The sequence below is a fragment of the Astyanax mexicanus genome, chromosome 3 (assembly GCF_023375975.1).
Source record: "Astyanax mexicanus isolate ESR-SI-001 chromosome 3, AstMex3_surface, whole genome shotgun sequence".
Lineage (NCBI taxonomy): Eukaryota > Metazoa > Chordata > Actinopteri > Characiformes > Acestrorhamphidae > Astyanax > Astyanax mexicanus.
In genome coordinates, this window is record NC_064410.1 from 32075062 (window position 1) to 32356785 (window position 281724).

The 281724-nt window shown below is 37.6% G+C and overlaps 11 protein-coding genes, 1 long non-coding RNA gene and 3 other non-coding genes across 24 annotated transcripts; 8 read left to right on the plus strand and 7 right to left on the minus strand.

Moving 5' to 3' along the window:
* Positions 1 to 1123: 1123 nt before the first annotated feature.
* On the minus strand, positions 1124 to 20044 carry LOC103040379 (uncharacterized). Of its 3 annotated transcripts, XR_002651684.2 has the most exons (4): positions 18787 to 20044; positions 18550 to 18635; positions 16917 to 17039; positions 1127 to 1297 (listed from the first exon to the last, which is right to left on the minus strand). It is a non-coding gene; the product is annotated as an uncharacterized LOC103040379 (long non-coding RNA). The 3 variants fall into 3 exon arrangements; XR_002651683.2 differs by having other exon boundaries at positions 1124 to 1297; positions 18550 to 20044; XR_453413.4 differs by lacking the exon at positions 1127 to 1297 and adding an exon at positions 13816 to 14133 and having other exon boundaries at positions 18550 to 20044.
* Positions 20045 to 21917: 1873 nt separating this feature from the next.
* Positions 21918 to 71879, plus strand: si:dkeyp-113d7.10 (zinc finger protein ZFP2). The gene is made up of 5 exons (XM_007236486.4): positions 21918 to 22432; positions 37391 to 37660; positions 44675 to 44986; positions 46494 to 46922; positions 70762 to 71879. Exons 1-5 carry the CDS (start codon positions 22135 to 22137, stop codon positions 71487 to 71489), a joined length of 2037 nt encoding a protein of 678 aa, XP_007236548.3. The 5' UTR covers positions 21918 to 22134; the 3' UTR covers positions 71490 to 71879.
* A 2908-nt stretch (positions 71880 to 74787) lies between these two features.
* Positions 74788 to 87027, minus strand: krt1-19d (keratin, type 1, gene 19d). Of its 2 annotated transcripts, XM_049476363.1 has the most exons (10): positions 86799 to 87027; positions 82873 to 83210; positions 79836 to 80485; positions 78591 to 78673; positions 78341 to 78497; positions 77463 to 77624; positions 77248 to 77373; positions 77036 to 77110; positions 75314 to 75459; positions 74788 to 74974 (listed from the first exon to the last, which is right to left on the minus strand). In XM_049476363.1, the coding sequence occupies exons 3-10, from the start codon at positions 80250 to 80252 to the stop codon at positions 74863 to 74865; spliced, it is 1278 nt and encodes a 425-aa protein (XP_049332320.1). In that variant the 5' UTR covers positions 80253 to 80485; positions 82873 to 83210; positions 86799 to 87027; the 3' UTR covers positions 74788 to 74862. The 2 variants fall into 2 exon arrangements, with proteins under 2 accessions (XP_049332320.1, XP_049332321.1); XM_049476364.1 differs by lacking the exon at positions 82873 to 83210.
* An 829-nt stretch (positions 87028 to 87856) lies between these two features.
* LOC103032890 (MBT domain-containing protein 1) lies at positions 87857 to 113047 on the plus strand. The gene is made up of 17 exons (XM_007230758.4): positions 87857 to 88023; positions 89786 to 89981; positions 90970 to 91103; positions 91213 to 91327; positions 92879 to 92961; positions 93277 to 93394; positions 93618 to 93752; positions 93908 to 93996; positions 94767 to 95001; positions 96100 to 96155; positions 97919 to 98023; positions 100759 to 100906; positions 101229 to 101311; positions 101687 to 101921; positions 103819 to 103890; positions 104308 to 104493; positions 106233 to 113047. The coding sequence occupies exons 1-17, from the start codon at positions 88003 to 88005 to the stop codon at positions 106349 to 106351; spliced, it is 2130 nt and encodes a 709-aa protein (XP_007230820.1). The 5' UTR covers positions 87857 to 88002; the 3' UTR covers positions 106352 to 113047.
* A 1996-nt stretch (positions 113048 to 115043) lies between these two features.
* LOC103034806 (nucleoside diphosphate kinase A2) lies at positions 115044 to 136636 on the minus strand. Of its 3 annotated transcripts, none has more exons than XM_049476365.1 (5): positions 136546 to 136636; positions 117276 to 117408; positions 116530 to 116631; positions 116195 to 116307; positions 115044 to 115296 (listed from the first exon to the last, which is right to left on the minus strand). In XM_049476365.1, exons 2-5 carry the CDS (start codon positions 117402 to 117404, stop codon positions 115179 to 115181), a joined length of 462 nt encoding a protein of 153 aa, XP_049332322.1. In that variant the 5' UTR covers positions 117405 to 117408; positions 136546 to 136636; the 3' UTR covers positions 115044 to 115178. The 3 variants fall into 3 exon arrangements, with proteins under 3 accessions (XP_049332322.1, XP_022538760.2, XP_007230827.3); XM_022683039.2 differs by lacking the exon at positions 136546 to 136636 and adding an exon at positions 120772 to 120921; XM_007230765.4 differs by lacking the exon at positions 136546 to 136636 and adding an exon at positions 118544 to 118602.
* Positions 117121 to 117252, minus strand: LOC125799545 (small nucleolar RNA SNORA49). The gene has a single exon (XR_007438527.1). It is a non-coding gene; the product is annotated as a small nucleolar RNA SNORA49 (small nucleolar RNA).
* Positions 132927 to 136684, minus strand: LOC103034272 (nucleoside diphosphate kinase A2). 2 transcript variants are annotated; one of them, XM_007230763.3, is made up of 5 exons: positions 136546 to 136684; positions 135041 to 135173; positions 133935 to 134036; positions 133697 to 133809; positions 132927 to 133180 (listed from the first exon to the last, which is right to left on the minus strand). In XM_007230763.3, exons 2-5 carry the CDS (start codon positions 135167 to 135169, stop codon positions 133063 to 133065), a joined length of 462 nt encoding a protein of 153 aa, XP_007230825.3. In that variant the 5' UTR covers positions 135170 to 135173; positions 136546 to 136684; the 3' UTR covers positions 132927 to 133062. The 2 variants fall into 2 exon arrangements, with proteins under 2 accessions (XP_007230825.3, XP_022538761.2); XM_022683040.2 differs by lacking the exon at positions 136546 to 136684 and adding an exon at positions 135829 to 136149.
* LOC125799547 (small nucleolar RNA SNORA49) lies at positions 134884 to 135017 on the minus strand. The gene has a single exon (XR_007438529.1). It is a non-coding gene; the product is annotated as a small nucleolar RNA SNORA49 (small nucleolar RNA).
* A 1413-nt stretch (positions 136685 to 138097) lies between the features above and the next one.
* utp18 (UTP18 small subunit processome component) lies at positions 138098 to 151041 on the plus strand. The gene is made up of 13 exons (XM_007230762.4): positions 138098 to 138351; positions 140767 to 140891; positions 141059 to 141154; positions 141310 to 141377; positions 141496 to 141608; positions 142056 to 142181; positions 143167 to 143341; positions 143623 to 143723; positions 144585 to 144675; positions 145039 to 145162; positions 146397 to 146571; positions 149870 to 150012; positions 150716 to 151041. The coding sequence occupies exons 1-13, from the start codon at positions 138274 to 138276 to the stop codon at positions 150738 to 150740; spliced, it is 1440 nt and encodes a 479-aa protein (XP_007230824.3). The 5' UTR covers positions 138098 to 138273; the 3' UTR covers positions 150741 to 151041.
* A 3072-nt stretch (positions 151042 to 154113) lies between these two features.
* LOC103035340 (E3 ubiquitin-protein ligase TRIM39) lies at positions 154114 to 175010 on the plus strand. Its single transcript, XM_007230767.4, has 11 exons — positions 154114 to 154406; positions 162241 to 162595; positions 162990 to 163290; positions 164004 to 164099; positions 164397 to 164630; positions 165190 to 165358; positions 168747 to 168818; positions 169567 to 169587; positions 169730 to 169756; positions 169879 to 170054; positions 172963 to 175010. The coding sequence occupies exons 2-11, from the start codon at positions 162273 to 162275 to the stop codon at positions 173326 to 173328; spliced, it is 1785 nt and encodes a 594-aa protein (XP_007230829.3). The 5' UTR covers positions 154114 to 154406; positions 162241 to 162272; the 3' UTR covers positions 173329 to 175010.
* A 1580-nt stretch (positions 175011 to 176590) lies between these two features.
* Positions 176591 to 208835, minus strand: zgc:158376 (zf-CXXC and PHD_FXL19 domain-containing protein). 3 transcript variants are annotated; one of them, XM_015607980.3, is made up of 12 exons: positions 208006 to 208835; positions 197149 to 197334; positions 195219 to 195362; positions 193621 to 193707; positions 192341 to 192520; positions 192143 to 192175; positions 190571 to 191278; positions 188494 to 188900; positions 186126 to 186298; positions 185872 to 186036; positions 183566 to 183781; positions 176591 to 182191 (listed from the first exon to the last, which is right to left on the minus strand). In XM_015607980.3, exons 2-12 carry the CDS (start codon positions 197317 to 197319, stop codon positions 182034 to 182036), a joined length of 2442 nt encoding a protein of 813 aa, XP_015463466.2. In that variant the 5' UTR covers positions 197320 to 197334; positions 208006 to 208835; the 3' UTR covers positions 176591 to 182033. The 3 variants fall into 3 exon arrangements, with proteins under 3 accessions (XP_015463466.2, XP_007230830.2, XP_015463464.2); XM_007230768.4 differs by having other exon boundaries at positions 186135 to 186298; positions 190571 to 191281; XM_015607978.3 differs by having other exon boundaries at positions 190571 to 191281.
* Positions 208836 to 212240: 3405 nt separating this feature from the next.
* ube2m (ubiquitin conjugating enzyme E2 M) lies at positions 212241 to 225289 on the plus strand. Its single transcript, XM_007230770.4, has 6 exons — positions 212241 to 212590; positions 219302 to 219396; positions 221209 to 221247; positions 222187 to 222290; positions 223653 to 223716; positions 224259 to 225289. Exons 1-6 carry the CDS (start codon positions 212476 to 212478, stop codon positions 224397 to 224399), a joined length of 558 nt encoding a protein of 185 aa, XP_007230832.1. The 5' UTR covers positions 212241 to 212475; the 3' UTR covers positions 224400 to 225289.
* A 4784-nt stretch (positions 225290 to 230073) lies between these two features.
* On the plus strand, positions 230074 to 248403 carry kpnb1 (karyopherin (importin) beta 1). The gene is made up of 22 exons (XM_007230771.4): positions 230074 to 230368; positions 231605 to 231663; positions 232969 to 233151; positions 234072 to 234272; positions 234906 to 235058; positions 235556 to 235615; positions 235710 to 235799; positions 236168 to 236278; positions 236574 to 236675; positions 237925 to 238149; positions 239377 to 239568; positions 241325 to 241455; positions 241768 to 241915; positions 242358 to 242429; positions 242567 to 242711; positions 243828 to 243910; positions 244320 to 244427; positions 244522 to 244665; positions 245154 to 245259; positions 245362 to 245476; positions 245996 to 246157; positions 246812 to 248403. Coding segments are annotated over exons 1-22 (2631 nt in total). The 5' UTR covers positions 230074 to 230328; the 3' UTR covers positions 246813 to 248403.
* Positions 244012 to 244151, plus strand: LOC125799548 (small nucleolar RNA SNORA79). Its single transcript, XR_007438530.1, has one exon. It is a non-coding gene; the product is annotated as a small nucleolar RNA SNORA79 (small nucleolar RNA).
* A 5012-nt stretch (positions 248404 to 253415) lies between the features above and the next one.
* On the plus strand, positions 253416 to 279758 carry LOC103036776 (suppressor of cytokine signaling 7). Of its 2 annotated transcripts, XM_007230772.4 has the most exons (11): positions 253416 to 254665; positions 257713 to 258022; positions 259594 to 259646; positions 263645 to 263746; positions 268285 to 268395; positions 269129 to 269274; positions 270621 to 270789; positions 275665 to 275793; positions 276403 to 276538; positions 276914 to 277069; positions 277837 to 279758. In XM_007230772.4, the coding sequence occupies exons 1-10, from the start codon at positions 253732 to 253734 to the stop codon at positions 277032 to 277034; spliced, it is 2211 nt and encodes a 736-aa protein (XP_007230834.3). In that variant the 5' UTR covers positions 253416 to 253731; the 3' UTR covers positions 277035 to 277069; positions 277837 to 279758. The 2 variants fall into 2 exon arrangements, with proteins under 2 accessions (XP_007230834.3, XP_007230835.2); XM_007230773.4 differs by lacking the exon at positions 263645 to 263746 and having other exon boundaries at positions 253417 to 254665.
* The last annotated feature ends 1966 nt before the right edge of the window (positions 279759 to 281724 follow it).

A 281724-nucleotide genomic window follows, 5' to 3' on the forward strand; every position in this document is an offset into this window, starting at 1 on the left:
CATTACTGCATGTTATTTAATAATATGCTGGCAGCTATATTAAATCATGCATCAAATAACGGTTACATATCTTCAGAATGATATAGAACATATATAATTAGGTTATGTTAACATTAATATACAAAATGAAGTTATACTTATATTGATATTTAATTTGTAACTAATTTATAATAACTTGTTTTAATCTCAGAGTCTTTATGAGGTAGAGTCACCTGGAATAGTTTTCTCAGAGTCTTGAAGGAGTTCCTGGAGGTGCTGAACAATAGCTGCTGCTTTTCCCTCACACTGTGAAGCTCCAGCTCTTCCCAAATCACCATCTCAGTTGGTTTGTGGTCAGGGGGATCAAGGAACCACTTAAAAATGATGAATTTCTTTGATTTTACCTAATTAAAAACCTCTGAAATACAATTAAGAGGAAGATGGATGATCACAAGCCATCAAACCAAGCTGAACTGTTTGGAATTTTGCACCAGGAGTGACATAAAGGTATCCAAAAGCAGTGTGTAAGACTGGTGGAGGAGAATGCATGAAAACTGTGATTAAAAACCAGGGTTACTCCACCAAGTATTGATTTCTGAACTCTGAACTTTATGAATATGAACTTGTTTTCTTTGCATTATTTTAGGTTTAAAAAGCTCTGCATCTTTTTTGTTATTTCAGCCATTTCTCATTTTCTGCAAATAAATGCTCTAAATTATTATTATTATTTTTTTGGAATTTGGGAAAAATGTTGTTTATAAATAAAATAAAAAATAAAATAAAACAACATTGTTCACTTTACCCAATATAAACCTATAAATAGAAAAATCAGAGAAACTGATTCAGAAACTAAAGCGGTCTCTTCATTTTATACAAAACTTTATATAATATATTTCATTATTTGAAATGGGTATAAAAGTTATATGACTAAAAGTTCCAATATATCAGTGTAAAACTAAGGACTGATATATGAATATATAAAACATTGATATGTTGATAAATCAAGTGATTTTTTTATTTTATTTAGATTGTGTGAAACTCTACAACTAACATTATTGTTATTCAGATTAGTTTAGTATATTGAAAATTTTCTTCTATAGTTTATGATATTTGTATAAGTATGAGAGTTCTCACTGAGGAATTTTAACACAAAGCCCAGCAGGAAATGATTTAAATAATATAAATGTACTCACCTTGCCCACCAGGTTGTGTCCTGGAACAAAGTCGGGACGGCCACACTCTGTGCTGGAGGCAGTGTGGCAGCTGGCAGCAGCCAGAGAAACACCCAGCAGGACCAGGAGGAGGCAGATCATCTGTCCTGAGAAACAGAGAGAAAAAAGAAAGCCATTATTTTTAAAACACATGGGTCTTCCAGCACTCGAAATACAGTTTTACAAAAACTCACTCTCAATGTATTCATCTCAGCAATGAATTACAACTTGATAGAGTTCATCTTTGATATTGTTAGATTGGTAACAGTGTTATTTATCTATTTATTTAAGCCCTTCCGGTGAATAATCAAATATTAATAATCAAGTATTTATCTCTTTTGGAAAAAAAAATATTGGTATCCATTTATAATAACTTTCATTAATATATTTTTAACTAATGATCAGTAGATGTGAACAAAGTAGTAGTTCATCAGAATTTGAAAAATAACGAATGCTCACACATGACACTTTATTATCAGCATGGATAATCATATTTAGAAATGTAAGCAAATCATTAGCTCATCAGCATTTGAACATTATTAAATCGCTAGTTAATACACATTTTAAACCAGGTAAATGTTTATCAATTGCAGTTCATGTTGCTGATGCATTCATTAGTATTTATAAATGTGATAGTAACTTTTTAGTTTCTTAAAATGTGAAAAATAACAGTTATTAATCATTAGTTAATGGTATATTAATGAAAGTTATTATAAAGTGCTACCAAAATATTTTTACTTATTTTATTTTAAATACATAAAATCATAACAAATAAAATAAATTTTTTTTTTCTGTTATATAAAAAAAGTTGTCCAAATAAGAAAGGGTAAAAGATTCCAAATATGGTTACTTGTTAGGAGAGCTCAATTATCCTCACATCCAAAACTCACTTTTAGAAATACCTAAATAAATAAACTGAGATGTTGGTAGTTGAGTGGTATTAAATTATTGATATTCTCAAAAAAGGGTGTAAATCAGATACTCACAGTCACTCTGCATCATCAGAGAATAGACTGAGAATAGTGGGATTGTCCTTATATAACCAGAACAATTCAAAAACACTTTTTGTGTTTTAACACAGTCTTCACACACACACACACATACAAAAGAGCTGATCATAGTCTTGAGGTGATCCGACTCACTGCAAAAAAATAATAATGCAAAAATATCGATAAATAAATAATACAAAGCAAGGACAAAAAAAAATAATAACTATACTACTAACCAAATCCAATCCCTTTTCTCTTTTGTACTCCTACCCCTTGTTTTTAAGTGTAACCATTCCCCTTAAAACAAAGAGAAAAGAGGGAAGGGATGAAATCCTCCCATTCTTAAATCTTAATTTGATATGAAATTAATGTATATGAACATCTAGGTGCTCTTTTGCAAACTTCAAACGAGCAGTTTTTTTTGGACAGCAGTGTCTTCCTCCGTGGTGTCCTCCCATTACCTCTATTCTTGTTTAATGTTTTACTTATTGCAGATTAATCAACAAAAAAGCTGGCATGTGCCAGAGATTTCTGTATGTCTTTAGCTGACACTGTAGGATTCTTCCTCACCTCATTGATCATTCTGCACTGTGCTCTTGCAGTCATCTTTACAGGACGACCACGCCTAGGGAGAGTACCGTGGACACATGAACACCATGGCTTTTAGAGATATTTTTGTAACCCTTTCCAGCTTCATGCAAGTCAACAATTGTTGAACGTGTTGTCTTTTTTGTGCATTTGAGGCATGAATCACATTAGAGGTTAGATCGGGCCCAAAAAAATCCGACCCGACCCAGCCCGAGCCCGTGCACGTTCTGCCCGAGCCCAACCCAACCCAAACCATAAACTGTCATAATGAGCCCGAGCCCGACCCTCCCCGCCCCATAAACTGGCTGTTTTCGGGCTGTTTGAATGAGCAAAATATGATCAGAATCATGTTAATTAACACTGTAACATAGAAGCATAGAACTATTATTTAATTCAAATGATTTTTAAGAACAGCTACACACAGTGCTGCAAGTCAAACGCGGAGGAGTTCACGTGCGAGAGAGAGAGAGAGATTTGCGTGTTCTGGTGTTTGAGCTACTCACAGGTAAAGGTTCTCACATACTGTATCTCCTGTTTCTCTTGTATCTCCTTTTGCTCATATTCTAGTCCCATACATAATTCTGCAGCTCCCTCAGTGTCTTCTGTCGTATTTTGCGGCTAGTCAAGTCAAGTCAAGTCAAGTAGTTTTATTGTCAATACTGCATATGTACAGGACATACAGAGAATTGAAATTACGTTACTCTCCATCCCAAATTTACAGCAAGTACAGATAATAGATATAATAAAAGAGAATGGGAGACACTATGAGTACAATACAGCAGGGACACAAATAGACATACATGAGACAAAAACAAGGTGCAGTAGTGTGGGGAGAAATAGATATATACATATAAGTAAAAAAAAAAAAGAAATAGATATATATATAAAAGAGTGGGAGACACTATATGTTCAATACAGCAAGACACAATAAACATACATAAGACAATAGTGCAATATTGATTGTGATTGAGATGGAATGACAGTAAAAATAGTATATATCAGTAGTGCAAATATGGTATATGGTATATAGCTTAAGGCAGGTAAAGTGAATGAGTGCGTAAAGTTCTTAAAGTTCACAGTTTATGGGGAATTAAAGTGCGAATTGACAGTGCAAGTATATCAGTAGTGCAGGTATTGGGTGTGTAGTGCAAGTCCGTTTGGAAGGGACCAGTACTTTGTGCTAGCGCTTACAACAAACACTGCGGACCGCGAGGTGCCGCCACGCTGCCGCTGTTGTGCCGAATCCGACTCCCTGCTGAATCCAAATCCCGCTTCGCGGACAGAATCGACACAACACCCCCCGCTGTAGAACTAAATTAGTTTTTTCACTTTCAGTTTTCATTATTTGGTTCGTTTTCGTTGACAATAATAATTGATAATCTAAGCTCTAATTCACATCAAGCCAGGAAACTAAAAAAAAAACTGGTGTGTGTTTTATAGGGCAGGGCAGCATTAACCAACACATCCAATCTCATCACATCCCAGCTTCAATAAGCACTTAGTAAAGTCATAAAAGTCATTAGCCTAGGGGTTCATATACTCCCCTCCCTCCCCTCACTGTGAATGTTAACATGTTGTGTTCAATACAACCATGCAAACATATATAATACTTATTCTTGCACTTCTAGATAGACGGTGATGCTCATTACAATAATTGTGAGGAGGTTGATAATGTTGATGTGAAATGATGACAGTGATAGTGGTGTTTGTAAAGGTGCTATTCATTCTGATAATGAAGATAATTATGAGGTCTGTCATGGTGATGGTCGTGGTGATAATGGTAATGTTCATTCTGATATTTAAACAGAGGTGGAAAAAGTACTGAAAAATTTTAATGAAGTAAAAGTACCTTTACTTTGCTAGAATTCTACTCAAGTAAAAGTAAAAGTACCTATCTAAAAATCTACTCGAGTAAAAGTAAAACGTACTCAATTTAAAATGTACTTTGAGTAAAAGTTACATAGTTACTTTTAATTATTTGATGTAAAAAAGTAATAACAAATAATAAAAATTAAATTGTTTTTAATGAACTATTATTCCACATAATAATTTGGATCTTTCAGGCAGTATTTGTTCAGACTACCCCATAAAACATTTTCAAAAACAAGTGGTATAGGTTTCTATCATCCATTTTTTTTCTTTACTATTAAAAGGTTATGGTAATATAGGTGACTATAAACTGTATTTTTATAGTTTCACAGTTCATTATTATTTTTTAACTTGCAAGTGCTATGCTTTAACTGCTATTTACATGTTTTTTTTTTACATTTAAGCAGATTATTTAATGATAAAAATACTTCCCACCACATGCTTTCTCAGGTTTGATGTGGAAGTTTTTAAAGCTGACAGCTCTGTCCGGCGGGGCACATTTTGTATTGCATGAGGACATTATTGCCTCATTATTCCACCCGCGCAATTCAGACAATTGTTTTTTTTTTCCCCAGCATTTTATTTTTTACTCAGTAACGGGGAGTTTTCCAGTGTAACAAAGTAAATTACTTTTGTCAAAATGTACTTGTACTTAAAAAATTACAAATTACTCTATCAATCAATCTATTCAATTACAGTAACTTGAGTAAATGTAATTCATTACTTTCCACCTCTGTATTTAAATATACCAAATACTATGTTAATGATTATAATGTTGGGGATAATAATGTTGGGACTGAACTAAGGTGTAGTATTCAAATTAAGCAAGAGTCACACTTTTAGGAAGCACAGTTTGCAAACTATTAGCTCTGTCTCCTGTGTCTATCACACAATCCCTCCCACAAGTGAAGAAGGAACAGCTAGAAAACCTTGTTTCTTTTCTCAGCAGTTTCACAATGGCAGTCACACTTTCAGTGATGGACTACTTATAATCTGTATCATTTCGTCTGATTGCTTAGTGAACACTAATAACACTGGCTGATGCAGGTAAAACTGTAACATGTACTTTAAAGAATGGTGCAGGTATATCAGGGTAAACATGATAAAGTGTGTTTAATTTATTGTGTTTCTTCTTCACATTAATCACGGCTGGACTATAACCTGATCAATTTTCCCGGAATACACCACATCCCACTCTCACACTCTCCAGCAGGACTGGTCTACCGTGCTGGACATTCTCCAATGCAATCATTTTATATCTTATAAAAATGGCACTATGAAGCCAAGATATTAATACAGCATTTTAGCGGTGAGGGCCTCCGCGCTGCTTCAGCAAAAAAAATCCTCTACAAGAAATCATTTAGCACTTTCCTTAAATATTGATGACTAAAGCAGAAGCAGTTCTTTTCTTTTTTTTATATATATATTTTATTTGTTCATTTTTCATTTTCTGATTTTCCATTGCCCAACATTTACAATCTAAAAAAAACATATGTTTTTATACATTTTAAAGATGTTTTTTAATAATGTAGGCATTTCAATTATTGTTTATTTGTTTATTTTTGTAAAATACATAAGCTATTTAAAATATTGAAGAATCCCGTCCATTCTGTTATCTTGGTATAAAACCCCCTTTAAGAAAGTTACCTTTGATATCAGTAACATCACAACTTTCATACTGTTTTTTTTTTAAAGGAACTGATAACACTTACTGCATATTCAGCAAAAAATAATATTAATTTAATGTAATATCTGTCATATTGTCTCTATACTTGAGAGGTCAAGATGTCAAGCTGAGGTCATTTGTAAAAGGCATATGTTGAAAATATGTACACATTAGTGTAAGAAAAATATATAATATAATGTCTCCGCATTCATAATCCAGCAAAGTAGTTCAGCTCTTTTTTTTTTTGCAGTTTTTATTTTTAAAAATTCCATCATCAGACAAACAAACAAACTGAAGAATTCCTTATTTTATTTTTGCTTGTTCTTTAATAATGGTCATATAGTACAAAGTTAAAACCAATGCAAGCCAATAGCCAATCTCTAATACCCATTAGAATGTGTGGATGGCAAGTTGTTTGTTTAGTCAAGGCCTGGATTAGCTTCTCATTCCCTCATGTTGTAAACTGTGTCAGCATGCTCTGTGTTCATTTGCATTTGTCTGGCTTCTCAAGTGGGCTGTGTCCCTTTGTAGCACTGAACTGACTGACGCAAAATTCAGAAATCTAAAACCATCAGCCGTTAGCATTTTTTGTACAGTATATATATACATAAATGAAAACTGCACAGAGAATCAAAGGTAATTGCCAGCATAAGAGTATGTGTTGTGTTTTAAACACTGAAATGTTTAAATGTAGGTTAAAGTCTAAAACTTAAAGTCTAAAGTCTATTTATGTCAAAATGTGTTGTGCAACAGCAATGACAAAGACAAACATAAAATCCAGCTTGAACCAGTGTATTGCCTTTTGAACACTACCCTGAAAATGAGGCGGCTCCAAACCAGCTCACAAGAACCATAATGTCGTGCCTGGAGCCGTAGGTGCTCCTGTCTTTTCCACACGCAGCTCTGGAATCTCTAGCCTCCAGACTACGATACCTAGAATGCACCACACCCTGACATCACTCCTGTTCACAATTACATGACACCGCACACAGCACTAATATGAAGCTCATTAACGGAATATTGATTACACCTGTTCACCCCCCTATATTGACCCCTGCACTCCTTGCTGAGTATTGTTGGTTTTCCTTTCTACAAAGCGTTTGTTGATTGCCAGTGTTAGCTCTCTTCTCTTTGACCTTGTTTTGTATCTCTGACTCTGATTTTTGCCTGACCTCCTATACTGCCTTGCTGTGTATGGACTGTCTATTTTTATGGTATGTTTACTCCTTTTTGCTGCTGTTTACTGTTGTTACTGTTACTCTGTGCCCCAACTTTATTTACTTTATTTAGTTCTTAAACTGCATCTGTGTGTGTCCAAGTCCTGTCCTGCTATGACACATAATCCAAGGAGGCTGACCTCCCACAATCCTTTACTTTAGTACAGTTCAACCAGGAGACTCGAAAGGCAAGCATATAAAAAAAAGAAACATCAAGGTGGACAAAATCTTTACAGTTTGATTAAAAAACAATATTTATGGTAAAAGTTTTTGGTGTAGGCCCCATCATCAGCTCTGCCACTTCTGAAAGAAGGAAGACAGGTGTGATTAGAGGTCTTGTAAAAGGTAGGTGGAAGCTGGTGATAGGTTAAGGTAAGGAAAAATAGCATTATGGTCTTCTGGCAGAAATACACTAAGCTTAGTCTCCTATTCTGTTTTATTATATCTATTATCTGTACTTGCTGTAATTTTGGAAGGAGAGTAACGTAATTTCAATTCTCTGTATGTCCTGTACATATGCAGTATTGACAATAAAACTACTAGATTTGACTTGACTTATATTACCAGCATAGAGCCTAGTTTGTGTCAAATTCAAGTTATTTAATTATTGTTATGACTAGAGATTTTTTCTTAGTAGAAATAGTAAGCGTCACATTCATATAGTTACGAAGAGAAGCCATTTTTGAGAAGTGCACCTGTGATTTGCATTTTATTTTATAAACAATTGCCATTGCTCTTTTTGGGTGGTTAAGCTTATGCTTAGGATCTCTGTGCTTGCAGTTTCTATATGTGAGGTGAATGTTTATATAATTCATATAAACTAAATAACCATAAATAAAATATTGTAATACACTGGTTTTAAGATAAACTTGTTACAGGTAAGGGGATGCTTTTAGGGAAAAGCAAAAGAGTGAAAGAGATAATTAACCTAGATTTCACTGATCAGGAGCTCAGTAGTAGTAGACTAAAGCTAAATTTGATACTACTTATGGCCTGGATCCAAACATCACTTGACTACATCTTAAAATCACCAGCCTGGAATGATACAACTGGCCTGAAGTGTGACGACACTGGACTACAAAGTGATACCTCAGACTGGAGCATTAACACAACTGGTCTAAAATCTTGATATTACTGGACTACACCACGATATCACTGTATCCTCTTTTTTTTACTGTCCTGAATTGTTATATAACTGGCCCGGACCCCAATATCACTGGCCTAGAGCTCAATATCACTGGCTTGAACCTAGCCACCACTGGCCTTAACTTGGATATCAATGGGTTGGGAAATCAAACCTCAGGACTGGAGAATGACACCACTGGGCTTGATCTCAATATCAGTAACTAGAGTTTGCTATGAGCTGAGTGGAGATTAATATCATCTGACTGGGTCTAGATATCACTGATTAGAAGCTCAATAGTAGTTGATACCACTGATGATCTTGGTATTACTGGCCTGGAGTGATACTACTGGCCTGGATTATGATATGACTGGCCTAAAATCCTGGCATTACTTGACATGGACGGAAGCAGTGAGGGATGACAGTTTTAAGAGATACTGAGCTGGCGCCATGCTCCAGTCCTGAGGTACAGTTTTCCAATCCATTGATATTCAAGTTAAGGTCAGTGGTCAGGTCAAAAACATTCATTTCTAGGTACAGCTTGAAATTGCAGAGCTGGAGCTCAACATTACTTGGATCTTGATGTCAGTTGTGTGCAGTGTGACACCACTGGCCTGAAGTATGGTATCACTGAACTGCAGCACAAAACACTAATCTTGAGTGCAAATTTATGGGACTGGATTTCTATATCACTAGCATAGAGTGCAATATTTCTGGATTAGTGTACAATATTACCGGCCTGAATCACTTGATATTCCAGGAGTGTGATACCACTGGGCTAGCGAACAAAACCATTCACTAGGAGCTTGATATCATTGGCAAACTTACAGCTAAAATGACTAAAATCACTGCCTCGTACTGTTTATTCACTGGCCTTGAGCTTGATCTTACTGGCTTGGACTGGACTGGACCTGGACACCTCTGGACCACCTTAAATTATCATTAGACTGGAGTTGAGATCACTGACTTGGACTCAAAAATCTTTGAACTAGAGCTCAATACAGTAGCCTGGGGTGAAAAATTACTGGCCAAGAGCTCAGTATTACTGGCCTGGAGTGTGATACCACTGGCAAGCAGTGCGATACAGTGTCCTGGAACACAATATCACTAGACTGGAATGTGTCTTTAATGTAAAAATGATCGGAAATTAAATGATTTGTGTTTGGAGAATGGGCCAAAGGCATACAAAGTAGTCTGGGAGCTTTAGGCAATGTTGAGCCTTGTATCTGTGTGTGTGTGTGTGTGTGTGTGCTGCAGCGCTGCTGCTGGTGTATTAGAATTCTGCAGTGTTTCCCTTGCTCAGGTCACTGAGTGCACTGACAGTGGAGCAGACCAGCGGAGGCTTTACAACAGCAGCCAGACTGTATATCACACCCACACACACATACACACACATACCACTTTCACTGCTGCCATCTGCTCTTACCCAGTCACTGCCTGTGGGTTTACACACACTAATATACCTGCATATATACAGGTATTTATATATAAAGAGATGCTCTTTAGATGTATTTAGTATACAGTCTCAAGATGTAAAGATTTATTGGCTATATATTGGTATAGGCCTATTTTTAGCAAATTTAGATCCAGAGATCTGATCAGATCATATTAACGAGTTTAGGATTCCAGCAAATCTGTGTAAGTCTTTTTAAAGAGACTTTTTGGACACAGAAAGCTGCAGTTCCTTGTTTAACTGATAGATAAAACTACAAAGCTGGTACATATAGCAGTGTTGTACTCTCCATTGTGTGTGCAGGCTAATCTCTGACCGGTTTCATTAGTGTGGAGTTTGGGTTTTGTGCCATTTCTGACTCACAATGTGTAAGAATAATGCGTATTGTAGAGGAAAGAAAAGACTTTTCACACCACTAACTGGATAATCCTCTGAAGAGTGCCAACAAATGCCACTTTCCGCACAAAACTGCAAACACTGCAGAGCACATTCAACCACCATCATGTTTATAAAAATGGAACGTCTTTGGCAGAAAGCTTACAGTATATGAACCATTGGTTTCAGGTACAGGTGTGACACCCGTTAGCAGCAATAATTATAACCAAATGTTTCCATTAACTTTCAATCCATCCTGCGCAATGAGTGTGGATGATTGTGGCCTATACAGCTCTGGAAAAATCATGATTTTCTTCTGAATTTACAAAATTAAAAAAACTCTGAATATAATCAAGATGAAGATGGATGATCACAAGCCATCAAACCAAGCTGAATTGCTTGAATTTGTGCACCAGGAGTTGCATAAAGCTATCCAAAAGCAGTGTGTAAGACTGGTGGAGGAGAACCAGATTAAAAAACAGGATTATTCCACTAAATATTGATTTCTGAACTCTTTATGAATGTGAACTTGTTTTCTATGCATTATTTGAGGTCTGAAAGCTCTGCAACTTGTTTTGTTATTTCAGCCATTTACTCATTTTCTAAAAAGAAATGCTCTAAATGACATTTTTTTCAAACATAAATGATCAAGCAAAATCAAAGAAACTGATTCAGAAACTGAAGTGGTCTCTTAATTTAAAGTGGTCACTTTAAATTATTTTCTCCACTAATGTTTAATTTTTAGTTAAGCGACACATGCTTTTCATCTTTTGAAGTAGATTGTAATGATAATTCATAGGTCATAACAAGAGATACAGTTATTAGAAGTCAAGGACAAATTCATTTAGAACTTTATAGTTCAGCAGCAGAATTTTATAATTAATATTTAATTTGATTGGTAGTCAGAGAAGTGTTAATTAAACTGATTCTAAGTCCATTTCACAACAGATTCCACCTACCATACCTACCTATTTCACACCGGATGAAAAACAGATGCTGTGCTAGGCACAAGTGTTTTCTTGTTTTTCACGTTCAGGCTTTTTTGTGTGTTTTGCTTAAATTAGCTTTATGTGGAGAAACTTTGGCCATAACTTATATAACGTCACTAACGTGTGTGCATGGCATGTGTCAGAAATAGACCTATAGCGAAGTTCTGCGTTTGATGCATGCGTTAGCCACAAGGTGCTGCATGCCAAAGACTACATCGATGAGTCCAGTGTTAATCTAGGAGCGTATTGCAGCTCATCTAAACAAATGAGATGTGATAAAAATGATCCCGGGACCGACTGACTCTTAATGAGACAGTAATAATGTGAAGATGTCTGCACTTGGCCTGCAGGCCGCTCCTTTTCTTTCAAGCGCTGTTTTTTGGCAGCATCCAGCCTGCTAGCTGAGCTCATTAGCATTCCCACTGTCCCTACACTGGAACACTTGAAACTCACTAAACGCTATAACACCAAAAACCCTTCTGACAGAGAAACAAGACACAAACGCATTCTCTGGACACTGTTCAACTGCAAATACCCCATTAGCTGCCAATCCAAGCCCTTCACCTGTGTCTGGAAGTCATACTAAAGACTGCAGCTGTCTTTTAAAGGGCCTGCATCCAACATTCAAAATTCAACTCTCTTTAGCTCGTGAAATTTTATATATTTATGGAGCATTTAATCATTGCTGGAAGGTGAATCTCCTTCCCAGTCTTTTGCAGCCTCCATCACGTTTTCTTCCAGGTTTGCCCTGTATTTAGCTCCATCCATCTTCTCATCTCTGACCAGCTTTCAAGTCCCTGCTGAAGAAAATCACCACAGCATGATGCTGCCACCACCATGTTTCACAGTGGGAATGGCGTGTTCAGGGTGATGAGCAGTGTTACTTTTCTGACACACATAGCGCTTTGCATTAAGGCCAAGAAGTCTGAACACAGAACCTTTTTCCACATGTTTGGTGAGTCCCCTACATGTCTTGTGACAAACTGCATTCCTCGGGTCCTCTTTTTAACAATGGTTTTCTCCTTTTCCATGAAGGCCGTATTTGAGAAGTGCACAACTGGCAGCCTGGTAACAGAGTGTTCCCTCCGCAGAATGGTATGAGCAGCTGTACGGAAGTTTGGGTGGATGTTTAAATTAAAATGTACTTCTTCATTAACAGATGCAGTTAATTCTTGGAAGACAGTGGATATATGTAGTGTCACCAGAGCATTCTAATTTTTTGGGGATTTGTTGTAAAGTTAGTTAGCTTTGCTCTAAATGCTCTAAAGCTGTAAATAAGTTTAAATTGCCTGCTGGGATGTTGGGTTACCATAGATACTGTAGCTACTTCAGACTGCATTTACTTTATATACAGATTTGGAAAAAAATTAAGTGACCACTTTAGTTTCTGAATCAGTTACTTTGATTTTGCTATTTATAGATATATGTTCAAGTAAAATTAATATTGTTTTATTCTATAAACTACAGACAACATTTCATCCAAATTCCAAATACAAATATTGTCATACAAGCATTTATTTGTAGAAAATGAGAATTGGCTGAAACAACAAAAAAGATGCAGAGCTTTTAGACATCAAATAAAGCAAAGACAACCAGTTCATATTCAGAAAGTTTTAAAAGTTCATAGCTCAATATTTGGTGGAATAACCCTGGTTTTTAATCACAGTTTTCATGCATCTGGCATGTTCTCCTTCACCAGTCTTACACACTGCTTTTGGATAACTTTGACACTCATGGTGCAAAAAGTCAAGCATCATCCATCTTCTTATGATTATATTCCACAGGTTTTCAATTTGGTAAAATCAAAGAAACTCATCATTTTTAAATGGTCTCTTATTTTTTTTTCAGAGCTGTATAATACAAACATAGACAATCTCAAAAGTGAAGTATGCTGAGTGCATTTCTGTTTTGTTCTATTTACTTTTTTTTTTTATTATTTGTATTTTTTTATTACTTTTAATTTTCTGTAATTGTATATTTTATTTGTTTTCAATGTGAGTTATGTAAAATGTTATGCCTTTTAATTCAATTTACACTTGATAGTGAAAAATGTATATATGATTTACTTTATTTGTTATCGTTTGTGTTTTTGAAAATACATGTAAAATCCAATAAATATATTGAAGACAAAAAAAAAATTATCATACGAACTGACCAGACATTCTAACACAAATTCTGTAGAAATTTACAATGAATGCTGGGAATGCTGACATTCTGTTTGTTATCCTTGGTAAGTCACCTACTGATGCCTCCCCAGTTTTTGAGCCAGAGAATGAACACATTCAGGAACTTAAACCATTCCTGTATGTTCTGTGGTGTTGGAATGCAACCTGGGCAGTAAAAGATGACGTCAGGCAAAAACACGAGGATGCAAAATCACACTAAAACGCATATTGAGAAAAGACCTAAAATGCATCTACAAAACAAAGTAAAGAGGAATTTCTGAACTATACACAGGAGCGATGAATTCCCCTGCCAAAGTTACCTCCTAATAAAAGCGAAAGAACTTTTAAATTAATTGCCCAACAGTCCATCTTCACAAAGCCGGCTCCCAAGCGAAAGCTGCTACCATAGCATCATTCAGAATGAGTCATGCTGTTGTGAAATGTAGGAAATCACTTAAGGATGGGGAAACTGTCAAAAGATCTCTCAGCGAGGCAGCAGACTAGTTATTCTAGGATTTTAAAAACAAAACAGAGACAGTGTCAGCTTTTAAAGTCATTCAGTTGTCCAGAAGTGCAATTGCTTGCCACTGCAAGATGAAGGTGGACGATTTTAAGTGCAGCATCTTAAAAAAGACAAACGGACTCTGTGTGCTTTTCCCTCTAATTCAACAAGCAAACGGATGTCATCAATATAGTGCAGTTGTGCATTTTTATTAGGATGATATATTTATATTCATTTGCATTCTAGTAGAACAAAATGCCAGCCTGATCTTTGATGATCAACAGGCAAAACATATAGCTGAACTAGTAATAAGATGGTTAACTTTTAATCTTGGAACACACCTTCATTTACAATAAATTTGATGGATTAGCTGGTCTATAAGAAAGGCCAACTAGAAATGATTAGGAACTGTTGCACTAACTTGACTAATCCCCATTTTTAGGTGTCATCATCAGCATTTAACTGCATGTACAATATAGCCATTTAACCAACGATGAACTGGTGTGTAAATTGTTTAAATTGTAGTTTCTTCTAAACAACATTCAGCAGCACTATGATTTATTACAATTGGATATTAGCAATAACATTGTCTACTAGAATACACTATTAAACCGTTAAACAAATCTTATATTATCTTAAAGTGACAGTAAAGTACTTTTAAAACATCCGTTGTTGTGCAAGTACTTTTTAGAGTGAATGAATCTGGTGAATTTGGTGAGGATTCTGTTGCACTCTCTTGTTGCAGGTCTAATTCGGCATGTCTTTGGTTTAATAAGTGAATGAACAGAAGAAGGCTGAGTTTGCTGTTCGTTACCTACTACTTTCAATTTAAAATGCTTTAAATACTTTTAATAATATATTTTTTTATATTTGAATTCTAAATGTTCTACAGAATTGTCGTATACAATTTTTAAAGTAAAAATGTTTCTTTTGGCTCAAATAAAATTTTATTAATTTTAAACTAATGTCTAAACATTTTATTTTACATTAGATTATATTTTTTAAATAATAATTTGGTAATAATTTGTATTACCTTTGTTCTAACAACATATATCCTCATTAAAATATATTACGCTGAGTTATCAGACTGCACCCCCTGGTGTCTGAAACTAACAGCTTTTTAAATGCTGCATGGAGCAGTTTGAGAAGCTGAGGGGGGAAGATGTCAGTAATAATCATGCCTAGGATTTTACTTTATAGATTTGTAGTTATATATATATAAATGGATGTAATTTATATATTATATATACTACTGGATAATGCATCTGATTTTTACTCCATTTTTTTCATTTTAAAATTTAGGGTAATTAATTGTAAAATCAAGGGAAATGTTATTTAGCTTTTTCTCTCATGCAGACATTTCTGAGCCTATTAGCAATTTTAAAAACACTTTTTAGGCAGAACATCCTCTCACAAATACAGTACAACAGTATCTCTGCTATCACACAAACAAAGCATAAACCTTTGGGAGCTTTAAGAGGCATTAAAACTTTGAATCTCCAAGTTGCTCTAGAACCAAGTATTGGCCACCCTATAAACACTTGTCAACGACTTGTATAAAGTCCAACATGCTAACAAAACCAACAGCCTCGTAAAATACATCATTAGGGAATTCAGAGAATGAATTATGTGAATTGGGATCTGCAAGTCTAAATTTATCTTATTTTTAAATCAGTACAATGTAAGTTTAAAATTGTATTTTTCACTTAAATATTAAAATAATACCATTACATTTGGTAAGACATTAAATCAAGAAGGGGAACTGTGTAAGAAGTTTATTCAATATTTATATTTGTACAGCATTACGCTGCCCTTTTTAAGATTATGTATGCATTATTAAAGGTCATGCAGTTATACAGTGAGTTCAACTAAATTGAGCATGTGCTGGTAATTTTTCAGCAAAGGCATATCATCTGATTTTGCAGGTCTGCCCATTATGCACTTTTATTCTAAAAAACTAAGCCGCTGTTTATTCCTGGAACCACAAGTTCTCACTGTGATCTTACCAATAATACCAGAAGCAAGTCTAGTCTTGGTGCAGTTGTGGGTGACCAGTACACACAAAAAATGGTTCAGAGTGGCTGGTTTTAAATAAAGGGTGTATAATGTGTGGGTTTGACCCAGATTTATTCTGTTTTTTAACTAAACATGAACGCATTGAGTAGTTTTTCCCCAATGCTACCTTCCCCTATTTGGTTATTTGTAATATATTTTTAATTATGCTGGCCTGGCCTTGGTGTTAAAGGCTATAAGAGCAAGTCAGAACTTACTCTGCTGCTGAAAGGGAATGCTTAAGTGACCACTTGTGCACTAATAGAGGATTATGCCATTAATAATTGTAAAGATGGTAACTGTTAAATCTAAAGACTGACTATTAACTGAATGTTTACTGAATAAATTGTCATTTAATTGGTCAGGATAAACAATTTAGTTATGTTTGTCACACAATGGATTTGTGTAGTTGGAGGGAAAAAAAAAACTTAATTCAGTTAAGTGCAACAGTTGTCCATGATTAAATAAAGTTAGCTTGAAGCATTATTTTTGTAGTCATTCTCAACTCATGGTGCAAACCAGACACTGCAGATTGCAGATTTCACCTTTACAGCCTCTAAGTAGGCCACCTGGGCCCTTGTTCAGTTGTCTCAGCCCCGACTCCAAGGTAGTGGAATAAACTTCCCCTGGGTGTTCACAGTCATAAACAACTGAGTCATTTTCTTTGTTCTAACACTGAGAGCAGGGCTCTTTCAAGAGCAATTAATGCAGCGCTACTTCAGACTTGTGATCGCTTACCTTGATTTCTTGTAACAGGAGCGAGTGGAGTCAGACTGGGCCGACCTTGGGAAGGTCAGGCCTCTCCTGCCGTCAATGCAAACATTGCATATTGCCACTGATTCACGTGTTGAGTCTGACAACCTAAGGGCAGATAGGTGCAAACAGAGACAGAATGAGTAGAACGTGGAAGGCTTAGTAACATATTGCTGATGGTCAGATTAAGATTATTAAGTGCCTGCTCTAAAAAATGTTCTGTGAGAAATATGATCTGATAAAAGATTATTGTTGTTTACTATCTAGAGTAAGTATTGAAAATATTTAGATATTTACTATGTTTACATGTTTAGAGTTGGACATTGGACACAGGATGACCTTCCCTATTTTAATTCTATAATTATCTGCTCATACGTGAAACGAGAACTACTGACTGCAAAATAATACGCAGCACAATAGTCGACAGCTACATACATACACTATACTATGTCTGAATATCAAAGTAAACGACCATAAGTCTTCAACCCAACAGAACCCATGGTGACATATATATCACAGACCATTTAAAATATGTGTAGTTCCTGTCACATGTTGCATACACTAAACCTTCTGAGAGTTCTGATACGTTTCTAGAACACATTTTTTAAATGGAATAAATAGAGAATTAATGAGCTTACTGAATTTCTTTTTTTTTTTATTGGTATCAATATTAGTAAAATGAGTCTTGGCTCAGTTCTTATGTGTTAATAAATATATAATTCTCCCTCTTCTCCACATGTGGTTGGATGCTCATCATCTTCCGACTCAAATTAAAGTGGTGAATCTATTTAGTAGTGTGGCTAATTTACAAAATATCTTAAACAAAACAACTCAACTGCAAACCAGTGGGCAAAACACAGGCATGATAACGTTGCTTTCCATTTAAACTTGGAGGATGGAATTTCCTAGAGGTAAATTTTAACTGGAACCCTCCTACATGGGCAAGACCAAAAAGCTTTCTAAGAATGTAAGGGACAAGGCTGGAATGGGCTACAAAACAAAAATAAGTAAGACACTGAGTGAGAAGGAGAAAACTGTGCAATAGTAAGACAATAGAAGAAATACAAAATGACCATCAGTTGACATCTATTTGTGGCGCCATGCAAAAAATCTCACCTTGTGGGGATCAGCCTAGAACTACAGCTGGGACCACAGTCACCAAGAAAATCATTGGTAGCACATTACGCCGCAATGGATTAAACTCCTGTGGTGCCCGCAAGTGTTGAATACCTGGATGATTTTTAAAGGTGATTGGGAGAAGATGCTGAAGTCAGATAAGACAAAAATTGAGCCCTCTGACATTTTTGGAGGAATAGAAATGCTGACTATGACCCCAAGAACACCATCGCCACTGTCAAGCATGCAGGTGGGGACATTGTTTTGGGGGTGTTTCTCTGTTAAGAGCACAGGACCTCTTTACCACATCAATGCATCTTAACATGTTTTGATGCTCATCACCAAAAAAAACATTTGTTGTCATTTTCTTCTTGCTAAAATTAAAATGGTAAATATGTTTAGTACTGTGGCTGTGATGATGTCAGGGCCCTGAACACATTACCACCTACTCAAGAGACATTTTTTTCCACACAGACATTCATAAAACAAACAGAGTACTTACCTGGAACCTGTACAAAGCGCAGCCACTCAGGTCCTTAAGGTCTTGGTAGAGACCAAGGGTCTCTGGGGCAGGGGGGCCTGGGGTACCTGTGGAAAGAAAACAGAGAAAACGATGTATTAACATTCTAACATTGTAATTAATACTTACCTGGACATCTAAATTAGTGCATGCCTGTCTTCTTGTCTGTAAATATGTAAAAAGTGTACAATAACAATCATGTATAATTGTCTTACCCACCTGCCAACTAATTAATTAGTTGTTGGTTTAGCCAGGGGTGGGCTAAGAGTATTTAATGGCAAACGTCACTGCATCACCTCTCTTCGGTAACCTCCTGACCACTTGTCCTCCCACTACCACAGTGGCTAATGTACAAAATACCTTTAACATAAGGTCCTCTGCAAAACTGCATTTTCAGATTACCATAAATTGGTTAAAAAAAATTACAAACCAGTGAGCAAAACACAGGCATGATAATGGTGCCTTTTCTATTTAAACTCTGAAATATAAACACTGTTTTGGTGCTTGGATGCACAAAAATAAGATAAAATGCGTTTATAACCTGCCATGGTCAGTACTGTTAACCTGGGAAAGTCTAACAGTGCTGTCTGATATTTCAGTGTATGAATGAACGCAGTCAGACTGGGTGTGACGTCATTCTCAGAGGTCACTGGAATGCAGCCTGAAGCAGAGCAGCAGTGTTTCAGCAGCTCACAGCCCCTCTGTATTCAGATACAGCCCCTCATTAGAGCTGCTGTTTTTAGACTTAGTCTCAGCTTTTCTCCTGCTCGCCCTTCTGTGGGGGCGAGAGACCAGCGAGAAGAGCCCCCACCCACCAGTGTGAGCTCCTCCAGCTCCTCCATTCACACCAAGCCTCTCCTTTATCTGCCCATCAGTCAGCCTGCCCGCCGCTGTGCCTCTGTTGGCACACAGGTGAGGGTAATAATAATGTTTATGGGCGCACTTTGTGCAGCGAGGTGGCTCTGTTCTGCGTTTCTGTAAACGTGGCAGCGTCGACATGCAAAACCCGCCACACTGCAGCTCCGACAACAAACAATGAGGCACTGTAATGATTTTCTACCGGCCGCATTTCACTCCCCGCTCACACTGCGGGGGGAGAGGCGGGGCCTGTCGGAATAAGAGCGGGGAAAGAGGAGCATATGATCTTCAACCTGGCCTCCAGTTGGCTGCTGCTTTACCGTACTGCTTCAAAGAGAAGCGCAACACTGTCTGTTTTCCTGTTGTGGGGTTTACCCGTGGGGAGTGTTTCACAAAGCAAGTTCAAGTTTATTTTTACAGTGCTTTGAACAGCAGTCAGTCACAAAACAACAGTCACAAAGCTTCTTTAAAAAACGTCCAGGTCTGAACCCCAAATGAGCAAACAGACAGGAAACAAAGGCACAAAAATCTCCCTCAGACTGACAGGAACAAACCTCAACCCTCTATAGTAATGGCTCTCAAACTGTGTTACGGGTGCCACTGGTGGTACACTAGATGACCTCAGAAAAACACCTGCTTGTATTGAAATATTAAAAACTGAAATCTATAAAGTTTTCACCTGTAGTTTTCCTAACATTACATAAGTTAGCGTTTAATTTTTTTTTATCTGTTAAAACCTGTATGTGAGCTACACTTCAGTCATTCACTCACAGTTTTATCATTAATAACATCAGTTTTATTGGTCTAACCCTGTGGAACACCACAAAACATGATAACCTACATCAATCAGCCAGTCACCAACAGTTCACTACAGTTTCTGCATTACAGTTGATAGCTTAAAAAGGTATATAAAAAAACACTGTAGTTCACTGCTAGGCTCTCATGTAGTTTATTTTCCTCTGTCTAAATCCTTCTGAGAGTCTCAGTATGAATACTGTATTAACCAAAACAACAACCAATACAATAACTCACCTAATCATACTAATTTACAGAATACACAAGCGAGCACGCTCCACACAACAGGTGAAGAACAATTGGCTAAAGATTTGATTACATTTATTTGTGTGGATTACACGTCTAGCTTACTGTGTATAACTATGTGTGTGGTAATCAAATGTGTTTTTCTGAAATGGCTTGTAGGTGGTTTTAGTTTAATTGGTGGTACATGGCCTAAAAAGTTTAAGAACTACTGCTCTATACCATAGTGTTACCCTCAATCAACAAATAACTTGATGGGAAATTACATTGTCCATTTCATGATTTCCCTATTTTACCTATGTGTCTGGGCAGTAAAATTAGGGGTAGAAAGTGGTTTGACAAGAGCAGCGAGTAATATACTGTTAATCAAATTAATCCAGGACCAGCACAATCACTACAGCTTTTTATGGTTGCTCTACCCGGGCAAACAGCACTGGAGAGCCGTTTGTTTGGATTTTAGCATAGCTATCTAGCTAACACTCCTGCTGTCCTCCTTTCTCACCCTCCTCTGGCTGTTGGTAGTAGGTGGTCCGTCATAAACCCTGGAGATTTCAGCTAATACCTTTTTTTGTGGGAGGTGACCCTGACCCTGCCCCCAAACTGTCAAAACAACCCCATCAACACTGGCACGCAAAATCAGCAGCCGTAGACAATTTGTATAGCATGCGAGGACAACTGTGAATTCAAAAGTAAAAACAAAAAACACCAAGAAAGGAGAAAAATTATGCTTGAGTGCGATATTTTGTTCAGCGCGCACATGATTCCATTTTTTTTGCTTGTGAGTTTCACATTTGCGCTCACGAGAAGTAAATTTACACAAAATACTTTTCTTTTTTTGGTGGACACCCCTTATTTTCATTTTTCAAAGGTGGCAACCCTATACATATCAGACTACGGTGTAGGATTTGTGGTTACGCAGTAGGCACACGTAGGCTACAGTGCAGGATAGGCAGGGTCGATGCAAAAGTTGAATTTAAAACTATGTTTATCAGGACACTTTACTGTTAATAAAAATGGTAAAATATGATCTACAGCTTAAGTTTCTAAGAGCAAGGCTTGAGTCCTTATCGGGCAGGGTCACACAAAATGGAACATAATAAATCATATATTGGTCATATTTCATGCCACAGCAACCGTTTCCAAATACAATGAATGATATCAGGTTAAAGTAGGCTTGTCTGCTTTTGCAAGTGTGTAAACTGAAATATGGCATGCTTGAACTAAAATGTTTTATTATACTCTCAGTAGATTCAGTTTTGTTCTGTTGAGCCGAGCCCAAAGCTTCAGAATCGACTCCCTGTTCTCAAAAGCGGATGAACTCTTCGGCGGAGCCGACTCCCAGCCCTGGCCTATGCTGAAGTTTTCTAGGCCAAAATGGCGCGTGCCGTGCGTGCCTCGCATGTTTGTGTACATTTTTTTTATTGTGCGCGTTTAGCTCGGACAGTACGGTAGCATCACGGATAGGGGCGTGTGTGCGTAGTGGAGAGAGAGAAGGTGGCTGGAGCTCCGCGTACACAGCCTGTTTTGTTTGCCGTCAGCTTCGCAGCGTTGGAGGAAAGAAAGAGAGAGACAGGGAGAAGGAGAGGAGAGCAGCAGGGAGGAGGTCGGAGGAAGAAGGGAGGGATGAATAGATAGAGGAAGAATGAGAGAAGTCTTCCAGCCTCCAGAATCATGAACGGTGCCCTCTACACCTCGTTTTTCCAGGGCCAGCTGGAGTCCGCGCTGGAGCAGGTGGTGCAGCTCGCCGTGCAGGAAATAACCAAGAGCGTTGGCGCCAGCCTGGGGTCCATGCTGCTGGAAACGGCCTCCAAAGAGCAGGAGAACCAGCGGCTCAGGTCTAAGCTCCAGGGAGGAGATGGCAAGGCGAGAGACGGCGAGGAGCCCGCGGGAACCAAAGACGAGAAGCGGAGCTCCTGCGTGGGCTTTCAGGCGGACTCGCTGCGGCTGGAGCAGAAGAGGAGAGCTGTTGGTAAGGAGAGGAAATAACTAGCTTAAATCTCTGTGTTCCTGTTGTGTTTGGGCTGGGATTCGCTATGTTTCTGACTGGGCTTGTTCCTCAAAAACACAAGAAGAAGGAGGAAGGAAGGGTGGGGGTGGAGTTGGAGGGCAAGCTCCAGAAACATGCGCAATGCTTGCGCAGCTCTAGCTATAATTTCCACTCCAGTTTTGGGGGAAATTAGGGTGTCTGAAGTGAGGGTCTGTATCAGACTGGGATAAGTATAACGTCTTATATTAGTATTTGTTTGTCTTATAGTAGTTTAGCTAAGTTAAATAAAATAATGAAGGTTCAGTTGTCCATTGACTAGATGGACTTAAGGGCTTTCTAATCTGTGAGCTGTTTCTCTGGGCCTTGAAAATTTAAATAGCAAATAGCCCACACTGTTCCACTGGGACTTTTATAAAAGTCCTTTTTACGTCTTTCTTAAAACCCTGAGCTCCTGGATAAGTAATGAATCTGAGTCAGCACGCTGTACTCCTGGTCCTCCCTGCAGAATCCTCACACTGTCTTATGGGCTGCTCGTGTCCACCGCCAGTGGCTGCTTTGGCCGTGACGCCGTTGTTGTTGAGCAGCTCCTTAGCGCTGCTTTTCAGACCGCTGTGACGGAAGGGCACCTTTCCCCCAAGAAGTGGCCAATAGAGGCTGATCAGAGGAGGCCACGCCCCCCTGTCCCATGTGGGAGGGGGCCGTCCATCATCAGGAAGGGGAAGGACCTCTTCTTATACTGCATAGGCCGCTCTGTGCTGCATCCTATGAATAGCCAAACAGACCAAAAACCTCTTACAGCAAATGTGTTTTGTTAATAGGTAATGAATATGTTAATGACAGCACTATGAAATGACTCAAATAAAATTTTTGCTCAATGTGGCTCAGATCTGTCAAATTCATTATTTTATTATTATTTTTCTTCAAATCAGATTTGAGTCACTTTCATATGTGGTCCTAAATCGGACACATATCCGATCCACAGACATCTCTTGGTGCAGCTATAGCTGCAAAAACAGCAAAAGCATGTCACCTGCCCTTTTTTCATCTCCTCGACCTGAGCGTGTACTTCAGACCAGCTTTTTGCTCTCCACTTGAGCAAAAGATGCTCCACATATGAGCTACTAACACATTCATTTCGCCATTATAAAGCTACGAATCGTCTCTCAGTCATCTCTCTGGCAATTTTTGTTGTTTGTGTGAGGCGTTTCAGGGACAGATTCATACACATTACACACAGATACAATTCATTTGCAATAGATGTTACTTCCCAAGTAAATGCCCCCTCATCCACCGTATTCTGCCACGCCCACTTTTGATAGTTTTTTTTAATTATTTTTTTTGCCTTTGTGTTAGAATTTCTAGTCTGTTCATATCAAATGGTTTATGGCTGTATTGGGTTTAAAGTAAATGTAATCTGAAGTAGCTCGTTTTGTAGGCATTGATGTTGGATGTCAGTATTGCAACCGGAATGGCAGTCTCACCTATTGTGGCTACCCTAGTGTTGGTCACAAGGTGTAAAGTCTCTGAGAGCATCATGTATGCTGTAATGTTTCACACTTTCCTAAAAGCATGAAAACGAGAGGTCACATTGGGAAATAGTGGAAATAACACCAAAATTGTCCACCTTGTTGTCAAATTTAAAGTTACAAACCCTACGCTGCAGCTGAGATGGACTGCATTTTTCGCTTGTCATAAAAGGCTGTTCCAAAGTAAAAGACCCTTCGTCCACCTCATTTTGCCACACCCACTTTCAAGGTTTAGTTTCTTCCACATTTGTTCTACAATTTCAGCACCGTTCATATCGAATGGTTTACAGTCATATTGTGTTTAAAATAAATGCAGTCTTAAGTAGCTACTTCTCTGTATGACGCAGGTCAAAAAGTTGCTTGCTTTACTAACCAAATGTTCCAACAGGCTATTTACCCTCATTTACAGCTGTTTACAGCACAACTCGATAATTAGCCCTCTAACCCAAAACACAAAAAGATTGGAGTACTGTGAGGACACATAGTTATGTTCATCACCTTCCAAAAAAGAGAAGCTGCATCTATGCTGCTTGAATGAAGGAGCTAAATTCAAGACATCCACCCAAACGTGGATGAGCAAAAAAACTTTCCCTCAAAAATAGTGAAAATTTAAACCTGTAAAAGTAATGTATGTGAAGTTTCAGAAATTCTGCCTTCAGGAATCAGGAGACTGTTTACTCTCTTCAGGTGGTTGAGGGTTGCCGCTCCAGGGGGTTGATTGTAGCAAGTCAAATGCCATTTAAACAGGAAGGAGGTGGCCTAGGAGAAGGCAAGTAATCTCCAGACTGAGAAACATTCTTAATAGGACAGCCTCAAAGAAGACATGTACCACCTTAACTGGAGCGTTGCTTTTGGACAAAGCTATTGAGATTAGTATATACCTTATAGTATTAGTGTGTAGTACACAATTTATGCACAGCCATTCAACCCACCTTCTTACAATATAACATATGCATGTTTTTTTTTTTTTTAAACTGAATGAGGTAATATTAGCACAGGAAAAACTAATTTTTGAAATTACACACTGGAAAATCATCGAAAAATTGGAACTACACATCATACTTAAACCTGTTAAGAAATGTTGTGCTGTCTGTGTTTTCTACAGTAATTGATGCCAGAACCATGTATACAACTGCATTGCACATTGTGTTGTATTTTACACCACTTTTAATTCACTCAGGCCATAAAAAGCAGTGTTTGGTAATAAGGTCCATCTGCACGATTTAAAAGCTAATACATTTTAACCTCTTTCACCCAATCACTGACTGAGAGGGTCAGACCAGGCCAGATCATAACAGAGCTGAGCTGCTAGATGAGCTTGTGCTTTTAGTCCCAGCTTAAACATTTGCGTCTTTGTGCATTTCAGGAAAAAAACTGGGCTTTAATTTGACTGACTGGCATTTAAGACAAGCTTTTTAAGCTAGAAATACCAATTAAACAGTTATTAAATTTAAATGAAAATTATTATTTTTATTGTTCTATTTATTACTTAGTATGCACATTCCTACAAATTACATTATTTTTCCTCTAATAATATTTGCTGTTTCAACAATAGATGGTGTACAGAATGATTTAAAAGAAGTAAAAATTAAATTCTCACAAAAATGCACATAATATTTTTATTGTTTTTCTGTGCTTTTTTCTGAGTCATGTTGTTGTTTTAAAGCAGTTCTTGCCTTCTGCTTTCCAGGAAATGTGTCTAGCTTTTATTGCTGCCAGCTTTTAACAGGCCTCTTAAGGAACAACAGAAAGAAAACAAAGATGTTGTATTTCAATAGATAAAATGTGTATAATAAAGAATAAATAATGTTTTGTATCGATTGTAAAGGCACTTAAAAGTGCTATTGTCCTGTAAGTGAGACTAATAGATTATGTAACAAAATTTCTTTTGAACATATTTATTTATTTATTTATTTATTTATTGAGGATGACCTCATTTTAAAGACATTTTAGAAGGTGCTGTTCCCACGCTCTGTGTGCCGCAGGAGAGTATAGCAGTAAACTTCAGTTAATTCCTTATTGCCTTTTAAAACTTGCAGGATAGAAGCTCTTTACTCTGTCAGAGTGACACAAAGCAGTGTAAAATACACTTTTATTGTGCTTGAGTGGCATCCTGCAGTGCTCAGCTGTGGATTTGATTTGTTCAGGACCGGTGATGGATAATGTACCCACTGTAGTTCATCTCAATTCCCTAAACTCAAGGAACCAATGAATGGTTCAATATGTGCTAGAAAATATTCATTGTCTACTATGAATTGTTTATAGATACAAATTATTCAGTAACTGCTGCAACTACAGTAAGTTACTGAGCATCTTTTATGACTTATTCAGTATAAAAACACTAGAACTGACTATTTGCACTAAATAAACAGTGTGCCATATCATTTTGTTAGCTTGAGGCTCAGGACTGACTAAAAAGAGTTGTAACTTTAGACACTAAAGGGACACAGTTAAACCAGAAATATTTGCATAATAGGTAGTGAGTCATTTATAATGAAATCTAAAAAAGCTCCTTCTGGATACTAAATTAATAATGGTAGTTACTGGGGAAAAAACGATTCTTGTAAATTGGTAATTCATACTGAATATTAAAAAAGAGATCCTGTGTAATTCTTAGTGGGTACTAAATAATTCATAGTAGTAAATTAAGAATTCTTACTGAATACTAACACTGATACTGATACTGGATCATTTATAGTGGATCCTGTAAAATCCTCAAAATAATTATTAGTAACCACTGACTAATTTATAGTAGTTACAAAAAAACATGGTTATAATTAAATAATTTACACTGAATACAAACAAAATCACACTAGAAATGAAATAATTCCTTAAAGATACTGAATAATTCATTATAGCCACTGAATAATTTGTATTATTACTAAATAATATTTAGTAGATACTCAATAATCCACAGTAGATGGCAATTAACTCACACTAGCTAAATTCACAATGAATACTAAATAATTCATCATAGATTCATACTGACTGATTTGTAGTAAAAACTGAATAATTCTGTGTATGTACAGAATTATTCATAGCCTCAATTATTGCTTGCCTCATGTTTCCTCTATAGCACATCCTTTAGGATGTCTCCTGCTGATCAGCATGATCTCCAGGCTGCCGGGTTACAGAGGCTCAGGGAATAAACCTCACTTTAAACCCGCACTGTTCGGCCTGTTCTATCAGCTGAATACAGCAGTGGTGTTAAGGCTGTGCTGCAGAGCAGTGGATAATAGTGTGGGATGAGTTTTTCAGCAAACCAAGAGCCTCAGTGACCTTGAATAAAGAAAAAATGCTTTATAAGTTCGACGTATAAGTACGACAGCACAATTTAAAAATGAATGTGAACATGTAATGATCTTAAAGCAAGTTAATAATTCTTATTAAATACAGTTGTAGTTTATATAGATTATTTTTATTTACATAGACTTATCATTGGCATGCATGCCACTGCATTAAGGCTTTCATTGTCTTCATTGACCTGTTCTTTTTTGGAACAGAATGAATTGCAATATGGAACCTATAATAGAAGGAACAAGAATCTGTTTTTTTTTTTCTTAGAAGGTTAAAATATACATACCCCCCCCCCCCCCCCCCCATGAATAATTCAGTGGTTCTAAAATATCCTAAATGTCTTTTGATGAGGCCTTGCAAAGACCAAGGCCTCTTAACTTCCTGTTTGTGAACTGGATTGATTACAGATGGCAGATGCACTGCGGGTACATGAAGGGTTTGTCCGATGGCACTCATATCCTATCCCACAGGATAATCTAGGAGTCCTAAAAGCTCACTGTACAGATCTGAGAGGGGTGAGTTTTTTTAATAGACTTTACCAAGTTCAGGAAAGATAATTGTACAGTCACCCTCGTCTGAGAGAAATGTGGTTTGTATGGTCGGGAACAACCCAGGAACCGTCTGGAACTGGAAGCTGCTGGAACACCGGTTTCACTGTTTAGTCAAACAAGTTTTATATTACCCTGGATTGAGCAGCTGCAGTTCAAGAAAGAATCCCTTCTATATAAATAGCACCTTTAGGCTGGTCTTAAGTTGAAGGTGTCCACTTAGTCTGAAATGAAATCTTTTAGAGAAACTCATTGTGTTTTGATTTGTACTTATAGATAAAATAATAGCAGGGTGTATTGTGATGGCTCAATTAAGAATAGTTCAGGAGTTTCTTTAAAAAGTTTGGGTTTCTGAACAAATTCCAATGTTGTGCACACCCTGGCTTGTAAACTTCCTATATCTTAATAATCAAGCTTTCTAGGAGGTCGCTGGTTTGAATCCCCCCCTCCCCCAAGCGAGGGACGCTCCTGATCTGGTAGTTGAATGAAGTTTGTTCCACCATTGTTTGCCATCAGCAAGAGAACACAGTCTAAGAGAACACAGTTGGCCATTCCTCAGAGCATGCTAACTAACCGGCAATGCCACATCATCAGCAGTTGGAAAAGAGACTGTTGCTGGCTTCACATATGTCAGAACAGGCATGTGCTAGTCTTTACCCTCCTGGTGTTGGGCATTGCTAGGTATAGGGGATGGGGTAATCGGTAGGGGTGTCACGATTCTCTAAATCCTCGATTCGATTTCATTTTCGATTTGAGGGTCACGATTCGATTCTCGATTTTCTTGTTTTTTTTTCTTGTTATTATTTTATGCCTCATAAAATTTAAATAATATATTTATTATTATTATTATTATTATAAATATTATAAATATTATTATTATTATTTATTAAGATATATATGGTAATGCCATCTAGTGACTTTTTTTGGTAGCAACAGTGTGCACTATTAAAACAAGCAGTTTATCAGAGCTGTGTGTGGATGGAGCTGCAGTTCTTCATCCAACCACTAGCAGCAGCAGCACAAGCCCCGCTCTCTTCACTCAGTCACTACTTCAGTACAGCCCAGCCACGGGCTACAGAGCTCAGCCAGTCCGTTTTTACTGTTTCTGTAAACAAATAAAGGTTTTAACCCCACTAACCGGATAATACAGCTCACTACAGTTCATCTTTCAGCCCAAGCAGCTAACAGCAGCAGGTTAGAACAGCCGACACGGAGGCACTGCTCGGATTACATTAGAAACAGGTCAGTTAGCGCGCTGCTAACCTCAGGATGTTTATAACTACGGAGTTTAGTGGACACACCACGGCCGCCAGGTAAGTCTTTTAAAGGCTACTGAAGACTATTAAAGGCTATTAGAGGTTATTGAAAGCATTATTGGGGGGCAGAAATCAGTACAGGCTGGTTAGATAAGTGATGTGGTGAAACTGTGACTAGCGCTGTCACAGTGATGTTTATTAACGTCATTAAAACAGATTTTGTCAGGTATTGTCTTATAAATATTTACACATAACTTATATCTCTCCTGAAAAGCTTTTATTTTAGTCAGAAACACGCTTGTGTTTACTTTATCTGAGAGAAAGATGTTTTTTTAATTCAATGGAAAGCAACAGGTGTAGTCAATTATAAGTTTAAGATTTTTAATCCACCTCACTGTGATCTATAGTCAGTGTTCTCAAGTCACACTGACACACGCATTTCAGCGAGTTCTCACGCTCTCACCTGCGCGCACCCACCCCTCCGTTAGATACAGATACAAAACCTGCGCGCCCAACCCCCGCCCCCCCTCCCCCGTTGGACAGATAAAAAACAGTGATCACACTCCCGCCGACTGCGCTCATGCAGTGGCTCTCTATTTAAATGAATAGGATGCGCCTATTTCGTCACCTTAGCCGCTTTGACCCTTTGGACCCAATCCCCTTTCACCTCTTGCCCTTACAACATGGCTTGTGCATGCCTAGGGTTAAAGTGTCCTGATTCTCGTTGGGATAGAAGTGTATTCTGGTCCGTTCCTGTTTACTAAGGATTGCAAATTAAAGCTTCTGTAGCTAATGAGCACTTGTGGATAAGGGAAATTAAAAAGAGGGAATTAAAGTACCGTAAGAGTGGAAATTAATTAGATCTATGGAATTTCTAGCCCTGTTTATAGAACACAGATGGCAGACAAAATGCATGTGTGAAGATGTAAAGGTTCCACTAGCCATTTAATTGCATTAATGGCTTAACAGTTAATTTCATAGACAGCGAATGTAGTCTAGAGAGTAAATTCTTGGAAACGGCCTACTTTCCAGAGGACCACACAGGATAATTGATTGCATAAGGCTTGACTGAGGCACTGGTCTCCTGGGATCTGAATAAAAACAACCAGGTGTGCATCACCACTAAAACTGCTGTGAATGTAGAGAAAGCTGCTTTATTTTACAGCTGGACTCAATTGCAGTGTTAAAAACAGGTGATTTACAAATGGTTAGCTTATAATTAGCTATAATGACATGAAATTAAATAGTTAATAATTTTGCATTTTTACTCATTGGTCAGATGAGACAAAAGGTTAATTTATTAAGTTCACAGTAACGTATTTTTGGAGAACTAAAAGTAAAGCTTTTAATCACAAGAACATGGGACCAAATGTTGGTGGTTGGAGCATACTCTGGGACTGTTTTACTGTCATTATTGGAACTGATACATTTCACAGAGTGTATGGAATAATAAAAGCAGAGGACCATTACAGAAGTCTTCAGCATAACTTTAAAACATTTGCTAGAATTAGTGGTCCAACAGAACAGGGTTATGTACACTTTATAGGTTTTTGTGGAATAGAATATACAAGCTGATCTTAAGATTTGAAATGTTCTTCTCATAATCTGTCTGGTTTCACTGTTTTTAGTTTACAAAAAAATAAATAAACATAACAGTAAAAAGTAAAATTAAAGAAGCAATCTGTAACGTGGTAATCCTAAATAGAGAGCGGACAAATTATTGGAATTACTGGCAACCGTATTCTTCTTTGAGCCTCTCTGCAAAACCACATATATTAATTTTAAAGAAATGGTTTCTGGTAGATCCTCCTTGGAGTTGTCTGGTCATAACGGCTTTTGCTTGTTAACTGAGCAATTGTGGTGCTGCTAATGGTGCTGATACAAGAGCTACTGCGAACATGGAGATATTAGAAACACAGAATTATACCTAAGAAGAGTTTTTATAACTAAGAAAAAGGGAGTTTTTGCCAAAATTACCAGATGTATCCATTCTAAGAGGACCCCACACCCCACTGTATATTTTACAAGTGCTTGTACAAAGACTGTCACTTTAAAGATAAGTTTTTTTGGGTATTTTTTTTTACTTTGGTTTGACTGTGTTTTGCTGAAAGGTGATTGGACTGTTTTGGTGAAATGTAGCTGGTCCAGCAGTGTTTTGCTGAATGTTAGCACGTTTAAATAAATAAAAAAAATGCTCTCATTGGCTCTGTAATAAATCAGGCTGTTGGTCAGTGTTCTTCAGGTTTAAACACACTAGGTGAAATGTACAATGCCAGGTTATGTATAATTAAGAACTTATGTCATGTCCATTCAGGATCTCTACTGTATAATATTTGCCTTAATGTTGCATTGTGCCAGTTGTGCTATGCTTTTCTCTCATCTGTAGTCTGTTAGAAGAGTCTGTTTTATGATGAACTGATGAACACTGGTTTTGGTAGTTCATCTATCAATCAATAGTTTAAACAGGGATATTGAATAAAGATATGCCTATATCTTTATTATTGTTAAATAAAATAGAACCAAAACAGGCATATTAAATCACAGAAATGTACACATTTTTAACAAAAAGCCTGTATCGGTTTTAATTTTTGGTCATTTTAGCTGAATTTCTTTTCTTGGAAGATGAAATTAACTCAATATTAAATCTTCCATTATTCTGAATGCATTATCAGAGGGTTTCAGTAAAATGTGAAAATTAAAAACCACAAGACATCTTGAATACAATATGATGCTGCTCTTTGTCTTTCTTCCAGTAGATCTTCTACAGAAGAGCATACAGTAACGTTACTGTCTGATTGTTGTCTCTGTGGGTGTGTAGTACAGTGATTTAAGCAGGTTTTCACTGGTTTATTTAGGGGAATCTGCTGCAGTCAGAAATAGAGCTGCGCAGTGAGAGCTGTGGGAGATGGATGGGGGGGTGTGTGTGTGTGTGTGGAGGTGACGTGGCTGCAGATTGACTGCAGTCATTTGCTTGGGAAGCAGAATGCAGTGATTATTACAGCTGAATGACAGGGCCTCTTTTCACATAAGGGTATCAAAATTATTGCTATAAAGCAGAAACCGAACATTTTATGTTTCTGTATTATTTTTCCAAATTATTGGTTTCCTGTTTGTTTGTAGCCACTTTTGGATTATGGTCATTATGGTTATTTATTTATTGTTTTATTTTAGCCTATATCTTTTAGCCTTAGGCTAACACTGAGTGGACTAAACCGACACATAAAATAGACACACCACATATAAATAATGTTGATTTATTCAACAGGCACACAAGTAACCATGGCAAATATGACTAAATACATTATATTGATACACCATTCATTTTATTTTGTCATTTTCAAATTTACCCAAGTGTAAATCAAATCTCTTGGAGAGCATTAACAGTTTTTGCCTGATCAAACACATCATATGGGTTAACATGTATTTTTTTAAATAACCCTTTTCTGAATGCCTTTATATAGCAAGGCCTCTGCTAAAGTGAAAAATCTAAGAACTGTATAGGTAACATATATGACTCTGTAAAAGCAGTGCACTCTAATCAGAAAGGGTTCTACTGTGTATAGAACCAAAGTTAACCAGGTAAAGAACAATTTAACCCTCTCCTGTCTGAGCAGAGCATTCCATGTTTGTCAACAAGTAAAACTCTCACAATATTCTTCATATAAAACCCCTTGAAAATTACAAATATGATTTAATTCATAAAAATGTAATTCATGAAAACATCAGTTGACCCATACAGCTAAACCTCACAGTAAAAGTTAGAATTAGTTTAATGTTTAATGGTTTAAATTGTTTATGTAATTCCCATAGCATTTTTTCTAACTTAGCCAATCCTGAGAGCCGATCAGCTGATTAGTGAGTAGCTATTAGCACAGCAACACAGCAGAGTTAACAAACACCACGGTTCCCTGCCAAAGCCTGTTTATTTTGACTGATGTGATAACGCCAAACCATACTCAAGCGTGGTATATTAAACTGTGCCTGGGCATGCTGAAGGAGGTTTTGGGCAGGTTCAGTGTGGATTTTGGCACACTATGCTTCCAGTGTGAGCACTATCCATGTCCAAGATGCCTGCTGCCTCTTAAACACACAGCACGATTACTAGAAAATCTTTGGGTTGCGTAATCTGTGAGTCGTGCTGCCGTGTGTTTGCATACCAAAAACAACTCCCAATAATCCACAACACTAGAAAAATCTAAACTTGTATGTATTATATTAAAATTATTTTTCTTCCAAACCCCTGTATGGAGACCCGTTGCCTGTTTGCATGAAGATTGAAGGTTGCCTGAGGTTAATGTGGCCTCCAGTCCGGCCATCGATTAGCCGATCCCTGAGCGGTCTGAAAACACACACAGCAGCAGCACACATTATACCACAAAGTCATCTGCCTTAGCTTTCCATCCAAGCTGCTCATGTTTATTTTTGTTTTCCTTTTTAAATGCTCTGAAACAAAGCCAGCACTGCTTCTATTTTTACATGTTACATGATTTACAAGTTACATTAAACAATTATAAGGAAGTGGTTTGAGACACTGAAAGACAAAATTATGAAGATGGCAAAACTGCAGTAACTGCTGGCTGATGCAACAGATTCTGTCTCTCTGGTTGTCTTAGGAAATTGGAAAGGCATGGTACTCTATTTTGTTCGTCCACTGCACAAAAGTAAGATGTTATCATCCACTTCCTTTGTCTGACCATAAGTGTATTTGATGTGTAGAAGCGGTCAAACCAAACTGTGTAACCATTGTAATGGTCTTCATTCTGTGTAGCAGCCAAATATATTAGATATCCATAATAATTAATTGTGTACATAGTCATTGCATATTTTGCAAGTACAAATGCATTGCTGTTCACATTATTCCACACTAAATTCTAGAAATGTACTGGACAAAATTGACATAACTCAACATTTGGTAGCACATTCTTTTACATCTTTTGCCATGTGCTGCAGGTCTCTCAGATAAGAAGGGTGCCTTCTTCCAACCTGCATTTTGAGATCTCTTCACAAGTCTTCTATAGGATTTAGGTTAGCCTTGGGTCATTGCTACTGGAAAACCTGTGACCTCTGGCGGTGATCCAACTTTATGACTCTAGGCCGTCCAGTATGCTGAAAAAAATCTGAACAAAGTAAAGGCATCCAGTGCAAGAAGCATTAGAACAATCTCAACCAATCACCCTTTCAACATCTACCATGCTTGACCACAGGGACAATGAGTATATCTTTTAAAGACCTTGTTTCGCTACAGTTCTGTTCTTTACCAAAGAACAACTCCCCAAACTCTCCACAAGACTTTCTCCCAGTTAGACTGTGGCATCCTCGAGTAAGTTCTGGCTTGTTTCTGCCTCCGTTGAAACACTGAGGTCCTCATGGATGTCTAATCATAGTGTCTAATTTCATTGAGATGGCGATTGATCGAGCAAGCTGACACTGTTGTACATTGTGTCTGCAGGACAAGTTACAGCACAGCTTCTGATTTTCTGGAAGCTGACAGAAGTTCTTTTGCCACCATTTGAAAAACCCTTTGTTGCAATCTGTCACTAATTACTCTCTTCCATCCACGCCCCTGAGGTTGTCTAAATGCAATGGGCTTTGAACTTCTTTAATGATGTTGTGTATATTCGATATAGGAACAAAATCTTTTAAGATAAAGATTGTATCCTTGAAATGAACTACACTTCTCCCACAATTTTGTCCCAGGTTTCTACAATAAATAGTTAATTGAACAAAAAACCTTTGTTGTAATTTATTTAAGGGTCAGTTTAATAATATATGTAACAAACTGTGATAACCGTGATACCGCGGTATTTTCTGAGACGGTTATCATACCGTGAAAATCTCATACCGTTCAACCCTAGCTGCAGGCCAGCAGTTTTAGGAGCAGGCTACAGGCCAGCAGTTTTAGGAGCAGGCTACAGGCCGATAATACTCACCTCTGAATGGGGAAATAGTTAGCAGCTAATGCTAATGCTACTCCAGCCCTGGTATTGAAGAACTAAATTAAAACTCCTGTATAACACTGTACTTCAACGGAGTGGCTTTACGGTAACTTACAACCTGACTGATAAAATTCATACATCAGGTGCACCAGATTAAAAGTTGCACTGGCGATTTTTGAAAAAATTAAAGGATTTTAAGTGCGCCTTATTGTGCAAAATATATTGTAGCTGAAAACAGGAGTTGTCTGTTCGTTATCAATGTGCACTAGACTACACAGTTTGAATGTTGGTATTGAAGCCTTGTTTGTGTGCGATTATGGGTATGGCTAAATGAACATGGTATCAGGCAAATACTGTAATACCAGTATCGTATTCATGTATCTCTTCAAAAAGGTGATTTCTCTACAAGTTTGCAATAAATTGCAGTCTCAAATCTGCTTAGAACTTGATGCACTACTTTGCCTCTAGCTGTTGACACATTCTAAAAGGTGTTTTGTGTTGATTTTTGTCTGTAGTCAGACCTACAACATAAAGAACTGGAAACAAATGTGTTGAAATGATCACACCACATGAAAAACCTGTCCCACAAACTTTTTTTGTTTACCTACTATCTGTGGATATCAGTGAGAAAAGTGTGCCCTGTGTAAACGAGAAGCCCAAGTAACTTGCCAAATTAATTAATTTTGTGTCACTTCATCCACTACCCCTTCACAGTTCACATACTGCGTCATATTCAGCATAAGTTCCCATCAGTTACAGCTTATGAAACAGCAGATCTCAGCAGCAGTGGTGTGAAAACAACATGAAGTCTGATGTGGTATTTGTGGTGGGAATAAAACTTGCAATAAGCAAAGACATGTTTGAAGAAAGAACACCACATCATGTGAAGCACAAGAGCGCATCCATTAGTATGATTAATATTTTATTACTTAAGGAATAAATATATGCAATTATAAACAGCGGATTCTGTCTACACCCCTTACATCATTAGTAAAGTAGCTGATGATGGGATATCATCTACAGCAGGATAGTAGTTCTATATACACCATTAAATGCAGAAATACAAATTGTAGAGAGCAATTACAACCAACTAACCTACCACATCACCCTGTTTTAGATATCTAAAGTTTTTTAGAGTATATTAGACATTGCAAGGATGATTGTGCCAGTACACTAATGCCATTATTTAAAATAATTTTCCCCTGGCCTTCACATTATAGGGACCTCTACATTTATGGAACAATATGTGGATAAACCTTAAAAAACGTCAAAGTGAAAGTTTTGGGAATTTGTGGATTAAAAGTTTTTTTTTTTGTTATTATGAAATAGTAAAAATCTAAATAATAGAAAGGAGGGAAAATTAAATGTATTCTTAATTTTTGCCAATGTTTTATTAACTTTGTCAGCCAGGCTATAACACTATACACAATCACTGTCGTGTCACAAACTATCTAGTTTACAACAAATTTTTGAACTGTATGTTTTGAAACCTTTACATTTTAAGATATGTCCTATTTACTGAAACATGGACAAGCATGATGCTTGTTTTCTTTTAATGACTGCTCTACAGCTCTGAAAAAAAGAGACCATTTGACCACAAATTATGAGTTTCTTTGACTTTACCAAATTGATAACCTCTGGATCAAACCAAGCTGAACTGCTTGGTTTATTTGCACCAGGAGTGGCATAAAGTTATCCAAAAGCAGTGTGTAAGACTGGTGGAGGGGAACATGCCAAGATGCATTACAACTGTGAGGAAAAAACAGGGTTATTCCACCAAATATTGATTTCTGAACTCTTTGCATTATTTGAGATCTTGAAAGCTCTGCATCTCTTTTGTTATTTCAGCCTTTTCTCATTTTCTGCAAATAAATGCTCTTAATGACAATATTTTTATTTGGAATTTGAAGGAAATGTCTGTAGTTTGTAGAATAAAACATTTTACTCAAACATATACCTATAAATAGCAACATCAGAGAAACTGATTCAGAAACTAAAATGTTTTTTTTTTTTTTCCAGAACTGTATAATTCATGTTTATAGTAAATTTTGCGTCATACAGTTTTGGAAACAACTGAGTAGCTTTACACAAGCCATACTTTTTATTTAACATTCACTTTACATTGTTCACTTTGTTTCATTTAGACGTGTTTTAGGTTGTTTGGCCGGTTTGTTAATTAAAAGAAAACCATGATTTAGAATCATTGCATTATTAAAGGAAGTGTGTAATGATTAAAACATGCAGGTAGAACTGTACTGGTTTGTAAAGTACATGTGCTATTGACCTGCTAGCAATAAATAAAGATCAGCATTGTTAACCGTGCCAGTGTGGAGAAAGTGTCTGTTCTGATCATTGCCCTGTCTGCATTCCTCTACAGGTCAGCTGAAGATGGTGATGGAGCGTGTTCTGGAGTTTGCGTTGTGTGAACTGACCAAAATCGTGGAGGACAGTTTTGATGACTTGTTGCTGGAGCTGAAGAAGACCGAGCGGGAGCATGAGAAGCTCAGGGAGCAACTCAAGGAGATGGAGGAAAGCGGAGCTCGAGACGAGGAGCCACAGGAGCAGGAAAACAAAACTGACTCACCAGGCAGCTCGGAGGGAGCAGGAGCTAAAGAACAAGGACAGGAACTGACTGAGAACACAAGCGGTAGACTTTTCCATACCATTTTCTATTTACCTATTTGAAAACTTTGTGTTTAGGCTTTTGTTTTGTTAAAAGGGAACATTTGCAACTCAGATTTCCTTACAATAGTGCTGAATTTGACGATTACTTATTTGTTTTATTGGTCAATGAATCTAAAGATCTATCAATGATTCTACATGGACTTTATTTGCAGTTATGAAAACAAATTTCTCAGAATGCTTAATTTTTTTTTCTTTAATTGACTTTTAATATAGCCCAAATAATTCCATATAGTTGTATCATATATATCATATATATTTTGCATGTTGCTGCTGCGCTGTTTGAGATCACAAGACTGTATAGCCAGTATAGAATTCTTCTTTTTTAACATATCTGACTCAATTTCGCATATTTGCAATTTGTAGAATGTGTAAAACAAATGTGCTTTGTGGTGGAAGCATAGTAACCTGATACACGCTTAGCAGTACATCACTCTGCCCATTGCAGAGAGTATCAGCAGTGATAGCAAACACCGCTTACAACACAGAACACTACAGAAACCCTGCACAATGATGCATTATCAGGCTTGCCTGAAAAGATTAATGTGCCATCCAAACCTGCCCTCGATCTGAAAGACCAAAAAACACTGATGCGTTATGGAGCAATACACTGCACATTGTTACAGCACAACCTAATAATCAATGCAGTGGTTGAGTATTGTCGTACTACTGGCACCTGTTTCAGCAGAGATTAGCCATAAATATCAGCTTTCACCTTCTGTGGTTTACTATTAACACCCTTTCTAGCAACCTAGCAGTTACCTCACTCAGTCAATACCACATGACCCTGTGTGTTTATAGTCCCCAGTCCTTCCCACACTTCATTATACACAGCCTCAGCGAACAATCTGTTTAATTCCAACAAGTAAAAGGAAATTGGAAACATAATTTACAGAGTAAAAAAAGTACAGGAAACATGCAGGCTATAGGGCATTTAATAAACAAAGAATAACCTGTTTCCCAAAAAGGTGTGAGTGTAGTATTTCCCTGCAGGTAAGTTAATATAGAATTTACATAACTGTATTTATGCATTTCAGCCTGTAACAGATAAGTGAGTTTAATCTTTACAGATGTGGAACCTAGTCTCTTAAAACATTACCAGGATGATGGTTTTAAATAGGTACAGAGATGCAGAGTAGTGGGTGAAGCTGCATATCTGAAGTTTTATTAATGCCACAAAGGTCCTCCACATAGTTTCTGCGAACAGAAATTTGCAAGATTTACTGAATGCCAAGCCGAATGCATGTTTTCAAGCTTACAATACGAGTTGGCATTCTTTATCTGAAACTGGGCTTTTACCTACAATGCTGAGTAGTAGCTGTCAGTCTTTACTGACGTCTTTCCACAAAAATTTCCATTATATTGCCTTGTGGCCACATCCACAACAACTGAGCGAAGTTAAAACATTTTTAACTTTTTTATTATCAAAGCGTGATTTAATACCTTGCTATATTGTAATCATGCTGCAGCTTTATATAAAAAAAAAAATGGCAATAAAAAACATAGGCCTACGTCACTGACTTTTTAGCCCAAATCAACAGGTCCCAAAGAAAGTGATAAGATATCAGGCTCTATAAAATACTCATAAATAAGCAAATATCAGGAATTATGGATTAATTGGTGTTAGTTGTAGAGAATTTGGCAGATTTTACCTTATTTGTTTGATTAGCTCCATCATGTGAAGTAATAAAGCAGTAACTGGAGTAAGTCAAATTAGAGTACGTTTAGAGCGACTATGTTCAAATACAGATATCAATATTTCACTTAAGAACAGTCTACAAAAATGTATAAATTATACTTGATTACAATTTAGATTTTTATTTCTTACATTACAACTTTAGATTTTTTAAAACAGCACCATTGTAAAGTGAGGCGTAAGCTATTATTTCCTTTACATTAAATTTAGATTTTTTTTTTTTTTTTTTTAGTAAGCTGCCATCTTAAACCTTTACAGCAGCTTCTAAATACAATGCAAACATAACATGCTTGTATTTCATTAAAAAAAAGTTTCAAATATAAAAATAAATGTTACATAATAGTTCTTTACAGATTTCTAACAGAAGCAAATGTCTATTTACTGTGATTTCCTCTGGCAGCTTCTATATGTAAAGATGTAGTCTTTATGTTCCTATTTTGAAAATTATATTAAAGCAGTAATTCTATTCACCTCCTGGCCTTAATTTGATGGCACGTATTGATAATGTGTCACAAACAAAAACAGAATTTGCTAATTTTCTAACTGCATGACATGGTGAGCAAAGCACCTTTGCGAAATTTGCAGTTATGTCACTTTGTTCACTTAAGCTTAGCAAATGTATGCTTATGCCTTAAGTTATTAACAAGATGCACTATGGACCTGTTTACTCCTGGCATTAACATGCATATTAAGTGATTCTTTCGTGTTTTGATTTTTATGGTCTGCATGGAAAGCCAGGTGTTAACTCTCCAAAGATGGATTGTAATAAGATTACGAACAAATCCCTCAAACCACATTCGGATGTGGTCACTGACAGATTTTATCCACATTTAATACAAGTGTAAACAGAATCTGTGATTTTTTTTGTGATTGGATTTTGTCAGGCAAGCGCAATACATTTGTCAAAAAAAAAAATTAAAACAAGTCTTTTTTTAGAGTAGACTACCTGAACAGGACAATTTTCATGAGAGAATAAAACTGAAATGGGGTATTTTTACATGGATAAATAAAATCCGGAACTTCTGTTCATGTTGGTTACATTTTAGGGTAAACAGAATCCAGAAAACTATATCTATATAGTTATACAACTATGTTTATAACTGTATGCTATATAGATAGTCTATGGAAACACATCTGAATAGAAAATGCATAGTCATGGCAGGTGTAAACAGGCCCTGCATGAGTGGTTGTGGACACCCCTTCTCTTAAATGCATTCAGCTGCTTTGTTGCATCCCTTGCCAAAACAGATGTACAGAGACCCACACACAGCTTGTTTAATCCCAGTAGAGAAGTGCTGCTAGTATATATAACTGGTTTGTTTATAAATACCCTGCCTGATGCCAGTGTGGTTTTCACAGAGTGCCATGAAAAAAAAATGCTCCATTTTGTGTGGAAAAATAAAAAACTCACAAGATTACTATATTTGTGTTGTAGACATGTCATAATGGCACATCATATTCAGGTGCACCGTCTATTTTCTGGTCTATTTTCATACATAAGGCACACTGGATTAAAAGGTGCATTTTAAAAGGCACTATAAGGAACTTCTAATTCAGTAGGTCTCGCTGCTGGGTGGTGGTCGGAGAGTAGCTAAAAGATAAGTAAAGCTAAACTATGTAACCAAAACTGTAATAAAAAAAGACTTTCTTTTAAAGTCAAACGAGCTTTGGTTGTAAATCTACACAGATTTCTCTCCAGATCTGTTTATTTGGGGGAGTGAAGCGCTTCTCTTTATTTACAGTAAGCTTAGTAGGTTCTAGAATGTTTCCAGCACGAACACTGGAGCATTAACGGCTAACCGCTAGCAGTTAGTGGTTAATGCCACCAGATAGCGCTACACTGATGAACCCTGAGTGCTTCGGTAAGCCCAGGTGTATTAGCTAGCAGTTCGTCCCACGTAGCTTGTTTTCACATTCTAAACGCGCATACTACAGTTCAATATACTTCCCTTTGAGCTAGCATGGTTAGCAGGTAATGATAATGCTGCACCAACAGTGCTAGTCGGGGTTAGCAGCAGGGTACAGGCCAATAATACTCACCTCTGAAGAGGGAAACAGCAGTTAGCGGCTAATGCTAATGCTACTAAACTGAAACTCCTGTATAACGATGCACTTCAGTGGAGAGGCATTACTGATCTATTCAACCTGACTGGTAAAATTCATACATAAGGTGAACTGGATTAAAAGGCACAATTTTTTGGAAAATTAAAGGATTTTAAGTGCCTTGTAGTGCAAAAATATGGTATATTATTCAAGGAATTTGTACACATTGGGGAAATTTCCTTTAAATTAGAAATTGTCCAATAATAGTAATTAGTAATAATAATCATACTAGTATTAATCTTGATCAATCTATAGTACTCCAGTAGGCAGTGTTATGAAACACACAGCTGTGCTAAATTCAATTATCAATTATCATTATTGCTATAAAAGGCAAATAATAAAATATATTCATAAAGAAAAAAAATAAAAATAAAATACAAAAAAAAAATACAAATTCTATAGTTTCAAAGTAACACAGTGTAAGTTTAAGTTAAGAAGGCGCAAATAATATTTAATATCATTAGTACAGAGTGTATTACATTTTGCTGTACTGTTCTGGCAAAACAACTCCAGTATTAATATCATACTTGGGTTGAACAGCCCGCCCAAACTTCCTCTGTCATAGTAAAGTATTTATCATTTATTTTAATCTAAAGCGACCCAGTCCACATAAAAAAAAAACTTTTAACACATCAGAACACGTAGATTAACCCAACTCTCAGAGCAGAATTCTGATTGGAGACGCTGAGCTGTAAACAGGAGATATTGAACAGATATGTGGCCGGTATTTCGTGTGTAGAAGAGTTGTGCTGACCACAGCCATCACAGTCTGGTTTCTGGTTTCCTCAAAGCGAGTTCCTGGCAGTGTGTGTGTGGTAAAAAATGCTTTGTTGTTCATTTTCAGACCAGTGCTTGGCTTGTTGAGCAGGCCTGGCTGATAGGACTGAGAAATCGTCTTTCTGTGATGATTGACATTAACCTTATGATGCTGCTTCGAGAATCATGATGATCGATGTGTTGAAGAAAAAGTGAAACTGATCTGAAGACTTAATTGTTACTTACTAGTTAATCTGTACTTGTTCTTAGATCTAGTCTTTAGATAAAATGTCTATTTTTTGTCATATTGGTTATTTTGGTCTGTTTCATCATATTAATTTGTATTGATTTAGTCATATTGATTTGCTATACTTAAAAATACACAGTGCTGCACTGACACTGTGGGTTGTTATCACCTTAGTAAATAAACACATTGGTCTAATTGATAAATTATGCATATATACAGTCATGTGGAAGAAACAGCTAGTTTTTTTAATAAATAGAAATGTAATTTTGCTGTGATAAACATTGTTGCACATTGTTGGAGAGGATTTTGTAGGAGTCTGTCTTATTTAGATTTCATTAGTTTTGTATCACCAATGAGTGGTATCATCATGGCAAGTTTAAAAGCTTTTGAGGCCTTTAGAAAGATTAGGCTGTGCGATATGGGAATCAGTATCCTAAAAAACTGAGCATTACCGTATTTTTCGCAATATAAGGCAAAGCGCACTATTAATGAACGTCTATTTTCATACATTAGGCACACTAAATTATAATGCGCATTATGCGACACTAGTGAAGAACAGGGGTGTCGCTATGTTTTTCTTCTTATTCAGCAGGTAATTTAAGTAAAGCTAAGCTAAGTTAACAAAACTGTAATTCTGGATGTGATTTCTCTACTGAAAAATGTTTGAGTGAGTAAAGCGCTTCCATTTATTTACAGTAAGCTTAGATTTCCAGATTTCACTAAGAGTGGGTGCATTAGCAGTAGTGGCTAACCGCTAGCACTAGCCACGGTTAGCTCTAGTAAATGCTGCCCAAAAGAGCTACTATGAGGAACCCTGAGTGCTTTGATATTAGCATAATATTTATGCTGCTCCAATAGTGCTAGCTGTGGTAAGCAGCAGGATACGGGCCGATGATTCTTAACTCTAAATAGCAAAAGAGCTAATGCTTACCACAGGTAGCGGTTAATGCTAATACTGCTCCAGTCTCAGTGCTGGAGAACTAAACTTGGAACCTACTTGTGGAGAGGCTTTACTGATCTATTCAACCTGACTGGTAAAATTCATACATAAGGTGCACCGGATTATAAAGCGTACTGATGACTTTTTGGCAAAATCAAAGATTTTAAGTGCACCTTATAGTGTGAAAAATACGGTCTTAGTTATATTTATTGAACATAATCTTAGTTGCTCAGTTGGGTCAGTGTTTGTTTTTCTCTTACATGTTGCTTTCATGTTCACAAACAGGATAGGGCAGATTAATGATACTAGACACATGGTTTTATAGGTTTTAAAACTATAGTACTATAAAACTATACCTACACACAGTAGGAAAAGTATTAGCACAAGTTTTGTTTTTTTCTTCAAAAACTGAAGGAGGACCTGGGCAGGATTTTGTCTGTTTTGTTTAATTTCGATTAATTGGTCAGTCCTAGCTGAGATGAATAGGAGGGATTTGTTTTTTTATTAGTAGACATTTTTTACTCAGATGTTAAGAGTTTCACATGATCAATACACACACAAGTTCTGGACATGCCTTCAAGAGAATGAGGGATTGTCCTTCTAGGAATATAGTTTGCTCACAGTTAAGAGTAAGGGACAATGTTAACTCTGCTCTAATGTAGGTCATGACCACCATTTTTGCAAGTATGACTGCTGAGAAAAAAAAAACGCTGTGTGAAAAAAAAAAAGATGATTGGCTGAAATTCTGCCATTTCCTTTATTGATTAACTTGTTTAAATCTGTGTTTTTTTATCACTGCACTGCCCTTTCAGATAGGGAGAGCAATTCAGTTATTCTCCACTTCAGTACATAAGTCATGAGGTACAACCCCCCTTATGTACAGCTGTGCACCTGCGTTGGAAAATGCCTCTTATTCTGAATGTATGACATTCCAGACATGACTGCTTTTAAATAAAAGTGGCCATTTAGTCAGACGTAGATTGTCTGCTTGTTTCTATTGCAGTAAATGCAGCATGCAGCTGAATATTCTGTAGCAAATGCTGCTCTCTAGGAGGGACAGAAAATGCATTAAATTAGTAATCTGTCCCCAGTAACCCCCAGCAGCTTTAATGTGCACTCACATAACACTGAGCAAAATGTCCCTTTACTAACTATATAAAATTCTACTTTCAATTACAGTTTAATTGAAGCATAGTTATAGGTAAATATAATTTGTTCCGATCTGTTTGTGAACCAGAATCGGAGCCGGAGAGGCAGGCGGTCATCACCGTGTCTCAGGACTGGGTGCCAATTCTGGACAAAGTGTTTGGTCAGAAGTGGTGCAGTGACCTGTGGCACATTAAGGAGCTGAGCAGTAAGGAGGAGTGCCCCGGGTCAGGGGCTGTGACAGATGTGGACAGCCTGATCCAGGAGAGTTTATCTCCAGCTCCTCAGAAAAATGCAGAGGTCACACCAGAAGTCACAGCAGACCCGCCTCAGTGGCTGCAGACACATGATACAGAGGTCACAACCGCTGACCCCCAGTGTACTTCGGTCAGCAGCTCTGTTGGTGAGTCATGTTCCTGTCTCATGTAATACTTCACAACAACAAGTCAGTGAAATAATATGAATATTACGTTTAATTGTGTTTTGTAAATTGAATACGAATCAATGATCTTCACAGGCTTATTAACTGTTTAAGATCTCAAGGTGTTGTTTTTGCTACACTATTTATATTTAGTTACATAATTAAAATAGTTATTTACTTTGATTTTAAATATAACTTGTTTGACGCACAAGTTTTTATTTTCTTATATTCATTAATATCCTTTAAAATGTACTACCTTTACAACTGAACTACCTTTACATTTAAACTGCCTGCTAAAATGTTGGAGACAGTATTTCAGTATTTTGAAACTGGCAAGAAATTGTAAATGACGATGATAAAACAATAAAATAGTTATTTAGATTTTTTGAAAAATTTTGATCCAAAGTCGTTTGCTTCAAGATTTAATCACCACTAATTTAAGATTTTAGTCATGTTAATACACATATAATGATGAAGAGATGAGTGAGAGTAAATGAGAATGTGAATGAGCAAAAGTGAAAGATAGTGAGTGATGGGTTAGAAAATGATTTAGAAAGAGAGAGGATGACAGTATGAAAGTGAAAAAGAGAATAAATGGATGAGAATTTAAGGGGGTTTTCACACCTGTAGTTTGTTCCTCTGGTCCGAATCAGTTGATTAGTTCATTAACTTGAAGCATTTTTTTCTTAAATATAGAAAGAAGTTCCTGTGTTCTAGACCAGCATGTATATAATGTGTGAAACTGCTTTAACACTGAACAAGTGCTTTGTTTTGGGATGGGATGAGCAGTGCAGATGTCTGCGCAGTAAGCATATTTGCGCTACTGAAAGCAGCTTAGCATGGAAATGCAAGCAGATATGTCATTACTTTGTATTTCTATATTTATGTGGGTAATAAATCAGGTAACCTGCACCTGAACAGCCATTTAGCTCAAATACGAGAAAGACACAATATTTTATAGTTTGGTCATATTCAGGTCCGGTCACGTTCTCGCTACAAACAAACCGCCAAGGAGTTTGGGACTGGACCGAGGCCAACTCCTGACTCTGGTCTCGTGCGGTTGTTTGACCCATACCTAAATGCAATTATTGCTTTCATTCCTGCTGAAATTCCTGCAAACAAACCAGAGTCAGTTTTCACCAGACAAAATGGTGATTGTGTGAAAACATCTTAAGAAAATGATTGAGAAAGTAAAAGAATGATTGAGTTTGTGTAAATGAAAGACGTGAATGAAGGACTGAGTGTATGAAAACAGTGAGTATGAGTATAATGAGCATTATGACTAAAGAAGTAACAAAGTGGAGGAGGATGATTGAGAGAGTGAGGGTAAAATATATAATTGATGGGGTGAGAAAGTGAAAGACAAAGACTGATAGAGAGTCAAATAGATATAATGAGTGAGTCAGAGAATAAGACTCTTGTTTCACAGCTGTTTCTACTGTTACAACTGTAACTGACCACTGTATGTTGTGTGTTATCTGAGCTACAGGTGAAGATTCTCAGCTGAGGTCGCCCTCCATGTTGCACCGACTCCTCACTCTTCCCTCACAGCTGCTGGAGGACGATGAAGAGTCCATGGAGGCTCTTCCCAGCCTGGCTGACCCTGAGGATACTGTAGGGGCTGCAGTGACTCCAGGCCAAAGCAGTCAACAAGACAAAATGGACAATGAGGAGGAGGAGGAGGAGGAGGCAGCTCAGGAGGAAGAGGTAGAACATGGAGACCATGGAGACTCCTCCAGGATTAAAGGTGGAAAAAAGCTCCATGTCTGCAAAGAGTGTGGCAAGAAATTTGCCCGCTCAAACCTGCTCAAAATTCACCGGCAGACGCATAAAGACAAAGACATTGCAGCCCACTGCCCCGAGTGCGGGAAGCAGTTTTCCCACCTGAGCAAACTCCAGGCACATCTGCGGACACATTCAGGGAAAACCACGTGAAGAAACCGGAACGAAAAAAAAGGGTTACATAGGGTCCACTATCGGTTTCCCATTGTTTTGTTTTTCTATATATTTTTACAGTTTCTGTTTGAGTCCGTTTGAATGTGCTGACCTTTTATAGTCAAGTTTCCAAACTGACCAGTGCAGCACATCAGAAACTGTAGTCTTCTGCTGGTTTGAAGGTACAAAAAGACGTGTAGAATAGGAAAAAAATGTCCATTTGTTTTTGATCCTCTGGAATTTCAGTCTTCACTTTTTTTACATCAATTTTTTTTGCCTGTGGTTTTTAAGGACAGCATGTACGTTCCAAGCAATGAAGTGACCTTCCTCTATTTTTCAACATTCTGTTGATGGCAAAAGAGCACAAGTAAATGCGTAGACTGTTTTCTTTGTACTGAAAAGGAGAGAAAATAGTGTATTGGATAAAACACACGCCTGATACAGCTTGAGTAAATCAATCCAACAGTACCGAACTTAACCAGCTTTTTCTGAGGTTGAACCTAAACTTGCCTGGAGGATGAGAAAGCTGTTAAAAACCTACAGGTAGTGTGGAGGAAGGATGATTACAGGAAACGCTTGGAGCAGCTCGTTCTGTTCGTTTGTTTTTCACCATCGACAAATGTGACGGAGCAAACGAGCGGATACTGAAGGTCGAACTGAACATCGTGGTTTTCATTCGTACACAGGACTCAACACAAAATACCTCTACAGATTCAAAAACGGGATCAAAACGATCTCTGAATGAAGAATTCAGCTTTGTAAAATAGAAAAAGAAAAGAAAAAAAGCCATCGGCACGGCGTAACCATAAAACTGAAACATCTCAATGTCTGTGGACTATATATGTTCTGCAGAACAAAAAAACGAACCCCCTGCGGTTAGATTTAATCAATTCATCAACAGTGGCAGTGTCTCCTGATGGAAGAGCAGGCGCAAGATTACGCAGGACCATATTTTGGAATTTGAAAAAGGGAACCAAGAACTTTCTCATGACTTGCTTAGAGGGAGGTTCTTCTCGTCTTTCCATTTCCATCTCCAAGGCATGCGCTCTTTACAGATTGCTCTGTAAACGTCCTGAAATAGAGTAGTGTCTTCCTGTTCTGATGGTGTGTGGTTTTTTATGTTTTATGATGATAAATATTATTATAGGTGTTTCTTCAACTTGCAGCAGTGATTTTGCTGCCAACTCTAGATGTCACAACTTTGGTAGAATCCACTTAAGAGTGGAGTCTTTGTCTTTGTAGGCTTCCCTTCCACTACAGAGGCAGCAGAGCCCACGGGCGTTCAGCCGTAGACCTGGAGAGCCAGAGCACTGAGTTTAGAGACTGTCCAGCTCCAAAACGTCAATAATCCAAGTTTAGCCTTGAAAAGAGTGCAGGTGATCAGTGTGTTATGTTTGCTTCTGTATTGAATGTACAGGGGTTGGACAATGAAACTCAAACATCTGGTTTTAGACCACAATAATTTATTGTCCAGACAGACAGTTCTAGTGGAAACAGGAGAGTTGTGGTGAACATTGAATTCTGCCGTGATTTGGGAAGCCGTGGTTTTATGTTCTTTGGATACAATCCAGGTTAGCACCCGAACATCCCTTTCAGACAGCTTCCTCTTGCGTCCACAGTTAATCCTATTGGATGTGGTTCGTTTGTATTGGTGGTATGCTGACATTACCCTGGATATTGTGGCTCTTGATACATCACAAAGACTTGCTGTCTTGGTCACAGATGCGCCAGCAAGACGTGCACAAACAATTTGTCCCTATTAAATTCTGATATGTCACTCATGTTGTGTGCATTGCAATATTTTGAGCAGAACTGTGCTCTTACCCTGCTAATTGAACCTTCACACTCTGCTCTTACTGGTGCAATGTGCAATTAATGAAGATTGGCCACCAGGCTGGTCCAATTTAGCCATGAAAACTCCCACACTAAAATGACAGGTGTTTTAGTTTCGATGTCCAACCCCTGTATGTAATGCTTTTTTAAAACCAAGACAACATTAACTGTACTCTCATAAATGAGAGTAGGGACATTAATATAGAAACCTATATTTTTCTCTATATTATATACTACATACTAGGAGTTTAATGGTCAACAAAAGTCACGGTTCATTTCACCTCCCAGTACAGTTTGAGTTCAGCAAAATGGGGGCAGGGGTTTCTTTTCATTTAATTTTTAACTGGCACACAAGTTAAGTCACACCTAGTGCCATATAGCCCCCAACGGACCCCTACATCACAGCCATATGCCACTTCAATTCCCACAAAACCATGTATATCCAAGGTTTCTGTATGGTATGAAAACACACCATATTTACCCTAATAATGCGTACAGTGCAAATGCATGCGCTGAACTGTGACCCCTGTACCTTGACGCGTCGGAAATTCACAAATATACAGTCCTGCTAGGTACTCAAAAACTAGTTAATTATTAATTAGTATGTATTTGAGATGCAGATCTAATCTTGTATCCTTCCTTTTTGTTTCTTAACTTTAAACTTGTACTCCCTGTGGAAGTTCAGTCCATCTTCTAGCCATTTAACTAAACATAGCACAAAAAATTAAGGACATTTGTGTTTGGTAGATTATTTCTTTTCCATAACAATGCTTCCTGCCAATAAATCTTACACCGCTGGAAAGCCTGTTCTCTTTTAACCCCTTAACATACCTTGTCCCGTATAAAGCCTACAGGTGTAGATGATATAAAACCCTTTTTTTCTGCAGTAAATTTTTTTTTTTACATTCTGAAAATGTAACAGCTTTGAAATCTCCTACAGGACACTTGGTGAAGCTGCCTGTTTTCTCTCTATTTCACTTAATATTTCCAGATTAGTAACAGGAATCAACCCAAATTCTGTGTGTTCGAAAATAGACGTAAAAACTAGACAAACATAGCGAAACTAAAGGTTTGGAGGACATGAACTGGTTGATTTGTGTTCAGGAAAATAATGATTTTTAAAATAAAGTTCAGGAACGAGCCAATTTTATGATTTTATTCTTTATGCCTTGTAATCAGCAGCTTTGCTTAAATATTTTTTTTAATTTTCTATTACAATTCAGTTATGCTTATCAGTAATGTTCCTTATCAAACATGAACCCTTTTTATGTAATAAAAAAAAATGTAAATCTTGAAAATAAATCCTCAAGATTTAGTGGTGTAATGTCATACAGACCAATGCAATGTCAGGCAAAAAGTCCTGACTTGTTAAGGGGTTAAATGGTGCAACATTTGCAAGACCATGAATTTTGTTAACATAAGTTGTTTGGCATTGGCAGAGAAGATTGGGCAAAGCCACATGCTCAGCTTTACTGCTCATCTCACAAATGCAAGTTTAATGTGAATGTGGCCCCATTTAAAAGGGAAATAAAACGGTTTTCCGACAGTATAAGATTAATTGTCAGGGAGCATTGATACCACAAAGGAAATAATCTAACAAAAACACAAATTTACTTACTTTTGTGATGTTTTCTTTACAGTAACAAGAATTTTGACCAGGACTGCCCAAACCTTACTACTGTAGAAAAGTAGAAGTACACACACATTCACATCTGCAGTCATATATGTAAATGCCCTATAGTTGTACATGCTCACTGGGAAAGCACAGCTAAAATGTAGCATTTTATGTTTTTTCGTTAGCCTGTTAGCCTAATAGCTTCAGTGCTAAAAATAAAGAAGCAAACTTAAGACACCAAATGATCAGCAAACTGTTGTGTTTTCACCAACCTATCAAACCTTCCAGTGCTCTTACCCTCCAGGTCATGTAGTCTGCACCCGCTGGTCTGACCTCTGCATCTAGTGCGACTGATGGACGCCACATGCCAGTGCACTGCGAACTGTGTTGGCATTCCCACGTACAGCATCTCTGTAAGTAGCTGGTGGTGTTCAAGGTGTTCCTAACAGTTCTCACATCAATACCTCATCATTCAGACTGTGGTGTGTGTGTGTGTGTGTGTGTCTTCTGCAATAATAATGAAGAGAAAGAAGCCGGTCCAAAGCGTTTACAGAGATGGGACTAATACTATAATCGAGTCATCGAGAAGCGATTCCAGTTTTTTTAATTATTATTATTGGACTGTTTTGTTTTATAGGGGTTTTGAATTGAAAGTGTGGCCTAATTTAAGAGCTCTGTTTGGCTCAAATTACCGAATGATGAGGCACCATGAGTGTGCCTTCCAAAGACTTGAGTTAAAAAAAGAGCTTTATAGCTCTTCCTAACATTCTATTTCTAGCAGCTCCTGGGATTTTGGCACTAATATCTTTGTGGACTCAGAGGAACAGAATTTGGAGTCTTTGTGTTTGTTGCAAATGCTTTATATGTCAACCCAAACAGATCTTTAATTTAGAGTTTTTATTAATTTACAGGAATGTCCCGATTGTGATCTGAGTTTTTAAATGCAAAAACAGTTTTGTGCAGTACTATTAAAGGGTTCTTTGGCTTTGTAACAGTAGTGATTTTCAAGGACAATGCACATAGCTGAGCATTTCATTTTTACATTTCCATGAATAATACAAATGGTTAAACTAGGCCTGTCACAATATTTACTTTACATTTACATTACCTCAGTCATTTGATCATCTTGATATCATCTATTGTGTTGGCGTGTTTGTTATATAAGTTGCACAGTAAACAGTAATTTTGCCAGTCGCTCAATGACCAGTTCATCAATAGCTGACTCCATACACACTCTTCAACCAAAAGAACTCGGAACTGGTTCCGTTCAGGCCTATAAGAACCTTGGTGCTTTTTAGCGAACCAGCTCATGTTTGCACCAATTTAGGTGGAACTGAGGATATGTCACAGAATACATTATAAACAGAGGGGTTGCACAACAGCTCTCCCTTCTTTGGTTCCAACTTGTAACTTTTCAGGTTCCAGAAATGCACCAAACAGTTCAAAATTGGGAGTGTGAACCAGAACAGGAAAAATTTATTATTTTTAAAAAGAGTGTCATTTATTTGTTATGATTTTGTGTTATTATTATATTAGTGGCATTTAGAGGTCTTAAAAGCAGATTAAATCAAATGTATTTATATAGCTATTTTTACAACTGATGTTACAGAAATAAGGACAGAGAATGAGACAAAACATTAAATATGCAAAATAGAAGACCAAGTGAGCAACGCCAGTAGTTGTATATAAACATTGTTTATCGCAATATTGTTTGCAAAAATAGCTGTCATTGTGACAGACCTAAGTTAAAAGTAATTCAGGGTGATGTGATTTAGAATTGCTTAATTCTAGAGAAACATACTTTTTTCCTTTTTCTAATTCGTGGTGATTCAGCTTCACTAAACAAAACCTAGTCTTAATTGTAAACTCAGGAAAGGAGGTCATGTGTCACTTCAGTTAGAGCAGTTCAGTCCTCTCACTCTGCTCTAATCTGAAGTTATATTACCAAATATGTGTGTGTTTTTGAAATCCTTACACTAAAATGTAATATTACATTACTGCCATACTACACTGGCATAAAACTGACACCACATGTAAAACTTGCACATGTAGGTTCACTGGAGGTTTTAAGTACTAAATAAAATCACCTGAGTCTCATCACCATCACTGTAAAGAAATTCCAGTCATTTAGTTTCTCTACAATGAACCATTTCAAAGCTGGGAGGAGTTTAGTTTCTCCAACCCTAAAGATCAGTTTGGGACATCCCTGGTAAATTACTCAGAGCTCATAAGTGTGCAGTGTCTACAGCAGTTCCATAAACTTAACCTCTTCTTTTTTTCGTATTTGTGGTTTGAAATGTAATGTTTAACACATTGCAGTGTCTTTACTTCTTGTTTAATCCCTTAAAATCTTATTTTTTTTTTTCTTCAAAATTTGTTACGATGCAGCACCCTTGAACAAATGTTGGACTTAACCGTAAATGCCGAGGTATGATGCTCATCATTTTGAGCAGTAAAGTCTTCTTGCTCTGCTGTGTGATGCTTAAAAACCTGTATGTGTGACTTATCGGATACACCTTCCAGATTCCGGAGTCACAGTGTGGGTGTACAGTTACAAACTGTAGCTGTGCAGTTTATTAGTCTCAGTGTGTACCCTGTTGGTCAGTAAGGGCCCAGCGTAGCAGAAGCATGTGATCAGGAACTGAGGGTTTATGTACAGGGTAGAGGGCCATGATAAACAATTAGGCCACAGTTTGTAACTAAACCGATACAAAATTTGTATATATGACTTTGGATGTTTCCCCAAAATGGCTAAAAATGAGTGAATGTAGTGATTTTTTAAGATTTTCTACCCCTAAAACATTTTTACCAAGCATTTTTCTTTTCACTTTTTCTTATGTTTTGTTAAGGATTTTGAGCCATATCACCATCAGGACTCCAGTATTTCAGTTGTTTCGTTAAAAGATGCACATTAAACCATATCTATCCTTCTATCCATCTGTAATGTTGGCATGAAATCTTCCGTAATGCACTGTTTAGTATCAGGTTGTACAGGTAATTGAAGTGAAAACACAAAATGGATTGAGGTCAAAACATAGAAAGCTGTTATCCCCATCCCCCTTAATATACACAATGACTTTGCAGGTAAAAAGCTCTGCACTGCTTTTTATTGCCTCAGTTAAAAACCTCCTCTTTTATTAATGTATTCGTACTTGATTTACTATGGACAATCAGAAATCGCTCAACAATGTTTTATTGTTTATTGTTTAAACTCAGTCGATGTTAGTTTCTTCTAGACTGTCCAGTAAGTAGACACTTTTGGTGAAAACAGAGATGTAGCGGTTCACAGCTTTCACAGTTCAGATCAGCACAGCCAGATACAAGAGATTTGTAACAGTTCGAGATTTTTGCATGTTCACAAGCCCACATCACCTGCAAATAATGTATACTTTGAAAATTTGGTTCAATTATTTTAGAGTAAAAGCAGTTTTACAGTATTATTCATGTTCTGTGGATTTGAGAGATTTGTGACTTCCTGGAAGTGGAATGAAGAGCCGTGCGCTCAGCACGTCTGTGGCACCAGTGTGTCGGACGTCATTCCTGGCAGCTAAAACACTGTAGACTTTAGCATTCGTCCTCAGTTAACACTCCTGATTCTACTCAGCAGCTGAATAGAGAGACCTGTTTAGCGAGACAGATCACAGGTGGTAGAAAGGAACCCAGGCTGGGATCTGAAGCTGGTTGCACCGATTGTGCGCAAGTTGGCATTGGCAAGATTGACCCCAACTTCTATAGGGGCGTGCAGACAAACTCACCTGCTTCTCAATGAACTGTAGTGTGCATCTGCTCACCATAGCGGGGACCAGCCTAAAGTGTAGGAAGCATGTGACCACGTGAAATCCCAGTCACATGGGCCAGTTCAGAAATCCTTACAACCAAGCTGAAATGTTGACAGTAAAGTAAAAAAAAATTATTATTACATTATACATTATATTATCCAAGAAGTCGTGCTGTTAAGGTCATGGTAATTATTGAAATTATTATTTCATGAATAATAAAAATATCTTTCCATGACATGTTGATTGCCATGTTATATCTTGTTTTTCTTCAAGTAAAAGCAACAGTTAGAAACTGCGCAGGAGTTAGTTGTTCCTAATTAAAACACAACATACGGGTTTTTGGTGCAAACTGATTTAGTAAAAGGATAGTTTAAACATAACTAGTGTTAACTAAGGACTTTACACACAAACTTAAGGGACTTACGCACAATTGGTGCAACCCAGCCATGTTGTTTAGTGCAATTTTGGATCATACAAATAAATAAATAAAAAAACTAAAAGATCATACACTTTACCCGCTCATATCTTCCATTTTGGTTCAAAACAGTTACACCTCTACCAAAAACTTTACTTTCCTGTGTGTTGTAAAGCAGCATTATGCATACATGTTTACGGATGATGTTGGCATTGGGCTTTTTGCACTTTCATTTCTCCTTTTTTTCACAAAGCCATACCTCATTGTCATGGGTCAGCAGGAGAGCGTTAGGGGCTGTGTTAAAGGTAAAGGCAGAAGTGGCGCAAAACGTTCCTTTTTTTCCCCCAGAGAAGCATGAAAGCCAAAAACAAACCTTTATTAATTAGAAAGTTAGATTCGTCACATGCTGTTTAACTAGAGATGGCAATAACGATCAGCTATGTGTCACATTGGCCGCTAGACTGAACTATAGAGCTGGCTGCAAACATGCATTCCCAGCCATTGTCTTATTCTTCTGCTTGGCTTGTTTGTTTTTCCGTTTCTAAATCAGTCTTGTGCATTTCTAAAATGTGTAAAACTAATGCACCTCATGGAGGGAAGTGACTAAAGACTAGTAATGGCCCACTAACTGGATTCCCCTCTTAAGAGTGCATCTTTCAGCTTGTACAGTGAGTAGTTACAAGCACAGCAACACAACAGAGCGGCACATTACATTCACGGCACATTACATGAACAGGTTTGCCTGAAAAGGTTAGTGTGGCATTTAGCAAACTCTGCAATTGGTTAAGTGTTTAGCCACAAAAACACGGATCAGTCCATCTCTAGTTTTACAGTCAAGTACTGAAGGTATGTTAAGCTAAGGTGTTAATTTCACACCTTTAGCAGAGAATGCACAATTACTGTGAACTCTAAAATTTAGGAAGGGGGTGGAAAGTTTGTGAAAAAATTATAGAAAGGTTTTGTTAAACTATGTTGTTTTATTAGTGTCGCTTGAATATGAATGGAAACATCAAGACAGAAAGATCAGATTTGAACAATCAATCCAAACCAAGCAATAAGGCCTGAAAAATGAACAGAGATGAATGTGTAGGACAGAAGGCCCACTTCATTACCTCAAGCCACAGTGATGTTTTAGCATGTTTTTGTAGCATGTGATATTTTTTTTTCGTGTCCTTGTTTTTTATAAGACTGCATTGGGTTTAATTACCACACACTGAACTGTTAAGGAAATAAATGTACTAGGTCAAAACGATTAAAGAGGTATTGCATTGATTTTTGCACAAAGACTATCTGAGCATCTCTTATTTTTATTTTTGACGTTCATAAGCTGCTTGGAACTAAGAGGAGCAAAGTTAAGTCCTTCAGACATCTCACAAGTTGTTGGAAGAAATTGGAAAATTTTAAACCCACATTCAGAGAAACTGTATCACACACTTCAGGTTCTATCTCAATTCACATGTTTACAGAGTAATATTACCTGATACCCGTGACACAGTTCTCTCCTTAGTCGAATGAAAAGCAGAAGAAATGAGTGTGAAGTAAGTCTTGGTGCCAAAACAATGAAGTACCTTATGCTGTATATATAAACCCTTTTATAAAATGTTTTTTTTATTATTATTATTATTATTATTTGTACTACTTTTTGTAACATGCTGAGTGCCGTACTGACCCTTCTGTTCCCCTTTACTGAATATTACACAACTTGTACAGCTGTTTGACCATTACAGTAAGGTATACATTCGCATGCAAACTGTGGGATGCAAACAAATGTACTTTTTTTTTTTTTTAAAGGGACAAAATATGACTGTCACATCATAATAGCCATATTAAATTCATTACATTATACATTATAATATGATTGCAAAACAAATACGATGTTCTGGTAACAGGTAAAACAAAATCTCCTGGAAATGTTTTTGAATGATCCAGCGTAAACTGGAATGTTGCCTTCAGAAAGAAAACTGAATGAAAACTAAGACCTGCCTTTAAAATTTTTGCTAAATTAATTTTTAAAATATGTATTAAGGGAAATGGTTTTATGATTTGTATCCTGTTTTTTCTATTAGATTATGTAATGTTTTTTTATATCAGCTACTTCTTGTGTTTAATTCTTATGTTTCCCCATTTTTAAGGTTTTTCTAAACTATGGCTTTTCATGTTCTGCTTTATTTGTGGGAATGGGTTAAAGATGGGAAATGCTGTGAATTTTGCCAGATGTCAAGAAAATATGGTCAGTAAATAAGTGCTAATTTCCCCTTTTCAATTAAACTCTGTTAATTTGCCCTCATTGCAACGGCGACCACGTCAATTCTGAACGTCATGTAGAAGTGGTCATGTGATCATTTTTGCCTATTGTGACATTTGATATGCATCAGACATGAAAGTGGGTAGTTACTGTGTAAAAATAAATAAAATTCAGATTGTAACGAGCCTAGCGTGTTTTACTTACTCGTTTTGAATGTATGTAGGATAGTGATATACTTAAGCAATAATACATTCTAGGTTCGTGCTATAACGTATAATATTGGCACTGCTGTGTTGCAGTCGTAGGCACGAGGCAGCAGACCGAATACTGTAGATCAGCACAGCAGTGCCAATATTACACGTTATAGCACGAACCTAGAGTATATTATTGTGATTATATCACAAAATTATATCACAGTTTCATTATGACTGTTTATTGAAATCTTTTGAAAAGAGAATGAGAAATAATGATCTGTTTGGTTAAAATAGTTCCATTGCTGCCAATAGTTACATTACTGTAAAAAAGAAAAAAAAAAAACCTAAGGGCTTTACTCACCCGAATAAACGCATTTAGGAGAGAAATCTGTGTAGATTAAAGTCCAGTGCTCGTTTGACTTTGAAAGAAATATATCTATATATTTTTTTAAGAATTAAAGCAGCGAGACCTGTGGAATTACAAGGGTCACTTATTTTCAGCCACCTTAAATTCAGCTCAAAATACCCTATATTAACTGGAAAATATATACACTTTTTTAATAATAATAACTTTAACCCTGATATTGGTGGCTGAAAATGTGTGTACTAATGTGTATTTTCGAAGGGCTTATTTATTTGTGGGACTGTGTCTTTGCCTGCGCCGCCTATTGGAGACAAGGCGTTTATTCACATTTTAAAACCATGCTAATCCCTCACCTGCTCTTCTGATGAGCATATTTTTTGTTGTGGCAAGGTGAGTACACATTACACAGCTTCTCCTCAAAACTTTCTATCAGTTTGATTCTGTTGAGCGGCTAGACTGCCTCTACAGGAATTGTGTGTACTGCACCTCATACAACAGGCCAGCAATTTTGTCATTTTCCTGCTTGATGCCTCAGTCTTGAGGAGATCTATTCATGCATTACATAAAAAATACACATTGCATAAAATATAGAAAATGTGGTACAGAAATTATTGAACAATAGTGAATAGTAAATCTGCAACTGTCAAAATATAATGAATAAAAAATCATAAAATTGGTACTTTCCTATACTTCCTTTTAAAATAATTATTTTAGTGAACACAAATCAAACATTTCATACCCTCCAAATCTTTTGTTTCATTACAGCTGTCTAGTTTCTGTCTGTCTAGTAAACATGCTGCTTCTCCAGGGGTCCTTCATGTGTTTTGAGAATGTAAATAACTAAGGTTTTATTGCAGATAAAAAGGATTTTGTATCAGCTACACTTGTAGCCCTTATACAGGCCAAGGGCTGTAAAGGGGTTAAGTTAAATTCTGAAAAACATGCAACGCTGAACCAATGCACCAAATGAACACAGGATACACAAGGCAGCGATCATGCGTACGCACACACGTAGTAAACAGCAGTCAGTGTGTGTCTGTATCTATGTCTATCTGTATCATTGCATCAGTCTTCATACGTCTGTGTCTGTTTCAGTCTTTCTGTCTGTATATAAGTGATTCTGTCTGTGTGTCTGTGGCCATGTGTACACCTGTCTGTCTACCACTGTATGTGTTTGTCTAGATGTCTGTCTGTGTGTCTGTTTGTCTGCATCTTGGTGTCTGTCTATATGAATATTTATCTCTCTGACTATTTTTCTGTCTGTGTATATGTCTGTGTCTATCTGTCTTACCTGTCTGTCTGTTGTTGACAAAGCATGTATCAGATATCAAATAAGTTTTGGCTGGTTAACTGCACTGTAGGCCAATGATTAATTGTGTCTACTTAATTTTCCACTGAACTGTTTATAACTGTAACTTGAGAGGATTTAATATCAGGCTGTGATTTTTAATTACAACAGCAGACTGACACATGTTTACAGAGGAGCCGGAATGGAGCACAGTGACCTTTTAATATATAAGCATATTTTGATGTGTCTCTGATGGTGAGGGATTTATCTGTATTTTGTGAGTGTTAGTGTGATAAACTCTGATTGTAGATTAGTGCTCCCTGTGTGTTTCCTGTGTGAAAGCTAAGGGTGGTTTCAGCAGCAGGTTTATCAGGTAGCTTTATAACTGAAGCAGAAATTAGTGGACAGACTTTACTCTGGGCTTACATTATGAGACAAATATGGGTTTGTGAAATATTCATGTTCTGTCTAGGTGTGTATGTTGTGTTTGTCCTATCTATCTATCTATCTATCTATCTATCTATCTATCTATCTATCTATCTATCTATCTATCTATCTATCTATCTATCTCTCTCTCTCTCTCTCTCTCTCTCTCTCTCTCTCTCTCTCTCTCTCTCTCTCTCTTGTCTATTTCTTGTCTATTCTAAATGTATGTCTGTCTGGCTAACTATTCTGACTCTCAGGTCTGACTGTCATGTTTGTCTGTTTAGGCATTTACCCATCATTCCTCACTCCACTTATCAGCAACGTCTACTATCTTGCCCATCATTCCTCCCTCCACCTCAAACTATCATCAACTTTTACTATCTTGCCCATCATTCCTCCCTCCACCTCAAACTATCATCAACTTCTACTATCTTGCCCATCATTCCTCCCTCCACCTTTTATCAACTTCTACTATCTCGCCCATCATTCCTCCCTCCACCTCCACCTATCAACTTCTACTATCTCCCCATCATTCCTCCCTCCACCTCAAACTATCATCAACTTCTATTATCTCGTCCATCATTCCTCCCTCCACCTCCACCTAAAATCAACTTCTACTATCTCGTCCATCATTCCTCCCTCCACCTCAAACTATCAACTTCAACTATCTCTCCCATCATTCCTCCCTCCACCGCCACCTAAAATCAACTTCTACTATCTCGCCCATCATTCCTCCCTCCACCTCAAACTATCATCAACTTCTACTATCTCGCCCATCATTCCTCCCTCCACCTCCACCTAAAATCAACTTCTACTATCTCGCCCATCATTCCTCCCTCCACCTCAAACTATCATCAACTTCTACTATCTCGCCCATCATTCCTCCCTCCACCTCCACCTAAAATCAACTTCTACTATCTCGCCCATCATTCCTCCCTCCACCTCAAACTATCATCAACTTCAACTATCTCGCCCATCATTCCTCCCTCCACCTCCACCTAAAATCAACTTCTACTATCTCGTCCATCATTCCTCCCTCCACCTCCACCTAAAATCAACTTCTACTATCTCGTCCATCATTCCTCCCTCCACCTCAAACTATCAACTTCAACTATCTCTCCCATCATTCCTCCCTCCACCGCCACCTAAAATCAACTTCTACTATCTCGCCCATCATTCCTCCCTCCACCTCAAACTATCATCAACTTCTACTATCTCGCCCATCATTCCTCCCTCCACCTCCACCTAAAATCAACTTCTACTATCTCGCCCATCATTCCTCCCTCCACCTCAAACTATCATCAACTTCAACTATCTCGCCCATCATTCCTCCCTCCACCTCCACCTAAAATCAACTTCTACTATCTCGCCCATCATTCCTCCCTCCACCTCAAACTATCATCAACTTCAACTATCTCGCCCATCATTCCTCCCTCCACCGCCACCTAAAATCAACTTCTACTATCTCGCCCATCATTCCTCCCTCCACCTCAAACTATCATCAACTTCTACTATCTTGCCCATCATTCCTCCCTCCACCTCAAACTATCATCAACTTTTACTATCTTGCCCATCATTCCTCCCTCCACCTTTTATCAACTTCTACTATCTCGCCCATCATTCCTCCCTCCACCATCAATCTATTATCAACTTCTACTATCTCGCCCATCATTCCTCCCTCCACCTCCACCTATCAACTTCTACTATCTCCCCATCATTCCTCCCTCCACCTTAAACTATCATCAACTTCTATTATCTCGTCCATCATTCCTCCCTCCACCTCCACCTAAAATCAACTTCTACTATCTCGCCCATCATTCCTCCCTCCACCTCCACCTAAAATCAACTTCTACTATCTCGCCCATCATTCCTCCCTCCACCTCAAACTATCATCAACTTCTATTATCTCGTCCATCATTCCTCCCTCCACCTCAAACTATCATCAACTTCAACTATCTCGCCCATCATTCCTCCCTCCACCTATCACTAACTTCTACTATCTCACCCATCATTCCTCCCTCCACCTTCACCTATCATCAACTTCTACTATCTTGCCCATCATTCCTCCCTCCACCTCCACCTACTATCCCTCACTCCACCTCCACATCTCATCTCTTTTTACCATCTCACTATCACCAGCTTCGTCTATCGCCTATTTCACTACCTTCATCTATCATCACTCTAACCCCACTCTTCTGTCATCCCTCCAACCACTTCACCCATCCTGCCATCACCCCATCCCCCTCTCATCACCTCATCCTATTGCCCCCCTTTTAACATAACCCATAACCCTTTCTGCCATCTCACCAGTCATGGTCTATCCTCCCTCCTGTCACCTCACCCACATCATCTCCCCCACTATCTGACCCTAGCTCCCTCACCCATCTTACCACCTCACCCATCCTTCTACTTTTACATTACATTACATTTGGCAGACGCTTTTGTCCAAAGCGACTTACAATAGTCAAGTACAAAAGTAATAGAAGTTAAAGGTAAAACATTTTTAGATAGGGCTTAAAGGAGGTCGAAGGGAAATAATGTGATAGAGGAGTGAAGGAGAGGAAGAAGGAAATGAGGTTAGAAGTAGTTAGTGTGTTTAAGAGAGTAAGTGCTCTTTGAAGAGCTCTGTCTTCAGGAGTTTCTTAAAGATAGCGAGAGATTCTCCTGATCTGGTAGTGGAAGTTAGTTTGTTCCACCATTGGGGAACTCTGTATGAGAACAGTCTGGATTGCTTTGTGTGAATGTTTGGCAAAGCGAGGCGACGTTCATTGGAGGAGCGCAGCGGCCCGGAGGTAGCGTAAGCCTTCAGGAGTGAGTGCAGGTAGGAAGGAGTTGTTCTGTCATCACCTTGTAGGCGATTGTAAGAGCTTTGAATTTAATGCGAGGATCAACTGGTAGCCAATGGAGCTCAATGAGCAGTCATCCTTCTGCTGCCACACCAACCATCCCGTCCACCTCCTTACCTCATTACTTCCATTTCCTCACCATTCATCCCTCCCACCATTACAGACTGTTTTCAATGAAAACTCAATTCAATTCAATTTTATTACAAAGGTTGTCACAAAGCAGCTTTACAGAAAAAAACAGGTCCAAGCCTCTTATGAGCAGCACCACAGAGATGCCAATTTTATGGTGAAACACTGGCAAGGAAAAACTCCTTTTAAGAGGAAGAAACCTTGGAAGGAACCAAGACTCAGTCAGAGGAACCCATCCTACTCGGGTAGATCTGCTCAGTACAATAAAGCTTCCTTTGTACAGTGTACACTTTGGCTACAAAGTACTGCCCAGCTCCAATTCCATATTTGTTTTGTAATATCCACCAAATCCCAATTAATAAAACCAGACTGATTACCTGCCCGAGCATTCCTCTCACTTGGATGGCAAACATGTCATGGCTGATCAACTGATCATTTTGTTAATTTCCTTTTTTAGACTTTTCTCTTAATGTCTGATATTGATAACAGTACAGATTGTTCTCAGTGTTTGTGTTGCGTGTTTCTCCTGGGCATGCAGCCAGAATGCCAGTTCTTTTCATAGAGACAGAAACTGCAGCCTCCTCCGCTCCCTGATCAGCTTGATTCTCCACACCATTCCAACACACCCGAGAAAATAAGAGTATAGATTCCATTCTGGTGATTTTATTGGTAAAACTGTTGTTGTTTCTGATTCCATTTTGATCAAGTTTAATGCTGCACTCATTCTGTCTCTTTTTTTGATTATTTCTTTTTTTAATAGCTATTAGTGTTGAGCCAAATTTGTCCGTCAACTAACCTCATATCCTCTTAAATTAATAATCTTTTATAGACATTTATACATTTCTGCTTTGTTTTTATATTGCTTATATTTTTAGGTATTGCTGCCTAAATAAAACTATAGGTAAAATATTTTGATGATTAAAAGCACCAGTCAGAAAATGCATGCTGCAGAATTTAGGTAGAATGGTGAAGGGTGGTACTACAAGGGTGAAACCCTATTAAACAAAAAAGTGTTACATACATGTAATAACTCAAATGTACTGAAACTGCACCATTCTGATGTGCTTCAGTTGGCTACACATGGGATTTCTGAACAGGGCATGACATTTCTGTACAAAGGTCCAACCAGGAACAGCAGATACAGTTCATTCCTACCTTTAAATAGACACAGAGCACTGACACAATTCTAGATCTGACATGATTTTAAAAATACCCAAAAGGCTTTATTTAGCTTCATGTGGATGTAGTATGTTCCTCAAGCTAAGAACAACTTACAGTAACAACAAAGCTAACAATCAACGCACACAAAAGAGTTGTTATTAATATTTAATTAGCGTATACATTTATAATCAATATTAATAATATAATTTTAACAACCCCTACTGAAGTTATTCTGTATTACAATATAATAACTCAAAAATAAACTAAACCATAGTAAATGGGTACTGTATCACAATCTGACTAAATAAAAGAACAGAAACTGTTAATTCATGAGCACATCTGCATGTTTTAGCAGAACTCCTGCATGTTTTGTGATATCTAGGAAGATGAATCTCACGCTAAAGAATATGCATGCATAATAACTTTCTTTAGCAGAAAATATGTATTCTATAACTGAACATCTGCATGCTTTAGCACAACATCTGCATTCCTACAAAATATCCACAAGGGTTAGCAGAAAAAAATGCATTCCTTAGAACAATAATGCATGTTTCAAAAAGATTATCTGTTCTTTGACCAGATGTCTGCAAACCTGAGCAGGACTACCCTCTATAACAGAACATCTGAAATCTGCATGCTTTAGAACCGGCATTTAATAACAGGACGTCTGCATTCTTTAACAGAACATCTGTAAGCTGCAGTACGAAACCTGAATTCTTTAGCTTAGCATCTGTATTTAGTAGAACATCTGCATTCTGTGACAGGATATCAGAGACCTGCTTTGATTAGCAGAACATCTGCAGTCTGTTGCAATAAATCTGCATGCCTTAAAACATCTGTATGCTTTAGAACATCTGCATGCTCTAGCAGGAAATTTGCATGCCTTTGCATGTCTGCATACTTTAACCGAATAGGTGCATTTTATAGAATATCTGCAAGATTTAGCAGGAAATCTGCATACTTTAGAACATTTTTTAGCACAACAGCTGCATGCTTAAAAAGAACAACTGTCTGCAAACTTTAGCAGGACCGCCTTCTTTGGCAGAACATCTGCAAACTGCATGCCTTAGTACATTCTTTGGCAAAACATCTGCATTCAATAACAGAACATCTGCATTCCTAAGCAGAACATCTGCAAGTAAAATGTCTGGATTCTTTAGTTGAGCATGTGCTTTTTGCAGAACGTGCAATATTTAGAAGGAAAGCTGTATGCTTTAGAACATTCACATGATGATCATCTGCTTTTGATTAACAGAACACTGGCAGTATGTTGCAGTAAATTGTCATGCATTCGTAGAACCTCTGTATTCTTTAGAACATCTGCATGCTGTGTCAGGAAATCTGCATGCGTTAGCAAAATATCTGCAGGTCTTAGTACAAGATATGCATGCTTTAGCACATCTGCATGCTTTAGTCGAATATCTGCATGTCTTAGTACAACATATTCATGCTTCAGCAGATCGTCTGCATGATTTTAGCAGAACATCTGTATGCTTTAACAGAACACGTGCATGCTCTCACATCTTATCTGCATGCTTTAATAGAACGGACGTGCTTTAGCAACACATCTGCACGCTCAAGCAGAACAAGACGTGCATTCTTTAGTAATGCAACATTTGCACGCTTCAGCAGCGAATCAGCACTAATGCAGCAGCAGGTACAGGAGGGCTGCACTCGGGATAAACCAGGCCACGCTTTCTTCTCCTCATATCCTCGACGGGCACAAAATAAACCCAGAAACCTACATTTTGTAGTCGGAAGTAGGTTATATTTTCACGACGGAAGTAGTGCATGCGGTGCAAGCAGCTGCAGCAGTCGAGTAGAGAGAGAAAGTGAGCGGAATTAGTCAATGAGAGGGAGCGAGAGAGAGAGAGAGGGAGCGAGAGAGAGAGAAGAAGGAGGGAGAGTCTGCTGCTGCTGCTGTTTGAGGAGGAGGAGGAGGAGGACGTGGCGCTCCAGATTGCAGGCGAAAAGGAGAGGCAGGGGGTGAAAAATAATAACAACACCATCATGCAGCGGAGAGATTGCAGGTAAACACAATACACACGCATGCATCTGCAGCCGTTTGAGCGCGCGCGTGTTTATTTGCGTCTTTTTGTTTCTGTCAGAGCGCTGCGAGTGTGTGTGTGAGTGTGAGAATGGCCCGGTATGTGTGTGTGTATAACTCCATCATGTCAGATAATAAAAGTCAGCTTTTGTGGCGCTTCCCTCCTCCTCCCTCCTCCCCGCTGAGAAGTGCAGAAGGATAAAGCGCAGGATAGTGAAAGTTGCAGCGCGCGCCGAACGCAGAGCCCAACTTCCACCTCGGTGCTAATGCTAACGCTTAGCTTTAGCCTAGCAGCTGGAGCTAGCTAGCCTTAAACAAGATGGCCACTGGCTAAAGCGAAGAGACCGAGGCTAGGGTTGCCTTTTGTGGGGTTCGCCGTCGGTTTACGGCAGAAACACGCGGCTCTACATAGATTTATAACGTTAACAACTCCCTCAAAAACAGCCGGTTCGCCGAGTTAGCATCCGAGCTAATACCTTAGCTAATGTTGCTAAAAAGCGGTTAAGCTAGCTGTTGTGTGAGTGTGAAAGAGAGAGAGTGTGTGTGAGGGGGGAGAGAAAAGTGTGTGTGGATGCGTGGCAGATTGAAGTGTGTGTTACCCGGCGGATTAACACGATTTAACCGAGATGTGGGGGGAATAAAATCTATATTTGAGGCTATAAACCTCCGAGGTTTCCACAGCGACGCTAACTAACGTTGGCTCAGGAAACCTTAAAGTTATCTTGTTGAGCGAGTTTTCCGTTCCACCTTAAAGGTAGCTTAGCTACATATACAGCAGGTACGAGTGAGACCGTGAGCACCTTTTTTTAAGGTGGAACGAAAATTCTCATGGAGCCAACTTTAGGTTAGTCATGCCAGTCTAGGATAAACACTGTGAGTGGAGCGTGTTTTCTTAAAAAATAACAATAATTATTATCATTTTTACCGCAAACCAGCAGTTAATATTAATGAACACTCGTTTCAGAAAAGCCTGGACTCACTCAACATCCACCACAACATCTGGCGGCACTTTAACCTAATTAGCTAGCTAAGCTAGCTAGCCATGATGCAGGGCTGCTTTATGCAGCCTAAATTCCACACTGCAGCAGTTTATCATCTGTTCAACTCGAAGTATTTAAATAATATTTAATACTTAAACACATATAAATTAGTAATTAATGCGTATTAAGAATAAAGCAGTAAGATCAGTGAATAACATTGTGGATTCACACTTTTTAAGACAAGATGAGACAAACATGTTCAACATGCTTGTGATTTTTCGGACACAGATGGATTGTGGTCTAAACATTTTACCCATCCTTGCAGTGATCTTATGTTGGTAGTGGGCAGCTATCGCTCCAGTGCTCAGGAAGCAGTGAGGGTCGGAGGCCTTGGTCAAAAAGCCAACAGTGGCAGCATGCCAAACCTGGGTATTGAACCCAAAATCCTGTCATCATTAACCTGGTTTTAACATATCCCAGCAGAGAGAGCCATATTACTCTGCCCCAGGAGCATAGAGGGTTAAAGCCAAGGCCTTGCCCACAATCTTGTTCTCAGTGACCCACCCAGCACTGTAACCACAGAGCCACCACTGCCCTGTGGCAGGCAAGTTAAAACCAGAGCTACTGTACATGTACACATTCAACATGTAAACATGTGAGGTCCAAATATGCAATTCGCGAAGACTATAGGATCAAAAAGTCATTCTAGTAGATGATCATAATAGTTTATATTATTAACTACTTTCTGTCACCTGAGCTGTTTTGTATAGACACGTATATGTAAATACACTCTTATTTTTGACTGCATTCAATAGCACCCTATTTAAAAACATGCCCAGACTGAAACAATGTTATTAATGTCTGAGCTTGAATGTGTAAACTGATGCAGACTGATTTTACAAGTATATGACAATCTGTTTACAGTCATGGCTGAAAGTGATGACACACAGTGATGAAAATGAAGTACATACCCCAAAGCTTTGTGTTGGAACAACACAAACATTTATATAATTTCACTCAAAACAAAAAAAAATGAGCTGAACAAAATTATCTTCAACTTATCTTCAGCTGAACAAAATTACCTTCAACTTAATATTTGATCGCACACCCTTTGGAAAAATTAACTGTATTCAATCACTTCCTATTACCACCAACAAGCTTCTTACACCTCTTAACTGGAATTTTTGATCACTCTTTTGTAAACTTCTTCATGTCTCATATTCAAAGGGTACCTTCTCCCAACAGCAATTTAAAGATCTCACTTTCAGTGTTTTCACTGATCAGTGTGACTTACAGCCCGACTTATTGCTGACAATTCAGAACACTCCAGTGCTGTCTTTCCAGTTCTTTTTTGGGGTCATTGTCCTGCTGGAAGACCCATGACACTTTCAACCATGTCTGTATATGTGCGAGATCTCAATCGTGCATAAGCTGCAGCGTTTTGCAGGTTTTAACAAAAGATTTTCCCCCATGATATACTACCCTTTAAATAATTATATTAATACTGACTTTTGAATCATGTTAAACAGGTAGACAAATGTAGCATTTAAAATCTTGCCCAAAGACTGTTGTGTCGCTGAATGTGATCCCACGCTCTCTCTTAGACAGAATCTTTCCTCAGCCGACATGTTACTGACCAGCTGTGTTTGTACAGTGGCATGAAAAAGTCTGGGCCCCTGGTCAAATTTCTTCTGCTAGTTGATTTCATTTTCAAGGGGCATTAAGCTAAACATGACACAGTCCTAGACTACATTTAACATGATCACTTTATTATTTTTGGCTTTCACAATTACAGTCATGGCGAATGAGGAAAAGTGTCTGAAGCTTTTGGACCCCTGCATGGTCAGTTTTTTAGCAGTGCCCACTTTAGCATGTATCCAGAGTATGACTTTTTTAGCCAGGAAAGAGTGATTTTTTTGCATGTTTGTCCTTGCTTTAAGCTTCTTATTTCTAAATATTCTTGAATCTCTATATGCACCTGTAGGTCCACTTTTAATTATGTTTAAGTCAGGGGGTTGCAAGGGCAAAACCTTTAGCTTGCATCTTTTGAGGTAGTCTGTAGTCCGATTTTAGGTGTGTTTAGGACCATTATCTTGCTGTAAAAGGCACACCCTTTTCTTCACCTACTTTTATTGCTGAGAAGAAGCATTTTATTTTAATAATTTATTTTCTGATTTTTTTTGGGGGGGGGGGGGTGGGGGGGGCTATCTAATTGCCCCACCTCTTTTTGCGTCCCTATCACCAGTGGCGCCTGCGACCCTAGGAGGGTGCAGACGAGAACATGCCTTTTCCGACATGCGACACATTTATGCTGTTTCAGACAAACTCTAATGTTTCTAGAATGTGTATACTTTATATTCTGCTCATATTCTGCAAGAATATGTAACTCAGCTTAGTGCAGTGAGTATCAGAGCACAGCAGAGCTAACAAACACCACTAACCACACAAAATGGCAATCAACTTTGCCTGGAAAGGTTCTGGGAAGCCTCCTGCACTGATCTGCAGTCAGTACTGGCCCTAAATGGTCCATGTTTACATTCAGCCTAGTACATATTCATTGAGGAAATATAAGCATTAACAAAGTGTGCCAATATTGTTGTTATTTATGCACATATCTGTCGAGACCATATCCAAACAAACCCACTTTTGTAGTCACAGCATTATCAGATAGCTTAAAATGTGGATGTAACGTCGAATACAACCAACCAGCCTTTTTATAGCCTGTTACTATGTCCTGCTGTGAAACTGTTTGATTGGTAGAAATATAGAGCATGTGTCAATAAACCCCATCAAACAAGCTTTTTGGTTTTGTAAGAAACACAGGAATGAAGACTCCTGCCTTCACTCTGACAGCAAGAGGAACAGTCAGAACATGTCAAGATTGAACACAATGCAGTCTGTTATATCATTTCACTTTTTCTAGCCTGACAAATGTGACGCATGCAGGCAGCTTTAGATCTGGGAGCAGACATGATATCCAGAACCAGACTGCTTCTTTGTTCCTTATTGATGGCTCTTTTCTTCCAAAAGAACTCTTGTGTCTTAAACTGGTTTCGTTCAGGCTTAAAAGAACCTTGGTGCGTTTTTGGCAAGCCTGCATTTGCACCAGTTTTATTTTTCTTTGGTTTCAGATAGTAACACTTTTCACATTCCAGAACCTTTTTTTTTTTTGTGGAAATGCGCTAAGCGGTTCAAAATTTGAAAATCAAAATGATTTGTAAAATCATAGGTTAATAAATAAGTTATTATATGATGAGTAAAAACTAATAAAAATGACCAGAAATCGAAAGTACAGGCTGTTGCCGTTTCAAATGACAGGTTTCTGCTTAATCTAAACGAAACCTTTTTGGGATGTGACAATACACAAAAATCACAGTTCAATTCACAGCACAAATTTGGAACATTTGGAGAGTGCTGTAAATGTGTACTAAGCTGACTCGTCCTGTAGTGATTGTATTTTTTTCTCACTGTAGTGACTCCTGTGAGAATTTATGTAAGGGAAATGGAGTTTATGCTTCAGTACTGACTTTGTTTCTGCTTTGCTTATGTTCTCTTTCCAGGAGCCCAAGGGAAGAGTGCTGCTCCTAACCCCAGGAAGAAGCAGCCTTGGCAGCCCTCAGGACACGAGTGGCACTCCTGGGCAGGAGGCTGAGTTTTGGCAACGTGCGCACGCCAGCTAACTTCACTCAGAACGGAAGCTTTCATCAGCGGGTGGACTCGACCCCACCAGCATGGCCGAGCTGGAGACGGAGTGCATCGCTTTAGGAATAAATGCTCTGGCGACAGAGTGCGACACACCACCTCTTGACCCTCTACATCCCGAGTGCAGCCCACCCACACTCACCATGCTGTCATCCTCGGGGTGCAGCACGCCTACTCTCAGCACCCTGACCTCGGAAATCGCGGAGCCCATGGCCATGCTGCCGTGTGTGAAGACCGAGCCAGACCTAGACCCTATCCGCACTGTGGACCTGTCAGAAATCCAGCCGCTCAGCACGGCCGAGCTGGGCTCGGAGCAGATCAAGATGGAGATCAGCGGCCTGGACTACATTAAGTCAGAGCACCACAGCGACATGCATTCCTTCCACGGCACGGAGCTGGACTCCTACAAGTCGCACTATGAGCCGAGCCTCGTGTTCGACTACATCACACAAGTGTCTGACAGCCTGGAGTACATAAAGTCTGAGCAGCACACCGACCTCCAATGTTACTATGCCGCGGAGCTGGGGTCCCTCAAACCCGAGTACGAAGCCAACCTCATGTCCAGCCACATAAAGTCAGAGATGAATGGCCTAGAGTCCATCCACATGGCAGAGCTGCGCACCGAGTTGAACAAGCTACGCCCTGATGCCATCATTGATGGCATGGGCAAGATGGACCCCGATTTCCCCACAGGCCACCTGTACGAGCTGCAGTCCGCTCAGGTGGGCAAAGGCCCCAACAATGCACATACCAGCACAAAAACCCACGGCGCCAATCCGCGCAAACCTCGCAACCTCACGGGAGAAAAGCCGTTCTCCTGCACACAGTGCGGGAAGAACTTTAGCACTCTGGGCAACCTGAAGACACACCAGCGCATTCACACCGGCGAGAGGCCTTACACCTGTTCCCAGTGCGGCAAGAGCTTCGGACAGGCGGGCAACCTGAAGAGGCACCAGCTCATCCACACAGGCCAGAAGCCCTACACCTGTGCTCACTGCCCCAAGGGCTTCACTAAAGCAGATGACCTTCGCTCACACCAGAGGCTGCACACAGGCGAGAAGCCTTTCACCTGCACAGAGTGCGGTAAGAGCTTTTGCCAGTCCAAGGAACTCAAAGCCCATCAGCTCAGCCACACTGGAGAGAGGCCCTTCTGCTGCTCTCACTGCGGCAAGACCTTCACCAAGGAGATGAGCTTCCGCAATCACCAGCAAATCCACACGGGTGAGAAGCCGTTCAGCTGCTCCCAGTGTGGCAAGACCTTCAGCAATTCAGGGGTCCTCAAAACTCATGAGAAGATTCACTCTGGAGTGAGACCGTTCGGCTGCACGCAGTGCGGCAAGAGCTTCGGCCGCCTAGGACATCTAAAAGCACACCAGCAGATCCACACAGGCGAGCGGCCGTTTGCGTGCCAGCAGTGCGGCAAAAGTTTCAGCCAGTCAGGCCACCTTAAAGCACACGAGCAGATTCATAAACGAGAGCGGCCTGATCTCAGCAGCGGCAGCAGTCGCAGTAACGACAGTAGCTAAACACCTCTTAACCTCTCAAAAGTATTATTCCTTTTTTTTTTTTCTTTTTTTTTTTTTTAAATAAAATCTACAGTATATATATAATTATATATGTTTCCTTATGTTTTCATATCGTATGTTCTTGTTTGTTTTCTTTCTTCGTTTTTTGGCAATATATATTTTTTTGGTCCACATTTGTGACTGATTTGCTCTTATGCAAGTGTCTTTATGTTTGGGGGATCAGTGAAGTTGCGTAGAAAGCTTTGTATCTCGTCTGATCTGTGTTGTAGTGAGTGCCATTCTAGTTTCTTTCCTCCAGAAAAATACTCACTGTGTACACATTTATTGATAACATGTAATTCCTAAACCATGTATTTCAATGAATTATTAAAAAAACTAATGTAAAAACTACACTCTTCCTGGTTTGCTGTTTAAAATGAAATCTTTTAAGCTGGTTTAGACTGAAACAAAAATCATGAATCTTGTGAACAAAATGAATCTATAAGCAATAATGCGCATATGTTTGTGCACCACTGGTTTAAAATGTTGTGTGATCTGTGCTTAGCACCCTGTTTTGTTCTCCTCCAAACATTTTGAGCTACAATGGTATGTTAGCAGCAGTTTAGTAACAGTGGAACTTTGTATGTCTTGGAAGCACATGAGAGCTAGTAGCTTGGATGATGGGCAAGGCTTAGCTATTGGTGGAGCTAGAAATTAGCACATTTGAGTAAATATGTAAGTTTTCCAAGTCAGATGTGCTGGAATGTCAACAATAGGAATTGGTCAAGTCTGAAACTAGCTGCATGAGGTTAAGGTTGGCTGCATGTTCAAAGAAGACTTTTCCGAAGTGAAGAACCCTCATGCCCACATGGACCGCATTAAAGAATACAGCTAAAGTATCCTTTGCGACCCTCAACTATCCACAGTTCTTTGTGCATGTACAACATGAAGCGAAAAAAAGAAAAACAACAAATTTTGCCCCTCACAAAGCCTTGTTAGGACTGTTTCTTGTTTTATCAACAGGCTACTAAGTAGGAGTCTTCATAGGAGAGTCTTACTGAGGACTCCTCATCTCTCAATTGCAACCTGCCTAGGCTATTATCATAGTAGGTAGTAATACATTGTATCAATTGTGTAATTGTTTATTAGGGGAATCACTGGCATGCATGGTGTGGAAATGCATGAATATTATAGAGATTTTTTAAGAAAGCATTTGAAGAGAACTAATTTTGTAGTCAGTTTCCTTATCCTACATATTCGTTTGTGCTTGTCGACCAACTTGTCATGACTTAATTTTATAAAGGCGGTGTCCGAAGAACTACTTCAAGGTGCTTTGGGTTTGTAGCTACTGTGAGCTTGTTAAGGGTATAAAAAAGCAGTTTCTCAGCACAAGCAAAGCGATGCCCCTAGGGTTAGCATTGTAAGCCTGTTGGGAGCATCAGCAAGATGCGCTGTATTTCAGAATGCTGGGGGCGAACGAAGGTGGCCTATTTGACACAAGTTTGTAGTCATTATCATGTTTTACTACACCCTAAATCTATTTCACACCAGATTTCTCCTTTAAGTGGGAAGTTGAGGCAGAGCAGGTGTTACATTATGCTGCATTCCATTTACCTTGGATGTCAAGGTAAAATTTAATTAACTCGAAAAGGCTTAACTTTCGAATTCACAGTGTTACAGATAAACCTTTATATATCAGCTATTATTAGCTTTTAGTCCAGGTTAGCATTGCTAACATGTTTACATAAGTTGGGCAGTACTAAACAGTACAACTGATTTAATGAGACACTAATAGATAGAAGTGATAAACTGTATTACTACTGCTGGTACTACTGTTGATTTGCTGTGCAGACATCTTGAATTCTGAACTTATGGTTTGTGAGGTTCTGCCGCTTTTCCAAATATGAAATTCGACATGTATGAGCGTTCCTGTTAAAATTCTATACTAGGAACTAGCAAATTCCAACGGAAGACTATTGCCGTTATCTATGGATGGAACAAATGGAACGTAGCATTTGGCTAGCATTTAGCTGTGCGATACTGCAAAATATGGTGGCAATCCAATACTAAGTAAATACAGGGCCGTTAACGATACCAATACAGATACTTTTTACTACAACCATCTACTTTTGTGTAGGGGAGAGCAGTGTATCACAATGTATTAAGTGAAGTCATTATCAATATGCAAATTTCGAATTCACGATCATTTCACAACATCCAATATGGCAAACCCATTCAAACAGGAGAGCTGATTTATATAGACTAAGACAACATTTCACTTTAGACATAATAGCTGTTCCTGATGCAGGAAAAAAAGCTGAAGACAAGTGTTTGCTTTGTCATTTTTACAACCTAAATTACAGATGTTTTACTTGTATGCTAAATGAAAGATGTATTTATATTTAAGTTCATATTCATAAAGTTTTAGGAGTTCAAAAATCTATTTGATGGAATAACCCTGGTTTTTAATCACAGTTTTTATGCATCTTGGCATATTCTCCTCCACCAGTCTTACACACTGCTTTTGGATAACTTTATGCAACTCTTGATGCAAGCAGTTCAGCTTGGGTTGAGGGCTTGTCATCATCCATGTTCCTCTTGATTATATTCCAGAGGATTTGAATTTGGTAAAATCAAAGAAACATAGTTTAAGTGCTTTCTTATTTTTCCAGAGCTGTTTACACACATGTATGTTAATGTAATGTGAAAATATACCTGATTTGAGATTTGAGAATGCACTGGACAAAAATGCATTGTGCTAAAGCTGCCACTAGATGATGCCAGTCAATATGCAAAGAATCACAATATTTTTGTTCAGATTTATTTGGGTTCCTGGTATTATTTTATTTAACTTTTAAACAGTTCTGTATACAACTAAATAGGAATACATTTTGTATGATCAGTTGCCCTGGGTAATTACACATATTATTATTATTATTATTATTATTATTATTATTATTATTACTACTATTATTATAAATATTGTTTTTTTATTATTATTAATAATAATAATAATAATAAATATTGGATATAGTATTTAGCACCTTTATGCATGTAATGCAGTTCAAGGTGGTAGCTACATACAGTTGTATATAACTGTTTAGGCACCTGTTTTATCTGTGCTTTTTTTTCAGTTGCTCGTTTTATGTTTGTGTGTGTACTCTGATAGGTGTGTTTAATGTGTCTTATTCTGCTGTGTATTTTATGGTGTCTCTCAATAGCTTTCCAGGGATATCAGGTTACCACTAGCCTTGCTTATTTACAGTTCTGATTAGAACTATATTAGATAGCATGACAGTAAAAAAAAAACATGTTCGTACACATTTAGCATGCTTTATTGGTTATATGTGTTGCCCCTTTTTTACACAAAGAGGCTCCGGGTTGGATCTTTGTCTTATGATTTCTGAACAACAGATTCAGAGGTGGATGAAGAGATTACTTTGCCGTCCACCACCTCCTCCACAACAGTGATGACCTTTGTTCTGGAACTTTTGGTAGTTTTGACACTGAGGAGAAAAAAAAACATATTGAAATATAATTTCTGTCACTGTTCATAAACATAATCAAGGAGACTGTCAAAGTGAGTGTACATTCATCTAATAACTGCAGTTTGTAGGAGAAATAATAAACACTATGTGTAGATAGAAATGGACTGTATTGAAAGAATTAATGCAAATGATTCACCAACAAAAAATAATGGCTTAAACCTGTTTCTCACCAGAGAATAAATCTCCTACCAAATAGCAAGTGGGACTAAAAACAACACCACAGTGTATTCTGATAATAAAATCCATGTCCACCCTTGTGACATGTGAAAAAATATTAACAATAAGAGAACAACTCACGTAGTGGTCTCCCCATCCAGGAGTCTCCTGTACTCTGCAATCTCCAGCTCCAGTCTGGTCTTGATGTCCAGCAGTATCTGGTACTCACGACTCTGGCGCTCCAAATCAGCACGAAGCTGTGCCAGCTGCTCTTCCAAACTGCTTACCTGAAAACAACAAAAATTAGTCCATCTTTAGTTTTGACTCACAGTTGACAACATTTGTTGAGTCTCAAATTTCTGCGTGCTAGTCCAAGTATTTAGTCCTAAACCTCAGGGATACAATTCTGATTTTTTTAAAGTCAGGCTCTGGTGTCTCTGGGTTACAAGTCAGTGTCTCGAGTATCTGAGGTACAGTCAGAGTCTCCATTCTCTGGGGTACAAGTCAGGGGTTTGAGTCTCTGGGCTCAAGCCAGAGTCTCGAGTCTCTGGGGTACAAGTCAGGGGTTTGAGTCTCTGGGGTACAAGTCAGGGTCTTAAGTCTCTGGGGTACAAGTCAGAGTCTTGAGTCTCTGGTGTACAAGTGAGGGTCTCAAGTTTTTGGGGGACAAGTCAGAGTCCCTCTTCTCTGGGGTACAAGTCAGAGTCTTGAGTCTCTGGGGTTCAAGTCAGGGTCTCAAATCTCTGGAGTTCAAGACAAAGTCTCTATTCTCTGGGGTACAAGTCAGGGTCTCAAGTTTCTGGGGTACAAGTCAGAGTCTTGAGTCTCTGGGGTTTAAGTCAGGGTCTCAAATCTCTATGGTTCAAGACAGAGTCTCTATTCTCTGGGGTACAAGTCAGGGTCTCAAATTTCTGGGGTACAAGTCAGAGTCCCTATTCTCTGTGGTACAAGTCAGAGTCCCTATTTTCTGGGGTACAAGTCAGAGTCTCTATTCTCTGGGGTTCAAGACAGAGTCTCTATTTAAGTCGGGGTCTCAAGTCTCTGGGGTGCATTTTAGGGTCTCAAATCTCTGGGGTACAAGACAGAGTCTCTATTCTCTGGGGTACAAGTCAGGGTCTCAAGTTTCTGGGGTACAAGTAAGAGTCCCTAATCTCTGTGGTACAAGTCACAGTCTCTATTCTCTGGGTTACAAGTGGGGGTCTCTATTTTCTGGGGTACAAGTCAGAGTATCGAGTCTCTGGGATCAAGTCAGAGTCTCGAATCTCTGGGGTGAAAGTCAGAGTCTCAAGTCTCTGGGATCAAGTTAGAGTCTCGAGTCTCTGGGTTCAAGTCAGAGTCTCGAGACTCTGGGGTGAAAGTCAGAGTCTCAAGTCTCTGGGATCAAGTTAGAGTCTCGAGCCTCTGGGGTGGAAGTCAGGGTCTCAAGTCTCTGGGGTGCATTTCAGGGTCTTGAGTCTCTGGGGTACAAGTCAGGGTCTCAAGCTTCTGAGTTTGAAGTCAGGGTTTTGAGTATCAGGTTACAAGCCTAAGTTAGGTCTCAACTTTCTAGATACTAGTTCATGCCTTTAGTCTTCAATCTCTGGGGTAAAAGTCAGAGTCCCAAGTCTGTGGGATAAAAGTCAGATTTTCGAGTGCCTTAGGATGCTATCTCTAAAGTCTTGAGTCTCTGGTGTACAAGTCAGAGTCCTGAGTCTCTGGAATAGAACTCTTGGCCTTAGTCAAGTCTTAGCCAAGTTTAGTCTTGAGTTTTAAAATCAAAATAAATTTAACATTGAGACATTGAGTCAAGACCAGATGTGAGTACTACAACACTATTAAAGGTTCTGCAATCTCTGTTTCTCTATAGTTCTCAAATAAACTCACCTGCATCTGGTAGCTGGACAAACGCATGGAGTACCGTGCCTGACTCTCTGACAAAGTGTTTTCCAATGATGCTTTCTGTGGTGGAAGGGAAACAGGGCGTTTTCAGTAAATGAGTTTTCAGTAAAGTATACAGTTGTAACCAGTCTCTCAAGTTGGGATTTAGCCTTAGACATCCCACTATTAGTTGTTGTCACTGTAATTGTTCAGCTCACCATGGCTATGAGAGACTGTAGTTCGATTTCCAGAGCCTGCATCGTGGACCGGACTGTGGTGATTTCAGAGCGAGACGTCTGCAGGGTTGCGGTGCTGGTGGCCACCTCCTGTTTCAGAGTCTCAGTCTGTGAGGAAAAAGCAGATATGAATGTTGGTAGCTCAGTCTTCAACAGTAAATAAATGTTCAGCTGTGGGTTAAAGAAGAGGAACTCACCTTAGTCCTGAACCAACTTTCAAGTTCTCTCTGGTTCTTAGCAGTGACGCTCTCGTAATGCTCTCGGATTTCAGCCAAGACTTTGGTCAAGTCTTGCTGAGGTGCAGCGTCCACTTCCACATGAACCTGACCAGACATCTGATGACGCATGGCCAAGAGTTCCTAATAAAAATACATATAGATTTCTATAATGGTGACCGTGATCTTCGATTCATTAGATTTAACTTCAGAATGAGTTCTGATGACAAACTGATGACATTATTCCACACAGAGGCAATCTGGTTGCAGAAAAACAAGTGAATCTATTTATCTTGTCTGCTTTTACATTATTTTAGGTCAGGAAAACTATAGAAATTATGATAGACAAGAATAAAGATGATTCTCATTTGAATGAGAAACTGTAGAATGGAATTCTAATTACATTGATATCCTAAATATAGCTCTAATTAAGTAGTAATAAACTCTAATAAACTCTAATAAAGTAGTAGTAGTAGCAGTAGTAGTATGGTTGTATTAATATTACTTTACCCCTGTTAATTGGATCGTTCTAATTACATTATCATTCCAAATAAAGGTAACATTTCATGATAAATTTATAATAAAATAAGTATCTAAAATCTTGAAATCTAAATCCTTTAATCATTTGTCATTTGTTAATAATCACAGCATTTTATGAGTTTTATCAGCTCACATACAGTTTTGAAATCTAAACTACCTTTACATTTACATTTATACTAGATGTTACTCAAAACTTTTGTTGAATAAAAAATAACAAATAATTTTTTTACATAAATAGTGCTTCCAAACTTTGGAACAGCAATGCTTTTGGAAGACAAAAGTGCTGTGTTGCACCAAGAAAATGACATGGATTACCCTACCTCCTCGTGGTTCTTCTTGAGGTAAACCAGCTCCTCTTTCAGACCCTCGATCTGCAGTGCCAGGTCTTTCTTGGTCAGTTTCAGCTCGTCCATCACCCTCCTCAGCCTAGCAATATCAGCCTCTGTGGACTGACGCATGACCAGCTCAGTCTCAAACCTGCATAAAAACATGTTACCATATAACTCTATACAGGGAGAGATGCAGAAAGGAGACTGGTTGTTCTCTATAGTAAAAGAAGCACAAACTTACTTTATTCTGAAGTCATCTGCGGTCAGCCGTGCATTCTCGATGCCCAGATACACTCCTCCCTTTAAATGGATGGCTGCTTGGATCTAGGTGCATAAGAAGTGATACAATGAAAAAAATGCATTTAAATACAGTTTTCTAACATATTTTCTTAACGTCTATCCATTGCTTAAGTATATTCACTTTCACTTCACTACATTTTAAAGTGACTGAATAACACAATACTGTGTCAGCATGACTTGATACGCATTACGTTGAAAGGGAGAAAACTAGTGAACTTCCAAGACGTAGCAAACCAATCACAGTGCATGTTTCACTAAACCTCACCCTTAATTACATTATAAACAAATCAAAGATTGAACATTCAGACATAAAAGAAGCTCTGCTGACTTGTGCAATTTTCCCAGATTTGAGTATTTTTACTACATTGGAAAATTTCTCTATTTTATAAACTATAAATTTTTCTGTGTGAAGCAATCTTATGCAAAAGTTTGTGTACCCCTGTTTAAACTCCCTGTATGTACAGTATGTAGTAAATCTCACTGTTTATTCACTGAATTTAATATACTGAAGGAAAAAATGTGTATAAAGGTTAAAGAACATTTTATGTGCTATGTTATGTGTTCAAACGAAACAAATTCAAAGTGAAGCGCCATATAGGAAGTTGTCTCCTGCAACAAATTTGTTCATTAAATTTAGTTAAATAATAAACAGCCCATGGATTTGAACTGGGGTATCCAAAATTTGGCAAAAACAAATGAAAAAGAGAAAAATGTTGTTTTTTAATGTTTGTTATAATTATTTCTATTTAAAAGCAAGTATTTTGCTTTTACTCAACCAGAGATGAGTTATACTTTTACAAGTAGTAGTTCTTTCTTTTTTTTAGATTATATTATTATTTTATTTTTAATCTTTTTAAAAAAGAAGGCAAAGATAATCTACAATAAACAAACAAAGTGGAAATGAAGAAAACAAATTTTATAAATGTAAAATGAATGTAAAACAATTTAAGCATCAATTTAAAATTCAATTAAACTAAACAAGACACAAAATTAACAAAACAGAAATTAGATAAAGTGATGATTTATATACACATATTTCATTTATCAGTTTATTTTAAAGTAGTTTTAACATTTGAAAGCCAATAAATTAAAACTTATACTTTCATTTGTTTAATATTTTACTTCTGCTGTAACTCTCCACACATGTTATTAAGATAGAACCCCTGTATAAGCAGCTCATCATTACCTTGGCCTGGAGGTCACTGATGGTGGCCTGGAAGGTCAGGTAGTCACGGGCTATGGGTGATGTCTTGCTTTCCAGGAACTGGCGGATCTTCAGCTCCAGCTCGGCGTTGGCCTTCTCCAGAGAGCGCACCTTCTGCAGGTAGGTGGCCAGACGATCATTGAGGTTCTGCATGGTGAACTTCTCATTGCCGATGACCGCTGTGTCCAGAGCTCCACTTGCACTGAAGGCACTGAAGCTCATGGGAGCAGTGGAGATGCGAACCCCAGAGCTTCCAGCACCTGCATACACACTGCTGGCCCGGGTACTGGTCACTGCAGAGCCCCTGCTGGAGGTGGAGATCCGTGTGGAGCTTCTTGAACTTCCAGTGAGGGAAGCTGCAGAGGAGATGTAGCTGCGGCTGGAGTAGGTGGAAGTCATGGTGTTGGAGGGTTCTGTGTCTGGCTCTGGAAGCAGAGTGTGAAGAGTGGAGCCCTGGCGGCTCTTTTATATTGAAGTTTACGGGCGCGTGGGCTGGACTTCCAGGAATGCTGAGTGTGACCTTTCAGAAACAATCTGCTGGTTATACCTGTCACTGTCAGCCATCGTTAAAGTCTCTCCTGACAGGTGTCGCAGTTACCTCCACACCCTGTCCACAGAGGTAGTTCTCCACGCTGTATGAAATGTGTAAATAGAAGTTTTTACAAGCGATTACACTAAAACGTACGTTTTTTTCATACCAGACTTTACCCCCCTTTTTTGAAATGTTAGAATTTTTTTTGTGCTTTTTACAAAGGATGCACAACATAAACAAATAGGCGTATACTCTGGTTAGAATGTACATTTGTTTAGAGAACATAAAAAATTCTTTAGAAATATCTCTTTAAAATAAAAAAACAGGTATTTTAATAAATTAAGGTTTTATACAAAAAATCCTATTTCTTTGACACCTGTAAATGTTTAAATTGTTCTTTTGTGTAAATGAAAACCCCATGTGGATGTTTTTCAAGAGAACCAGTTAAAAGTGGTTTATATTCAGAACTTTCTTCATTGTACAATAATAATATACCGGAAATCTTTTTATTTTGATGTCATTTGCCTTTGTTATTATTAACATACTCTCTATACTAAAAATGAAGGTGTTAAACTTTCTAGTTTCTGAGCAATGTGACAGAAGAACCTCTTTTGATTTCATGAAAACTCATGACAGATCTGTGAGTTTGACAATTTTTTAAAAAGTCTTGGTCTGATGTAGATGTTCTTTACCAAATTTAAGTTTCTTTACACTCTCCTTTCATTTTCAAAAATGGCTATAGATGCTACACTAGAACCAAATACATGATACATTCATAGATGCACCAGAGAATAATTTCTTCAAACGCTCTTTACTAAAGGCAGAGGTTGGCAAATGCTTGACACACAAGTTTCAGTCAAGTCCCAAGTCCTAAACTTCAACTCATAGACAAGTCATCAAATTGACACCATCTAATTTTTTGTCGAGTTTTAGTTTACAACATAATCTGAACACAAACTGTCCCTTACATTGTGTCAAAGTTTTTCGATAAATGGATCAATGGAAATTTACCAAGAAATTCACCGGGTTTCTTTACAAAAGACATTGTTCCTAAATAGATCATTGTTTCTTAATAGATCATTAACTAAAAGAACCATTTGAATTTCAACTCAAAATAAATATATTAAATTGAATTAAGCATTCATTCAGTGTTTACGTTAAATTAAAAGTTAAGCACCGGTTGCTTGATGTTTCTTACAGTTAATTACCTTAAATCTTTAACTTACTCACTTACACTTGGCTACTTTTGAGGATCAGAAGGCTACAGTCTGAGACACTGCAGTGCAAATAAGGCTTAACGACATTCCAAAAGTAAAGATGTGCCAAATGATTTGCATACAGTGAAAGTCACATCACACCACACCCTCATCTCTCAACTCTTCCTGTATCACTGATGTGTCTATCTGCAGCTTCCAAAGAACCGATCCCTTTCTCATTCTGGTATATAAACTATTCAGAGCATGTGGGCAGAGTCTGATGCTGCCCAGAACTGAAGAAGATGCAGTGCAGTGGTATCGTGGCAAGGTTTAGACCCTTAATTACCAGTGAGAATTGTAAGGAGGTGTTGATGGACAGTATTGTCAGCTAAGAGGCACAGACTAAATGGAGGAGAATCTTAATATATTTAAAAAATGAAGGTCAGTCTTCGAATCCTGTTCGTGTAACTTGTCATCAGCTGCCAGAGCCCTGAGAGAGCACAATTGGCCTTGCTCTCTCTGGGTGGGTAGATGACGCTCTCTCCCCACATCACTCCAAAGGGTAATGTCTGCAGCACAAGGCTTCTGTGAGCTGATGTATCAAAACCGAGTCGCTGCGCTTTCCTCCGAGTGCGCTGTGATGCTACTAGGCAATGATACATCAGCAGCCGTTCAAAAAGAGGCAGTGGCTGATTTCACATGTGTTGGAGGAGGCATGTGCTAGTCTTTACACTCCTGGTGTTGGGGCATCACTAGTAATGGGGGGAGTCCTAATGAGTGGGTTGGGAAATTGGCCGTGTAAATTGGGGAGAAAATGGGAAACAAATAGAAATAGAATTATAAAAAAAAAATAATCAGTCAGTCCGGAAAATATGAAAGAACATTGAAAAGATCCTCAAGTGCAGTTGCAAAGACCAACCAAAATGTTATGATGAAGCTGGCTCTCATCAGGACCGCCCAAAGAAAAGAAGATATGGGCATATGGAATCTGTAATACATTTGCTTTTGTGTAACAGTGTATGGCTATTTAGTATATACCAACATTTGGTGTAAAGGATGTAGATGCAATTTTGCTGAGGGCATCGAGAAGACCTACCATTTACACCCAAATTAATTACATTCTGCTATATGATAGAGTATAGTATTAAAACCACATACAGTCATGTGAAAAAATAGGACATCTCTAGAAATCTTGTCTTTTTTAACACATTTAAATAAACAACCTTGAGATTGAGACAGACTGACATACAATATGTAAACAAATAAAACATATAAGGGTCTTTACACTTACCCATCTCTACAAATAAGGTTATTCATGTAGTTCTTCTAAAAAACAAGCACTTTTATCATTATTGTCCTAGTTCAGAGCCCAAATATCCTTTAGGAAGAAGCTCCTCCTCATCCTCTCTGTGTTGCTTTCCTGACTGCGACAGAGACACAAATCCACTGTTAGGATGGCTGAGGTCTTTTACAACCTTCCTGACCTTGGTCCATCAGTGCTCTAGTCAAACTGCAGGTCAGGGAGCACGGTCCTGAATGCATCACCCTCTGGAGGACCTGTACATCCTGCTTGGTGATGTTCCCTGTCAGAAAGCTTTCAGTGGTCCAAGTGTAAAAGTTCCACAGTACCTTGAATGGCAGAATAAAGTCCATTTGGAATTTAGCATGTGTTTAAGCTCTATTAATGTAATTCATGTAAAACTTTGCTTTTGTTTATCCAAACCACATTTTTATTTTACATTATTTTATTCAAAGTGTTCATAAACTCGTTAAACCACTGCCTCCCACATTAAATGATTTTGTTAAATACACAAACCTGTCTTCTACAGTCTGGTTTACTCAAGAAAAGGTGTGTCTGCATGTGTGAGAATGCCACTGTGACATTTTTAAAAGCTGTGATTAGTACATTCTTCAATTGAACTCAAGCTTTAATAAAAACTTTCATTCATTGCCAGATCCTTTGGCCATTACTCAACAAAGAATAAAAGCTTCTGTCTAACCTGTCTGACATTTTCACTCATCAAAACACACCAATCCGCACTGCAGTGCTGCACTAAAATCATTTTACAATCAACCTGACAGTAGGTATCATCTGACCTGGATGAGCCTGGAAAGAAAGAGGCGCATAAAAATATTCATAGTTCTTTTGTTTTTTGTTATTTTTGTATATAATAAATTCTAAAGTGCAGTCTCATAAATGTTTCTAGAGAATGGTAATCAGCTTTAATTCATTACATAACTATGTAAGGATTTAGGGAATTATATAATGTAAAAGAAAAACATGCAGCACAGCAGTATTAATAAATCCACAGTCAGTCGCAATAAGAAAAGTGTGTTTTTCTATTAGAAAAATCTAAATTATGTGCAAAGCTCTACACTGGGTTGGGGTTACTGACATTATTATGTATATTTATTTATTCTTGTTGCAACCAGCCACTGGTTGAAATATGAATGAGACTTCTTATTGCACTTAGCACGGCATCTGTTTACAGATAAAGTTGGACAAACTTTACTTAAAGGCCCCCTTTGTTAATAGTATGTTCCATTGTGGCACCCAACCACCCCACCCCACCTGGAGAAAAACTAAAAACTGCAGCCTCTTTGTGATTTTTATTATCAGAAACAACTTTAAGACTTTTTAAGCCAAATGAAATAATGATAAATGGACATTGCTGAAAATTATATGTAGAAGAGACACAACACAAGTTTACCTTATTAAGAGTCTGGACAATTATCTGAATTTAGAATTTAGCAATTTATCTATAAAATTTAGACTTTTATCTAAAACTGTTAGCTGATGTAACAGAATTAGTAGTTAGCTCTCTCCCCCCAGCATGTTGAGCTCCAGTAGTATAAGACTTAAACTATAACATACTTCACTCAAGCACGCAAACACAGGCACTGTGAGCTCCACAAACTACCTTTCATACATAGATACATTCAAAGACATTTTTAGCATTGCTGTAAGGGCCAATACAGTGACAACCAAGTTCTGTGCTATGATTTTTCCTCAACAATGTCACAATAAAGAAATGTGCATAGAACTACCCTGGCACCACTGCTGACCTGTCAACCCCAACCAGATCCACCATTTCTGTCATTTTGCTTGAGAACAGTACACAGCAGTATTAGCAAGCAGACTTCGTCTGATAGAGGAATCTGTACCTACTGTTCATGTTAAGTCAGCAGATGAGGGAGACCCGCTCTGCTCCACCTGAGTTTACACTAACATGAGGTAAATGCTCAGTAAACACAGGGCGTGGCCAGCAATCGTTTATTTGCATAAAAGTGACAGAGCCCTTAAACAGCTCATTCTGAAAGGGACTGAAACTGGCAAGAACAGAGCTAATGAGATCTCTTTATGTGACAGTGGTTTTGTGATTTTAAGAACTTAGCCCATAGACCTATCCTAATTGTGTAAAAGAACATTTTCCCTTTAAAATCAGTGTCAAGTTGAAAAACATGGTAGATCTTCCCATGTCTTTTAAAAAACATTGTCTGATTAGGGATCAAAGCTGGTGGGGGGAATTAGCAATGAAGTCAACATGATCAGGCTGACAATAGAGCACATTAAAAATTGTTACATTGTTTTATATTATAAACTCTCTCAAAGGATTTGGCTCGTGCCATGTTTCATTCATATTGAGGTGTATAATAGCACTTGGCTAAGGTTTAACACTGTGAAGAGTGTGACCTTTAATCTCTCTTAATCTCAGGAACTAGTAAAACTAGTTTTAGTCAAACAGCTGCAAACAAAACACAGCTGCCCTTTAAAAGAAAAACTCTTAACAGAACAGTTGTGATTACTCCACCTCAACCCCACCCCGATCTCTATAGCTGCTGCTCAAGTCCAGCCTGTGTGTCTGCATCACACAGTCACCGAATTATCATTTACAACAACTACACATATACAGTACACCATGCTAATCCTACAGTTTTGTGCAGCTAGGCAGTCAAATAGAGTTCATATGTGAGATATGTGAGTAAAAATTACGCAACTTGAAGGACATTCAACCTCACCATGGGGTTTAAATAGTCATTGATGACTGATTTTTAAACTATCCTTCTCTGGAGCAGAATAAATGTACAAATACAATGTACAATATAAAAAACAATTTGCCCACGTTTTCATCACAAGTATTACACAAACATCCAACTAGATTATGCTCCCATAGCTTAGTATACCCCAAGGGCGTAGGAGCGGGTTTGATATTGGGGGGGGACACTTTTGCTAATGCACCAAATATAGTTTCTTAGAACAACATAGGAATTACTTTTAATCACAAATAATCCCTTTTTTCTGTACTCTGTTTATTATTAGTTACATCCAAGTAAAGGTGACTTTACAACCGCCATGTTACTCCAAATTACATTTAAACAAATATGCGTGAAATGTCTGAATTATATACATATATGACAAAAACTGATCAGTTATCATCTGCGCTTTTAGTTGTTTCTACTGAAAGCACTTCTTATGATGGTGTCCTTTTTTGAAAAAAGAATGTAACTTTACGTTTCATAGAGATTTTTGACAGAAGTTAATATAAATATTAGACTAAAGAAAAAAAACATTTGGATTCACCTGGAATGCCTCTATTTACTCAGGATTTAGTCTTACTGTGAACTACAAATGAACAGAAGTCAGGTTAGAGCAGTGTTTCTCAACCCTGTTCCTACACATTCTACTGCATATCCCCACTGCCTTCTCTGCTTTAAAGTCACTTAATAAAGTAAGTGGAGGTATGATGTGTCTAATACACTGCTGACATACATAATGAAAAGGATTTAAACAGGTAAACTCAGTAAAGGACTGTTTATTAACGCAATTTTAGGGCAGAGATCAGGGTTAATAAACTGCTTTAAACTACCAACATAAAGTACTGTACTAAATTCTGACTATCCACTACATCTGGCTTCTAGCTAACTATTTTTTTCGTTTACTATAGCTTACAGTAAGTCCTGCAATCCTAAATTAATAAACACAATTTGAAAATGAAATAGTGATTAGCTGATCAGGGCAAGCTGAACATAACATATATGTTTTTATTTTAAGCCTTGACTCCCTGTCTAGCTAATTCCAAAGTTAAGCTAACTGACTAACACAGCTGCAGTTTATTATCACACGGTGGGTTTAATCTGTATGTTTTGATTTGGAGAGTCTTTTTAACCAGCTATCAGAAATAATCTCAACACAGGCCACATGGTAAACTCCGTTACCTCTTAGAAAAATCGCCGTATATCCAGATTTACTTCAACACCAGCTGATGCTGGACACCGCTTCTAAATCTCACAGCGAGGGGGAGGGGCTTCTCCTCCACCAGCACGCTAACTCTTCTCGCAAGACCAGCGAGCTGATTGGCTGTTTCTCCTGAAAGGCGGGACTTTCTCCCTGAACCGGCACCGTGATTGGTTTCCCAGCGCTTAGCGGTCGGTCTCTTCATTAACAGTACGACTGAGCTGAGCGAAACTATTTGATTTTTGGGGGGGACAAATCCACCTGTTTCTAATATTGGGTGGGACATGTCCCACCCATCCCCCCCGGTTCCTACGCCAATGGTATACCCCAACGATTACTAATCAGTAAATATATGCAAAGCAATACCAGGAAACAGCAAGTGTCCAGAAGAGTTTAAGAGGTTAATTCAGTTGTGCTGAAATATAACTTTTCAGGGATTATTTTATTATTATTTATTATACACAACTGGGGTGCGTATTATCTCATAAGTATGATTTAGGGTGTTATAACTATGACTTAGTGGAGCCTATTTCTTCTGCTTGGTAAAATTAGGGGTTCTCCACTAAGTCATAATTATGCGATACTATGTCAAAATTGTAAGATACTAAATCTGGGGGTATAATAATAATAATAATAATAACTCGGTTGAAGGCCCCTTATTTTTTTTTCAGGTGGCGGGAATGGGCTTCTATATCTAGTTACCTGAGTAACGAATGTGAGTACTTTTGACACCTTTGGTAAACAGGAAGGGGTTCGGTGTGAAAATTAACTGAAACAAAAATCGCTCTGACAGTTCTCTGAGGAGCCACATTGTTTGAAATACACTGCGATATTTTATTTAGAAGATATATTGTATATTTAATACAGTATACACAGCTGTATTTGTATTAAAATTAGGTTTTAAAGTGATTTTTAGGGTGAATGTGAGCGCTTCTCAGCGCTCCGCTCCGGCAGGTGGCAGTGTTTCCGCTGTATCCACTCTCTTATTGGCTGCTGAGCTGATCGCAGCGCTGCGCAGGCGCGCTGCAGTGTGTGTGTATATGTGTGTAAATGTGTATATGTATGTGTGTGTGGTGTTTTTTGCGCAGCTGCTGGTTAGTGTGAGTTTTTTTTTTACTGCTCTTTATTCCTTTTATTCTGAAACACAGCGGCCAGTCAGTCCCGAGACTCCCGCATGAGGAGCTGATGGAAAACGCGCGCGAGCTGGTGAGTCTGAGCGCGAGAGGAGATCCGAGCTTTCGCTTGGGGTTCGGGGGCTTTTGTTATTAAAGTGGAGAAGAGCAGCGTTTTTTATACACACACATACACACACATACACACACTAGAGTTAACGGGAGTGTGAACAGCTGGAGGTGTGCAGAGTGAGCCGCAGTGCAGCAGGTTCTGGGTTTGCATTCACTGGTTTAACTGGTTGTTGTTGTATTTACTGCTTTACTGGTTTGAGTGTAGCTGGTTTACAGAGACAGGATCTGAGAGAGATGAAAACAGAGCTGCAGTGATGAAGAGGAGGAGGAGGAGAAGGATCACTGCAGAGAAAAATAAATAAACAACCTCAGGACAGACAGTGTGCTGAAAATTAGAGCAAAGTCTTTTCTATTTAGCTGTTTGGTTTTACCCCAAGGTTTAGGTTTTTGTGTATAAACCAGTATAGCCTCTATATTACAGTAGTGCCTGTAAAGTAACTACTGTTTATTTTCTATACACCAGTATACGCTAAGGACTGTTTACTCTCTGCACACCAGAATCATCTGTACTGTAAAGGCTGTAACTATGAAATCGCCAGTATATTTACTGTCTGTACTTAGGTATACTCTATATTGTAAGCACTGTTTACACTGTATACATCAGTATATTCTATCCTATAAGGAGTGTTTAGGCTGTAACAGTTATACAGTTGCATATGCTATATTGTAAGGACTGGTTAATTGATGTACTCCAGTAAACTATATTGTCGCTGTCCAATAAAAAAAACACATCTCAAAAATACCAAGTTTACAGAAGGGACCTTCTTAACCTTTTATCAAAATCAATGTAAAAATTTATTTCAGTTCATTTTCAAGAATTTCTGTTGATCTATTTATCAAACAATTGTGACAGTGTAAGGGACAGATTGTTCAAAGTAGGTAGTAAATTACAGATCATGAAAAATGCAGATACCCGTTTTTTAATTGGATAGCGGTGATGTACTAAAAAGAGAAATTACAGTATATATACTTCAGTATACTCTGTACTGCACTCCAGTACATTATGTTCCCTGAAGACTCTGTATACTCAATTGTGCCCACTTCAGTATATAAGTGCTGTTATACACAACACAAGTTCTTAACAAAAAACAGTGTTTTTTATTTCCTTTTGTCTGGTGAGCTTTATTTCATTTGTTAGAATGCAAATGTTAAAATTCTATAAAAAGTTGATGCAGTAAAGCGTTTTCCACATTGTAATGTTTTCACAACACAACGCAGCATGTACTTTTCTGCATTGATACATCACAGAATTGTACTTGGAACTAAAAAAACAGTCTGGAAGGTCCTTTTCGGTCTGGAGCACACAGCATCCTTTGCTTTCTTTGATCTTGTGCTGAATCATGATTTATAATCACCTGTTGGCATTACTTGTTTTATATTACCTCAATACCAGCACCAAATCTTTTTTGAATGACCTTGACTGGACAAACATGAAATATCTGTCTGCACTGAAATATAAGTCAAAGTAAATATAAGAAGCACTGCAGGTTTTTTTTATTATTATTATTTGCGTTTTCAATACCCTCCGACTTCCAAAATTTTTCTGATTCGTCTTTGTAGTAATCTGTAATAGTAGATAGTATTTACTACATAATAAAGCTAAAGATTCATAATCAAGCATTAAGCTTGCAGTTTATTGTTAATCAGTACTGAAACACTGAGTATTCTAGCTTTGAGCCAAATGCACCCAAATTTCCTCACACACTCTCTCTTTGATCTCCCAGGCGGATGAGCGTTCGGAGCGGAGGCGGAGGGATTCGTTCGGTGTCTCTGAAGGCTGTGAGAGCTGCAGTGAGGAGTCCAGCAGTAGCTGTAGTTCAGATGACAGTGATGAGGATTCATCGCCACTGCCCACCACCCTGCCCATTATACACACCAACGGACAGGTCTATACATACCCCGATGGTAAAGCAGGCATGGGTCAGTACCACCCTCCTATATACACACACACACACACATACACACGCACAGCACAGTGGTAACCAGGGCTACATGAATTATTCCTCAGTGAAGTTGACCAATTTAAAAATGTACAGTTAAAAAAATTCATTAAAACCTTCTGAACTGATTTATGTATCATAGTGACTGAATATAGTTTAATTCTGCAAAGAAGAGTAATATCACACTTTCCTAGATACCTTTCTAGATGCTTTACTGTAACATTATAAACACAATCCTTTACACTCAGCTCTCAGTAGTGTACAACATCTTCCTTGTACTGATTTGAAAAATAAATCACTTTAAAAAAAATTAAGCATCTGTACCAAATTAGTTTTAAGATGTATATTTTACACTCTTTCTGCTCCAGAAAAAGAAGAGTTCAAACTAATGGTTTAGTATTACCATTAGATTCATGTCCATGATTAATTATACAACTTTTATTCACATGTTGTAAAGCCACTTCTTTGAAAACCACTATTTCGGCCCCCGTTTGCGTGGTCCAGCGGGCTAAGCGCTGCCACTATGATCAAGAAATCGCCAGTTCGAATCCTGTTCATGAAGCTTGCCATCGGCTAACGGAGCCTTGAGAAAGCACTATTGGCTTTGCTCTCTCTGGGTGGGTAGATGTTGTTCTGGGTGGGTAGACGTCTGTGAGCTGATGTATCGGAACCGAGTCACTGCACTTTTCTCCGAATGCAATGTGATGCTACTCAGCAATGTTGCATCAGCAGCAGCTCAAAAAGAGTCATTGGCTGACTTCGCATGTGTCGGAGGAGGCATGTGCTAGTCTTCACCCTCCTCCTAGTTATAGGAGGAGTCCGAATAAGTGGGTTGGGTAATTGGCTGTGTTAGAAATAAAATTATAACAAAGAAAACCTCTAGTTCTATCGCTTATTTTTCTCCACTGTACAGAGTTTTCCACTTAATCACAAAGTATTATACGAATCTTTCTCTTTCTCTGTTTCAGCAACATGTGAGATGTGTGGGATGGTGGGTGTCCGAGACGCTTTCTACTCCAAAACCAAGCGGTTCTGCAGCGTGTCCTGCTCACGGAGCTACTCTTCCAACTCTAAGAAAGCCAGCATTATGGCCCGACTGCAGGTAAACAACACTGTACATGTTTGGGACTCTGTAGTTGACTATTTAGACAGTATTAAGATCTTCCTTCTTTTGAATAGGTTTTCACATTTTCTGTTCTGATGGTTCTTAGGGTAAGCCTCCAACGAAAAAGGCCAAGGTATTGCAGAAGCAGCCGCTAATGGCTAAGCTAGCTGCATACACTCAGAACCAGAATAATCAGCAGAACCAGGTGAAAACTAAAGCAGGTAAGTGTATTTCTCTTTAACTCTCTAGTTATGTTTAACCAACACAGCCTAGAAGTATATAAAGTACCAGGTATAAGCTAGTTATTACAGGCAAACTAGTTTTACATATAGACAAGTACAGAACTTATGAGGTAAGAGAGTGAGACCGGGAGAGGTTATGTTCTACAACAGGGGTCGGCAATTAGTTTTGGCCGCGGGCCAGATTTTTTTCAAGCCATTACCTGGTGGGCCACAAAAAAAATCTGTTTTGGAAAATGAAGCAGGTAAACCCAGGAAGAAAGGAAAAAATAAATAAATACACTTCTCCTCACGCAGCGATCGAACCCGGGTCTTTAGGATCCTAATCCACTATACTACCACTGCCCCGGCTTTTGAATCGAGTAACAGCTGAGAAAAAAGTCCTAATAATGAGAAAGGGAGCCCGAGAACGGGCAGAAAAACAAGACTGGGCGGAAACTAAAGTGACGCAGAGCACGACAGAGAAACAGTGAAGTCTTGTAAACTAAAGCTTGCCAGAGAAGCTTTTTATTATTATTTTTTTTTTCATTATCGTTCATTATATTTCAAACAACCTCACAGACCAGATGTTTCACGCTTGTGGGCCACATCTGGCCTGCGGGCCGGCTATTCCCGACCTATGTTGTAGGGGATAGTCGTGATTCTATAGACCTCTGACTGTGACAGCCTGATCATTTGATGTGCATATCAGGTCTAAGCTTTCTAAGTTTGCTAGTCTACAGAGTGCTTTGGGTTATTTATAGTGGGTGTCTTTACTAAACTGTAGGATAAAAACAACTATGTTGCAGAGTTTTGGCCACATAAAATTCAGTATTTAAATAATTAAAATCAGTGTTGCACACACTAATCACAGCCAACAACAGTGGCATTAAAAATAAAAATAGTAGACTATAATGTGATGAACTTGCTACAGATATAGTAGAAATGAAAAAAAAATCAAACAAATAAATTAGTAAGTAACATATTTCTAACAGTTTTGGCTGTGACATTGCAGCTTGCAAGACATTTAAGTGAAAATTAGCATGAGCGAAAATCTAGTATGGTCACCAAATTGGTTCTGTCAGCTGACAGGTCAGCTATATAGCTAGTTAGTCAATGTTTGTCAACTGCAGTTATAGTAGTAATAAAAATTAAATGGTTAAATAATGTCAACTTTTTGTATTGCTAGTAGTTAAAACGTTATTAAACATTATTAAATTTGAATGCTTAATAATGTACTGGTTAGTAATGGCTTAATAGTGTCAACTAAGTATTAGCTGGGACATTATGTTGTTAGTACTGTTAATTAATTTACCCTTATTGTAAAGTGTTACCGGTTAATGTAGTAGAAAGCTAAGCATTTGGCTCTTTTCAATAAAATACAATGTATGTAAGTAAATACCATGTATCACAGAATAATGATCAGAAATCATTATTATATAGTCTAATCTGGAGTTATTCTGTACATAGTACATATTGTAGAAGTACATTGTTTTAATTAAGGACACCACTGAGAGGTATCAGACCATATTTGACCTTCCTATTCCCTTCCAGCTCTTCCAGTGGACAGTTTTGACTGGGGAAACTACATTGGCAGTGGAGACATGATGGGGGCGCCAGTGAGCTGCTTTAAACATGTGAGTTCATATAGAATCCACCTTCTGAACTCCAGCCTAGTGGAATAACATAGATAATTCATCTGTTGCTATTTGTTTTTATATATGTATTATTATTGTGTCTACAATTATTTATTTAGTATTTTCTATTAATTGTTCAGAATCTACTATAAAGTATTAAGTATCTACTATGAATTATTCAGTATCGGCTATGAATTGTTAAGTATTTACAATCAATTATTTAGTATTTACTACAAATGATTTGTTATCTATTGGTAATTACTCATAATCTATTATGAATTATTAATCATTTTATTAAACATGTTTCACTCACAGGTTCCAATGGGAAACTCCTGGGAAGACATCAAGGAGGGCATCAGGGTGGAGGTGCTGAACTCTGACAGCAATTTACCCATGAAAGTTTACTGGATTGCCAGCATCGTCAAACTGGCAGGTAAAACCCTCAAACACTGCTGCTGGACTTATTTTGGGTCCAGTATTTCCATGTTTTATACTGTGTGTATAGGTCTATGCAAATGCTAAACCTTTATTTCAAAGTGTTTAAAATATTAAATAATTTTAATTTGAATAGTTTAAAATGTAAAGTCATAAATGGGTGTTCACTATGATTCCTTAAAATTTTGTATATTATAAAATCTCCAAATTTGTCTCTGTAGGTTTTAAGGCTTTGTTGCGGTATGAAGGCTTCGACGGTGACTCTGGGCAGGATTTCTGGTGTAACCTGTGTGTTCCAGATATCCACCCGGTGGGCTGGTGTGCTTCTGGAGGGAAACCTCTTGTTCCACCCAAATGTAAGACATGAAGAAAATCGTGCTTTGTTTTCATGATTTATGGCTTTTAAATTGGCTCAGGTAAATTCTCTACTACCATGTACCAGAATGAAAAAAATAATTTCAAAGTATGCTTAAAAGTTTTTTAGTAAATAAATCTCTTTTCCACCATCTAGCAATTCAGCACAAAGTGACGAACTGGAAGGGGTTCCTGGTTAAACGACTCACCGGATCCAAAACACTGCCAGCCGACTTTTCCTTCAAGGTGATGATCTCTTCGTGTCCCTGTCAATTTCTATCACACACAAAAAAACACACACACACTGCAGGTAAACCATGTACAATCTATTTGAGTGTTACTGTGAGTAATCCAATCACTAATCACAAATTCCAGGGTACCCGCGGGTCCTTAAAAAGACTTAAAATATCTTACATTTAGTTTTACATATTCAATGTCTAAAAATGTCTTAAAATGTCTGGAATTTTAGGAGGGGAGGCATTAAATTATTTCTGAGTAAAAGTGAGGAATGTGAAAAATGTAAGCAAGGAATTAATTGCATTTTTTTTTATAGCTAATTATAGTATACATAGACAGGGAACATGCCAATTATTCTGCCAGTGAAAAGTAAAAGGCTGTTTTGCCGAGTTCCCTTAATTTGATATTATTTGTTTATTTGATTGATTGTTTAATGATTTGATATTTTTGCTAATAGAAAGTCAGTAATGTTCCCCAAGGTGGATTGTTTTTTTTTTTTTCAATTCAGGAAAACTTTTTGTATACTATCACCTAGTTTTACTTTTTTGCCACAGCATAAATGACCCAACAGGCTCAGCCCAGCAGTTTTTAGGGTGTAGTTAAATAAAACAAACATATTTTTTCACATTCATTGCCACCCCTTATTTGAATTTTTACTAGCGGTAAAAATGTTGCTTTATATTCCAATGTGTTAAACCTGTGTACAAATGGAAAGTACAGTTTTTCTGTTTTCTAACATTAAAATTGCTTCTTCTTTCCACCCCATTCTCACCCCACAGGTCCAGGAAAGTATGCAGTTTCCCTTTAAGAAGCTGATGCGAGTGGAGGTGGTGGATAAGGCTCATCTGTGTCGGACGCGGGTGGCTCTGGTTCAGCAGGTGATCGGGGGACGTCTTCGACTCGTCTATGAGGAAAGCCATGATGGATCAGACGACTTCTGGTGTCACATGTACAGCCCCCTCATCCACAGTATCGGCTGGTCCCGCAGCATCGGACACCGCTTCAAACGCTCCGGTCAGTCTGCACACAGAACTGCAGAGACTTAGGTTTTAAGCAGGATCTCAATTTTTATCTGCCTTAAAGCTCCACTAGGTAGGATAGAGATTTTGTGCTCGTGGGCTCCCCCTACAGTTGTAGAGTGTAATAAATGTTTCAGGCGGAGTAGTTTCTCTTTCTCGTTTTCTGGCTTTCACAGACATATTCGGTCTCTTATCAGCTTCTGCCAGAGTGTCTGTATGTTAGTTTGTAAAGAATGAACCAGTAGTCCTTGTACAACTGTTAGAACTAAAGGTCGGAAAGCAGGTCGCAGTTCTCCAAGCGTTGGTCGCGGCCGCCTAGGAAAACGTACAGAGTCTGGTTTGAGCTCAGAGGAGCTCCGGCACAGACACGAGAGGACCGCTATTCCTCCTATTACACCTCAATGCAGCGCTGCAGTGAGTTTCAAGCTGTAATTTTACTTCTTTAAAAAGATCAAAAGTCAAGAAAATCCTACCTAGTGCTGCTTTAACTAAAGAAAAGTTGAAGAACCCTTGATTGATTCGATGACCGTGAAAACCCAAAAATAATGGATATATTCATGATACACTATCATAATTTTACATGCAGACAAAATGCATAGCAGATTCATAAACACTAATTAAATACTACAGTTATTCAAATATCAAGATTTATTTTATTATATTAAACTGCAGTAATTGCACATTCAGTAATCAAATGTGCAGTTGGCCAGTGTGTTTTTAAAGCACTGATGAAATCAACAGTATACTCAGAGATCCGTACCATTTACCACAATAACAAGTTAATCACAAAAGGAAAAATTATGTTGCCCGGCTCGACTATTTAAGGTTGTTCCTGTGGTGTAAAAAGTGGTTGCTTGGTATATTGTTTTAAAGGTCAGTTTTGTTTGCTCAAAATACTGTGTGAAAAGTTAGCAGTAAAAAAGATAATGATAAGGAATAGAAGCAGTAAATACACATAAATAAACAGAGCTTAGAAAAGCTGATTAAGATGGTTTGACTATGTAACTGTTCCCTTTAAACACTCTCTACAGGTGTAAATATGGGGGAATGTGCTGTTTTGCTTCTCTACAATAACAGTGTGTTGTGTTTACAGATGTGACGAAGAAGATGGACGGTCTGATGGACGCTCCAGGACGGCTGTTTGCTAAGGTGATACACTGTAGATATACACATGGAGTAAAAACTGAGATATTTTAACAGATTTCAGCCAATTCAGATGAACAGATGCAGTCAGTCAACCAATATGCACGTTTTGTATCTGTGTGCTTTTTTAGGAGATGCTCGGCTATCATTGTTGTAAAAATACAAAGCCCAAAATGTCTCTCAATCCCTCAAATGCACCCATATTTAATTTGTTTAGCACAGTCAAATAGATTGACAAATTAACTGTGCACTGTAAAACATTACAGCCACATTAAGTTATGTGAACTTATTTGTTCTTTTCAATTCCAATTGCCATGACAAGTTTAGTATATTGAACTCAAGTTCCTTCGTTTTACATAAAAATAACTTAAAATAACATATTGTCTTAACTTCCTGTGAGTTATTCAAATTTACCCAAGTTTATTCAACTTACGTTTTTAAGTTATTGGTTAAAAAAAATGAAAGTGTGAAGATTTGAAAATGCAGAGAGGTAGAGTGATAGGCAGCAAGTTAGAAAAGACTGGAGTACTTTTTAGAACATTAAAACTGTGGGTACATTGGGCTAAACACTTTTTAACCGACGCATAGTAGTTAATAATAACAAGGAGCAAAAAACTAAAGGGGATTACTTTCAGCTGCGTGAGTCACCAACACTCCAAAAAGTAATTCTGTGTTTTAGTCAGAAGAACTAATGTTATTAAGGTGAGTGAACTCACCGGCCAGTACAACTCAATTGTTTTCAACCGGAAAACTTAAAAATGTTTGTTGAGCCAATGAAAAAATGTGATTTCAACCAACTTTTAGCTCTTTCTACAGTGTTGGTTCATGCAGCTTTCCTATTGGTTCCTGGTACCATATATCTGCATATTGGATGTGGCCGCTCCCTTACTTACCATCTTTGTGGTGTCTGTTGCCCAAAGCTACCTTATTCTGGGCGTGCAGTAATATAATATATGTGTTGATTAACAGGCCTCAGTGTTGTAGGCTTTTAGAGCAAATTAACTTTGTTCTGTGTTCCGAGTGATCACAGTTTGCTTGCTTTGAGCTACAGAGCTACTCTTATACTGCCCCAGCATTATACTGTCAGTATTGGCAGTTAAATAATAATGTTAAAAATGTTGCTAATACTTATGGTTAACTTAAAATGATAAGTTATGTGAATATTACTGAAGTTTTACTAACTTGTAAGTGTGTGTTAAAATAAAGCTGAATTGTTAGTTTATTTGACTAAACAGATCATTTTTTAAAAAGGACAAATTAAACACTTGAGTTGTTTTAACTCAGTGCATCAAGTTGAAACAATAAGTAATGAGTATTTGAACAACTTGTTTAACTTAACATCTTGAGTTGATACAAATGTTTTTATCAAGTTTCAAGTTTATCGAGTTAACTCAGCTTTTTAAGGCAGCAGGGGAACTTATGTTGCTGAGTTTAACCAACTCAGGCAAAATCCAACAACATTTGAGTACAGAATAACAAACATTTGTAATTTTACCATTGAATCAATTAAATAATCTAAATGCATTTTGTCTGAGATTTATTTACAGGGGATTAAAAAAAACAAAGTTAATACATCTTAAATTAAATAAACAAGTGATTGTTCTGTAAAATTATTCAGTCTTTTCACTTAATCATCCGAACACAAAATTATATATTGCCATTCTCAGACATATTTTTGATCCAAATATTTGGTGCATTCATACCCATTACTGCGGGAAGAGGCTGTCCAGGTGTGTGGTGTAAATGTTGTTTACTGTATGTGTGTGTAGGTGAAAGATGTGGATCAGAGTGGAGAGTGGTTTAAGGATGGGATGAAGCTGGAGGCCATCGATCCCCTCAATCTCTCAACCATTTGTGTTGCCACGGTCAGAAAGGTTAGTGCTTTGTTCATTCTAGGCAATAATAAAGCAGTTAACCACATGAGACTAATGAGTTCTAATGTCAGTGTTTTAAAAATAAGGATGTTTTTTGGCCCAAAACAAGCATGATCAAACTGCAAACAAGTTACTATAATGGAATTAATTTGGAAGGTTTTTTTTTACACCAGATAAAACCAGAAGAAATCACCAATAGTTTAATAGTAGTGTATTTAATAAAAGCGTTAAACAGATATTGGTAACCAGTTCATACCAGTGGGGTTGCTCAGCTGGAATCAATTGGAATTTCTCCTGGGGTTCTGTTGTCAAGCACCAGTCTCCTACTGAAAGGACTCCATAGTAATTTTAAAGCCCTAACGCTTACTATATCGTTAAGCCAAGCTGAAAAGTCTGGTTTAAGATGTGAAAAAAAGACACAGCCAGTTCTTTAGTGTAGAAATGTAAAGGTTCTTACCTAATTCAACACTTAGTGTTCAGTTTAGGGTTGTCACGATACCAAAATTTTGAATTCGATACCGATACCAACTGTAGTATCACGATTCTCGATACCAAAACGATACTTGGAAGAAAAAAAAAACAATAAAAATATCTGAACATAAAATGTTTATTTTTGACTGAACTGGATTGAACACTGAACAATAGGTGCAAACGTTTTTATTCTTAAATGAAACAACACTTCCTAAAAACTAAAACTAAAACCAGAGGTAATGGTAGCCTGACTATGTGAACCTGACGGGCGGGCAGAAGTTAAGTTCTGAATAAGGAAAATAAAGAGACAGAAGAACATTACAATGTTATGTTCATTTTAACACTCACTGCTCCGTTTTATTAATCAACCATTTACCGTTTTTAATAAGCAGTCGCTAGTAAATCTTAGTAAAGCTACAGACAGAGTGTATCTTGACTAACTCCACTAACCTGTCGACTTCTCAGCTCTTTGTAGAGATCAGGGTGCTTGTCTGCTATTATGTTAAATAACACTGTAACATAGAAGCATAGAACTATTATTTAATTAAAATTATTTTTAAGAACAGCTCAACACAGTGCTGCAGGTCAAACGCGGAGGCGTTCACGTGCGAGAGAGAGAGAGACAGAGAGAAAGAGACACAGCGAGAGAGAGAGTGAGAGAGATTTGCGTGTTCTGATGTGAGCTACTCACAGGTAAAGGTTCTCTTTTATCTCCTCGTGGTCATATTCTAGTCCCACACATAAGTCTGCAGGTCCCTCAGTGTTTTCTGTCGTATTTTGCGGCTAGCGCGAGCGCTTACAACTAACACCGCGGACCGCGAGGTGCCGCCGCGCTTGTGCCGAATCCGCTACTGAATCCGACTCCCGCTTCGCGGACAGAATCGGCACAACACCCCACGCTGTACAACTGCGGGAGTGAAAACAGCGCTAATAAATAAAGTAGTTTAGTTTCACTTTCAGTTTTCGTTATTTTATTTAAAAATATAAATAGAAATAAAAAACAGATGCCTACATCTCAGACTATTTTCCCACACTTCACTCCTCGCGCCCGTTTTGTCCACAAGTAGCGGACGAGAGACATCTGTTATTTTAGCCGTCGCCATTCTACACTCGCTGCTGCTCTGCTGGCTTGCGCGTGAATCGATTCATTTGTTCAGAACACTAAGTTTATCTGAATCCTGCCTCACCGACTGCTGCGGTGTGAATCAGTTTTCTTATGAACTGAATCAAATCGCGCCTACTAATTTGACTCATTTGAAGCTAGTGACTGGGCTATATACAGTATTGAAAGCATCGAACGCTAAAGAACCGAATCGTTTGTGATGACGTAGTATCGAAAAAGAATCGAACCTTCGGTACACCGTGCAACTCTAGTTCAGTTAGAACAGAATAACCCATTAACTACACAGTGGTGATTTAGATAGTTAAAAATTGTTGGTTATGGATGTGTATATATTTAGCATTCAATTTTAACAATTTTAACATTGCTGGGCGGTATGACCAAAAATGTATATCACTGTATTTTTCAAGATTCTGACAGTTTCACTGTATGTCACTGTATTTTTATTATAAAATATTACATTATTAAAATTACAGTATTAAAATCTGCCACAATTGTCTTCTTTCTCCAGTTAACATATAAATTCAGTGTGCATTAAAATTATCCTTCAAGCTACATTGTTAATATATTTTAGGGAGTATTATCACTTAATAAATAAATGATTCTGTACTCAGGACCGTTTCTGGTTTTGTCTGTGGAATAAAGTGCTGTTCTCAGGCAGGATGGAGCGAGGGGCGAGTGTTCAGGCTCCACATAGCTAAGCTTTCAGTGTGTTAGCTTGTTATGCTAACTGGCTGGCCTTATTTAGCGGTATCTTCTTTGGTGGTGCTCTGCATCACCTCTAGTGGTATGACTAAACTCCCTTACGGTATACCGTATGAACCGTCCAGCACTAGTTCTATGGTAGCTTAACACATATAGATGTCAGTGATTTCAGGGACCAGGATGTATTAAATATAGGCCCTGTCCTAGATGTGACCCATGTGAAATTAAGGTGGGCTACTATCATAGAGACCATTTGCGACACCCAAATGGTTCCCATCTCCCACCTTATTCCCATGCCAACCAGAAACTCACCTAGTTCACCTAGAACCCACCTTTATGAGTCCCACATCAGCATGTTGTCTGGGATCTGTTTTTTAAAAATAATGACTCTTTAGCTCATGCATTATTCACTCACTGATCACTGTTGTTTCACTCCCAGGTTTTGGCGGATGGTTACCTCATGATTGGGATCGATGGCTCGGAGGCAGCGGATGGTTCAGACTGGATCTGCTACCACAGCACCTCTCCCTCCATCTTCCCTGCTGGTTTCTGTGAAATCAACAGCATTGAGCTCACTCCGCCCCGTGGTATGAAGTTCCCACATGTCTAATACTATTATTACGTATTGTACTGTTAATTTTACAGCAAACATTTCTAAGGGCCCTGCGATGGATTGGCGGCCTGTCCAGGGTGTATCCTGCCTTCCGCCCGATGCCGGCTGGGATAGGCTCCAGCACCCCCCGCGACCCTTAATGGATAAAGCGGTTGATAATGACTGACTGACTGACTGACATTTCTAAGGAACAAACATTATTGAATGTAATACAGTCACTGATATTAAAGCCATTAATCAGCATTTATACAGCTGAAGTAAAGTCCATTCTTTTTCCTCTCTCTCTTTCTCTCTAGGCTACACTAAACTCCCGTACAGATGGTTTGACTACCTCAGGGACACCAGTTCAGTGGCAGCTCCAGTGAAGCTCTTTAACAAGGTAAGGCTGGACTTGTCTTGTTAAGAGAAAAGGGGTTTTAAACTGGCAATTCTGATAAGAGAAGATAATTAATTAGAACTCATGACCCTGGTTCTGAGATGTTCAGTCCCAAACTGTCACTGGAATTTGGTTATTAATACGCATACTAGATTTGATAGAAATATTGCAGCAGTAAAGAAAATGTTGGCATTAAAAACACTGCTACAGTAACTTTATGAATGGATACTAAGTTTTATGATTCTGAGCCTGAGTGTCTCGCTCGTCTGTGAAACTTCTAGACAGCAGTGTTTATGGTAACAGTGTGTTGGTGTGTTGTAAGTGTTGTAAGTGCTGTGCTAAATCTCTCTCACTCTCCGTCTCTATGTGCGTGTGTAGGACGTCCCCAACCACGGCTTTGTTCCTGGAATGAAGCTGGAGGCAGTGGACCTCATGGAGCCTCGGCTGGTGTGTGTTGCCACGGTGACCCGGATCGTGCACAGGTTACTGCGGATCCATTTTGACGGCTGGGAGGATGAATATGATCAGTGGGTCGACTGTGAGTCGCCAGACCTTTACCCTGTGGGCTGGTGCCAACTGACCGGGTACCAGCTACAGCCGCCCGCCATGCAGGGTGAGTGGAAGGCCGCAATGCTGATACAGCGCTGTGAACCTATTTTTTTAGTAATCCAGTAGCATCACTGTACGGCCCAGACAAGCGGCTTTTTAGTTTCTCATCTTAGCAATGAATTTATTACTGCGCTTTACCTGTCAGACCTCTTATTCTACTCTTTTCTGGTAAAACTGTGAGTTCAGTATTAAGCTGAGCTAAAGGTTTTGCCATGTGGGTCAGCCAGACCTCTTTTCCTTCATTCCTCCAATAGTTACAGAGTTATCTGTGTTTCTCTGCCTGTTTCTGGTTGTTATAATGAAAGTCTGAATGTGCTGTGTGTTGTGTAAATGCTGCAATATAGAATGCAGTAACCTGATCTACAGACAAAGGTTTGTAATTTTTTTTAATCCATTTCCAAGGCTTTTTTTATTCAAAACTATTCATTTTTTAGCAATAAGACAAAACCAGACACACAAAATGACAAAGGTCTTTCACATTCTTTTCTGCACACTTATTGTTTCGACTTAAATCTTTAGAAAGTTTTTTCTACACCTATACACAGGGGTCACTAATAGGCGGACCGCAGTCCGGGTCCGAACCCAGACGTTGTCTAATCCGGACCAATCCGATAAACTACTGAGAAGGATTTAATTCTGACAGTGTTTATTTAAAGAGGCGGAACATTTATTGTCTTTATGGTTTACGTTCTTTACAGCGCAGTAAGCTTACAGACCAATCACGTGTGCTTTAAGATCACCAAACACTCTCCTCTGCCAATCAGATCTGTGCAGAAGCGCAGGCGGTGAGAAGTGGGAGAATAATGCGAGAAAGGGTAATATAGAGATGGTGCACACCAGAAAAAAACATTAAAATACTACAGTTATAAAACATATTAACAGTAATGTAACTGAACGGTGTTACTTGGAGGAATTAAAGAAAAACAACCGAGACAAGAGTGAAAATATTCCAATTTACTTCACCTGAACAGAACTCCTCAGCAAGAAAAAAAAAACTCCCTCGCTCGCAGGGGCGCTCTCTTTGCTCCCAAAACAACCCCACCTCAAAACTAAGACAACCCCCAGGTGACAAAAAGCATTGGCAACTCCCCCCATCAGTTTTAAATCATAGAAGTAGAAGCTTCTTTTTTGATTTGTGTGTTTGCTATTTTTGCAGATTTTTTTGTGGAAAATAAATTTTGTCATTTTGGACACAGGATTTCATGGACAATGAGAAAAGCTAATTATGTGTTTGATGGAGCAAAAAAAACTAGAAAATATTTGCCTTATGTGACAGTTGCACATCCTGCGATAAGACTAATGCTCGTTCACATTGTGATTGCGATGAGCGACTGAAATTAGGACTGCACAATATATTGCTTCAGAGTCGTCTACTCACTGTGGAAAGATGCTCACATACTCTTGTGCATGTTTTTATATCTGAAGCAAAATTGGAGCTTGATATCGCTCTTTATGTAACAGGGCAGTGTTGGGTCTACCAGTGGTGGTATTTGGGGCACATTTTCTTTCCTGTCTTTGAGTTCTTTTCTTTTTAAAGCATGTATATTATCCCTGTACAAAAATGCCTTAGTTTCCTTTCTAATGGTTTAAATCATGAATTGTGGATTTATCTGAGACAAAAGCCAGAGTAAATGTTTAAAATTTATATTTGCAATCAATCACCTTTTTGCTTCTCCCTACCTCTGTATCAATACTGCAGTTTTACAAGCACTGCCGTTAATGACTCACTTGAAGCAAGTAATTACAGTCTTGTTTCCTGTGCATAACTGATCTCCTGATTTTTTTTTTTTTTTTGAGTGAGAAAATTGCTGTTTAAAAAAGGTGGCGCAGTGTTAGTGCTCTGACTGAGTGTCAGTAGGTGCATCATCATCATTCTCTGTTCTTTTTTTTTTTCTTTTCAGCATCGCGGGAGCTCTCTTCAGGCGTTACAAAGCAGAGGAAGAAGTCCCAGCAGTATAAAGGGCAAAAGAAAAGTAGGCCACATTCCACACTCTATCTCAGCACTTCTGTCACCTCCTGTTCCTCTTTATTTTTAATTTCCTAATCTGAGTCATTACAAGGGCTGAGGTGTTAAGTGTTTCAGAATGGACTGCTTCTTAAAACAGACAATACAGGACAACCAATCAGAATAGATGCTGTTCATTTTTATCAGTTTTAAAAAGACATTTATCTGAACAGTCACTTAGCTGAGCTCATAAGGAGAATAAGATCCAATAGATGAAAGATGAAAACATTTTTACATTTCTAAACGTTGTAGAGAATTTATTATAGCAGTTAACATTTGGTTTAAATTGTTTTTTTTTTTTTCACTGTTTTTTTTTTTTACTGTGTATCAGTATAATTTTGGATTATCTGAACAAGTGCACTAAAAGTTGCTCTTAATTTTGCAGAAAGGAAGATTCCCATCGGTAAGCGGCCGGTGGCCCTGTGTGTGACGGGGCTTCCTCAAGGGAACCTTTGTGGAGATGAGAATATGACTCCACCCCATTATTCATCAGCAACCTCTCCTTCATCCGGCCCCACAAACACTCCTCTCAGCTCTGCTGATAGAGACTCCACCCCCAACCACACACCAGGTGACCCTCACCTCATAATCTACATACAGTATTGTCAAACTCGACTTAACGCTCAGTATTGCAAGTAGAATAGAGCATTATTTCAGGTATAGCAGGTAAACATAAACATATTGGCACCATGCCTAATGCACCACCTAATTTGCAACAAAATCAGTGGATTTGAAATGCAACAATTGAGATGTGATTAAAGTTTTGATTAAAGTTTTGTTTAAAAAAAAAAAGGCTATAAAAAGTCTAGAGTTAAATCCAAGTTCTGATTATGAATTTAGGAGCTGTTAATCAAAACTCAATGTGCTGCCAAAAAAAGGAGGCCATTATAATGCTGATGAAAAAAAAAACCTTGTCAGGGAAATAACAGAAATCTAAGCAATGCCAAAAGGCTTTTAAGACCCTAGAGGACAATTAAAGTACATGATGTTTTTTCCTCGGTGAAGAAAAAGCTCGTCACAATTAATCAAGAACCATATCCAGGAGATAATCATATGATTGGTAAGGTCTATTTATTAGAGACATCACAGAGATTTTCTTTAAATACTTTAAAATGCAAACCACTGGTAACTCGTAAGAACAGAAAGGTCCATTTAGACCACTCTAACAGAGTCTGATCAGATCTGGAAAAAGTGCTTTAAATAGATTCAGCTAAAATTAAACTGAATGGTTAATGATCTAAAGTGTTCCACATCCTCTGTCATACATTTAAATATGGTACAGACACTGTTATGTCATGAACATGTATAGCTGAATGAAACTGGGACATTGAAGTTCATTATTATAAAGATGTACTCACAGAAGTCGCAGAATTGACTCTAAAATGTTTATAATTATTTGTTCTGCTCACATTCAGTCAAATTCTTCATAAGTGGTAGGATGTTTCTTTCAGTATAGATGGTTAATGACCCAAAAGCCAGTCCCATGACCTCAATCCAGCTGGGCATCATTTCTTTTTGGGAAATTGGGAATTGGGGAAAACCCACCAAAATAAGCAGCAACAGCTGCAGTAAATATCATAAGGTCTTAACAGAGAAAATTGGCGACTCCGTGGGTTTCAGACTGCAGGAAGAATTTACTTTAAAATATAAAAATGCTCCTCATAAATATAGTTTAGTTTGTGCAGTGACATGTAAACCTATGGATATGTATGAGCTGTGTAAAACTGTGTGTAATTCTTAGGTTTAAAGCAGCATTTTTGTTAACCACCCTAAATTAAAGCAAAGTCTGCACTTCAATCACATTGATTGTTTCTTTTTTAATCCATTGTCGTGATGTAGAACATAAAGATATGGAAAATGTGTGACAAACTTATGTCCATACTTACAGACCTGTGAGTGTTTTCATATTTGTATATTACAGGATATTACAGTCTAATTTTAAATCTTTTTTACTTTTGCTTGTTGCTTGAGAACAAAAAAAAGCCCTGAATCTTAAAGAAATGGCTTAAGCCTGAAACCTTATCATTTGAGAATTAATTATGATATCATTTATGAAATCTTTGTAGGGAAAAGAATAACTTTTTTCATTAGGTTTCAGATACATTTAAAGGAATTTCTTTGAAATGCTCTACTTTTGTTTAAATACACTCTACTTGTTGTGTTTATATTGTACCCATACGTATTTTTTAGTTATAGTTCAAATGTTTTTTAAATTTAATTTTCAGGGTTTTTTAATTATATTATACAAGTATAAAAGATGAATCAAAATGCGTCATTAATGCTGGATGCTCTCTGTCTGTGTGTCTGTAGTTGCTGCTGTTCAGCTAAAGGATGAAAGTGCTAAAGCAGATGATTTTCCCTTCCGGCAGAGCTCCTCGGCACTGGACTCCAGCAGTCCAGACGGGTTCTTCATCAAACAGGAACCGTGAGACTCTCACAAAACTTTACACAGCTGATCAGCAGAACCACAAAACGCACATCCCAGATATCAGTTCTATAGCCTGCGTCTCCAGTTCCAGCCCAAACAGACTTTCCCCAAACAGATTATTACCATGTTATCTGTAACTCATAAATTATCCTCAAGTTCTCTGTGCACAATTCAAAATATTTCTTAAAACAGTCAAATAACTTAGTTTAAATAGAGACTCATCACATAATTTTTATTGAAATATAAAAAATCCAGATCTGACTATAAATAAGTACTAACATTGGATCAAGTCAAATCAAATGGGCACTAATAGTGTTTAAGTTTTTAACAGCTAATAATTTGTTCTCAAATAGACGAGCAGCTAAATTAAACATTTGTATATATTCTGATATATGATATATGTTCAGATAGTGACACAATTGTTTATGTAACATTTACATAAAGCTTTTCCATTTGCAATAATATCATTCAAAATATTCAGTTTATTCAAGTATGTTTCAAGATATTAAAGGTTCAGTTTGGTAAAAATCATATAAACATAATGTTTGGTATCAGACATGCTTCTTTATTTACTTAAAGAAATTGAATAAAAATAAACTAACATTATATTATTATTTAAACATTTATCCCAAAATTGGAATAAAACTGCGTACTGTGCTGAGGCAAAAGTGATTCCGTTGTTTTCCACTGTTCAGCTCTGTGGAGACAAACTATTTTTGGATTTATAGATTAAATACCAATTTTAAAACCATTTTTTTTTCTGAGATTGTTGCGGAAAATATGTTAAGATGTTTTTAATTTGTGTTTATGAAGATAAGATTGGTAGGTCTGTCACAAAGATTACATTATTGATTTATTGTACAATAAATGGACATGAACTCAATAGGTTTTTTGATAATGATATCATGTGTTTTTATATATAGATAAACTACCAATATTTTAGCCAGCTGTGCAATGAAAGATGCATTAGTGACGCTATAACAATGCCTGGGTAAGAGAAAAAGTATACCTCATCCAAAATATTTCTACCATAATTAACCGTTCACACAAAAACTGAAATATTATGCTGTTGTATCATTATATCCATGAAATTAAAATGGCAATAATATTGTCTAGTGATGATTAGAAACTCATCTGACAAAAAGTCAGATACCAAACATGTCTTTGCTGATTAAATGCGCTAAACTCTTCCTTTAATGCAGACATTTATAATTTTTTGTTTCAGTATTTCTTGAAACAGCCCTTAATATCTGTCAGAATATGAGTTTCAATGGATAAAATTACTTAAAATAAGGTTAATATTCAGAAACAAGTGATTACTAATATAATATGTTTACAACAATCTTTTAATAAGAAACATCAGACCTATATGTCACTCACAGAGATGTGATTTTTGCGGTGTTGTGTTTGTTTTATTCACTCCATATTTTTTTTTTGTTTTTTTATATATATATATATATATATATATAAAGGTTTAAAGCAGGTAATCCAGCATGTCTGAGCTAGGTGTGTTTTTTTCTTTTTCTTAAAAGCTTAGTTCAGGACAAAAATCTGTTCACAGCTGGAAAACAGCAGACAGTTCTCAGAAGATACGTTTTATTATGTACGGGTAAATAGCATCGATCAAGATTTCAGAGTAGCCTATTTTAGCTTCACTTTCATTCTGGGCAGACAGAAAGAACATAACCACAATCAAGATGATCATTTATTATTTTAATTTGTGCTAATAACTATGAAATGATATATTGGAAAGTGAAATCATCTTTTAACCTGTTTATATATCTAATTTTATATCTGAAGATTGTATTAAACCACACAGTTTCACTGGTTTTACTCCAAATGTAGTTTGTTGTCTGAAGATGTTTCTGTTTCTTTAGATAGAGCTAGAAGTGATATTAACCCTGATTGCAGTAACTAAACAACCTCACTCTATTTAAAGAGCATTTGTGATGATTTAGACATGCAGGAGCTCCATTCTAACTGATGCTAATTTGGATGTTATATTGCTTGTTGGCTATCCTCATAGCTGCAGTGTAAATTAAACGCCTCTAAAACAACCAGGTAAGTGGCAGACATGTTTCTCATTATGAGATTTTTCAAAATTTTTCATTTTGCAGTTTCCATCATCACATCTACAATAAATAACTAGTCTAAAAATACTGTAAATCATTTGCGCTCTACTGATTCCAACAGTGTTCAGTAGTCTGTGTTCAGCTTGTATAGCAGTAAAGATTTACCTGAAGAGACCACTTCAGTTTCTAAATCACTTTCTCTAATTTTGCTGTTTGTAGGTAGATGTTTGAGTAAAATTAACATTGTTGTTTTATTCTATAAACTACGGACAACATTTTTCCGAAATTACTAATAAAAATAGTGTTTTTTAGAGCATTTAATTGCAGAAAATGAGAAATGTCTGAAATAACAAAAAAGATGCAGAGCTTTCAGACCTCAAATAATATAAGTTCAGAAATCAATATTTTTTGGAATAACCCTGATTTTCATGTTCTTCTTCTCCAGTCTTACACACTGCTTTTGATTAACTTTATGCCACTCCTATTGCAAAAATTCAACCAGTTCAGCTTGTTTTCATAGCTTGTGATCATCCATCTTCCTCTTGTTTATATTCCAGAGGTTTTCAATTTGGTAAAATCAAAAAACAATCTTTAAGTGGTCTCTTTTTTTTTTTCCAGAGCTGTATATATCTAAATAGCTCGCAAAACAAGTGAATACACCTCACAGTGAACATGTCTAAAAATGTGCCCAATTGTGTCGTTGTCCCACTCTGACTCAGTAGTGTCACAAAGTCTTGGGTGTGTATGGTGAGCAGGGCTGTTAAATTTGGTGTGTTGAGTACAATGCTCTCAAACTGGCATAGGTATTTAACATGGCACTTCATGGCAAAGAACTCTCGGATGATGTGAGAAATAGAATGGCTGTGTGTTGAGTTATTTTCAGAGAAGAGTACATCTATACTGCTATACAAGTTGAACACTGTATAGTGTAAGTTATATCCAAGTTTAATTTCTATAGTGTTATCCCATGAAAAAATATAACAGCATATTTGTAGAAATGTAAGCGGTGTACTCACTTACTGTAATTTGGCTTAATGCTTAAAGGAAGCAAACATGTCTGTCCATCTGGAGTAAGATCATGTTAAACATGATACAATATGCAGTTTCATAACAAGAAATACAAAGGTATATTTACTTACTTTAAGATGATTTTAGTTTCCCACAGAATTAAGAGTCAGATCTGTAGCTGAACTAACAAAATGCTTAAATAAAAGAAACTTTTCAGGCTTTGTGCGCAAGTATTATGTCTAACTATGTATAAGTTCATTATTTAGTGCATTTCATCATATATCCTGTATCTTTGTAAAATATATATAGCATTTTATAACATTTTTATTGTCTAAATAGTAAATATATATCAGGCTGTGTATTGTTTAACTCTTGATTGGCCTTTTTCTAACAGATGATCTACAGATTCATAAACACACACCCACAGTATAACCACCTGCACACAGATAATAACATAAACAGATTTAACAGAGTTTTATTTAAGAGCTGTAGACATATTTATACTGCCTAAAGTACAGAGGTATGTGTACTTTATGTGCATACACTCACCTTTATATGTCACAGTTGTTAACACACTGCCGCTCAGGAAACACAGTGCTTTCGGCTGGTTAGTTGCCACTGGTTAAAGAAGGTGTGTTTAGATGTGAATCTGAGTTTGTAGCTGAGTTTGGTGCCCAGACTGAATCGTTTAGGATTCAAATTGTAAGCGTGTCATTTGTTATGTCTTTGATGAAGTGTGTGTGTCTGTTTGTGTTATTTCTACGAGGGATTACTTCTATTATTAAACCCTCAATTTTAACAATAAGGTTTAAATTTTAACAGTGATTTTAGCCAGCTGATTATTTCCTCCTTGTTTTCTGTAATGATCCTAGTTTTGTGCTGAGTGTTAGTACCACGTTTATCTTCACAATGTCTGACATTTTAATTGAAAAAAAAAAAAATGTTTTTATTTCTGTTTCTAATTGTGCTTACAAGACCAAAACATGGAGGAAAACTGCAAATTGTAGTTATGGCTCGACTGTTTTAAGGCTAACGCCAGCAATCTATTTTTTATCATTTTTATTATCTGCTAACTGATTAATCCAGCAAAATATTTCAACCTTCCTTTCACTTAGTCAAAGAGCCAATACCTGTTTGGTATCTGAGATGTGCTTCTTTAGTTTATTGTAACTGTACATACATTATCACAGTTGCTCTTTTAGCTACAGTGTATAGTAGTTCCAGTGCTGAAACTACAGATGCAGATGTCAGACACTAAACATGTATTTTCTGTTCAGCTACATTTCGAGTTTGAAGAAGAAAAAGTGTGAGTTATATTTTTTTACCACACGATTCTACTGAGAAGGGAAAAATTTACTTGGGATTTTACATGGGTGAACAAAAAATCCTGCTTGTAAAATGACTCGAGATGTATTTGGGGAGGGGAAGGTCACCGGAGATTTTTTATTCATATTAATTATCATGGGGATAATTATTACAAGATAATTAATTAAATTAAAAAATCTCCAAAAGGCACCAAAATTTTTTTTTTCTTTTTTACTGTATTTTTCCCACTATAAGATGCACCGGATTATAAAGTGCATTATGCGACTCTAGGAAGGTGTTGTTCTTTTACATTTGCAGGTAAAGCTAAGCTAAGTAAACTGTAATTTTATCATCGAGCACTGGATGTTAATCTAAACAAATTTCTCTCCTGAAATTTATTTATAGTAAGCTTAGATTTCCAGATTTACACTAAGGTTGGTGTAAGGCGCTAGTAAATGCTGCCCAACAGCACTAATCTGAGGAATCCTGAGTTAGGGTGACCATAATTTCATTTAGGTTAACCAGGACACCTGGAGAGATACGTTTAAAAATCCTCAGCGTCCTGTCATTACTTTCCCGCTGCGCTCCCTCTAGTGCAGCGGCCCTATGCGTCGCATAGGCTGCATAACCCCTTTTTGCACCACTGTGGTCCAATGAAGGTAATTTAAAAACCAGGACTTTTCCTCACTTAAAAAAAAACAAAAAACGGGACAGGACGTGAAATACGGACATGTCCCGGGAAATACGGACGTTTGGTCACCCTACCCGAGTGTTCTGGTAAGCCAGGGCGATATTAGCTAGCAGTTCGTTATGTGTAGCTTGTTTTAACACAATAAATGCACAGGCTTAAGTCCAATATACTCACCTCTAAACGTCAATAGAGGCCGTGCTTAGTGGCTAATACTGCTCCAGCAGCTCTATCCAGGGTTAGCAGCAGGCTACAGGCCAATTACACTCACCTCTGAACGGCCAAAGAGCTAGCGCTTAGCACAGTTAACGGCTAATGCTAATACTGCTGCAGCCCTGGAGTGGCTTTACTGCTTTTTACAACCTGACTGGTTGTAAGGTACGCTGGATTAAAAGGCGCATTGACGAATTTTGGGAAAATTAGAGGATTTTAACTGCGCCTTACAGTGTGAAAAATATGGTCCCAAAAGTAAAGCGCTGGCTAGCAGATGAGAGTGCTATTTGAAACGTTTTAAAACGATGAAGAGAGGACTGCACTGACAAATTTAAGGTATTTGTTCTTATTAAAAAGGAGCGACTGCATGTGCTATTTCATGTGCTATTCCAGACTCTAGTTCATCTGTGTAATCCTTCCTTTGGTTTAGTTCAGTTCAGCTTTAAAACCGTTTGAAATGCACCCTGATATGATATGATATAATAATGTCTGGTAGTAAGCACTGAAAACATGTGGTGTTGTTTTTTAGTATTAAATTGATATATGGATAATAAATAGCAAATTGTTTCTATTTACAGGCCAGAGTGGGTAATTACTGGATTTTCCCCCTTCACATTTTCTCTCTGGGTAATTATTATCATAATAATAACATCATTATTGTAAGTCGCTTTGGACAAAAGCACCTGCCAAATGTAATGTAACATATTAATTAATTTAAGACTCAGATGACTCAGATGACCTTTCCACCTCCCAAAAATATCTTGAGTTAAGTCATTTTTTAAGGATTTTTTTAAATGTAATCCCCCCCCCCCATGTTCTTTCAGTAAAACTGCAGAATTAAACACACTGGTTGCACTGTTCAAAAAAAGCACTCTGTGTGTGTTCAGCTAAACCATTCACTTTATTGGATTTTTTTTTCCCCCCTATCAAACAGCCCAAAGCGATGGGCAGCTGTGTATGTGTGCAATTGTATGCGTGTGTAATGTTTTAGTTGTTCTTGTGAAAAGCCCATCACACTGTACTCTGGTGCTAATTGTATTTGATATTTCTTGTGTAACAAAACGGAAAAGAGTTAGAGTGACTTTTCTGAAACTGTGATCATGGTGGAGAAACTAGTTTCTCTTCTGTGTATTCTTGTATTTGCGATATGATATGGAGTGATTTCTAAGACTAATTTAAAACATTGTCTTTTTTTCTGCATGGCACTTACCAAGAGGACAGCATTTTTACATTTTTAGTGTTGAAATATATTTTTATTTTCTTGCCTTCAAATGATTAATGTGCTGTCAACATGAGGTTTACTAAGCTATAAGAAAAATGTATAAAACTATATAAATATACATATATATGTATATATGTTTGGGAAGATAAATATGAATGTCAGTTTTTTTTTAATAAATCTTACATTTTTTTCTGTGCATGTGTGAAGTTCCTTGCTAAACTATTCCTCTTATTAATAGACACAATGTTGTAGGTAAATGTTTTTCTCTTCAGAACCAGAAAACACTGCCTTTTGCTAATATTTTATACAAAATTGTCTGCAAATTCTAGTGCAGAGTATTTTTATACATTTAACAAATAACATTTACTATAGTCTGAGCAAAAGTGTGAACACCACCTTTTGGCAGAAATCATAAGATTTAACAGCCCACTCTTCTTTGCAGAAGATGTCTAGTTTTGAGATATTCTTGAGTTGTCTTGGAATTTTTAGCTTAAGATCTATCCACAGTCTGTGATATTTAGGTCAGGAGGATGTGAGGTCTAGACAAATCTTAAGCCTTTGCTCTGAAGGCCCCAGAGTATTTGGATCAGGCTGCTATAATTTAGAGCAAACCAAACTGAGGTTTCAATAAGTAAAATGTATTTTAAGCTCGATCCATTTAAAACAGTTACAAGGAAAACAATCACCAAATTGATAATCCTGGTATTACAGTACTTAAATATGAGAAACATTGTGTTTCTAGTTTTAGCGCATTAAGCCACATTAAATAATCTTTACAAGGGTAAAATTGGAGTGGAGGCTTAAAAATAATTTTAGTAGTACAAAGACCTTGACAAATCAACTTATGGTACATTAGGCTATAAAAACCCGCTTAATGGTCTGTTTGAAGTTAGATGTGACCATGTTTTTTCACACCAGTCAACATCATTGTAGACATGTTATATACACAAGCCATATGTTATGTGCCACTGTCCAAATTAAAGTTTCACACACATTGAAGTAGATGTAGTTATTTAGGATAAAAATATATATATAATTTGCATTTTGGCTCACACATTCCAATTCACTTGTAACATTCAGGATCAGGTTAAAGTTGCTTAAAGGAATCCAGTCCAGAGGGCTACAAGTCAGCTACCACTTTTAAAATGCTTAAATAGTTCAGATATGAGTGTGCACTTTATCACTGGCCTTACACCTTTATTTTAAGGAATCATTAAAAAAAAAAAAAAGTTGACAAATCAGAAGGCAAGTCAAAAATCTAAATCTATGACTACATTCACATTACCAGGCTGAAGGGACTCAAACCAATTTGTTTTTGCTCCATATGGCTCAGATTTTTTCTTCATTGTTGTGTGAATGTGCCAAATTAGATTTCTTTTATCAGATTTCAGTCACTTTTATACGTGGTCCTAAATCATACCCATCCAATCCATGGACATGCAACATGATCAAACAGTCAGATTGGAATTCAGGCATCTTTTTGCTTTTACACATGTGGTATGTGCTTCTCTTGTACTCACGTCTCTTGGTGCAGCTCTGTAGGTTTAGCTGTAAACAGCAAAAGCAAGCTACCTGACCTTTTTCCACTTTCTCAACCTGAGCATGTACTTCAGACGAGCTATTTGCTCTTCACGCAAGCAAAAACAAATGCTGCACATGAGCTGCTTTGTAAAGCTATATAGAGATATCAAAATATGACTTTGTTGAAGGCACCATGTGCACAATGTGCAGGTGAGGCGTTTCAGGGCCAGATTTGTTCACATTACATACAGGTTACTTACATTTGTGAATGTAAACCATAAGGATAGCCAAAGCTGATCGGCACATAAAAAAAAAATTAAATATTGAGCAATGTAGCTTGTAATGTGAACATAGTTCAAGTCTATGAAAAGCTCAATTTCTATCTGCTAATTAAGCATACCAGTTTAGTCCAGTCACAAATATAGCACCATACACCCAATGTATGAAAATACAACCAATTGAAAAGCAAATATATGGTCCATAAAGATTGGACTGAACTTCCCAGTAGCATAGCAATCCAAAAAGATGCAAGTTGCTTTGACGACGCATCCAAATGACATCGGGTAAAAATTAAACAAGTTATCCTCAGTCAGAAGCCCTGAAGACAATGATATGTATTAAAAGTTAAGCAAAGTGCTGCAGCAAGGCAATCAACACAAACAGCTGAGATTTAATAGTTTTATTAAGAGCGCCACAGTCATAAGACAGGTCAACACAAATTCCAGGTGTACAGCATTTCGATGATAAGTGGTCTTGAAACGAGGCTTAGAGGAGGGACAGCTACAGTTTAAGGACAGATTTACTCATAGATGTATTCATGGGCACAGCACTTGAAGGACACCATCTCCTCTGGCTTAAACCACAGGTTGATCTCCTTATTGGCACTAGCCACAGAATCACTGCCATGGATGAGGTTCCTAAAAACACAAGCATTAATCATTGACTCATCTTAAAACAGTGAAGTGTCAAAGCTATTGTTTAGCTGAACAAGAAACCTGTTAACCTTTATTGGATTAGGGGTTTGGTCTCAGGTCAGCTCTACTTTGTTTTCAAATATGGACCCCAGTATAATAACTTCCCCGTTCCAATTAAAAAAAAATTCTTTAATCCAGTTCAGATTATAATCACTGGTGGGTTATGACAAATGACAGTCACTATACTTGACTAACCTGTTGAGAGCCTCAGACTGAACCTGCTCACTTGGAACTCTCAACTGCACAAAAAAGGATCCTATACCAACTCAGCAGCCCATCTCTGCTGCACATACATCCTACTCCTTGCAGCAAACAATACACTTGTCCAGGGCCGCCGCTCTGCATACGCAGACAACGCAGCCAGCGTTAGGCCTCAACCATTTTGCAGTTGCAGGGAGCCAAATTGACTGAGAATGAAATGTGTTGAAATTATGACATTATTAAATTTAAAACCCAATGTGAATTATTTATGATACGATCATCTTTTTTGTCTTTAAACATTGCATGGGGCACCTACTCTACTACTTAAAAGCGGCACGTTATTATTTTTGTGCATAATATAATGCCCCCACCCCTATTGCCTGAAATGGCACGGCTCGGTTTGCTCTGTTGGTTGTTGCCAGATGTGACATTTTCCAGTCAAATAAATAATCAGGGGCCTCCCTGACCAGTTATGCTTAGGGCCTCCAAAACCTTAGCAGCGGCCCTGCACTTGTCCTTCTGGTTTCCTAGGGAAACCATGTCCAGAAACCAGACACACTCACCCTAGTGAACAATCTTATTTGCAAAGAGCTTTAAAGTCCATATTTGAAGACCTCTGGTGTTGAGAATGAATGCTTACCTTCCAATGTCAATGCAGAGATCTCCTCTGATGGTGCCAGGTTTGGAGTCAGCGGGGTTAGTCTCACCCAGCATCACTCTGCCAGTCTTCACTACATTCGCTCCTTCCCACACCTACAACCAAAAGGTAGATATGAACAAACACGGTAACAATCAAATCCTGTTACATAGGAAATGTTGACCTAAAAAGCTTAACTGACAGTAACTTTACAGCTTAATCAAGCGAGGGAGAAGGGTGTGCGGGGAGAAGGGGGTGGGGGTGACAACGACACTTGACTAGTCAGTACTCTCTCATTGCCAAGGTTGCATGTGTTGCACAAATTTGGAAGCTGTTACCATGGCTAGAACAGGTCCAGAGCTCATGTACTTGACAAGTCCAGCGTAGAATGGCAAGTCCTTCAGGTCAATGTAGTGCTGCTTCAACAGATCCTCAGATGCCTGTTTGAGATCAAAACATAGGAAAGTGCAGGCACAGCAATCATTAGTGCAAGCGGGGACCAAAGCCTTAATGAATCACCTATAATTACCCCCCCCCCCCTCATATGGAGTTTGCATTCCACATAAGGGCTATTTAAATAAACTATCAGCACAGCATTTTCTATTCATACTACACCAGCAAGCTGCTTTAAAGCAACTGGGTCTTCCATGTAACCAGCAGTGTACAGAGCTTTATTCAAATCCTGCCAACTGAAGGTTTATTTTGAGGACCCTTGACTTGAAGTAATTAAAAACATGACTTCATTATGAAAATACATGATCTGTACCTGATGTATGATACAGAAGTTTGCAACGAAAAATGCCAGGCTAACATTGCTAAAGACTGAATTACACACTCTGCCAATCAACTGTAGATACTTCAAAGTGGACTGCAGGGCTTGGTAAAATGTACACATATGGCCTTTACAGTACAACAGTAAGAACCTTCAGCTTGTCCACTCCACCACTGAATCTCTACTGTTGGGTAACCACAGTAAATGTGTGTGGTGAAGTGCTTGCTGTTTCCCCAGACAATGCCAGAGCGCTCCACCGAAGAGAGCGACTGGAGTAAGGGAGGGGAACCAAAGAGGCAGTCCGAGACGCACCTGGAGGAACTTCATGGCCACCAGCCTAAAGCCCTTCTGCTCAAAGCGCTTGACGATCTCTCCCATGAGTCCCCTCTGAACTCCATCGGGTTTGATTGCAACGAAGGTGCGTTCTGTTTTGGAAGCCATGGTGCTGTGGGAAAACACAAAAAGAAGAGTATTTAAACAAAACCATTCATTCAATACTAGTTCTATTCGTGGGATTTTTGAAGACTTTAAACAGCGTACATAAGAGGTTTAAAAAAAAAAAAAAAAAAAAAAAGGGGGAGTGTGCAGTGTAGTGCTAGTTTACGTCCAGTTGCACCCGGTATTCCAAACATTTCATTTTCATTTCTAAAACAAATGGGCAACAAACCCTTAAATTCTTTAGGGAACCGTGATTCACTAAATGCTCGACTAGCCTACTGTTAGTGTCAGCATGTGTGCATGAGCAGATTGAAGGCAGCCATATGCTCAAAAAGGGAACAGCCAGCGAGATATGCAATCCCATGCATTCGCATCTAGCTATATTAAGCATAACCATTTATACCTGGGCTGTAATGGAAACGGAATTGAAGCCAGCCCGGAGAACTTTAGGAGGTCAGAACAGCAGTCCTCAGCACTCCCTCCTCCCTCTCCCCCTCTCCGCCATGTTAATGCCACATGCTCTTAGGCCTCTATCAGCTTTTCGATGCCAAGAGGATTACCAAACCAAAAAACCTTCGTGTTAGACAAGCAAAGCCATTACAAGAGTCCTAAACCCGACACGACTGATGGGTTTAATCCACCCCGTGCACTTAACGCAGCTAGCCGAGGGATTAGAGACAAGAACCGCGAAGAAAAGCGACAGCCGCTGATCTCAAAGTCATCAGCACCGTTTTATCCGCGTTACAGACACTGTGTAGATCAGAGCTAGACACCAGAAGTCCTGGCGCGAGTCTCCCACACAAAGGGACACAAAAGAAAAGGGGGATAGCTAATAAATTGTCTACACAGAGATACAGACGTTTAACTTGAGCTATCGCGTGATATTGAACAATTTAACACGGAGGGGAAAAAAAAGCCTACATGTCAAAAAAAAGCCGGTGTGCAACATAACGTTACTCGCTGCAGAGTGAACTTCCGAGTTCCAGCACACTGGGTAAACTAGCTTTAGCTTAGTTAACAAACTAGCAAGATAAACTAAAGCATTAAACATGCGCGGGGGCCAGATACGAGCTTTTACCAGCCTGTGGCACTTAGACGAAGCTTAAACTGCCCATTAATCTAGTCTAAACAAGCCGCTCCACCTTAACTGGTGCAGCTTTGACTGTTGAACAGAAGACTCGAACATTCAGCCAAGTTCAAACGTAGCTAACGCTAACTAATAGTGATGGGTCTAATGACCCTGAAACCTCGACACATGCGCCGAGCTGTCAAGGCGAAACCCCGTGTTGGTGCGCGTATCAAGTTAAGGAAAACCACGTGACCGATACACTTCCTGTATCGTTTGGTAGTGATGGGTCTGACGACACTGGAACCTCAGCGCATGCACCGAGCAAACAAGGCGATCCCCTGTGTCAGACCGCGTATCATTTTAAGGAAAACCACGTGACCGATGCATTTCCTCGCGCAGTTGCTTGCAATGACTTTCTTAGTCCAGCAGATGTCGCCATTAAGTGATACAGCAACACAGTTTCAACACAGTGTCGATACAGTTTGGGAAATGTGCCATACACCCAATGAGGTTTCATCTGCCCATCACTACTAACTATCGTTAGCCAACAGTGTTGGGCACGTTACTTTGAAAAAGTAATTAGTTATAGTTACTCGTTACTTCTCCAAAAAAGTAACTGAGTTACTAACGGAGTTACTCCACTATAAAAGTAATTAGTTACCAGTAAAAGTAACTATCGCGTTACTTTTTATTATTCGCCCGTCAAAAAAAGGAAATCAATTATGCATTTACTATTATTATTAGAAAAATAACAAAAAATAACAAACGAAAATAAACCCAAAATGTTGACAAAAATATAATCTAACGAATTTCAAAAAAATAAAACGAAATTCTCCACACAACCAAAGAAAATTACTAAAACTTGTAATACTGAAAAAAGCGGAAAAACGCGTCTGGGGATGAAATTTAACAAACCAAGCCACACTCAAAAGAAATATGTATATATAAAACAAAATAATGGACAAAAACAACAATTTAATGCCCGTTAAAATGGTATTAATATAACAGCTTCACCAAAAGAGAATAGAGCTTAGATCGTGCCCAAAAAATCCGACCCAGCCGGAGCCCGTGCACATTCTGCCCAAGCCCGAACCATAAACTGTCATTATGAGCCTGACCCGATCCGCCCCATAAACTGTCTGTTTTCGGGCTGATTGAATGAGCGAAATATAATCAGAATTATGTTAATTAACACTGTAACATAGAAGCATAGAACTATTATTTAATTTAAATGATTTTTAAGAACAGCTACACACAATGCTGCAAGTCAAACGCGGAGGCGTTCACGTGCGCCCAGAGCTACGTGATTACAGTTTTCATTTTTATTATAGTTTAATTTTATTTTGTTTTTATTTTTTCTGTTCATTTTAGGGTGGGCTTGCTAGCGCGAGCGCTTTACACAAGAACTAACGGACCACGAGTGCCGCGCGCTCGGCACAACAACTCCCGCTGTACAACTCCGCTGTACAACAGCGCTTATAAATAAATTAAACACAAAAATGAGGGTATTCTATCAGTAATTTCAGTTCGTTTTAGTTAGTTTTATAAACACAAAATACAGTTCGAGATAGTTATGTTTTTCCTTTTAATTACCGTTTTTATTAGATTCAGTTAACACAAATGTTTTTCACTTTCAATTTTCGCTATTTCGTTCGCTTTAGTGAACAATAATAATTGGTTACTTAGCAACATTGTGATTATCACACCAGAGCTTTATATAAAATAAAAATAGGAGCCTGATTTCGGGTCGGTCCTCAGGTCAGGTGGGATTCGGGCAGAGAATCTAAGCTCTAAAATAGAAAGCAGCAGCACAACCGGAGCAGCTAAAAAGAGCTTAACGTCCTTAATTCGGAACTTGGGTTGTCCACGGCAATCACTGAATTGATTAGAGCACGCAAATCGTCACAATTGTGCCTCACTTCACCACGCCAAACCACAGGCACAGCGGCCAGAAGCTCAAGTTCACCGGACAGAGGAGGGGTTAACCAGGGCAAAGCGAAATAAAAAAAAAAAAGTTCATAGAGCTGCTAAAGTAACGTGCAGTAACGGGGTGTCGGAAATGGTAACGGCGTTATAGTTACAGTCATAGTAATTAGTTAGATTACTCGTTACTGAAAAAAAGTAACGCCGTTAGTAACGCCGTTAGTTTTAACGCCGTTACTCCCAACACTGTTAGCCAACCACACTAACTGTGTGCAGCAGAAGCCATTAGCCGCTGTGTTTAAACTCTCTAAACAAACCCAGCGAGAATGACCCATATAAACACTTAAAGCAGCAGCGGCGGTGGTGGTATCGCCCTACCTTAGTTATTTCCCGGTGGGAAGGAGTGAGATGAGGGTCGGGGCTGTACGAGCTGTGAAGAGAGAGAGCGCCGCGGGAGCGCGCTTATATAGGGCGGGCGCGCGTTCACGCAGCGACACGGGGTGTGTTCACACAGCGCAAAAAACCAAATAAAGCTCTCTGCAGGAGAAGGGTAAAGCTGCAACCTCGGAGACTGCCGTATCAGCACCTGCAGTTTCAGGACCCGCAGTTTTCTGCCACTTAAAAAAAAGTGATCGTGGACACGATGGATTACAGTCGGAAAGTGAATCAAGTTAACTTATAGCCTAAGTTTAAAGTATTAAAATATTAAGATGTTTTGAATTAGACATCAATGTAATCTACACAGAATGTGACTGTATATATAACGTTAACCTAAAAAGCATTACAAGCACCTAAACATTAACAGTTACGTGTTAACCTAGTATTGCTTGCTTCAAAACATAGGTTTTGCTTCAAAACAATAGCCTTTTAGTCAGTGAGGTGCTTGCTTGGGCAACTGCCCTTTTGCCGTCCTTGGCTGATATATATGGAACGCCAAAAGGCCCAAAAAACGCCTGGACCAGACGCCTTTTATCGAAAAGAACGGCGTAAAATACGGCGTTCTGTGTGGGTTTTACGCCGTAATATACGCCGTATGATTTCAAGACGCCGTAATATACGCCGTATGATTTCACGACGGCGTTAAAAACGCCGCTAAAAGCACAGAAGACGCCGTTTCCCACGGCGTTTTTCGACCCTTTTGGCGCGCCGTACAGAGCGCCGTCTCAGTGCAATGAGACGGCGTAAAAAGCGGCGTTTTAGTGTCTCTCTTGACGCCGTAATAAGCGGCGTAAAAAGCGGCGTTTAATAATAAGATAATGAGCTCCACCTTCCAGTTTTGAAAGCCAATACATTTAAACTCTGTTCAGCCAATGCTCTTACAGAGAGACTCAGTCTAAAGCAATTCACTGCAGATCCGAGCTCCTGAACCTGAGCTCTTCAGTTTTTAAATACAAATTTACAATACCTTCTTCAGACATTCCCGCTGGTGCTCATGGCTTTTATTAGTCTAATATTTATGCTGTTCAATGTATTTTAAATAAAATTAATAGTAGTAGGGACGCCCCTTGTGCATGAATTTTATTAATTAATAGTGTGTTTCTTTTTAGGCTACGTTTGGTAAATGATAGCGAATAGGGTCATTCTGCTATATTACAAGAGTTTCTTGGTTTATTAGCTCTTAAATATTTGGCCAGGTACTGTATCAGTATTTATATTATTTGAAGGATCTAAATAACAGGAGTGTTAGTAATCATAAAATGTAAGGAAACGTAAATGTTTATAAGATATACAGTGATAAACCAAAAAACACTTAAAAAAAACACCCCGACAGCTGAATATTCAAGGACACGGAGGTGTTGGTAGAGAGGATGACGGCTAAATTTATACTCTCAATCACTGGATAGCTCAACTTACCGATCATTCAATCATTCAATCAATAAACCTTTTTTTCCTCTCGGGAGTACATCATTTCCAGTGTAGCCGAGCATTTACAATTTAAAAGGGACTGACAACATTGAGTAAGAAAATAGAATTAATAAGAATAAAAAATATATATATTGTGCAAATAAATGATTTTTAAGACCACCAGAGACAAAATTATGAAAATATGAAAATTGCAAAAAGTACACAACAACAATGTTAAATTCAAAGGATTTACAGTAAGATTTAAAGGCCTTTTTTAGGGCAAATAAATGACAAGACTTGATAAGACATCCGCAAACCGTGAATAGGTAGGTGTCTATACACAGGAACGTCGCTATAGCCCCTTTTTAGGGATGTTTTAATTGTTTTTACAGAAGTGTCTCTCTAATATGTTAAAAATATTCAAATCTTAAAGTATACTACAATTAAAGAATTTTAGTAACAAAATCAATCTCCCCACGCAGCGCGGAAGATCTGATCCACTTTGTCTCGGAGCCGCGTCAAGAAAAATGCATACACGCACGCAAAATGAAACAGCGCTTTTTTAAGCTAATGATCCAGGCTGTCCAGCATTTAGACTGGAGTGAGTTAGGCTAGCTGTGGTGCTGTTGGTCAGTTTGTGTGTTTATAATAAATACAGTGTATTGTACTGCCTGTATGTGTATCAGCTAATTGATGTTACATAATAATAGAATATGATGAGATAAGTTGACACTCATAATGTGCGTGGGGCTTGCCAATGAGTTTGGATATTGAATAGATTTTCCAAAGTAAAGAGCCAGATTAATAATTGAATGAATGTTTCTAAGCGACTGAAGTAAATATAATATAATAATAAATATAAATATAATAAATATGTAACATGTAAGTCTATGTCTGTAAATGACATTACTTGTTTCCTTATGGAAATAGAAAAATTACCGGATCTGCTGAAGCATAAAAACTAATATTAATAATATTATGCTTAAACAACAACAAAACAATAATATTCATAGTAAATTAAGAATAATTTACATCTTATAATAATAATAATAATATTATATAATTATAATATATAATTTTATATAATATAATATATATATAATATATTATAATTATACTGTATAATTATAATATTTTAATAAGAATAAAAATAAGAAGAATCAGCTTCCTAATATAATTTGTAACTAATTTAATAAATTCATTTATTGAAACCCTGATGTTTTTGCAACAATAGGGTTCTTCATGTGTGATATACTGACAAGGTGATGTGATTTCCGTCTGGATGAAAAAAAAAGTGGGGAGCTGCACAGCATTTTGCTTTCACCTAAACCTAGAGTTTATTTTTACATTGATACAGCATAAATATTAGACTAATAAAAGGCATGAGCACCAGCGGGAATGTCTATAGATGGTATATTGTTAATTGTGTCTAAAAAACTGTGTCTGAAGAGCTCAGGAGCTCGGATCTGCAGTGAATTGCTTTAGACTGAGTCTCTCTGTAAGAGCCATGGGCGTGGTAGTGGGGGGAAAAGTGGACCTGACTACCCAGGGCCCGAGTAGGGAGAGGGGCCCATGAAAATCCTGATTTTTTTTTCGCTCACTTTCCTTTGTTTACTGGCATGGATAGGGGCCCATTAACATAGAGGTGTACAGGGCCCAGAATTTGCTGCTACGCCCCTGGTAAGAGCATTGGCTGAACACATGGGCGCAGATGGCACTGTGACCTCATCCGAAATCTAGCATCTACAAGCATAAACGTTGGGGTTTTAATTTAATTAACTGTACGTTTGTGGAATTCTGTGTTCCACAATGCCCTCGTTTTTAAACTAGGAAGCGTTCAGTTCCTAGTTACATTGTTCGGAGCTCCGTGTTCCAGTTCCAATGTAAATTTAACGCACCTTCTCAAGTCAGGGGTTCTAAGGAGCTGGTAACTGCCTGTAGACTACAGACACAGGCAGTTACCAGCTCCTTACAGTACGTGTTCACTGGCACTTTTTTTCAACGCAATCCGCTGCGCTGGATCTCCTTGCTCGTTTTTGAATTAAAATGAAGCAACAGAAGTAGACAGTCATAAGTTTAATTTTTTTTTTTTTTTACCAACCTCACTGTAGCTCTATAAATCCATATTCTGCCGCTTTCAGCTTCTCTTCTGTGGTTGAAAGGCGCCTGTTCTGTGTGTGTGTGTGTGTGTGTGTGTGTGTAAGAGGCTTGTGTGTGTGTGAAGACACAGCCTGCTCTTCCCTCATTGGCTGGACGCAGCCTGCTTTTCCCTGATTGGCTGGACGCAGCCTGCTTTTCCCTGATTGGCTGGACTGGACACAGTGCGGCGGCCGGATTTAAACGCAACGCAACCCGGCATGCACCGAGGCATGCAGCGGCTCTCTCCATTGATTTTATGTATGATGTTATTATGATGTTACGGTACGCGTCCACTGGCACTTAAGCCCCGACGCATCCCATTCATTTCAATGGAGAGAGCCGCCGCATGCCGCGGTGCATACTGGGTTGCGTTGCGTTGAGCGCAGCCCCGCCCTCCGGCAGGAAAGTTGAACAGATCTCAACTTTATTCAAATGAATCCGGCCGCCGCGCTGCGTCCAGCCAATCATGGAACAGCAGGCTGCCACACCACACACAGACGAGCCTCACACACACAGAACAGGCGCCTTTTAAACACAGAAGAGAGGCTTAAAATGGCGGAATATGGATTTATACAACTATAGATCACAGTGAAGTTTACTAAAAAGGTAAAAATATTAAACTTATGATTGACTACATCTGTTGCTTCATTTGAATTCAAAAACGTTACGGACACGCCCACACGCGGCGAGCCAAGAGATCCGGCACAGCGACCTGCGTTTAAGAAAAGTGCCAGTGGACACGTACCGTTATTTTAGTAAGCAGTCGCTGTTAACTGAAATTATAAGATGTAAAATGTTAACATTGTCTTCCTGGTCTTGCCTAGGCTGTAGCAATGAAGAAACAAAAAACAATAACATATAACAATAACAATATTCTAAAGTTTATTGCAGCATATATATATATATATATATATATATATATATATATATATATATATATATATATATATATATATATATATATATATATATGATTTTACAGCTTGGTCCACCCCAGTTCAAAATTTCCATCTGCGCCCCTGGCTGAACAGAGTTTAAATGTATTGGCTTTCAAAACTGGAAGGTGGAGCTCATTATCTTATTATTAAACGCCGCTTTTTACGCCGCTTTTTACGGCGTCAAGAGAGACACTAAAACGCCGCTTTTTACGCCGTCTTATTGCACTGAGACGGCGCTCTGTACGGCGCGCCAAAAGGGTCGAAAAACGCCGGGGGAAACGGCGTTTTCTGTGCTTTTAGCAGCGTTTTTAACGCCGTCGTGAAATCATACGGCGTATATTACGGCGTCTTGAAATCATACGGCGTATATTACGGCGTAAAACCCACACAGAACGGCGTATTTTACGCCGTTCTTTTCTATAAAAGGCGTCTGGTCCAGGCGTTTTTTGGGCCTTTTGGCGTTCCATACGAACAAGCCTACAGGCTGCGTCCAGAAACTTTTGTTACTCCTCCTCTCCTACTCCTCCTTTCCTACTCCTCCTCTCCTACCCCGGAAGAAGGTGGAGGAATCGAGGAGAGGAGAGGAGGAGGAGGAATGGAGGGAAGGAGCTGTAATTGGGGAAATGGGACAGCTGATCCCTTTTAGATAGGATGTTGACTACCGATGAACTGAGCCAATCACAACGCTCACTTTTAGCACATGCCGGATACTGCCCAGCCAATCACAGCTTCTGAATAAAGCTCCATACAAAAATAAAAACGATAGATCAATAAACACAATTCCAAATTCTAGAGATCAAGCTTCAAAGTGCAGCCTGATTAGCCATTGATGAAGGTTGCATATGTAAATATTAAATTATTTTAATAGTAAAATATGATTTAATTGAATGTAATAAAACAAATAACAAATCTTAATAAATAATAAATATAATAATACATATATTTTGCATACATGTTGAAGTGAAAAAATATTAGATGAAACAGCATCAATGGAACATTACTGTCACACAGCTAAATATTCAGATATTCCAATAAAATCCTGCTTACTCCCAGGCATTTTGGCCGCATCTCTGGCCAGTGAGATATATATATATCATGTTACAAATATGGGAACATTAATAAAGTTTTACTGAGCATACAGCTTATCTAAACAAAAACATATATTAGTGCTTTACTGGCTGTATAATTAGATAAGGAACCTAGTTAATTAATATGTTTATGACGTATATTTGGGCGTTGCCTGCTCCTCGCACTGCTTTTCGCGTGCTCTGTGGGCGTGGATGCAGTGATGTCATTGGAAAATCCTTAAAAGTCTTCCGGAGTAGGATACACTGATGTATCCTCCAATGGAAGCCTACTACAGGAGAATTTTAAGCGGCTTCTTTCGTCTCCTACGGTATTCGGACAGGCGGCAAGATGGCGTCACGAAATCAGTTTCCGGGTCACGGAGGAGAGGAGGAGGATCGGTAGGAAAAAGGAGACACTTTTGGGGTTTCTGGACGCAGCCAGAGACAGAATTGCGATTTTGGGGCACTAATAATAATATATAAATAATCCTCAATTAATTATCTATGTATAATGAAATTATATATATATATATATATATATATATATATATATATATATATATATATATATATATATATATATATATATATATATATATTTTTTTTTTCATTATACATAGATAATTCATTGAGGATTATTGTGACCATATATTGACTTATTTAAGGCTTATGTTATTCTGTGTGAATCCAATATTGTAATCCATAAGAGAGTTTTTATAGGCTAAATTTGTATGTTAATTAATATTAATTTCATGGCACTGTGCAAATGCAGTCGCTACAAGTAAAATTTTAGGTTCAAAAGAAGATGGAGAAGTTTTGGCTTGCATATATTTAGAGTTTACTGCAAAAATAATTCAATCAAAGGATACAAAGATCTGCAAATATTTTTTAAGTCACCACCTGAATATTTCATGCAGAATTATTTGCATTAAGAAAGAGGAACCACATTATTTGCAACAGCTTTATTATTATTTTTATTTTTATTTTTACAACAAACATGAGAAGATATATAACTTTAAAGACTGATATCAGAATATAGAGAGGCTACATACACAAAAACAAAGTACAGAACACATGTAAATCAACTAAAGGAAAATAGTACATTGCACATGTAAATAAACCAAAGAATCAGCACAGATTACATAAAATGGGGTTTACTTGTGTAGTTTGGAAGAATGAACCCTGGGGAATACAAAAGCAGGAAGAGAATAAGAAAATTGAGACATGATTGCATTTAATACATGAATACAATTAAACATTTTGAAAACATAACCTACATTTTATTATTATTATTATTTAATATAAAATGAAGACAAGAAAGATGATTGTATTAAAGTTGTTATATTTTGTATTCATTATTTACTTATTTTATATTTATATAAAACAAACAATAACACACACTTATATTTATTGGGTTTGTTTTGGCACACTATTACTAGTGCATCTCAGAAAACCTGAATATAAGGATTTTTTTTCTATCATAGTTTAATAAAAAAAAATCTGTCAAATTTTATAATCACTACATATAAAGAGACATATCCCAAAACTGTTTTTGTTTTACTTTTCTAAAAGCTCATGAAAAAAAACAGAAATAATAAATCCCTAAAATATTTCATTTAAAACTTAAAATATAAATTGTTAGATGTGTCACTGTAAGCATAATTAATACAAAAGATGACTGTTAATTAAACAATATTAAACATTTCTTTTGAGATGCACTACTATTAAACAGAACTAATTATGCTATCTTAAATTACACATGCATTGGAAAGTGTTTTTCCCAACTGTTGACAATATAGCCTATATCCTTAATCAAACATATATAAACATATATAAACATATATAAAATAAATATTGGTCATCCTTAAATCATATCTCTGTTAAATTAGTAGTTACTTAGACAAACAGTAAGATAGCTAGTTAGCGTTAGCTACCTGAGCAATAGGTAGCTATCATTTAGCTAAATTCTGCAGTACTACTTAGTACTTAGTTTCCACAGTAGTCTGTATTTATTAAGCATTTATCTCTTGTTAGTGTTTAAAGTTCTTTCTGAAATAAATAGAGTTAAGCTTTATTTACCTAGCTAGTTAGGTTAGCATGGTCTACCTGGATATATATATATATATATATATATATATATATATATATATATATATTAAGATATTTAATTAGTTAGGTTAGCATGATCTATCTGGATATATAGGATATTGATATATTAGATATTAAGATATGTACTTAGTTAGGTTAGCATGGTCTATCTGAATATATAATATATTGATATATTAGATACTTACTTAGTTAGGTCAGCATTGTCTATCTGGATATATAAGATATTAAGATATTTAGGAATTTACAACTAATAGGCTCTCAGTCATTAATGTTAAATGCCAGTAACTGTATTCGCGTTGTCCTGGCATAGATTTACTCCCCTAAATCTGCTTTTTAAGGGATGGGCAGCTGTGTATGTGTGCGAGTGTATGCGTGTGTAATGTTTTAGTTGTTCTTGTGAAAAGCCCATCACACTGTACTCTGGTGCTAATCGTATTTGATATTTCTTGTGTAACAAAACGGAAAAGAGTTAGAGTGACTTTTCTGAAACTGTGATCATGGTGGAGAAACTAGTTTCTCTTCTGTGTATTCTTGTATTTGCGATATGATATGGAGATTTCTAAGACTAATTTAAAACATTGTCTTTTTCTGCATGGCACTTACCAAGAGGACAGCATTTTTACATTTTTAGTGTTGAAATATATTTTTATTTTCTTGCCTTCACATGATTAATGTTCTGTCCACATGAGGTTTACTAAGCTATAAGAAAAATGTATAAAACAATATAAATATACATATATATGTATATATGTTTGGGAAGAGAAATATGAATGTCAGTTTTTTTTTTTTTTTAAATAAATCTTACATTTTTTCTGTGTATGTGTGAAGTTCCTTGGTAAACTATTCCCCACAATATTTAGACACGCACAAAAAGTTGTAGGTAAAATATTGCTAATATTTTAAACTAATTTGTCTGCAAATTTGCAGAATATTTTTATACATTAACAAATAACATTTCCTATAGTCTTTGCCTTTTAGCAGAAATCATAAGTTTAACAGCCCACTCTTCTTTGCAGAAGATGTCTAGTTTTGAGATATTCTTGGGTTGTCTTGGATTGTTCAGCTTTAAGATCTATCCACAGTCTTTTTTTTTAGGCGAGGAGGATGTGAGGTCCAGACAAATCTTAACCCTTTGCTCTGAAGGCCCCAGAGTATTTTGATCAGGCTGCCAAAATGTGGTTTCACTAAGTAAAATTTATTTTAAGCTCGCTCCATTTAAAACAATCACCAAATTGATAATAATCCTGGCAAGGGCGTAGGAGCGGGCTTGATATTGGGGGGGACACATTTGCCAATATGAACCCAAACCCACCCAATAGTTTCCTAGAACAACATTTGTGGAAATTACTTTTAATTAAAAGTAAATTATTATTATTATATGGTGATTTTAAAACCTAAACATGTTACTCCACATTACAGCTACTGTTATTAGAAGAATTATGCAAGCAATGTCTGAGTTATCACCTAATATTTAAAATAATATAACAGATTATTATTATTGTTATTATTATTATTATTATTATTATTATTATTATTATTATTAATATTATTATTATGTATTGGCATGTCAATTCTGTTGTATATTTACATTTTCTCCTGCACTTTTATTTTTTTCTACTGAGAGCTCTTCTTAAGATGGTGTCCTTTTATGTAAAAGAATGTAACTTTACGTTTCATAGAGACTTTTATAAACGTCAGGATAAGTGGTCTTACTGTGAAATACAAATGAACAGAAGTCACGTTACAGCAGTGTTTCTCAACCCAGTTCTTATATATTCTACTGCATATTAAAACTGTTCTGCATATTCTAGAGCTTCCTCTGGTGGATATACATGATCAATTTAGGCTCCATAGGGGGCTAAAGGATTTTAACAGGTAAACTCAGTAAATGACTGTTTATTAGCTGATCAGGTGGAAAACACTAGTTTAGGGCAGTGATCGGGGTTAAGTAACTGCTTTAAACTACCAACTTAAAGTACTGTACGAAATTCTGGCGATCATCTACATCCAGCTTCTAGATAACTAGTTAGTTAAATCAATTTTCGTTCATTATAGCTCACAGTAAGTCCTGTAATCCTAAATGAATAAACAGTTTGAAAAGTAAAGTGATTAGCTGATCAGGTACAGGGAAACATTACATATATATTTTATTTTTTTCCTTTAACCCTGACTCCCAATCTAGCTAATTCCAAAGATAAGCTTACACACTAACACAGCTGCAGTTTATTAATCACAGTGGGTTTAAACTGTGTGCTGATTCAGAGACGTGTATTTTTAACCAGCTATCAGAAACATATCATCACAGTTGAAGTGGTTAGCCTATCGTTACCTTTCTTTTAGAAAAATCTCCGTATATCCAGATCTGTTTTAAAATCAGATGAAGCTGCTGCGTCCCGATCCCGCTGCTAAATCTCACAGCGAGGGGGCGGGGCTTCCCCAACAGCAAACTGCCTCTGCTCCGCGCGCTGCAAAACCAGCAAGCTGATTGGCTGTTTCTACTGAGAGGCGTGACTTAATACCTGAACCGGCTCCGTGATTGGTCCGGTCTGTCTCCTCATCATCATCATTTTTGGGGGGGACAAATCCACCTGTTTCTAATATTGGGTGGGACATGTCCCACCCATCCCCCCCGGTTCCTACGCCTATGAATCCTGGTATTAGAGTACTTAACAGGGCCGCCGCTCTGCATACGCAGACAACGCAGCCAGCGTTAGGCCTCAACCATTTTGCAGTTGCAGGGAGCCAAATTGACTGAGAATGAAATGTGTTGAAATTATGACATTATTAAATTTAAAACCCAATGTGAATTATTTATGATACGATCATCTTTTTTGTCTTTAAACATTGCATGGGGCACCTACTCTACTACTTAAAAGCGGCACGTTATTATTTTTGTGCATAATATAATGCCCCCACCCCTATTGCCTGAAATGGCACGGCTCGGTTTGCTCTGTTGGTTGTTGCCAGATGTGACATTTTCCAGTCAAATAAATAATCAGGGGCCTCCCTGACCAGTTATGCTTAGGGCCTCCAAAACCTTAGCAGCGGCCCTGGTAGTTAAATATGAGAAACATTGTGTTTCTAGTTTAAGCACACTAAATCATCTTTACACGGGTAAAATTGAAGTGAAGGCTTAAAAATAATCATTTTAGTAGTACAAAGACCTTGACAAATCAACTTATCGTATATTAGGCTATAAAAACCTGCTTAATGGTCTGTTTAGTGTTAGATGGTACCCTGTTTTTCACTCTAGTCTACATCAGGGGACTGCCAACAGACTAACATTTTCTCGTGGACATGTTATATACACAATTCATATGTTGTGCCACTGTCCAAATGAAGGAGTTTCACGCAAGTTGACGTACATGTAGTTATGTAGGATAAAGATTAGATTATTTGCATTTTGGCCTAAACTGAACATTGTGCTCACACATTGCAATTCACTTGTAACATTCAGGATCAGGTTAAATATGCTGAAAGGAATCCAGTCCAGAGTGCTACAAGTCACCTACAACTTTTAAACAGTTCAGATATGACTGTGCACATAATCTTTGCCTTACACCTTTGTTTAAAGACACCAATAAAAAGAGACAAATCAGAAGGCAAGTAAAGAATCTAAGAATACATTTACATTACCAGGCTAAAGTGAGTTTTTCTGCTCAATATGGTTCAGATCTGATTTTTCACAGCTGTGTGAACATGCCAAATCAGATTTTTTTAAAAGCAAATTTGAGTCCCTTTCATGTGTGGTCCTAAATCAGATACACAATCCAGACATGTGACATAAGGTGAACAAATTTGAATTCATGTGTCTTTTTGGGTTTACACATGCGGTGAGTGCCTCTCTTGTACCCACATCTCTTTGTGCAGCTCTGTAGCTATAGCTGAAAACTGCAAAAGCAAGCCACCTGGCCTTTTTCCACCTCTTGGACCTAAGCATGTACTTCAGATGAGCCATTTGCTCTCCACTCAAGCAAAAGATGCTCCACATATGAGCTGCTAATATAGATATATCTATCAAAATATGACTTGGAAGGCAATGTTTAGACACAAATGTGCATATGAGAAGAGTTTCAGGGACAGATGGGTACAGATACAGGTCACTTACATTTATAAATGTAAACCATAAGGATAGCCAAAGCTGATCTGATTATTTATAAAAAATAAATAAAAACATTTCTATCTGCTAATTAAGCATACCAGTTTTGCCCAGTCACAAATAGCACCATACACCACAACCAGTTCTCCATTAAGATTAGACTAAACGTCCCAGTAGTTTAGCAATGCAAAAAGATAAGATACAAGTTGCTTTGATGACACATCTAAATCACATGGTGTAAAGATTAAACAAGTTATCCTCAGCTAGAAGCCCTGAAGACAACAAATGTATTAAAAGTTAAGGAAAGGGCTGCAGCAAGGGAATTCACACAAATCAGAGATTTTATAGTTTTATTAAGTGCTCCACAGTCATAGAAGACAGGTCAATACAAATTCCAGGCGTACAGCATTTCGATGATAAGTGGTCCAGAAACGAGGGTTAGAGGAGGGACAGCTACAGTTTAAGGACGGATTTACTCATAGATCCATTCATGGGCACAGCTCTTGAAGGACACCAACTCCTCAGGCTTAAACCACAGGCTGATCTCTTTATTGGCGCTGTCCACAGAATCACTGCCATGGATGATGTTCCTAAAAAAAAAAAAAAAAAAGAATCAATCATTGATTTACATCTTAAAACGGTTAAGTGTCAAACTGAACAAGAAACCTGTCAGTCTTTGTTGGATTAAGGGTTTGTCTCAGGTCAGCTCTACACCTTTGTTTTTAAATCTGGATCCCAGTATAATAATTTCCCCTGTTCCAATTAATGAAAAATCTCTGGTGGGTTATGACAAATGACAAGCAGTCACTATACTTGACTTCAGCCTGTTGAGTGCCTCAGATTACTGTTCCAAAAAAAAAAAAAAAAAAAAAAAAAAAAAAAAAAAAAAAAAAAAAGAATCCTACACCAATTTAGCTCCATAACATCCTACTCTTTGCAGCAAACAATCAACTAGTCTTACTGATTTCCTAGGGAAACTATGTCCAGAAATCAGACAGACTTACCCTTGTGAACAATCTTATTTGCAAAGAGCCTTAAAAATGCTTACATATTTGCAAAATGCAGTCCATATTTAAAGACCTCTGGTGTGGAGAATAAATGCTTACCTGCCAACTTCAATGCAGAGATCTCCTCTGATGGTGCCAGGTTTGGAGTCAGCAGGGTTAGTCTCACCCAGCATCACTCTGCCAGTCTTCACTACATTCAGTCCCTCCCACACCTACAACCAAAAAGGGTGGATATGAACAAACAAGGTAAAAGGGGTGTAGGGGGACAACACCTGACTAGTCTGTACTCTCGATGCTAAGACTGCATGTGTTGCTGTGTAATTATGGAAGCCGTTACCATAGCAAGAACAGGTCCAGAGCTCATGTACTTGACAAGCCCAGGGTAGAATGGCCTGTCCTTCAGGTCAATGTAGTGCTGCTTCAACAGATCCTCAGACGCCTGTTTGAGATCAAAACATAGTAAGGTGCAGGCACAGCAATCATTAGTGCAAGTGAAGACGAAAGCTTTAATGAATCACCTATAATTCCTCAGAGAGGCTGCTGCACACTGCAGATCATACAATCAGAACTCTAACACTAATCAAGCTGAACTGCAGTTTTTCAAATCATTCAAGAGAGCCAAATTCAGTTTTTAAGAGCAAAGTCTCCTCCCCCCACCCCATAATTTTATACTTAACCCTCCAGACCCACTCTAGCACTACAGAATCACCAGCATGTGGCATTCGGGATGGATTATGCTGATTCAATAGTTAAATCTGGGGACTTCTGCATCTGGAAAATTTCCATATTCATTTTGTTATGTTATTCATTAGATACTCTTGTTCTGCCACCTGATATCAAAAGGAGAACTCATTCTGTGGTTAAGTTTACATTCCAGATAAGGGCCATTAAATAAATTAACAGCACAGCATTTTCTATTCATACAACACCAGCAAGCTGCTTTACAGCAATTGGGTAACCAGCAGTGTACAGAGCTTTATTCAAATTTAGTCAAATGATGGAACTACATTTACTGCATTAAGGCTGGTGGAGAAAAATGAAAATATACCAAAACAAAATAATTGATCACTGACCCCAGATGCAGCCTGTGAGCTAAGCTACATGTTCTGTACCCGATGTGAGATACTAAAGTTTGCAATGAAAAACGGTAGACTAACATTGCTAAAGAACACTGAACTAGACACTGCTCAGTCCTGCTAGTCCACTGTAGAGACTTTAAAGGGGACTGCAGGACTTGCTACAGGTACTTGGACTGGCCATTACATTACAACAGTCAGAACCTTCAACATGTCCACTCCACCACTGGATCTCTACTGTTGGGTAACCACAGTAAATGTATGTGTGGTGAAGTGCTTGCTGTTTCCCCAGTCAATGCCAGAGCACTCCACTGAAGAGAGCGACTGGAGTAAGGGAGGGGAACCAAAGAGGCAGGCTGAGACGCACCTGGAGGAACTTCATGGCCACCAGCCTAAAGCCCTTCTGCTCAAAGCGCTTGATGATCTCTCCCATGAGTCCCCTCTGAACTCCATCGGGTTTGATGGCAATGAAGGTGCGTTCTGTTTTGGCAGCCATGGTGCTGTGGAAACAAAAAGAAGAGTATTTAAACAAAACCAATCAATCATTCAAGACTACATACTAGTTCTATCAGTTGGATTTTTGAAGACACTACTCAGAGCATTCATAAAAGCTGGTTAAAATAAATATACATTTTTAGCATACTGCTAGTTCACATCCAATTGCATCAGACATACCAAAAACCAATGCAAAGCATCCAAAAAAAAAAATCATATTCATTTCTAAAACAAATGGCCACCAAACCGTTAAATTCATTAGGGAATCAAATCACTAAATGCTCCACTAGCCTACTGTTAGTGACAGCAATAGCCTCTGCATGGGCGCATGAGCAGATTGAAGGCAACTATATGCTCAAAAGGGACTGAACAGCCAGCGAGCTATGCATTCACCTCCAGCTATATTAAGCATAACCATATCTGCCTGGGCTGTAATGGGAACAGAAGTGAAGCCCGTAGAGCTTTAGGAGGTCAGAACAGCAGTCCTCAACACTCTCTCCCTCTCCGCCATGTTAATGCCACATGCTCTTAGGCCTCTATCAGCTTTCCGATGCCAAGAGGATTAACAAGGTCAAAAACCGCCGAGTTAGACAAGCAAAGCCATTACAGGAGTCATAAACCCGACACGACTGATGGGTTTAATCCACCCCATGCACTTACCGCAGGTAGCCGAGGGATTAGAGACAAGAACCGCGAGGAAAAGCGACAGCCGCTGATCTCAAAGTCATCCCCACCATTTTATCCGTGTTACAGACACGGTGTAGATCAGAGCTAGACAGCAGAAGTCCTGGCGCGAGTCTCCAACACAAAGGGACACAAAAGGAAAGAGGGGTAGCTAAAAAAATTCTGTCTACACTAATAAATACGGACGTTTAACTTGAGGTATTGCTTGATATTAAACAATCCAACACGGAGGGAAAAATCCTACACGTCAGTTAAAAGAAACACCGGTCTGCACCATATTCGCTGCAGAGCGAACTTCCGAGTTCCAGCACACTAGGATTAACAAGTTTAGCTAAGCTAACTTAGTTAACAAACTAGCATGATAAACAAGATAAAGTATTAAACACGAGCGGATCCCAGCCAAGAGTTTTAACCAGTCTGTGGCACTTAGACGAAGCTCAAACTTCCCATTAATCTAGTCTAAACCAGCCGCTCCACCTTAACTGGTGCAGCTCTGGCTGTTAAACAGAAGACTCGAACATTCAGCCAAGTTCAAATGTAGCTAACGCTAACTAGTTAGCTTAGCTAACCACACTAACTGAGTGCAGCGGAAGCCATTAGCCGCTGCGTTCAAACTCCCTAAACAAAACCAGCCAGAAGAACCCGTATAAACACTTAAAGCACCGGCGGTTTCGTCTCCAGTTCTCGCCCCACCTTAGTTATTTCCCGGTGTGAAGGAGTGAGGAGAGTCCGAGCTGTACGAGCGGCGAAGAGAGAGAGTGCCGCGGGAGCGCGCTTATATAGGGCGGGCGCGTTCACGCAGCGACACGGGGTGTGTTCACACAGCGCAAAAATCGATCTGACAAACCGATTTACGACTGAAATAATACATAAATAAATAAATAAATAAATAAAGGGAAGCTTACTCTCCCACCAATGATTAATAATAATGTTATTGACTATCCACTATAAGTATAGGCATTAACCGCGTATTAAGCATACATTCCCTGAGTCTAAAGATGAGCAACACTATTTAAAGTAGAAACAGGTTTATTATAAAATGTGAAAGTGTCACACATTAGAGATTTTAAAAATTACAGAATTTATAGAACTCAAATCTTGTCATTCAAAATGGACGTTTTGTTTGTTTGTTTTTTTCATCAAATTTTATTGATGGCTACGATCTTTTTTATTGTACTTTTGCAGATCAAAACTTTGTACTTTTTTGTTGCTTCTTAATAAACTGAATAAATTGTTGCTTCTTGATTCTATGATGGTTGTACTTTTCAATACCAGCATCCAACACAGAGAAAATTGAAACAGAAACAATTATAATTTCTTTCTGCTAAACAACAGTGACCCCTAATGGTCGACAATTATAGCAGTCAAACACATAACCTTAAACGTAACATGCACCAGAAAATCTTCATAATAATAGTAATCATAATTAGGGGCGTCTGACCTGGGCTACGAGTCTCGAAAGCAATGTTTGTAGCAAGCCACCAATTTTCTGTCACGTTACTTTAGTCACTCATCACTTCCAAATACCTACAGGACGTGTGGTTTAAAACAGGCAAAACTGAAACAATTGCACAAAATATTATTATATATCACAAGTGTAATTGTTTCAGTTTTGTCTGTTTTAAATAAACCAAAATTATTTTTTATAAACTATAATATAAAAATATTGTCGGGGCCCCTGAAGGCCAGGCCACTAGCTATAAGTGTAGGTGACACAAAACCCCTTTTTTCTACAGTAAAATAAATTATTTACATTACGAAAACTCTAAAAGCTTTGAAGAATAAATTATTAAATGTAAAAACTAGACATAGAAACTAGAAAAAAACAGAAAGGTTTGGAGGACCTAAAATATTGATTTGAAAATTAAGATCAAGAAAGTGACAAATTTTAAATGTTTATTAATTATACTTTGACAGTTGCATATTTACTTCAGAATTTTCCAAAAATTTGTATTACTATTTATTACAAACATGAAACTTTTATATGTAATGCTTGAATATAAATCCTCAAGATACAGGCATGTAATATCAGGAAAAAAAATACAGAAATGTCTGGGGTCAAGCACTGATGATCCTTGATAGGCCTGTTTTGATACTATTTATCAAGATATGATAAAATATCGATATATTGTCCAGCTCTGTTTTCAGTCATTGGTTTGGAACAGCATGAGCGCAGAGTTTCTCCAGGCCAGCGGGGGGGCGCTGTGCTCCGCTTAGCTGAGGACCCGTATGATGTGATTGTGAAGAAGAAGAGGTTTAGTCCATGTGGTGTAAACATGGCGCTGAGAGCACACTGCACATAAACACACAGCTGATTTCACTCATACTAAAATACAGTAAACTACACCGCTGCACTGAAATATTACATCCAGAGGATTATAATCACACAGAATCTGTAGAACAGTAGAATCTGTATTAATCATGATGGAGGATGAGGAGGAGAGGAGACTGCAGGAGCTGGTGTTCGGAGCTGAAGAGCAACTTCTACAGAAACTAGAGGTACATAAAATAACTAAACTAACTAACTACAACTCAAGGGTAACTAAAGGTTCTGGTACATGCTTATAAAAGTGTATAGTCTGTTACTACATATATAAATTCATTATTATAAATAAATATATAGATAATTACTGAAATATACTAGTACAAAATTATTCACACTACAGGTAAAAAAGAACAGTACACTGATATAAATACACTGCCTGTGTGATGATGCTGACAGATACTAGTTGTCAGATTTACCCTAAAATCATTAAAAGTATGTATAATAATTTTTTGTATAATGTTACTGAAACTCATTCCAGAGATTTAGCTGAATAAACTACACTATTTAGTTCTGTTTCCAGACTTTAAGGGAAATGTGTTAAATTTTAATGTTAAAAGTGGGTTATTTTGGTGCCTTATAGCACCATAGAACTACACACTTTAACAAGACAAGGAACCTTTTAATCAGGTCTTTGAGTTGTCAGGGTTGGAAAACCAATGTGGAAACTAGGGGTGGGCAATATGTCCCTAAAATAATTAGTGGTGTAAGAAGAATATATTGTGATATTTTGTTTCGCAACTCTATATCGACTCTTAAAAACACAGTAAAAATTGGTAATAAATTATTTACATGTAAGGATTGGTAAAAGACAGTGGTTCATTTAGTGTTGTGTTTAAACCCTGTCCATCAGGCAGCAGTGTGTTGTCAGATCCCACTGTTTTAATGGCATAACGCTCAAACTTTTCCCTTACTTTCCCTTTAGAATTTCTAAATATAAACTATGTTTTTAATGCTAACACGTTTTTTTGTAAATTTAATTTAAAGAATCACAAAGTATCTACTTGTTTACAGAATCGAAAACTACGGTGGCCGAGAAAGCCCAACGCAGTGCAAATTGAAAAGCGCTGCAAAAGCACAAAACACATCCATCAAAATTACAACACAGGCGCAGCAAATAGAAAAACGCGCTGCAAATAGAAAAACGCGCTGCAAATAGAACCACAACACAACGGAAGTGAGTCACAACACAACGGAATTTTCCCGGGGGACCTTAAAAGATACTGTACCAGCTAAGCTGCGTCTTCAGTAACGTCTCGGACTTCACTATGTGTACAAAGGACAATACGTGGCAAACAAGGCGTTTTGTGAAGCAGAACTTTTAATAATATGCACACAACCGTGGCAATCACAGGTAATAAACATAACTTACTTTTCAGAAGCTCGTTTGCCACTTATTGTCCTTTGTACACAGCTGGTACAGCATCTTTTAAGGTCCCCTGGGAAAATTCCTTTGTGTTGTGACTCACTTCCGTTGTGTTGTGGTTGTATTTGCAGCGCGTTTTTCTATTTGCTGTGCCTGTGTTATAATTTTGATGGATGTGTTTTGTGCTTTTGCAGCGCTTTTCAATTTGCACTGCGCTGGGCTTTCTCGGCCACCGTAGAAAACCCCTGTATCGTGATATGTACCATATTGCAAAGTTCTTGTCAATACACAGCCCTGAAAATATTATGACAACATTCAAGTGTCTTTTTGCAATGACAGTATTCTTTGCAAATGACAAAACATTCTTTTAAGAATATATTATGGCAACAAAACAAATATTATTTTTGTATAGTATAAATATATTACTTTCATAAGATAATTAGACAGTAAAAAAATTTGTGAGTTTCTTACGGGTTGCTGCTCCTGACTGAGTTTAACCCAGTCACACCACATGGACATTATTCAACCACTTAATTATTTACACTAACACTTCTCCAACCTCACTTACATTCAAGTACACTTTACTCATGATTGTGTATTCACATATTCACATTCTCTTTTTAGAACTTTATTTGTTACAGATGCATATTTATATTATATTTCTCTGTCACATCAGCCACTTTCATAATCAATGTCATTGCACATTGCACTTTGCTCTGTTAATTATTTAATTATTTAATGACCATTAGCAACATCTACTGCACTGCTCTGTTTACAGATATATCTTACTTTGTATATTAATTTTTATATAGCCTTATATATTTTTCCACTCTTCTGTGTTTTAATTTATGTTTGAATATGTTTCTTCTTGTATTGTGTTGTTGCTGCTGGATGCCTAAATGTCTGTCTGTCTGTCTGTCTGTCTGTCTGTCTATCTATCTATCTATCTATCTATCTATCTATCTATCTATCTATCTATCTATCTATCTAATGTGTATTAAATAATAATGTAATAAAATTAGAACATGTATTGCATTGAAGAATATCACATTATTTTTTATTATGTCAGAATACAGCACATCACTAGTGGAAACATTGCCTTTAATTAAGGAACGGTTTTCTACAGGATAATGAAGAGTAAATGTTTTATTACAGATTGTATTATTACAAATTGTGTGCAGTAATTTCTTATGTTTCTTTTTTCCACCCATTTCTTTCTGCACAGGAGAGTGATGAGGGCAGTGTGGGAGAAGAATCAAGTGACTCAGAAGAGGAGAATCAGTCTCGTCTTCAGGTTCCTACAAAAAGAAAAGCAGCATGGGAGGATGAGGATGATGACGAGGAAGAGGAGTGAGTTATTTTTACAATGTTCTACTGTCATTCTGTGAAAACAGTGGTGGGATTTGCCTCCTTTATACACTAGTACTGTTTGTCATTATGATTTTAATGTTCATGCAGAGCTACAGTACAGATTTTTTTTTGTAATGCCTGATGCAGCACTTTCTCACTGATTTTAGGGTCGACATGACACACCGGTTTCGCAAGGACTTTAAGAAGAGTGATGTAGAATCCAAAATGTCCAAACAGAAGCTCCAACAGCGGCTAAAGGACCAGTAAGTTTACCTGCAGGTTCATAAACAGAGTGATGGTAATGCTGAGGAATTCTATTAGAGTAAACCTTTTTTTTTCTTGTGTATTGTTTTATACTGTAGAAAAAACAAGTTGCAACTCTGTTGTATTATTAAATTTAAAATAATGTTCCTCACAGGTTTCAGAAGTCAATGGGTGGAGCTCCTTCCTGGGCTGAGAAAAGTTCTAAGAAAAGTAAGAAAAAAGGTAATGTGGTGGTTTTATTAGTGATAATTGTTCTAAGTCGTTGATTTGAGCTGAATAGCCGTCTTTATATATGTCTGGTTTGCCAAAATGCTCATTGCTTTCTGCTTTGTTTTTAAAGGGGTTGATGACAGTGATGATGAAAAGGATGAGGATGAAGAAGATGACGAGCTGTTAAAGAAGACTGGTAACTACGTTGGTTCATCTGAAAGCCTCCCTAAAGGAATTATTAAGGTACACTTTTAAACTAATTCACTAATATTTAGGTCTTTATTGTGATTGTTAGAAGGATTATTTAGTGCATGCTTTTACAGCCAGGCTGTTAAAATATATATTTCCCACAACCATAGACGTTTCATTTCTCTACTCATGGAAAATTCTTAACAACATGAAAACAGTCAGTCAGTGAAGTCCTGTATTGGAAAAGTGAGAATTTGGACTGTTAAGCTGCTGATATTGAACATTGTATCCATTGCTGATTATCTACTGCTGCTTGAAGTTTATTAGTTGGATTTAATGTATCAGGACAGTCATATCGAGAAGAGAAATAATCTCTTTTAGTGAAAAGGCTAGTATAGTTGGAATTTTGGGAAGATGTCTGAATCATATTTAAATTCAAATGTTAGATTTCTTAATGTCCATGTCATTTTATTAACAGTGTGATTCTCTTTGTTTGTGTAGCTAAAGATGTGCCTAAATGCAAATAACGAGAATCCAGGTGAGGATCGACTGACAACAGTGCAGTTCCACCCCTCTGCTCAAGTCGTCATGACAGCTGGACTGGATCACACCATCTCACTCTTTCAGGTAATGCCTAAAAATAATGGAACCACAAAGAAATACAGCAGCTGAAATGTTAATGTTTTTTTTGTAAGCAATAAAATCGGTTCAAAGTTGAATTTGACTTTTAAATAGTTCAGTGGATGAGAAAAAGACATTTAGAGTGGGCAGGCCCGTCATAACAAGGCAGGCAAACCAATCAGTTGCCTAGGGCCCCCAGACAATTCCTGGTTATAAATTGAAATCAACAAACTTTAAATTATGTGACGGTCAATGCAGTAAAATAAAACTACACTGTTATCAGAATACTCTTTGAGGGGTACCCTCCAACTAGTTGCTGATAGCCGCCAGCCAGGTTAATGGTTCCTGCAGCTGGCAAAATATGAAACTTCCTCAAGCATGAAGCAGAATTATCCTTCAGGAAGCCAGAAAAGAAAGAAGAGAAAGAGGAAGGAAATAATGTCAGTTGTCCATTTTGATTTAGCTTGCCTTGAAAAGTCCCTGAGAGTTTTTTTTGTTTGTTTCTTTTTTTATAGAGAAGTAGAGAAATTCACATTTTCTTTTTAGTCATGGTGAAGGACACCAGGCATTGTTGTGACTACTACACAAATGTAGCCATCACTATTTAAAACTCCTACATATTATATGCGTATTTTGAGTTTTATATATAATTTTGAAGGTAAAATTACAGTAAATCAGAAAATGTCAAATTCTATGGGAACTCTACTCTATTTTGCCCCAGAAAGAGCTTTAAAAAGCATACTGAGTTTGTCAGAGTTAGAAATGCCGGCACATTCCTAGTTCCCTTTTAATGGTATTAAAGATTCAGATATAATATTAAGAATTTAATAAAATGAAAAGCAGCATTAGTTTCTCTAGAACTGATCACTTTTGTTCACTTTTTAAGAAAGACTTGACAACCCTAGCTTGAGAGGAAAAAACAAAGGCCATTCATTTTCTCCCCTCAGCATGAGTTATTAAGAATAGTAATCATTACTGATTTTGTCTGCAGGTGGACGGTAAGACCAATCCCAAGATCCAGAGCATCCACCTCGAGAAGTTTCCGGTGAATAAGGCCTGCTTCAGTGCCAACGGTGAACAGGTTGTGGCCACAGGAATGAAAAACAAGCTCTTCTACATCTATGACATGATGGAGGGGAAAGTAATCCCTGTGCCCAGAGTGAGAGGTGAGCACAGACTCTTCCACTCCATCACTGTGCTTCTGTTCTGGTGTTCAGCAGTTTTTGCTGGCAAAAAAATACATAGTATATATAATGAAGATGGGGAGTAATAAAAATACCCTAAAGATTCATACTTTAAAGATGTCTTTATTTGTTTTTTGCAAATAATCATTTCATTTATTTATCCAATAATAATCAATTAAACATGTCTGGATCAGCTCGAAAACTTATTTTAGAACAAATCATTTGGAGTCTTAGTCTAACCAGTGTTGCCCTCCTCTCCTCAGGCCTGAATGAGCAGCGAGTGAAGGAATTTGAAGTTTCTCCAGATGGAGAGTTCCTCCTCCTCACAGGATCCTCAGGATACCTCCATCTCATGACCATGAAGGTACGTTACCCAGTGAACCACATGACCCCAGCATCCTGTTTCTGATCGTATTTAGAGCCTTAAAAAAGCAGTTTGGTGAAAAACGAGTTAACATGATTGATCACTAAGCCTATATAAAGGCTGATCATTCAAGATAGGTTTGGTATCTGATGTGGTTTTTTTATTCATTAATTTACAACAGTAGACGTTAGGCTAATATACCAAACAAAGACTTAGACTGCCTTCAATCTCATCCAGTCTGAAAAACATAACTACATATACATTAAATATTAATTTACTACTCTTTTTTTTATTTACTGAATGTAAAATACTGGAAAAAATAAAGTTCCCATTGTTTTTTCACATATATTTGACATAAATAAAATAAATTCTGCTTGAGAATTGTTATTATTATTATTATGATTAGTACTAGAAACAGAGATGTCTATCTATAGAGGATGTGAACTTACTGACACTTAAAAAAAAAATAAAACAGTCATTTGAACAGGGGTAATTCAATTGTTGCATAAGACTATCATGTTATATATTTGCTCTTGATAATGTTTCAAATTTACAGAAATGCTACATTAAGTGTATTTTTCAATACGTTTATGTAAATATAAAATTGTTGAAAACTTACATCTCAGTACTGAGTCTTTCCAGAATTCATTGTTGGATTTATTGTGTACAATGTTTTATTAATTCAGCTTATATATTTTTGTAGAACCCCTTTTGTGAGAAAGATTGGAACTAATAAATCAACAATGAACAATCATCTGTTTATTTAAGACCTGTGAAGCTTCAAACGCTGATGGAAACAGACACTGATGGGAATGAGCGGACTGTTTCTAAACTCAGAGTATGTTTTTTGCTGTGTTACAGACAAGAGAGGTGGTGCGAAGCATGAAGATGAATGGCAATGTGTGTGGAACAGCATTTACCGGTGACGGCAGTAAGATTTTCGCCAACTCAGGTACAACTTTTTTTATTACATAATTAAATGTAATTTTGAGATTGAAACTCAAGCATTGGACATATACAGGCAAAATATGGAAACGAAGTTTCAGAATATGTGAGGAAATCAAGAAAATTAAGATATTTTGTTTGTTTGTTTTTTCTTTTCCTACTGAGCTAAAAACTTTCTTCCATACAAAAAGGCTACAAATTACACAGAAGCTGTCTGCAAACTGTAGGAAGTTGCAGTCATATTTAGTTAATCGGTCCACCTATTGGTTACCAGTGACTATACAAGGATCCCAAATGTTCACAAGAACATGGATACATTTAAAACATTTTGTCATAATTTGTATATAATTGTTGTGTGTGCGTGTTTCAGATGAGGGTGAGGTGTTTATCTGGGATGTACGCAGCAGTAAGTGTCTGAACAAGTTTGTGGATGAAGGCTGTGTGAGGGGAACGTCTCTGGCCGTGTCGAGGGACGGACTCTATGTAGCGTGTGGGTGAGTTTCATATCCAGCTCAAGACATTTCCAAACAGTTTAATAGAGTGAAAATATGACCAGATTAAACCACCTGTACAAAGCATGATACACCACCCATCAGAGGAACCAAATTCTGAAATTACTAATTCCAGTATATTTAAAACACAGTTTTTAGATTTTACACTGGCAAACTGGCTCTGCAATTAGAGCAGTGGAGGAACCTATTTTAACATTTGCAGCTGCAAAGCCACCCAAGGAAGCTGGACAGAGCCAACAACATGCAACATGTCTCCTAAATGAAAATATTGAAATTTATAGCATTTATTTGCAGAACATGAGAAATGGCTGAAATAACAAAAAAAAAAAGATACAGAGCTTTCAGACCTCAAATAATGCAAAGAAAACAAGTTCCTATTCATAAAGTTTTAAGAGTTCAGAAATCAATATTTGGTGGAATAACCCTGGTTTTTAATAACATTTTCATGCATCTTGGCATGTTCTCCTCCACCAGTCTTACACACTGATTTTGGATAACTTTATGCCTCTCCTGGTGCAAAAATTCAATCAGTTCAGCTTGATTTAATGGCTTGTGATCATCCAACTTTTTCTTGATTATATTCCAGAGGATTTCAATTTAGTAAAATCAAAGAAACACATAATTTCTCTTATTCTCATTTATTTTCTCTTATTTTTTTCCAGAGCTGTATATTACTTCTAAGAGGACCCAATACATTATTTTTGATATGATAGAATTATCTTTACCGTAATTATTTTTCATCCATAATTTAACTCTTTAAACTTTATTTAAAGATGCAAGATATTTTAAAGTTCCTATGTATCTGGAATGATCATAGCTGTTAGCTTTATTTTCTGATTGGTAATACAAGGGATAACCTTGCGTATTTGCAGGCTGTGCTGTTGTCTCTGTTATTACCAAGAGTGTTGCAAGGAACAGGACTGCTACTGCTGGGAGCTCAGAGTTTGACAACACTGGATTAAAATAATGGTTCTTGCCAGTAATCACTCAGATTATAGCACCTCCCCAGGTAATCAAGCTAATCAAGCTCCAATTAGGCTTAGGTTAAACAAATGCTTAGAAGCAGATGATTAGCTTTCTATCTGCTTAACACTGTGTTTACCTGAGGTCAGGCAGTTGGTCCAAGAGGATTAGTACAATATATTAGATACGTTGTCTTTTGACAGGTTCAGGATGTATGTCATTAATACTGGTTGTGTTTGTCTGTGTTTGTTAGTTCTCAGTCTGGTGTGGTGAACATCTACTCCCAGAATACATGTCTGCAGGATTCTTCTCCAAAGCCCTTGAAAGCTGTGATGAATCTGCTGACGGCCGCCACTTCACTGAGATTTAATCCAAATTCTGAGATTTTAGCCATCGCCTCCCGCGCAGAGGATGAAGCCAATCGGCTGGTGAGAAACTTGCGCACTGCTGTTTACAATCTATGGCTGCAACAACTAGTCCCTGAGTCAGCTACACATAATTTACTTAAACCTGTAGGGGGCAACGTGGCTTCTTTTGTTTCATTTAAAAAATGAAAGGCCAATATGTTTATTGGACAATGGTAGATCGCATTAAATCTAAAGGTCTAGATTAAATTAATGTTACTGCTTCTGCTATGTTACTTGTTACCATTGCTACACCCAACCATAATACCACATCCTGCTTGAAGCACCATGTTCAGTTTGCTTCACAAAGCCTCTAAAAAAGTATGTGTATCTAAAGCCACGTCGTTTACAGGATGAGTACAGGACCAAGCTCCAAGGAATCTAAAAATGTACCATTTCCATGTAGATTGGGGGGGAGGACTTTTTTTGTTTTTGTTTTTTTGTAACACAATGTCAAAACTAAAATGTGTTTGCTTGATTTTCCAAGTACCCAAAAGTGAACTCAGGATGAAAAAGGTGACAACTGGAATCACAGCACTCAGCTTTCACAAAGCCCAACTTAAAAGCCAAATAATAATGTTAGTTATTTTTTTTTCCAGTGGATTGCCCTGTATTGCTGATAATATCAACATGAACTGCATAAAAAGGTTTCAATTAATGCTTAAAAAATGAGCCCTAGTAGATTACGATGGCCTTTCAGGTAGCTGGTTCCTTGGTTCATAATGTACTCAAGAAAAATCAACTACTTGGCCAGGCACTGCTTTACTGTGCAGCAATGCCTCGGTCAAATCTGGCATCATCAGAAAAAAAACATTTCCTGTGTCGTAACCACAAAATATAACTTCAGATTCAAAAATAAACATCTAGCCAAGTCCAAGGCTGCGTCCGAAATCGCGTACTTAAGCAGTACGTACTGGTTTGGGGTGAGTACGCGCTTCTCGCCGGGCAAAGCAGTATGATTTTTCAGTACGCCAGACCGCAGTACGCACGTAGCCTCGGACGCACTACATCCACAACCTTACCTCTGACCCCCTTTCACCTCTCACCCCTCCGAACCAGCGGCACAGTTTACAGAGCTTTACCCAAATAATTGTATTAAAATCTCATTAATCAGCTCTTATTTAAAAATAAACCCCCAACCTGTCCTATTTAATAAGCACTGACTGTAAATAAAACTTAAAACTAATATTTTCCTCAAATCTGAAATATTTAATAATAAAGGAGCTTTCATGAAGTATATTAATAATATTTGCTAATGGAATAAAACAAATATCAGACAGTTTCAAAGGTAAATACCAAAATGTTATTTAATTCATGCCATTTCACCTTTTCTATCTTAAATATTTAAACACATAATTCTTATTGTTATACATTATCTTTTACTGACAGTGTTAAACATAAAGGCCAACTTATATGCATTACTGATATAAATTAAATATGCTACCAAAAATGTTATCAATAGAACCAGTCAGTTTCGGGAAAACTAGGGATCAGATTTGACAATAAAATGTAAATTCAAAAAATATTTTACTTACTTTATTCAATTGATTTTTTCCCTCACTTGCATATTTACACAGTAAATAAATTTCCCACATAATACAAGAATGACAAGTATTTTAAATTGTTTTATTTATTTTTTTTATTCGTTATTCATTTTTCTCCCTCTCTTCGTCTTCGTCCTCTCTCTAATGGCAGGATAGTTGAATCTGAAACACACACAGATTAAATTATAAAGTTTAGCTTGGGCATTAAACAGATATGATATAAATTCAGAACAACATAAAAGTCTAACCATCCTGGCTGGTTAGCTAGCTATTTAATAAAACTAGATGAAATGGTCAGATTTTGGTTAGAATTTATGAATGTGATTTATGGCAATCAGTCTGTCTGTTGAAAAGCCTCTCTGATATCAGCATCCTTTTTCCTCAGATGAGTTTATACAGATTGATTGGTATTAAATTAAACCTGCCCCAGCTCCTCAGAACTGCAGCAGTATACAGGGCTGTAGTGAGTTAGTAAACGCTGGTGCTGTAGAACAGAAGATTAATAAAGAGTTGTGATAAGTTTGATAACTCAGCTAAGCTAACTGATCTCAGTAGCACAGGGCTAAAGCTGCTCAGTAAAGCAGTTCAAATACGAAATTAAAGTAATTCTGTCGGCAACAGCATTAATAATAAACCCTCACACCAACCCTCATAAATCTCTCATTTACAGCCTGATATCACAAACAACCAAAACAGTTTAGATATCTGACTCTCCTCACCTCATAAACTTCTCTCTCTGTCCCTCTCTCCTCTCCGCCACTCACTGTCGGGTCCCTCAGCTCAGCGAGGCTCCAGGTGGATTGTGGGAAATATTAGCGGGTGAAGTGTGCTGGGATTGCATACTTAAAAATGTCTCCCGGTGCAGTACGTCATCCGGGAACTTTTCGCATCCTCAAACTCGCCTACTGCGCATTCGGACACACTACCCGATCTCGCATACTGCTTTTGCATACTGTTTAGTATGGAAGTACGCAATTTCGGACGCAGCCCCGGTCCGGTAAAATGAAAAGTAAAATATTAATTTATGACCAGAATGACAAAAAGTATTTTGGAGGAAAAAAAGAGTGAATTAATCATGATTGTGATGTGTGACAGCCAGTAGCATAAAGAGAACTTTACTGATTAGGGAAGAAATATATTCAGCTGTACTGGTATTTGACCCTAGACTTTTTTACTCCGTTAAAATATTATTTCTAATTTTTATCCCATTTTCTCCCAATTTACATGGCCAATTACCCAACCCACTCATTAGGACTCCCCCTATCACTAGTTATGCCCTAACACCAGGAGGGTGAAGACTAGAGCATGCCTCCTCCGACAACCGTGAAGTCATGTACTGCCTCTTTTTGAACTGCTGCTGATGCAGTATTACTAAGTAGCATCACAGAGCTCTTGGGGGAAAGCGCAGCGACTCGGTTCTGATACATCAGCTCACAGATTCTTTGTGCTGAGTGACATCACCCTTTGGAGTGATGTGGGGAGAGGGTGCCATCTACCCACTCAGAGAGAGCAAGGCAAATTGTGCTCTCTCAGGGCTCCAGTAGCCGATGGCACACTACGTATATGAACAGAATATGAACGGTCGATATTCTGATCATAGTGGCAGCGTGACCCTAGACTACTGACCATGCCGGGTGTTCAGGCCTTAGGCTGTTTTTTTATTTTTAGTTTGTAAAAAAATACATTCAAAATTTTAAATTTTACATTAAGACACATTGACCCGAGGTGCCCAAACATCTTGTTAATTTAGTGTTTCTCTTTCTATATGCTCTTTCCAGGTCCACATTCCAAGCTTTACAGTTTTCTCCAACTTTCCATTATTCCGGAAAAAGACCATCTATCGCTCCCACTGCCTGGATTTCTCCCCCAACAGCGGCTTTTATTCTGTGGCTAACGACAAGGGTCGTGCTGTGCTTTTTAGGTGAGAAAACCTGAATTTTTCACAACTTATTAAAAATATGATCTCAGTATGTTACTTTTTAGAAGAACCAATCATTGCTACAGACCATCATGTTTATATAATAAAATGATCATTAGTCATTTTTTACAAAAGCACAAATTACTAGTAACATTAATACAATTATGTAGAATCTTGTAGGTATGTATATTTGTTAAAAACAGGAATTGAAGTATTCAGATACACATATTTTTTAGATATTCTTGATCATAAGGAGTATCTAAATATAGCAAGATCCGTAATACAGTGAGATCCTCTGTACACACTACCTTGTTACATTTACACATTTACCCTAACCCTAACTCTAACCCTTAGACTTAAAGATAATTAGCAAACTAGCATAATTTTAAAAATATATAAATTAAAAATGTTTTAAAAAAAACATTTTTGCACACTTAATGACTTTCTAAAGCCTGAAACCCATGAGCATCACCAAAGTCTAAATTTCTTTTCTCCATCTTTTTATTGCAACCATTCTCATTGCTTTTGTAAAAAGAAAAAAGGCAAGAATTCTATCAATTCAAGAATTCAACCTTAATTGTACATTACTGATATTGTTTATTTATATATAACACCAGCATGATCTGAGCAGCAGCACAAACATGATATTATGTTTGTAGGTCATTTTCATGTTTTGCTGACTATATTTTTTGTTTTATATTTTAAGGCTGCTGCATTATAAAGACTTCTGAAGACCTTCACATGAACTTTTTATAATTTTCTGAAGCCTGTTTTTGATCCTGGAGTGTCAAAGAACGTTACATTCTCAGATGACTCTCGTGGAGCAGCAGCTTTGTTAGCTCCGTGTGGAGCACACAGTTCCCAAAACTGCTGAGACCTGCAGTAAATTAGAGATAATGAGCATCTCTGGATGCTCTAATTGGTTTCACAGTGTGGTTTAATTGTGGTTGAATATGTTCAAGCAAGGATAAAAACAAATGTATGTGTATGCTTTATGTGAGTGTACATTTTAATAAACATCTCACAAACAAAGGGATTCTTTAATGCTTCATGTTTTAATTAGTCATGATACTCGGCTTTCATTTGCCCTGCTGTGATTCTCTGTCTCTCAGTTTTCAAGTCTCTTGTCACAGCCAAACACTGGTACATGGACTGCTGTGTGCAATGTGATGTATTTTTCACTTATTTTCACAGCCCTATTACAGTATTTTATTCATATGTAAGTGTGACCTTAAAAGTCTGGGGCTACGCTGATTTATGCTGAATGGGTCGGACTAAACATCTGTAGGACGAATAGGCAGGGCTAAATTGACTGAATGGGTGGGGCTAAACTGCTTTAGGGTAAATGAGTGGAGTTAAACTTCTGTGGCCTTAATATGTGGAGTTGCTGTAGGCTGAATGGACGAGGCTAAACTAGGTAGACTAGGTAGCATATGCATTAATTGTAGTTAAAAAAAGGAAATTACTGTTAGAATTGACACACAGAACGTGCATTGTAGTGATTTTATGACAAAACATGACATGAACAAAATAACACTGCATTAAGGGTAGGGGAGTTGGCAGTGAAGGAATGTGACTGATTAGCAGGAGTTTAAAATAACAAAGTTCAAACCTTTAAAACTTTGGATACCAGTTCATTTATTGTTTCTTCTTCAACTCTACTCTTAATTTGAGTGTTCTCTGTGTGTTTGTACAGGACTTTTGTCTTTCTGACACTGTTTTGTTCTGTTTTGTTGTGTGAGATAGTAAGGACATCCTTGCATGGGTGTGTTTGAAGTACAATGACAGGATTAAAGAGGAGTTTGGCTGTAGAAGAATTTTAAAGTATTTCTGCCCGTTGCAGTGTTGTTACAGTTTAGACAGGTCTGTAAGTTTTCGTCACTTCACAAATTCTAGGACAATCACGCAAAGCAGAAAGTCCCAGAGAAGATAATTGGGGTACAACACTTCTGTGGATGGAAAATCCTGCACCTGTGGCCATGTTTAAAGCTTGTACCCTTGAAAATGCCACTTTTGCTGTGTGCAGTAACTGGCAGGGACTGGTTATTTACCATTTACCAGTGAAATCAATGCTGTTCAGTAGTGCTTAAAAGTTTGGCAACTCTAACACGTCCTAAATGTAGACAAGGACCCTGCAATACCCTGCAAAAGCTCATTAAACTGATTAAACAAGTGGAATCAGGTGTGCTGCTGGTTGTTTAGAATGAAAGCCTGCAGCCACACTAATTCAACGTGGACAGGTTTGACACCCCTTAACAAGACTATGATAGTAAGGCTTTTCACTGTCCGCACTTACATAAACTGACATGCCAAATGTCATGAGACACAGGACTTAAAGTCTCTGACTTTTACCAAGTCCCATACCCTGTGGGATTTGCATGTGGGGTCTACTGTACACACGTACACACATGACACTGTGTAAGTTCAGAAATTACCATTTGGCATAAAATATAATTTTTTACCAAATTTAAACAAGCTGAACTGCTTGATTTTTTGCACCAGGAGTGGCATAAGGGTATCCAAAAACAGTGTGTAAGACTGGTAGAGGAGAACATGTGATGGAAACTCTAATTAAAAACCAGGGTTATTCCACCAAATAGAGAACTCTTAAAACTTTATGAATATAAACTTGTTTATATTGAGGTCTGAAAGCTCTTTTTTTCCCGCCATTTCTCGTTATCTGGAAACGTTCTAAATGAGAATATTTTTATTTTTATTTGGGAGAAATGTTGACCGTAGTGTACAGAATAAAACAACAATGTTAATTTTACCCAAACATATACCTATAAATAGCAAAATCACCAAAAAACTTATTCAGAAACAACATTTTGTATTTATTTATATACAGTCATTGGATTAGCTGTCTAATATACATTCATATTGTCCCTTTTATTTTACAGTATTGGTGAACTAGGCTAATACGCTACTTTTCCAACTGTTTCCCAACTAGCTAATGATAAAGCTTTAGCAAGATCGAGCCTTTTGAGGGCAGGGCCAGGTTAGCTAGCTAGATTGGTTGGTTAATAGTTAACCTAAATATTTGTTCATGAAATATATATTTAAAAAAAGATTTTTAATTATTTATTTGTTTGTTGTTTGTTTATTGTTCCACAAAGATGAGGTTGGGTTCTTATTTGGCTTGTCCACATTAATGGTTCAGCATTTGGCTGATTTTGGCACCTCAGGCCACCATTTAAGGTGGAACGAAAAATTTAGTAAGCTCTTCTTTTAGCTTTTCAGTTTTCATGGACATGTCTTAACGGCAAAAATCTCCATGAACTTATTTTTTATGTATTTACATAAAGTCATTGGTTAAGCTGAATTATTACAACATTCATACTGACCCTTTAATTTTACAGTATTGGTTAACTAGGCTAATAAGCTACATTTCCCAACAAGCTAATGATTGAGCCTTATGAGGGCTGGGCCATCTAGATTGGTTGGTTGACAAGTTAACTTAAATAAGTTGCTCATGAAATATGAAAAAAACATATTTGAATAGAAAATATTTTTTTTGTATTTGTTTGTTTATTATTCCACAGAGCTAAAGTTGGTGGTCTTATATGAATTGTCCACCTTAATGGTTCAGCATTTGGCTACATTTTGGCGCCTCAGGCCACCATTTAAGGTGGAAAGAAAAATTCAGTAAGCTCTTGATTTAGCTTTTCACTTTTTACAACTAGCAAATGTCTTCAAGGCAAAAAAAGTCCATAAACTCAAACTGTTCTATACTAATAGACTGGCTTTTTTATGTATTTATATACCGTCATTGGACTAGCTGGTTTGTTACATACTGTACCTTTAACTTTACAATATTGGTTAACTAGGCTAAAAAGCTACTTTTCCAACTGTTTCCCATAAAAGTTAATGATACAGCTTTAGCCAGAAACGTTTGAGGGCAGGGCCAGGTTAGCCAGGCTAGGTTATATGTTATATTGGGAAACAAAACACTCGAATAAAAATTATTTGTTTATTTATTATTCCACAAAGCTGAAGTTGGGGTTTTATATGAATTATCCACCTTAATGATTCAGCATTTGGCTACATTTTGGCGCAGTAGGCCACCATTTAAGGTGGAACGAAAAATTAATTAAGCTCTTGTTTTAGCTTCGCACTTTTCATGGCGAACGTGTCTCGAAGGAAACAATGCCCGCAAACTCAAACTTTTCCTCACTGATAGACTCCAACAGCGTCAAACACACGCTCACGCTCACTCTCACTCTGCCACTTTACTCACTGCGGCCAAACCCCATTCACACACACACCCTCAGCTACTTTCTTCTCTCTCAAACACACAGCTGGAGAAGCTGCTCATCTCCAGCTCTAATACAAGTCTAGAGACAACAGAGACCCTTACACTTTCTTCAGTTTACCCCCACCTCTTCATTCAGACCGAGGTAAGTGTCCTTTATAACCTCTTACTCTAAAATAGCAACCACACACCAGGCCTTACAAGATTTGTAAGTTTAAGTGAAAGTGATTTTCTGTGGCCTGATAAACAGCGTTACAAATCTCTGTCGTTCACACACAAAAGGTACTTACTTGTTTTACTAAACTCTAACATGCCCTAAAAGTGACTCCATGAATTCACATTAAAACGGTCCAGAATAATAATTAATATCAGGTTAATTTCTGTGTACAATTGATGCTAAATTTGATAGGGTGCTCAAACTTTCTATTTCTAAAAAAAACTTTCTGCTATCAGTGTCTTACAGTTTTAATGTACTTTACACTTACTATTTTGCAATTCTAAATCATTTGCTCAGTGTCAGATTTGCGGCACTGAAATAATTGTGCATTTCAAAAACATAGACCTGGTTTCTCCAAATAATGTCTTCTCCAAATTTTAATTGATTACTATTTCTGTGCTATTTAAAAATAAGTACCTTTGTTAAAAGATTTAATGCAATATTTTTAATTTTATTTTTTTCTCTCTTTTTTTACTTAAATCTTTAAATTGTGTCTTATTTTCCAGAATTTGTATTAGCAAAAAACTTCAAGTAAGTTCAAGCAGGTTCATGCTGGTATAGACTGGTCTAGTGCTGGTTGGCCAGCATACCAGCATTAAAAAAAACGTTTTTTTTGTTGGGGGGGGGACTAGCCATGCTCATCAGTGATGGTGGATTCTTTTTTGTTCCGCATTTGCAGCACAAATTCAACAGTCCTCTTCTCTCACAGCGTCCAATCTATTATCAAACACCCAATGTTTTCATGATTCTTAAAGCCATTTCTGAACACCTATTTGTTTTATTAGTTTTGACAAGTGTACGTGTGTGTGTGTGTGTGTGTGTGTATGAGGTGTGTGGTAAGGCAGTCTGAGAATCCGGCTGAGATCTGGCCCAACTGGAATGATGTTGAACAGGTCTGGCTGGATGAGGAGGCTGAAAGAGATGTATATTTTGTTTTTTTCTTTTGAAGCAAAACAAGTAAACTGCTGCAACAGTGATGTTCACAGTATGTTCTTCTGCAAGCCATGGAAACAGTCTTAAATCTCCCATTTCTCTGCAAAAGGAAAAATAAAATAATTAATTACAGGAAAAATAGAAAATCAAATGATGAGCATTTACAGTTCTAGCATTTATTGGTTGTAAAATTTCAAGGTTGTAACATTTCTAAACTTAAACATTGTGCTTCGGCTATGTTTAAAGCTTTCAAAATATGCTGAATGAGCTTTACTAGCCTAGGATTCACTGGAACACACATGTAGTAGTATCAGGTTTCATAACCAGGTGTGATTGACTGGGGTGTGGTGTGTGGCAGTTACTGAAACCTGTTTGACCCTGCCTGACATGATGTGCAATCTAGTCACTAATCTGAAAGTGATTCACATTTTCTGCTGTTGGGTCTGTTTTTGACACCTAAAACAATAGTAAATAATTGTTAGGGATTATCCTTCTTTTTTAATTTAAACTCTTTTTTTTACCATTTCTACTAGTACAGTATATATATATATGTGTTAAAAAAATAATGCTAAAATTCAGGGGCAGTGGTGGTACTGTAGTTAGAGAAATGAGAAGTATTTGATACTAGTATTTAAGTATTTGGTATACTATCTCTGGTAGATATGCACAGAAAGGGACAACAGTGCAAATTTAATTTGGTATTGTACATGACTGCAGATTGTGCAACCTCTATAACTAATACAGTTTTTTTCTGTATGCAGTGAGAGCATGCACACACACACAAACACACACACTAGTGATCATTTGCACAGTGATTCTGAGACTAGGTCTTGCTCAAGGTGCCCAACAGTCTTCACAATAACATGGTGCAGAATACGTTGATTACAAACCGCCTGCTGTAATGAACTCACTTATTTACGCTAAGAAAACTTTAGCATAAGCCTGTATCTGAGCAGAACCCAACCTGTGCATAACTGGTGCTCTGTAGCACCAGTTTTAACTTTTCTACACAAAATGTGGGAAAATTTGATTGAATCTTGAAAATTGTATGTGAAAAATATGTACATGGATAGTGAGCTTAGCTTATGATGAAAATGCTTGGACGGTGGAGTTTCTAGTTGCATTTTTAGACATCAGGCATGTTCTTATCAGAGGTAAACAGAAGTTAATGATGTGGAGATGCTGAACATAAAAGTAAGATCAGTCATTGAAATCTGGCTTTTTAAACTGACTTTAATCCAGAAAGGATGAAGACCAAATCCTACCACTCGGACCAAATAAGCATTCTTCCAGAAAACCCATACTTTGCTGTATATCCTATGCAATACCTCCAAGTTACTGTTTACAAGTGTTGTAAAACAATATCAATATATCAAAGTATTGTGATTTTTTTTGTTTTGTTTTGCAATGCTATATTGATTTTCAAAAACCCCATATTTTGATTTAACGTATCAGCAGACTGCCCTCCTAGATACTTTTTGTGGTCGCAATTTGAAACAAACAAATCAAAAGGGGGAGAAATCTGACAGCACTGTCCAGTAATCAGTCACAGAAACAAAAACGAGAACACCTTAGAACAGTGTTTCTCAACCAGGGTGCCCGTTCTCACCTGAAGTACTGCGTCCCCCCCCCCCCCCCCCGGTAAACTGGGGTGTCGTGACATCTCGCATATATTTAAAGGGTGTCGTGATAGAAAAAAGGTTGAGAAACGCTGCCTTAGAATACAGGGTTTTACTCCATTGTTAGTTCCCACTGTTCTTATGGCATTAAAGGTAAACTTTTCTCTTATTCAGATTGTATCAATATGATGTTAAGTGTTTAATACCATGAGTTGTCATAAAATGTGGCACACCAATCACAATTACAGTATTGCAGTATATTTTAATATTGAATCGTAATCCCTGTATTGTGATGTATCACCAGTTTCTTGCCAGTACACAGCCCTAGTGTTCACCTATGTTTTGTCTACAAACAACAGGGGCTTTAAGACCAATTTTCTTGGCCTTTGCTTAAGTATGGTAAATGCTATGTGTAGAGCATGCTATGACAACAGAATGGCGTCAGAACCTCTGCCCGAAAATCTTGTCATGTGAATGATGTGAATGACGGTACACCAGTGAATAGAACGAGTGGCATTCGCCTGTAAAAAGAGGTCCACCTACACTTGCAGGAATCCTAACACACTCACCCAGACTGTCAGAATGAGTTTCCATCAGCACAGACAGAGGCTTTACTTTGAGCTTGTTAAACATAAAGACACTTGAGCACACACGTGTAGATTCTAGGAGATTTGTAACCCTGACAGACAGATAAAAGGGGAGTGACGTGAAGATGAGGAGTATGCAGTTTTTCACGGCATGGTTTTATTTTTTTTCATTGTGTACAGTATATACCCTTATACAAGCACCCAGTTTTATCGTATTTAGGCCAAAAACTGTTAAGACTAAACATTCTTCAAAACTTCAGCGTGAATAGGTGGTGCTAAAATGCTGTAGGCTGAATGGAGAGTACCAAATTGTTGTAAGCTGTAGTTAGTAGTAGGACAGAAAATGTTCACTTATGTTACTGAGAGAGTTTCTTCTTTATTGCATCAATATGGCAATGGTCTGTGTTTCACTTGAACTGTTGGGGCCACTGCCTCCCTGATTTCAAAAGTACTCCCAATCTAATATCTGTATCTATAAGCTTATAGAGAACATGCACAAATACTGATGACATGAATGCAGAGAACAGTCAGAATGCTTTGTCTGTATCCCAATTTAATGTTTAAGCATGAATAAGCCTTTAAAGTGATGTATGCGGACTGGGTGAGACCATGTTGGAGTGGACAAAAGTTATGTAGATTGAATGTGTGGAACTGAAAACTCTCACTGTTTGTAGAGACTTTGGATATATCCAAAATAGCAAATTTACAACTTTAACCTTTAACTAGGGGTGTGCCAAGTTGTATTAAACACAATAATATCGCCAACATTTTTAAATATCGTAAACAGTATTATACCCTGAAATATCGTGCCATATCACCCACCCCTAATTATTAAATCAGGGTACTAGCAAAAGAAAAATCCACACTGTTCTCCTTTCCTATTACATATCTGCTAGAGAAAGATTATATCTGTCCAGTATCATTTATTTTACTTTACTCCTGGATATATGGAGATATTTGGAGTGCATTATTAATATAATGACATTCTGGATCATTGACTTTTGTTACATATTTGATAAAATTATTATTTTTTAATATCTTAGTTAGGGGTGTGCCATATTATATCATATTCAATAATTAAGTTTAATTTTCAATTTGTTGCAGTAACATATTATTGAAATATATATTTTTTAATTCAGTGTTTTTTTTTTCTTCGTATCAGCAAGAGTATCGTTATTGTGAAAATACCATAAAATATTGTGATATTATTCTAGGGCCATATCGCCCACCCCTAACATTAATATTTAACAGAATTCTGTGTTTCTAAATATTTCCAATTGAACTGTGTGTACAAGACTTTGAGTAGCCCAAGTGTAGTACATAGCTTTACAGTTCTGTCTATATCTGTCTATAACCTATTGATTTAAACTGATCTAAATTGACTTTATTTAATATGGTAATGTTACACCTATTATTACAACACATTAAAATACAGAGGATCTATGACAGTGGAAGGAATTGAGCATGCACACACGCTTCGGTCATGTTGCAGAACTAGACAAGCTGCATTCTGAACACTTGGGCGCAGCTGAAATGTTATTTTTTAACCTTCAGTCTGTTTGTGTCTCTACAAAGCAGGACAATAAGCACTTTTCTTGGAAGCCCATCTAGTCTAGTAAGAAAGGTGTGAATTGTCGATGTGTTGATTCAGGGATAAGCTAAAAACTTAGACCAATGCTAAAAGTTCATGATCTTTATTCAGTAATGTTTTGCACAAGTGTGTAAAACACAGGAATGCGTGACAGCTGTTATCTTTGTTGTTGATCCTGACTGAGACTAGTAGTAAACAAAATGTGTGCTAGAGCTTTAAGCAAGGTCAGGAAAGTACGTCACATTCACATAACTGCCAGCTTAAGAGCCTGTTTTAGGATCAGCTGAATAGACAGTTTTACAGTACTACTATTGTTATCATACAGTATAGATTCTCATCTCATAGTTTTCGAGATATCAACACCATTTGAACTGTGGAACTTTTGGTCTGATCAGGAATGTTGTGTATGTATACAGCTTTTTATTTGATGTAGATTTTGACGTCTTTTTATTTTCCTGTACGAATAAATAGCAGATCATTTCGATCTAAAGATTGTGAACGCTTTGTGTGTTTTCATGATACTAGTACACTAGCAACACACAACTAGGGCTGGGCGATATGGCCATAAAATGATATCACAATATTTCATGGTATTTTCACAAATCCAATACTCTAGGCGATATGACAAAACACTGAATGAAAAAAATCACTACTACTGCAACAAGATGAAAATAAAATTGTATTATTGCTTACAATATGATATGGCATACCCCGAATATAAGATATTTAAAAAAAAAAAAAAAAGCCGAGTGGTCCAGCAGTCTAAAGCGCTGCCACTATGAGCAGGAAGTCGCAGGTTCTTTCCCCACAAGGGTGATGTCCACAGCACAGGGCATCTGTGAGCTGATGTATCAGAACCAAGTCGCTGCACTTTCCTCCAGGCATGCTGGCTGCTCGAGCAGCAGCTCGAAAAGAAGCGGTGGCTGACTTCACATGTCTAATGAGTCCTAATGAGTATAAATAAAAATAAATAAATAAATACAAGAATTTATCAGATTTGTAACAGAAGTCAATGATCCAGAAAGTCATAATACTAATAATGCACTCCAAATATCTCCATATATCCACTAAAATTAACAATACTAGACAGATATAATCTGTCTAGTAGGTATATAATGGGAAATGAGAACAGTGTGAATTTTTCATTTGCTAAAAATAGCAAAAAGTAGTACCCTGATGTGATAATTGGGGTGGGTGATATGGCACAATATTTCATTGTATACCCCTAATTACAACCCTGTACTTATATACTTATGTCATTCAGCACTAAAATATTAAAATTGTTTGTGTGCAAAAGCTGACAGGCTAGCTTAAAAGAATATTTTGAAAAAAATCACATAATGTACTAACAATAAACCAGCCACCTGTAGCACCCACCTAAACATACATTAGTTTTACGCTGTAGCACGAAGCTAATGTAGACAACAAGTAGCATGCTAACTGATATGGTGCTAGCTGCTCAAATTATCAAACAATCACAGTATCTTCATGAGACGCATGAGGAGGTGTTCACTCTTCTCTAATAGATTATAAACTGTCATATGGCTATTTATGAACACAGACTGGAGTACATTAGCATAACAGACACAGTAGTAGCATACTGTTGCCTGAGGCAAGCTAACAGAGACAGGCTTTAGAACTGTCAGTAACTCACAGGGTAGAATACATTTGTAATAAATTTGCTTTGGCTGCATACTTTTCCTAATTGTATTAACATTCATGAACAGTATAATTCTGAGCATGCCGTGCAAAAGTTTCTAAGTATTTGTCTGGATTACAAATAATATTTGCATAGTTTTGTCCAATCTGCTTTTTTTTGGTTTACTGGTTTTTATAGCAAATTTTAATGAGCAGGAATGGGTATAAATCACATCTGAGTGCTTTGCACTTCATCCGTTTGGTTAATATTTGTACCAAAAGATGGAAATCGAGAATGAAAACTAACTTTGACAAATTGTGTGGGTCAGCTTACCATCTTGCTCATTATATCCCACTCTCCCCTGTGTTGAAAAGTACACATTACTGCCAAAAGTGTCTCTACGCTTCATTAGCTAATCTAATGAGGTCACATGAAGTTTGGAGGTTTATAGTGACTGGGCCTCATTTACCAATATCTTGTAGAATTTTCTTTAATAAACTTCCGAAGAACAATCTACGCAGGATACATAACTTGCTCTTGTGTTGTGTGGCCAGCTGAATTATTCTATTAACAATTTGTGAAAGAGCTCAGCCGATGGATGGCTGTGATATGCCCACCCAATCTGCCAGCTTCCTCAGTGTTGGTTAAACAAATGTTGCATTATCAACTTTTATTATTTATAATTATCAACAACTATCAACATAATCAACACAGGTCTTGGAAGCCTAAACCTATTACCTATTAGGTATTCACAATTTTCTGCAATTAAATCAAAATGATCTTCAGTCATGTTCTCTCTTCTCCAGGAGCGATTTGCAATTTCTTTGAAAAAATAACAGATAACAGCAATTTTGATAAGAAGGGCCTTAAATAGCAATCATGATTGCTAATTAAAATATATATATTAATATATTTAATTCATATATAGGCTACTTAAAAAAGACCAATACATTACATTTAAAATACTATAATTTTATTGAATTATAATGAACAAATCTGCTATAAATGATACTTTGTTCATACAGTCTCATTTAAAAGTATGAACTGCAACTGTCCTTATAGCTTCAGCATGAATGGGTGGGGCTAATATGCTGCAGCCAGAATTATAGCACTGCTGTCTGACCAAAATCTTTTATATCCAATATGTGATCTTTCAGAAAAATGGAAAAACCTTAATTGCTTTCAATGGAATTTGATGTAAAATACTTTATTCTAAGTACGGTAATTTGTTGAAATATTTATTGTAAAATTTTAAAACAATGTAAAGAACAACTATCAAATTAATATTATGTCAAATTCAAAAAATGCAAAGTTTTTTTCTTTTTTAAATCATGTGGGCCTTTCCAATGTATGCCTTTGTGTAAGACTGAATTCTGCCTCTCTCTCTCTGCAGGCCTGTGTGGGTGAGTGTGTATAAAGCCCAGTATGGCTGAGCTGGGTCCTGAGCTGTTCACGGAGCAGGAGCTGACCTGCTCAATCTGTCTGGACCTGTTCAGTGAACCCGTTTCTACGCCCTGCGGACACAACTTCTGCCAGGGCTGTATCGGGGGCTACTGGGCGTCCAGCTCCGTCTACACCTGCCCGCTGTGTAAACGACCCTTTGACGAGCGACCCGAGCTCAGCATCAACCGGGTGTTCGCCCACATCGCCCAGAAATACAGAGACATCCAATATGGAGGTCCGCCGTCCGCCAAACCTCGCCAGAGGACACTGGCCAGTGTGTCTGTTCCCATGGCAACCAGCACAGGGTCAGTGGTTATAGGGATGCACATGTTGATGTAGAAACCATATCAGTGTTGATCGTAACAGCTGCTTAAAACTTACCAGCATGATGAGTTCTTTAGAAAAAAATTTATGCACCTCATTTAATTTTTAGATAGCATAATAATATGATTTATAATTTTGTCCAGAACAATGTTCTTTTAATTGTTAATACAATGGTATTTGAATATTAAAATGTTTTAAATATCCTAAACAAAAAAAGTAGAGCCAAAACACCAGCTTATTCATGTTAATAGGCTTTTCCTGCTAAGAAAATAGCTCAGCTGTACTGATCCTTTTATGTTGTGTAGTGATTCCATTCTTATCAATTAATATAAAAACACACTTTGTTGTTACTCTTCTCTACACTGATGGGAGCAGGGAGGAGGTGCTGTGTGACATCTGCACAGGCAGGAAGGAGAAAGCGGTCAGTTCCTGTCTGACTTGCACAGCGTCTTACTGTGAGACACATGTGCAGCCTCACCGCCAGGTGGCATTCTACACGTCCCACCGGCTGCTGGACCCCCAAGAGGCACTGCGTGGCCGGACGTGCCGTGAGCACGGGCGGCTGCTGGAAGTTTACTGCAGGACTGACCAGCGCTGCATCTGCGCCATCTGTGTACTAGAGGAGCATCGGACACACACCACAGTGTCCGTGCAGACTGAAAGAGTGGTCAAACAGGTCAGAGCAATATTATTATTATTATTACTATTATTATTGTTGTTGTTGGCCACTTACAACAGTGTCCAATTAGACCAACCAATTAGTTGAACAGGTTTGAGTGGAACCACAGCAGTTCAAATCCCAGATCATGGTGCCATCAGCAGCCGGAGTCCGAGAAAGCACAGTCCTTGCTCTCTCTTTGTGGGTGGATGGCGATCTCTTATCTTAGTGTGATGTTGGTCAGCACAGGTGTCTCTAAGCTGTTGTTTCGGAACTGGGGATTTACTGGCAACCCAGTGATTCTTCATCAGTGGAGGAGGTGTGTGTGTGTGTGATAGTTTTTACCCTGCTAGTTTTGGGGGCATTGCTAGCATATGCACAAGGATTGGGTAATACTTTTTCCAAACTGGAAGAAAATGGGCTAAAATGAAAAAGAAAAAAAAAACTGTTTTACACAGTGTTAAACAGAGTCATCATGCAATGTTGAGTGCATTTGTGATTGTATACTTTTAAGTTTTAAGTCTGTGCAAATAAATACTGTATAAACATGTCTGTACTCTAAAACAGGAAGACACAGGTTTTCACTCTCAATAAAAAAACACTAGAGTGTAATGTAGCAAAGATACATCAACACAATTATTTTTATTTTATTATAAAAAAATTCAAGTAGTTGTAATTGATCACGAACTAAACCCTAAGTGATAACCCACCTTGTCTTTTCTGCATTACAGAAACAACTGGGCAAAATTGAACTGGACATCCGAACATCCATTGAGAGGCGAATGATCCGTCTAAATGAACTAAAGCGGCAACTACAGTCACTTAGAGTAAGCTCTGCTTTAATCCACGAAAACAATAAATGCTGCAGCAGGTAATCCCTTGCTGCCTTAATTAAAAAAACTATTACTAATAACAGTCTGACAGTTGAAATATAAAACTTGTGATGTATTTGATCTAAGTATTAGTTGCTGTAACTGGTTCTGTGGTACAATGATAAACCCTGCCACACTTTCCACAAGAGAGGAAACTCTTATGACAGAAATGTTTTTCACTTTCAGTGCGATTATCATGATTATGATAATATCTGCTCGTTTTTAAACACTGATTGTGATTTTGTTGTGTAGAACTATGCCCATGCTGAGCTGTCAGAGGTGGAGCAGGTTCTTGCAGATGTCAGTCATTCTGTGGATCGAATCCGTAGTGAGCTTGTGGGCGGGATCGAGGAGAAGCGAGACGATGTGATTGGTAAAGGCGAAAGGATTGCCTCACAGCTGGAGGCGGAATTAGGGCAGCTGCAGGAGCGCAGGACTCGACTGGAGGCTCAGACAACTTCTGAAGATCACATTGCCTTCCTGCAGGTACACAAGTTATCCTGAAAAACCATAAAGCGATGGTTCAGGGGAAAAATCTAAATCACACAATTTATGCAAGCATATATTCTGTCATTTAGTTATTATCTGCTTAATCTCTATTTGTATTACCTGACCTTGCTAAAAATCAAATTCTCACCGCTCCAACATTTTATGTAAAAAAATTTATAATAAACAGCTGAACCGCTATTTCAACAAATATACCTTAGATTTCAGATAAAACATTGAGCGGATGTCCCTATACTTATGGCCATAATTTAAACTTCAAGACAAAACATTGTTGGTAAGATAGGGTGTACTCGCACTAGGCACGATTTAGTTAAATCATGAGGTAGCACAGTTTTGCCCCCTCCCTAATCCCCCGGCTGGCCTGCACTCACACTGTGTTTAAACAGTTTAAACTGAGCATGCTTATGTCACTCACTGCTAGTGGGCTTGAAGGTGTTGTGGCGAATTCACCACCCTGCCATGAAAAGCACCCTCTTTCTCCCTTTCAGTATTGTAATTGGATTGATTAAGCATGTCTCTGAACTTATTTACCCATCAGAGCTTCGAGGAGGCTAACATCCCCTATCACGACATGGGTGCTCTAAACCCAGAGGAGGACGGGGACCTGGAACTGCACTTCTCTCTGGGGGAGATAAAAGCTGCTCTGGGAGATATTCGAGAACGGCTGGATGATATTCACATGGGGGAGGTGCACTACCGCCACTCAGGTCAGAATCACCACTGTTAATAACACACTGTCTGTCTGTGATCGTGGAAACATGCAGTGCTATGCAAACTGGTTAAAAATGTGTACCTCAACAGTGCGTGTTTGTAAAACATTACATAGAATTAGAATCATTTTAGATTTTTTTTCAGTGGTATTGATTTGTGAGTTACTATAGCATAGGTTTGGTTGCTGACCTTTTTGTTAAATCCAGTCACTGTGTGGATTTGTTCATGTCCACCAGCAGTTTACCTGATTTGCTTTCTTAATCAGATGAACTGTTTTGAGAGAAACTGGAAATACCAGCCTTTCAAAATAAACTCTTACTTAAGGAATCTTTGGGTAATGCCAGCCTTGTTGTTTTTCTTTTGGTATTGCCAGCATTTAGATTTTTACTGTTAGTAATGCTGGGCTTTATGACTCCTTTGTGGAAATGCCCGCTTTTACGGAGTGTTCTTTACACACATTTTAATTATGCCAGTCTTCTTTTGTGTCAAAGCAAGACTTTAAGGCTGTTTAGGTAATGCAAGAGTATTTCTTTTAGTCATGCCAGGTTTTAGGACAATCTTTTGGCAATGCCTTTATGGACAATGCATTAGGTATTGCCAGGTTTTAGGATCCTTCTTTTTAATAATACTGTTCATCGGTATTCTTTTGTGGAAATGCCAGCCTTTAAGTCTCTTCTAGGAGACTCTTCTTTTGCTAATGCTGCTATTTTGGTAATAGCAGGTTTGAGAGCACCGTTGTGGCAATGCCAGCCTTTATGGATAGTTCTTTAAGTAGTCCCAGCTTTATGGCTCTTTTTGGTGTAATGCAAAACATACAACTGTTCCATTTATTATTGTCTTCAGGACAGTTTTGTGGCGATGTCAGCCTTATGACTTATTTGGTAGTGCCAGCCTTATTGTATTTCTTTTGGTACTACCAGCCTTTAAGCTTTTACTTTTGGTAATTCCAGTCTTTAAGTCAACTTGGTGTCAGTGGCAGTTTTTGTTATTTATTCTTTAGGTAGTTTCAGGTTTTGGAGCTCTTCCTTTGAATAATTCCAGTTTCAATTTCAGGACTGTTTGGTGGCAATGCCAGTCTTTAGGACACTTTTGGAACTGTCAACATTTAAAGCTTTTACTTTTGGTAATGCCAGGCTTTAGGACACCTTTGAGGCAATGCCAGCCTTTATTATTGATTGCTCTTTAGGCAGTTTCAGTCTTACATTTTCTATGTGTTTAGGTAATGTCAGTGTTTTGTAATCTACACACTGCAAAAACCTAAATCTTAGCAAGTGAAATTTTCTAAATTTAAGGCAATAAATCTTATTTTCTTCTCTGATAAGACTTTTTGTCTTACTAAGCATTTTAAGTGTTAGATTATTATGCTTACTTTAGAGATAATTATCTTAATCATCCTTACTTAGAATTGGTACCTTATTTTAAGTAATTTGAATTCAAAATAAGCACAATTAAGCAGCAATCAAGTTATTCTGATTCTTGTGTCCAAAAACAGTGACTTTTTTGCTTGATTTAGGTGTTACTTCACTCATTTTGAGACTTTGTCATTGCTTTTTGTAAGAAATCTAACTAAGAAAATTTTGCTTACACCATTGGCAGATTTATCTGCTTAATATACTTAATATATTTCTCTTAATTTGTCTGTATTTTGTCTAGTTTTTGCCAATGGATTTTTTGTAGTGTAAGTGTTCATTTAATACTGATTATAACCCTTGCTTTTGGTAGTGCCAGTTTTATGGCATCAACACAACCTTTGCTTTAATAATTGAAACAATTAAACATCTTTATGAGGTTATGAGGTTTCACCATCATCATGACACAGAAAAAAAGCTTTGTGTAAGTAAGTTACTTTCTGTTCCTGTAGCAGGTACAGGTAGAAATCCACCTGAGAATAACCTTTGATCCACTGTTCTCTTCTTTTGGATTAGTTTTTGTGTGAAGCCGTGATCCAGCAGGGTGACGTTGTGTTCAGGAATTTGAGCTTAGTCACTCTGAGTGTTTAAAGAGCCTAAAATGTCTTGCTTTTTTTCTTGCAGAAACTCATCTGTATGGCCGAAAGGTGTAAATTCTTACAGTGACATTTACACAATAATGTTTTTTAAAGAAATACTTCAGGGTGTCTTTAATCCAAATTTGGACTTTCAGTTCTATTACACTTCCTCAGAAAGTGATGCTTACTTTGTCACTTTATTCATCATGGTTTTCATCAGGTTTAACTGTGAAAAGCCACAACAACACCCCACCATTTAAATACTTAAATGCTAATTTGACTGGTTAAAAGTGTAAAAAGAGGGTGTATACAGCTTTAAAAAGTCCTGTACCATGGCACAAACATCCACTTTCAGTAATGCACACTAAACATACATTTATATTTGCATAGCAGTCGAATGACTTAATTTTTTTGTGACCATAATATTAGCAATATTAGTTTTGGTGAACATTATTATTGATTTTAACATTCCAAGATCAGTGCAGTTAAATTTGGCACCCCTAATACCGAACATAGCATTTTACCATGAATATATATATGAATATATCAAACTATTGTGATATTTTGTTTTTCAATACTGTATTGATTTTTAAAAACACAATATTGATTTTTAATTAGGGTTACATGTAAAAATTAGTGTCAGACAGTGGTTCATTTAAACCCTGATTGCTAATTTGTTAGATAGCAGTATTTATAATCTGTCTTCAGATATCACTGTTATAATTGCATAAAGAATAAAATGTTATAAATATGATAGTGTTTTTATATTATGACAGTTTTTCTAAATACTGATTTATTTAAACAACCCCAATATATCACCGTCCTTACAGTATCATAAAAGATCATAATAAATTAAATTGTACTGTGTCGTACGTTTGTATCATTTTGTCAAGTTTCTGCCAATACATAGACCTACTCCTGGTCAGACTCCATGCTACACAAATTATTTTGCTGCTAAATTTATAAACTGAACAAAGTAAATAAATATGAATTGTGTCTAAAATGTGGAATATGCCATATTAAAGTTTGTTTCTTGTAATAGATTTATTTACATGTACTTTTAACAGAGGTATACTAACTTTTACACACAACCAGGCCTAGTATTGGTCATTGCATGCCTGGCTAAAATATTGTTCATTGTTATATAATGTAAATATATGTGAACTAATATATACATAAGCACAATAGATAGAAGTCACATCCATTTATTGTACGATAAGTTGATAGTGTAATTATTGTAACAGGGCTACACACAGCAGTATCTTATATATTGCAACGTAATCCTATATTTGAACAATTTGAACAGCAGCACTCAGTTCCAACTTTTATAAGCCATATTCAGAAGACATATAATGGTTATTAATATTTTTCATGGGTGTTTGTGTTTTTGATCACAGGGTCTTTTCTGCCAGAGTCTGAGAGTATGATGAGTGTTCGATCCCTGAAGAAGAAGGAATTTTCACTCAGAGGTAAAGTGTTCTGAGTGTTCAGAAGACCTGCACCAGCAGAAAAAAAACTTAGGAGATTTGAAAATAATACTTTTATAGTTTTCCTCTTAATTTTGTTGTTGAACAGACAAGACTTGTTTAAGCCCAAATTTAGCTTTTTCATTTGTGTATTAGGTCTATGACTCTAATGTTGCTAAAATGCTAAAAGTTAGTTGTCACTGAATATGGTTATCATAAATACATCCCCACACAATTCTCTCAACCCACCTCCAGCTCTACTTTATGGTGACATGTAAAAGTGGTTTAGGATAGTGGCACTTATTTTTGTAATTTTTCCAAAATTATCATTTTACAGGAGACCCTTCTTATCTTTCAGTAGAAATAAAATTTGCACAATTTACTTGGTTCATTCTGAAGACTCTACACAATTTTTAAATGTAGTTTTAGATGGAAAAACCTTTAAGAAATAGAAAATTGGCTGTTTTTGGAAGGAGCTGCATATTATACCGCAATCAGACAGCAGAGGCACCAGACATATGGTGGTTTAACTTTTGAGAGACATTACACCATCCATGTTCATATACAGTCATTGGTCTATTCATTAAGAAATTTTCCATGAAAAAAAATATTTAAATTATATTGTTTATCTTTACTTTTTTTTGTAACACTGCTATATAAAAATAATAGCACATTAGATATTATGCATTAGTTGTGTTTTATTGTACATTTTATGCCATTTAAATGTCCCTTTTGTCTGTCCATCCTACAGATCTTCGGAAGATAAAATCAAGTAAGCACATTTAAGATTAGATCTTTGGATACACACTTTTTTAAGGAATTTTGTGCCGTTATCATAAACCCAATGTTAATCAATGTTAATACCTTCTCTTTAGAGCTTCTCAGTTTCTGACCCTGTTCTATTTTATTTTTAGGTCACAAAAAGGTTAAAATGTACCTTGGTAAGTAGACTTTAGTGTCTTTTAACACTTTCCATTTTTTAAGCATCAAATTTAACACCATTTTTTTAGAATATTTACACAGACCATGAGAAATACAAAGGATTGTTTTGTTATTTCTTTAGAGGACGTAACTCTGAACCCGGTGACGGCGTACCCATTCCTCATCCTCTCTGAGGACAGAAAGCAGCTGAAACGTGGAGAAAAGCTGCAGTTCTACAGGAACAGCACGCTGCGCTTCGATGTGTGGTCCTGCGTCTCCGCCAAGGAGGGATACGAATCAGGACGACACTACTGGGAGGTTAGTGCATCACCTACACACTCACTGGTAGGAGTGCTGAAACAAATCGATTTTAAAGAATCGTGATTCCTAGTCCTGGCGATTCTGAATCGATTCAGAATGCCCCAAATTAAATAAAAAAATGCATTTAGGTTTTATTTTTTGCCGTTCCTACTCCCGACAGTACTGCATACTGCATTACTCATCCACTTGGCCACCGTAGAAGAAGGCTGTCTAGGCCACCGTACAGCAAGCTAGCTAGTTAGTTAGCCAGCTTCATTTATCTGAATGGAGTCCGCTAGGATGGAGCAGGAGCCCCTCAATTGTTGCAAGCAATGTAAAATCAAACAGAGGGAATACGACAATCATCCTGAGCTAAAAGAAGCTGAAACGCAGCCAAAAGCAGCAGACCAGCGAACTCTGGAGCAATGCAACAAACTCCCCGCTGTGAAGGTTTCCCACTCCATTACCTACTACAGTTGTGGTCAAAAGTTTACATACACTTGTAAAAAAACATAATGTTATGGCTGTCTTGAGTTTTCAATAAGTTCTACAACTCTTATTTTTCTGTGATAGAGTGATCGGAACACATACATGTTTGTCACAAAAAACAGTCATAAAATTTGGTTCTTTCATAAATTTATTATGGGTCTGCTGAAAATGTCACCAAATCTGCTGGGTCAAAAATATACATACAGCAACATTAGTATTTGGTTACATGTCCCTTGGCCATTTTCACGGCAACTAGGCGCTTTTGGTAGCCATCCACAAGCTCCTGGCAAGCTTCAGGTCGAATGTTTGACCACTCTTCTTGACAGAATTGGTGCAGTTCAGCTAAATGTGATGGTTTTCTTGCATGAACCCGTTTCTTTAGCACTGTCCACATGTTCTCAATGGGGTTTAAGTCAGGACTTTGGGAAGGCCATTCTAAAACCTTAATTCTAGTTTTAGCCATTCCTTTACCACTTTTGATGTGTGTTTTGGGTCATTGTCTTGTTGGAACACCCAACTGCGCCCAAGACCCAACCTTCGGGCTGATGGTTTTAAGTTTTCCTGCAGAATTTGGAGGTAATCCTCCTTCTTCATTATCCCATTTACTTTCTGCAAAGAACCAGTTCCACTGGCAGCAAAACATCCCCAGAGCATAATACTACCACCACCATGCTTGACAGTAGGCATGGTGTTCCTGGGATTAAAGGCCTCACCTTTTCTCCTCCAAACATATTGCTGGGTGTTGTGGCCAAACAGCTCAATTTTTGTTTCGTCTGACCAGAGAACTTTCCTCCAGAAGGTTTTATCTTTGTCCATGTGATCAGCAGCAAACTTCAGCCGAGTCTTAAGGTGCCTTTTCTGGAGCAAGGGCTTCTTTCTTGCACGGCAGCCTCTCAGTCCATGGCGATGTAAAACACGCTTGACTGTGGAGACTGACACCTGTGTTCCATCAGCTTCCAAATCCTTGCAGACCTGCTTCTTGGTGATTCTTGGTTGACTCTTGACCATCCTGACCAATCTCCTCTCGGCAGCATGTGATAGCTTGCGTTTTCTTCCTGATCGTGGCAGTGACACAACTGTTCCATGCACTTTATACTTGCGTATAATTGTCTGCACAGTTGCTCTTGGGACCTGTAGCTGCTTTGAAATGGCTCCAAGTGACTTCCCTGACTTGTTCAAGTCAATAATTCGCTTTTTCAGATCCACACTGAGTTCCTTTGACTTTCCCATTGTAGCTTTTGTAGCTGAGTCTAATCACTGGGTCAAATGAGCCCTATTTAAATGGGCTCATGAGAAGTCAACAGCTGTAGTCAATCAGAATCACTTACAAGAAGTGAAGAGGCCATGACATGAAGCTAATTTGATTGACACAACTCGCTACATCACCAAAATTGACAAATTTTGTTGCTGTATGTATATTTTTGACCCAGCAGATTTGGTGACATTTTCAGCAGACCCATAATAAATTTATGAAAGAACCAAATTTTATGACTGTTTTTTGTGACAAACATGTATGTGTTCCGATCACTCTATCACAGAAAAATAAGAGTTGTAGAACTTATTGAAAACTCAAGACAGCCATAACATTATGTTTTTTTACAAGTGTATGTAAACTTTTGACCACAACTGTATATCACAAAGGATTTACCACCATACAGCTCAGTGGAAGGCGAGGGATTTAAGTGTATGGTTACTACGTAGGACCCAAGTTACGTTTTACCTTCACACAGATTTTTTTTAGCGATAAAGCAGTGCCACGACTCTACAGTGAAACAAAGAATAAAGTGGAAGAAGCTCCAATTAATGCTGATAGACTAGCATTTACATGTGACTCCTGTAGTATCCCAGTAGAATGTTTAAAATTTAAGATTCTGTTTGTTTAATATTTCAGGTTTAGTTTTTAAAAAGGTAGCCACAATGCAATATGGCTAAAAAGACTGACGTCTGTGTTTTATTTTTAAGGTTGTGTTTTAAAGCTTTTCAAAAAATGAAATATGAAATGTTGCAAAAAGATTTGATACAGTAAGAAACCTAAAATTATTGTTTTAAATAAATGTTCTATATGTTTAAATTGTCATTTTATCTTCTCAATAACATAATTTAAACTTTTTCATAATTTACAAATTTATAAACTATTTGAATTGAAAAATTGTCGGAATCGAAATTCGTTCTTAAATCGGAATTAATTTGAATCGCCGGACACTGGGATATTCACACCCCTACTCACTGGCCACTTTATTAGAAACACCAATGAAGTGCTTTCACATGATTGCGCTTTATATAAATAAAAAAAATAATACTAAAAAAAAAAAAAAAAAACTACATTGATTTTTTACCCTCTGGAAGCTTCATTAGAAACTGCTATGTTGAGCTATCACTCATTAACCCCTAACAGTGCTAAGAGTGTTAAGTCAGCTGTGTGTGTGTGTGTGTGCAGGTGAATGTAGGTGATAATAAGGACTGGAAGGTGGGTGTAATGCGTGAATCGGCTCAGAGGAAGGGTCTGTTTGATATGAGTCCAGTGAACGGCTACTTCGCTCTGTGGTGGAGCAGCGGTCAGCTGCGCGCTCTCACCACCCCGCCGCTCAGCAAAGTGAAGGGAGCCGGCCGTCTGCGCCATGTGGGCGTTTACCTGGACTGTGAGGAGGGTCAGGTGACCTTCTATAATGCCAAAACAGGCTCAGAGGTGTACTCCTTTACCAACCACACCGCCTTCTCCGAGAGAATGTTCCCTGTGTTCGGAACCGGGGATAAAGAGGTTCCACTGGTTCTGCTGACCACAGTTCCATCCTTTCCTGAGTGAGATCAACAGTACACTGTTCACAGAGGAAGATGAATATAGAGTAAGAATCAGGCCATTAGAAAATGTGATTTAAATGCTAACATTTTAAATGGATTATTATTATCATTATTATTTTGAATTTGTGGTAAAACAGCTGGAATTCCAATTTAAAGCAAATAATGTTTGGTAAAAAAACTATTTTAACCCAAAATCTGAATTTCCCTTGTTACTTTGTGCAGTTTGGAATTCAAAATGAACTGACTATTTAATACAATTTCTAATTTTTCCTACATTTTAAAATAAACGTTTAAATTAGCAAGATCTCAAATTAACTGTTACTTTATCAAGAGCCATGGTTCAAAAGTGTGAATCTAGAGACTCTCAGTAGTTCCAATTGTATAGCTAGGGGTCAAAAGTGGGTTTCACAAGTGGTTGCTTTGGGGTTGCCAGGTGGTTGATGTGCTTTCACGGGTGGATACTTTAGTATTCCACTTGGTATCTTGTTGCTAGTGTGCTAAAGGGGTGCTTCTTTGTTCTGATCTCAGGGAAATTGTTTTATTATCTCAGAAAAAAATGTGATCAATTACTTAATTATCTTAAGATACAAAGTAAACAAATAATAAGTTACTTATTAAATTGCAAGAAAACCAGTTAGTACAGTGTGAATTCTGCTTTTGACTAATAGCTTTAAAATGAAAAAGAAACAAAACCTGAAATTTCAAATGTAGCTCATTTCGACTTTTAAAATATTGGATGGTAAAAAAAGAGAAAACAAATTCAGAAAACAGTTAAAATTCGAATGGCTTGATTCTGTCTTAATGGTAATATCTGACAATTCAACTTCACTTGACCTCCATGTGACACTTGTGTGTGTTTTTGTGCTTTCGGTCATTGAGCAAACCTGACTTAACTGTTTAATTAACTCATGTATCCATACTCCATCTACATCCACCTAATACTAACACTACTGTTACACTAATGTTATGCTGTGTAATTCATTCAGATTAGTACGTCAGTACTAAATTTGGAGATGTCAAAAGTTACACATTTACAGTGAATTGCTTTTTTTTTTGTAATCTTTATTAGCCGCAGATGTAAAGACTGCCTGTGTAATAATCTCTGACAATAGCTGCATTGTGGCTTGGATATGCCTCTGCAGCTGTGCCAATAACATGTTTTCTTTGTTTTATTCCAAAAGAATGAAATTTGTATTATAGCCAAAAGTTAAAGTGATTAGCTCTGGTCAGTTAACTTTAATCCAATGTATCTCATTCCTATTGGACAGTTTCAGTTTGATTATGTGTCTTTATAAATAAATCTTAAATAGCTTTGAGGATTGTACACTGTCTTTTATAATGTTCTGCACTGATGCCCAACACAAAGATCACAGACTCTCAATTTCTTTGTGATTTGAGAATATTTCACACAGTGGGCTAATTTGTTTTTTTTTGAATTAATAAAGAACACGTGATTATTTTACTGATATAATTTACTAATCACCTCTAGTAATTCTCTATTAAACCTTAATTATTACTTTTCATTATGTTAACTGTTATGCTCACTGTGCTGTGTATAAAAATACCATCGCAAGGAGAAAATCCATGTTTCTATTTATTACTGTTGCAGTTGTTTCCTCATGCTGAACTGTGTAGGTTAATAAGTGTAAATGTGTTGTAATAAAATAAACTTTCACGTAAATGTTCTGAGTGTGCTTTTTTGGTCACATTTTATAGTGACCGTTTAACTGAAGTCATCAATAAAAATCATTTGTGGAAAAAAATAAATAAATAATCCACCTGTTTGCTTTATTGGTCATGTGACTACATGTGCCAAACCAATCAACTAGGTCATATAAAGTTTTATTTTTGCAAATAATTTACACAATATCTGCCTGCAGTTTTAAAACACTAGTAGACCTTTATCATTGACAAGTTACTTTATTTTAGTAATACAGTTTTAAATGTGAATATATTATATGGATGTATTACACACACTGATCTATTTTAAGCATTTATTTATTGTTATTGTTAATGATTATGGTTTACAGCTAAAAATCAGTGCAGTGTTTTCCTGGAAAATTTTATTTTTTCAAATTTTATTTTTTTTCTATGCTTCCCTCTGCTGACAACTTTTATGAAGATGCAGATTTTATTTTCCAGCAGGACTTGGCACACTGCCCACACTGCCAAAAATACTAATTGGTTTTATATGATATTCAAATTTTCTAAGACACAAGTTTTTGGGTTTTCACTGGCTGTACGCCAGTCATCAACAATAAAATAAATAAATGCTTAACATCTATATAATATATGAGTTCCAATTTTAAACTGAATTAGTCAAATAAAGTAACTTTTCCATGATATTCTAATTTTTGAGATGTACTAGTATATCTTTCAGGCTATGCATTGTGTAGTGCTTCTTAAACCTGGTCATGGAGCAGCACTGCCACAGGTTTTACAATTAAACAAATTAGCTACAGCACACCTGATCCAACTAATGAACTAACTGAGGAGCCCAGGCTGAGGTGAGCTGGGTGTTACACCAGGAAACACTGAAATGAGCAGGGCAATGCTAACCCACAACCAGGACTGAGAACCACTGGCATCTTTTTCCTAATGCTAAAATCAGGTACAGTTATAGAATGTTGTAGAATGTTTTTCCACTCAGTCTGACTAAAGGTGATTTAGTCCGTTAATAAGAACCCTTTTTTCCAACCACAGCATTTGATCCCGATCCATAAGTACCAGTACTGTTGGCATGGACTGCTCTGTGACTGAGGGTGGCATTCAGGACATAGCTCATTTTGTATTTTCATTATTATTATTATTTGAACAAAAGATCAGTTTCCCAGAAAAGGATTAAGCCAAACCCTAGACTATCTTTTTCTCAATAAAAAAAATCACCATTCAAAATTATGTGCAGCCCAAGACTATTCTTAATCCCTGTTTGGAAAACTGCCCCAAAGAGTGTGTCTTCTTTATCAAGCATTTCAAAATAAAAGTACTAACCTAAGATCACCTCTCTTCAACTACCTGATAGACTTCACTAAAATGTAACTGATCCTGGATCAGAATTCTTACTCTGAGTAGTCTGATAGTTATGGGCCACTGTTCAGAAAATGAGCACATTTTATTCATGAACTCTGAGTTCTCTGAATGCTACACAAACGGAGTTCAAAAATGAACTTACATGTAATGTAATTACAGTGAAAAGGCTGGATATGGTTTCTTTAATAAATAAGTGTAAAAGTGAGAGTGAAGGTGCAAAATGAAAACAGCAGGAATAAAAACAAACCCCATTGTCTTTATTTAGTTAGTCATTTTACAGTAGTCACTCTTAAAGTAGCTGCCTTGAGGTTTTTTCTTTTTTCCTGCCTTTTTTTTCTCATCGTTTCAATTTGTCATCCTCCCTTTGATCAACACGAAGGAAGAAACAATGGAAAAAGAATGAGAAAAACAACCAAAAAAAAGAAAAGTAAAGAAATGGATTTAAAAAATGCCCCTGAACGAAGAAGAAAAGAGGAATTTGGCAAGAGATTCGTTCTCGCGAGAGATTTCATTCCAACCCTGTGCTGAACAGTTTGGTTCGGACAATGCTGGAGGTAATGGTGGGGTGAGGTGGGGTGCAGTGGAGGGGTGGAGTTGAGAGAAAGCCTGGCAGATTGGGGGTCTAAGGTCACCTGATATGAATTTTTAAACACTGGAAGAACAAGGGTGGAGGAATCATTTAATATGTCTTGTTCAATAAAAAAAAAAAAAAAAAACTTGATATTCGTGGAATGATGCGTTTATGGATTCTGGTTTTAACGGTTTCAAAACCCACGTTTTCAGATTGAGCAGATTGTGCACATTTTGTATCACATCAGCGTCAACGTTATCTTGTGTAGAGAAAACCGATCTAAAGCGAAAAGTATATACACGACACATTGGTAAGGCATTTTACACTGAAAGGGAGTGGTCACGCTTCCTGGCCTGACCACTCTGATTTAATTATGCCACTGTTTGAGGGTCTTCACAAAACCCCTGCTTTTAGCCCCCCCTCCTTCCCCCCACCTGTAAAGTACTGGACCCTGTATCGGTTGCGCGTGCCAACACACATTGCGTCATTGCTGTAAGTAAGGGCTGCACGATACATTTGTTCGCTAATTGCGATGATAGCTTTTGCAATACTGATACGCAATATGCAAATGAGCTCTTCACACTATCTAGTCCAGTCACAGAGCATATTCACTCCACAGTCCATATATGGATGCAAGGCTAGTTTTGTGTTGTCACAATCCATTTATTGGCGTAACTTCACGCTGATGTTGGCCTCCTCTTTTTTTAGAGGGCGTCCAATCAGAACAGAGCTCATTTGCATATTTTTTTATCAGTCTTAAAGGCACAGTAACAAAAAGAAAAGCCTGGTTCATTCAAAGGGAGCTCAATTAAATTTGATTCTGGAGCTTTACAAGCTGCTGTGGGGGCTCCAATAAATCAAGCAACTTTTATAAATCAAATAAAAGGTAGTTAACCATGTCGTCTTTAACCATGTCACATTATTGTTTACAATATATTGCAATATGTACCATTTCAAAAATCACAGTAAATTAAACCATTTAGGTCAAAATAACACACAAGCCACGTCACATTGATCCACCAGTTTTAAACCTATTTCAAGGTGTATCGACGTATAAAAATTGCAACACGCAGCAATATAACCGCAATACTGGTAATCCGTCCATATCGTGCAGCCCTGGAAGAAAGTACAACACGGTCAGACTCCCGTTTACGTCTCTCAGACTGAGCGAGTCAGTGTTTTTACTCTCTAATAACTCAACAGTCCTCCGCTGCAGACCTGTGGCTCATATCTGTGACTTTAACACAAAGCAAGGAAAAGAACACTATGGTCTTTAACTGTGAAATCATAACCCGATACCACTTTGTCAATCACACATTTTTCTCTCTCTCTCACTCATACATGCACACATCTACAATCATTAACCACATCTTGGCCCATTATTAAAACTGTACGTGGTCTGCATGTCTTTTTTACACACTCTGGCTCATCAAAGCTGATTATACCTCTAGAACAAAATATGACTTTTTTTTTTTTGTGGGGTGAAAAAAAAAAACGGAAGCCCCTCAAACACGGTTGAGACCCTGTTTTGCCAATTTGGTAAACTTAGAAACAGTCTTTTTTTTTTCTTTTCAATAAACATACAAACTAATAAATACTGTCTAAACTCTCTTTTAACTCAAACAAAGGGAGTAACGGGAATGTGAACAGTTCTGAACTTGGTTCTGTCCTCACAGGTTTTTAAGGCTGTGTGTCCAATGCAGTTCCGGATGAACATTGTTTTAAGGGAGGTGCTGTTAGCATTTTAAGCTCAAAATAAAAAAGGGGATGTGGCCTGAGTAAAATTTACATGACAAAAGAAATAGAAAGAAAAAATGGAAGTAAAAAAAAGCAAAAAGGAAAACAATGGCCTGAGTGAGAAGGTTAAAAACAAACAAAAAAAAACTCAAAACAACAAAAGGCAGAAAGGAGGGTAAAGGGGTCTGGCTTGGGTTTAAAAAAATAAACATAAGTTGGGAAGAAAGAAAAGGGGAAAGAAAGAAGGCAGCAGTGAGAAAATCAGAGGTGAGGTGGTGATGTTATTATGGTAAACATTAACCCATTAAAAATGAACGCAAATGAAAGAAAGGATAACCGAGATTTGAACTTGAGTAAAAGAACAGATCTTCCACAGGTTTTCAAGACAGAGGGTCAGTCATGGCTCTGATCAGCCGCACACTTTTAGGGAAGTGCCCTGCTTTATCAGTATTAATGAGGAGGGGGGGGGGGGGGGGGGGGGGTGTAGGTTGAAGACCTGCGATTATAAACAAATATCCATTCTGAGGGTTTAGCAGCTTTGGAGTTCCCCCTCAGTGTGAAGAGAAAAGTCCTAAAAACGAGTGTGGTGGAGGGCAAGCTCCGAACCCCTTCACTTATACACACCCGAGGGGGTTGAGGGTGTGTATTCTCAGCGCAGTGTGGGGGGAAAACTGCAACCTGCCTGGGCTGGGGGGGGTTACAACCCCCCTATTGCAGAGCAGAATAGATAGCAAGAACAGTAATGCTAATAATGTTAACTAGTCTTGGCAAAGCTGCACAGCATGAGTGTGGCACTGGACTGGCAATTCTCCAGGGCGGAGCTGGAAATAAAGGCGGGGCTTGTGGAGTGTGGGATGCAGGCGGAAAACACCAATGGCACACAGATAACCAGGGGTAACAAGAGAAAAAAGCTGGAGGCGGGGCTAAAGGTGGTGAAGCAAAACCAGGCGTGGCACAGATGCAGGGGGGGCAGGGGGAGTCCCCACATACATACACACACACACACACACAAGTAAAAGAAAATCATAAAAAAAATCTATTAGAAAGAAGTGATTGGTCCAGATGAGAAGGGAAAAAAAGGAAGAAAAAAGGGATGTGGCCTAGGTCAAATGAGTAAGGATGTCACTGGCAGGCAAAAACCTAGTGTCTCCTAATGCCTTTCCAAAATGTCTTTTTACAGTAAAGTGTTCAATGGAAGTCAGTCTAAAAGTCATTTTGGAGCATTTCTATTGAGCATTCCTCATGACATTTTGACGACTACCAGATTCAAATAATGAAAAATAAATCTATATTGGAAAATAATAATAAAAACAGGGTGTGGCCTGGGTAAACATTAAAGACAAGAAAGGAAGGAAAAACAGAAACGCAGGAGAGAAAAAACAGGTGAGGTGATGGTGTTGCTATGGTAAACATTAACCCATTAATGTCCATTTTTGACATGCATGATCTCTATATTCTCAGAGTACAAATCTAGAGACCAAAAGATGACCAAGGCCAAATCAAAGCATACAGCTAAAAGGAGATGAAATTTATCACTAATTCATTATTAATTATAAATTATTCATTCAGTTTAAACAATGGGTAACATGACCACTGATACTTAAAAGAAAAGCCCAGAAAACCCTTATTTTAATGCAAATTAAATCATGAATGTTTCAGGTGTGTAAACTAACCAATTAAACTGCACCTGTAGTAATCACTAACACTACTAAAGGGGTCCTTTGAGGTTATTTAGTAGTGACCATGAACCACAAGAACTTCAATAACCATTAAAAACCCATATAAAGTGCTTAAATTGTTTTCATACACAAATACAAATACAGCTCTGGAAAATAAATAAAAGACCACTTAAAAATTATGAGTTTCTTTGATTTTATCAAATTAAAAACCTCTGGAACATAATTAAGAGGAACCTGGATGATCACAAGCCATCAAACCAAGCTGAACTGCTTGCATTTTTGCACCAGGAGTGGCATACAATTATCCAAAAGCAGTGTGTAAGACTGGTGGAGGAGAACTGATGGAGGAGAACTGGTGGAGGAGAAAAATGTGATTTAAAAAACAGGGTTATTCCACCAAATATTGATTTTTGAACTTCATGAATATGAACTTGTTGTCTTTGCATTATTTGAGATCTGAAAGCTTTGCATATTTATTTTATTTCAGCAAATAAATGCTCTAAATGACAATATTTTATATTTGGAATTTGGGAGAAATGTTGTCCATAGTTTATAGAACAAAACAATGTTCATTTTATTCAAACATATACCTGTAAATAGCAAAATCAGAGAAACTTATTCAGAAACTGAAGTGGTCTCTTAATTTGTCCAGAGCTGTTTCTCTTGAATGGTTCTTCATAGAAACTTTAAAATGTATCGTTTTTAGTACTATTTAGAAGTTTTGTTTGCGGAAGGTCTACTAAATTTGGCCGCTGGACATGAATGGGTTAAAGAAAAAGGAAATAAAAAAAAAGTAAACAAAAACAACAAAACAAACACACACACACACACACACACACACACCCTCCCCCATCAGGCTCAGGCTTGTGTTTGTGGTCAGTGATGGTTCAGTTTTGCCATTTTCCTGGTCAATGATGAATGGTGGGCGCACACCCCCCACCCAGACTGGAAATAGATACATTAACACTGTTTACAGCTTTCACACAGTTCTTTCTCTCTCTCACACACTCGCACTCAGTCTCACACACACTCGCACCAGCCCACCCCGACGACGGCATCAGTCTGCCCCTCTGGCTCATTGTTTTTGTTAGTTTCTGTTTGGAAGAACCTCTCTAGCGGTGGATACATTCTGTGTAGAGTTACACTGTTAGCCGTCCACTGCCTAGTGCAAATACGCTGCCAGTATAGCCGGCTTCTCCGCTAGAACCATGGGAGCCTTACCTGTGCACAGGTGAGGGAGAGTCAGGGGTCAGGGTTCAGACAAACTGAAAGACTAGGGATTGGATGGGGTGGGCTGCTGAGCAGATAAACTGGATTATTTTACAGTAAAGCACATTAACACACACACATACGTACGTACGTATACACACTCACGCTCACACACGCGCGCACACACACACACACACACACACACACACACACACACACACACCACTGATACTGAATATGTACATGCTTGTTGTCTTTTCTCTTGTCTCTTTAAGTCCATTCACAAATAGTTGATCCAGGAACAAAAAAATAATAATAATAATAACAACAACAACAACTGCAGCAAACAGGTTCCCCCGTCTCGGTGGCTCGCCATGTCTCAGTGTGTGTCCGCAGTGTCCCCGGGACGTCCAGTAGTGTGTGTGTATGTGGAACTGTGTGTACTTGTGTGTGTATGTGTGTGAGAAAGGGGTTGAGGGGGCTTTAGCTGTTCTTCAGCAGCAGTCTGTCGTCAGGGGAGGGAAACGAGTGGATCTGGCTGGCGTCCGGAGAGACGAGGCCGCACGAGCGCAGGTCTACACTCTGCAGGGACACACACCGCCGCAGCAGAGGCAAACACTGCTCAGTCACCTTTACACAACCTGTAAAAAACACACACACACAGACAATTGGGTAATAATATAATAATATTTAAGTAGCAATTTGTATTTACACATTAATTAATTGACCATTTTGTATTTGTTACTAAATAATAAATCTGTAATTGTAGAGGTAACAGATCAGTAAAAAGTAAGTAATGACATGGTAATATTTTGGTAACAAGTTGTATTTATTATTAACTATTTTAAGTTTTCTAGTTATTACTAAATAAATCCAAACAAGTATGTAATTAATTTCTAAAATTTTGTAAAACATAAACATATATCTTACTTATTACTGCTAGCTCTTTATGGATAATAAGTTATATTTTAATGATAATTTGTAAAATATAGCTAAAACCTTTTATTAACATAATACATTACGTTCACTTTAAAATTTGAAGATTGTGACTGTAGTGGTCGTCAGAAAGAAAATAGTCAATAATGGTAACAAGTAGTAATAACTTTATGAATTAATGAAGAGTTTCTAGCTCTTAATTAATAGATTAGTATCTTTAGTAATAACTAATTCATAATAAACTAGTTTAGGATCACACTTTATTACCCATAATTGTCTGCATTAGCAAACACTAACAAAATAATATGACATTTACCTATTTTTTGTGTAAATGTAAGATAATGTTATTTTATTTTGGCATAGCTGCCAACTGGCATGTGCTATAGGGAAGTAGCCAGTTGCAAGTAGGGAAGTACATGCGTTGGTGATGCACCTTGTTGACGATTTACAGCATAGATAGCAATAAAACCATTTTCCGTTGCCACTTCCTAAATGGGGTCCTAAATCGGATATATATTCGATCCATGGATATCATGAATGTGAACAGTAAAATCAGAATTCATGTGTCTTTTTGCATGCGCTACGTGCTTTTCTCTCGTACCCACACATCTCTGTGCCAGCTACAGCTGCAAAAACAGCAAAAGCAAGCCGCCTAGCCTTTTTCGCACTTCAGACGAATTGTTTACTCTCCACCTAAGCAAAAGATGCTCCAAATATGAGCTGCTAACTCATCCATTTTACCTTTATAAAGCTACGAGTCGTCTAACAAATATTACAGTTTTTGTTGAGGAGGTGAAAAAAGACCAGGTGGCTTGCTTTTGCTGTTTTTGCAGCTATAAATCAGATCTGAACAAAAAAATCCTTTTTTAAGCAGTGTGGCTTGTAATGTGAACGTAGTCTCAGAGTCTTGAGTAGACTGGCAACTACAAAATGTATTAAAGTATCTCGTTATCTCTTGAGTTATTAGTAACATACAAGGAGAAACACAGCATCCAAATCAGCCAACAAATGCTAATGTCTGTATGTGTGCATGTGTGTGCGTGTGCGCGTGAGAGAGAGAGAGAGAGAGAAATATATACCTGCAAGGTTGACGTGTATGAGGCTCTCCCTCAGCGGGGATATTGGGGAAGTGAGTGTGTGTACGGTCTGGTCTGTGATTTGGCCGCACTGACTCAGGTCCAGCTTGGTCAGGTGAGGCAGGTAGCGGACAAGCAACCGCGACACACCGTCCGTCACTTCCAGCCCAGATAACCGCAACTCTGTCACGTTCTGAAAACGACCACCACGATTCTCCCCTGAACACAAACACACACACAAAACTTGTTTTACACATGGAACTGTGAGAAAAGAAAAAGTGAGGGTAAAAAAGCAACTGGTTAGTTAAGACACTTACAAGTAAAATTTTAAATAATGACTACAAAATGCTATTTATTTTTTTTAAACAGGGCATATAGGCGGGGTCTTTTTTTTTTTTTTGAATCTCCAAACCAGTCATAAATAGAGGCCAGTCTAAAAACATCCACCATCAGTTGTGATTCAGCAGCTCAAGAACAGCATGCAGTGCTTCAAACATGATGATTTGCCACTTGATGTAATTTACATTCCCTGTCTTCAATCAATTAGTTTTGAGAATATAACCTGTTGAAAACTGAACCATTGTTTTGGTTGCCAACAATAATTTGCATTATTTATAGTGTAACGCTTTCACACTGGCTGATTAAAACCTTTGGAAAAAATATGCACGTGTGAAATTAAAACAATGTCTTTAATATTACCTTTGTAATTATTCAATTAACTTCCTTTGACATTGTGATACCTAGAGTAGTATACTGTCTGGTACACTATATAGTCCAAATATTTGCCCAGTGATCTAAATCATTGAATTCAAGTTCTGATCACTTCTAAAGACAATGGTACTGTATTTGGACAGACAGCTGGTCAGTTCTATTCATTCCGAAACTGTAATAACATTCAGAATAAATTTACTTTAATTTCATTAATGGTCAGTGAATGATAATGACTAACAGATCAGCACACTTTGTTCAAACGTTCCCCCTGAAATGTTTACCCTGCAGTCTGATCCAGCACAGGTTCCCACATTTTCTGCCAAAGAAAAGCCAGAAATAGTTCATGTCCAGTCAGAGCTGACCTTATGAGCACCCGGTGACGGCAGTTTTATTAGATGTTTGTCTGAATCAGTTACATTTTTCCATTCTAACGTTAAACTGTCTGGAACTTGATTATACTGTATGTAATTCAGGACTGTGTAATGGCTAGAATCAGGCTCACGATACATGGGTTACAAATCAATATATCGAATTTAAGCAACAATAGTAAGGAACAAAGGTGCCACAGCGTTGTTAATCTACACAGACACTGTTTATTTGCGCGAGTAAAGCGCCTCCTTTCATTTACAGTAAGCTCAGATTTCAACTCTTTTCCCAATATATCAACAGCGCAGTTAGCAGCAGCATTAGTTTGTTTTAACACTGTAAACACACAGGCTACAGTCCAATAAACTCACCTAGGGCTAGCGCTACAGTTAGCAGCTAATCTTAATACTGCTTTAGCCTCAGTGCTGGAGAAAATTCACAAAAACTCCTGTATAACGTTGAAAATTAAGGGATTTTAAGCGTGCCTTATAGTGCAAAAAAAAAAATGGCACCTTAAAAAGCTCAGTTGCTAAATGTGAAAAGAAAATTTCCCAGGTATATTTAATAAATCCTATAAAACAGAACAGTTTTCAGTGATCTAATTCCTGGAAAATGTGCCCCCCCTTAACAGTTAGGCCTTTTAAACCTACTGTTGTGAAAGACTGTCCTCTGTATACTGTAATATGTCTAAATAAAAAAGTTTATGTTTAGTGATTTATGTTTATGATAGTGTCACCTGCCTCAATTTCCAAAAATGTGCTTATTGCTCATCTCTGTGTTTTATTCCTTATTGTACTGGTCAGGTTTAAAAGATATATTGACCAGGATATATATATATATATATATATATATATATATATATATATAGACACACATATATATATACACAAATATATATATATATAGATAGATAGATATATATATATAGATAGATATATTGATATATATATTTAAAAGATATATTGACCATATTGATTGACCAGGTTTTATATTCTTTAGCTTTATGAAGCACAACCTGCTTTTTTAGTTATATATAACATGACATGTTTTAAAAGGCATTGTTTAAAATAAGTGGATTGTATGAAGCACCTGCAGTGGGTTGTACAGAGCACCTTCATCGCCCCCTTGTGCTTCCTGTAGTGTACTACAGTCTGTCAGACTGATTTAATGGCTCAGGTAAGTCTCCTGTAGATGCATTTCTGATTAAAACTAGGATACGGTTAAATAAAGACCTGTGCGTGTGTCAGTGGAGGGTGGTGCCAGCAGCTCTTTCAGGTGCGAGTCTTTGAGGTCCTCCACTCGGCTGAGGTCGAGCAGGCGCAGACATGGACACACTGCCTGACACAGAGCGGATACGGACGACCACGTGCAGCCGGACACATTCAGCTCCAACAAACCTGAGGAGAAGCAAAGATGATGTATTACTCAGTTAGACTTAAAACATACAGTGTCCTGAGTGCAACACAGATGCAGGAACATACAATACCTTGCCTACCTTGTAAGCGATTGATGAGCCACATGAGCTGTTTTTTGGAGATATTGGTGTAACCCAGGTTGAGGGAAACGGGCTGGCGGCGGATTATACCACTCAGCATCGGGGGAGTGATTGACCTTTGACGACTCAAGTCGATCTGAGTCCACAATCTCTTATCACAGCACCTAAAAGCACACAGAAGAAACATGCAACCTGCATTAGAACATAATCTGATACCTATGAGGAAGAAACTGGCCAATTTATCTAGAAGGACATGGAGAACTTTTTTTGCATCATACTGCAGAGATGTATTTACAACAATTACCACAGTAATAAGAATTTTGTCCAGCAGATTGAATGTGCACAGTGCAAATATATTATACACAAACAAACAAATGCAGCACAAAGCTAAAAGCTGTGTGTGGTGTCAGAAACCACATAACCAAGTTAACTATTAAATACCACTGAAGAACTCCACACAGTTTAGCACCAGGAAATAGGCCTGGTCTATCGTACACAATAACATCACCAACATTTTTATTATAATATAACGATATTATAATATCGTTATAATATATCACCCATATCACCCACCCCTTATAATCACATCAGGGAACTACTTGTTTCTATTTTTAACAACAAAAAAAAAATCACACTGTTCTCATTTCCCATTATATATCTGCTAGAGACAGATTATATCTGTCCAGTATCATTATTTTTCCTTTAATCCTGCATATATGGAGATATTTGGAGTGCATTATTAGTATCATTACTTTCTGGATCTTGTATTATTTTTTTTTACCTCAGTTAGCAATGTGTCATATCATATTGTATGCAATAATTAAGAAATCATTCACAAAAGGGAGTGCTATAACGTGTAATATTGGCACTACTGTGGTGTGTTTGTAGACAGATTCATAACCCTTGACTCTATTTTCACTTTAGAACTAACTGCTTATCTTAAAGGTTCACATGCTTTTACCACTCAAAAATATGGAATATTGGATCAGTTTCCTCAAGAAATAAATGACCTAGTGTAATATTTTGTCTAATTTGTTTAACTGGGTCCTCCTACTCATCTACTCCTACTCCTACTCATCTACTCCTCATCTACTTTTAGGATTTTGATATGACCTGTTTTAACTTATATTTATGCAGAAATATATAAAATTATATGGTTCACAACCTTTTAAGCACCACTGTAAATGAACAACACTTATATAATAATGGTATAAATGGTGCATATAGTCACAGTTCTAATAAGGCTAACCCAGGGTTCTTTTAAGGCACCTGGGAACATAAAATTTACAAAATATTTCTTATGAACTGATCTGTCCAGTTTAATAAATATATGCTCTAATTCATCAGTATTGATATCCTCTCAATGTAGAATGGCCAATCCTAAAACAGGCAAGACTTTCATCACTATAAACCTGACCAATCACAATGTTAACTCTGAGTCTGAGCTATCTGGAAAGGTAAAGCTTACTTTACCTTAGTAGATTAGTAAATGTGAAATCTGGCCTCTGCTTTCAAACCTTTAACCCTCTCTGCTCCCCAACAACTGCAGCTTGTTAAACCTGGGTATCAAACCCCCAATCTCATCGTTAATAAGCCAGTGCTCTACCAGGTGAGTCATCAGTGCCTTATTCACATAAACAGATGTTTAAACAGGTTCAACGTGTCTCAGATCACACAGTAGTGCTAGGCGATATAAAAAAAAACACAATAATCACAATATGGAATTTTTTATAATCACGATAAAGATATATCATGATATACCACATTTAAGCATGATTTCAGTTATTCTTCGAAAAGTATGACAAAATAAAATCATTGCTTGCTTTTTTCCAACTTTATTCCAAAGTGACATTAAACCAAACTTTCGTAAAAAAGAATATTACTACCTTTTAGTGCAGCAGTATATATGTATCAAATGAAAACAGATGAGGTATATGCAGTAGCTATTTTTTTTAAAAAGAACAATGTGTCTCTATTGTTCAGCTCTTATGAGTTTAATAACGTAAAGCATGTCGAAACCAGCATGTCTGTCAAATAGCGCAAGGCAGCGTCATGTCGCGAAACAACATTATGAAGCTTTTTTTGCGAAGATTACTTTATTATCACTAATATAAACCGAGTTTATGCAAGTAAGTGATCACGGCAATACATTTCAACGTAGCCCACTTCATATATTTGCATGAATATTTGATGAAATTACTGTGGAAACGATAGGGACGTTGCACATTAGACACTTTTCTATCGTCCCCACAATATTTATCGTCATATCACACAGCACTATCACACAGTGTGTGAAAAACAATGAAACAAGGGCTTCCTAATAACTAGTGCAGAAACAAAATCTGCAAGGTTAACCCACCAGCGACTCCACGTCCTGCAGACCCTCATGCAGACGCAGAGCTGCCTCTGGTTGAGGTGCTGGAACACTCGGAGCCAGACGTCTCGGGGCAGAACATGTGAGGCGCCACTGTCCAGAGGGAGGCAGTGAGGTTCAGGGCAGGCGGGCGGCGGACGCACCAGGTGCCGCTCCATCTGCACGGGCCGCGGGGGCGAGGGCACGGCTGCTGGGCCTCGCTTTACCAGCTGAGTGGCAGAGAGCCGTGAAGAGGCAGCCGGGACGCTGCCCGCGTTCGACAGGAGTGCGCCGTTTCCCCCATTAGCTGTCCCGCTTCCTGTCGTTGTCGTGCTGCTCTTGGTGGAAGATCCCGTCTGTCTGGCCGCGGCACGAATCTTACTGCCGCTTCTGGCTTTTCCCGTACCACCGGGCTGTAATGTGAAAATATATATTATTGGTTGGACAGTACAGTGACATTCATCATACTATTTCTGTTTTACCCCATTTACTCGCCAATTTAAAAGACTAATTACCCAATCCCTGTACATATTAATTTTTTTATTACTCACACTTGGAGGGTCAAATAGTAGCACATGCCTTCTCATCTGTGAAATTGTCTACCTTAGTATTGCTGCGCTGCCAGCATGCTTAGAGGAAAGCGCAGCTCCCCAGCTCTGATACACCAGAGCAAACAGACAGACGCCTGTGCTGACAAACGTTATCCTTTATCTGCTGGACCAATCAGAACCCTATAAAATTGGCTATTTTTTAAAAGTCTTTACCACTTAGCAGACTTGCCAACCTTCAAAGAATGTTCAGTTCAACCTCTTGCCCCCCCCAACAACCCCCCATATAAACGATCAATCCTATATTTTGATAATATCTGAAATGTTTTAATTTCTACATAAAAAAAAAACATTTTTACAAGTATATTGTTATATTATATTTTATATTGAAATAGCCTGCGCTTCTTAAAATATCACTGGTTACTAAACTTACTTACTAAACTAAACATATTTTTCACACTATTAGGCACACTTAAAAGACATTTGACCAAAAACCAACAGTGTGCCTTATAATCCAGTGCTGCTTATGTAGGTATGTATATTTTACTAGTCAGTAACCAGTAGTACCAGGTTGTAATGAGCTGTAAAGCCACTCCGCAGAAGAGCAGCGGTATAAAGGATTTTCAGTTTCTCCAGCACAGAGACTTGAGACTGGAGCAGTATTAGCATTAGCCGCTAACTACGCTAAGCACCAGCTCTTTCGCTGTTCAGAGGTGAGTATTATCAGCCTGTAGCCTGCTGCTAACCCCAGCTAGCACTGCTGGAGCAGCATTATCCGCTAATTGCACTAAGCGCTATCTCTTTCGCCATTCAGAGGCAATATTAACGGACTGTAGACAAACCGCTAGCTAATATCGCCCTGGCTTATAGGTTCCACAGTGTAATGCTGTCAGATGACATAAGTGGAAATCTAGAAATCTAAGCTTACTGTAAATAAACAGAAGCGCATTACTCACCCAAATAAACAGTTTTCAGGGGGGAAATCTGCGTAGATTAACATACAGCGCTCGTTTGACTTAAACATAAAATATTTTTAAGAATTACAGTTTTGTTTTGTAACTTAGCTTAGCCACCCCACAGCCAGACCTGCTGAATTAGAAGAAAAACATGGCGACACTCCTGTCCCTTACTAGTGTCGCATAATACGGTTAATACAATTAAGGTGGAAATCTCAATTTGTGGTGTGCCATATCATATAGAATGCAATAATATTGCCAAATAAACTTCACATTTTTGTCATATTGCCATTCTAAGTCATTATGGCAAAAATAACCTGAAATATTGTGATTTTACATTATAGCCATATTGCCCACACCTACTGAGGGGCAACACAACCTGACTGTGACCAGGCTGTAAGGCTGTTATACTATCATGCCATTCCATACTGTGCCAGTGGTGATGAAGGTTGTTGAGGAGTGTAGTTTAATGATAAATATTACACTAGGTTACAATGTGGCTCAAATTTTACAATTAGAATTATCCATTTTCCAAAATTAATTAAACATGAACGTAACTATTAATATAGAAATATCTACCGTGTTGTGTCGATGGTTTGTGACAGCACTGCTGTTGGCGTTCTCCTTTTCTTGCGTTTCTCGGCCACCGGCTCTCGTCCGGCCGTTCCGCGTTTCCTGGCCGTTACTCCTTTTGGTCAGTCCCTCCGAGCCTGGCTGCTGTGTGTGACCGGCCGGAGTCTGCTGCTGGGTGGAGGACAGTGGAGAAGGTGGAGGAAGAGACGTAGGTTTTCTGTTTCTGTCCCCATCCTCGTCCTCCACCTCTGTTGCCATAGCTGCCTTTCGTCCACGCGGGGCGGTTTCACCCCTACGCCTCTGCTGAGGGTCCTCCCCAGTGTCCCTCTCCTGCTCAGCACCCGCCCCGTCCCCCTCAGAGTCCTCACTGGCGCTGAAGCCGAGCTCAGCCAGGCGCCGGTTCCTCTCGCGCTCCCGCTCCCTGTACGCCGTGGCCGGAGACGAGGGGTCGGAGGCGTTGGCCGGAGAGCCTGAATCTGAATCAGACTCTGAGTCCGACTCCGAGCTGGAGGAAGATGATGATGAAGAGTCCCGGTTTCGCTCCAGCATTTGGCACATCCGCTTAAAACGCTCCAGTTTCTCCCGATGATGCGAGCGCTGGTCCTGGCTGGAGGCCGATGATGGAGGCTGAGCTGCTACAGGACCGGACCCCTGACCTCCATCTGACTGGTTTGGGCCGTTGGTCTCAGCAGAATCGGAGGAGTTGGGCTTCTGCTTCTGGGACAAATTAAAGGTTTTAAAACTGCGGGCTTATCATTCAGTTGAATTTATTATGAATTATGCAGCATCCTACATGGATTATTTTTTTTGAGCATTATAAATTATTTTCCTGATCTATTATGAATTGTTTAATATCTATTACAAATAATTCAGTACATATATTATGAATTATTAGGCTTTTATTTAGAATTAACTATGAATTACTCCAGATCTACCATACATTACTATTAACAATCTGAGAATTATTCACCAAGAACTGTTTATCTATTGTGATATACAGTACTAGTCAAAAGTTTGGACACACCTCTTCTCATTTAATGTGTTTATCTTTTCATGTTTTTTTCATTGTAAATTAAATATTAAATATATTAAAGCTGTACAATGAAATGTTTAGTTTACTATGTAATTCCATGTGTCCCTTAATTGTTTTTGGCTTAAGTATTAATTTACAATGTAGAAAATTAATTAAAATATGAAAACGAAAAACATTGAATGAGAAGGTGTTTCCCAACTTTTGACTGGTACTGTATTTCTCATTTTTCATATTTGCTGTACATTTTTGCATATGTACTCTTAATTTAAAAAAAAATGAGGTATTGACTTCTATTATGGTTTGCTTAATTTCTATTATGATTTATTTAGCATTTATGATCAATTATTCATCATACACTAAGTAGACTGCATGTATTATAAACAACTCGTTATCTACATAAACAAGACTCAACATAGCTTTATTTTCTTGTTTACAATGTATAGTCTCAATTAAGAGCTAATTACTTAGTAACTACTGTAAAATGTGTACGTAAACTACAGTAAAACGTGTACATAAGGCAGGCAGCTTGAATTAAGTGATCATACCTTTTTCAGATGCTTTTCACGAGGGCCCTTCATCTATACCATAAAATACAGAAAAAGTGAAGACAGAAAAAAAATGTAATTTGTCTCAGAGGTAAAATCCAACACCTATTTACAATCTTATCATGATATAACCTGAAAATTTACTAAATTAATCAAATAATACTATGTATGTAGGGAAGGCTTCTCCATAATGCTGACCTTCTTCTTCGGCCCGCTCTCCTGGGGCAGCTGCTCCTTCTCTTTCTTGCGTTTGTGTCCGTCCTGTCGAGCTTCGTCCAGTGAAGGTGGTTTCTTTTTGCTGGGCGGCGGATCGTCCGTTAGCTTCCAGCGTCCGACTTCACCGTTATCCAGCCTTCTCTTTCCCAAACCATCGCCGTCCTGAGAGCAAACAGCATCAGAGATTCTCACACATCAGAAGAGAGCAACATAAAAAGCAATACAAGTTTTCATCTGTCCTATAATCTATTTTTAAAATCTCTGACACTGGTGTAAGAATCCGGCAATAACACTCAAAAGACTTTTTAGGCTTAACTAAAAATAAATGTGTGGCAAATCAGAAGATTTGTTTATTAAAAGAAATGACTAAAAGCAAATGACCAGAGTAAGACATGCTGCATCTAAAAATATGTATGAAATGTCCTCTTCCTGTCTGCTCGATTTGTATTTGCTTAATCTGCTACTCAGTAAGTGCCTCACTAAATACAATCAAAGCTGATAAGAGTGTGGATTCACATGAGCTACAGATCAGGTAAACTAAAGAAAAGCATTTTTTTTCTTAAAATATATTTGCACAAAATTATTCTTAAATAAATCAGGTGAACATTATACTGTATCTGCTCTTTACAAATTAGACTCCATATTGACAGTCTTTTGAGGAAAATAAGACCAGAGACATTCTAATTTCTTTATTTTTCATTTGTCGAATTTACTATGTACAGCCTTTGAATCAAAGGTTTCTTACATTTCTTTTTTTTAGGCTGACAACTCATTGACTGTGAGGGTCTTAAAAACTCCTCTATCAGGGTATCCAGAAAGTATCAATGGTGTGTGTGTGTGTGTGTGAATGTGTGTGTGTATAATTAGTTTACATGAAAAGATGTGTTTTGCTTAAACTTCGCTCACTAGACAGTATAAAACTCTGCTTTTAGATCCAAACTGCTCTGAAAAAAAAAAAAAAGACAAAATCAGATTTGATAAAAAATGAGTGTGTTGTTTACACTATGCTTGTTTTAAATAATTTGATTTAAACAATTACAATATAACAATTAATTTATATCGACCTGCTTACAGTATTGGAATATATTGAATCTTATCTTCTATGATATCTGGTAATAAGTTAGAATTCATCATGACATCCATAATAGTATTTGGGGAAACTGGGACCAGATCCTTTGCATTTTCCTTTTTTGCACTGCAAAGAACCCAAAATAATCCAGAGTGCGGTGATAAGCATGGTTGTGTGTTTTTTTGTGTCTTACCTTGCTAGTCTTGCCTTCTTTATGGCACTTAGGGCATTCCCAGCAGTTCGGTATTTCATCGTTGATGATGCCCTCCGCCTTGCCCATCTGTGATGAAGAACAAACAGATGTAAACTAATAACATGAGAAAACAATTAACACATGTAAACAAACTCCCACTGCCCTCTTACAGCCTCATTATGGAAAAAAGGTTCAGCAATCAAACGTAAGAGTATTGTATGCTTATTACTGTAACAGTAAATCCATGTTTATAAGCTTAGAATCTGAACAGTATTCAAATATTTACAGGGCTGTTCTAGAATCCAAACAGGCTTACACTTAGGCCTATCACAATAATTGCAATATTGATTTGTCGAACAGTAAATGAACATGACCTCAATCGTTTTTTGATAATCGGGTATCGTCTTTTGTGTTTATTTTTATGTTTATTCACATATATAACAGTGAACATTATTTTAGCCAGTCATGCTTCATGCAATAACTGTGACTCCATAATAAACATAAAGTGTGGACTAAAGAAATACATTTATATTCCCTTACCAATTATAATAAATAATTAATTCAATTTTTGCTGTCTTTAAAAAGTGTATAATTGCTTTTTTTTTGCTTTTCTGTTATCATTATGTCAGTGACATTTAATAGACTTAAAATTTCAAAAATATCGTGTATCGCAATAATTTCTGTGACAATATATCGTCTACAAAAAAAATCGTATTGTGACTTACACTTATATAATCTGAAACGTAAACAGTAAACACATACTTCATAGTTGTAACTGAAACAAGAGACACATGTTTACACTTAGAGAATCTCAACAGTAAACATACAATATGTTAAAGCCACTATAATCTGGAAGGTCAACATGTTTACACCACTACAATTAGAGCAGTAAACTATACGATCATAATTATGATTATTATTATTATTACTACTATTATTATAAAACTAGTATTTGTAATACTTGTATGTATGTATGGGTATATGTGTGTATTTTGTTCTTGTTTTTCCTTGTAAAACAAATAAAAATCAATAAACAAACAATTGAAGGAAAAGAACAGTAATTGCATGTCTACACTGTTAAATTGTGAACAGTACACAAATTTACAGCCCTATAATCTGAGCAGTGGACATGCGTTTACACTGCACTCATCTAAAAAGTAAGCACATGGTCATAATCTAAACAGTAAATATCTGTTTGCACTAGGAGTGCAAGAAAATATGTATTAATACTCTAATAATTAATTGATTTTTAAATATAAGACACAGACAGTGGTTAATTCTGTGTTGTGATTCAAATCTGATCACAATACAGAACTGCAATAGTCTGTCGTTAGATCCCATTGTTCTAATTGGATAAAATGGGAACAAAACTCTGACTAAATACCACAAGTGTGGTATTTACACTATGACAGTTTTCCTATAATTTGAGTTAAATGACAGCAATATAACACATATATTTACACTGCCCTGCTTACAGTTTCGCAATATATTACAATATATTGAATGGTAATCTCTATACCGTAATACATATTTTACACACTGATATTTCTCATAATAAGAACTCATCCTGAAGTCGAATCCATTTCACAAACACACACCTTAAGGCAGCTGGGGTGTATGATCTCGTTGCAGATGGTGCACTCCATTAGAGAGAGACTGAACTTCTCCTCCTCAGACTCCACAGTGTCCTCCTTCCCCGCCTCACCACACGCAAAACACACCGCCGTGTGAGGAAGAACAGGCTGTCCACACACAACACAAACAAACAGAAACAATTAGGATCTGATAGAAATCAAAGCTTCTAATTGCAGCAGATGTGACAGACAGTTTTTTTTTCTACACCAACCAATCACATGAATTGGTGGGTGTGGCTTTGGCAACAGTGTAAATGATCATCAACTGCAGTTGCAGAGTGACTTGATTTTATTTACAGATAAAATAAATAAAACCAAACTCAGCTAAACACAATATAACTCTCTCATAATGGTGAACGTAAGTATTGTAATAACATTTTGTCCAGTGAGTTTTAAAGCTGTACATTTGACTGTGGGAGGGAAGGCAGGTAGGCGTTTTCTGCTGCAGTGCTGTTAGCCAATCAGTGGCGATATGTTTGCATGTATAAGTATTAGGCCTGTCGTGATAACCATGTTATCAACTTATCGTACAATTTTTTTTTTAATCGCTAATGTTGCAGATCTCGATAACAGCCACTTGTTTCCGCGTGGATTTGTTTAAATGAGAGAGCGAGTCATGCTGCTCTCTTTTGGGCTCTCAACGAATCTGTGAGACAGCGACATCGGTTAGGTTAGGAACTGAGTGCACGCAGAGATTATGCAGCAGGGAGAGTGAGCAGGCTATTCGTGGCTAATAGGACTTTCTCAAAACTTAACAGCTTTAGAGAATGTTTGAGGAATGTTTCAGGACTGAACGAGGAACAAGGAGAACCATCAACGCCCCACACGCTAAACATGCTGGTGTTTTTTTGCTCAGAATTTGTCTGACAGTTACATTAAAAATACATTTATAGCCAGAGCAATGTGAGTCATCTGTGTCTTCGATCATATGGACTAAGCTAATGTGCGTTTTACAGCATATACATATATGATCAGTAAAAGAAATCTGCAAGTGCCCATGTGTCCTTAGTTTTAAAAAATAATGAATGTAAATGTTACTTTAATTAATTTGTTGTTACTTTATTTTTTTAATAAGGTTCTGTTTAATATTTAGTGCATTTTTTCAGACCCCCAGAGCCCCTTTATACTATAATAGTATAAAGTTAGTTTAACTGTAAACTGGTGAAATAGTATTATTATGCTGGTATACTATATTTGTGGCACACTATCTTAAAGCTCCTTTTGGGAGCCCAGAAGAAGCAGGAAAAGCATTTTCTAAAGTGCCACTTTATTTTAGTTTATTAATATATCGTCCTGAAAATTTTGTTATCGTGACAGGCCTAATATATATTAATGAGCAAGAGCCGAAACCTGTCTTTCTTCAGAGACCTCGAATTCAGTGATCTAACGCAGAACTGAATAGAAACACTTTTTTTCTCACAAAAAAAACCAAACAAACAAAAAAACAGCTCACATGGCATTTATTCATACTTGAGACCACAACTAGACATTTTAAAAGGAATAAAAAAAAAAAAAAAACGATAGAATGAGACCTTTAATAACAAGCTTTAAATGTAGGTGTTGTGATGTAAACTGAGGTGAGTGTTACTATCAGGGACGTTTCAAGGTATTTGAGGGCCCAAAGCAAAAAAAAAAAAAACGGAAAAAAGTTGCGCTAACTGTTCTTGTTTATAACTAGCATTGACTGCCAGGCACTTAACTAGCCAACATAAACATTACCCATATATTTTGTTGTTAGCCTACCTTCTGCTAAATTCCACCATTTGTTCAAGACACGCAGGCCTAATCTATCCAATGTAAATGAACATTTAGCGCTATCTTTTCTTTTCTGACTTCCTGATAAATAATTCCGCTTTATAGTTCATTGTTTTGTGTGTTTTATGTGTGGACTCACCGCTGTGCACTGCCGTAGCAGGCAGGACTGTTTCATGCGTCCCGGACCCCCAAATTTCTTCATGTCTTTGCAGAAGTGGCACTCTCCACACTCAGTGCGCATGCAGGCCTGACAGCGTCGGCAGCGGGTTCGCCGCCGCCTCGCCCCGCCCAGAGCCTTACTGCCCGACATCCCCTCTGCATTCAACTGAAACATACAAACACACGCAATCAGCTCATCTGAGAAAACGCAATTTTTAGATTACAAAACGGCATTTTTTTTTGGCCAAACATTCCTGCATGCTGATACTGTATCTCACAGTCTGACCACAGTGCATTACACAGTCATTTTACACAAGAACCAGCAGAATATGAACTGGGTGCACTGGAAGAGAGAGGGGTGTTGGGGTGAATCAGAAAAGTGCATGTCCTTAAAAAAAGTGCAGGTGGTTGCCATCAGGGACGCTGTGTTGTTAATGGAAGCTCAGTTGTTGCTTTTTTTTTGCTGTGAAATTGCTAGGCAGTTTTTATGGTGCACTGTTCTGATGATGCTAAGCTATATAAGGTTTTATCACAAAAAAAAATAATAAATAAAGTAAATAAAGAGACGTTGGCTAGATACCCATATACAGCTCTGGAAAAAAATAACAGACATTTAAGCTTCAGTTTCTGTTCCTATTTATAGGTATATGTTTGAGTAAAATGGACATGATTGTTTTATTCTATAAAATACAGACAACATTTCTTCTAAATTCCAAAATAAAAATAGTGTCATTTAGAGCATTTATTTGGAGAAAATAAGAAATAGTCAAATTAACAAAAAAAGACGCAGAGCTTTTGAGTGCAGTGAATTTAAATATCAGTATTAGGTGGAATAACCCTGTTTTTTAATCACGGTTTCCTTGCATTTTGGCATGTTCTTACACACTGCTTTTGGAAAGCTTTATGCCACTCCTGGTGTAAAAATTCAAGCAGTTCAGCTTGGTTTGATGGCTTGTAATCATCCATATTCCTCTTGATGATTTTCTAGAAGTTTTCAATTTGGAATTTTTAAAATGCTCTCTTATTTTTTTCCAGAGCTGTATTGTGGAAGGTATGCATTTTTATATAGAAAAAAAAAGCAACACTTGTCATTAAGGCTCATTAATCTTGTAATATCAACAACATTTTCAATTTGCTCCTGCAGCCCTTTTTGCGGTTGCAGTTCCTTAGAATGCGCCATAACATATCACATGCAATAATATCGCCAAAATCTTTGAACATAGTTCTAACAAAAATACACTGTAATATTGTGATATTATTTTAGGTACACATGGGTCATCATGATACAACATTTTTGCTGTTCGTTGTATTTACCATTAAATACTAATATATAGTATAGACTATATCTGAATATATCTGCCCAATGTCCATTATTTTACTTAAATCCTGGATATATAGAGTGCATTATTAGTATCAGGACATGTTGAATCATTTACTTCTGTCACAATCTTTGTTACAATCAAGCAACTTAAATACTCATGGCTGTTACAGCCTAAACATATTCTTCTGTACTGCACTTTTATTTATCTTGTGACTGTGTCTCAATACACTTATTGTCTCATTAGACAATCCTTTGCTGCTGCACTCAGCACTTTATTGTAATATACAATTCTGCTCATGTAGGTTTAGAGAGGTGTGTGGGTGTGTGTGTGTGTGTGTGTGAGAGACAGTGTCACAGAGAGTGGGGGTACCTGTCACTGTGTAATGTTGTCAGTATGTGTGAGCATTTATTATTTATACTTAAGCAAATACTAGACAATAAAGTAAACATTGAAAACTATTCAACATAAAATAAACTATTTGAAGTATTTGAATTTAAAAACAAAAAATAAATAGTTATTGAGTAAATGCAGTAACAAAAGTACTACATCAAAAAGAAAAATCAGCTAATGTTACTTGCGCACAGAAGTCCATAACTTTCAGAGCCGTCAGACTGTTGTTCTCAACACTACGCAATAACATTCAGTCCTTTTTCAGTCTCCTATGGGATTTTAGTTACAGTACCACCTCAGCAGTGTCTCCATACCCAGTCACTACACAACTGATCACCAACACACGGTCATAAAGTCCAACAGTACACGCAACAGGTCTGTCTGCTCTCACAAAAACACACTCGCAACAGCTGATGCGATGCCGTTCAGGGGAAATGCTGTGTGACTGAGGGACAGTGTTCGAGCCCTGAGCTCACAGAGGCCCTGATATCCTACAGCTGGAGTTGGGATATGGCCTACATCTGCAGCCTGGCCTCATTTCAGCTATAAAACACAGGTGTGGAGACACTGCTGAGGTGGTACTATAACTCAAAGCCCATACATGAACACTTGGCTCCAGCAGTAAAAATAGATTCACAATATAGCCAGATATGTATCTGCAGAAATATCATATCAAAACACAACCATACTGCAAAGAGCTAACAATAGAAAAACAGAATTGAGATGAGCAATATTACTGTAAAGCTGGGCAATATAAAAATATAATATTGGATCATGATAAATTTGTTACTGTGAAAAATGCTATGCATTTCTGAGTAGATTAGGGATATTGTCAGTGCTTACAAAAAGCTAAATTTGATTAATGAATATGTAATTTTGCCAATTTAACAGAATAAAATGCAGCACATGAATTGAAATATATCTATATTATATATATTATATACATTATGCCAGTGACACAATAATAAAATACTAGCCTAATAATGTATTTAATGTATTTATTTGAATTCTCCCAGTGAAGTGTGGAGGTATTTTGAGCTTGTTAAAGGTATAAAAATAGCCATTTCTTTGCATGGGCAATGCTATGCCCCTATTACTAGCATTGTAACTCTGATGGGATCATTGGTTAAAAACGCTGTATTTCAGAATGCTGGAGGTGAATTGAGATGGGCTTTTCATCAAACATTCGTACTAGTTATCATGTTTTAATACACCCCAAATCCATTTCACATCGGATTTCTCCTTTAAGATTTCCAGTACAAGACAGCTAAATTGTGTAGTGTAAAGAGTGCAATAATCTTTGAAGACTCATCTTTGAAAGCCATGTAGCAATAACATGACCTTAAGTTTCTCTGCAATGATCCATTCCACACCAAACCTCACACAAACTCCTAATTTATGCAAAGGATTTAGTAAACTGGGTGGAGTTTCCCTTTAATATCTTCTACCTGCAGCATATCTAATGCAGAGCGTATATCAGATCTCTGGTTCTGTACAGTGCTCTCTGCAATGTAACTTCTTCCACAGTGAGCCCTCTCACTTTCCCTTTAAGAAGGGCAGGGTGGCTGAGACCTGCTGCAGCAGAGTCTCCTCTGAATCGGTTTGGGCGAGGCTCTGATCCTCACCTGGCCTGTAACTTGTTTTTTATGAAACAAGACAAACAGGTGCGGTATGTTAACAAACTGCCAAATGATTATGTTGATACAGACATAACTGACATAAATGAAAAGAGTTATGTAAATAAGCTCTATTATTGGCTTACTATCATTTATTATGGTTATACACTGTCCTAGTAAAAATTAACAATGTAATAGTATTATTTACTCCACAGTTAGTAAACTACAGTTAGTAAACTACAGTTAGTCCGCTACAGTTAGTCATTTAAAGTTAGTCATTTACAGTTAGTTTTCCATGTTATCTACACTCCACAGTTTGATCTTCAAAAAACAGAGGAGGGCCTCTATCATCTACAAAGGGCCATATTATGGAAAACAGCTTTTTATAGCATAGTAGTTGAAACCAAAATTTTAAAAGCATACTACACAGGCCTAACTCTATGAATGGACACTACACCACAAAAACAATCTGTTTGCCATTTAGCATTTGTGATGCCACAAAACCCAACTCTGGCACAAATTATTGCTGTCCAATGAAAAACAAGTATCTCTATTTTTGTTGATTTTTAGTTACCTACATAATTGGAACAGACAAACTGTCCATTTCCTTTATATTGTGCCAAAATTTCTTGATGAACAGACCAATAGAAATACTTCTAATTTACCTTAAATAAACTCTTTTTACCATGACTTCCACTAAAAGTTTAGAAGATATTTCCACTCTCCTGTAAAGTTGCTGTTTTGGAGATACTTGTTTTTCATTGGATAGCAACAATATATTAGGGCTGCACTTTGTGATATTTTGTTGTTCAGCAATATATATGGCACTATTAAAAAATACAGGGATTTGTTTTATATAAATATTAAAAAGGTACAGCAAACCTGCCAAAAACATCCACAATTAATTCTTTAAGCAACATATACAGAAATGTATATAAAAAAAAGAATTTTGTTTGTGCAGAATATGTAAAAAAGATTTAAATGCAATAATCCCCGGGTAAATATACTGTCTATTAAAAAAACACTATCATGACAGTCCTACTCTGGTTGTATCAAGCAAGACCTAAGGAGTATTTCAGCCTAAACTACAGGTATCAAACGTGTCCACATCTGGCTGGTGTGGCTGCAGGTTTTAATTTTAAACAATCAGCAGCACACTGATTCCACATGTTTAATCAGTAAGTCAGTCTTTAATCAACTGATAAATGTCATGAGCTTCTACTTGGCTGGAATAAAAACCTGCAGCCACACCGGTCCATGACCTGGACTATGAATGGATCCCAACTGCATACATATTAATAATATTAACTAGTAAACTGAATCATATAAATAAAAATGACCAGATTTAGAATATGCGTGAATAACGATACAAAATACATACTCAGATTCGGTCGGCTTGAGCTTAGTTACAATGAACACACTGCATTAAAAGGAGGGGCTACTCAATCACAGCTAAAACAAAATAACAAAAACTAGGCAGTAATGGCAGCGGAAAAACTTGCATTTAGCATAGAACACTTTGCCATATAGCATAAAACCACTGTTCATAGCTCTTTTTGCAAATAAACAATATAATGGACTATATCAGTCTTTTAATGTATTGTAATAAATTTCCTACTGTGATAAAGCATATGCATCTTAAATAGTTTACTGCAGATTTAATTAGTGCTAAAAATACACTGATCAACTACACATTTCATTACAGTGACTGTAATGACTCATCTTTAACTGGATAATGTGCAACACATTTTGAATAAATACCACTGTATTCAAATAACTGTAGCACTTAATTAATATTTTTTCAGAATCTGTAGCTACTAACGCATTTGGTCTGCATCTGACAATATGGTGATTCATACTGTGTATCATGAACAGTTATTTAAATAACAGTTATTTATTGTATAAATATTGTAAAATAATTATTGTGACAGATAATTCCATTAGTAACTTATTGTACAATAAATGGACATGACCTTATTAATATTAGATTTAGTGGTCCTAAAATTACAATAATATTGTTTATGGCAATAATTTCTGGAACAATGCATCATCCACCAAAAACACTTATTGTGACGGGTCCAAGTTAACGTGTGTAGTACACAACTGGGATGCAGCCTATTTCACAAACGGAGGACAATATAGAACTGCCAATTGGAAATGGGTCTCATTTGCACATATTATTCAAAAAGGTACAGGTGGTAAAGTGGTTGCCATGGTGTTAAAAAGGTGTTACAGATGATTGGTAAGAATTATGCTACGGTATATACAGTTCTGGAAACAATTAAAGAGACCACTTCAGTTTTTGAATCTGTTTCTCTGATTTTGCTGTTTATAAGTACATGTTTGAGTAAAATGAACATTGTGGTTTTATTCTATAAACTACGGATAACATTAATATTAAATTCCAAATAAAATATTATAATTTAGAGCATTTATTTGCAGAAAATGAGAAATGGCTGAAATATCTAAAAAGATGCAGAGCTTTAAATAAGGCAAAGAAAAAGTTCAAAGTTCATATTCATAAAGTTCAGATATCAATATTTGGTGGAGTAAACCCTGATTTTTAATCATTGTTGTAGTGCATCTTGGCATGTTCTCCTCCACCAGTCTTACATACTGCTTTTGGATAACTTTATGCCACTCCTGGTGCAAAAATTCAAGCAGTTCAGCTTGTTAGATGCCTTGTAATCATCCATTTTCCTATTGATTATATTTGAAAATGGTAAAATATTTTAATTTGGTAAAATTCATTTTTAAGTGATCTTTTTTTCAGAGCTGTATTTAGGTTAAATGACTGGTTCAATGTTGGTTTAATCTTAAACATAGTGGGCTGAGTTAACAGACAAAAATTAGGACAGAAAATGAGGGAAAATGATAATAATATGAATCATATCTATAGACAGCAGTGCAAGTTTTGGTGGGAGAGTGGGAGTTTCTCTCATTGGTCGGTGTGGTTTGTCTGTCAGTTGGGAGAGTCTTAACAAATCTCTCAAACATTTCACAAAACAACAGCAATCAACATTTTTTTTTGCAGACGTCAGCAGAAATTTCCCCAGACTGCGGCATTTGGCGTGCTGCCAAACTCACTCTAATCTGCAATGTAAGTCACATTTACATTCGGACATCAGCCTTGAGACTATGGAATCATAACTATGATGTACACTTGGTAATGAAAACGTGGAATCCAGGACATTACTAAGCTACCTTTACTGCTGTTGCTGTTTAGGCTTTACGTCATGAACACACACACAGCCCTTAAAGGGACCTCATAGCGGAAAACGATGTTCTCTTTTAATCCATTCCAATTCAATTCAAGATTACCTGTACAACTCTTACTCATGGTTTGGTCATGCTTTGAGATGTGTTGCAGCCAGTTGTTAATATTGTATAGGTACAGTAAAATAAATAAATAAATAAAATAAAACATAAAATCCAGATTCCATTACATAGACGCAAATCCTTTAACCAAATCCTTCAAGAGGACAGTGCTGGACGATATGACTAAAAGCCCATATCTCTGTATGTTTCAGATAACTTAGATATATATATATATGATTTGATACGATATGTGTGCCATATCATATAAAGCCCAATATTGCAATGTTCTTGAAATCAGTCTTTTTGTGAATATATTTTGCCATTTACTGTATTTACTTTTTTTGTTTGGAGTTTACCTGCACTAAATATGCTGCACTTTGGAGTTGTCGTTGACTTGTTTGCAACATTATTTTAGATTTTTTGATCTTTTGCTACACAAGACTGCATTCTATTAATTGCCATCCCTCCAAAAACCACCCATGTGCATTCTTTTTTGGTAATAAAGCACACTCAGGTGCAATAATGTAATATGGATATTGTTTATACTTTTCATAAATATATCTGTATATTAAGCTGCATAGCCTAGTCAGATTGCCCATGTGAACTGAGCCATGTGAATTCTTCTTTACATCACACTGACAGTAAGGTACATATTCTCTAGTGCTGTGTGATATGACCTTAAATCAATATCATGACTTACTAAACATTTGAACGACTCTATTTCTCTATTTTCTTTGGTACAAGCTTCTTGAGTTGCTCAGCAGGATCTGTGTCAAGGGGACAGTGCATGAACACAGTGGAGAATACTAAAAAGATTTTTAAAACAACTAAATAACTGACACTGACAAAATGACATAAGTTAGGATTGGTCATCAACTCAGTACAATGTATGGACATGACCTCAATAAACCTTGCTTACCTCAATATTGGACAGTGTATTTGCTTAATGTTATTTTTTTTATTCATGTTTTATTTATTTATTTATAAATAATAAAACTGAATATAATACACAGTGTGTAATTGCATTGTTATGCTATTAGATTATTATTTTACCAGTGGCATAAAATGGTCTGAGACAATACATCATCCACAATAATAGTTATTGTGACAATTTCGAGTTACTGTCCAAACTTAATGTATGCTGTTTCCCCTGTGCAAGATTCTTGATGCCAGAAACCAGATAACCACTTTCAGAGTGAGCTTTTTATAGAACCAACATCATATTAGACTGGTGGTCTTTATGTTGTCATCGAAACAAGCTCTCTGTATACCTTCAGCTGTGAGTGAATGAGCCGTTTCCTGTAAAACCACAAATAAAATGATTTAATCGAGCCTCTTTTAGCTGTTTAGTTATTGCTTATGGGCCGTATGGACTGTAATGTATGTATTAAAACTTTGTCAGGGTTTCCATTCTGCCATAATATTTTGTTTCACAAAAAGTGCTGCTCTCAAAATTGGATTACACCATATCATGTGAAGCAGTGACAACAACTGGCAATAATAACCACTGATTAAATAACCTAATCTCTATATATCTTGTCTAAAAACACTAGATACATCAGACGATATAATCACCTCTAGTACAAAAAAATGAACTAATTTTGAGCCGGAAATAAAATGAGGAAGCAGAACAGAAACATTTTAAACTATATGCAGCTCAAAAAGAGTGCAACCACACTGATAACTGATTACAACACGACCCACAGCAACACACAATACAAATGTATCGCATAACAATGTGGGAAAAAAATTACCATTATATATATATGTATAAATATATATATATATATATATATATATATATATATATATATATATATATATATATATATATTTTTTTTTTTTTTTTTTTAATTACATCATGATATGTGTTTGTCAGTAGTGTTGCTCAAAGCGAGTGATTTAATCTCTTCAAGCTAATCGAACGCTTTTCTGTAAATACCTGCCCACAGATTGTGCAGATTTGTGGTTTATAAGAAAGCGTAACTTACTAAATCTGGGGGTGGGCAATATGGCCCTAAAATAATATCACAATATTTCATGGTATTTTCACGATAACGATACTCTCAACGATATGACAAAACGATTATTTCAAGAATACACTACTGCATCAAAATAAAAATTGTATTATTGCATACAATATGATATGGCACACCCCAAACTGAAATATTAAATAAATACAAGAATTTTATCATATTTGTAACAGAAGTCAATGATCCAGAAGGTCATGATACTAATAATTTACTTCAAATATGTCCATATATCCAGGATTAAAGAAAACTAAATGATACTGGACAGTAGTAGATATGAAATGAGGAACGAGAACAGAGTGAATTTTTCTGATGTGAAAAATGAGGAGAACCCTGATGTGATAATTAGGGGTGGGTGATATGGCACGATATTTCAGGGTATAATATTGTTCACCATATTTAAAAATGTTTGTAATAATTTTGTGTACGATACGGAACGGCACACCTCTACTATAAACTATAACAAACAAAATTTCACTCTTCCTGGCATTTAGCTTGACATTAAAGTTTCATTCATGTTTTTAATTCTAAATGTTCATAAATCTCATTGTATCTTGAATGAATGTAGTTTGAACTGATGCTGACATCTCTCTGAAGTCCAGTCACTGTATGAATTGCTTGTTTAAATCAGTAGCTTAAACGATTTATTTTAAAGAACTGATGATTACATAAACTAGCTAGTTGTTGAACTGAAACTGGAAATACTGGCCCTACTACTGAAGAGTGATGGAATTAGTTAAACATATTCAAACACTCAGCAACCACAATGGATTGTTAATTTATTTAACAGTGCAGATAAACAGCTTTACAGACATTTGCTCAGTTCTGAATATAGCCCATACACCCACATCTCTCTCAGTGTAGGTGCAGAGCCAATTTCATTTTCGCTTTATGACTGCATCTTATCTTCCTGAGTTTGCTGCAAATTGCTTTAAGCAATAAGTTTACATAGCCATCAAGTGATCAATTGTCCCTAGACATAATATGGTTTCTTCCTCCTAAACATCTGCCTAAATCCTACACAGGCCACATTCACACAAAACCAAACATGTGGCAGGGTGGTTTTGTTAGAAAGTCTATGTGAAAGCATGCTGACTGAAAATGAGACAATGTAATGTTTTGCACTTTAATTATCTACACCTTAATCACCCCCTATGACACAGCAAACCCACTCACCTATATATTTTTGTGTTTAATCTGATATAAATTAGCTAGGTCAGGTAAACCTCCTTTAATGAAGTTTCAAAGCAAGAGACATGAGATGTTAATGCCTGTCAACACCAGTGCTAACTACTAATGTTTTAACCTCCAAATCATGCTTTCTAAGCAATTATTTTCCTCCACTAAGCCTGCATTTATTACACTGGCTACCTACCACACATATTTACTACTCAGAGATTACTGTGGGAAATTAGCTAACGCTTGTAATAATATCCAAATCTTGACTTAATCTCAGTGAGGTTCAGTCAGTTTAGCCTAGCCTGCTAGCCTAACACAATGCTGAGCCACTAAGCATCTTGTTTTATTTCGTTTATTTCGAACACGCCCCTCACATCACATGTACTAATAAATACTTAGGGATAAATTAGTATTATGAGTATAGGACACACAGTGTGTGCTGTGATATGTAACCTAGCACATTAACTCATCTCTAAACGTGGCTAACATTCATGCCTAGCGTGGTAGCTAAAGGGCTACCACACACTCACACTCACAGAGCTAGCTACATAAGCTAGCTAGCTTAGCTACATACATACACCCCAAACCAACCCAGCACACAGCAGGGTTACCATCTAGCTTAGCCTAGCCTAGCTAGCTCCATCTGCATCACGTTCTGGATACTGTTTACTGAGCCAGTAACACATTTAAATCAATTTACCGGCTGAACGTCTAAAATAAACACAGCCCCGCTCGCCAGCTCCCTGACAGCGGACTGTTTGAGCCCAGTCGCACAATCGCTTGGTTCAAGCCAAGTCGCAGCCATTCACACTGCTAGCTTAGCTTAGCGTGTCTTAGCACAGCCGTTATAAACAATGCTGCTGGAGCTGAGCGCGGCGGCTGGAGGGCTTCGCAGCCCGAGGGGGAGCTGCAGCCAGCGGGGAGACGCGAAAGCCTAACCCGTGAATAATAAAGCGCTGTGATCAGGGCTGCGGGTACTCACCTGTTAGCGCCGGGTCGCATACTCCCTGGCCTCGCATTAGAAATAATGTTGTTGTGGATGGAGGCAGGAACAAGAAGGATATTTTTTTCTTTCTTTCTTTCTTTTTCTTTTTTCTTTGCTTCCTCGTTTCTCTTCTCCAGCCCGTGCGATGCCGTGTATTTTTCCCTTTTTCTCCGTCCCCCACTTCTCCTCTCTTCTCTTCTGCTCCTGTTCTGTTCTTCTGCTTTGGCAGCGTTTAGTTACATGTGCATCTTCAAAAAACGAGCAGCATCAGGAAAAACTTGCCATCAGACCCGCTCTCCCCCGCGCCCTTTGCGGGGGGTTTGAGGTTCAGAAGAGATAAATGCAGAGTTACAGCGGTTGCTGAATGGATGGATTATATGAATTATCTGTGTATGTGTGCGTTTCGGTGCCATTCAGTGTTTTCTATGACCCTCTCTCTCTCTCTCTCCCCCCTCTCTCTCTCTCGCTCCCTCTCCTTATCCAGTCCCAACGTGCTCTCTCTCTCACAGCCCAAGGTTTTCACACCGCATCTGCACTGAACGCATCCCCACAGTCTAAAAATGCCCCGCTTTCACAGCGACTCCTATATTTCCACTCGTATTCGCCCCTACTTCAAAAATACAATTTCCAGAAACGATCAAAACGAAAGAAAACTGAGCAGGCGACTGAACGTGGCTATTGTTCTCCTCATTTGTCTCTATTGTGTCAGATCTGCTCAGGCTGTTTTTTTCTCACGTCGTGTTAGATTTAATTTCGCGTAACGTTACAAATTCGTCTTTGGGGTCTTGATGACACATAAGACGCCATCGTCCTCCATTTCTGCCTTAAAAATGAAATAAATAAATAGTAAATAAAATATGGAGGTTAAAAAAAACACACACGCCCCTCCCACTTTCGCGTCGTCACAGACAAGCGAGAGCATTATGGGATGTGTAGTTCTGTGAGACGAGCTGGGGGAGAGTCACAGAACAGGACTTAACCAGGATCACATTTAACCCGGATCGGGACTGGTAGACGCATGGTATCATTCTGAACACCGTTCACTCATCCACGGGGCGTCGTCACTTATAAGACACAAATAAAAGTGCCTGAGTGTGACTGATTCACACCTATGATGTCATGACGTTTTTCTTGAGGTGACATCACAGGTGTGAGTTTACTACTTAAGGTGTAATGTTCATTACTCATATCTCACGTTTTATAAGTGTTCATTATTTTCTCTTTTAGATTAATGTACAGTGGTTTTAGCTTGATTTATTTACCACTAATGATCTAATACATTTTTTTGACACAACTATTTGCTAATGCAGAGTGCCAAAGTCATTGTGTTAGCTTGTGTGGTTTTATGATAAAAAAACAGTAATCATTAATTTTACCCAACATTTTTTCTTCTGTTCTAAACAGCTGCCCTGTATTGTACATTATAATGAAGGCAATGCAGGCTAAAATGTTTTAACTTAAATGTAAACAGACAGACTGATGTACATTTAAATATACTTTAAAGTAAATGGTTAGACTTAAATGGCAAAGTCAGTCATTTCAGACGCATGTATAAGCTAGTGAGTAAACAAGTACATTTGAAAAATAAATACTAGCATATCTGTGAGTAAAACACTATAACAGAGAGCACTTCTGGCCTAGCTGACCATTTCCTTTCATGATTAGTTGAGGTGGTGAAATGTTACATTATTGGTTAACACTAGGATTTACACTTTTAAATAAGGTGACACATGCATAAGCAGTCACAATTGACGTAAACCACAGTTGACATTAATGTTATTTACTTGTCTTTTTCCATTATAAGAAGTTGTTTGAGATCTCAAAATGTTGATATTATCATAGCTTTCCTGAGATAATATAATAATTATCCTGCAATTTTAAGAAAAAGAAAAAAAATTACACTCATGAAATAACTCTCTTTTACATTAGCTAGCTAGCTTGCTAGCTGCACTGGCCTCTGCATTTCAGTGCTAATGGATTATAAGCTTTTATTATTTTGCACTTGCATTAGCCTTGGGTCATTTCTAAAACTAAAGAAGCAATCTTTAGTCATTCATTTGTAGTCACATTTAAAGGCTTTTCATAAAAGACAGAAGGCAGGCTTTGTGACTAAATTAGCACAGGAAATTACAGCATATTTTTGCTGCTGTTTTGTGGTTGTTTGCCCTACAGATCAGTAATTAGTCTTAAGATTATAGTTGACATCTTTCAGTTTGACATGAACTGAAATGAGAACAGATTCTCATTTATCTTAGATAACATGAGCTGTAAGCTATTTATGTCAAAATATAGTTGTGTGACTATATATAAATGATTATAGAATGTGTGACTATATACTTTTATAGGTCATAATAAACTATATACATTTATTATTCCAAGTAAGTACAGGTTTTGAGTAAGCTTGTATATGAATTACAACTGAGGTAATGCTAGGCTAACATATAAATATAAATAGGCTTAAACAGAGAAAATTTGGAGCACCAGGTAAAACTCTATGAATAAGTGATTTTGTAATTGTGAATATGTCATATACCTATTTACAGATATGCACAGTTCGGCATATTTTAATACACAATTGCTTAAAGGTACCATATTTGTTGATTCATATTTAAGTCAAGGATTACAATTTGCATATCAGTAACACATTTATTTTTTTGTGTACTTTAAGCTATTCATGAGAGGGTTCAGACTATCAGGGGTGCAGATTTGACAGTTTACTTAGGCAGTTGCTTTCATACAAAAATTTGTACATAAAATCAAACAAACAAGAATGACCATATGTTTTTGGAACATTTAATGGTTGAATGGTACTAAATTGTAACAGTGACAACAAAGTTGATTCAATATCATGGCATAATAAGTCAACATTTAAGATCAATTTCATGCCATATTGCTGTGTGCTATTTTGACCCCAGTTGATTTTTCTAGGTGCACTTTATCATTAGATATTATCAGGCACCCAAGTTTTCTGCTGTTTCAATCCTACTGATCCTTCTGACCAGTCCTACTGATTTATTGTTTTCTTTATTCCATAATCTGAAGCAGATTAGTCTGTTTTTATGTATAAAAGGTTAATAGAAGTTTATTGTTATAAAATAATTATAAGTTTGGTACGTTTGATAACTGATTAAGGGACAGATCGTCATTGTGCTAAGAAGAGCTTGACTCTAGTCATTTCTAAAAACTCGGATATGAACAAAATGTGGCATGTTCACATGTGTGGATGATTATGGACAAAACTGATTTTTGCTTTAATAAAATGCAGGAGACACTTCAGCACTCAGTTCAAGTTAACAGTATAGTGCTGTTTCTCTTCTAGTTTACTTAAACTAAAGCCTTTTTATTTAATTCAGTACAGCTTCTGCTGATTTCCTTTCTTTTGTCCACCCTTATCATTATTATTTAAAACATCTGTTTTATATATATTTTTTAAAGCTCAAATACAATGTACCCATTTGTTTGATTGTTTTTTTATTTAGTAATAACTCACTATATCAGGTCATCTAATGGTCAGTAATAAAAAAAACATACATTCATACATTAACATGAATACATCAGAGATACATGTTGTGACTGAATAAAAAAACAATGTTGTGTGTAGTTGTGTGATTGTATTCAGTATAAGTGCAGTTGTTGTGTATTTGTGCTCAGTTTTTTTGTAATTGTGTGAGTGTGATAATCAGTGTATTTGTGTAAATGTGAATATTCTCAGTGCTGGTGTATTTGTGTGTGATTTTACTTAGAGGTGGTTGTGCTCAGTGTTGGGGTGGTTGTGTTTGTGCGTAGGGTTGGTGTTGTTATGTATTTGTGTTCAGTGTTAATGTAGTTGTGTATATGTGTTCAGTTGTGTATTTATGGTCATTGTTAGTGTAATTGTGTTTGTGCTCAGTGTTAGTGTAGTTATGTGAGTGTGGTTGTGAACAGTGTTAGTGTAGTTATGTATATGTGTTCAGTGTTAGTGTAGCTGCATGAGTGTTGTTGACGTGAGTGTTAGTGTAGTTGTGTATTTGTGGTCAGTTTTAGTGTAATTATGTATTTCTGTCAGTGTTGGTGTTGTTGTGTATTTATAGTCAGTGTTAGTGTAGTTATCTCAGTTTGATTGTGCTCAATGTAAGTGTAGTTGTCTGACTGTGCTAAGTATTAGTGGAGTTGTGCTCAGTGTTGGTTTAGTTGTGTACTTATGGTCAGTGTTAGTGTAGTTGTCTCAGTTGGTTTGTGCACAGTGTTAATGTAGTTGTCACGGACTGTTCTCAGAAATATTGTAGCTGTCTGAGTGTGCTGGTGCTCAGTGTTGGTGTAGTTGTGTAAGAGTGACTGAGCTCCAGTGTTGCTGTAGTTTAGCTCAGTGCTGCTTCTCCCGGCCTGAATGCTGTATTCACATCCATCTCTCTGAGCTTCACCTTTCACCATCAACCCCACACACACAGTCATACAGGACACGGACTCCGGCGCACGGCCACACAAAACATGATTAAACTATTTTCTTTAAAACAGCAGAAAAAAGATGAAGAGTCTGCTGGAGGAAACAGAACCGGAGCCGGGGGTAAAAAAGCAAGCGCGGCCCAGCTGCGGATACAGAAAGGTAGGCTAGCTGGCTAACGCCGGGGCTACAGCTTCATTAAAGTCAGTAACACAGACCCGAAACACCGAACACGGACAGCAGAACTGAAATCACCAGCCGCGCTTTTGGTGTGAATCAGTCCGGTGTCTTATCTCTACAAAACAAAAACAAATTTTAGATAAAAACACAACGGCGTATCTCCAAGAAGCACAAGCGGCGAAGCTAGCTAACCTAGCCAGCTCACTAACTAGGAAAACAGCGCTAGCATCACTGAACTAAACACACTCCGTTTTAGCATTCAGGTGTTTTAATCGCCGGCTTTGGTCTTTTATAAGTCTTGAACATTTCGACGAGTTTGAGACGACATTGTCTTAGAGAAAACGAAATGATATTTAACTAAACAGGCTAAAAAAATCCAGTATCTAACTATCTAGCTCATTTCCTGATGGAAGCATTTAACTGTAGCTAGCAAAGGTTAGCTAGTTAGCTAAGCTAACCCAGAGGAGCAGATTAGCTTTGGCGAATTCTGTTAAATATAGCCCGCTAGCTAGCTTTATGTAGCTATATATTATTCCATATATATTAGTTGTTATTAGGTGTCAGTCGCATGGTAACATTAAGTGTTAATTAGACACTAATTTTCGCCATACTTCATGGAATTATGGCCTTTAATTCGACCAAACTATCAACTAACGTCAAGTTAGCCGTTAGTTAGCTTAGCTAACGTTAGCTATCCTAACTAGCTTAGCTTAGCAGGCTACAAAAGTTTACAGTCTGTTTTTATTTATGTGAAGAACAGGAATAATGTTATTGGAGCATATCTAACACTTACAATTATCATTATTTTATTTTACATGGGTTAATAGCATCAGTGTCACTGTCCATAGTCTAAAACGTGGCAACCCGTTCCCCAAAAATAATCACTTCATTAACTACAATGCATAATTAACACAATCATGGGTTGTATTTTTGTATGGTCCCCTTTGTTTGTGAGGAAAACAAGGACAAGCTGTTTCAGAAATATAGCTAAAGAGAAATCCTTAGAAGTGTAGTTTTTACTACATAATAGGTTCTGTGTAGGAAGAGATAAACAGTGGCTTTGGCTTTGTTTAGGGAACTAGTTTCTTTGGAGCATGTAAGTTAATATCCAGCTATAGCTAGCTGCCTCCTCTGACTCTGACACAGTTGAGCCAGGAACTGATAAACTGTTCAGTTTATCATTAGATCTGACTGGACAAGTGATAGACTAAAGCTGTAAGATAAAATGTGTTCTGCCTATGGTAATCTCTCACAGTTTTTATGGATTTTCTTTATTGGACCTTCTCTTATGCTTTATGTCATGTCCTGCTACTGACATGCAAGTAAAGATCTTACTATGATTAGATAAATCAGACGTCATGACACTTCATTGTAATTTAGTTTTCAATTTGCTGATTAAACTTAGTGAACTGACCTGTTCTATTAAACCAGACTGCATCAGTTTTGTGTAGTCTCTAACAAAGTTTTTTTTTTCTTATTATAAAAAGTACTATATTTTCTGAGGGATTTAATAGTGCACTTTTATAAGCAGAATATGAAAGTCATTAGTAACTTCATGTTGTGTTAGAGAGAGCAGAATCAGTACTGGTTACCTGGGTTTAGTGTGGCAGGGTGTGTAAAATGTTGAATTAGTGCCTACCCCAGAACGGCAGGAAGTACAGCTACCGACTATTTTGGTTGCAAACTAATCTGTTGATAATTTTTCAGATTAGTCAATTAGTCAATGATTGTTTCTGATTGTTTCTACCAATACCTTTATCTTGGGTTTCTGTGGCTATGGCTCCTGTTCCTAGCTTTTGCTATCACCTCAAAACGATAGAAACAACTGGAGTGAGTGAGCGAGCGAGCAATCCCCCATTGTGTTTCTGTCCCAGCAGTTTGTGTAGTGCATTGCAGTTAACGATTAGTTAACACTAAAATTTTCAAATCAAAATGAAAGCTAATGTTGACTATTCGTTGCAATAATACAGTTTGGAACACTAGGGGTGTGCCATATCGTGTGGTGTGCAATAATATCAGCAACATTTTCGAATAGCATGAACAATATTATATCCTGAAATTGCGTGCCAGATCACCCACTCCTAATTATGACATCAGGGTACTACTTTTTTGCTGTTTTTAGCAATTTCTCATTAAATATTTACTAGAGACAGATTATGTCTGTTTAGTATCATTCATTTTGCTTTAGTCTTGGATATTTGCATTATTAGTATCATTAACTTCTGTTACACATCTGATAAAATACTTCTATTTTTTTTTTAAGTTGGTGGTGTGCCATATCATATCGTATGCAATATTACAATTTTCATTTTGTTGCTATAGTGTATTCTTAAAATATTTTTTTTATTCAATGTTTTGTTATACTGCCAAGACTATCGTTATCACAAACATTGTGCTTGCAATAAAACTATTTATTTTTATGTCAGGTGGTATGTTTGCGTGTAAGTGTATACAGCTACTTCACGATAATGTGCTGAGAGACAGTGCTAAGGAAAGATACAAATTAGCTAGATGTTATCCCTTAAAAAGGCCAGCTTATGGAGTTTTGACATGACGATCACCTGTCAGCTGTCTTTCACATCACCACCTCAAAACTTAAACTAGATTTCACTGCACTTGCTTAATGCCAAAACAGGCTAGATTTCGCTCAATGAAAAAGAGAAAAGAATAGAAAACAGCAATGAGGGTAATTATACTATAAACTAAATTTAAATCAGTCTTTACTGCAAAAACACAAATATTATGTTCAGAATTTTCTTTGTAAATGTAGATTGCATTCGTCATACATAATGTATATTGAGCCAAATTGAGATCAGCCTGTTGGTCTTGCCCTCCAAAACTGCCCAGTTTATCATGAAAATTAATTGCCCATGCCTGCATTATGTGGTGCATTGTGGAACAGATATTAAAGTAAAGATGCAGTGCTTATGAAGCAAATTGTATCACTTGACTTGAGGACATTTATGCAAAACATCATATTTATCATTATGTTTTTACACTGATCAAATTCATCTTCAGTGCTCAGGTTTAAAACTCTAAAACATTTGTATTTAAAGCTGTAATTTTTAGGGGAATAACACTTCACAGGTGTAGGGAAAGGCCAGGAACAATGCTGGTGACCTAATCCATGATATGCTCAGAAAATGATGTATTACAATGTGTACAATAGTCAGTTCTGACCTCACAATCTGCTTGGATGAAAAGCAATGGCAACAATGAAAAAAGATATTTGATACTTGGACAGGTCTATTTCTCTATCCTTATCACAAAAGATGAGTCTTATTGTATCAGCAGTAATCTTGGACTCAGTAGAGGGCTCAACAGGTAACTTAATGAACCTCCACTTAGTTGGTTCTGGCGTTTGAAGAGTGATCCTTGAAGAGTGATCCACAGTCTTCTTTTAAACGTTTAAAACAATTTGACGTGAAACAAGAGACAAAATGACACATAAGCCACCAGTTTCGCCCTCAGCTGAGAAACTATTAGGGAATCTAATTCATGTCATTTAAACCATATGCCCTTTGTAGCCTACTGTGTTGAGACAGGCTGGGGAATTATTCCTTTAGCGTAGCAATAACTCATTGTAACTCCTTTTTAATAAAATGTACAGACAGTATTAAAGTATATTCAGTAACATAATTAGTGTTTCCGTTGCTTGGTTTCTCGATTTTAGAATAACTGCAAAACAATTGAGGTTGTGTGTGATCACACATAGCATTCCTTTTATTTTGTGCCTGAAATCATACCGACTCAGAAAATGTAATTCCTTTGTGTTAGCTTTTAAAATAAAAGGTGTAACAGTGAATCAAATGTAAACACACGTAAAGTTACATGTTTGTAATGAAAACTTTTAAATGAGTAAATTAAAACCATTAGTTTCATCAAATGGCTGTTCTATAGCATTGCTTAAAGCACCTTTATTTTTAAGTGTAGTTTAGTAAACAATATGAGTAGTTCTGGCTGAAGAACAAGCTGCATGCTATAAGGTTATCAGTTTGGCTGCTGCTAATGCTAACATATGCGCTATTAGACGTTTCCTTGTTGTTCTGGTCTTGAGTCACATGGAAATCCAGCGTTGGCTGAGTAAAATAATCTTGGAAAATGCTCTTGATGGTGGATATGTTGTTATTTGTCAAACGATTATTACTTCATGTATGTTGTGTTAAACATTTTTACATGATTGATGACCGTCTGTTTCTCTGTGGGTCACTACTGACTGACTTATGTAGATGATTTTACATAAATACAATAAAAAAAAAAAATAGTTTGTCTTTGAGTTCTTGTTACAGGAGGACTAATTAGAACAGTAGCATAACGTTTTCTTCCTTTTAGAATCAGCACCATATAACACTGCTTAATCTATTAGAAGCCTAATTTGCCAACATGCAGTTTTGAAGACAGTGTGGAAGATCTGCTACAATGTTAATAATAAAGTAGCAAATGAATCTATTAATTTGTTTACTAATTTACATGAATTTGTAAATAGCAAAATAGAAGGTAACCTTGTATCCCCCATTTTATTAAGGAGACTTGATTATTATTAGATGTAAAAAAAATCATTTGCATATGGGAACATCAATTGAATGAGAATTTACATATTTATATGTATGTTTAAAACTACCCTGATACATGCAGCCAGTACAGGGAGTACTGAACACAGTAAAACTAATTATTCTTGCTCAGAATTAACAGCTTTTTAAGTGGTTGATTAAAAAAATATATATATATCATTTTGTCACTATATGCAGAATATTACAGAAGCCCTGCAGCTTGATGCATTGCTAAGTTTACACCCGTGTGGTGTCCGGCCCTGCCCTCACTCAGTATCAGTAGGCTTGTTCGACTTCACATGGTGCTGTGCAGACCGATCAGTGACTGCCTTGGTTCGGTGCATGTCAGTTAGTGTTTTATGTTTGACTTGTGTCTGTGTATTCATCACGTGACTATTACATTCACCGTTATGATCTTGAGAGTGCGAGGCGGCTGTAGGCTTTAAATGCAGTTTCTGCAGTTAGCTGTGTGAGCCGCCCGAGAGACAGCTTGATGATGACAGAGCTTACCCCCCATTGGCTAGAAACACTTCTCACACACCAATGATGCTGTTTCTGTTCATTCTGAAATATAAAAATATTTTTTTCTTTAACTAAATGATGCACGTTTTAATGATATGGTAATAATCTCTGTGTCATTCGTCATATTATTACTGTAAAGCACTAAAATTCCTTTGTATTTTATATCTTTAACGTTTTCTCTCTAAATTCTTTCTAAAACTGTTGCTTTGTTGTTTTAAAAACTGCAAACCATTACTGTGCCCAGCTGCTCTCGCTGACTAGCAAGACAAATGCAGCTGTATCTCGTACAAGCCTAGTGTTTGGGATGTTTTTAGACTAAAACACTAATTACTTCATCTCTAATTACAAACTTTATTTTATTGAAACATGTTGTTGTTCTTTACATACTAATGAGCACCATGATCGACTGATGTATCCTGATAACATCATCCTATGCAACAGGTTTTGCCTAAAAAAAAGATTGCACCTTAATAGCACCTCTAATTTATTGTAAAGGCTCTATGGACTAATCTGTTCATGTGTACCAATTTAAGGGTTATACAAATGTTTTTTTTGACTGGTTTCAGCTTCTGGTGGGTGAGGTGTAGGAAACGTTTAGTCTGCCAGTCCTACCAGCCTGTTCAGCTATAGCCTGGTATTTTGGCGACTCTCCAAAGCTGAACCTGAACTGAAACAGAACTAATGTGTGCTCAGTGGGTGGCAGTGCTGCTGTATGACCTAATAAACACAACATAAGAAAATGTTTACGAGTTATTAGTATTATATGGGGGGCGGATTTCTCGCAATAATCTGCCTAGTTTAGTAATTTTCAGTTGTCTAACTGTAACTCTTTTATCGCATGCACCAACGTTTCTAACTGTTTAGTTTTTATGAACAGAAAAAAAGTGTTATTTGTGACTTGTGATACCAGTGATTTATCTATACGCTAAGTTCAGTAAAAAAAAGTCTGTGTTTAGAAACTGAAAGTAAATTTTTAACTGACCGATTTTTTCATGCGCATTTCTGTTTCATTTCTGCTTGGAATCAGAAATCATTAGCTTGTTTTTTGTAGCTTCAGTGACTGGAGGAATTCTAAAAAATATCTTGTGTAATGTTCTGAATTTTCTGTGAAGATGAAATGTACTTTCTTTTCTAAAATCAACTAAATTTATGATTTTAATATTAAGATTTAGATCTTAATTAGATTTAAGAGGTTCTGATTCACACTCACACTATTTAAATTTTTTTTTATATTTATACTCATTAGCCAAATTTTTACACTCATTGGCATCATTTGTGATACTGTTTCACACTGTTATGTACAGGTAAGTTTAAAATAGCTGCTATAGGGGTTTGAGACACTCAGCAGACTAAGTTCTTATACTCAGGTCTTATACACAGTAGATGACAATCCCCAATCCCCAACCTGTTGGTTGGTTGCCTAGTGATGCTGCATTTGTGGTGGTTCAGAAAAAGATGGTGGCAGTTTTAACGTATTGTAAAGGCATGTGCAAGTAGTGAGGGAGTGGGTAGGTTAAATGGCTAAGTAAAAGTGAGGAGAAAAATTTGGGGGAAAAAAGATAAATGCTGTAGTGTGGCATGTTTTAAATATTTTCTCTCTCTCTTCTTTTTTCTTATTTAGACATCAATGAGCTGAACCTTCCAAAGACGTGTGAGATTGTGTTTCCTGATCAAGATGATCTACTGAATTTTAAACTCATCATTTCTCCAGACGAGGTAACTGTTACACTTCTTTCTTAGTCTGATCATACAACTAGCCAAAATTCTGCTTGCAAGAGTAGCTTTTGGTTGAAAGGTTTAGCACCGTTTTTATGTGTAGTGTCCCAAATCCTTCCTTCAGTTTAAATCAAATCAAATAACTACAATTCATGGATCTTGCTCAAACAGAAGAAGAAAAGTAGCAGCCCAGAATATACTTAAGTAATGTGTAACTTCTGAATCTGACCCAGGGTGGATGAGCATAGGAACTTTAGTATTAGTGTTGAATTCATTTGGAGTAAAAATAAATCTCTAGGTATAAAGTGAAAGATAGGCACAACTGAAAATCAGTTCAGCAGCTGAATCAACACAACTGAATCAGATTTAACCCAGAATAGTAATAAGAAGCGTATGGTTAAATGCAGAAATGAAGACCAAATGTATTAAATTCTGTATACCTCTGCTGATCAATTATACATGAAAATGGTCAGTAAATGTCCATATTTCACAAAAAGAAATGGTTAAGTCTATATGGGTAAAAAATATAGTCAAACCTCTAAACATGGCCATCCACCAAAACTGACAGATCAAGCAAGGAGAGCAGGAGAGACAGCCAAGAGCCCCTTGGTCACTCTGGAGGAGCTGCAGAAATCCACAGCTCAGGATGGATAATCTGTCCACAGGACAACTACAAGTTATGCATTCCACAAATCTGACCTTTATGGAAGAGTGGCAAGAAGAAAACCACTGTTAAAAGTAATAAAATAAAAATAAAAATAAAAAGTGCCTCCTGTAGTTTGCCACAAGCCATGTAGGAGAGACAGCAATCATGTGGAAGAAGGTGCTGTGGTCAGATAAAACAATAGCTGAACTTTTTTGGCCTAAAAATAAACACTGCTCATCACCCTGTAAAACATTCTTTCAGCAGGGACAGGGAAGCTGGGCAGAGTTGATGGGAAGATGGATGGGGCTAAATACAGGGCAATCCTGTTGGAGACCTCAAAAGACTTGAGACTGGGAAAGTGATTCACCTTCCAGCAGGACAATGACCCTAAATGTCAGACTTTCAGATTTGATTAAAATGTATAATTTCGTTCAACGAGTATAATACATATTTAAAGTTTGTGTTGTAAGGTGACAAATTGTGAAAAAGTTCAAGAAGTATAAATACTTTTGCAAGCCCCTGTAAACACTGTTATGAATCGTCATAAAAACATTAGATATATGCTGATATGGTCTGATTTTAGATTGTCTGCTGATTTGTTGATTAATATCTGATCTCTCTAACACTTAAGCTCAGGATCATCTTAATAATATGAAGCTGTAGAGAAGCTGAGCTGATCAGATCACTCTTACTGTCAGTATTGGTTTCACTTGTGTTTTACTGGGTAATAACCAGTCAGTGCAGACTGCAGAGGGGTTTATGTCTGATTTGAGTAAAGCAGCAGTGAGTTTGTGACACAGCAAAAGTGAAAAAGTCACGAACTTGATGCATATGCATGTGTTTAAGATATCCCATGCCAGCTGTCACTCATCGCTTCTGTCTGCACTCACATGACTTCCCAATCTGCTTTGTGCGTCTGGATAAGTGATCATGCTTGCCTGTCAGGTCATACCTTAAAGGTGTGTATTGAAAGTGTGATGAACTGGTTTCCGGATGGGAACCTTTTGCTTGTGGACTTTAGTTCTGCATTCCATTCATAATTTTTGCACACACTTGTCATCTACACGAAGCATTTATTCTCTGTGGCTCACTGACATGATTCTGATATGATGTATCAGAAAAAAAAGATTGCACGTATATTAATATTTACTGTGTTTATTTTACAGGGCTTCTATAAAGGAGGGAAGTTTGTGTTCAGCTTTAAGGTGAGGGTACTGACTGAGTCAACACACACACTCAAATTCAGTTGATGAATATTCTTTAATTATAATATCTCTCTGGTAAAGAAATCATGGTAAATGAGAACATTATAAAAATTTAAAAATATCCCTTTTGTATTAAGCTTAAGAAAAATGTGAAGTTTAAGCTAAACTGTGTTCTGCAGGTAAAGTCTAAAATGCTGAATTGACCAGATAATTAATATCGCTATGAACAAATGCCATCTCTGGCGTTGCTTTATGCTAAACTGCAGTAAAATATTCAACAGTCCAGAAGACTGGATTTTTGTTTCTGTTAGGGAGGTGTTGAATTTTATCATTGCTATATGAAAATGTCCATATTTGTATATCTGTGTCCATATTCTCTCTTGAAACCAGTCTGTTTTGTATTTGTTTTGCTATTTACTGTGAAGCTTTAAGGGTATTTTTGCATATTGTTTGTTTGCAATTTATGTGTGTGCACTAAATATTCTGCACTAATGCAGTTTTGTGGTTTTTATTTGTTGTGACTTACACTAAGTGCTATACTCACACTACATAAAACTTTACATTATTTGTGTTAAAGTAGTGTATTTTTTTAATTAATCAGTTTTTGTCATTTCGGCAACAATGCAATCTCAAAAGTACCCTTAAATATTTTTATATTATATTAGCTCCATCCCAGACCAACAATGTTCTCACATGCTTTACTGTGATGTATTTTGGCACACTTTTTTCCTGTGTGGGAAAAAAAGACCATGAAGAAATATTCAAAATATTAAACTGATTCAGACCACAGTAAGCAAACTATAGATGCTGTAGATAAAAAGCCAAATCTATATAATGTAACAAACACACAAACCTGATATTGTTCAACTAAGAGTTTCTTTCTTTCTCTGTTCTCTCTCAGATTCCTCATGTTTCTGTTTTGTTTGTGTTTTGTTGCAGGTAGGACAGGGCTACCCTCATGACCCTCCTAAAGTGAAGTGTGAAACGATGGTGTATCACCCCAACATTGACCTGGAGGGCAACGTCTGTCTAAATATTTTGAGGTACTGTTTAAAGCAAGCACACACACTTTTTTTATACAAATTAAGTGTAAGTAGCTTTTAATTATAGAAAGGTCCCAAGAAATGATACTTGAGTACCGAGTAGATGCTAAAATTCTGAAAATGTGATGTGAGTTTTCAGTAACTGACAGGGTTAGCATAATAAACTTACACACAGTCACATTAGGAGATTTTTTGCGTTAGAGTCAGATAATCAAGGGTGAAAATCAGTATGCAAATAGCATTCAGGAGAATACAAAAACAACTGGGATAATAACATTTTGTTTTGCAATCTATGAGTTTATTTGCATTATGCTGGGCACTGCATTAAAAATAGGTGGACCTATTTACGTTCATTCTTATTCATAAAGAGTGAAGGAACTTTTATTTTTTCCCTTTGTTGCGTTTGATGAACACATTTATTTAGCAGGATACCCACATAGACAGATTTAGAGCAGTGATTGGTTAGAATGCCCACAGCACACAATTAACACACTATTTTATTTGTGTGCTCAATTGCATATTGCAGTCTTCTGTAAAATCAGTGTTGAAAATGCCTTTAGAATGACACCAGTTCATAAACAATATTGCTGTCTAGTGTGTAAATGTTGTGCCTTTTTGAGATTGTGGATTATAATAAGTGACTGGAATGAAGCAAAATTGAGTATTGTTTGACTGATGCATCTTAAATGTAAATGTTCCTGCTATGAAATTGGGAATACATTTTTTTGTTTTGTTAATTATTTATTTATTAATTACTTATTTGCACATAATGTTCTTGATGTAAATAGAATAATCTCATTCAAGTAGAACTTTATTGTGAAAAATACTAAACTAGGCTTAAAATGCTTTCCCTTGCTATTATACTTACTTTACATTCTATGGCATTTGGCTGATATGCTTATTCAGAGCGGCTTACATTTGAAAATACATATTTTCAAATGTAAGCCGCTCTGAATAAGCATTTTTTAAATTTTGTCTCATGTAAACTACCTGACTGAATTTAAAATGGGATTAAAGTATAGATTTTCTTGGGTTTTAACAAAAATATTATATTTAAGGAATAGAAACAAGTCATTTTTATACAGTCATTTCACAGGCCTAAAAATAACTGGAGAGTTGCCTGATTAGCAGTTTAACGGCCAGGTGTGGCTTGTTCAGTTATTATTTTGCGACAAATGAAGAAAATAAAAGGCCTGCAGTTTATTCCTAATTTTGTGTGTAGAATTGCATAGTATGTAAATCATAATATACATATTTATTTCAGTGCTGTTTTTTTTTCTCTGTGAAACTTTGTCATTTTTCTGTTGTTTCATGTGAGCCCTCAGTCAGTTTATGTAGTTCCTGTACTTTTTTTTTTTTCAGAGAAGACTGGAAGCCTGTGTTGACAATTAACTCCATCATATACGGACTACAGTATCTATTCTTAGTAAGTGGATGATTCAGTGATTCAGTATTGTCCCTTTGATTTTAGAGTCAGTTAAATACTCCTGGAGAACATTTAAAAGAGGTGGTGACTTTAGAGTCAGTTTCACTTTAAATTCTCTGTGATAGATTTTAAGAATGGTTGTGAAGTAAGTAAGAATTCTTTAGGAGAGGAGCTGTGGTGATTGAATAAGGGTCAATGTTCTGAAGGAAGAAACTAGATTTAAGACCTACATGATTTTTTTTAAAGAAGATTCAGAGCTGTTGTAATTTTAGAGTGTGAGTTAATTTACTTTCTCTAGAGAGAGACTGAGAGCAGTGATGATTTTACAGTAAAAGTTGGTTCACATTATTTGCAAGAGGAGTGATTCAGAGAGCTGTGGAGATTTTACAGTACAAAAACTAATGAGGAAACGAATCAAAATGTCCTGACTGGTCAAGAGGGTTAACTTGAAGAATAAGATTTTTGGAAAAATTATAATTTTAATGTTCAGATTGTTCAGTGTGCAGAGCTGAAACTGAGTTATCCATGTGTTTTCCCTGCAGGAGCCAAATCCTGAAGACCCGCTGAACAAAGAGGCTGCGGAGGTGCTGCAGACGAACCGGCGACTTTTTGAGCAGAACGTCCAGCGGTCACTTCGCGGTGGATACGTAGGGGCCACCTACTTTGAGCGGTGTCTGAAATAGTGCCCCGCCACTGCCAGCGCTTCATACCAAGACACATTTATCGTTTACACACGCTGAGACACTGACTGACACCGACGGAGAGAGGAAGAGGGGTGGGGTGGGAGGGGATATTTTGGAGGTGGGTGGGGTTTTAAAGACGGGTGAGGCTTGAACAGTCAGTTAAAAAAAAAAAAAAGTTGCTCGGAGAAGGCCGAGGCGATAACAGTAATGAGTAATGCCACTCTGCTGGTGCCCACTGTTTTTATTTTGGGATTTATTTTTGGTTGGTTCTTTTTTTTTGTTTGTTTAATTTTGGCTGAGATTCATATGGCATCCGTTTGATGGAAAAAATAAAACACAGACGCTCCAGTAAGAAAGAAGGGGGGGATTATCCTTTTCTTCCCTGACACACTCTGTAGACGTTTCTTTATGAAGGTGGGCCAAGCTCAGCAGAACGTTGAAGCCATTTGAGCTCTGTGGAGGTAGAATGGTGTGCATATTTGACTACACACACACACACACACACACACACTTATATATTGATAGGAGACCTGTACAGCTGAACCCTGACACACACACACGTACACTCATACACTGACTTCACGCACATGTCCAGGACGGACTGACGGACAGACTTATGGACTGACTTACAGAAATACACAAAGGACAGGATCAGTATGCAGGTTTGGCTCTAGAGGATTGGGAGATTATTGTTTGTCAAGGTTTTCTCCATGTGTAATAGTCGGAGGGGGGGGGGTGGGGGGAGCAGAGAGTTGGATTTTTGTGAAGATGGGCTGGGTTTGGGTTAGGCGGGGTGGCAGAAAATGTTACAATTCTATTGTGTATATTGAAATCCCAGCTGTTCACAATGACTGCAATATGAATTAAGTTGAATAAAATATGGACTTGAATGCTTATATACTCATATATATGTAACACAGCCACCACAATCATGTTTTCACTGGGTTAATAGTCAAGGTTTCTTTTACTTTTTTTCCTGCTTCATGTTACTTTGTTAGTCTTACTAGAATTTTGCAGTTGAGCTGATGTGAAATGGGTGTCACCACAGGTGGACCTCGCATCTCAATCCTTAGTTAATTTACTGTGATCTCTGACTGACCTTTACCTATTGCACTATTAGCTTATGTTATCATGATTTAACCCTGTTAGTAGGGTTAGGTTGGTTAGTATTAGTTTGAAATATCACTATGTTAGCCTGTTATATTTGAGTAGCTTATTAGCTCTGATTTATTAATTTGGTACACCAGGCTAAAGTTAGCTTTAGCTTTTTTTGTTTCAAATGTATCAACACACTACATGGACTAAAGTATTAGGGCACCTACATATTACACATACATGAGCTTTTGGCTATGTTCATATTACCAGGCTGAAGAAAAATCTGCTTTTTTTTGCTCAATGTGGCCAATTTTTTTTTTCAAATGAGATTTTAGTCACTTTCATATGGTCCTAAATCACATACCTATTCGATACATTGACATGTGAAATGAATGTGAATGGTCAAATCAGAATTTATGCATCTTTTTCTTTTGTGCATGCCCTATGTGCTTCTCTCTCGTACCCACACTTCTCTTGGTGCAGCTATGGGTGCAAAAACTGCAAAAGCAAACCGCCTGGTTGTTTTTTTTCTCCTCGACCTGAACTGTACTTCAGACCAGCTGTTTGTTCTCCACTCCAGCAAAAGATGCTCCACATATGAGCTGCTAACTCATCCATTTCCCTTTATAAAGCTACGAGTCGCCTCTCAAATATGACGTTTTGTGTTGGTGGTGAAGAAGGCGACGTTTATACACAAATCAGTGTGCGCATGTGAGGTGTTTCAGGGACATATTCATTCACATTACACACAGATACAGGTCACTTACATTTGAGAATGTGAACCGTCAAGATATCTAAATCCAATCTGAGCAAAAAAAAAAAAAAAAAAACGTTTTTGGACAATTTGGTTTGTAATGTGAACGTGGCCTTTAAGACGTCGTCCCCTTCTGAACCCAGAGACATTAATATAGAGTTTACCTTCCCTTTGAAGCTTTAAGAGCATTAGAAACTTCTATGCACTGCCCTCCTCAGCAGTCAGCACATCTGCACTGTACCTGTACATGGTCAGACACATACCGCTCACAGCTGGAAAATCACAGTTATGGAATATTAAGGAGGGAGGACATCCTGGAGTTCAGTCATTTAGACATGTCCCAATACTTTTGTCCATGTATCCTTTTGTGGTTAGTCTTAGACTTAAGGCAAGTCAGATTAGTTTCTCAAATCAGATTTGTTGAGATGACTGTGCATGTCCAGACATTAAAAGCATATCTAAATGAGTTGATAAGTTAACAAGGTCACTGTCGTTACCTAATCTTTGTCGTTCTTATTGGACTCCCCACTTCCATCACTCTGAATTGGATGAAACTGCTGTTTATTACATTGTAAGTGATGCAAAGACAATGATAAAATCAGATTTGATCACCCAGAGACCTATCTTTACAAATCCGAATGCAATTGCATTTTAAACCACTTCCAAATGCAGTTTGGATCCAGTTTTTAAAAAATTATTTCATGTATTTTTTGACTGTCCAGACTGTCAAAAATCAAACTGGTTAGAATTCAGATATACCAAAAATTTGACCTGAACTTTCCCCTCAGAGTATCTCCCAAAGTTGTCAATTATGAAATGTTTTACTATATTCATCCAATAGTGTACAGAGTACAAGAGAAGTAAAATTAGAATTTATCATGTAAGTCTAGCACAAAAACGTCTACTTTAGTTCACTAGCTTGTCAAGCATTCAAAACGAAGAAAGTAAACACAATAGTTTCAGTAAACTTTATACTACTGACTGCGTATTGCTGAACACCCGATCATAAATAAAAGTGTTACTGTTCTAAAACTCTCATGTTTTAAAAAATAACAGGCTGGTTATCTCGCCCACCATAACCATTTAAACCTAAAAGGGAGTCAGCAGCAGTAACAGCAAAAACTGTCCCTGTCCTGTTGCTACTGTCCCGCGACACTCTCCTACTGTCCCGCGACACTCTCCTACTGTCCCGCGACACTCTCCTACTGTCTCGCGACACTCACCTACTGTCCCGAGACACTCTCCTACTGTCTTGCGACACTCTCCTACTGTCCTGCAGAGCTCTTTAACTGTACCGCGGAGGTTTTTAACTGTACCGTGGAGGTTTTTAACTGTACCGTGGAGGTTTTTTAACTATACCGCGGAGGTTTTTAACTGTACCGCAGAGTTTTTTTTAACTGTACCGCGGAGGTTTTTAACTGTTTTAACTGTCCTGCAGAGCTTTTTAACTGTCCTGTGGAGCTTTTAACTGTGCCGCAATGTGATACATTGTGTCTTATCTTAGTTTTTTTGAGACGACTTAAGACTTATGAGATAATTCCCCTAGATTTGACCATCAAATCTATTATATAATATTTCCAGTGTCATAATACAAAGTAGGTGAGTGTCGCGAGACAGTAGGTGAGTGTTGCGGGACAGTACGTGAGTGTCGCGAGACAGTAGGTGAGTGTCGCGGGACAGTACGTGAGTGTCGCGAGACAGTACGTGAGTGTCGCGAGACAGTACGTGAGTGTCGCGAGACAGTACCTGAGTGTCGCGGGACAGTAGGTGGGTGTCGCGAGACAGTACGTGAGTGTCACGGGACAGTAGGTGGGTGTCGCGAGACAGCAGCAACAGGACAGGGACAGTTTTTGCTCTTACTGCCTCTCAAGGGAGTCATACAACCTGATAATGTCTTAGATCAAGTCCAGAATTAATAGGTTTATAAAAACCTTTAGTAGGACATTTTTGTTTATTATTGGTAATTATTTTAATACTGCTCTCAAATTTTCCACACAAAAGCATCAAACAATTCAGCTCTTTTTCAGGTTTTTAAACTTAAACTATAACCGATTATTATTTCTGTATTTACTAAGTACTGCACATTTATTTACTGGTCTCAGATATGAGACTCGAAACAAGTGGAGCAGAAAGTTTGTGAGGATTACAGTGAGCGCCCCTTATTAGATCGGACCAGGGGATTATGGGAAAGTAGCAGCCAACGGGTTTAAGCCCTCATTTGCCAAGCAGAAAGGAAAACCCTGAGAACAACAAGCACCTAATTAATAATCACTCAGTAATTAATACTGGTAATTAAGCATCCAATCATTAATAATGATCAGACTGTACTTTGGGTGTACTATGGAGGACATCTTGTATACAATAACAGCAACTGTACAAATGGAAACTATGAGCCAAAACTTTACAGCCTCTCTGACTGTGGCCCAGAGCTGCTGTTTATTGAGGAGCACGCCAGTCAGAGCAGAGGTGCTCTGGTACCTTCTGTCAGACAGCATCACTAATTAAAAAGGTTCTGTAGGGGATTGAGGAGAGTTTTTATAATAGTGATGGCTTTGCCGATTTGGTGTGTGGTGTAAATATCAGGCCCGTTGCAACAAGGCAAGAAAAACCAATCAATTGTCTAGGGCCCTGAGACATTGACTGGTTATGATGATTCTGTGATGGTCACTGCAGGAAAGTACAATGACACTGATACCGGAATCCCCCTCAAGGGGCCCTTCCACTAGTTGCTGACAGTAATCATCCAGCCAGGTTTGTGATTCCTGCAGCTGGCAAAAAATGCATTTTGCTTGGGACCCCCAAAAATGGCCCTCTGTTTAGGATGGAGAGGATGGAGACTAAAGACGATCTCAGCTGTCCTCAATATTAGATTAGGTTATAGGTTATATAGGTTATAGGACAGAGATGCTGTGATTCTACAGTCCTTCTGTAAAATATAGGGATGATTCCTCAGTCTGAGCTTTCTTCAGTCTTTACAAGATGTTGCTGGGCTTTCTTGGCTATGAATTTGGGATTGAGGTAGGTACCCGGTGAAATTATCTGCAGGGTGAGCACAGAGCAACATGTTAAAGATTCTTGAAGTTACCCTGTTAATATTATGATCCAATAATTAACAGAAAAAATCACATCGAAATAATAACAAAATATTAAATAAATAACATTAATATTAACACATGAACACGTATTTATCCCAAAACAGCCAATGATGATTTGAGCCTTTAAAAGATGTGTAAAGTTACTTAAAGCACTTTGTCCTTCACTTAAACTCATGAAGTTCCTAAGTGATGCATACTGAACCTTCTGGGAGCATTACAGTAGAGTGTGTAGATGTGTGCTTGTTTATCTGGTCTTATTTACAGAATGTAGGAGTGCTGGGTTAGTTCTGGAGGTAGTTAGTTCTAGCTTCATCATATAGTAAAAAGTGTATATAACTGGTGCTGATATTATTTCTAGAATAAAATGTTAAAATACAACTTATGACATTGTTGTACTGTTTATGTTTTATTGGAATGTTAACCATAAAATATTAAAAGTTTAGTGTTTTTTATTAATTACAATAAGAAAAAAACACGAATGAGCTGCTCAATTAATTTAACCGATTACATTTTTCATTTTAGATCAATATTCAGAACTGAGTCTGGGCTTTGATGGGTTAATTCACTAATTTATTCCTAAATAAATTATATTAAAATAATAAAATAAAAAATGTTCTGAAGAACCTGTCCTCATCTGGAGAGCGCGCATGCTGAGTCACGGGAGCGCGCAGGAGGGGTGTACGGGTATTTTATATATTTATTTATTTAAAGTGCAGCGCGCATGCGCGTGATCGTACCGCGGGAGTCTCGCGGGCCTTTCTTTTCCCTCCGCACGCGGGGCAGAGTGCGAACTGCTGGAACAGAGGAGCAGAGCACGCGGAACGACAAACAACAAACAGGCGAGGAAACAAACAACCGGCCAAGTGCGGAGAGCCGAGCGAGAGACGGGGGAAAGAGAGAGCGGGGCATTTCCGAGAGTTCCACTGTTTCATCTGCAGCGCGTTAGCCCCTCTCTTGTAGCCCGAGTGTGAGGTGTTAATCCGGGATGGAGCTGATAACGATCCTCGAGAAAACCGTCTCTCCAGGTGCCGCTTTAATCTCTAAACACCCTGTGCTGTTCCTCCCAGGCTGGCTGCAGTTCCGCTGCCTCAGTTCTGGGGGAAGATTGTCTAAAATGCTCTGAAATGCTGGCTGACAGGCTGGGTTCGGGCTAGGCACCGCTAGCAAGGCGGCTAACTCTATGCTAGCCAGCTATGTTAGCATGCTATGGGCCCAGCTGGGACGCCGCTGAAGTTAGCGCTCTTTCTAACTCTCAGTTCCACCTTAAACGTCGTATCGCAGCGCCACAGTGAACCTGCGGCACGGGTTTTAAGGTGGACTGAAAACTCGAACGGCGGATACCTAGTTGGATTCAACTTTAGCGACTTCCTTCAGCTCACAGTGTGCTGTATGCTGATTTTATATATGATATATATGGTTTAACTCGTTAATAAATAGAAAGGTCGTAACGTAGGGTCGGGGCGGTGATGTAGTGTGGGGCGGGTGTTGAAAAATGCGCGGTTAGCTGTCAGCTTTTAGCGTTTACCGGCCCGTTAGCTCGCTAGCTTAGCTAACCAAGCTAGCGTTAGGTTGGCTAGCTAACTCGGCGCGGGTTTTTTGGCTGATTTTGTGAGCCGTTTGAGTCCGTACTGGGTCCATAAACACCCACGTAAACGTTTTAGTGCGTTTTCTGTGTGTGTAAAGTGTATATAAATTAACAAAAGTGGCGTTATTTACTAAAGAATTTCGTTTTGGTAAGTTTGTCGGTTGCTAACCCGTCAGAAGTTGGCGATAGCTCAGTTAGCCGTAAGACTAGCTTAGCGTTAGCTAGAGAGCGCTAAAATCTAGCTAGCCGGCTCATTAAAAGTTTATAGGTTTATAGCCGCGCAGATCTCGGGGAATAAAAAAAGATCAGTAGCTTAATTCGCACATATAGGTGAGATATCGCGTCTGTGCCGATTATTATGTGTTTTTAACGCTGAAATTGGGCTAGAGTTGGCCGGTATTGCAGGCTGGGTTGGACCGGTATGTTAGCGGATACCGGGACTGGTTCTCTTCATGCCCGGCGGGAGGGAGTGGTAGCTACATCTTAAAAGGGGAGGTTCACGTTAGCTAGCGTTAACTTACACGGCTTTAGCTAGTTAACTAGTAGAGTTATAGCTAGATATAAACTTTCTACTTTTTAATAATTTTTGTTGTGCGTTTACTGTGTCTCTCCAACTTTAACTGTGTACACCGGTTGGTTTGCTGAAGCTTCATTTACAGTCTGTCATTTTCCTCAGATCAAAATGAGCTGGAGGCGGCGCAGAAGTTTTTGGAGCAGGCAGCGATTGAAAATCTGGTAAGTTTCGTGAAGCTTTATTTCTTCTGGTTTAAATTCGAGCAGACTGATGAAGGCTTGACTGCAGTGAGCACTGGTCTCTCTCTCTCTCTCTCTCTCTCTCTCTCTCTCTCTCTCTCTCTCTCTCTCTCTCTCTCTCTCTCTCTCTCTCTCTCCTCCACACGTTGCCCTGAATGGAGCAGCTCACCGTTAGCAGGCCACTGGGCCTCTGTAACTCCCGTATCACTGATTGTTAATCCCTTGATTTAAACGGCGAGTCCTGCCGCAAATGCCTGCACAGCTGTGTGCATTACACCATGTTACAGGTCCAGATAAACCGGTCAGACAGTAAGCCAGTTTGCTTTATATGTACTGCTGTATAGTAAACATTATATACGACACAAGATTGATAAGATTCAAATTGAGTAAATAAACTGATATTTATTTTTAAACGATACTGTAAAGCTGTACTGAATCTTGGCTCATTTAATGCCTCCTAAAGCTACAGATGTGTAAAAATCAGACGTATCCCTCCAATTCTTTGACTTTGTTCCTACTTGACAGTTGCATTCTGACCAGAGCAATATAATTCACCTACATTTATCTGATATCATACTATTGATTGGTTTGGTGGATTGAATTTGATCTCAATGCAGCCTAGTTATTTTATTGCCATCGGTGCTGTGAGATTTATGCCTGACCGTGGAAAGTTAATTGTAAAAAAACAGGCAGGTTATTTACACATGAGCTTGTTCTCTAAGATTAGTTCCAGGGATTGCACTGTACAGCCAAGGAGTTTGTCTCCCTAACAACATATCTGAAGTTCAATTATTTGTATCAGTGTTGTAACAAAGCAACTTAGTCCCAGCCCTTTTTTGAGTGAACCAGTCATTAGCAAGTGACAAACTCCCTCATAGGAAGAAGAGATTTTTTTTTTTTTTTACATGGAGCAGCCAAGTGTTGTCTTAATATTTAGCTTTTTTTAAAAATAACTATGTGCATTACAATTGTTTGCTTTACTAAAATAAGTTATGAAGTACTATAAGTGTTGTACTAAATTCAGTATTTCACACAATGAGTTTTATGAAACAGGACTATATAATTGTGCTATATAATATCTGCAGCTGGCTGGTGTTTCAGCTGTAAGGAAAATATTGCAATGTACTCAAAGCTTAATGCAACAACTTATTGTCATAACTATGCCTATGTTACCCTGTTAATTTGAATTTAGTCAGCCCAAATAGTAGGGGCTTCTGTTATGTTGCCACTAAAATGTTTGTTATATTTAATTTTTGTTAACTTTGTGTTCTTCCTTCTTCTCTTCAGCCCACTTTCTTGGTGGAGCTCTCCAAGGTGTTGGCTAATCCTGGAAACACCCAGGTAGCCAGAGTCGCTGCCGGGCTGCAGGTGAAAAACTCCCTCACGTCCAAGGACCCTGATGTGAAAGCGCAGTACCAGCAGAGATGGCTGGCCATCGATGGCAATGCTCGCAGGGAGATTAAAAACTATGTAAGGAACTTCTTCCCCCAGTAATTTACCTTTTTATTAATTACTTTAGCATTGTTCTCAAGGGGAATTTATGTGCGAGTCCACAACACTGACACAATGTAGACACAATATATTCCAGATTGGCTCCAACACCAATTTAGTGGTATTTAGGTTTTGCAGAGCTAAATCTAATGTTGGTGTAATGGAGATCTTAAACTCTGCAGAATTTAAGGCAAATATCTAGCAGCCAATACACACTACCGTCTAAGCCTAAGAGTCCTGTAGTGACAATGTTCTGGTTAATGGTAGGAACACATTAATGCTATGATGAACAAAATGAAGTAGCTGCCTGGTGAAGAGCTGTGTGGAGCAAGTGGGTATCTAGAAATATTTCTGTAATGGCTTAAATGTTATGGTTTGTTTTATAAACCTATTTCCTCGTTTTAGCGCTGTTTTTAGCTGTGGTGACTTTGTTTTAATGTCAATCAGCACAAGGCATCTGTGAGCTGATGTATCGGAACTAAGTTGTTGCGCTTTCCTCTGAGCTCACTGTGATGCTATTCTGCATTGTATTGGATGTGGTAGGTGGTAGTCCTCACCCTCCGTGTGTTGGGGCGCACATCAGCTCACAGATGCCTTGTGCTGTGGACATTACCCTAGGAGTGATGTGGGGAGAGAGCGCCATCTACCCACCCAGGGCCAATTTTGAGCGCTGGCAGCTTAATGGCAAAGCTGCATAAGTGGGGGTTCGAACCTGCGACCTCCCACTCATAGTGGCAGCGCTTTAGACCACTGGACCAGCGTACATATTTTTAGTAGACAAGCTTTTTTACAATGTACGTTTAAATGTTAAATTGTTTCTGGTAATCAGTTTTATGACAGGAATATTATTTATTTAAATCTGTGAGTTCTTCAACTTCTTTGCTCTTCTCTATGTGCAGGTGCTGCAGACCCTGGGTACAGAGACGTACAGGCCTAGCTCAGCCTCGCAGTGTGTGGCAGGCATCGCGTGTGCTGAGATTCCAGTCAACCAGTGGCCGGAGCTCATTCCCCAGCTAGTGGCCAATGTCACTGACCCCAGCAGCACGGAGCACATGAAGGAGTCCACACTGGAGGCCATTGGCTACATCTGCCAGGACATTGTGAGTAACCTCCACCATGCTGAACAATTTAAATAGAAGCATTTTTCCTCTAATAAATGCCCAATCTGATTTTTCATTTGTGCATACAATAAAAACTTTTATTTAAACTGTATTTAAAATCACTGAAATCATTGTTTGGATATTAATTACATTTGGCCACAGTAGAATTTGAGAAAATATACTTGCTCTAAGTTTAGTGTGTTTGTGAATGAATGTGTATAATCACTTCAATCGGCGAGTGTCTTGCCTGGCATGCATAAAGATGTGACACAAGTGAGAAGGCAGAAAGCAAGTGACTTATCTTTGCTGATGTTATCTGTTTCCAGAAACAGTAACTACACTATACATGTCCTGTGGTAAAGTCGTCCATGTGAATGGAGTCCTCACCAGTATTCGGTGTCGCTAAAGTGTAGTATTAGCTGCCATCCAAAGAGGAAGTCTCGCAACTAATGTAACAATGAGAGTTCAGGATCTGAGAAGAATGTTTGGGATTAACACATTCATGCCATAAACTAAATGAAGTAGCAGTCTGGACTCAAATTTTGGGTTAATTTCTGAGCTTTAGAAAGCAATGCCTCTTTTGCTGGAGTCTTTAAACTATTTTTTTTTTTTTTTTTTTTTTTTTTTTTTTAGGACCCAGAGCAGCTCCAGGACAGCGCCAATCAGATCCTCACTGCCATCATTCAAGGCATGAGGAAAGAGGAACCCAGCAACAATGTCAAACTCGCGGCCACCAATGCACTGCTTAACTCGTTGGAGTTCACCAAAGCCAACTTTGACAAGGAGGTACTTTCTGGCTGTATATATGGCCTTGTCTTGCACCCCTATTCTAGAGCTTAAGCAACTATCAAGGTACATATTTAATTAATATGCTATTTTAAATAAGTTAATTAAATAAATGGGATAAATAAATTAAATAAATGGGAAAGAGCTTGTGCATGAACTGAATGGAAATTTAAAATTCAACAAGAGTCTGAATTAATGTGGACCCCACCAAATTAATTAGTTATATGCTGGTCAGCAGCAAATCTAAATTAACGGTTATGCTATAGGTAACCAGATAAAATTATAATTATGTAATTAAGAAATCAGGCTCTAGTTTGCAGCCCTAAGCACCCAATGTGATGCGTAATGAGTTCTGTTCTTTTTAAAGGCCTTTACATTAGAGTTACATATAAGTTTTGGTTTTTTTTTTTTTTTTTTTTTTTTTTTTGCTCTGAAAATAAGAACATGTCTAATTTTTTTTTTACCCATTTTTTTTCTCTCTCTCTCTCTCTCTCCAGACGGAAAGACACTTTATCATGCAGGTTGTCTGCGAAGCCACGCAGTGTCCAGACACTAGGGTGAGAGATTTGGACTCGTATTTCATCCGTTTTGTGGTGCAGGTTTTTAAAAAAAAAAAAGTTTTCAGTGGATAACATGTTTATTTTTTCCCAGGTCAGAGTGGCTGCGTTACAGAACCTGGTGAAGATAATGTCCTTATATTACCAGTACATGGAGACGTATATGGGGCCGGCACTTTTTGCGGTGTGTATGCTTTTAAAAAATTAATCTGTGTTTTAAAAGGGTCTTTCAGTTAAAACTATTAAGTTTGAAATTTCTATTTAGTCTAATTTCTATTAAGAAAGTTGTTTTGGCGAAAAAATATTGATTCTGTTTGAGGGGGGGGACTTTGTAACAATGTATTTTCATAATGTATGTTGCACCCCAAACAGCAAAAAAAGTAAAAAAAAAAAAAAAAAACCCTAATCTTAATTCATTTAAATATGTGCAGTACTATGTTACATTAGTATTTAAGAGGTTGTGACCTCTGCTGTACAAGGGTTGCTAATCTGTGCTTATCTTTTGTTTGTAACCCTATCTTTTTTTTTTTTTTTTTTTTTTTTTGTATGTAGATTACAATAGAAGCCATGAAAAGTGATATTGATGAAGTTGCCTTGCAAGGAATTGAGTTCTGGTCCAACGTGTGTGACGAGGAAATGGATTTGGCCATCGAAGCTACTGAGGTAATTCACTAAAGCGAGCGTACTGCTCTGAAATCACTTAACTACCAAAGGAAAAAGGAAATTTAGAAGACCAATATATTGATATTAGTTAATGTGTGTTTAAAACATGGGGATAATGTGAAACTGCTGAAAGCAAACACGGGCATCACTTGAAATGAATGAGCTGTTATGCAATTCTAAATGCTGTAATCATTGGCTTATTTATTTAGTTATTTTTAATCTGGTATTCTTTTACACTTTTGATGTTTTATTGTCTTTATATGTTGTGTGTAACCCAACTCGTCTCTTTTCTCAGGCATCGGAACAAGGACGGCCCCCAGAGCACACCAGCAAGTTCTATGCTAAAGGAGCTCTGCAATACCTAGTGCCCATCCTTACACAGACACTCACCAAACAGGTAGTTAACAGGTCTAAACAGAACTGCATTGCGAACAGTTTTACAATCTCATACGTGTTTTTATTTTAAATATTTTTTTAATTATTAAACTGTTATTTTTTTCGTTTGAAAGATTTTAATTTGAAGTACTTGAGACTTTTTGATTCAGAGAAAAGTAGGAGCTTAAAATTTGTTACAAATGAATTGTCTAATAACTAGCGATTTATTGTGATTTTCACATGGTCAGTATTTCTTTTTAAACTTAGGAGACTCACTGAATAGAATGGTGGGCTGCATTCTTAAGCCTTGAAAGGGCAGAAATATGTACATTTTAGATGCATCTTACAATCTGTGTGTGTACATTGAAAAACCACAAGATTCCAGAGCTTTCTTTGTGAAGGTGCAAGTGTAAGGTTTTTAAGTTAATCTCAAGTCAACTTCAGCAGGGTGTGGCTAAAGAAAGCAGTTCAGAACATGAGCTGAGTTGGTACTTTTTATAATGCAAAATGTTTAATGTATTAATATTTAAAAACAAATAGGTGCCTCATTTGGCTGGGTGTGCATTTCCTTGTATGGGTGGTAAGATAATTGGGTAATTTGGTGGTATTCTTTATCCTGATAAATGATAACTAAGCCCCAGTCTCAGAAACAGGAATAAAGCCTTGTTTATGGCTACACCACATTCTGGAACCAAAGGAAAATGTAGTCTTTGGCTATAGGTCACTAATGGCAGAAATATACTATATGCACTAAAAGGCAATATATTCATCTACACTAGAATTTATTTCATCTGTTAAACTCAGTAACTCATTTTTAATCTATATGTAGTCTGCCAGACCCAAACCCCACTACACTTACTAATTTGTGTACTTGTTTATTATTTATGTTTTGTAAATTAACAAGCCCATTGTGCAATGTCTACAATCCCACGATTGGCCCTGATTTCCAAAGGACTGGAATCATGTGAAAAAGATCCGGATCTCTGATTTGATCAGAAATGTAATGTTACTTTGTTACATTGTAGATAGACCCTGTTACGTATGTGTATTGAGAATACACAATCACTGTTAAACTCAGTAACTCAGCATATCACAGTATTCTAATTTGAAAAGCATTTGACTCTCTTATAATATACCGGTAGATATAATACAGTAATTTTTTTTTTTTTTTTTTTTTTTTTGCAACGTGTTTTTGTTTCTGTTTCAATAATTACAAATTTAATAAAAACCCAAAAACAAAACATGAAGGAAAACTTTGTGTGTATGTATAGGATGAGAATGATGACGATGATGACTGGAACCCCTGTAAAGCAGCCGGTGTGTGTTTAATGCTGCTGGCCACCTGCTGTGAGGATGACGTAGTGCCCCATGTTTTGCCCTTCATCAAAGAACACATCAAGCACCCAGACTGGCGCTACCGTGATGCTTCTGTTATGGCCTTCGGATCCATCCTGGAGGGCCCTGAGGTCAACCAGCTCAAACCTCTCGTTATCCAGGTGAGGATCAGTGGGATTTAAACTATGTAAATAACAGGAATTTTGTATTTAATTGCTGTCAGTTTTACAGAATTTGACAACCACTGTTCACTTCAGGTTCATTTGATTAAACAGTAAGTCGAATTGTGGGGCAAGTCTTGGAGTTTAGAGCACCTAGGTTTTAATAAAAAATTATATTTGATTCCATGTATTGCAGACAAAATCAAAATGTTGCAATATCTATTGATATTTTGTCCCACCCTAGTTTAGTTTTTTTGTGTGCATTAAATCATTTTAAGAACAGTTATGTACCAAAGTTAACAAAAATATTAATCTGATATGTCTGGGTACTCCTTACAGTACTGCAATGTTATGATCAACTTAAGGTGAATTAGAGCTGTGCTCACTTGCTTTTTTTTAAGTGTAGACTCAACATGTATTTCTTTACCTCCAATTACTGACACTGTTATCCATTTAAAAAAAACTTAAATTTTTGTACCATCTGACGTAATATACCCCTTCCTTTTCACTGGCAGAGCATAATTTTCGGTTAATATTCCTGCGTTCTGAGTTTACAGAAAAGGTAACTTGTTCTAACTAAATAAATTACTTCTAGGATAATGTGAAAAAATATGCCCACCCAAAATATTTGTAAAAATTACATTTATTAAGTGCTTTGTGCTGCTTGTCTGCTCCTGTACACGCAGTTAGAACGTGATCTCTCGATTACTTATGACTTCATCACTCCTGATTATTTTCAGATGTTTACTGTTTCCAGAGTGTGGGAGGAGGAGCGTTTTATGCGGCGTATTAAAATATTCGCTGATCGCTTGGCTTTGCTCTCTCAGGGTAGGAGAAATGGCAGGAGTCCCCTCGTTCTCGTTACTAGGCAACACATCGGCCAGTCAGGTGTCTGCGCGGATGAGTTTAGTGTGCTGAGGTGCAGCGCTCTGTTTCACCAACAGTTAACCCCAGCGTTGGCTTTTTATTTGTTCTGCATTTGTGGTGCTTGTGTACCAAGTGATGTATGAGACATTAGGGGGACAGTATTCAAAAGGAGTCATACAGGTTTAAAGGGTGTTTTCTTTTCTCCACATTAGCCGTCAGAAATCAGAGCATAAAGGTCTAAAATGTTTATTTGTCTCAGGTTATGTCATGTTTAATTGTAATTATGAAAAAACCTGTGCCTGGACTGAGTTGCATGCTGGCATGGAGATCCTCCAGCTCACTGTTTTTCTCTGCTTACAGGCCATGCCCACTCTGATCGAGCTGATGAAGGACCCCAGCGTGGTGGTCAGGGACACCACTGCTTGGACAGTTGGCAGGATCTGTGACCTGCTGCCAGAGGCTGCCATCAACGAGGTTTATCTGGCTCCTCTCCTTCAGTGCCTTATTGAGGGACTGGGGGCTGAGCCACGAGTTGCTTCCAATGTCTGCTGGGTAAGTGCCTTATCTTTTCAGGCTATTTCAGTGTAGTTAACACTTTTGCATATTTGCCTAATATGCTGAAATCGGCAAATCAAACTAATCCCAGTCGGCTGTTCAAAAATAACTGCTGCTTAAATGATTAGGTTTGACTACTTTTGTTGTCTAACCACTAGAGTTTTATATCTTGGCTAGGGCTGGACGATATGGCCAAAATTCATATCACGATATATTCCTTAATTTCGGTCGATACAATATAATTTCGATATCGATATAAATACTTAGAAGGCCACAGAAAACTGCGAAGAATCAATGCAATGGAAATATGTACCTACTACTGTCTGAAAATTTAATTTAAGTCTTTGAAACCTCCTTTCACGAAACCATTATAATACTTAAGAAATAAAAAATAGTCAAGATAAATCAATGCTCAATTTTATTTGCATATAGCAAAATAAAAACATGACATCCCTGTCAAACATAAGCCTATATAACTATTACCAATAAAAATAACTTTAAATTAGGACAGAAGCAGAGCTTCTTATTCTTTTGTAAACAAATTTAACAGATCAAAACACAAGTCTTTCAACTAGGATAAAGAATAAAAGAAGCCTTTATATACATAAAAGCAACAAGATTTTCCCGTCAAATAAACAAACCTATAGGCTTTATCAACTATAAGTAACTTAGTTACAATATAAGCTACAAAAGTGCTTCAGCCAAAATACAACTCTTTAGGAACATGATATCCCCGTCAAATAAACAAACCTAAAGGATTCATAAACTTTAAATAACTTAAATAACTTACAACATACGCTATAAAAGTGATTCAGCCAGTATAAGGAAAATATTGTATGTAGTGGAACTGATTGAGGTGGTGGAACAGATTAGATGTTTTAACGTTACCGCTGCTAACCTGCTCCACTCTCCGGCACAATTAGCAGCAAACTGAAGTTTAGCAGACCTTCGAGAGTTGAACCAAATCCTCACCACTGAATTAGACCTCCCTCCTTCAATTGATCACTTGTGGAAGCGGCAGGGGCATTCATTTTGCATCAAAAATGTCCCGTGCTGGGAGCCAAGAGGACCCACGGCTGACCGAGAGGACCCGCGACTGACCGCTGACTGAGCGGACCCGTGGGTGGACCGAGCGGACCAGAGGCTGACCGAGCGGACCCGTGGGCGGACCGAGCGGACCTGAGGCTAGGCTAGGCTAGGCTCGGCTTGGTTCCGCTCCGTTCCACTCCAGCGCGGAGCATTTCAGATGCAAACCGAGTCTACCTTAGCCTTGGATCCGCTCGTCCCGGCTCCGTTTGGCTCCAGCGCGAGGCATTTTAGATGCGTAGCGGACCCGAGCCTAGCCTAGCCTAGCCAAATCTAGCCTAGCCTAGCCTATCTGGCTACGTGCCTATGTGATTACATCATCACGCACAGAGATAGTCCAGCTACGGAGGCTGATTGTGTTAAGCTGTGCGGCGAGCTGACGCCAGTAAAACGCCTGTCCGTGACAGATTCTGTAAATAATACATATCGATATACCACAAAAATGATATCACCGTTATTGAAACATTTCTTATCGCGATAAATACCGATATCGAATTATTGTCCAGGCCTAATCTTGGCTGTTGAGTTAAGTTATGTGTGTAGTTGATATCAAATCTAATACAAAATTTCTTTTTTAGCCCACATCTTTCCTAAAAAGTAATTTAACTGTTTTAATTTAAGTAAAGTCTATAATTGTTTTGTATGTTAAATTGTATGTTGTGGGCAGGCATTCTCAAGCTTGGCTGAGGCTGCATATGAAGCCACAGATGCTGCAGAGGATCAGGAGGAGCCCAGCACCTACTGCCTCTCTTCTTCCTTCGAGCTCATAGTTCAGAAACTTCTAGAAACCACTGACCGGTAAGCTGCCCAGGCTGCAGCCACTCATTATGGTGTTGTTTTTTTTTGTTTTGTTTTTGTGTGTGTGTGTGTGTGTGTGTGTGTGTGTGTGTGTGTTCTACGACTTAAGTTATTTTATTATTTTATTAATTACACTTAATGCTAATTATTTTCCTTTTAATATTAGACACAGCTTTGTGTGCTGATATCAGCCTTATGTGAATTCCTAGTGTGTTGACTGCCAGTCTACCTGGCTTCCACTTATTGTTGAAGTTTATATAGTAAATTACATTACACTTGTCTTTCCTCAATTAAAGCCTGTTGTTTTTTCAGACCGGATGGACACCAGAACAACCTGCGCAGTGCTGCTTATGAGGCCCTGATGGAGATTGTGAAGAACAGTGCTAAGGACTGCTACCCTGCTGTGCAGAAAACAACGCTGGTCATCATGGAGCGCCTGCAGCAGGTTCTGCAGATGGAGGTCAGTTCCACTGAAGGAACGGCACAGCGTGGCCTGGTTCAAGATTCCTTGGCTACTACCTAAATGTGCTAGAATGAACTACGAATTGGTGACGACAGATCCTCCTGCTGCTGTAAGGTCTAGCATGTCAGGGTTTTAGGTTGTCACAGATTGAAAGAGCACCACTAATCTGGAATGTGTGGCAGCAGGGCTGTCTCTGTACACTCTGGATACACTGGGACTCAACACTTGTACACTCGTGTGGTAACGGTTAATCAGCAAACCCTTTAGTACACCAGTCTAGTTTGTTTACAGTTCTTTAGTTAGTAGGAAACTTGCAGTTGACCAGGTGTCAATCAGAATCTAATCAAGCTCTCCTTTTTGTAAATAGTTACTGTTGAATGCTTTAAACTTGCTTTGAAGTTCCTGTTCTGTGCTAAAAAAATATCTTATGTTTTTACAGTCTCACATCCAGAGCACATCAGACCGAATCCAGTTCAATGATCTTCAGTCTCTGCTGTGCGCCACACTGCAGGTCTGTTTCAGCAGTTTTCTAAACTGGTTCTTTGCTCAGCCTTTTCAGTTTATTTTAAAAGCAAGCCTCAGCTTTCCCTAACCTCAGTGACTAATCTTCCTCTTCTCTCCTGTCTCCTTGTCCTCCTTTTCTTAAAGAATGTCCTGCGGAAGGTACAGCATCAGGATGCTCTGCAGATTTCAGATGTAGTGATGGCATCTCTACTGCGGATGTTCCAGAGCACAGCTGGGTCGGGCGGAGTTCAGGAGGACGCGTTAATGGCTGTCAGCACTCTAGTAGAAGGTCAGACTTTTTTGAAACCTGTTCAGCTATTTATACTAAATATAAAATATGCTCTTTTTGCTTTGATTGCCTACCTTTTGAAAACAGTCTTGAAGAGAGTGCTTCATGTAATGGAATTTGTACTATTATTCAGAATGCTGTGTAGTGTTGGGAGTATTGCACAAGGACTCATTTATTAAAATGAATTATGATTTTAATACATTAAATGATTGACACCACTAATATGAACATAATTTATAATGTATTTTTCACTCTTTCGCACCTTTTTAATCTGTTGCTCATTTATTAAATTGTACCAGTCAGGTGGCAAGGAGTAGTAAAGCCACTCCGCTGAGGTACAGCGCTATACAGGAGTTTCAGTTTAGTTTTCTAACAGTATTAACATCAGCCGCTAACCGTGCTGACTGTTCGGAGGTGGGTATTATCGACCTGCTAACCCAGGATAGCACTGCTGGAGCAGCATTAATGAGTGTATTGGACTGTAACCTGCGCATTTACTGTGGTTAAACAAGCTACGTATACCATAAGCCTTATGTATGAAAGTAGACCAGAAAATAGATGTTTATTGATAGAGTGCCTTATAGTGTGAAATATATGGCATGTACTCTGTTCTATAGTTTCCATTAATATAATGAGCAATCAGTTTTATTTAACACCTTTACAGACACCTTTTTGAATAATGCAAAATAGAAATTATTGTGAATTAATCTGTGGCATAGGTTTGCTTTTGTTCCAACAAAATCCAAAAAGATGGTACTCTCATAGTGACGGTATGAAAATATAATTTCTCATGCCGGCTGTTAATTGTTGTGTAAATCATTGCTTTTTATTGTTTAATGTTTGTGAGTTAAGATAAAGATTAAAAATAATTGTGTCCGTATTTAATTTTAAAGAAACCCCATATAACCTTGTTTTAATACTACATAAATGTGTTTTTAATTAGTAAAAATGTACACTTTCTCACTTCTGCAATTAGTTAATGTACCCTCTCTGTATCAGAAAGCCCTTCTCTATGGCTCTGCCCTGCTGGTGTACAGGGCAGGCGGGTATAATAACTATATAGACTCCATGGTTCAACAGACACTCATTGTCTTCTGTTCTGTTCTTACTCTTCAGTTTTGGGCAGCGATTTTTTGAAATACATGGATGCCTTCAAACCCTTCCTGGTTATTGGACTTAAGAACTACGCTGAGTATCAGGTAGATGTTTTTCACTTGTTTCTGGATTCTTGGTTTTGATTGGTTTTGCTCTTATCACTAAAACCATAACACAAAAAAAATATCCATGTATGTGACAAAACTGACGACCGTTCCTCCTGCTGCTGCGAGGTCTAGCATGACAGGGTTTTAGGTCGTCACAGAATAAAGAGACCCTCTACACCAGTGTGTAAGCCCTCAAGGCTGTCTCTGTGCACTCTGGATACAGTGGGACTCGACACAATACACTTATGATGCACTGAAATTAATTATAGGCTTATTTGTGTTCTATAGCAGGTAACTTGAGTTTACCCGTTGTTAGTCTTTTGATTGGAAATTCTGAGGATGTATTGAAGGGTATTGTGCTGTACGGTTTTTATATATGCCCCTAATGATCCTTTTTTTTGTGCAGGTTTGTCTAGCTGCAGTGGGTTTGGTGTGTGATCTGTGTAGGGCCCTGTTGGCCAACATTTTGCCTTACTGTGATGAAATCATGCAGCTGCTTTTGGAAAATTTGGGTGTAAGTGTTCTACAAACAGTTAATATTTTTCCTCCAATTATGTTGTATTCTGTATCATTTATTAAATGTCTCTTCTGTGTTTTTGTGCATGCAGAATGAGAATGTGCACAGGTCTGTGAAGCCCCAGATCCTGTCTGTGTTTGGTGACATTGCCCTGGCTATTGGAGGAGAGTTTAAGAAATACTTGGAGGTTGTGCTGGACACCCTGCAGCAGGCGTCCCAGGCACAAGTGGACAAGGTAACATGCACACCCCTTGCTCTGTTACAGGCTTTCTAAAATATAAAAACTACCAATGCAGAGCCTAATTTATACATTAGTGTAGTAGCTAAAGTATGTCAGCCTTTTTTTTATTCTGTTAACTTTAGTATAAAGGTTAATCATATGGGTAAATCATTATTAGACTTTTAAAATGACCATTGTATTCAAATAAATCTAATATTTAGGTGTGAGTGAAAATTTTAAATATTGTAATTTTTTGTTGTCTTTCCTTTTTACATAATTTGAACCTGACAGTTAAGATGTCAATGTCATAATGAATGGACAAATATTTTTAGTAGTACTAAATACACCTGCATGCAAGAAGCGTGTGCCTTAGTTTTTAATTCTAAATAAATTTTGCTTTTAGATTTTTTTCTTTATTATTAATCATCCTGATATCGACTGATTTTGTTTTTTTACCTTGTTGATACATTAGTTAGTAAATATGTGTGTGTCTCTCATTACAGACAGACTATGATATGGTTGATTATTTGAATGAGCTGAGAGAAGGTTGTCTGGAAGCTTACACAGGAATCATCCAGGGCCTAAAAGGAGACCAGGAGAATGTGCATCGTAAGTTCACACTGCGTAAATGGAATGCAAGAAAACAATGTCTTTGTCTAAGTCTACATGAATGGTTTAGTAACTGGTGGCAATGAATTTGTTCCCTGCTAGCTGATGTGATGCTGGTGCAGCCACGTGTGGAGTTCATCTTGTCCTTCATCCACCACATTGCTGAGGACGAGGACCACTCTGATGGAGTTGTGGCGAACGCTGTTGGCCTCATTGGGTAAAGCCTCCACCCAGCACTACTGACTTAGTTTATTCAGTTAACCTCTGAATTAGATCTTTATTTTATTTTTTTACCTGTTAGGGCCACGGCTACTGAAAACAGCACAATTTGTTTTTCAAAATATATATTTAAGAAACTTACTTTGTACTAATGATAAAATTGTATAATGAACACTCAACCTACCATTATTAAAAATATTAGTTACATAATTTACCCCGACAGTTATTAATTTTATTTATATAATTGTTTGACACAACGTTAAAGTGAGATGCATCTGGTTTAACTACTCTAGCAGGCTCTAGGAACTCAGTGAGCTTAAAAATATAATAATGGTGCTTTGGTTGACTTACTGCCCCACATTAGGGAATAGCTACTGTACTTGTAGCAACTGTGTGTGTAATAATGTAGACCCAAATAATCAGTTAGTCTTAGAATATCTTAAATTAAGTAGCTGAGTGCTTCTGATTTTAGAGAATGTTGACTGCTGATTAATTGATCTCTCTACTTCCTTTGCAGTGACCTGTGCACGACCTTTGGTAAAGACGTGATGAAGTTGGTGGAAGTTCGGCCCCAGATTAACGATCTGCTCACTGAAGGCCGAAGATCCAAAACCAGCAAGACCAAGACCCTTGCCACGTGGGCCACGAAGGAGCTCCGCAAGCTCAAGAGTCAGGCCTGGTGGGTACACTGTCCATTACATATGTTTGAAACACAGGTTTCATGCACATTTGGCCTTTAATTTTTCTTTTGCTGAACAGTCTCTATTTAGAATGTTTATAAAGGACTAGTCTTTATCCTTATCTGGAAATCCAGTAGCTTAAATTATGCCTCCTGTAAATGAAGAGTTCATTTACATTCAATTAACATTAAAATGCAGAAGTTTTTTCTTCAGCTTAAATCAAATCATGTTTGTGATTCAATTAATTAATTGAATTTTTATCACGTTCTGTCATGAAAACCATTATCATTTTTTTAAATTGTTTAATTGTGGTTCTATACAAGGCAGCCAATCAGAATAGCATATTTATCACTAGTCAGAAAGCAATAGCCTGTTTAAATATAAGGATAAAAGGTGTGAAATATTTCTACTTTTTAGAAATCACGTTGAGTGGACGTTGGGGCAAAATGTGAAATACAGTAGAATGTAGAATACCAGATATCTAATGTTCAGATATGATTTGATCTTCAATTAATGTAATGGCTTGAAATGGCTGAATTCATTAGTGACTTAAAATCATTAGTTGGCCTCTCTCTACTAATAGGCTTGAAATATTTTTTTTCTTTATTTTCCTATGCCTGCCACAAGCTCTAACAATTCTCCATTTGTTTCAGATCTGTTGCTGATCTGGGGGAACCTTCCAGAACCCTTGAAGAGAAGCGTCCCATTGGAGTTAGTTGTGTGTTTTGCACGCGCGAGTGGGAGCAGAAGAGCAGTGCGCTGAGCTGAGTGTCTGAGAGTGAGAGAGCGAGTGAGAGAGAGAGTGAACGTGACAAATGACATCACACCACCTTCTGAGTATAATTCCAGCAGTCGGTTGCCGGCAGACAAATGGCGCCCCCTGTCCCTTCCCCTGAAAAATACAACACGAACACGAAAACCCTCCCCTTCCCGTCTTCTGTCCTTCTTTTCGACTCCTTTCCTTTCACCTGTGGACTGACTGTAACCCAAACGAGGACATCGTGAACTGGATTCTTTTTCCTGCTGTAGATGGCTAGTTCCTATATAGGCTCTTATTAAACCACCAATATTCAACAAACAGCACTGCAAAGAGGAAAGGGGGGCTAACTGCCAAAAGTGTGGTTTGAAAAGGAACGGACCACTTCACTCATTCGATGGATATGTGAACCCCTTTCTTTCTCTTTTATTTGTTTTTCTTATTCTTTTTTTTTTTTTTTTTTTTTTTGCCTCTTAAGCACTATGGAAATGGTAACTGTTCACATTGTCTGACATGGCTCTTACAAGGGAAGGGGAATGGAATAAATAAAAACTGCCGCCGTGCGACAAGGAAAAGAGATCACTGCTGGAGTTAATGATGGCCGGGGCTGGAGCTGACTGGCCTGCCCGAGAGTGTGTGTCTGTGTGTGTGAGGGGAGGGGGTTCGCTGTCTCTACTTCAACCCCCACCTCTTCTGTTCTTTCAGCTAATGAGAATAAAAAAAAATTAAAAATGATACGTAGCTTGATGCAAATTCAGTGAGATATACTTCTGAAGCCTATGTAAGGGAGAGAGAACAGTGATGTGAATGATTGGCGACGGCGCATCACTGACTTACAAAAGCTGCTCTTCCCTTTTTCTGTTATTTTCTTACTATTTTGTTTGTTTTACCTTTTTTTTTTTTTTTTCTTCCCCTCTTTGTCATCAGTGTGGGCTTTTAAGGTTCTTTAGACCCTGTTCATTAGCCTTCGCTAAGGGAGAACATGGCAACTCTAAGGCAAAAGACTGGTTAATACTGTTAGCACTATTGGGAATGCACAAGGGATCATTTGTCTTAGGCTGAAAGCACTTCAATTCAACTCAACACTGAGGTTTATTACACACCTATGTTTGTTTGTTTTTTATTGCAGGAAAATGAAAAGTGCCAAATTAATTGATTCTAAACAGGCTAAGTAGGTTAACTGTGCATTGATGCAAATGTAGAATAAGCAATGATGCATTTGCCTTTTTAAAATATATAAATATAAATATATATATATATATAGAAATGCAGCAAGCAAGCCTGTAATTGACCTGTTGATTAGAATGTGCTTGGGATTTTCTGCCCAGTTTAAGCTCTGTTGCCGCACTTGGTTGGGAAAGGGAGACTTCCAAGCTTCTTTAAAAAAAAAAGATGAAAAAAATAAAGAAATGAAAGAATCAGATGTTTGTATAAGGTTATATTTTTCCATTGCTCTTGAAAGAACCCAGAATAAAATATCGAACATTCCCCTGTCGGTTGTTGGGTTAATTCGTATTTTTACTGTGCCAGGGAGGTGTAAACAAAATGTGACTCTACTCCGGTTTCCACAACAACCCTGTTGCTACAAAGACCCTTCAAGCAGGATTTTTTCTTTTCTTTTTGTCCTTTTACTTTTCTTACTTTTTCCTTTTAAAGTTTGCAGCAGAAGTGCCCCCCCTTCCAAGGATATTGAAATAATTTACCTGCTTTTTGTAAATGTGTTAGATAATTAATTGGTTTGGGGGAGGCATTTCCGCTTGGTCAAGTCACTTCTGCGGTGTTCACATTGCGCAGGTTGTGAACATTCAAGCCGTCGTGTGCTTGTAAAGGTCCTTATAAAAGCTAATAAATGAGTCATTATAAACTCTTGTGTCCTATTTTTAATGCAGGCTGACAGGGGGCTGGGTGATCTGTGTCTGTTGTTAGCGCTTGCGGGTTTTCTTGGGAGAAAAACAGGGCTAGGCTTAATCCCTGTTCAGAAGACTAAGGAACTACAGCCAGGGTTAAGTTTGCATGCAAACAGTTTTTTTTTGTGAATTACAAATGGTCAGTAAAATGATCCCCATCTGACTAGCTGAAACCACTGTCTGTGCAGAGACAGAGTTTCTAAAATCAAGGAGTGAAAAGGGTTAAAATGCTGTGCAAGCAGCAGCAAATGTCATTTAATGCCTAGAAGTCTAATACACTTAACTTTACTCTATGTTTACAACATATACAGACTGAGGCTTCATTCTATAGTGTTTATTTCTGTTTGTCCATGCTCTCAAAAAGCTTCTGTTTTGACGGAACAGGGTAACTTTACAGTAACAATGTCGGAATCTTTTACCTTTAAACTGCCTGATAGGGAATGTAGTGGTTAATACCCACACCAAAGGCAATGATGCATATATGTTAATGCTTGAAACTGATGCTTTTGTAAGTGTAAAAAAAGTTCCTTAAACAGTTATTTAGGGTTTATTTAAAACGGGACACAAACCTTTCTTTTGGGCCCAGTTGCACCAGCTGTGCATCGGTTCAAATGAGGGCTGAATATAATGAAAGTGTTGGCCGATAATTTATAAAGACAAAAAAAAAAAAAAAAAAGTACAATTGGCCGATTTGGCCAATATTTTAAAGTTATACTTGTTTTTGTATGTATTACATGCTGGTAAAGAAACAGATCAGTTTTAGCCATACTGCGACAATTGGCTGACACTGGCCAAGCTACTTTAAAATCCATTGACCTCAAATCCATTGTTTTCGCACTATAAGGTGCACCTAAAATCCTGTAATTTTCCCAAAAATCATCAATGCATTTTATAATTTAGTGCATCTTATAAAACAGTCCGTCTTGCAGTGTGAAAAATAGGGTAAGCTAATTTGTATTCATTTTATTAATTTCAGTAGGTCTATTTTTATTTAATCTGTTAATTAAAAAGGGTTTTACACAGTGATCAATCTAGTAAAGACCACTTAGCTAAAAAATAATGTGAAACAAAATTCGGCATGTTCACTGCTTAGTTTCAAGTGGGTCCATCACCTAGAAATATCCAGGTGATTCCTTTTAATTACAGCGTGCCAGTGGAATCACTGATGATTAAATAGAGGGGGGCTGCAGTTGTCACTGAAAACTTTGCAGTTGACCCTAGTTCTGCAGTCTACTACAGATCTCCACATCAGTGGGTTCTTGAGAACACTGTGTTAAACCTGGGGTTGCCAGGTGCCTGTTTTTGAACCCCTATGTGAGTGTTTCTTTGCCATTAGCAGTTCCGATTTGTCCATTCACTCTGAAGTCATAAAGAGTGTTTCAGTTTATTATTCCTTGCGGTGCAGTGGCGTTTTTGATATTTGTTGTTATTTAGGCATTTTTAGTGTGTGTTTTTTGTTCCTGTCTGGCATGTCACCTGACCTGGGCTTCTGGGGTTATATGCACAAACATTTATTTACAAGCCCCAAATCCTGATTGTAATGTTTGTAGTGAAGCTGCCAATTTTCTTGTCCTATATCTCATCAGCGTGTCATACTGTATGCAGTTCCTTAAGTACTCCTTACACTCCATCTACTTCGCTCATAAGCGTTTACAGCGCCGTCCAAAATCACTCCCTGCTCACTCCTCAAATTCTGCTATCTAGCCACGTCAAAAACCAGTAGAACTACATTTTATTGTTAAATAAGAAAGCGAAGTTGGTAACTAGAGTCTGATGCTGCCATTAAATCTGAGGTGAACATGTTCCCTTCACATTTCATAATTATTCGTTTTATGTGTTGAAATGTGGTTAAAAGTCTGATTGTGTAAATACACAAACAGTGTTTCTCCACCAGTGAGCTGGAGTTGCAGACAGGGGAGCTGTGTCTTGACTAAAATGGCAATTTACTACTTATAATTATTGTATATAAATTGTGTTTAACAACCTGTTAAAAATACAGGGGTGACAATGACTAATAACTGGACCTGAGATATTATGTAAGAAATGTTGTTGAACTGAAATCTCACACCTTTTATTGTATTACTCCATTTTTTTAGAATTGCAAATATGTAATGAAACCATACAAAAGCTTTTATTAATTACAGTTGTGTAACTGTTATTCTCTAAATTGAGAATTTTTTAAGGGGGTGAGTGAGCAAACTACTTTTTATTTATATTAAAGTGTGGACACCTTCATTATAATTACACTGTCCATTTGTTTTTGATTAAAAGCTTTAGTTTTACAGTGCAAACATGCAACTTAAACTGTGGGAAAGAGTGGAACCATTGCTTTTTTTTAAGAAGTCTGTAACACTCCGTGCTTGTGCAGAGCAATGATGACAATAATGTTTTAAAAGCAGCCAGAAGAGGGTGCAGTTCTTCTCAATACAAACAAAAGACTCAGACTCATTTGTCACTTTTACTATCAGCAATACTACACATAAACCCTGTTCAAGAATTACAGGTACATTTCAGGTTTGGAAGGATTTCTCTATTGGGTCAACTCTGATACTGTTACACTGTTTACAGCATTTTGCACCAGTAACATCCAAAATAATACTGCTTTATCTTAATGTGCTAACATCTTACTTGATTCTATAAAAACAGAATTTAATGGATTATTATTTATTAAATATTGAATTGGAGATTCCACTAATATCACACTAGACACGGTAGGTGTATCCTCAACATTTTATACAAAATAATGAGATTAGAAGTTCAACACATCTCAGTCCCTTCCACATGTTTTTATTAGCACTGTTTGGGGACGAGCATAAAAAAATATATATTTTAATAAGTAACTTTACATATTTAAAAATATTTGCAATAGATACTATATGTAAAGGAATTATCTGTTAACAGAAAAAAAGACAGTCATGTGCATAAAATATACATTAAACATTATTAAAAGTAAGAATTAGTGTTTAGTATTTTATTTAAATCTGACGTATTAGGATTGTTTTTGGAGAAATAAAAGATGATTAATGTAGGAGATCAGTCAATCAATTATTCTTTATATTCACTCAGTAATATATTAGGAGTAAAGCCCTATCTGGATGGGATTAGTTTCTCAGGGGGTCCTGGGGTATGAAGGTTGTGGTGTCACTAAAACATTATGTTCTTAATGACACATTTCTGGACACATTTAAATAGCTTGATATTTTTTTGTAAAAATAACTAAATTAATAATTTAAATACCTTTTTTTTTTTAAACAGCTTTAAAACTATGTAACAAAAAGAGTTTGAGCTGTCGTAAAGCAGCAATCCTTACTTTTGTTTAATTTGACAGCAGCAGTGTGTGGGGGAAAAATATTCTAATTATTGAATGAATTAAATCAGTGTAGGGAAAATCTGGACATTGTGTTAGCTAACTGTCCCAAGAGAGCATAATGCATTAGTTTAGGAATTTAGCTAGTTGATGGTAATCACAGCAGACTTTGTTACAGATCATGACTAGAAAATGTTCCTTTCCATCCGTGCTTAAACTGACAACCCCTCAAAATATTACGTAAAAGAATCTTGTAGAATTACCATTCTACAAAATGCCATTCTGTATGCCTTTTTTCTGGAAATATGGAGTTTATTCAAAGCCTGAGAGAGCACAATTGGCCTTGCTCTCTCTGGGTGGATAGATGGCGCTCTTTTCCCTCATCACTCCTAGGATGATGTCAGTCAGCACATGCCGTCTGTGAGCTGATGTATCGAAACAGATTTGCCTAAACTTTTCTCTGAGTGCACTGTGATGCTACTCGGCAATACTGCATCAGCAGCAGTTCAAAAAAAGAGGTGGTGGCTGACTTCACATGTGTCGGAGGAGGCATGTGCTAGTCTTTACTGTCCTTGTGTTGTGGTATCAACTGTGATGGGGGAGATATAGCTGACTAAAGACCAATTTATAGTTTAGCGTCAAACTTACAAATCGCTGCATACCCTATGCTGTAGCTCGACATGCACCTCTCTAAAAACGTAACTGCGTATTGTGTGACGCGGACAGCCGCCACACATTACCGCCTTTACAGTTTAATCTGCAGAACAACGAAGAGCTGCTGATATGTGCACGCAGAGGTATAAATGCGATCTGTTGCGTAGCACACTCTCGCTGGATACCCATAGGTGTGGAAAAAAAATTGGTCTACCTAAATTGGGGAAAAAATAGAGATAAGTCTTTAGCCTAGTAGCATCACAGCGCAGTCGGAGTAAAGCGCAGCGACTCGATTCTGATACATCAGCTCACATCTGCCTTGTGCTGACGGACATCACCTACTGGAGTGATGTGGGGAGAGATTGCCATCTGTCCACCCAGAGAGAGCAAGGCCGTACTCATCACTACTGTGAAGAAATTTTAAATTTATATAAAATTTCTTTATGAATAAACAACAATTTTCACCAAATCCTCTGTGTTTAAGTTTGTGGTCTAAATATAAACTTGGGTGCTGTTTCATTCTGAGGGCAGGGCTCGCTGGTGGAGTAGGGCCCTCGCTAAGTGCGCACTTCACGCGCACTGTTGGGACGCTGTGGATGTGGATCGTGTCACTTCCGCCCCCCGCAGAGAGCCAGTGAGTGCGCCGCACCGCCGCCCTGCTCGAGCCCCGCGCGCACGCGCAGCTCTGACGGAAATGATAGAATGAAAAAAAAAGAAATAAATAAATCGCGCACGCACACACAGGACAAAGCGCTTTACAGCGGAGCCTCGGGGGGTTTATCCGCGCTGGAGGCTCCGGAGCCCGGTGAGGAGGCGCTGCCGTACCGCTGAGCTATGCCGCACGCCGGGGGAGGAGCGGGGAGCCGCGGCCGCTGATGTAAATAAACCAGCATCTGATAATAATATAAATAATAATAATATTAATAATAATAGCAGCAGCAGCAGCTTATGATGAGCGGAGCGCGGGACGCGTCTCCCGATTTCGTGCTGATGCGTTTGGTTTCCGCCACGGATTACGAAGAAGATCCGGTGGGTTCAGGGTTGGGCAAGACGGGGCACCTTCATCATCATCATCTTCAGCATCACCACCATCATCATCACCATCATCACCATCATCATCTCCAGCATCTCCAGCATGGCCTCGGCGGCTCGGAGCGCGAGCAGGACGGCCGCTCAGAGGCAGGTGGGCAGCTCATGGTCCTGCAGGACCTCCTGGGTCCAGGTGACCCCGGTCCGGGCGCACCTGCAGGAGCCATGGGCGAGCAGAGCGCTGGGGTGGACGCTCCAGCCCCCCGCAGGTTCGAGTGGAGCCCTGTCTTCAGACTCACTAAAGTGTCCAGGGAGGTCTCAGAGACCCTCTGCCAGAGGCATCGCCTCATTTCCAGCGCTCCAGAGTGGTCACCCTTAGCAGACCACCTGGGCACCGGTGCCCACAAGCCCCCCAGCACTGCTGCAGTAGCCTCAGACCTGCAGGACCCCGTCCTGAACCTGGCCAGGCATCTGGAGGAGCTGGGCAGGGCGGATGTCCTGCAGAAGGATGCTGATGTTCCCCTGTGCACCTGCCAAAGCATCCTGGGAGCCCAGCCTGGAGAGGACCCGAGTGAGACCAGTGATGCTCTGCTGGTTTTAGAGGGTCTGGGGGCGCAGGATGTGGAGACGAGCAAGACTGGCATGGTGGTGGGCTCTCAGGACGTCTCAGAGGGCGGTTCTGCTGCTCAGGCGTTTCCTCAGCAGGGCGATGGTGATGCCTGTCAGGACCCTCAGAACTTCTCCAGCAGCTCCCTCACTGGACTCATGAACCAGGTGCACCGCCTGACCCGGGAGGCCTGCTGCGACCCTGGACCTCCAGCAGAAGCTGATGGAACTGGACTGCAGACTCCAGGTAGGGGTGGACAGAGAGATTTAATTTTTTTTTAAAACATAAGAGTTCTATTAGGGTTCCTTATTGAAGGTTGAATACGTAATGGATTTTTTCCTAGGTGCGTGGTTCCTTACATACACAGAAAACTGAAACTCTTGTAGATGTTTTTTTATAGAATCTTTTAAGTATAGCACCCAAAATGTTCCACTAGTGTCATGTGACACATATTGCGATACACATTTGCTTTTAAGGGTGCACACTCTTTAATAAAGCGGTTCTTCAAAGGTTCATTACTAAAGGCAATGTTTCCATGTTCCATGTTTCCGTAGAGGAAATGGAACCATGTGTAGAAGATAAGTGATTGAAATATTATAGTTTCATAGTATTAAAGTGCTGCCAGTTGCTTGTCTGAGTTGTCTGTATATCTTATAGATAAGGGGTCCAATGTAGGCCAATGCATTCTTCGGGTTATTCTTTGATATGACCCAAAATAAAAATGTTCTAAAGTTAAAGACAACACCTTATTCTCATACACACTCATTCTTGGTAAGGACCAACTAAATTTCAACTACATTGTCAGTGACTTGGGTGGTTGGCTGGTTTAAGTAAGAACAGGAACAGCAGGACAATGTTCCAGCATACGAGACAGAAACAACATTAAAGCATAAAAGAGGAAATAACCGTTAGGAGAACATCTAAACGATCATAATTCTAGGATAAATATATGTGGGCCGGGAAATAAATATCATTTATAAATATCACAGTCCCTGGCTGAAAAAAGTCAGTTATACTATGTTTTACCTCCCCTATGTTCTTTTACTCATGAGCTCATACTCATGTTTTTTTTGGTTCTAACTTACCAAACTATCAAACTGTTTTTTTTACTTTTAAAATAGTAGATCAATCCCCCTTGTTTAAAGAGATGATAATAATGTAGACTGAACCGAAACATGTCAACACTAAACATCATGCTGGGCAGGCTAATCATAAGCACCCAGATTTCGGTATTCAGTTAAATTAAAATGTATAATATTAATAGCACTTTTCACAACAAATGTTGTAACAAAGGAAGCCAATGGCAACAGCAAAACAGAATAAGGAAATCTCCCTTAGATCAAGAGGAAGAAGCTTTGAGAGGAACCAAGAAAAATAAGGGGAATGAATCGTTAAGTTGACACCAGATAGCACAACAAATAACAAAACATAACAGCAGTATAATAAATAACTGCTCAGGAAGAGTGATAAACTTAGGAAGTATGAAAAATGTGAAAACAGGCCATGAGTTATTAAGACGTGATTGATTCAGGATTTGACTTAGTCCTTGTCCTTAGAAGAAACATATTGTTAAATACACTCAGTATGATTGTTTCATGTTGAGTTATATCATCTTGAGTTTATTAATTTTATCTTCTGTCTCTCAATGAGTGTTATTTATTTTATTATAATAGTATATGATTTTTATAACACTGCTCACTTAAATTGTAGCCATATATTTATTTTGAAAGTTTTAGTTCAGTTGATCTAGTAAATATTTCAGTACTCTAATAAGGTTCACTTCATTCATTTCTTTAAGTAAAATAGAGTATTTTTTAAAATAACAAGAATAATAAATAATACAATAAATATGTTGGTTAATATGTAGGAGAATTAGTATTTTTTCTGTACTATTTTCAACTGTGTATATTTATAGCTGCAATTTTCTGTCCCAGATTAAGGCTAAGCCTACACTTATACAGGGTTTGTTTGTAAAGGCAGTGTTTTATATAGAGCCATGGTGACCTAAAGAACAATTTAAAAGCTTAAGTTGTTCTTGGTCTTAAGCCTAAGTTCTATCTAGCACCTTTTAAAATGAAAAACCTTCTGTATAGGGCTGGGCATTTAATTTAATAAAATGAATCGAAATTGAGTCTCAGAACCTCTAATCATATTTTTGTTAAGGCGTGTTGAATATTGTTTATTATTATCTTAAAGCAGTCCCTAAGATTTTTATTTTAAATTGAAATGATTAATAATAATGTAAAGGAGTTGGGAGGGAACAAAATGTTCTTAATTAATGGTATCAGTGTCCTAGAACGACAATCCCTGCATTGCCTAATACATTCAGTTTAAAACAGAGTGGTCTGGTTTTTGGGTTTAACATGTAGCCAGTATTTCATAACTTAACAAAATAAATAAAACAATATACTTAAACACAGAATAATACCCAACTATTTATTAACTTTTATTTTTAGCATTTAAAGTAGTCTTCTACATACTCTGTGCAATTACACATTCTCACCAGAGAGGTCTCTAAATCCCCAAAATCTTAAATTTTACAGACCGTCGCTTTAAATACTGTTAATTCTTTTCCCATTTGTATGTTCATGTACTGTCCCCTTAAATACATTCTACCAAGTGTATTTAAATGACTTTTTCCCTATCCAGTCTGCAACAAAAAAGCAACATGATTGAGGAGAACTAAGTTTACACACTTTAATAATGATAAACTGTAGTTATGTATAGCGCAAACAGAGTTTTACAGGTGTTAGGAGTCAAATACCTCTTGTTAGTACTATTTAGAGCTTACATTGCCTTTTGAGAACTACACTCTTTAAAAATGGTCCTTCGTGGGTTCTTTATGGAACCAGTATTACTTAATAATAACCCTTTAAATGCTTAAATAGACCCTTTTTGTGACATTTAAAAAAAAAATCTACATTGCAGCAGTAGGTTTATATAGAAACATGGGACAATTACATGCTTAAATGATTCTTTTTAAGTTTTAAAATATTTAAATACATGAAAACACTCTTGTAGAAGTTTCTTTTTTAGAGCCTTTAAAAAAAGGATCCACTACTGTTACATATTGTCACAGAATTCTTTTCTCACTTTTTACTATTAAATAACTATTGCAGAATATTGTTACAATATATAATCCTACATTTTCTTATGTAAATGCAGTTTTACTATGAAGGGTCCCATTATTATTGTGAGTTAAAGAACCCATTTGCTCCTGAGTGTGGAGATGATGTCGAAAATAACTACCGGTGTCGAAATGTTCTTACATGTTTGCCCACTCTTGTTTCCAGTCCAGGACATTGTGGCTCCTGTCCAGACTCCTCTGAGTCGACCCCCCACACCCAAACATGTGGGTTCACCCCTGACCTTTGCCGCCTGCAGCCGAGACAAGGAGCGAGGTGGTCAGAGGAAGTCGAGGAAAGGTTCGCTGAAGGTGTGCCTGAGCAAACTGTTTCGCACCAAAAGCAGCGGCAGTGGAGGCAGCAGCTCCAGCGTGGGCCACGCCACCAACAAGAGGCCCTCACTCGCCTCCTCCACCTCATCCGGTGGCAGCCTGGTGGACGTGTGGGGCTCTAGCAGCACTGACCCCGACACGGGCAGGTTAGAAAACCTTCCATTATATTTAATATATAAATATATATAAGTCTCAGGGGAATATTAAAGTAAAGAATCACATTAAATCCTCCAGCGTAATATAAAAACAGATATTTATCGAAAAGAGTGTGATGTTATCTGTGACATTAACCCAGTCCATTCTGACTATGTGTGAAAACAGAGCTGCAAAAACAGCCCTAATCCTAAAATTATAAGAAGTGTTTTATTCGACTTTTAAAAAATTTGGGGCTCGCGACAGGGCAGCCAGTGCGAACACTGGAGACTAGGCCTGTCACGATAATAAGGTTATAAACTTATCGTTCAATATATGTACGTGACCTCAATAATTATGTTTTTCTTTGCAAGGAGAGCCAAAAAATGTGCATCAACAGATGTGTCTTAATTATTTTATTAATTTAAAATGTATACATGTTAACTGTAATCTCTATATTTTCTTAATGTTTTCTTTTTAAGCTGTAACAGCATTATTAGACTATATAATTATAATCATATATCATATAATCATCAGTGGCATAATATGGTGCTGAAACAACAATATTATTGTTTATTTCAGTTATTTCTGGGATAATATATCATCGCACACCATACACACGCCACATAATAAAGCTCTGAGCTAAAGGCGCTACAATGGATGTGTGTAAATCATTTATTATCTGAAAAGTGCAGTTTGATGATAAACTTTTCCTGGTGATGAATTGAACAGTGCTCCTTGAGTCATTGAGTGCCTGGTGTGCGATGGCTTAAAAAGCAATAGTATAATTTCTCCATTTTACTTCGATTTAGTAAATCAGACAGTCTTTGGTGTGTAATATTTTGTTTCTTTAATAAATGTTTATACCTCACCAGTTAGCATTTGTGCTCCAGTTAGCACGCTGCTTATTTATATAGAACCATTGAAATATTAAATGCTTCAGTGTTTCTTTGTCTGTTTAAAGGGTTTAAAACCTTTTTAAAAAGGCTCCACTACTGTCACACATCAAAGTCTTTTTCTCCATTTCCACTGTAGGATACGTATTGGAGTATATTCTTACAGTTCTACACTTTTAATGTAAATGCAGTGTTAGTGTAAAGTCTTAGTATTGTTGAAGGAAACTTTTTGGTGATTGGATTTCATATGAGCATAATTGAAGTTGATTCTCGACCAAATTGAACACAAATGTGAACACAGTATGTTTTCTGTATCTGCTGAACTTTTCCACAGATTAAGCTGAATGTGGGGAAAAACATCTAAGCATCCAAATTATTTTATGTTCTAGACCAATGTAGTACCACTGATTTTACTAAAGCTCATTTTAAACTGTTTCCAAATTAAGAACCAAATTAATCTGTTCAGCACTAAGAAGGGTTTCATTTTGTATTTTATTCAAAGAAAACGTTTGTGTACTATAAAGATAATGATTTGTTCAGGGTTTACTTTAGTTCATTTCTTTAGAAAAAGTGTTTTTAACAGTGTCAGTCATCAGGTGTTGACCACAGTGCAAATTAGATGTCTCAGTGAGGTGTTACTTTAAAGTCTATTCGCTCACTCGGCTGTCTTTTTTTATTTCCTGTTGCAGCAGGCCTCAGCTGGCCAGGCCGCGAAGTGCCTACTCTCCTGTTCCCTTCACAGGTAAGAGAAGCGTCTGTGTTTGTGCTTCTTGTAAGTCTGTTATCGCCCCACTATATCTGTAAGAAATAAAGGATGGATCAGCAGAGGCCTAGACCCTGGTATAGTCCACAATTCTGAATAAACACTGCATTAAGAGTGTATCTGTGATGGTGTGTACTAATGATCTACTAATGAGACTAATGACAGCTGATCGACACAGAAGCTGACTCTTAAAAAAATGCTGCATTTTAAAAGTGTCATTACTTTGACAGAAAAAAGGTATTGTCAACAAAATGGTTAAAGTCTATAGAAAGTGACATTATTCGAATAGTATATTGTCAATAGTAAATTAAACAAATAAATAGAATCATAATTTAGAAGGACTTTGAAATAACGTGATTAATTTAAATGAATTAAGCACAGAAAAATGTTTGCACAAAAAAATGTACACAGAATAATGTCATTCCTTGATGTCCTTTGATCCAGTGTATCATTAACAGTTTCGGTCACTACATCATGACGGAGGCAAATGAAGCTATGTGGCTGCACCACAACAGCACTACTTGACTCTCTAATACGGTGATATCTCACTGGCGGGTGACACTCCAAAAGAAGAGGGCTGCATTGAACTCTGAGTGTGCATATAAGCTTGTTTTCTCAGTAACTGGTTAAAAGAAGTGTGAGAAGTGAAGAACAGACCAGTTCTTGCAAAAAACAACAACAACAACATTGGGATGTGGAATTTTAGGAATATGCCAAATATTAATTAATTCATGTATTGCTCTGCTAAAATGTATTTGAAATTTGCACAATTTAAAATACTTTTATAGTCAAAGGGGTGTGCACAATAAACTTAGATTAATTTATTACAGAGCATGTAATTTTAATAGTTTTTTTTCGTCACGTTACAGCATTATAATTTAGACAAAAACTTTATAGACAGGGTAATAGACAATGCAATGATCACTCAAATGACTCAATCTTCAGAAAATGGCATTCATTTTTCACAACAAACCAAACAATAAGCTAAGAGTGAAATAAAAATAAGCATTTGTTTTGGGATAAAATGTTCTCCAGACTCTGTCTGGAGGCAGGTCAGATGATTTTTGGAGGCAGGTCAGATGATTACAGGAAAACCATTATTGTGTTTGTTTACAGTTATATACTCTAGGAGATCATTTGTGACTCTTTGAGGGTGTATGTCTTGGTACTTGTGTTAATGCTGATCTTAATTTTTTAATTTTGGTAAAAGGAGTCTGTCTAATGAAGCAATGTAATTGATCAATTTAAAATTGTATTGTTAAAGTACCATTGACTCCAGTTAAAGTTGCTAAGCTAATGCTGCTAACAAACACTGAACTTATTTTCATAAACCAATGTATATCCCTTATTCAGTTCAATACGTTTTCCTACAAAAGTAAAAGTAAAACTGTATAGCTTTGCTTAATTTTTAAATCCATTTTGATGGTGTGCAATCAAAGTGTAGACGTTTATGGTCAGTTTCTAGTCCACATGTGTCAAACACAAGGCCCGCGGGCCAAATGTGGCCCGCCACGTCTTTTTATGTGGCCCGCGAGAGCTTGTAAGATCTTAGTGTCTATAATAAATAAGTCAGAAGCGTTCTTTGACCAAAAAATACATTTCCCACAATGCTTGTCGATTGTATTACCCGCAAAGTTACGGCTTACTGCCACTACACGGCAGTGTAGTCATTGATGTGGAAACCCTGCCGGAGGGAAGGTGTAACTTCGCGGGTGGAATTGAGACATATAAATGTTTATCCCATAATGTCCAGAAAAAGAGAAGTTGATGCAGACGGACGGCTGTGCTTCAAGGCGAAAGACCGGTATGCCTTTTGTGTTACGAAGAGTGTTACTGACCAAAATAAACGCTTTTTAGGAGAGATATAAGTTCTGTGTAAACATTTATAAGACAATAGCTGACAAAATCTGTTTTAATGACGTTAATAAACATCACTGGGACAGCGCTAGTCGCAGTTTCACCGCAGCAAAGTACGAGGACGTGAATCACTTATCTAACCAGCCTTTACTGATTTCTGCCCTCAATAACCCTTTCAATAACCTCCAATAGCCTTTAATAGTCTTCAGTAGCCTTCAACAGTCTAACCTTGCAGCCGTGGTGTGTCCACTAAACTCCGTAGTTATAAACATTCTGAGGTTAGCAGCGCGATAACTGACCTGTTTATAATGTAATCCCAGCAGTGACTCATGCTCTAAACGGCTGCTGTTAGGTGATTGGGCTGAAAGATGAACTGTAGAGAGCTGTATTATTCGGTTACAAAAATCTTTATTTCATACACAGAAGAACTTAAAAATTGTAAAAACGCTCCAGACTGGCTGAGCTGAGCCCTTGTAGCCCGTGGCTGGGCTGTAGCTCTGACTCAGTAAAGACTGCGGACTTGTGGTGCTGCTGCTGCAGCTCCCACTAGTGGTTGGATGAGGAACTGCTAAATCTGAGGAAATGCTATGTTCTTAACAGCTCACAATTTTTGATTTTATATTTATTAAGCCTTATTTCAGTTAATAATTTCAAAGTTAATATAACTTGATGTCATTTCTATTCACTTGAATAGTTTGGTTCTTGATTGATGGAGTTTTTGGATTTCATGACATGACAAATTAAAAGGATTTATGTTAATAGAGCAACAAGCAAACATTTTTTCCATGCAACTGTAATATTTGATTGAATAAATAATATATTGAGAGTTATTTAACATCAAGGAGTAATTACATTCATTTACATATATTACATTTGGTTACATTTTATTACATTTATAAGTTACATCTGGCCCTCGGAGGACAGCCAATATGCCAATGTGGCCCTCGGCCAAAATGAGTTTGACACCCCTGTTCTAGTCCAAGACTAGGCTTAATCCCTGTCTGGGAAACTACCACTTAGACATTTAGGGTTAATGTAATGAAATACAGAAATATTCTCTAAAGTAATTAGACAAGGAAATTATACACAGTTGAATTGCCTGTTGAAGTCTTGTTTCCTTGATATATAATGACAAATTACAGAGGTAAAATTTCTGGAGCTATTATTGGGAATATGTAATCTACAGAGGTGATGAATGGTGTAATGAAGGAGATAATCATTAGCCATCAGAGAAATCAGAATCTTTAGGGTCCAGTATTTTTAAATGATGACTCTGAATCAACCCCAGAAAGTACAGTCTGAGTGGAAAGGTGTTAAAGATTTTTTTTTGTACCACATTTTTTTTGTATCACATTAAATGATGTTTGGGCAACAGTGTGTTCCCCTTTCATGTTACTGTGGTAGTCGTACTTAAGCAACATGCTAGCCAGTAGCTATCATATAGAATATAACTGTAACAAACTAGCATCACTTTTGGAACCACCTAGAACACCCTAGAAACCATGTGGTTACACCCTTGCAACTGTCCAGAAACACCCTAGAAATTACCTACAGTATTATAGCCACCAGATTGCAACACCCTTGTAGTCAGTTAGAAATTGCTTAAAGCAGTTCAAACAGAACATGTAACCATAACAGGTTACAGACTATAACATGTTACAGACTAAGCAAGATATTGGTGCAGGCACTAATATCATGGCAGTGGGGCTAATCATACCACAGCCACCTGCTGCTGGGAGTCCCAAAGAACATAAGTGACCTCTTTGGATGGGTAGGTACCCTCTCTATCATGCATCACTCCGTTGTTTAATGCAAGCCAGTGTGAGTGTCTAAGAGCTGATGCATCTGATTAGCAGTTAGGGTTCTCCTTCAAGCGTTTTGAGCTCCAGTGATGTTGCTTTCACTCTTCTAATGTAGGTAGAACTGTGTGATGGAGAGTTTAGGTTCTGAGGGAGGCTGTTTATAATACACGTATCCACACAGCCCCACAACAAGATTTTTAAAAACTGCGTTATATATTCGTCACATCACAAATTGAAAACCACAAATCACGTCTGGACTTTCAAGCCTTGTGTACCTTTCTTCACCTCTCTCTCTCCCTGTGTGTCTCTGGGCTATAGGTGAGACAGTGTCGCTGGTTGATGTGGATATTTCTCACAGGGTGAACTGTCTTCATCCTCCTACTCCTCCTCCTCCTCCTAGGAGAAGCCTCAGCTTGCTGGGTACTTTCCTTCACTTCCTCTTCCTCTGTTCCTTTTTCTTTTCTTTGTTATACTGGCTCTCTCGCTCTGTCTCTGTCTCTGTCCTGGTTTCTCTTCCTCTTTTCAGTTCTTTGTCTTGCTGTTTGTCATGACTGACCTTTTATGTAGTTTTTCGGTTAGTTTCCGGTTAAATTCCTAAGAATTAAACTGGCCATTCGTCACACATTCCTTGTTTTGCTCATTTTTGTAATCTTTCTTTATCTTGTTCAGTTTCTGTATGTTACATGTGGTTTTAGCATTTTTGCTAGCATCAGTCATGCATATTTGTTCTATGATTTACAATAGCTGTGGGTGTTTTTGCGATATTTTTAAAACGGTAATTTTTTTACACTTTGACTATGTTTTTTTTATATATTGGTCTGCATCTCGGTGGTTGTTCATGTGCTTTTTAACATAGTTTTTGAATCATGATTCAATGACAAAATGGTCAGAGGCCAAATTATAATTTTTACATTATAATTTCCATGGTTTTATATTTTATTTTTTCCTGGTTGGCTTGTTTTAGCTAGCAGTTTTGCTAGCATCAGCTGTGCTTACTATTTGATTATGACATTTAGTGCTGATTAGTACTTTATGATATTAAGTGCTGATTAGTGGTGTCCTGACATTTAATTATCAACAGGTTGTGCATTTCCTAATCTTACTTTACTATTTTTTTTGATCTGCAACACTATTAGAGGAATAATAATGATTACAGCTGTAAATCATTGATCCTGGTAAGACCCTTAAAAGCTATGGGCAGATGTGGGTAGTCTTGTGTAGTTTTCTGTATACTCCCCTTTGTTCTACAGGTCAGAAATGACCTGAAAAAACCCTGGTGGTGTTATGACTTTGGGATCTCTCTAGAAATGGTCAATAAATTCAAGCTGAGAAAAGATTGTTTTCTTAGTTTCATCAGTTTTTTTGGGGGGGGGGTTATTGTTCACCTCATAGACAAGTCAACTTTATTCTAGGCTGCTAACTGGCTAAGGTAGGGGGCTAATGTGCTAACACAATGCAAAGTCCAGCAAAAAATGTGGTTACCCCTAGCTATTAGTGCAGTAGTTAATGCTGTAGCAGAATGTGCCAGATGTGAGACTGTGGCATGTTTATAAATTTATTACATTTGAAAATGTACATTATCTTAAGCATAACTACCCTTGTGAAAAGGAAGTATACTTAAGATCATTTAAAGTATGTTCAAATTAGGTAAAGAATACTAAAAGTGCATTTTCAATTTAATATACTTAATGAAAAAACACATTAAATATACTTTTTTCTGTATTTCCATAAATGTATTTTTATGATTTTTAAAATACATAGTTGCATTAAATAAAAGATGCATTTTTTCCAGTAGCAGTAAGGTTTACACAATATGTGCATCAATGTACATAATGCTTCAAGTGTATTAAAATTATATTTAAAAAAAACTCCTTCCTAAATTCACAGAAGTTGTACAAAAAAGCACTCAAAAACACAATTAAATAATTTTATGTTGTGTTTAAATATAGCTTAATTACAACTGAAATATACTTAAGTTGCCATCAGTTGTTTTAAAATAGTACATTTTGTTTGTATTTGAGTACATATTTTAATTTTAAAAAGTATGTACTTTTCCATGTTCAGTATACTTTTAAATATATACTTAATATACTTTTCTTTTTTACAAGAGTATCCTCATATAAGATGTGTGTAGGATGGCCCTCCCTCTTTCCCATCACAGAAAAGTTATCTGTTAGCTCATGTGACAGAATTAGCAGTTAGCATTAGTTTGTTGTGTGTTTAGTGTGTCTAGTGGTGTTTTTGTTAGCAGCAGTTTGATGGGGGGAGGATTTTATCAAAAAGATAAAATGGATAGGGTGGAGTTTCATGTGTATTGGAGGAAGTTTATGTAAGGCTTTATCCTGTCTATTGACTGGTTCATACAGTCATTGATCCTCCCAGGATTGATAGCTTTATGTGATTGAGAGCTATTGACTAGTGAGGGAGAATAGAAATGGCTAAATATAAAAAAAATGTGGGGAAAAAAAGTGTTATTTTTTCTGAGAGTGATATGCTGTTTTACTTTTTTCTGTGAACTTATGTTTTAGTATATCTGCTCGCATCAGTCATGTTCACATTTACGTTTAATGTTACATTTAACGTCTTGTGCTGAATTGTGGGGATTTCAACAGGTTTCATGCAGACATACGGAGACGTTTTGGCTGTGTATTATCTCCCAGTTCTAGTGCTAGCATCAGCTATTGTTAGCAGCTAAAAAAGGAAGTGCAGTGCAACTGCCACAAACACTAACCGCAACTTAACTCATCACATCTCTGTTGCCTTCTGTGCTTGGCTGACGTGTTTTACGCTGGAACAATACAGCCCACAGATCTGAGAAACAGAGGGAGGAAACCAAACCAGAAAGTTTCATACTTCTTTTTATCTTTAGCTTTTGTTCCCCTGTTAGCGGAGCTCTTAGCTTGCATGACCGTTTACCTTGTGTTTTGCAAACATTACAGTTTACATGCCCTATATCTTTAACGTTACCAATTACTGACCTTTGCTCAAGCTTCCTTCCTAACCTCAAATGTAGTTGTTTGGCCAAGACCAAACTAAAGATACTGCTTAGCAACACCATTACAAATACTTTGAACTTCTTGCCGACTGCCTGAAAACCTCATAGCCACTCCACATGTAGATAACATTCAAGTATGATGAACTGGAGCTACGAGACTAATGCAAATAACATGTCATGAAACTTGTGTCTAACCAATTAGCATGATGCTAACTGCAGGCCTAAATTTCTTCTTTCAAACCATGGAGTTGTTTAGTAATCTCTAGCAGATTTGATTATGAGGTTTCTGACTCTCTAATTTAAATCCAATACAGTAGCAATGTAAAAAAGTACACACAATTCAGCAACTGTGGTATTTAGTGAGCCATTTCCATGACCAGTTAGCAATATTAGCCTCAAAGCCTAAGTGCTAAAACAAAAGAAGCACAATACATGGCTGAACGGCTAAGTTTGTGGTAGGAGGGGAAACTTTGCAGGTTTACTGAACAATTGCTAGACCTGTTCTCAGTGTACATTAGCTGCAGCAGGTATGGTTTAAATAAACCTACTTTGAGACCACAGTTGTAGGCAGAAGTTAGCTGTCTGACTGTGGCCTGTGTTTCTCCATTGGTCACTTTCAGATTGCCTCATTGTTAATTGTTTAACATTTCCACTAAATGATTTTAAATGATTAACTTGTGAACACTCATTCCGAATGGTTATAGAATAACTTATTGAGCCAAAATTGTTTACAGTGGTGGCAAATGGAATTGGAATGTTCATAAAGGTTCCTTCACAGAAACTTATTACACCAAATGGTTCTGCATACACTGCCTTGAACCTGAGACATTGTTATAAAACAGTTTTGAGAAGGTTTAAGGTTTTGAGTATGTTACATTTCAATAAAACAGGGCAAAGTATGAAAAAAAAATAGTTCCCAATGAAAAATTAATTGTTCAGTATTTGGCTCTATTTTACCATCATCAGCATTCTGTATAAAACTCGGAATGTATTTTGGAAAAAGTATATTAACTACATATATTTGTGTTTTAGTTAGTGGTGTCAATTGCTAAAATGAAAAATTAATCAGATTAATCACAAAAAAATTCTGCGATTATGAATGATTAATCACACTTTTTTTAACGGTACAATAAATTTTGACAATAATTAATACACAAAAAATTACATGATAAAGTAAGGTTAAGTTAAGTAAAAATCGTTCGCACTAGTTTTGGTCATGGAACCCCCTAGTCCCTGTCACCGCCACTTTAGAGAAATCCAAACCCACTCTGATTTTTTTTTTTTTCAATCACTGGGCTTATGCACAGAATATCTGATTATGGAATCACACTTAATTAGACACATTTATTTATTTATTTTTATTTGTGTTGTTGCTGTTTTACTACATTTCATGGCAGGCTACAAGAGCACAGCATGTGTTTGACACAGATGGAGTTAAACTTCCATTAACTTAAAGCTGTAACAAGACTGGTGTGCCAACATAACACGTCTTAGTGTTTTTGTGTGTGAGTATGTGAGTGTGTTTGTGTGCTGTGATGTGAGTCAGTACAGGTTAACACTTTCTGTAAAGGGGTCATACACATCACTGCTTGCAGTGAGTCACATTCTTGTGGGTTTGGTTGGAACACACACACACACACACCTCATTCTGCTATCTAGGTGCTTTCGATGTGTGTAGAGTATGAGCACAAAGTTATTTTCTATATATATACGTGTGTGTGTTTGTGTGAGCGCGAACACACTTTGATACTGGTTGAAGAACCGGTTATAAATAATGTTTCCAAAGTTCAGTGTTTGTACTGTACTGGGTTTGTACAGTAGAAGTGTAGGATATGAGCCGTTTAAAGCAGAGGTTCCTTACACTACTCCTACCCACACTGTGATCTAACGGCTTAATAAAAGGGGTGTATAGAAATACAACATGCTAAATGGTGAAGTTAACGAATCTCCTCTGTCTTTGCAGATGATTTTGGAGGCCCTCAACCTGGACGTTCACTCTCTAACGGGGGTGCAGCATCCATGCAGCCGCTTACACACTCTCACACCACCATCCAGCACAGCCTCAGCCTCAACGGTAACACACTAACACACACACAGACGAAAAATACACTGTTTTACAATGACATTCATTTAATAATGTGATTTCAGTTATAACGCCAGCTCAGAATACACACACAGATATACAGTAATAGAAATAATTCAGTGCCATGGAAAAGTGGTCACCCCCCTCCTTATTTTGTCTCTTTATACATTTTGATCAACCTAAATACAAAAAGTAATCTAAGACAAAAAGCACAACAGTAAACACAAATACAATGTTAAACATTCAACTCTACCTATAAATTTAACTAGGTTTACACCAGTAACTGCAACCAAATACAACCAAACACTTTCTATAACTGTAAGTTAGGTGTACAGCTTGTTGTGGAGAACTCTGTCCCACTCTTACTTTACAAAACTACTCGTAACTAGTTTAGCCACATTAGAGGACTTTAATCTACTGTTTTAATATTTTGCTAAAGCATCTATATGTGGTTTCAGTCAGGGCTTTAACTCGGCCTTGAGCAGTTCAGAGGTGGACTTGCTTGAGATGTTGTGTAGGCATTCTCCTGCAGGATTACTAGTAGATAACAGATTCATATAAGTGGTCTAGGCCAACAAAACACCACCAGACCATGACACTTCCACCACCATGTTTCACAGTTAAAAATAGAATTAGAACTCCTCTGTATGGTGATCTGCCAAAATGAAAGTTTTGGGCTTGGTATTGTTTGTTTATCAAATCAAAAGTTTTCTCTGTGTTGCAGATACATTTCTTCGCATTGTTCCAAGGCCCCTCCCTCTCCAGCCTGACGGCCAATCAGCTGCAGCAGTTGAACAGCGCCCTCTACTATTTCCTCTGAGCCGGCCAGACTCCAGCAGCTTTGCCACCAGCCTCAGAGAACTGGAGAAGGTAGCACATCTTTCTCTCTCAGTTTCTCTCTCTCTCTTTCTTTCTCTCTGTTAGCTACAGACTTTAGAGTTTACCACAGCTGATTTAACATTCAGCAGTATTTTATGGCCAAGCTAAATGATGTCCCACATTTGATGTTAGTGATAAATATAATGCAGTATTTTGCACATCCAAACACTGTGGACACATTTCCACAGACAGATGAGCGGTGCAGCCATATTGAATTCTGAACTTGATGTTGGTGCAGCTCTCTTGACTTTCTAAGTTTAAAGTTTAGGAGTGTCCCAGTTAAAATTTCCAACTTGAATCTCAAAAAGAAAAATTGAAATGCAGCATAGAGTCTGATCATGGCACATTTATATTATTATTACTAAACAAACAGAACTTTTCTTTACTTCACCTCGCCCAGCTGGTGAGATTTTGATATTTCATGCCTATGAAAAAAGATTACATTAAAAATAACCATAGATGAATTTGACTGCACATTAGATGAATTTGACTGCAGATGCACATTAGTGATGATATTGCAGTACTGCAGTAGTTGCTAGTTATAGGTACATGTTTGAGTAAAATGAACATTGTTATTTTATTCTATAAATTTCGGACAACATTTCTTCCAAATTCCAAATAAAAATGTTGTCATTAGGGTGTTTTTTTTTTTTTTAATATGAAATAACAAAAAAGATGCAGAGCTTTCAGACCTCAAATATTGCAAAGAAAACAAGTTAATATTATAAAGTTTTAAGAGTTCAGAAATGAATATAAGGTGGAATAACCCTGGTTTTTAATCACAGTTTTCATGCATTTTGGCATGTTCTCCTCCACCAGTCTTACACACTGCTTTAGGATAATTTTCTGCCACTCCTGGTGCATTATTTCAGTCCTGTTTTTAAGTGGTCTCTTATTTATATATAATGTATATATAACTCCAAAAACTAAAGTTGTTATTTAGTCCACCCCAAAATCTTCCTTATTCCTTCAGCTTCTGTATTTATGAATGACAAAAAAAGTGTCACAGAGAAGTTTCTCTTACTATAGCAAAGAGAGTATCAACTATAATACTATTTCACTCCACTTTAGTCCAGGACTGGGCTTATTCAGTGTCCATGGAATCAGCCCGTTGCATATTTTTCGGTGAGTCTGCTGTGTACGTTGTACTGGTGTTCAGATTTTAGTCTAAATCTAGAATCCTGGTTACCGTGGTTACAGGATGTGCAACCGCTCCTGTATGTGTGTCAGTGAAGCTATATTGCGATGGTTTTGTTCTCTTTTTCGTGTGCGGTGTGTTTCCTGTGCACCTGTGTGACGCTGTCTTGTGTGTGTGGGTGTGTTCGTGTGTGTTGCAGTGCGGTTGGTACTGGGGACCAATGAACTGGGAGGATGCTGAAATGAAGCTGAAGGGGAAGGCAGACGGATCCTTTCTGGTGCGGGACAGTTCAGACCCGAGATACATCCTCAGCCTCAGCTTTCGCTCACAGGGCGTCACACACCACACTCGCATGGAGCACTACAGAGGTACTATATAACCCCACCCACACACACAACACACACAGCATTGAAGCACTGAACACTACCAGATAACAGCACTAGCTCTCTCATCATGTGCACACTACTTTATCAGAAACCTCTTTCCTTTAGTGGTATAATGAGTGCCGTATTTTTCGCACTATAAGGCACACTTAAAATCCTTAAATATTCCCAAAATCGCCAGTGCACCTTTTAATCTGGTGCACATTATGTATGATTTTTACCAGTCAGGTTGTAAGAAGCCATGAAGCCACTCCACTGAAGTACAGCGTGAACAAAGTTTCAGTTTAGTTCTCCAGCAGTACTGGCATTAACCGCTAACTGCGCTGAGTGTTAGATCTTTGGCCGTTCAGAGGTGGGTATTATTGGCCTGTACCTTGCTGCTAACCCCGGCTAGCACTGCTGGAGCATTATTAGCATTAGCCGCTAACCACAGCGCTAGCTCTTGTGCTGTTCAAAGGCGAGTGTATCAGACTGTAGTCTGCTTGTTTACGGCGTTAAAACAAGCTACGTGGGATGAACTGCTAGCTAATATTGCCCTGGGTTACCGGAACACTTAGGGTTCCTCAGTGTAGTGCTGTCAGGTGGCATTAGATGCTAACCGCTAGCGGTTAGGCGCTAATGCTAATGCTCCAGCTTTAGTGGAAATCTGGAAATCTGGAAATCTAAGCTTACTGTAAATAAACAGAAATGCTTTACTCACCCAAATAATAAGGAGAGTTTTTAGGTCTCACCACCCAGTGGTGCATTATTAGTTATAGTGCTGAATTAGAAGGAAAACTTGGCGACACCCTTGTTTCTACTGCTAGTTATTTGTGTCGCATAAAATGTGCCTTATAATCCGGTGTGCCTTAGGTATGACAACAGATCAGAAAATAGACATTTATTAATAGTGCTCCTAATAATCTGGTGCGCTTTATAGTGCAGAAAATATGATAGTATAAAATGCTCAGTTAGAGGGTGCCTCAATTTTACTTTAGTGTTGTGGGACTCACTCAATAATTTGCTTATATTGCTAAATAATGCTTCCCAGTGCTGGGGTCCTCGGTTCAAGTCCCTGTCTGGGTGGAGTTTTCATCTTCTCCCCATGTCCCTGTAGGTTTTCTTTTTTTATATAATTTTATTTATAATTTTTCCAATTTTTTCCCCAATTTTGCACAGCCAGATACCCAACCCACTCATTAGGACTCCTCCGATACATGTGCAGTCAGACACCGCCTCCCTGTAAATTTTCTCAGAGAATTTTGGTTTGCTCCCATAGTCCTAAAACATGGAGATCAGGATAATTGGATACTCTAAATTGCCCTGAAACTGCTTAGTCTACAGTATGTGTGTCTGTATGCTCAGATATAGATTGGCACTCTGTCCTACTGGGTCAGTACCTTGCAGTACCTGGTCAGTACTTTGTTCACTTCCTGCCCGATGGAGTCATGCAACATGAATACACCACTTTTCGATTCTGGTTGAGTGCTAATTGTATAAAGAATGTGATTGTAAAGTGTCCTTGGATGTGCTGAAATGTGCTTAATAAGTATATCATTATTATTATCAAATTATATCCACTGCTATCTAAAGAAATGGAGCTGCATCTATGGTTGAAGCCACTACATTTAAAACATCTACTTAAGACACTCAGAAAAATCATATTGTTATTGTTATCGCAATACAAGTTTTCACAATAAACACATTGAAAGAGCTTCAGTAACATTGTTAATAACAGCAATCTATTAAATTATTACCCACATTGTATTACCCACATGCAGCAACAGGGGGAGCCCTTCAAACTTCTATTGGTGCTCATGTTACTTTATGAGGCTGGAGGTAGAGTGAGGTAGTGGAGAATAAAGGGGAACCAAGCCTGTAAAGTGCTGTTGAATTGATTGATTTAAATCATAATTCATAATTAATGTATCATTTTTTATTGATACATATACTCATACATCCATACATATGTGTTTTTACAGTTTTGTAAAGGAAATTCTGCAGTCAGAACATCCTTACACATCTTTTTACTTTGACTTCTATTGAAAGTTGAGAAGTGTTTTTAATGTATCAGTGAAGATATGTAAGAGTGTACATATTGTTACTGTCATTGCACATTGCATAAACATTGCACCTCTCCAACATTTTTTTGTAATTGAAAACTTTTTTTGTATTGTGTTAATTTTACTATGAATTAACCAAGAGATATTGTTTAAAAGTGCTTGGAAGAAATTCTTAATGCATACTATACGTACTTTACTAGGAAAATATTTTTTGTTTCTCTTGTAAACATACTTATAACAAGTTCGTTCTTATTCTAGGTTGTTTTGATAGTTGTGCAGGTTATCATGCTAAAATCAATGTGCAGAAACTAAAAACAGTTTCAGTCACAGTTTATAAGAGACGTTGTACCACATTGGAAAAGGAATTATCTATTTCTGTTAGAGAAACAGGAAAAGAAGAAGCTTCAGCTTTACATCTGGTGGCTTTAAAAAGCAGAACTGCTCTGATTGTGGGGTAATATTTTTTCCAGTCATGATCAGTTACAGCTCTGATCTCTCTACTTAATGTTTCAGTTTTACTTTATCAGCCTTAACAACTTAATGTTTCTCTACAATGGTTCGTCAGAAAAGTGAGTCATTTAACCAAGGATAAGTTCTGTTTTTTCAGTGAAGCTTCCATTAAGCCTCTCCTTAACCCATAAGGTTATGGGTTATTGAGACCTAATAATTAAATCTGAATCAGTAAACATACCATACCATAACATTTTATAGTCAGTGCGCCTTATAATCTGGTGCACATTATGTATGAATTTTACTAGTCAGGTTGTAAGGAGCAGTAAAGCCAGTCTGCTTAAGTACAGTGCTAAACAGGAGTTTCAGTTTAGTTTCTCCAGCACCGGGAGTATCTTGTATCATTAGCCACTAACTGCACTAAGCACTAAGTCTTTTGCCATCCAGCAGTGAGTATTATTAGCCTATGTCCTGCTGCTAACCCAGGCTAGCACAGCTGGAACGGTATTGCCTTTACCAGCTGACCATGCTAGCTTTTGCGTTGTTCATCAGAATTATCAGTCTGTACCTGTGTGTTTACTGTGTTAAAACAAGCTACGTGGGATGAACCTCTATCTAACATCGCCCTGATTTACCGGAGCACTCAGGCTTCTTCAGTGTAGCTCTGTCGGCTAGCGCTAGCGGTTAGCCCTAATGTTAATGCTGCTGCACCCAGCCTTAGTGTAAATCTAAGCTTACTGTAAATAAATGGAAACACTTTACTCACCCAAATAAACTGTTTTCAGGAGAGAAATCTGTGTAGATTAACATCCAGTGCTCCAATGCTTTGACTTTAAAGGAAACTGTTTTATTAAAAAAACCCTGTTCCTTACTATTGTGGCATAATGCGCCTTATTATCAAGTGCACCTTATGTATGAAAATAAACCAGAAAATAGAAAAATTTTTGATAGTGTGCTTTATAATCCGGTGCGCCTCATAATGCAAAAGTGTCAGCATTAGTTGGAATGTAAAATATCTGAAAACATTTATTTGAAGCATTTAAATAGTTAAAGTTGGAACAGATCTGTATGAACAAAACATGTACACTTTTAAAAAGTGCTTATTTTGTCTCCAGCAATGACCCAGCGATCCTACATAGAGTACATAAGGTCAGATCACATATTCACACAGTAACTTCAGTAATCCTGTAATGCACTCAGGATGTTCAGTATATATTTCTTAGAGACGTTAAAGGGAGTTATCTTATCTTTATCTTTGAGTTATCTTTCCACATCTTTTAAAGGGTCTGTGACACGTCATGTGGGCTTTTACCTTGCAAGAAAAACATAAGTAGAAGGATAAACATTTTCTACAAAAACTGCAATAGAGTTTCTTAGTTTATCCAGCGCACGAAGTGTGATATATTCTCTTCTATGAGAAAATTATTAAACTGTAACTGAACTGATAGTCAGCAGTGTAAATGAAAACTTCATGTTGTAGTTTCTGAACTGTAGTACATGATCTGCAGAGAGAATTAACTGGATGGTGGCGTCCTCTAGTGGAGTTTATTAACATTACAGCACATTTGCTGCACAGTCTGCAGTAGACACTGCCCATGCCTTTCCAATGATGTACGTTAGCTTAGATAAAAGACAAACAGCTGTTGTTTTTCATAACGTGCAGAAAAACAGGTACTTGTTTTATCTCTCTCTATATATCTTTTATCAGACAAAACATGAAAAAAACATAGATAAAGAGTTAGAAATTAAGCTGAATCTTACTAATCTGAATGTAAAATCAGATTCTGTATTGATTTATCATTATGTTGAATGTTGTTGTTGTTCCATTATGGACAAATCATATTATACAAAAGAAAACAATTAATGAATTTTTAAAAATAAAAGTTAATGTGGGAAAGAGTAATGTTTGTTTGTTGGATCAGTAAATTTAGCCCTTCCGAAGAATCAACCATTTCTATCTTTTAGGAGAAATCAGTTATTCTTTTTTTTATTGATTTTTACATTAAAAAAAAAAACATTTTATTATTATTATTATTTACAATTATTATTATTATTATTATTATTAGGTATTTTAGGATGCTTATCTCTGATTAGTTCTTGAAATGCTTTTACCCCCAAATATGGGTAATAGGATGCTGCTAAGTACAATTTTTAGTGATTTTCCCCAAAGGGCTAAATAAGTTACCACCCTTTAGATAGGCAGATGAAAAATATCATGCCCAACAGCGTGTTGAGATTTTTTGGGACCATACAGTCTACAGTTGATGCCACCTAATGCAGTCAAAACATCAGTCTGATTTCTAGAACCTTTTAGTTCTTTAAGTTTTCAATGAATTTTGAGGTTTTTTTTTTTGTTTGTTTTTTTTAGGAACGTTCAGCCTGTGGTGTCATCCCAAGTTTGAGGACCGCTGCCACTCGGTGGTGGAGTTTATCGAGAGGGCCATCATGCACTCCAAAAATGGACGCTTTCTCTACTTCCTCCGCTCTCGCGTTCCAGGTGAGTTTAGAAGGTCGTCACCGTTAAGTGCAAGTGAGAATTACGTACTAAACTACTGCACTCAATCCAGGTTGAGGCCTTGTTTAATCATTACTTTTTAAACACATCACATCAACATCTACAGTATTACATAATCAAATATCAGTCAGTATATAGAAATAGTGTTTTTTCTGCACAAATAGAATGTAGGAGAACCACGTATATGCCTTAAAATATTCTTGCAAAAATAAATTATCAGATTTGCAGACATAAATTTAATGAGCATTGGCTTACATTAAAAGTCCAGTTAGTCCAACTTTTTAGAGTTAATTTTAAAAAATAATATGTATTACTTTATTTACCGTGGGTATTCTGTCTAATTTAACCATCTATTATAACTGTATTAATTGAAATGAATTTAATTAGTAATTTAAGTAATATGATCTGTTTATGTGTGTTTTATTTACTTGCTTACTTATTACCTTTTTGAATTTTTTTATGATAACAAATGCAGCTGGTCCTTATTGTAATTGTTTTACAATAAAAAAGGTTAAAAATTTAGATCTCTTTCTTTTTTTTCTTTCTTTCTTTCATTCATTTTTCTTTCTTACTCTCTCTCTGTCTTTCCAGGTCTCCCGCCCACTCCGGTACAGCTGCTGTACCCAGTGTCCCGCTTCAGCAGTGTTAAGTCTCTGCAGCACCTCTGCCGCTTCTGCATCCGCCAGCTTGTCCGCATTGACCACATCCAGGAGCTTCCTCTGCCTACGTATGGAAAACACACACACACACAGTAACAGCAGTAATAGTGTCCCATCTCATGCTTCACAGAAGATGAAGCATATTCCTATATTTACTGCCTGGGTTATGTATTTAAATTGTATTTATTTTTAGTTCTATTATTGCTGTATTTTTAGTAGCAGTTTACTGTTAAAATACAATGGTCTGTTCTAATATATTTAATGTATTTCAGTTTATTTCATTGATTCTATAATTCATATGTAAATATGCATGTAGAGTCTTTGGTTTACTGACAAATATAAGCCGCTCATGTTCTTAGCAAGTTACTGAAATTCTGTGTTACTGCTACTGTGTATAGTAGTGAAGGTTTTTAAAGTCTTTTGTTTCCCCCCCTCTTTTTCAGGCCGCTGATAGTGTATTTGCGGAAGTTTTATTTCTATGACCCCGAGGAGGAGAAATACCTGTCAATCAAAGAGACTGAGCGGGACAGTGGTGCCACACAGGAAGCGGATTCTCAGACGTAGCAGGCCGCAACAGAACCAGATGAATAATAAATAGAGTGAGTCAGACTGACACAGCATCCCCCTCTAGTGGTTGCTTAGGATGTAGCAGGAAGTTTAATATTCTCACATTTATAGAGATGTAAACTTGCTGATCCTCTAACTAAATTACATGCGTGTAATGCATAGCAGAGCTTACACTCAACTTTTTTGTAAAGTATCTATATATCTGACCTCACAAACAGGCTTGCCAACCTATAGGCCATATATCACAGGACCCTGCAGTTTTTTGTTCAGCTGCTAGATGAAAATATAAACCCTGTGTTGAAAATATAAATCATATGCAAGGCTGTATAAACCCTGTGTTGGATGTCTCTGCATGTCTTCAGTTTAGCATTTTTAACACATCTGACTCAAACTCAGACTTGCAAAATGTCTAAAATTAATGCTGCCTTCCGTTTAACTCTGAAGTTGGTTGTCAGAGCTGATGTTACAGCCACCGTTCCAGTTTCACAATCATTTACTGGTGTTTTTATGGTAAATCCAGCCATAATATGTTCCTTTTAATTGTCCCAATAATTGTTAGCATATTTTGCACATCCAAAAAACATAAAAAGATTTCCACACATAGAAGTTAGACAGTACTATGGGCAGAGCAGCCAATTATCCAAAAAAGCCAATCATCCAAAGAACAGACTTTATTTGACAGTGAGGTTTGTAATCTCTTACATCTCTAATAAATGCAACACAATGGACGTACTGCAGTATGCATTCAGTATGCATTTTGACACAGTAGACACCTGAACTGTCTGTTTTCTTTTTGTAGGTGTTTATTTTTATTGTACATGGACAGCTGCTGCTCGATGACTCCGCCCAAAACCGGAGATTGGACTGAAGTTTTACAGATGGACACACAGACTACTGATGGACTGTAATCTCCTGTTCGAGCCGTTTAGGCTGCGCCAGCTAGGTTTCAGACCATGATCCTCCCTCTTTTCTCAGCCGGAGGGATGGGGATGTGGAAACCGGACAAATTTAGGCCAGTGCTGTGGCAATATTAATGAAGCAGTCAGACACCCGAGACTGAAAATGCAACCTGAGGGGCTGGGAGTGTGGCCAGAGACTTGCGCTTTGGATGCACTTGTCTGTCTTTTTGGACACCTCTCTGTCCTCTGCCTGAGTAAATCCCACACGGCCTGGTGAGAAACAGTGAGAACTGGGAGTGAAATAGTGGGCGTAAAGGAATAGTTCACTGTTCACTGTTTCAATCTAATCTCTCGCTGCTGCACCTGTAACTGAATTTTCCCTGAACTTAGAAATGAACAAAGTCTATCAATTCAGAAGGTACTTTTACAGTAGGAGCCGGTGGGCTATTTCTAAATTCCCTGAATATAGGTTTCAAATATGTGACTATTTTAAGTGAATTTGAACCTCATCTGTTTCACTTTAAAAAAAAAATACAGTCACAGTTGCATTTTGTCAGCAACATTTATACCAGAAAAATAAAGAAATAAATATCAGTTGAACTTGCTGCAATATGTTGTGTGAAAGCTCACAGTTTCATTATAAATAAATTTCATGTGACAATTCATGTGAAATCTGACAGAGGAACTATCAAAGTTCAAACCACTGATGATAAAATTTTGCATCATTGCGTAGGCTGCCTGTGATTGGTTACTTATAGGCTTTTCAAGTTCAGAGCCGGGCAGTTTAAAGTTTGCGGACATCACGGACATGTGAATAATATAGGGATCTATGGGAGCTGTTATAACTTAGCATTTAGACAATGTAGACAAAAATATTAATCCCCCCCCCAGTTTTGGTAACTTCCTTCTCCACTAGCTAAGACACCACATGTCACACAGTGCTGCCAGTGCTGGAAGCGTGAAAGCTAGCATGCACTTTCTCCAATACACTAAAAACTTTCACTGCATGTACTCAAACTAATTAACCCAATGTATTAACTACTATGTATTAACAATGTATTATCTATCTACTGGAATTCAACACACTCCACACCTGTTCCATTTGTTCTGATTCAAAATGCTATTTTCCTGCTGTGGCTGTAGCTTAACTGTACAGCTCTATTTAATTTAATCATACTTTTTAGCTCCCCTTATACCAGCTTTTCTGGTATCTGGAAACTCTACCCACACTAATTACTGTTCTTGTCCAATCTCTGTAAGAATATATTCTGCAAAAATACATGTTTCACAAAAGTGTTTGCTGACACTATTCACCAGCGGTCTATTGGCTTCTTTTTTAGATGTTTTTTTTTTTATATTGTGGAGGTTTTTCATTCTTTTCTCAGTTCAGGGAAATGTGTTAAACTTCTTTGTGTTAAAGAGCAGTAAATTGCAGATGCAGCAGAAAGAGCTTAATGGAAAAAGAGAATTACTTTAATATTTTGCTTGAAATTGTGGGGTCTCCTTCTGGCTGAGATTTCTCTGGAACGTCTGCAGAGATACGAGGTTCTTCTCTACTTGTGTTCTCTAATGGTCAGTAAAAGGGTAAAGTGTGAGTGTGAGTGTGTGTGTGTGTGTACATAGTGTATGTATGGCCTATTTTAAGCTTGAAGATGTCAAATTCTTTGGCGGAGGTTAGATCTCTGCACTAAAAAAAAACATCACTCTGATAAAGGACTGCCCGTACTAATACCACACTGTCTGCTGTGGGTAAAAGAACTATTTTCAATCAACGCATCTCAAAGACACAATGTTAAAATAAAAATGGGTTGAAGGCTTCAAACTAATCAGTTTTGTTTTCTTTGGTGATACTGTTTCATTGTTTTGTATAATGCACTTATGTACTTTACTATGTATATACTTACTTTATGTATTTCTCCATATTACCCAAAGAATGCACCCTTGGATTTCATTTACAGTTGTGGTCAAAAGTTTACATACACTTGTAAAAAAACATAATGTTATGGCTGTCTTCAGTTTTCAATAAGTTCTACAACTCTTATTTTTCTGTGATAGAGTGATCGGAACACATACATGTTTGTCACAAAAAACAGTCATAAAATTTGGTTCTTTCATAAATTTATTATGGGTCTGCTGAAAATGTCACCAAATCTGCTGGGTCAAAAATATACATACAGCAACATTAGTATTTGGTTACATGTCCCTTGGCCATTTTCACGGCAACTAGGCGCTTTTGGTAGCCATCCACAAGCTCCTGGCAAGCTTCAGGTCGAATGTTTGACCACTCTTCTTGACAGAATTGGTGCAGTTCAGCTAAATGTGATGGTTTTCTTGCATGAACCCGTTTCTTTAGCACTGTCCACATGTTCTCAATGGGGTTTAAGTCAGGACTTTGGGAAGGCCATTCTAAAACCTTAATTCTAGCCTGGTTTAGCCATTCCTTTACCACTTTTGATGTGTGTTTTGGGTCATTGTCTTGTTGGAACACCCAACTGCGCCCAAGACCCAACCTTCGGGCTGATGGTTTTAAGTTTTCCTGCAGAATTTGGAGGTAATCCTGCTTCTTCATTATCCCATTTACTTTCTGCAAAGAACCAGTTCCACTGGCAGCAAAACATCCCCAGAGCATAATACTACCACCACCATGCTTGACAGTAGGCATGGTGTTCCTGGGATTAAAGGCCTCACCTTTTCTCCTCCAAACATATTGCTGGGTGTTGTGGCCAAACAGCTCAATTTTTGTTTCGTCTGACCAGAGAACTTTCCTCCAGAAGGTTTTATCTTTGTCCATGTGATCAGCAGCAAACTTCAGCCGAGTCTTAAGGTGCCTTTTCTGGAGCAAGGGCTTCTTTCTTGCACGGCAGCCTCTCAGTCCATGGCGATGTAAAACACGCTTGACTGTGGAGACTGACACCTGTGTTCCATCAGCTTCCAAATCCTTGCAGACCTGCTTCTTGGTGATTCTTGGTTGACTCTTGACCATCCTGACCAATCTCCTCTCGGCAGCATGTGATAGCTTGCGTTTTCTTCCTGATCATGGCAGTGACACAACTGTTCCATGCACTTTATACTTGCGTATAATTGTCTGCACAGTTGCTCTTGGGACCTGTAGCTGCTTTGAAATGGCTCCAAGTGACTTCCCTGACTTGTTCAAGTCAATAATTCGCTTTTTCAGATCCACACTGAGTTCCTTTGACTTTCCCATTGTAGCTTTTGTAGCTGAGTCTAATCACTGGGTCAAATGAGCCCTATTTAAATGGGCTCATGAGAAGTCAACAGCTGTAGTCAATCAGAATCACTTACAAGAAGTGAAGAGGCCATGACATGAAGCTAATTTGATTGACACAACTCGCTACATCACCAAAATTGACAAATTTTGTTGCTGTATGTATATTTTTGACCCAGCAGATTTGGTGACATTTTCAGCAGACCCATAATAAATTTATGAAAGAACCAAATTTTATGACTGTTTTTTGTGACAAACATGTATGTGTTCCGATCACTCTATCACAGAAAAATAAGAGTTGTAGAACTTATTGAAAACTCAAGACAGCCATAACATTATGTTTTTTTACAAGTGTATGTAAACTTTTGACCACAACTGTAGATCACTCAGATGTCACTCAGAGATCACACATAGGTGCACGTAAAGCTCCCACTCTTATGGAAGTGCCACATTTTAAATGATCTTCAGACAGGTTATTTTACTTTGAATTTTTTTTTTGTTTAATAGCTGAAGGTTCTGGCTTTATACATTTTATTTTATCCCATTTTTTCCCAATTTGACG

Excerpts from the sequence above, each read along its gene's own strand:
- si:dkeyp-113d7.10 (XM_007236486.4), top strand. The coding sequence starts at position 22,135 with ATGAACGGTGCCCTCTACACCTCGTTTTTCCAGGGCCAGCTGGAGTCC. Across the intron at positions 22,433-37,390 it reads GCAGAAGAGGAGAGCTGTTG|GTCAGCTGAAGATGGTGATG; the intron begins GTAAGGAGAGGA and ends ATTCCTCTACAG. Across the intron at positions 37,661-44,674 it reads ACTGACTGAGAACACAAGCG|AATCGGAGCCGGAGAGGCAG; the intron begins GTAGACTTTTCC and ends TTTGTGAACCAG.
- krt1-19d (XM_049476364.1), bottom strand. The coding sequence starts at position 80,252 with ATGACTTCCACCTACTCCAGCCGCAGCTACATCTCCTCTGCAGCTTCC. Across the intron at positions 78,498-78,590 it reads GCAGATGACTTCAGAATAAA|GTTTGAGACTGAGCTGGTCA; the intron begins GTAAGTTTGTGC and ends GTTTTTATGCAG. Across the intron at positions 77,625-78,340 it reads TCAAGAAGAACCACGAGGAG|GAACTCTTGGCCATGCGTCA; the intron begins GTAGGGTAATCC and ends TATTTTTATTAG.
- LOC103032890 (XM_007230758.4), top strand. The coding sequence starts at position 88,003 with ATGGAAAACGCGCGCGAGCTG. Across the intron at positions 92,962-93,276 it reads CAGTGAGCTGCTTTAAACAT|GTTCCAATGGGAAACTCCTG; the intron begins GTGAGTTCATAT and ends TTTCACTCACAG. Across the intron at positions 96,156-97,918 it reads CAGGACGGCTGTTTGCTAAG|GTGAAAGATGTGGATCAGAG; the intron begins GTGATACACTGT and ends ATGTGTGTGTAG.
- LOC103034806 (XM_007230765.4), bottom strand. The coding sequence starts at position 118,587 with ATGTTCGAGTCTTCTGTTCAACAGTCAAAGCTGCACCAGTTAAG. Across the intron at positions 117,409-118,543 it reads TCAAAGCTGCACCAGTTAAG|CACCATGGCTTCCAAAACAG; the intron begins GTGGAGCGGCTT and ends GTTTTCCCACAG. Across the intron at positions 116,308-116,529 it reads CTGGACCTGTTCTAGCCATG|GTGTGGGAAGGAGCGAATGT; the intron begins GTAACAGCTTCC and ends TTTTGGTTGTAG.
- LOC103034272 (XM_007230763.3), bottom strand. The coding sequence starts at position 135,169 with ATGGCTGCCAAAACAGAACGCACCTTCATTGCCATCAAACCCGATGGA. Across the intron at positions 133,810-133,934 it reads CTGGACCTGTTCTTGCTATG|GTGTGGGAGGGACTGAATGT; the intron begins GTAACGGCTTCC and ends TTTTGGTTGTAG. Across the intron at positions 133,181-133,696 it reads CTCTGCATTGAAGTTGGCAG|GAACATCATCCATGGCAGTG; the intron begins GTAAGCATTTAT and ends TTTTTTTTTTAG.
- utp18 (XM_007230762.4), top strand. The coding sequence starts at position 138,274 with ATGATGGAGGATGAGGAGGAGAGGAGACTGCAGGAGCTGGTGTTCGGA. Across the intron at positions 141,155-141,309 it reads CAACAGCGGCTAAAGGACCA|GTTTCAGAAGTCAATGGGTG; the intron begins GTAAGTTTACCT and ends TGTTCCTCACAG. Across the intron at positions 143,342-143,622 it reads CCCTGTGCCCAGAGTGAGAG|GCCTGAATGAGCAGCGAGTG; the intron begins GTGAGCACAGAC and ends TCCTCTCCTCAG.
- LOC103035340 (XM_007230767.4), top strand. The coding sequence starts at position 162,273 with ATGGCTGAGCTGGGTCCTGAGCTGTTCACGGAGCAGGAGCTGACCTGC. Across the intron at positions 162,596-162,989 it reads CCCATGGCAACCAGCACAGG|GGAGGAGGTGCTGTGTGACA; the intron begins GTCAGTGGTTAT and ends TGATGGGAGCAG. Across the intron at positions 170,055-172,962 it reads CAGGACGACACTACTGGGAG|GTGAATGTAGGTGATAATAA; the intron begins GTTAGTGCATCA and ends GTGTGTGTGCAG.
- zgc:158376 (XM_015607978.3), bottom strand. The coding sequence starts at position 197,319 with ATGTCGGGCAGTAAGGCTCTGGGCGGGGCGAGGCGGCGGCGAACCCGC. Across the intron at positions 195,363-197,148 it reads TGCTACGGCAGTGCACAGCG|CCTGTTCTTCCTCACACGGC; the intron begins GTGAGTCCACAC and ends GTGTGTGGACAG. Across the intron at positions 193,708-195,218 it reads TACACCCCAGCTGCCTTAAG|ATGGGCAAGGCGGAGGGCAT; the intron begins GTGTGTGTTTGT and ends TCTTCATCACAG.
- ube2m (XM_007230770.4), top strand. The coding sequence starts at position 212,476 with ATGATTAAACTATTTTCTTTAAAACAGCAGAAAAAAGATGAAGAGTCT. Across the intron at positions 212,591-219,301 it reads CCAGCTGCGGATACAGAAAG|ACATCAATGAGCTGAACCTT; the intron begins GTAGGCTAGCTG and ends TTTCTTATTTAG. Across the intron at positions 221,248-222,186 it reads AGTTTGTGTTCAGCTTTAAG|GTAGGACAGGGCTACCCTCA; the intron begins GTGAGGGTACTG and ends GTTTTGTTGCAG.
- kpnb1 (XM_007230771.4), top strand. The coding sequence starts at position 230,329 with ATGGAGCTGATAACGATCCTCGAGAAAACCGTCTCTCCAG. Across the intron at positions 239,569-241,324 it reads TTGCTTCCAATGTCTGCTGG|GCATTCTCAAGCTTGGCTGA; the intron begins GTAAGTGCCTTA and ends TGTTGTGGGCAG. Across the intron at positions 245,260-245,361 it reads AGACCAGGAGAATGTGCATC|CTGATGTGATGCTGGTGCAG; the intron begins GTAAGTTCACAC and ends GTTCCCTGCTAG.
- LOC103036776 (XM_007230772.4), top strand. The coding sequence starts at position 253,732 with ATGATGAGCGGAGCGCGGGACGCGTCTCCCGATTTCGTGCTGATGCGT. Across the intron at positions 263,747-268,284 it reads GAGAAGCCTCAGCTTGCTGG|ATGATTTTGGAGGCCCTCAA; the intron begins GTACTTTCCTTC and ends CTGTCTTTGCAG. Across the intron at positions 268,396-269,128 it reads GCACAGCCTCAGCCTCAACG|ATACATTTCTTCGCATTGTT; the intron begins GTAACACACTAA and ends TCTGTGTTGCAG.